A 241,029-nucleotide genomic window follows, 5' to 3' on the forward strand; every position below is an offset into this window, starting at 1 on the left:
CACTGCTCTACTGACACCGTCCACTGCCCTACTGACACCGTCCACTGCTCTACTGACACCGTCCTCTGCCCTACTGACACCGTCCACTGCTCTACTGACACCGTCCACTGCCCTACTGACACCGTCCTCTGCCCTACTGACACCGTCCACTGCCCTACTGACACCGTCCACTGCCCTACTGACACCGTCCACTGCCCTACTGACACCGTCCTCTGCCCTACTGACACCGTCCACTGCCCTACTGACACCGTCCACTGCTCTACTGACACCGTCCACTGCTCTACTGACATCGTCCTCTGCCCTACTGACACCGTCCACTGCTCTACTGACACCGTCCACTGCCCTACTGACACCGTCCACTGCTCTACTGACACCGTCCTCTGCCATACTGACACCGTCCTCTGCCATACTGACACCGTCCACTGTCCTACTGACACCGTCCACTGTCCTACTGACACCGTCCACTGCTCTACTGACACCGTCCACTACTCTACTGACACCGTCCACTGCCCTACTGACACCGTCCTCTGCTCTGCTCTACTGACACAGTCCACTGCTCTACTGACACCGTCCACTGCTCTACTGACACCGTCCACTGCTCTACTGACACCGTCCACTGCCCTACTGACACCGTCCTCTGCTCTGCTCTACTGACACCGTCCACTGCTCTACTGACACCGTCCACTGCTCTACTGACACTGTCCACTGCCCTACTGACACCATCCTCTGCCATACTGACACCATCCACTGTCCTACTGACACCGTCCTCTGCCCTACTGACACGGTCCACTGCTCTACTGACACCGTCCTCTGCCCTACTGACACCGTCCTCTGCCCTACTGACACCGTCCACTGCCCTACTGACACCGTCCTCTGCCCTACTGACACCGTCCTCTGCCCTACTGACACAGTCCTCTGCCCTACTGACACAGTCCTCTGCCCTACTGACACCGTCCACTGCTCTACTGACACCGTCCACTGCTCTACTGACACCGTCCACTACTCTACTGACACCGTCCACTGCCCTACTGACACCGTCCACTGTTCTACTGACATCGTCCACTGTCCTACTGACACCGTCCTCTGCCCTACTGACACGGTCCACTGCTCTACTGACACCGTCCTCTGCCCTACTGACTCCGTCCACTGCTCTACTGACACCGTCCTCTGCCCTACTGACACCGTCCTCTGTCCTACTGACACAGTCCTCTGCCCTACTGACACCGTCCACTGCTCTACTGACACCGTCCACTGCCCTACTGACACCGTCCACTGCTCTACTGACACCGTCCTCTGCCCTACTGACACCGTCCACTGTCCTACTGACACAGTCCTCTGCCCTACTGACACCGTCCACTACTCTACTGACACCTTCCACTGCTCTACTGACACCATCCACTACTCTACTGACACCGTCCTCTGCCCTACTGACTCCGTCCACTGCTCTACTGACAACGTCCTCTGCCCTACTGACACCGTCCACTGTCCTACTGACACAGTCCTCTGCCCTACTGACACCGTCCACTGCTCTACTGACACCATCCACTGCCCTACTGACACCGTCCACTGCTCTACTGACACCGTCCACTGCCCTACTGACACCGTCCACTGCCCTACTGACACCGTCCACTGCTCTACTGACACCATCCTCTGCTCTACTGACACCGTCCACTGCCCTACTGACACCATCCTCTGTCCTACTGACACCGTCCTCTGCCCTACTGACACGGTCCACTGCTCTACTGACACCGTCCTCTGCCCTACTGACACCGTCCTCTGCCCTACTGACACCGTCCACTGCTCTACTGACACCGTCCTCTGCCCTACCGACTCCGTCCACTGTCCTACTGACACAGTCCTCTGCCCTACTGACACCGTCCACTGCCCTACTGACACCGTCCACTGCCCTATTGACACCGTCCACTGCCCTACTGACACCGTCCTCTGCTCTTCTGACACCGTCCACTGCCCTACTGACGCCATCCACTGCCCTACTGACACCGTCCTCTGCTCTACTGACACCGTCCACTGTCCTACTGACACCGTCCACTGCCCTACTGACACCGTCCACTGCCCTACTGACACCGTCCACTGCCCTTCTGACACCGTCCACTCCCCTACTGACACCGTCCTCTGCTCTACTGACACCGTCCTCTGCTCTACTGACACCGTCCTCTGCTCTACTGACACCGTCCACTGCTCTACTGACACCGTCCACTGCCCTACTGACACTGTCCACTGCCCTACTGACACTGTCCACTGCCCTACTGACACCGTCCTATGCTCTGCTCTACTGACACCGTCCACTGCCCTACTGACACCGTCCACTGCCCTACTGACACCGTCCACTGCTCTACTGACACCGTCCTCTGCTCTACTGACACCGTCCACTGCTCTACTGACACCGTCCACTGCTCTACTGACACCGTCCTCTGCCCTACTGACACCGTCCACTGCCCTACTGACACCGTCCTCTGCTCTATTGACACCGTCCACTGCCCTACTGACACCGCTCACTGCCCTATTGACACCGTCCACTGCCCTATTGACACCGTCCACTGCCCTATTGACACCGTCCACTGCCCTACTGACACCGTCCACTGCCCTACTGACACCGTCCACTGCCCTACTGACACCGTCCTCTGCTCTACTGACTGACACTGTCTGCTTTTAAGGTAGGTTAATTCATATTTTTAAAATGACATTTTATTTATTAATTTAATCAGAATTTATGGGAACAAGAATGCGTTTTATTTAACAATGTCCCTTTCAGCCCCTCCCAATGTAAACACTTGCCGTTCACTGTGGCGCACCTAGTGCGCTGCATTTCTACTCTCCTTGAGGCACTGAAAGGTGTCTTAGGTCTTTTATAATCCTATAGTGTATACTCCACAAAAAAAAAAAATTGTGCTGCTAAAGTGTTCGGATTTGGCTTGAAGAAAAGGTGGCAACCCTACTTCCCACCCGCCGGCCGTCATATGACGTCCTTGACTTTGTGCGGGGATATCTGAATGATGCCTGTATCTACAGGCATCATTCAGATATCAACTTTTTCAGCTGACGATTCCCTACACCATAAGAATGATCATAACGGCTGTTCCACTGCCTGATCAATCTTACAGGAGGCGAGAGGGGACGTTCACCCCCCCCCCCCTGCTGCCCTCTGGTGCTTCTACCGACTCGCCAATGCGATCAAAGCCAGAATTGTTATTTTTTTTTATTTCAGGCTTCCCAGCCTAGAGGTTAGATGTGGGGTCTTATTGACCCCATATATCACTGTAAAGAGGACCTTTCATGCCATATTCCTATTACAAGGGATGTTTACATTCCTTTTAATAGGAATAAAAGTGATCAAAAAATGTATTTTTGGGGAAAAAAGTGTCAAACTAAAATTAAGTAAATCTCAATTTACAAGAAGGTCAGGTTACTATAACCCAGCCAGCACAAAGTTACCTCTTACATCAGAGTCTGCAGGATTCCCCCTTATAGTGCAAGGGAACTCCTATGTAAAGGGGAATGCTGCAGATCATGATGTACAGGGGGAACGCTGACATGGAGGGGGGCTCTGATGAATAGAGGACACATTCCACAGAGTGAATACACTAAGGTAAGGCGGGGATTACTAATATAGGGGGGAACCTTTATATCAGTCCCCCCATACATTATTGTATTCACTCCCCTCCTTACATCAGTGACCCCCCCCCAGACTGGCCTTGCGGCGCTGTCACAGATCTCCTCTCAGGTGCACGATGCAGGGCTCAGTCAGACAGCTCCTGGCGGCTCTGGTTTTATTCTATAGTCTCCTATCCACAGTCCATACACGTCTGTCTCTTGCCATAACCCCCTTGCCGGCGGCGCTCCCACTCTTGACTCCTTTCTCGGAGACTGCAGACATGATAAAAGACAAGAGATGGTCAGAGGCTGCGGACATGATACAGGAGGTGGACAGAGGCTGTGGAGTGCGAACATGATACAGTAGGTGGACAAAGGCTGCGCACATGATACAGGAGGTGGAGAGTGGCTGTGGACATGATACAGAAGGTGGACAAAGGCTGCTGGAAATGATACAGGAGGTGGACAGAGGCTGCAGAAATGATACAGGGGGTAGACAAAGGCTGCGGACATGATACAGGAGGTGGACAGAGGTTGCGGACATACTGCAGGAGGTGGACAGAGGCTGCGGACATACTACAGGAGGTGGACAGAGGCTGCGGACATACTACAAGAGGTGGACAGAGGTTTTGGATATACTACAGAAGGTGGACAGCGGTTGCAAACATGCTACAGAAGGTGGACAGAGGTTGCGGACATACTGCAGGAGGTGGACACAGCTTGCGAATATTTTAGAAATGGATGTGTAGCGCTAAGTGATCCAAACAGTGATATATATATAAATCACTAAGTAATATAACCCAACAGGGGGTGACAAGTGAAAACTGTTCAAACAGAAAAAAGTCCACATAAAAAACAATATTAAAGAGAAGTAAACATGTCCATTGTGAACGGATGAATCACGGAAGGGATGTCATGAAGCCATAGGGACCATCACACAGAAAATTCCTTCAAACGGATGATGTGATTTATGCACGCTTACCAGAACTGTTGGACCCTACTGTCATATGACAACGAGTCAACCAGGCATGAAAAATCCCAAACAACAGATGAACTGTGGCTGGACAGCTGGAATCCTGAAGAGTTTGTGGTACGCCCCGCTATTCTTCAGAGATTGTCAGCCGTAAGCAGAACCACTGGACTGCTGTAATTGTAAGCTCGAACGAGCAGGGCCCTCTGATCCCTCCTGTATTGTAACTGTACTGTCTGCTCCCATGTTCTAAATGCTCTATATCTGATAGGAATGAGCCTAACAACCCCCCGGTTCGGTTCGCACCAGAACCTTCGAACGGACCAAAAATTTGTACGAACTTTAGAACCCTATTAAAGTTTATGGGACTCGAATGTTCGAAATCAAAAGTGATAATTTTAAAGGCTAATATGCAAGATCTGCATCAGACAACACCAGCAATAAGGGGTATCTTCAGGTGTATACTGTGCTGGAGGCACACAATACCCACTTTAACTCCTGCAGATGCCTATATTAGAGAACACCAGCAATAAAGGGTAGATACGCGTGTATACTGTGCTGTGCTGGAGGCACACGATACCCACTAACTCCTGCAGATGCCCGTATTAGAGAACACCAGAAATAAAGGGTAGATACAGGTGTATACTGTGCTGTGCTGGAGGCAAACAACACCTACTAACTCCTGCAAGTCGAACACCGAGCTCATCCCTAATATCTGAGCAGCCCATGCTCTATAGTCACATGGGCTGCTCAGATGTGATATGGAAGAAATGCTCAGTATAGAAACTCACTGAAAAACGAGCAAGTGCAGAGTTGCCTCAACAACTACACAATCCTTAGCTGAATTAGGGACATGGACATAAGGTGGATATAGAGAGCAGCAGGATCAACCTTCTTCTCTTTTTTTTTTTTTTTGCAGAATACAGGAAACAAATCTTATAGTGAGATGAACGGCATGTAATACATCATTTATTGATAGTTTTTTATGATGTGGGTTTAGTGACACTTTAAATGTGAAAGGAGATGGAGCTTGAATGCGACAGGATTAACCTGGCAGAGGATTGTAAAGGGACCAATGAAATGTGAAGGAAATTTCATTGAGGGTACTCTGAGATGAATATTCCTAGGAGAGAGCCAAACCTTATTGCCAGGAAGAAATTTGGGATTCACACAGTGATGACATTTGCAGCTACTTTGTACCTGGAAGCTGCCAAATGTAAGTTCTTGGAAACATCTGCCCAGATGGAATTGAAAGACCGTTGAGCCTCTCCAACTGCTATTGCTACAGGAGAGATGGGAACAGGAAATGGTACCAAAGAATTATGACCATACACTGTGAGAAAAGGGGAGATTTCCCAGTGCTGGCATTAGCATGGGCATTGAGGGCAAACTCAGCCCATGGTAAAAGGTTTACCCAATCATCCTCATGGGGAGAAATGAAGGCAGGAAGATACCATTCAACATTCGGTTGACCATTTAAGTTTACCCATTAGATTGCAGATGAAAAGCTGAGGAGTCCAACTTGATCTCAAAGGATGTGGACAGAACCCCCCAGAAGCAGCTGTAAATTGAACGCCTCTGTCAGAGACAATGTGCAAGAGCATACCATGTTGATGAAAGATTTTCTTTATAAAGCTGTAAGCAAGAGTGACAGCTGAAGGTACTCCTGGAAGTGGAGTTAAATGACACATTTTAGAAAACCTGTCCAGGACTATTTAGATATCAGTGGAGCCTGCTGACGAGGGTAGGTCAGAGATAAAGTTCATGAAGATGCTACACCAAGGTTCATTTTGAATAGGTAGAGTTAAGAGAAGACCTGCTGGAGCAGAAGTGTAAGACTTAGACTGCACACAAATGGAGCAAGCCTTAACATAAACTTCAACATCTTTACAGGGAGAGCAACCAGTAGAGATGCTGCAGGAAATCACCGGTATGTTATACACCAGGATTTCCAGAGAGTTAGCAGTCATTTGCCCATTTGAGAAGCTTGGAGCAAAGGGCAGGTACAACAAAGGTCTTACCGAGTGGAATATATAAAGACTAGGATTGGCAGGAACAATGGGTTCCGGTTTAACATGGAACTCAGAGGCATCAACATCAAAATATCTGAACAGGGCATGGCCATTTTTGGAACCAGGTAAAAAAGTAATGTCAAAGTTAAACCTGGCAAAAGAAAGAGCCCAGTGTGCTTGTCTGGAATTCAAGGTTGCAAGGGGCGAAAGGCAACTACTGGAGATTCTTGTGAGTGGTATAAATCAGGATGTTGTGGAGATCTCTCCAGTAGATGCCACCATTCTTGCAGTGCCATATTGATAGCCAGTGGTTCAAGAACCCAGATGGTGTTATTTGTTTTGACATCTGAAAACTTGTTAGAAAAGAAGGCACATGGGCAGAGCTTGTCATTAGTCACTTGGAGAAGAATGGCCCCTACACCCAAGGATGAAGCATCTGCCTCCCAGAAGAAGAACTTGAGAATGTTAGGACGTATAAGAATAGATTTTGCGTTTGTAGAAAGCCTTGACTGCTTCAGAAGGCCAGGTTCTGGCATCAACCCCGTTCCTGGTAAGAAAATCGACTAGGGCCACAAGAGCAGAATAATCAGAAATTAACTTCTGATAGAAATTGGTAAACCCAAAAAAACCTGCATTTTTTTCAGACCAGAAGGATGAGGGCAGTTGGAGATAGCCTGAAGTTTTAAGTCCATAAGCAGCCCTTTGTCTGTTATTATGTAACCAAAGAAAGGGACCTTGGTATGCTTAAAGAGGCATTTCTCCAGCTTTGTGTATAGGCAGTAGTCCCGAAGATGCTGAAGAACCAGACATACATGCTGACGATGAGTGTTCAGATCTAAACGGAATATAGTGAAAATAAACGGTCATCGAATAAAAGCAGCCGGCAACTCCATACCATGAAGCGTATTTATTTTCAAGCCTTCACAGTGAGTACAGTCAGCAGCTGCTGGCTGTATTCACTGTGAAGGCTTGAAAATAAATACGCTATGGTATGGTATGGTATGTTATGGAGTTTCCGGCTGCTTTTATTAGATGACCGTTTGTCTATTGGTGTATGGGAGGACATCTCAGCTTGGACACCCTGACTGCAAACTTCCAAAGTAAGACTTTGTTTCCCACTGCTCTGAGCCATACAATCTTTGATCAAATAAAGAGAAAATAAGTATGTGGTCCAGATACACAATGACACAGATGTACAAAAGATCAGAGAAAATCTAAATAACAAGGTTCTGAAAAACGGCTGGAGCATTACACAAGCTAAAATGCATCACAGGATACTCATAATGCCCATCTCTGGTCTTAAAAGTGGTATTCCACTCATCACCCTCTCGAATCCTAATCAAATTGTAAGCTCCACAGAGGTCTAACTTGGTGAAGATTGAAGCATCCCAAAGCCTATCAAAAAATTCAGATATCAAGGGTAGCAGGTATCGGTTCTTAATGGTGATGGCATTGAGGCCTCTATGATCAAGGGTCAGAACGTACCATCCCTTTTTCTTCACAAATAAGTGGGCCACCTGGACTTTCAAATGAGCTCTTTTATTTTTTATTTTTTTAGATCTTCCTAAATGTACTCAGACATGGATTGAATTTAAGGAATGGAGAGAGGCCAGACTGGACCCCAAGGCAGAGTAGTCCAAGGTTGAAGATCAATGGGGCAATCTTAGGGACGTTGCGTAGACAGATGGTCAGCACTTTTGATTAAAAAAAAAATCTTGGAAAGTGGTGACCACGGGTACACAGAGGTGGAAGACAACATCTGACCGGATTTTAAATCTAGATAGGGTAATGTTTTTGCAACCACAGAAGACCAAGAATGAAGGGACTGGAAGACTTGGGAAGGAGATTTCTTCACAATGTAGAACATACACATGCATAGTTACAGAGGTAGTTCAGAACCGCAGGGGTCCTAAGGCCAAGGTAGAGCCATCAGCTGCAAAAACCGAGATGTGCATCACTGAAGGAGTGAGAGAAGTGCCCAATTCCAGCAGTTAGGCACTATTCTATGAAATTCCTGGCTGCCCCAGAGTCCACATATGCAGATACCTGATGTGACTTCAGGGCCCAATGAATGGAGACAGGTAGGATGAATTGAGGGAAGGTGGCAGAATTTAGGTTTGGGTCTAGATCTAGGCCCAAGAGTTTCCCAGACCGACTGGACAGGACTTTAATATATGACCATTTGAAATGCAGTAAAGACATAGGCTGAGTTTCAGGCAAAGTAATCGCTCTTGAGGTGTGTTCTTCTGATGCCATTATAGTCATATCATAGCAGAAGTGGGTTGTTCAACAGCTTTCTGGGAAGCAGGTGCTAAATGATTTACTTGGGAGCGGCGGGAAATGGACATTGATTTGGGTGCTAAAGGCAATCAAGTCACCTATGGTGGAGGGTATGATTCTGAGGACTAGATGTTCTTAATACAGTCCACTAAGCCCTGCCAAAATGTTGCATTAAGGGCCTCATTATTTTATGCCAGTTCCAAGGCTGGGGTGCAAAAGTGAACCACGTATTGGCCAACAGTCATCGACGAAGCCGAAGAAGTGCTCCAGCTGCAGATGAGGCCTGGCCTCTCACAAGGAAGGTCCAACAGAAGGCTTCCAAAAAGGCAGCAAGATTGGAAATGGTAGCATCTTGCCACAGTAGCGAGGTCCAGGCCTGAGCATCACCGGCAAGAAGTGATACAATGTATACCATCTTGGAGTGGTCAGTAGGGAAATGGAGGGCCACTAGTTCGAAATTAATTTAACACTGATTGATGAAACCCAATAAACTTTTGGTGCACACAGAAAAGAGAGGTGGCTGAAGCAGCTGGAGTTTTGAGGAACTGTCTAACACAGGAGGAGTAATGGGAGCTGGAGCAGCAGGAACCACAGCAGGAATATGAACGGAAGGAGGAGCAGTGATCACAACTTGCAACTGGTCCATATGGGAGGAAAGTTCCTGTAAATATTGCATGATCCACTCCAAACACTAAAGTTGTTTATGTAGGGAGGTGCAGTGTCTCCAAGATGCTAATGGCCTAATGGCCTGAGCAAAATATCAGGTTTCTATGGTAGTGAGGTCTTATAGAAAGTAAACTCTGGGTTCCCCAGGGTGCGGAATCTAAGCCCCAGCCTGCTTCTTCACCAGGGCCTCTGATGGTGGGGATGGGCTTGCAGCAAACTGGAACTATATCTCGGCCCCCAGGTACGCCCAGCTGACACTGCAGAGACCACTTGCGTCAGGCAGAGAGAGTAATGCAAGGCAAACCAGGAGCACAGAGAACCTAGGAAGTTGTTTAGGCAACCTGGGCTGCACTGAGCATGTCTATATATATATATATATATATATATATATATGGAAGCAGACTGGGAGGCGGTCCAGGAAGTGATAGAAAGGAAAAGGATATAAATGTACAGTACAGCAGGCAATGTCAATAGATGGACACAAAGCCAGCAGCACATGTGCATGGCATCACAATGAGGACTAATACAAGAAGTAAGGGATAGTGAATAACAATATTAATCAGGTTTTTTGCAAAATACAGAAATAAATCCTATAGTGACTGAATGTATGAACACATGTAATACAGCACGTATTGAGAGTTTTTAATCATGTGAGCTTAAAAACCCTTTAAGCTCGGTTATTACCTTTTTTTTTTTTCCTTTCATTTTAAGAAAACAATTTACAAAAAACAAAAGTTGGAGACCCCACCTGTTGAAACAAATCAGATTAATGTCACTATTTAAACCTAATTTTTAATGAAAAAAATTGAGTAGATTTGAAACTATTATCCAACAAATCAAATTACACATTCAAATGAAATGGTTAACACAGACAACCACTCCATATTTGCTCCATATTTTTATAATTTTTTTTTAAGCAGAATGAATAACATAGAAGTTCCCATTTCAGTTCAAAAGTTAGATTTTTTTGCTGTATGTTATCTTCACTATAGGTGATAGATGCAAGTAAATGACAGTTTTATTTGAAAGGTTGTCAACTTTGTGATAGAAAAATACATCTTATACATTAAAGCTGAGGTCCCCAACCTGTGGGCTGTATCCCAACACCGGGCCGTGCCGCCTCTGCTGCCGGGCTGCGGAGGAGACAATGCACTGTCAACGATGTGGTAGCGGAGCAGAGAGATGACATCATCTCTCATTGCCGTGCTGCTGTTCCACCCTTACTTACAGGGCCGCAAAGGCTGCTCTAAACTGGGGTGCCTCCGTGCAAAGAAGAGAGAGAATGACATCATCTCTCACTGCCCACCCTCATTTGCATTTACCTGCAGCTAGTTTACCTGTGCTGAGGAGAGGCTGACAGGCTGACAGCGGTACACCTTTAAGTACTCTACAATGCCGGGGGGAAAAAAAGGGACATCCTCATCTGGTAGCAGGCACTGTGGCAAGTGAAAACCCCCATCTAGTGGCAGGCTTTCAGAAACCATGAATCAGACTGAGACAGAAGTACAATTAAATCACACTTGTTTATTAAATAAAAATAAAAAGGTAAATATAAAAAGTATAGTCAAAGCATAGCCAGCGTCCAGTAACCAGATAGAGTAGTCAGCCAGGCCAGAATTCAATAACCAGATCGGGTAGTCAGCCAGGCCAGAAGTCAGGGATCCAAGTAGAGCAAGAGCAAGCAGGATAAGGAGCCAGAAGGGATGTCAGTAAGTCAATCTTTAAACAGAACCGCAGGAGATGGTTTCTTGCGATGTGACCAAGGCGAAGCCAAAGGTGAACTGAGCTGGACAGATATAAGTAGGCAGATCAGACAAGCATGATCGGGAACAGCTGGTAGCTTTGGAGAGAGATGAGAGCTGGCAATTAGCCGACAGCTGAGCAGCCAGCCCAGAGAAGGAAGGGCTAAGCCAGCCCTGAGAGTACCCCCTTCTCAATGACCCCTCTCCCTTGGTGGGCCACCGGGCTTGAGGGGAAACCGTCTATGGAACTCTCAGAGGAGGACAGGGGCATGTACGTCTGAGGATGAAACCCAGGAGCATTCCTCCGGACCGTACCCCTTCCAATGTACCAGGTAGTGTATGCGCTTACGGAACCTACGGGAGTCAACAATGGATTGTACCTCATACTCCTCATGGTTCTCAACCTGAATAGGGTGAGGGCATGGCACCGAGGCGGTAAATCGGTTACAGACCAAGGGTTTCAATAAGGAGACATGAAAAACATTTGAGATGCGCATACTAGGAGGAAGGTCCAATGCGTAAGCCACTGGGTTAATCCTGCGAAGGATACGGAAAGGCCCAATAAACCGAGGTGCAAACTTCAGTGAGGGAACACGAAGCCGGAGCTTGCGAGATGACAGCCAGACCCTGTTCCCAACCTGGTAGGAAGGCGCAGGCAGGCGTCTGCGGTCAGTATGGAGTCTGTACCTATCATTAGCATGACGCAAAGCCTCCTGGACTTGTACCCAAGTGGAATAAAGACCACGGAGATGCTCCTCTAACACAGGAATACTCTGCAGAACAAACGAGTCAGGCAACATGGAAGGTTGGAAACCATAATTCATCATAAATGGAGACAATAGAGAGGCAGAATTCAAGGCACTGTTGTGAGCAAACTCTGCCCATGGTAATAGGTCTGACCAGTTGTTATGGTGGTCAGAAATATAGCAACGTAGGAATTGCTCCAAGGACTGATTGGCTCGTTCTCCAGCCCCATTAGAATGCGGGTGATACACAGAAGAGAAAGCTTGTAAGTGAAAGATCTCCCAAGCAAAAATAGAAGCCAGTTCCTTAGAGGTAGGCGACTTCTTAAGTGGAATACAATGACACAACTTTGAGAACCGGTCAACCACCATAAGGATAACAGTGTTGCCTTGGTAGTTGGGCAAATGAAATCCATTGACAGGTGAGTCCAGGGCCTCTCTCCATTGGGTTAGGTTTGTAGGAGGCCCACTGGAAGGTGTCGTGTAGTCTTACTCTGAGCACACACGGGTCAGGCAGCTACGAAGGCAGTAACATTGGCCCGTAGACTAGGCCACCAGAATTGTTGGGAAATGGCCCAAATGAGTTGATTCTTCCCAGGGTGGCCAGCTGCCTTGGGAGAATGGTAAGTCTGGAGCACAGCAGTACGGAGTTTCTGGGACAAAGCAGCGGTCACAAGGTTTCTCAGGAGGAGCATGGACCTGAGCACCAAGAATTTTGTCACCCAAAGGAGAAGTAAGACTGGTGCAAACCGTAGCCAAGATACGATCAGGAGGAATCATAGGAACCGGGACCGTCTCCGACTTGGAAGTGGAGGAAAATTGTCGTGACAAGGCATCAGCCCTTACATTCTTAGTACCGGGTAAGAATGAGACAATGTAATTAAAGCTCGACAAGAAAAGAGCCCATTGCGCCCTTCTGGGAGGGAGTCGCTTAGCCTCAGACAAGAATGTAAGATTCTTATGGTCAGTAAGAATAAGAACAGGCACAATGGTACCTTCCAGGAGATGTCTCCATTCTTTCAGGGCTAAAATGATCGCCAACAGCTCTCGGTCACCAATCTCATATATGCACTTAGCAGGTGACAATTTCTTGGAAAATAGCCACACGGATACATAGCGCTCTCAGAGATAGGACGTTGAGACAGAAGGGTGCCAACTCCAGTCTCAGAAGCATCAACTTCTAGGATAAAAGGCAACATAGGATCAGGATGTGCCAACACAGGAGCAGAAACAAAGGCAGCCTTGAGAGTCTCAAAGACCTTAATGGACTCCGGAGACCAACTCTGTGGGTTACCGTCCTTTCTGGTCATATCACTCAGGGGCTTGACCAGAGACGAGAAGTTACGAATAAACTTACGATAGTAGTTGACAAAGCCCAGGAAACGCTGCACAGGACGTAAACCCATGGGTTGAGGCCACTGTAGGACTGCCGAAAGTTTCTCTGGGTCCATCGAAAAACCAGCAGTGGAAATGAATGTAACCTGTTCACGATGGAACTCGCACTTCTCCAGTTTACAGTAGAGATTGTTCTTTCTTAGTTTCTGAAGCACACAACAGACATCTGTGTTGTGGCTCTCCAGGGACTTGGAAAATATGAGGATATCATCGAGATAAACCACCACACATAACTGCAACAAATCTCGGAGGACATTGTTAACAAATTACTGGAAAACTGCCGGGGCGTTACAAAGGCAACAGTTCTCGTACTCTGTTTGATGGACATGAGGCACTTGGCAGCAGAAGCTGAGCATGCGGGAATGTCAAATACCCTTTTAAAGGAGGCCACAAACTGAGGGTAACTCAAGACAACAGGTTTTTGCGTCTTCCATAGAGGGTTAGCCCAGGCCAAGGCTCTCTCAGAAAGCAAAGATATCATGAAACCTACTTTGCTTCTGTCCGTGGGAAACGCCTGGGGCAGCATCTCGAAGTATTTCTCAACCTGATTGAGAAACCCTCTGCATTGAACTGGATCACCCTTAAATCGGTGGAGAAGCAGAGCGGAACCAGACATACCTCTTATAGGGGTAATACTCAAGGCGGGTGCCTGTACAGAGACTGTCGCAGCAGCAGGGATGGCCTGTGACTCAGGTTGTACAGGAGCAACAATAGTGGGGGATTCCAGGTGAGCCGTGTGACTCAGGAGCGTTTGTAACGCCATGGCAAACTGATCCATGAGGTGATCTTGCTCATCCAATCTGGAAAAAATATTACCAACAAGTGGATTGACTTCTGAATTCATGGCATTCACCTACTGTCAGAAACCATGAATGAGACTGAGACAGAAGTACAATTAAATCACACTTGTTTATTAAATAAAAAGGTAAATAGAAAAAGCGTAGTCAAAGCATAGCCAGAGTCCAGTAACCGGATAGAGTAGTCAGCCAGGCCAAAGTTTAATAACCAGATCGGGTAGTCAGCCAGGCCAGAAGTCAGGGATCCAAGTAAAGCAACAGCAAGCAGGATAAGAAGCCAGAAGGGATGTCAGCAAGCCAATCTTTAAACGGAACTGCAGGAGATGGTTTCTTGTGATGTGACCAAGGCGAAGGCATAGGTGAAGTGATCTGGACAGCTTTAAGTAGGCAGGTCAGACGAGCATGATCAGGAACAGCTGGTAGCTGTGGAGAGAGATGAGAGCTGGCAATTAGCCAACAGCTGAGCAGCCAGCCCAGAGAAGGAAGGGCTAAGCCAGCCCTGACACAGGCACTGTGGCAAGTGACATCCCCATCTGGTAGCAGGCAGTGTGGCAAGTCACATCCCCATCTGGTGGCAGGCACTTTGGCAAGTGACATCCCTATCTGGTGGCAGGCAGTGTTTCAAGTGACATACCCCATCTGGTAGCAGACACTGTGGCAAGTGACATCCCCATCTGGTGGCAGGCAGCATGGCAAGTGACATCCCCATCTGGTGGCAGGCACTGTGGCAAGTGACATCCCTATCTGGTGGCAGGCAGTGTAGCAAGTGACATCCCCATCTGGTAGCAGGCAGTTTAGCAAGTGACATCCTCATCTGGTGGCAGGCAGTGTTTCAAGTGACATACCCCATCTGGTAGCAGGCACTGTGACAAGTGACATCCCCATCTGGTAACGGGCAGTGTAGCAAGTGACATCCTCATGTGCTGGCAGGCAATATGGCAAGTGACATCCCTCCAATCTGGTAGCAGACACTGTGGCAAGTGACATCCCCATCTGGTGGCAGGCACTGTAGCAAGTCCCATCCCCATCTGGTGGCAGGCAGCGTGGCAAGTGACATCCCCATCTGGTGGCAGGTAGCATGGCAAGTGACATCCCCATCTGATAGCAGGCAGAGTGGCAAGAAAAATCCCCATCTGGTAGCAGGCAGTGTGGCAAGTGTCATCCCCCCATCTGGTAGCAGGCACTGTGGCAAGTGACATCCTCATCTGGTGGCAGGCAGTGTGGACAGTGACATCCTCATCTGGTGGCAGGCAATGTGGCAAGTGACATCCCTCCAATCGGGTAGCAGGCACTGTGGCAAGTGACATCCCCATCTGGTGGCAGATGACAGTGGCAAGTGACACGGTCAGGGCTTCCGTTGATTCTGCATTCTGGTGAGTTGAACTATTTAATTTTATATTACAATGTAATAATATAAATAATGCTCTTAAATCATCCTGTCACCATACCAACTAAGGTGTCGGGATGATGATTTAAGCGCTAACACCAACCATTGCCCTGACAAAATTGCCCACGAAAAATCACTTAGCCCCCGTGCCCCTGGTGCCAAAAAGGTTGGGGACTGCTGCATTAAAGGGTAAGTTTGCATGAAAAATGAAAAGGGGGAATCAACCTTAAATATCCTGGACAACCTTCTGGACCCCGCTGCACATAGCGGCTGTATACCTTGTACTTCAGGTGTAATGGTCCATATACCATACACTACAATACACAGCCCCGGAGTGAGTATCCATCACAGTGTTTACAATGGTAACCATTAATTGGTCAGAGCAGCCACGTGACCCTACTGACCAATGAGAAGGGCATCTAAGGCTACTTTCAGTAAGATGTCCCAGAAGAATGACGCACTTCTCATTGGTCAAGCTCAACGAGCATTATGATGGATACTCACTCTGGGGCTGTGCACTGTGGTGTATGGCTTACGGACACCTAAACCAGCAGGGGCATTGCAGCTGCTATGTGCCTCGCAGTTTAGGGGGGTAGCCAGAATATTTGGAGTTAGCTTGCCTTTTCATTATTTATGAAAAGTTAACCTTACTCTTTAAGCTGAAATATATTATTTTAATTATCTGAAAGTTTTCATTATGCCTTAGTGAAACTAAAACCTCTTAAATAAGTTTCTCATGTAAAGTAATACAAATTTTTGTATGACAAAACATGCAAAGGATAAGATCCCTTTCATACAAATACATTAAAACCAAACTATGGGCACGGTGCTCCCCACTCCTTTCGATCCTTTAGCCCCCTTAGAGTACCATTGGTCCGCTCTTCCTCTTCCAGCGGTGGGCGGATCCTAAATGCTGCATAGAGCAGCACCACATAATGATGTGTGATCCCACTCTGCAGAATTCTCCTGTAAGCCCTGGGCAGGGGGTGAAGCCTTGACTCTTTGGGTCCATAGGAAGTAGATTCAAGGATGCTTGCTGTCATTCAACTTACAAGGCACAAGGGGAGTAGCATCACATTGCTGGATTGGGGGCCTGCAGGGCAATTCCCCAGAGATTGGGTAATTATGGCAGCAGGGGCTGTGTTTTCTTTTCAATGCTTGGGGATTTATCCAAATACTCCTTCCTCTGGATGAACTGTTGGTATAGGATTGTATGATTTTTTTTTTTTTGCTTTTATTGGTTGAACTAGATGGACTTTTTTCAACCAGACTAACTATGTAAAAAAACTAGCAACTAAGAGGAGAGGCAAGACATTGTGGGAAAAACATTCATTTTCATTCTATTGAATCTGTAGAAACCAAAGACACGCAACTCTGCCCCATAGAAGTTTATGTATTTTTCAAGCGACACGACACTCAGGTGTTTTAGAGTGAGGTTGAATATAATGGGAATCTTGGAAGTTGAGTGAAGTGCTTCGGCAGCTTGAAATCGCTTGAGTGTGAATGGAGTCTTACAGTGTGTTACGTCCATGAGAAAACAAGCAAGAGATGTTAGACATTGATTTCTCTGTACTGTCTCTCAAGCCAGGATGTTCAGCTTACAGCAAAGTTTAATAAGGAGCAACAATAAATCATAAGTAAACCTAGACAGATAAGGCACACCCTTGAATAAGCCTGGTTTTAAAGTGTATCTCTAAGCAAAATCTTAGTTTTTAGTTTTGGACAGAGAGTGAAAGTTTAGCCCTTCTATCAAGTTTTTTCTATTGCTGTCTGTGTCCCCATTGGAGAGACCCCTCTCTGGCCATTTGTTGGAGGAGTGTGGTGAATGTTCTTTTCCTCCCTTTCTACTCCCCACTTTCCTTTTTTGCCCTTTCTGTATGATAAAGTGTTACTAAACCTGCATTTGCTATATTTGATCTCCCACAGTACACAGAACATGGAAATGCAATTATTTTAGTAAATATAAACTGCTAAACACCTTTTCTCATCAACAGTAGCTAGCAGTTTTGTGACTCCTATTAGTGTCCAGTCGAGCACTGGGTAAAGCTTGTAGTAGGAGTTTTCATTCTCCTCAGACTGTCCTATGAGGCTGCACGACCCCTGACCCTCTGTCTGGACAGTGCTGATTGGTCTAGTGTACGCTTACAAAAAAAAGCAAAAAAAAGCTCTCTAGCAATACACACCAAATGGAGCATGGGCAGAGTGAATCAGCAGAGAGAACAGGTGCAGTAAACAGGCCAAGGTTGGTAACAGCCAGGCAAAACAGTACAACAGCAGCAGAGACAAGTCCAATAATCAGGACGGGGTAACCAGATGAGCAGAGTGGAGGCAGAAAGCACAGGCGAAGTCCAGGGGGAAGCAGGGGTCATACATGGGAAGGAAAATACAACGGATCAGGTCTCAGGGCACACAGGAACAAGCTGAAAACCATTCAGCAATTTCTCTCAGTGACACATCAGTTTAACCACTTGCCGACCGCCGCACGACGATATACGTCGGCAGAATGGCACGGGCAGGCATATTGGCGTATATATAAGTCCATGCCTGCCCGCGGGTGGGGGGCCCGATCGGGCCCCCCCCCGGTGCCTGCGGCGGTCGGCATTCGTTCGGGAGAGATCAGGGATGAGGGGACGGCCATTCATTCATGGCCACCCCCTCGCGATCGCTCTCGACGAATGGAAATCCCCCGTGACATCACTTCCTCTCCTGTAATGTAAACACAGGAGAGGAAGTGATGTATTCTCTCCTCCGTGTCGGTATTTTCCGTTCCGACACGGAGGAGAGCGGATCGGTGAGTTGCACCAACACTCTACACACACAGTAGAACATGCCAGGCACACTCACACCCCCCCTTTACCCCCCGATCACCCCCCCAATTACCCCTGCCCCCCAGTCACAGTGACACCAATGTCATTTTTTTTTTTTTTTTTTTTTTTTTTGCATTGGTGTCATTTGTGACTGTAATAACTGTTAGGGCAGTTAGAGTTAGCCCCCTTTAGTTCTAATGTACCCCCCTAACCCCCCCAATAAAGGTTTAACCCCGTGATCACCCCCCGTCGCCAGTGTCACTAAGGCTGGGTTCACATTGCAGCGGTTTATGAGAACGAATGTGATTCGCACCGCACTGCAGTGCAAATCACATCCGATCTCTGTGCGATTCGAGTTCAGCCATTCGCCGCACCCGCCGCACCCGCCACACCCGCCGCACCCGCCGCAAATTCGCACGGGACCCTTTTTTTGGCCCGCAGCAGAATCGGATCGCATGGGTGTTCACACCATGCGATCCGAGTTTGCAGATCGCACTGCGATATGCGAACTGATCTGGGGGTGTCAGTAACATTTCACTGACACTCCCAGCAGTTCGCATAGGGCAGTGTGAACTGCCGCCGGGAGGCATGCGATGCGGGAACCCGCCGCGGATTCGCGGCGTTTCCGCATCGCTCCAGTGTGAACCCAGCCTAATAAGCGATCATTTTTCTGATCGCCGTATTAGTGTCACAGGTGACGCTAGTTAGGCAGGTAGGTATTTAGGTTCGCCGCAGCTTTTTATAGCGCCAGGGACCCCCATATACTACCGCATAAAGCCCCCTGATTGCCCCCTAGTTAACCCTTTCACCAGTGATCACCATATAACTGTTACAGGTGACGCTGGTTGGTTAGTTATTTTTTTATAGTTTCAGGGCACCCGCCATTTATTACCTAATAAAGGTTTAACCCCCTGATCACCCGGCGGGTGTCATTTGTGACTAATAACTGTTAGGGCAGTTAGGGTTAGCCCCCTTTAGTTCTAAGGTACCCCCCTAACCCCCCCAATAAAGGTTTAACCCCGTGATCACCCCCCGTCGCCAGTGTCACTAAGGCTGGGTTCAGATTGCAGCGGTTTGAGAACGGATGTGATTCGCACCGCACTGCAGTGCAAATCACATCCGATCTCTGTGCGATTCGAGTTCAGCCATTCGCCGCACCCGCCACACCCGCCGCACCCGCCGCAAATTCGCACGGGACCCTTTTTTTGGCCCGCAGCAGAATCGGATCGCATGGGTGTTCACACCATGCGATCCGAGTTTTCAGATCGCACTGCGATATGCGAACTGATCTGGGGGTGTCAGTAACATTTCACTGACACTCCCAGCAGTTCGCATAGGGCAGTGTGAACTGCCGCCGGGAGGCATGCGATGCGGGAACCCGCCGCGCATTCGTGGCGTTCCCGCATCGCTCCAGTGTGAACCCAGCCTAATAAGCGATCGTTTTTCTGATCGCTGTATTAGTGTCACAGGTGACGCTAGTTAGGCAAGTAGGTATTTAGGTTCGCCGCAGCTTTTTATAGCGCCAGGGACCCCCATATACTACCGCATAAAGCCCCCTGATTGCCCCCTAGTTAACCCTTTCACCAGTGATCACCATATAACTGTTACAGGTGACGCTGGTTGGTTAGTTATTTTTTTATAGTTTCAGGGCACCCGCCATTTATTACCTAGTCTCACTAGTGTACCCCTAAATTTAGGGGTGTCTACTTTCCAAAATGGGGTCATTTGGGGGGGGTTTGTGCCATCTTGGCATTTTATGGCCTTCAAAACTGTAACGCCCTTAGAAAGCCTGAAGGCGGTGCTTGGTTTTCGGGGCCCCGTACGCGGCTAGGCTCCCAAAAAGTCCCACATATGTGGTATCCCCGTACTCAGGAGAAGCAGCAGAATTTATTTTGGGGTGTCATTTCACATATGCCCATGGCATGCGTGAGCAATATATCATTTAGTGACAACTTTGTGAAAAAAAAAAAAAAAAAGTTTGTAATTTTCCCGCAACTTGTGGCAAAATATAAAATATTCCATGGACTCAACATGCCTCTCAGCAAATAGCTTGGGGTGTCTACTTTCTAAAATGGGGTCATTTGTGGGGGTTTTGTGCCATCTTGGCATTTTATGGCCTTCAAAACTGTAATAGGTAGTGAGGAGTGAAGTCAAATATTTACGCCCTTAGAAAGCCTGAAGGCGGTGCTTGGTTTTCGGGGCCCCGTACGCGGCTAGGCTCCCAAAAAGTCCCACATATGTGGTATCCCCGTACTCAGGAGAAGCAGCAGAATTTATTTTGGGGTGTCATTTCACATATGCCCATGGCATGTGTGAGCAATATATCATTTAGTGACAACTTTGTGAAAAAAAAAAAAAAAAAAAAAAAGTTTGTAATTTTCCCGCAACTTGTGGCAAAATATAAAATATTCCATGAACTCAACATGCCTCTCAGCAAATAGCTTGGGGTGTCTACTTTCTAAAATGGGGTCATTTGTGGGGGTTTTGTGCCATCTTGGCATTTTATGGCCTTCAAAACTGTAATAGGTAGTGAGAAGTGAACTCAAAAATTTACGCCCTTAGAAAGCCTGAAGGCGGTGCTTGGTTTTCGGGGCCCCGTACGCGGCTAGGCTCCCAAAAAGTCCCACATATGTGGTATCCCCGTACTCAGGAGAAGCAGCAGAATTTATTTTGGGGTGTCATTTCACATACGCCCATAGCATGTGTGAGCAATATATCATTTAGTGACAACTTTGTGTAAAAAAAAAAAAAAAATTTTTTTTTTGTCATTATTCAATCGCTTGAGGCAAAAAAATAAAATATTCAATGGGCTCAACATGCCTCTTATCAATTTCCTTAGGGGGTCTACTTTCCAAAATGGGGTCATTTGGGGGGGTTTTGTACTGCCCTGCCATTTTAGCACCTCAAGAAATGAGATAGGCAGTCGTAAACTAAAAGCTGCGTAAATTCCAGAAAACGTACCTTAGTTTGTAGATGTGACAACTTTTGCGCAAACCAATAAATATACAATTATTGACTTTTTTTTTACCAAAGACATGTGGCTGAATACATTTTGGCCTAAATGTATGACTAAAATTGAGTTTATTGGATTTTTCTAATAACAAAAAGTAGAAAATATCATTTTTTTTCAAAATTTGCGGTCTTTTTACGTTTATATCGCAAAAAATAAAAATCGCAGAGGCAATCAAATACCATCAAAAGAAAGCTCTATTTGTGGGAAGAAAAGGACGCAAATTTTGTTTGGGTACAACATTGCATGACCGCGCAATTACCAGTTAAAGCAGCGCAGTGCCAAAGTGTAAAAAGACCTCTGGTCATTTACCAGCAAAATGGTCCGGTCTTAAAGTGGTTAAATAGGCCACTGGGCACCAAATGTGCACACCTGCACATGCCAAACCATCACAGTATGTTTGGTATTGCCCCTTTACCTAGTAAAAGTGGTGCAATACGCACTGTGATCTGGGGTAGCTCTGGAATGACCATCACGCAGTTTGGTAAAAGCAAAACAGTTCATTTATTTGAATCACGAATAAACAAAAAGATAGCTTACTTTAGCCAAAGTCAATTACCAGTCCAAATCATGGTATCATGAAACTAAACAGAAGGCTCACTGCCAATCTTCAGCCCCATAAAGGGGCTAGCCACATGAGGGTTTAGTATCACGCATCTCTGCTTGTCTGAGAATTCACACTTGCCACGCAGCTTGTGAGGGTTTTTCTCAACCAAGTCTCTTTGAACCTCCAGAATCCTGGGTCCCTAATACAAATTTAGCAATCCAAAGTGTACTGGAAATCCTCTCCAGCCAAACTTAACCTGAATGCCCAAAAAGGCTTGCACCTGTTTTTTCATGACTGGGTGGGGCCAAGCCTAGATAGCCTCTACTTTGTTCATCTGTGGTTTCACCAACCCTCATACCTACAATGTATCCCGGGTACTTGGTCTCTTCCGCAGCAATAGCACATTTTTCTGGATTCTCTCTTTAGATTGTCTAATGCCCTGTACACACGACCGGACTTTCCGTCAGAAAAGGTCAGACGGAATCATTCTGTCGGACATTCCGATCATGTGTGGGCTTCATCTGACTTTTTCTTTCTAAAATTTTGACAGACCTAGAAATAGAACATGTTTCAAATCTTTCCGCCGGATCCAGTTCCTACTGAGAAAACCGCTCGTCTGTATGCTGTTCTGATGGACCAAAAGCGACGCAAGGGCAGCTACTGGCTATTGAACTTCCTTTTACTAGTCCCATCATATGTCATCGTTGAGCGGCTCATCGTGTTCTAAACGATCAAACTTTGGCGTGATCGTGTGTAGGCAAGTCCATTTCAGCGGACTCCATCAGAACTCCGTTGAAAAGTCCTTCAGAGTTAAGTCCGACGAGAAGTCCGCTCGTGTGTATGCGGTATAATACTGTCTGCACTCAGGGAATATGGGATTCCCAGTCAGTACTAAAGATGACACTGTTGTCCAAATACACTGAAGTGTATTTCTGATGTGGGTGTAAGGTTTTATCCATAGCTCTATGGAATCTAGCTGGGACAGAATGCAAGCCGAGCAAGAAATGGCAATCTGGGGTAGAAAAAGCAGTCTTTTCTTGGGCTTCATTAGTTAAAGGTATTTGGCAGTAGCGTTTGGTGAGGTGTATTGGGCTGGTTCCAACCTATCTATCAGTTGGTCTACTCATGGCATTGGGTATGCATCGAACTTTGATACCTCATTACGTTTCCGGAAATCATTACAAAATCACAGAATCCCATTGGGCTTCAGTACCAATACAATCGGGCTTGACCATTCACTGTGCGATTTCTCAATTATATCAAGTTCAAGCATTTTCTGGACTTCCTCTGACACTGATTTCTGATGTGCCTTGGGGATGAGATAGGGTTTCACTTGGACCTTCACATTAGGTTCTGTGACAATTTCCTGTTCAATTACCCTGATAAGACCTGACAGTCCTGAGAACTTCTCTTTATTCCTCTATAAGAATTCCTTTACCTGCTGTGTTTGCGACATGGATAAGGAGGTGTAAACTAGAGCCAAGCTCTGCCCTACTCAGGGCTTAGAACTAGCCTCAGCCAGGGCAACTTCTTGCTGATGGTCCTTCCAGGGCTTCGGGAGATTTACATGGTATATCTGATAGGACTTCCTCTTCCCAGGTTTTGGTATCTTAGCCTCCCTGACATTTTCTACCATCTCAAAGGGCTCTTGCCACCTGGTCAGGAACTTACTTTCTACTGTAGGTATGAGCACAGCCACCCAATTCCCAACCTGGAACTGTCTGTGTTTGTCAGACTGGTTGCACATCCTTCTTTGTGCCTCCTTAACTTTTTGCATGTGGTTCATGAGGCATCACCTTAGTGATCATCTCCCTCATCTGAGTTATATGTTCTACAAATGTCTTATGAGGATGGGACTCTTTCCTACATTTCCATCACCAGTCCCGTGGTCTTCACCCGTACAGCAATTCAAACAGGGAAAATCCTGTAGACACCTGAGGCACTTCCCTAATAGCAAACAGCTGTGCTGGGAGTAGACAGTCCCAGTCTTTACCATCTTGTTGCACAACCCTTTTAAGCATTGACTTGAGGTTTATTGAACCGCTCTACCAGTCCATCTGTCTGTGGATAATAGACAGATGTGCGCAGGTGTTTGATTTGGAACAGCTTGTACAGATCTGCCATCGCCTGAGACATGAATGGGGTGCCCTGATCTGTCAAGATCTCCTTCAGGAATACTGTCTTAGAGAACATATTAAACAATTACCTGGCAATTGCTTTTGAAGTAGTCTGCCTTAGTGGAACTGCCTCTGGATACCTGGTGGCAAAATCGAGTACCACGAGGATATATTGATGGGATGATTTCAGCAAAGGTCCCACCATCATCACAATACACTCAAATAGTACCTCGATAATGGGCAACGGCACCAACGGGTTCCTCAAATGGGGCATTGGCATGGTCAGCTGGCAGGTGGGACATTACCTGCAATAACATCTCACCTCTGTTGTCACTACCGGCCATTAGAACTGATCTGTTATTAGTACCCCAGACTTGTCAGCCTCCAGGTGACCCTCCAATGCGTCATTGTGGGCTAGGTCAAGCACTGTACATTTGAAAGGCTGGGGAACCAGTAACTGGTTGACCACTTCTCCCCTAACCTTGGAAACCTGGTATAGCAGCTCACCAATGACCATAAAACGGGTAAAACTTTTTTCAGCCTCAGGTATTTGTGACACCCCATTAACTATGGTAACCTGTTCCCAGGCATTTTTCAATGTGAGATCCCTCTTTTGGGCAGAATAAAATAAACCACCCTCAAATTCCGGATAAGCATGTCTAGAAAAGCTTTCTCCTTGTACATAACCTGCAGAAGGGAGGCTTCCTCTATGTTTCCCCAGCCATGGCCTGCATAAGAGTGGGTTACCCCACCTCATGGTCCTCCTTAGCTGGTAGACCATCTTCCCCAGATGCAACTATCAGTGGTTCTCTAAAGTCTTGGTGTCCAGTCCCTTAAAGGGAACAGAGCAGTCTGGCTGTTCTTGTAGTCCCTGGCTCCTGTAGTCCCACAGTTCAACAAATAAAGGGCAGTCCCTTCCTATAATAACATTATGGATGAGATCTGGAACCACCCCAACCTCCTAAACAATTGTAAAACAGGCCGTGGTGATTGTCACTGATACCAGTGGGTATTCCTTGGTGTCCCCCTGTATGCACACCACCCTCAGGGTTTTTGCTATCGCATCCGCCTCCCCAGATACCCCAAGTGTTACCATACTGCTGGAGTCGAACAGTATTTTTGCGTGAAGCTGGTTCACCCAAAGGTCACATTCAAACCACCCCTCAGTCAGCTCCAGGTGGGCAGCACAGACCTTCTGGGCATAAAAGGACATCCTCCATAGAGCGCCACACTCCATGAGCTCCTCCTGCAGGGGACAGTGGTTCTGGATATGGCCCTGGGAGTGATACCGCCAGCACAGGATGCCCTCATTCCTTCCTTCGTGCTGGAGCAGAGTTCTGGGATGCTGGGGTGGTTGCTCCTTGATTCTCCTGAGTGCTGTCTCCCGGGTTTATGGGTGCCTTGGCTCTCCTCACTGTCAAGGGTCCTTGAGGTTTGGCATCCCAGTAGATTCTCCACCACAGTGTATCTCTTAGCCGTTTCTACCAGTTCATCTGCTGTCTTGGGGTCCCCATGGCTCAACCAGCCCTGGAGGTCATTTGGTAGCAACCTCAGGTACTGGTCTTATATGACCCTCTTTTAGAAACCATGAATAAAGCCGAGACAGAAGTACAGTCAAATCACACTTGTTTAATAATAAAAGTAAATAGAACAAACATAGTCAAAACATAGCCAATTTCAGTAACCGGAACGGATAGTCAGACAAGCCAGAAATCGGGGAGCCAAGGATCAGCGTAGTGGGATAGCAAGCAGGATCTGGAGCCAGAAGGAATGTTAGCCAAACAAGTCTTTAACAGGAACGCAGGATGTTGACCAAGGCGAAGGCAGAGATCATCTGGGCTGGATGGCTTAAGTAGGCAGGACTAACGAACGGGATATGATCAACAGGTGAGTCACTGTGGAGAGATAGGAGCTGGCAATTAGCCGACAGCTGAGCGGCCAGCTCAGAGAAGGAAGGGCTGAGTGCAGCCCTGACACCTGCTCCACCATCTGGGGAACTGTCAACACCTCAGGCTGCATTTCTTGACCAGCTGACTGAGGTCATGCATCTAAGACCTTGGCACACAGTCTGGAAAGTACCTCCAGCAGTGTACCGTTTGGACCTGCAAAGCAGTAGTTACCCCAAGGTGGGCCAGGATTTCTGCCTTAAGCAGTTTGTAATCCTTGGCATCAGCAGGTGACAGATTGAAATAGGCCTTCTGGGGATCCCCAGTGAGGAAAGGAGCACTAAAACAAGTCCACTGGTTTTAGGGCCACCCCTCTCTTTCTTCTGTTCTCTCAAAGGTGAAAAATAGTGTAATTGGGCATGTAGTTGAAATCATCCCTTGTATAGCTATGAAGTATAGAAAATCTCTATTGTGTGTATTTTAGGGCAACAGAACAAATTAAAGAAAATATATTAAAAAATTAATTTATTTTACAAAATATTATAGATACATTTTTTAGAAAAAAATAATTTGGAATTCCAACACATTACATTTCCATGTTAAAAGCATAATATATTTGAAAAAGTGATACTGTCCGCTAAAGAATTCAGGGACCTCCAGAACAACTGGTGGTAACAAAAAAGGAGCGGTTCATCCAACGCGTTTCAAATGATAGTAATTATACAGTCTTCCTTAGGGATATTGTATCACTCTCTATGATAGATCAAAAAAGATTCAGTCACTATATACAGCATTTTAGAAATTTCATATACAAGTCATATTTCATACACATCAATGCAATTGAAGAGTGTTTAGTGGCTTACTTTTAAAAAAATTCAAATAGCAGGTGCATTCCCCATGATATCGGAAAGGAAGGCTCTCAAAATCACAACACATACCCCTCATATATCCTCTACAGGATGGTCGGATAAGATAAATACAAAAATTGTCAGAAAGACAGAGTTTCCTGGGTGCTATATAAAGATGCAGAGTGATCAAAAGTGAATACTAAATTTAAAGAGGGGGGTTTGAGTATTCAAAGAGGTCACCGAGCGAGTGCTTCCCTGTGATTTTGCTCCTTCAGCTATCAAGGTGAGGAGAAGCATGGCACCATTTACCATCCTTGGCGTCCTTTTAAATGCTGTTCTGAGCATCATGATGATACTGCACGTGGTAAATAATGATGGGCCACGCAATAGCTTGCTGCGTTATCGCGGGTGTGTCGTGGGCGCATAGTGCTGCATGTCCGGCCACAACTGTTGCATGTGATGCTACAAAGCTTCCTGTCTCCATAGGGATACATAGCCTCCTGTCTCCCAGATGTGCGCATTCGGGGGAATAGGATGGACACAGAGCTGACCGCACAACAAAAAGAATGCCATGTAGCCAACGCAGCACATCTGGACAAACAGGAATGTAAACAACATGATGTGCTGTCTGGGCCACATGTCCACCCGCCTCTAGGATATAAAAACCTGGACAGTGGGAGGACGGCCATGAAAGATGGACAAAAAAAGAGTATATGCATTAGAGCGTCAAAAGAACCGCAAAAAACACGTTGCATGTACCGTGACGTGACTTGGGACAAAAAACTTCTGAACACAGAATGCCACCAAAGGTAGAATGAACCACCTCTTGGGGGCAGGAAAAAGGCCCTAACACGTCCTTGAGGCGCGAGGGCCCTTCTGTGCTGCGTAAAGGTATACGGGGCTCATGCGTATGAAATTCACCCCCCCCTCCCCCCAGAAAATGGGGGAATGCGGAAAAATGAAAAAAGGGGAGGAGAACCTTCCTTTACCTGAGTAAATACATGGAAAATGCCATTCTGCTATACATACCGGATCTCACAACAGTATAATCCCCTTTTCTAAAGGTCTACCCGATCCAAGGTTACCTAGGTGTAGAGAGGGGACACAAATTATAACAATGTATAGAATAACCAAATAACCCCTATATGTGTATACAACTTGTTATCAAAAATATTCTCCTACAAATTCAGTTACATAGACATTCACAGTAACAAGGGGCAGGAAGGAAAATTGCTTAAAATTACAAAACACCAAAACAACAGAGGTATGGAGTTAGGAGTATCGGGTATGGACAGATTGTGTATATCAGTCCATTTTCCCTGAGCTGAAACCCTCAAGGAAGAGTCTGAAACTCTCTACTTCATTGAGGCTGGGGGGGGGGGGGGGGTCGTGACTCTGAGGTATCTGATCCAACGCATTTTGCGCTGGAGCAGAACTTTGTGTCAGAAACCATGAAACAGACTGAGACAGAAGTACAATCAAATCACACTTGTTTATTAATAAAAAATAAAAAGGTAAATAGAAAAGCGTAGTCAAGGATAGCTAGAGTCCTGTAGCCAGATCGGGTAGTCAGCCAGTCCAAAGTTCATTAACCAGATCGGGTAATCAGCCAGGCTGGAAGTCAGGGATCCAAGGAGAGCAACCACAAGCAGGATAAGAAGCCAGGTGTGATGTCAGCAAGCCAGTCTTGAAACAAACAGCAGGAGATGGTTCCCTGTGATGTGACCAATGCAAAGGCAAATGAAAAAGTAAGCAGGAAGGCTTTAAATAGGCAGGTCAGACGAGCATCATCAGGAACAGCTGGTAACTGTGGAAAGAGAAGAGAGCTGGCAATTAGCCGACAGCTGAGCGGCCAGCCCAGAGGAGGAAGGGCTAAGCCAGCCCTGACAGTACCCCTCCCTCAATGACCCCTCTCCCTCGGAGGGCCACCGGGCTTGAGGGGAAACCATCTATGGAACTCGGAGGAGGACAGGGGCATGTACGTCAGAGGATGAAACCCAGGAGCGTTCCTCCAGACCTACCTCTTCCAATGCACCAGGTACTGTATGCGCCCACGGAAGCTACGAGAGTCAACAATGGATTGTACCTCATACTCCTCATGGTTCTCAACCAGAATAGGGTAAGGACATGCCACCGAGGTGGTAAATCTGTTACAGACCAACGGTTTCAATAAGGAGACATGAAACACATTAGAGATGCGCATACTAGGAAGAAGGTCCAACGCGTAAGCTACTGGGTTAATCCTGCAAAGGATACGGAACGGCCCAATAAACCGAGGTGCAAACTTCAGTGAGGGAACACGAAGCTAGAGGTTGCGAGATGACAGCCAGACCCTGTCCCCAACCTGGTAGGAAGGCGCAGGCAGGCGTCTGCGGTCAGCATGGAGTCTGTACCTATCATTAGCATGACGCAAAGCCTCCTGGACTTGCACCCAAGTGGAACGAAGACCACGGAGATGCTCCTCTAATGCAGGAATACTCTGCGGAACAAACGAGTCAGGCAACATGGAAGGTTGGAAACCATAATTCATCATAAATGGAGACAATAGAGAGGCAGAATTCAAGGCACTGTTGTGCCAAACTCTGCCCAAGGTAATAGGTCAGACCAGTTGTTATGATGGTCAGAAATATAGCAATGTAGCAATTGCTCCAAGGACTGATTTGCTCATTCTGCGACCCCATTAGACTGTGGGTGATACGCAGAAGAGAACACAAGCTGGATTCCCAACTGTGCACAAAAGGCTCGCCAGAATCGGGAGACAAACTGACTGCCCCTATCCGAGACAATCACCATGGGTTGCCCATGTAAACGAAAGATCTCCCGAGCAAAAATGGAAGCCAGTTCCTTAGAGGTGGGCAACTTCTTAAGTGGAATACCATAACACATCTTTGAGAACCGGTCAACCACCATAAGGATAACAGTGTTGCCTTGGGAGTTTGGCAATTCCACAATGAAATCCATAGACAGGTGAGTCCAAGGCTTCTCTCCATTGGGTATGGGTTGTAGGAGGCCCACTGGAAGGTGTTGTGGAGTCTTACTCTGAGCACACACGGGACAGGCAGCTACGAAGGCAGTAATATTGGCCCGTAGACTAGGCCACCAGAATTGTTGGGAAATGGCCCAAATGAGTTGATTCTTCCCAGGGTGGCCAGCTGCCTTGGGAGAATGGTAAGTCTGGAGCACTGCAGTAAGGAGACTCTCTGGGACAAAGCAGCGGTTACAAGGTCTATCAGGAGGAGCATGGACCTGAGCAGCAATAATTTTGTCACCCAAAGGAGAAGTAAGACTGGTGCAAACCGTAGCCAAGATACAATCAGGAGGAATCATAGGAACCGGAACCGACTCTGACTTGGAAGTGGAGGAAAATTGCAGTGACAAGGCATCAGCCCTTACATTCTTAGTACCGGGTAAGAATGAGACAATGTAATTAAAGCTCGACAAGAAAAGAGCCCATCGCGCCCTTCTGGGAGGGAGTCGCTTAGCCTCAGACAAGAATGTAAGATTCTTATGGTCAGTAAGAATAAGAACAGGCACAATGGTACCTTCCAGGAGATGTCTCCATTCTTTCAGGGATAAAATGATCGCCAACAGCTCTCTGTCACCAATCTCATAATTGCACTCAGCAGGTGACAATTTCTTGGAAAAGTAGCCACACAGATGCATAGCGCTCTCAGAGTTAGGACGTTGAGACAGAAGGGCGCCAACTCCCGTCTCAGAAGCATCAACCTCTAGGATAAAACGCAACGTAGGATCAGGATGTGCTAACACAGGAGCAGAAACAAAGGCAGCCTTGAGAGTCTCAAAGGCCTTAATGGACTCCGGAGACCAACTCTGTGGGTTACCGTCCTCTCTGGTCATATCAGTCAGAGGCTTGACCAGAGACGAGAAGTTATGAATAAACTTCCGATAGTAGTTGGCAAAGCCCAGGAAACACTGCAGAGGACGTAAACCCACGGGTCGAGGCCACTGTAGGACTGCCGACAGTTTCTCTGGGTCCATCGAAAAACCAGCAGTGGAAATGACATAACCCAGGAATGTAACCTGTTCATGATGGAACTCGCACTTCTCCAGTTTACAATAGAGATTGTTCTCTCTTAGTTTCTGAAGTACACGACAGACATCTGTGTGGTGGCTCTCCAGGGACTTGGAAAATATGAGGATATCATTGAGATAAACCACCACACACAATTGCAACAAACATCGTAAATAAATTCCTGGAAAACTGCCGGGGCGTTACAAAGGCCAAAAGGCATTACCAGGTATTCATAATGGCCTGTTCTGGTACTAAACGCAGTTTTCCAGTCGTCGCCCTCCTTAATGCGCACGAGATTGTATGCCCCTCTCAGGTCAAGCTTTGTGAAAACCGTTGCTCCCTTGAGGCGGTCAAATAACTCCGTAATCAATGGAATCGGGTAGGCATTCTTAATCGTGACACGATTGAGACCCCTATAATCTATACAAGGTCTCAGTTCACCGCTCTTCTTTTTCACAAAGAAGAAACCAGCACCAGCAGGAGACGAGGACTTGCGGATGAAACCTTGAGAAAGTGCGTCAGCAACATACTCCTCCATGGCCTTATCCTCCAAGACCGATAAAGGGTAAACCCGGCCACGTGGAGGTATGGCACCAGGTTAAAGGTCAATTGCACAATCATAAGGCCGGTGTGGAGGCAAACTACCAGCTTGACCTTTATCAAAGACATCGCCAAAATCACAGTACTCCTCCGGCAAGGAGGGGAGTGTAGCGGTGCACAGGACCTTGGATACCTTCAGGAAGCATGTCTCACTGCATTGTGTTGACCAGGAGAGAACCTCAGCACGGAGCCAATCAAAAGAGGGGTTGTGCCTCTGTAACCAAGGATAACCAATAACCAGCGGAAATCTGGGTAAGGAAATAACTTGGAATTGGATTATCTCATGGTGAAGAGCCCCTACGGCCATGGACAATGGAACCGTCTTATGAGTCACATGGGCAGGCTGTAAAAGTCTCCCGTCAAGAGCCTCAATGGCAAGTGGAGTGTCACGCAGCTGCAGCGGAATCGAGTGCTGCGAAACAAATGCAGCATCAATGAACAGGCCTGCAGCCCCAGAGTCGATTAGAGCCTGTATCTCAATGGACGACTCAGCCCAAGAAAAGGTGACCAAAACCAGGGGCTTATCCTTCTGGATAACTGGGGATGAAACAACCCCACCTAAGGTCTGTCCATGACAGGACCTCAAGGTTCGGGCATTCACTGGACGGGTAGGACAAGACTTCAAAAAGTGACCTGCCTGGCCACAATAAAGGCACAATCTCTCCCTCCTCCTAAAGGCTCTCTCATCCGCAGAGAGACGCGTGAAGCCCAGGTGCATGGGTTCATCTTTACTGACCAACTCGGTACCAGGAGGCATGGGAGGTGAGGGAGGCATGGGTGGGACTACAAAGCTCGGAGGCAAACATACAGGAGGCTTCCGCAAGCGCTCCTTAAGAGAAAGTCTTTCTCTGAGTCTGGAGTCAATGAGGATGGCAAATGAGATCAAGCTCTCCAGCTCAGTGGGTATATCTCGGCTGCTATCTCATCCTTGATGGAATCCGAGAGACCATGAGAAAAGCAGCCATGAGGGCCTCATTGTTCCAAGCAACCTCTGCTGCCAGAGTACGGAATTCAATGGCGTAGTCGGCAACAGTTCTTGTACTCTGTTTGATGGACATGAGGCACTTGGCAGCAGAAACGGAGCGTGCGGGACCGTCAAAAACCCTTTTAAGGGAGGCCACAAACTGAGGGTAACTCAAGATAACAGGTTTTTGCGTCTCCCATAGAGGGTTAGCCCAGGCCAAGGCTCTCTCAGAAAGCAAAGATATCATGAAACCTACTTTGCTTCTGTCCGTGGGAAACGCCTGGGGCAGCATTTCGAAGTATATCTCAAGCTGATTGAGAAACCCTCTGCATTGAACTGGATCACCCCCAAATCGCTGGAGAAGTGGAGCAGAACCAGACATACCTTGTATAAAGGTAATACTCGAGGCAGGTGCCTGCACAGAGACTGGCGCAGCAGCAGGGACGGCCTGCGACTCAGGTTGTACCAGAGCAGCCACCGTGGGGGATTCCAGGTGAGCTGTGCAATTCAGGAGCGTTTATAACGCCAAGGCAAACTGATCCATGCGGTGATCTTGCTCATTCAATCTGGAAAAAATATTACCAACAAGTGGATTGACTGTATCTTCTGAATTCATGGCCTTCGCGTACTGTCAGAAACCATGAAACAGACTGAGACAGAAGTACAATCAAATCACACTTGTTTATTAATAAAAATAAAAAGGTGAATAGAAAAAAGCGTAGTCAAGCATAGCCAGAGTCCTGTAGCCAGATCGAGTAGTCAGCCAGTCCAAAGTTCATTAACCAGATTGGGTAATCAGACAGGCCGGAAATCAGGGATCCAAGGAGAGCAACCGCAAGCAGGATAAGAATCCAGGTGGGATGTCAGCAAGCCAGTCTTGAAACAAACAGCAGGAGATGGTTCCCTGTGATGTGACCAACGTGAAGGCAAATGAAAAAGTAAGCAGGAAGGCTTTAAATAGGCAGGTCAGACGAGCATCATCGGGAACAGCTGGTAACTGTGGAAAGAGAAGAGAGCTGGCAATTAGTCGATAGCTGAGCGGCCAGCCCAGAGGAGGAAGGGCTAAGCCAGCCCTGACACTTTGTTCCAGTCACCCCCTCTAATGGGTATATGTAGCCTGTCTAGCACCGTAAAGTTTACATGGGGTAGTTTGTAATTATGCCTTCTGGCTACATGTCTATAAATTGCCTATATGCATGTTATGCATATGTTTTTCAACTAATTTTCCCAATTCCTGTTTTGTCTTTCCTAAGTAGAAGGCAACGCACTGACACTGCATGAGGCAGACGACACCCTGTGTCTTACATAAAGCAAAATGCTTCAGGGTGAACATCTCCCCATTTGGCCAGTGCCAGTAAGGTCCTCCTACCGATGACAGTACACTGTGAACATAATCCACAGCGATAAGTGCCCCAGATTTTACAAAAGTCCCTTCTTGTGTTCCCTTTGTATTCACTTTGTCTTATCATATTGCCGATTGAATCGGCCTTCTTATATGTGATCTGAGGTTTTGATGTAACTAGACCATTTAGGATAGGATCCTCAGTAAGGATGGATCAATATTTAGTAATGATCTTTCTTATTTGATGATGTTCATTTGAAACGTCATAATGATCCTAGTAGTATTATCCTCCCTGTTTCTTTTTTTTGATTTGAAAATCAAGTGTCTCCTATTTGTCCCTTTTACACGATTAAATGCCTTTCTCAGGGTAAACTTTGTATATCCCCTGGCTAGCAATCTGGTGGTAAGTTCATCAGATTCTTTATGAAAATTTTCATCGGAAGTGCAGTTCCTTCTGATGCATAGGAACTGACTAAATTAAATGGATTTCTTTAGTGGATCAGGGTGAAAGCTATCCACATGCAGCAAAGTATTGCTGGCCATATCTTTCCTGTATAATTTGTTGCTCAGTCCTTCGTTACAATCGTTCCGAATGTTAATGTCCAGAAAGTTGACCTCCTTAGAATAAGTCATTGTAAAAACAAGGTTAAATTTGTTCTGGTTCATTGACTCCAGACATTCCTTAAGTACACTTTCTGGACCATCCCAAATAATGAGGACATCATCTATGTATCGTTGCCACTTTAAAATGTGGTGTGTATACATAGAGGACTGCTCTCCTGATAGAAAATGTTTCTCCCACTCTCCCAGGTACAGATTGGCATATGAGGATGCACAGCACGTCCCCATAGCCACTCCCTGTACCTAGAGGTAGTGGGAGCCCTTGAAAAGAAAGACATTGTGCCTGAATATGAAGTCCAATATCTGCAAAACAAAAAGATTCCAATTGGTGGTGGTTGGCTTAATACTCGACCAATGGCTGCAATGCCTAAATCGCGATTCTATGCCGATGGTCACCAGAATTGCTGATTGGTCAAGTCTTCTATAATCTGTAGGAGATGGATTGTATCCTTTGTGTATGAAGGTAAATCCATAACTTGTGGTCTGAGTTATTAATCGATAATCTGGCTCATACCTTCTGAAATACAGCCATTTTCGGAAATGATAGGTCCTCCGGGGGGGGGGGGGGGTTGTAAAGATTCTTGTGTACCTTGGGGAGGGCATACAGGGTAGGCAAACGGGGATGTCTTGTTCGAATGAAATCCCATGTATCCTTTGTAATAGCTCCCTCATTGAAAACCTCATCTACAAGTGAGTAAAATTCATGGTTAAATCTGTCCACTAGAGACGGTGAGATTTTACAATAACATTGTTTTTTTTTAAATATCTTCACACATGTTCTCATAATTGATATTGTCCATTAGGACAATATTTCCTCTCTTATCAGATGCTTTGATAGTAATCCCTATGTTGTTTTTTAGGGATTTTAATGCGTGTTTTTGCTCTGAATTAAAATTATGATGAATTGTATCATTTCTCAAATCCTCAATCTCTTTGGTGATCTGTCTTACAAAAAGTGCCAGAGCGGGGTTTTAGTTTAGGGGAGGGAAACTGCAATTTCCTCTTAAACATTTTGATTGGAACTCCCTCCACCTCTTCCTTACTCTCCTCACTTTCCAAGTCTTCCTCCCACATTCCATCAAGAGATGCATTCTCCTATAGAAGCAGATTTAGATCCCTAAATTTGAAGCCACCGCTTGTACCTTGCTACTTTGTTTAGTATATAAACTTTTGAAAAACAATTTTCTAGCAAAAAGATTTATTATCTTTAATTGTCTCAAAATTGTCAATACTATTATTTGGACAAAAAGATAAACCTTGAGATAATACATTATGTTCTACTGGTGTTAAGACATGAGAGGATATATTGACAACATTCAATCTTCCCCTTGGGTCATCTTGGTTACGGAGGGTTCCATTCTCAGTTGTGTCAGAGGTGGTAGGGATACTGGTGGTACATTGTTTTTGTTGTGGTCTTGAAATAACTCCAAGATCTTTTTTTGTGCTCCCTTTACCTCTAATATTAGCATTTAGTGCACCTCTAATTTCACCATGCCCACCAGCTCTTCCAATTCGTGTTGGTTAAATCTGGGAGTCTGTCATAGGTTTTTTGTTTTTCTGATGGATCTCTCCTTCCATTTCATGTTGTTTAGGGAAAGAACCCTTTCTTTTTCCAAAAAGTTGACCTGTGTTGGAGGAGATTGAGGAAGAGGAATTAGAGGGAGCATCCAACGAATGCATCCAACGAATAATCATTCAATTTATTCACATTTTCCTGATTTGTTGTCTTTTTGTTCTTATTCTTAAATTTTTTATCTTTTTTATCAATATTCCATTTATTAGCTCGACCTTCACTGAATGCATTTTTATCTCTCCAATACTTTTTTCTTTTTTAATTAAAGTTTGTTTCCCTAAGATTTCAAGATGTTCCTTGAGTTTCTTTTCCAAATGAATGCCTTCGGTGGCATTCTGTGTTGGTGTTTTTTTGTCCCAAGTCACATTGCGGTTCATGCAACATGTTTTTTGCGGTTCTTTTGATGCTCTAATGTATATACTCTTTTTAGTCCATCTTTCATGGCTATCCAGGTTTTTATATCCTGGAGGCGGGTGGACATGTAGTCCAGACAGCACGTCATGTTTTTTACATTCCTGTTTGTCCATTATGGCCGCACACCTATACTTCCAGAGGTTCCGGAGAATGGGAAGTTATGCGGCCCAGGTATTGCAATCACATCCAGGTCGTGGGAGAAAAAAGAAAGAATGCACCGGTGAGCTCAGCAACACCAAAAGACCCGGAAGACCACAAAAAACAACTGTGGTGGATGACCGAAGAATTCTTTCCCTGGTGAAGAAAACACCCTTCACAACAGTTGGCCAGATCAAGAACACTCTCCAGGAGGTAGGTGTATGTGTGTCAAAGTCAACAATCAAGAGAAGACTTCACCAGAGTGAATACAGAGCGTTCACCACAAAAACAGGAAGGCCAGATTAGAGTTTGCCAAACAACATCTAAAAACCCTTCACAGTTCTGGAACAACATCCTATGGACAGATGAGACCAAGATCAACTTGTTCCAGAGTGATGGGAAGAGAAGAGTATGGAGAAGGAAAGGAACTGCTCATGATCCAAAGCATACCACCTCATCAGTGAAGCATGGTGGTGGTAGTTTCATGGCGTGGGCATGTATGGCTGACAAAGGAACTGGTTCTCTTGTATTTATTGATGATGTGACTTCTGACAAAAGCAGCAGGATGAATTCTGAAGTGTTTTGGTCAATATTATCTGCTCATATTCAGCAAAATGCTTCAGAACTCATTGGACGGCGCTTCACAGTGCCGATGGACAATGACCCGAACCATACTGCAAAAGCAACCAAAGAGTTTTTTTATGTTAAAGAAGTGGAATGTTATGCAATGGCCAAGTCAATCACCTGACCTGAATCCGATTGAGCATGCATTTCACTTGCTGAAGACAAAATTGAAGGGAAAATGCCCCAAGAACTAGCAGGAACTGAAAACAGTTACAGTAGAGGCCCAGCAGAGCATCACCAGGGATGAAACCCAGCATCTGGTGATGTATATGCGTGTCAGACTTCAGGGTGTAATTGACTGCAAAGGATTTGCAACCAAGTATTAACAAGTGAAAGTTTGATGGATGATTGTTAATCTGTCCCATTACTTTTGGTCCCTTAAAAAGTGGGAGGCACATATACAAACTTGTAATTCCTACACCGTTCACCTGATTTGGATGTAAATACCCTCAAATTATAGATGAAAATCTGCAGTTAAAGCACATCTTGTTTGTTTCATTTCAAATCCATTGTGGTGGTGTATAGAGCCAAAAAGATTAGAATTGTGTTGATGTCCCAATATTTATGGACCTGACTGTATGTTCCTTGCTAAAGAGCATTATTTTTTTTATCAAGTTGTTATGGGTAAAGTTCTGCTTTAAGGTGCAATAGGCAGTGGATGAGGATGTTTACATGTAGTGGCCGCGATGCTTTGCTCCTGCAGAAAAATTTGGCCCAACTTACCGAGATTGCCGGGAGCAAGCCTGCCAAGTGCTACACGTTCAAGTCAATCAGGATGCAATGTAAACACCCCGAAGGTTTGTCAGCAGAAATAGGGTTAAAATAGCAGTTGAGGAGGCGTTGCATCTCTTGCTTACCACCTAGCAGTAGCCTTTGTAGAGTGAACTGAGCATGGACTGGGCTCTGAGCAGGCGGATGACATGTCCGTGTCAGCAATGATATGCAGAGCAGACACGGACACAGACTGCTGTTCTCTATGTCTGTTTCCATCCGACTGTCATCCGATCCACTAGATGGATGGGAAACAGATTCTTATCTGTCTGTTTTTAGCAGATCAGATCAGATTGTGGCAGATGCCCGCTGCTCCATAGGGAACGGGGGGGGGGGTTCCGATCAGGCTCACCTAAAAATTTGACAGGCAGATCTGATTGGTCTACTGGTGTGAAAGGGGCCTTAAGCCTCGTACACACGATTGGATTTTCGTCTGGGAATTGTGTGATGACAGACAGTTTGCCTAAAATCCAACCATTAGTATGCTCCATCAGACAATTGTTGGCCAACTTTCCACCAACAAATGTTGGATGGCAGGCTAGTAAATTTTCGGCGAACAATGGTCTGTTGTCAGATTTTTGTATCTTGTGTACACAAGTCCGTTACACAAAAGTCCAAACATGCATGCTCGGAATCAGTGCTCATCAAACACAACATTAGCAGAAGGTGCCAAAAGGGTGGCGCTAAAGAGCTGAAATTCCACGTAGTACGTCACTACATTTGTGCTTGTTGGCCGACAATTGTGTACCGTTTGTGTGCAAAACAAGTTCGTGGCACCCGCCCTTCGGACAAAAGTCTGACGTTTTGTCTGCCAGCAATCCGATCGTGTGTTACGAGGCTTTAGAGGCATGTCTAAATCTACCCTTACAATTTCTTGTTTTGTGAGTCTGCTCACATAATTTGTATTAAAAACATCTTTGCCATTCTGAAGCAAATTATGCCTCAGAAATCTCCCTCCACTGAGTCTGGCTGCATCCATTTATTTCATAAACAGGGGCAGGGAGGGGAGGACGACAACGAAGCCTGCAACAGCAGGCTGGGTCCAGGCAGGCTGGGAGTAGGACACGCAGCCTGACTAAAGTACGATCATCAGTGGGCTTGTGAAAATAGAAAAAAGTAAAATGCCATTATCATATGCAGTGGAAGGAGGTTGCAAAAGGGAAAGAGTCTGAACCAACCATCACTTACGGGGGATGGCGGGCAAAAAACGAGAAGGTCCAGGGGACCAAAAAAAGGAGGAAAAGGACAAGACTCGTGGTTTCAGAGGTCATCCTGGGTCAGAACGCTGAGAGTCAGCCACAGTTGTAGTGGGGGGTAGTTTGGCAGCGCCTTTGCCCCTTAACCGCTTCCCGCGTGCGACCCGGGAGGCTGGCGGAGGGTTGAGAGGAAGCTGATCTGGCTGGGCTTCAGGCGCCTTTACCAGTTGGCAGCAGTTGGAGTGAGTCCAGGATGGACTGTGCTTCATCTGGCGAGGTCAGCTCGTGGCTACAGCCGTTGTATGAGAATGAGAGCTTGAAGGAGAAACCCCAACGGTGTCGAATTTGATGTGAACGCAGGGCTGAGGTTTAAGGCTTCATCTGTCTCCTCTTCACGGTCTGGGAAAGATCCGCAAAGACTTGATAGCAGTACCCCTGAAACGCAAGGTTGGGCCTGTCCCGGGCCACACGCAGGAGGGTTTCCTTGGTGCGTTAATAGGCAAACTTGATGATGATGTCCCGGGCTGGTCCCTCGAATTTCTTGGGGCCGATCGCTTGGTGGATGAGGTCAAATTCCAGCCTGTCAACGGGAATAGCTGGGACAAGTTCCTGGAACAGAGCCGTGACAGTGGAGGTGAGGTCCATGTCTGTCTCAGGGATGCCCTGCAAGCGCAGATTACCCCTGCGAGCCCTGTTCTCAAAATCTTCCAGGCGTAATAGGGCCACATCCAGCTCTTTTTTCATGTCAGAAATGTCCTGTTCGTGGTTTTCCAGGACAGTAGTGGCGGCATCCATCTTGTCCTCCAGGTCATTGGTGTGGGAGCCGTCTCTAATTTCGTTAGTGAGGTAGGTGGCCAGCTTGGTGGTCGCTGGCGAGAGTTCAGCCTGCAGCATGATCTTGAAGCGGGAGAGGAGATCAGCATCCCACAGTTATGGCTGCTGGAGCAGAGCCGTCGCCGGGTCCTCACTCATCGCAGGAGACTGCTCCAAGTCCTCAGATACAAGCTTGGAGAAGGGGTCCGGACTCGAGGCCGGGGCTTCAAAGATGGAGTCCGGAGGAGAGGCCGCAGTCAGTGTGCGGTCCGCGGTTTTCAAGCTGGATGCTCGCATGCCCTTCACTCCAAAGGGGTGCATGGCAGCTGTGGGAGTTAGCGGGCGGCGGTGGGGGTCGGGGGTGCCCTCTTATAATGCTTGCTGAGTGGCCGATGTGTCCAGGATCGGTGAGGAGGTTAGAATGTGACCATCTTCGTTTGCTGCTCACGAGAACCCCCTGGCTGCATCCATTTTAACTGTGGGCAGCTGCTGCCTGTTCACTTCCTTGTTTTACACAGACAACCTCCAGCTCTGCAGCTCTCATGACTCCCTTCCTGGCAAACTCTTATGAAAAAGAGAGAGCTGTGCAAGATGTCATAAACCTAGACTAATGACCAGACAAGAAACAGGAAGTGGGCTGAATAAGGTATTTACTCGCAGAAAAAACATATTTTACTATCCAAAGTTAAAACAACAAGAGCAGAAGATTTAAAAGATGGAAAGTTTAAAAAATGACTGAAGGTCCACTTTAACGGCTTTGCTTCTTCGGATGTACTATGTAGTAGCAACTATGAGCTTGTATTTTTTTTGCTCGTCCGGGCCCCATTTGTTATGTAAAAGTGATCCAGGTGGTTTTATAATGAGGGAGGTGTGGAATCCCTCAAAATATTTTACAAGGTACTTAATTATTATTATTATTCATGATTTATATAAAGCCAACAGTTTACGCAGCGCTTTACAATGTAGAGGGGGGACAACACAATTACAGGACAGTTTAATACAGAAGAGACAGGAGGGCCCTGCTCGTAGAGCAATGCATTATAAAGGGAGGGGGTGGTGGTAGAAAAGGTAATAGATGCAGAGAATGATTTGATGGGGGTGGCTCGGGGACAGTTGTTAGGTGTGGGATAGGCTTCCCTGAATAAGTGAGTTTTCAGGGAACTCCTAAAGGCGACAGGTTAGGGGCTGATCAGATATACCGGGCAGAGAGTTCCAGAGGATGGGAGAGGCTCTGGAGAAGTCCTGAAGGCGAGCATTAGAGGAGGTAACAAGGAAGCTAGAGAGCAGGAGGTCCTGAGAGGAGCGGAGGGGATGATTTGGGGCGATATCAGGGATGAGGTTGGTGATGTAGCTGGGGGCGATGTTGTAGATGGCTTTGTATGTTGTGGTTAATAAATTAATAAATAATTAGTAAAATAATTAGTAAAAGATGTAATCTATATATTTGATATGTTTATCATATATTTCCAATGAGTTACAACTCCAAATAGCGCTTGAACAGTCCCAATGTTTCTGAGGTGTGCCCAGCACTAGAGGTAAGTGGAAATATTCCCTTTGAGCAATTTCCTCCAACTTCCTGTAGTGTCTCTGAGACAGGAAGTGAACTAAAGTGTCCTCAACGATACACATCCAGCATACAGTACTATTCAGGGACCTAGTGTAAAACTAACATTACAAAGTTTAGTCTCTAGCTTCACTTGAACTGCTTCCCTCTAAGTTCAGCTCGCCTCCAGAATCAGACAGAACACCAAGCCAGCTGTCTCCGCCCCTCGCCCCCTCTGCCCCTCCCGCAGGCAAACAACTCCGTTTACAAAACACAACGTCACCAACTCGGTCACGCCCACGGCCTGTTCTGTTGGATGCGTGTCGTGACATCACTGAAGAGGAAAAAAAAAGCAAAGAAAAAAAAAAGAGAGAGAAAAGCAGTTTCAAGATGGCGGCAGCGCACATAACAATGGCGAGCGGGCGGAGAGGCTCCGGGGGGCAGTGAGTGAGGGCGGAGAGGGACACTGCTCGCACACATGGCGGACTTCGTGGTCCCCCGGCACAGCGCGGTGATGGAGCGCCTCCGCCGGAGGATAGAGCTGTGCCGGCGGCACCACGGCAACTGCGAGTCCCGCTACGATGCGGCGGCCACTGAGAGACTGGAACTGGAGCGCCAACACACCTACCAGCTGCACCAGCGCTGCCTGCAGGCCAAGGCCAAGAGAGCCAGCAAGCACAGGCAACAGCCGCCGGCGGCCACAGGAAACACGGAAACTGCCAGGGGGAGCCAGAGCGGGGCTGTGGAGAGCGGAGACAGCAACGGGGAGCAGTGCAGGAGCAGCACCCTCATCGCGGTAAGAGAGCCCTGACATGACCTGGTGCTGTGCCTGCCTCCTGTGTGGGCCAGGCTATACAGCACTGGGTGCCTGCTATCTATACGAGGCCAGGCTATACAGCACTGGGTGCCTGCTATCTATACGGGGCCAGGCTATACAGCACTGGGTGCCTGCTATCTATACGGGGTCAGGCTATACAGCACTGGGTGCCTGCTATCTATACGGGGTCAGGCTATACAGCACTGGGTGCCTGCTATCAATGTGGGGCCAGTCTATACACAGCACTGGGTGCCTGCTATCTATGAGGGGCCAGTCTATACAAAGCACTGGGTGCCTGCTATCTATGTGGGGCCAGTCTATACACATCACTGGGTGCCTGCTATCTATGTGGGGCCAGTCTATACACAGCACTGGGTGCCTGCTATCTATGTGGGGCCAGTCTATACACAGCACTGGGTGCCTGCTATCTATGTGGGGCCAGTCTATACACAGCACTGGGTGCCTGCTATCTATGTGGGGCCAGTCTATACACAGCACTGGGTGCCTGCTATCTATGTGGGGCCAGTCTATACACAGCACTGGGTGTTTGCTATCTATGTGGGGCCAGTCTATACACAGCACTGGGTGTTTGCTATCTATGTGGGGCCAGTCTATACACAGCACTGGGTGTTTGCTATCTATGTGGGGCCAGTCTATACACAGCACTGGGTGTTTGCTAGCTATGTGGGGCCAGTCTATACACAGCACTGGGTGCCTGCTAGCTATGTGGGGCCAGTCTATACACAGCACTGGGTGCCTGCTAGCTATGTGGGGCCAGTCTATACACAGCACTGGGTGCCTGCTAGCTATGTGGGGCCAGTCTATACACAGCACTGGGTGCCTGCTATCTATGTGGGGCCAGTCTATACACAGCACTGGGTGCCTGCTATCTATGTGGGGCCAGTCTATACACAGCACTGGGTGCCTGCTATCTATGTGGGGCCAGTCTATACACAGCACTGGGTGCCTGCTATCTATGTGGGGCCAGTCTATACACAGCACTGGGTGCCTGCCTCCTGTGTGGGCCAGTCTATGCAGCACTGGGTGCCTGCTATCAATATGGGGCCAGTCTATACACAGCACTGGGTTCCTGCTATCTAAATGGGGCCAGTCTATACACAGCACTGGGTGCCTGCTATCTAAATGGGGCCAGTCTATACACAGCACTGGGTGCCTGCTATCTAAATGGGGCCAGTCTATACACAGCACTGGGTGCCTGCTATCAACGTGGGGGGCCAGTCTATACACAGTACTGGGTGCCTGCTATCAATATGGGGCCATTCTACACACAGTACTAGGGGCCTTTCCATAGACAGCACTGGGTAACTTCTTTCTGCGAGGGGCCATTCCGTAGACGGCACTGGGTGACTTCCTCCTGCGAGGGGCCATTCCGTAGACGGCACTGGGTGACTTCCTCCTGCGAGGGGCCATTCCGTAGACGGCACTGGGTGGATGTTTGGGGCCCTCTCGCAGTAGACAGCACTGGGGTGCCTAGCGTCAATACCCAACAGGAGAGGCACAGCTCCTTCGTACATTCTCTGGACAGAGCTGCCTCTCTGGTTGGTTTCCAGTGACAGACACAGGTGGTAATGGCTCTTCATGACAGGGAAGGCAGAGCTCTTATGTCAGCGAGCAGTGTGGAAAGATTCAATCTCTGCTCAATCACCTTTCTATCCACTAATCTTGCAGATGTGATTTTTATCCCTGGGGTCCACTCAGCAGTAAAATGGTTTTACTGTAGATGCTGTGTCTCCTCTTCCACCAGCCTCCTGTGTACATTCAGTTAAGCTGGATACACACCATACAACTTTTGCTGTTAGATTTCCTTTAGATTTACCTTCAACTATGTAGTGCAAGGAACTGCCTTATTGCATACAAATTGAAATTGTTTAGGTTTGACCTCATATTATATGGTTTTGTTAAATCTAAAGGGAAAAAACTAAAGACACTTGTCAGTTTCTAATGTCTGTAAGGACTACCCTGTGAAATCCCTGCCAGAGGTGTACAGCTGTTTCTTCAGTTGCTAGTTCTTAGTTTCTGGGGACAGTCCTGATTTTTATTTCTTACACCAGAGGTGATAAACCCTATTTAAAAATTAAATATAACTTCTAAAATATATTCTCTAGGTTTATTTCTCCATCCTGTTGTAGATCTCCCTTGTCACCCTTGATGTAGTTGCCAATAGAAACTGAAAATTGTTGTTATTGCATTGAGTTTGCAGAGGGTTGCATGTGAATGAGTCTAGCGGCAACAAATACATCCATCATGGCTGTAGCTTCCAGCAGGAACCCTCAGAAATCGCCCTTACAATGCATGTTCACTTCTTGTAGATTGGTTAGGTTAGTCGCAGGGGTCTCAAAGCTGTTGCGAAACTACAAGTCCCATGAGGCATTGCAAGGCTAACAGTTACAAGCATGACTCCCACAGGCAGTGACTTTATAGGGATTTGTGAGTACCTGGAGCTGACTTCCAGCAGTATTGGTTCACCCTGAATAGAGCTGACAAGGCAGAACTTCTCTTCCTAATACAAACTTCTTGTAATTTGTCAGTGTCATGACTTTGCAAAGTGTAGTCAGTGACTGGAATCGCCTTTCAGCAAAGAAGACAGAATTGGTTCAGTAGGGTATAGCTGACAACCTAGACTCTCAGCAGTATTCCCTAAAACATATATCAATGTCCAGCGTGCCCGCTATGTTGGCACCCAAAGCCAATCTGTCGCTTGGCTCTCGGGTGCTGTCGCCACCTTCTTCGGTATGGGAATTGCCTTGCGGCTTCACTTCCTGGTTCCCTTCTGCGCAATATTGATGGTCCCTTCTGTCTCTGGGACCTGTGTTTCCCAGCAGACAGCGAGGAAGGGACAGGAAATGGCGTAAATACCCGCAGATTTTGCGGCTATCTATGCCCGGAAGTGGATGCAAATACCTGTATTATACAGGTATCTTCACCCCCCTCTACCCTGAAAGGTGCCAATTGTGGCACCGGAAGGGGGGGAGGGTTCCGATGAGCGCAAGTTCCACTTCAGGGTGGAGCTCCTCTTTAATGTCTGATTTTAGAGGGAACAGTGTGTACATGGAGTCGGCTTCCTGCAAAGTAGCAGAAGTCAGAGATCAGAGTCACTTTGGGTATAGCTGGCAACTGACAATCTAGATGTGCCAGAACTATTTTGTAAGTTATTCTTTGGGTATAGTCTCATTAACAGGATTTGGAGAAAGTTTCCTTCTCTAGACAGACGGGTACTAAAAAAAATAATTTTCTGGCTTGCCCTTTCATACCGTGGCAATAGTAAAAACAGCCATAGATGGTTCAAGTTGCTGAACCATCCAAGATTCCAACCATGTATGGTCAGGCTGAATGTACAAAATTGATCAATCTGCTTGGGTACAACTAGCCTGTTGGATTTTTCATCTATATGTGCCCCCCCCCCCCCCACCAGCAGAATATAGTGGTTCTGCAGGAGGGGTTCGCCTGTCAACACTGACTGTGTGGATGGGGGAATCAAGCAAATTCCCTCCATCTATTGCTTGCCTTAGTGTACTAAGTCTCTCTTTCGTTATAAATCCTAACATATACCCAGTGAAGTGTACAGCACACAGGGATGAAACAAATCTCCCTAGTATAAGTTATGCATGCATATCTGCTGTCTTCAGCTTTATATATTCTTTAGTCAGTTCAGATTGTTAGATTTTCTCTTCCTGTTCAGCACTGTGAAGCCTGGGCATACAGCCAAGACAGCTGATTGGAGAAAAGGCACACACCCCCTCTCATAGGTGGAGACTTTCAAAACTTTGTGGTTTGCTAATCTATAGCATTCTCCCCAACACAAAACTCAGCTGCTTTTATCTCAGTTGATGGAGAATTTGTCAGAAGTTATCATGCTGATAATAGGATGAAGCAGGAGACAGCCACAAGACATAGTGCTTTGAAGAGAGATAACAAAACACTACAGATCTATGTGCCCAGCTCAAATTTCATGAATCGGGTTTACATCCACTTTGAGCTGAAGATGTAGCTGACAAGACATCCTCCTGTAATGTTTGTCATTTCTTGCTGATTTCCAAGTTTACTTCAAGGCATTGGTCTTTTTCTGGTAAAAAAAGAAAAGAAAAAAAGTTCTTGTTCTGGCTATCAGCTTTAAGACCCCTTTCACACTACACCGCCCAAATCGTGGGCGGTAAAACGCTGCTATTTTTAGCGCTGTTTTACTGCCGGATTTGCGTTGCATTTCGGCCGCTAGCGGGGCGCTTTTACCCCCTGCTAGCTGCCGAGAAAGGGTTAAAACCGCCGGCAATACGCCGCAATAGCTGCGTTTTCCCGGCGGTATTACAGCGCTGCCCCATTGATTTCAATGGGGAGCAGCGGTGGAGGAGCGGTAAACACACCGCTCCAAAGAAGCTGCTGGCAGGACTTTTCCCTGACGTCCTGCCAGTGCACTGCTGTAGTGTGAAAGCCCTCAGGGCTTTCACACTACATACAATGATGCAGCTTCTTTAGGGCGGATTGCAGGCGCTATTTCTAATGCTATAGCACCTGCAAAACACCCTGGTGGGAAAGGGGGTCTAAAATAGAACTATAGGTAAAACACTTTTTTCATTTTGGATAGAGCGGGGAGGGTTATGTCAAAGAGTTTTTCCCTTTTAGTTTTACTTTAATTCTACTGGGTGTAGTAGATGCTTGCAGGCATTAGAGAACATTTGTCCTAAGTGGCCATTTACAGGCAGTCAGGGAACATCTGTATGTTTTGTAGGTTTCTTTGTGACTCTGGCATACGTTGCCACAGTCTGCTCTGGACAAAGTTGATGTTTGGGTTATTTTTTTCTTAGCCATTCACTATTTTCCCCAAGAAAGCCAGCATCTGACATCTACCCCTCATCTAGGTACAGCCATGCAGGTTCACTCCATGCAAACTTGCATTTGTAGAAACTACTTTGGTTAGATAATTTGACCTAGTCATGCATATATGCGTGACCGCCATCTGACTGTGGTTGACTGTAGTTGTCAACCAGGATCAATATGTATTCAGTGGCACTTATGGTTATAGTTGTTTAAATCCATGGCACCTTCTAAATATTCACTTTCAAATTGCTTCTTTCGTCCTAGTATATTGATAGTGATTTTGTAGAAAGTAACGTTGAAGTCAGTCCTCAGCTGGAATGTAAATGCTGTTCAGTTGTCCTACGGGCAGTGCTGCTAAGAAAGACCCCATGGGACATTTCTATATACACTACTTTCATCAACTCTGCCAAGCTGTAACTTTTAGAGCAGTAGAACTCTAGAGCTAGGGTTAAGCCTGATACACGCTGAGTTTTTATTCAGTTTAACCCAGCAGGTTGAATGAAAAACCTGTCGGCTCTGGTTGGAGCCGGTGTACTAATGATCCAACGTTAGTACAGTGATCTCCCCCCGCTGAGCAGTAAAGTAAACTGACAGGGGTTATAAGTGTCCCTTACTCTATCCAAAATGAGAGTTTTGTCTTTAGTTCCAAATTTGAACTTATTCCTCATTCTCCAAGCAGTTGGAACTCTCCTCTGCTGTCCAACACTTGAGGGATGTGGGTGGACCCCTTGCATCCTCAGCTATCTAGCATTTTTAGAAGGTTAGCAATGGCAAGCTAGCAGCTGGATTCACACTTTATGCAAACTTTTACATTATGTGAACATGCTACGTTAAAGCAGCTCATTTATGAGTAGGCAGCCACTCACTGTTTGTGACCCTGTGATCTGTGGTGCATTTGCTTCTATTGTACATGGGATTTACAATGCACTGGGATGCTAGTCTCTGAATCGCGTAAGTGGAATGTACTACAGTTGGTCAGATGCATTGATGTATGCTGTTATAGCAGCCACTAGTGATAATCGCAAGAGAATATGGCAGGCTGGTTGTACCCAAGTTGATCGATCAACTTGGTACATTCAGCCTACCCATTAATGGTTCAAATTTTGGCCAGTTCCTGCTGAACCTGCTGAGATTCCAGCAGTGTATGGCTGGCCTAAGTCACTGACTCCAGAACAATTCTGCAGATGACATAAAGTTGAAGAAAAGGTCTTACTCTTTATGTCATTTGGGTAAAAAGCTGGGCAGCTAGTATTTGGAAATGGAGAGCTCCACAAATGAAGCTCCATATTTTTTATACCAGGTTTCATTGAAAGCCAACCTCTGGGCAAGTAAAAAAACTTTTAGTGGGGCTGTGCCCGCATTGCAGGGGTCAATTGTGTTTGTGGTCTAGGGGAACAATAAAAGGAGATAAAATTACCCAATCACCCCCTCCTCGCTCCAGCTAGACTCATCCCTACAGCTTCTACACTCTAGTGGTCTAGGGTCCTGACATCAAGACCAGAGCAGGGTTCATAGCCATCAAAATGATCCACAAATTATGGTATGGGCACTGGGCAGGGATTTTTGGTGACCTATTAATTGGGCCATATTTTTTTGGATAATTTATAAAAAAAACAATTACGTGTTTGTAACCTTTTTGACTCAAGTCGGCAATATTCTTTTGTTGGAACAACATAAAATGTGGTTTCAACAAGAAGCTGATCAGCCACACTTTACTTTTGAGAAATTATTTAACTGAACTTTTCCACAAAGGAGGATTTGAGGGCAAGGTCCAGACTAATGACCACTTAGTTCTAACACCAGTCGACTTTCTTCTTTATGGCCCGTACACACGATCAGATAATTCATAATAGCGCTACTTTTACAAAGTGGTGCTGCCTCTATTTAAAAAATAATTATTCCCAGTTGAGAGAACTATACAGCTTAAAGCGGGATTCCACCCTAAGGCCGGGTTCACACCACAGCGATGCGGGAACGCCGCAAATCCGTGGCGTTTTCCCGCATCGCACACCTCCCGCCGGCAGTTCATACTGCCCTATGCGGACGGCTGGGAGTGTCAATGATATGTTAATGAGACCCCCAGATCCGTCCGCATATCGCAGTGCGATCTGCAGACTCGCACAGGAATCGGATCGCATGGTGTGAACCCCCATGCGATCCGATTCTGTTGCGGACCAAAAAAAGGGTCCCGTGCGAGTTTGCTGCGGGAGCGATGCGAATTCAGCCATACTATCTGTATGGCTGAACTCGCATCGCTACGGAGATCGGATGTGATTTGCAGTGCGGGTGCGAATCACATCCGGATCTCCCCCCGCAGCAGTGTGAACCCAGCCTAAAGTGGAACCTCCACTGATCGCATCCCCCCCCCCCCTCCGGTGTCACAATTGACACCTTTCAGGGGGGAGGGGGGTGGAGATACCTGTCAAAGACAGGTATTTTCACCCACTTCCGGGCATAGACTCCCGTGGGAGTCTACGCCATTTCCTGCCCTGCCGCGCTGTCTGCTGGGACACACACGAGATAACAATTGACTTCTGTTGAATGGAACTGTTGGAAAACTTTTGTTGATCAGCTGCTGATCAGTGTATTCTGACAGTTATCCCGCTGTCAAAATACAGTGGCACAGCAGGGAGGATTTCACCATCTATTTTGATTGTGTGGATAGGGCAATCCGTTGGGTTTTTTTTTTTTTTTTTTTTTTTTTTTTTTTTTCTCGGTCAGCCCAGGCGTGGAAAAAAAACGGACATCTATGGCCAGCTTAGTTAGTATATGGCAGGTATAGGCATCCTGGGGCCCTCCAGCTGTTGCAGAACTACAAGTCCCATCATGCCTCTGGGAGTTACTGTAACTGCCAGCCTTGCAATGCCTCATGGGAAATATAGTTCCACAACAGCTGGAGGGCCCCAGGTTGCCTAATCCTCGTGTACGGAGAGATAAAATGTTTGCCCCTGCTACTCCCTCACCACCTGTCACTGGTTAAGGACACTGTTTGCTTCATAGCTGGCAGCCTCCTAGCAACCAGTGATGCTGACAGTGGGTGGAGCCTGATGAGGAAGCAGAGACAATAATTCCCCATTTGGTCCACTCTTTGTGGCTGACAGCAGGAAGTGTGCCATTTCAATAGCTAATAGGCTGTTTATTGGCTTTGAATCCACCTGTTAACCAGAAGGGGAGTGGACCTGATGGCAAACTCGTGTCAAACTAGTGTCTCAGCTTCCTCCATCAGGCTTTAACCACCCAGCTACAAAATTCCTCAGCCGCCACGCTTTCTGTATGGACACTCCAGTCTCGGTGTACCTCCACACACCATATATGCCACAAATTTGTTTTCAATAGGTAGGCGGATCCGTGGCCCACATAGACATCTGTCTTTTGGTGAAATTATGAGATTTGTGAACTCCTCTGTATGTTCCATGAACCCTAATAGAGGAAACCAGTGGCTTTGTAAGTGTCTTGAACATTCAATGCTGGTTCACACTGGATATATATATATATATATATATATATATATATATATATATATATATATATATAATAATTTATTATTATTTTTTTCAATGGTGCCTGTTCACATCTATGGGACACTGCGGTACGATTTTGGTAAAGGTTCCTGTGCTACTCGCTGCAATTTGGTTTTGTAGAATATATTTACCACATCCAAAGTCGCATTGCAAAATCACATCAAAAGCAGATTGCAGTAGTGTGAACTGAGCTTTAAGCCCTTGAATGTTGAAAAATATATAAAAGCTCAAGTGGCATATGCTTGTTGTACAGTGGACAGACTGCTTCCTCCATGTTTTATGTATGTTGGGAAAGAAAACCAGCTGAACTTTTAGTTGTCCTCTTTGGATGGCAGTGTCACCTTTTAGTTTGGAAAAACTTTAACACCCCTTCATTTTTCTTTTGGTTTTTCACATGGCCTGGACGATTTTACCTGTCTTCAGTGTTGATGCAGTCAGTCATTGGTGGCTGTGCCAGTGTTTGTCATTAGGGTCCCAGCTTCCTGCTGGCTGTTGTAATAAAGTTTCCTGTTGATAGTTCTTAGCTCCTATATAAAAGTTATCATGGAGTTATAAAAAAAAAAAATATATATATTTTTTTTTTTTTTTTTTTTAACAGGAGTTATTGCCGTTTTATTAGAATTTATTCATTTTGTTTGGGGACTGGTATGGCAGCTTATTGTTCTTTATGTAACGTTAGGAAAATGTGTGATTGATGGGAGGAGTTAATCATTGGTATATGCTTGTCTGATTGCTTTGCTTGTAACATTCTGAAATGTAATTTTTTCACCTTAAGTCATGCACTAAAACTCGGGGATATAGTAAGTTTGTGTTCACTGCTGCTGTGCTCATAACTAGACCACAATCCTCAATAGGAAATTTCCGTTATAAGTGGAAATGTGTAGGCTAAACCATGTACTGCCTTTTTTTTTTTATCTTGGTGGCTGTAATCCTTCTTCTTTTTTTTTTTTATTTTTATTTTTTTTTTTTACATGGACATTACTGTGAAGTTGAGCCTTAACACACTTGCATTTAAAAAACGTTTTAATCAATAGTAATAGCCAAGAAAGGCATTGCATTGCTGTTTTCTGGCACTGAATGAGTTAATGTAACAGAAGTTGGTGTACTGAGTCAGTGGCCTGCCGCATTGTGTGAGGAAATGAGTGACGGTAACAGTAAAACAGTGTCAGTCACTGCTAGATCTGAAGGGTTAAAATAGTCATGGTGTGTCACACTCAGCATCACTCAATGATTCACATACTGTAGGAAGTTACACTATGGGGTATTCCACAGCATCAGTGCATAGCAACTAACAGGGTAGGTAAGCTGTGTCATGGACTGCTAGCTGTTCATGGCTAGTTCATGATAAACTTATTTAAAAAATGTTTAGCAAGTTTTTATCATATTTTGGTTTTGTAAACTGTGTGTGTGTTGGTCGGTCGGTTTGAGGTGGCAGGACTTAGCCCTGATTAATGAACAAGTCCTTTGTATACTCCAGCCCAGTTTTCTATCATAGGACCTTTTTAAATTAAACCAAAACTAGTGTACATCACTCTGACCGACATACAGTAATCCTTTATTTTCATGCACAAAATGCTAAATCAAGCAGCTCATTGTTAATTGGATTATAAATTGTATTGGTAAATTGCTAGGGATACTAGTTTACTTGTGGATTATTGTGTGTAGGAGTCTGTTTAATTCACTCTGATGTATCCTACTTTTTGTAGCATTTGTTATGAAATTTAGATGGCTGAATTTGGTTTTCTAGAAGAACATTTAAACATCGACAGTGTCAAGAAAAAGTATGTGAATCCCTTAGAATTAACTTATTTTCTGCCATAAAATGTGATCTGATCCTCATCTGGATATTCAGCAGGCCTATCAACTTTGGTACGACCAGCCTGCCGGATTCTCTTGAGATTAGCTGCTAGCGATAATAACTCTTCTCCCGACGAGGGTGGAGGAGGATACAAGGCAATCTCGGTCTTTAGGCATTCATGAGTTCACAATTAAACTGTCTATAAATGTACTTGTGGTTGAAGGAAAGAAAATTGTATAATGTATGGCTTTCTTTTTTTTTTTTTTTGGGGGGGGGGGGGGGGGGGTGGTTGGTAAGTGTAATATTATTTTGTTTTGGAGCTTGTAAAGCATTGCACCAGCGATCAGTAGATCACTGGTGGCTATGCAGGTCTCCAGTAGATTTGCCAGTGTATCTGCTTGCCTGTACATACTCCTGTATGGGTAAGCAGACACAATTTGACAGGAAACATGACTGAACTACCACGGCGCTCCACAGTGTTGTAGTTCATTGAGAACTTCAAGCCAACACCAACAAAGGCTGTCTGGCCTTGTAGTTTTCCATGCACAGAGCCCTGCCAATCAGTGATGCGGCTGGACAGGTAGGCGGAGTCCCGTTCAGACTAGGTGTTTTTTTTTTTTTATTATTATTTTTTTATTTTTTATTTATTTATTTTTAGTTGTGACAGCGGGGGAGGGAGAAGAACCCAGCTAGCTGTCACATCGGGAATAGGGGGAGGTGCGGTGGCCGGTCCATTCATAACATGTTGCACCCTAAATATGAGTGTGACGTGTTATGAAAGGTGAACTGCCCCTTAACTCATCTCTCATGTTCTCTTATGTGTACATGTACACAGATTCGTTTAATGTAGTTTTGTAGACAGTTGCGGTTTTATAGGCTTTTCTTTGAAGGCAAAAAAATGAGTTCAGACGCTGAAGTTTCTGACGCCAAATGTAGTAACTCGCATTTAGCTGCGTTTTTTGTTTACATGTGGTTTTCATTTTTGGTTATTTACAAAAAATAAACGTGGGTTACTATCTGTCAAGTTAAATTGTTCAGGAGAGGTTGTAAAAACATCCCGTGTACATTATGCCTTCAGAGCAGTTGGGCGTTTTTTTTTTTTTTTTCAGCTGCCCCTGAACTCTCCTGTCATCTTGTCAGTACATGTACAGGGGGTCGTTTCCAGGCAGTTGGGTTGAGAAGCATTTTCTGGAAAGCAAAAAAAGCATTCAGGATGGATGTTCAGAGGGTTTTGAAACGCCAAATGCCTGTAACAGCTTGTAAACGTGGTAACACGAATTTAGCCACGTTTTGTTAACAGTCGTTTTTTAATGGAGATATATTTTTGACTATTTGCAATGCAAAAAAAGCTTCTAAATGCAACAGTTTTAGTAAAATATTATACCACCTTTTGATAGTGGTGGTGCTTTCCTGGAACATTGATGCCATGTGGAACATTCTGGATGCCAAGGGGTTTTTATTTTATTTTTTGCATTTGGCAGGTTGACCAAATGTCTAGCTCTGTGCTTGGTGTCTTACAGAGTTCATAGTATAACTTTTTATTTGCTTTAGTGTATTGGGGAGGAGCATATGTGTGTTTGACATTACATTTAAAGTGTTACTAAACCCACGGGAGTAATATCAGTCTGTATATGCAGTAAAGCATGCTTGTTATACTTACTGTGGGACCTAAGGGCTTCATCATCCATCCTGTTTTCTCTGATCCTCCCCTTTCACTGTCCACAATCCATCTTCTGATAACCAGAGCCTTTGGAGTCACTCTGCACATGTTCAGTTTGATGTGTATTGCTGGTGATGTGTGGTGTTTTTTATTTTATTTATTTTATTTTTTCCTCCTCCCCCCCCCCTCCTTTTCCTGTGAGGGTCCAATCTGCACTCTCCAGGGGGTCAGGGGTCCCGCAGCCTCATAGGGCAGTCGGAGGAGAATTAAAACTCCTCCTACAAGCTTTAACCAGACGTTGATCGAAGTCGCAAGACTGATGTATACTGCGGAGAAAAGGTATTTAGAAGTTTTATATTTACTCAAACTATTGCATGTCCATCTTCTGTCAGAGACCAGACATAGTGAATGCATTGTCCTGGGTTTACTAACACTTTAAATGTTTAAAAGCAGCATTGTGGCATTGCCCAGAAATCTTCCTGTCATATTTTCATTTCTCCTGTTATTAATGTTTGGAATAGCGAGCAAACGTATCCTGTTATCTAAAACACACAATTCCAAATCTAAAACTTGCTTTGCCTTCCCTGTGGCTTCTGCCTGTTCTCTCCCCAGTCCTCAGACTGGCTCAAATATCAGTAATGTCTTGTGGCACCAGGCCTATGGTATCCTCCTGTTGCTCTCAGATTGGTTTGGCAGCCTGACTAGGGCCATGTTTCTGTTTGTATGTTAACCTTCCTGTGTGATAAATATGCCTGGGTATACATCTTTTATTGAGTGGCTGTCAGCTGTAAAGCCGTGAGGTTTGTTTGCATTGGGTTGGCACAGTTCTAGTTTGGCAGTGAAGCAAAGGCCTGTCTGCCCTACATCGTTAGCACAGGATTTCAACTACAGGAGGACACATAACTTATCTCAACTATCTTCTGCAAACTTAACAAGAGTCTTGAAATTCTGGCATGGCTGCCTTAAGTTGTTTGACAGCTCTATTCCATTTAAACCGCCAGCCGCTTCTATTCCCCCTCCCTCTTGTGTGTGTGTTTTTTTTTTTTTTTTGTAATATGTGATGACCCTTTATTGCAGTTTCTCATTTAACAGTCTACTCTTGTTTCTTCGTTAGTATGAGCATACAATTAAATGGCATCTGCATGTGAAAAGGAAGTTGGGTATGTTCAAACTAGTGCCAGGCGCTTTTGGAAAGTTTTTACCCTGTAAGCTGGCGGCTTTGCATGTGTTTCTGCTGCCACTGAAAATACAGGATAACCCCTTCCTCGCTGATTGGGGGATAAAAAGGAAAGATTGAGAGCAAAGTGCTTTGCTGTTCAGGTCTGTCAGCTTACATGATTTAGTTCTCTGCCTTGGAAACTCCTATATGAGTCACTAGGAGTTTCTGTGTGGTCAGAATTGACACTGTCATGTTTTCCCTGATACCAAATTCATCCATTCTGCTGTGAGATTTTGTAACAGGTTAGGCGAGGCGTCTAAGACTTTTTATGTATGTTTTTAAAGTGAGCCTTTGAGGATAGAAATATGGAAATATCTGCTCTCAGTTTTAGGGAATATAAACTGATGCCCTCCCTTTTTTTTTTTTTTCTTTTCCATCAGCTGTATATATATATAGCAGTTGGAGCAATCTTGCGGCTTGTCAGTATCTGTGCGTGCCGATAGATTGTAGGAGGAGTTTTCATTTCTCCATGATTGTCCTATTAGGCTTCAAGACCCCTGACACTGTCTGGACAGTGCTGATTGGCCCTGTGCTGATCACATGTACCCTCCCTAGGAAAAAAACTTCTAGCAATACACACCAAACTGAAAAACTCCATAAACTCTGTAAATATCCGGTTACTTTGGAGTCTGTGGAGGAAGGAGAGGATCAGAGAAGACAGGATCAAACAGTCTTTTTACACACTCCATGATTAACCCCTTAGGTTCAACACTAAGGGGTATAACAAGCATGCTTTACTGCATATACAGACTGATTTTAGTGTTGTGGGTTTAGTAACACTTTAATCATTCACCTGGGGTGGCATCTTTATTGTTAACATAGTGTTCCATATTTCAGATACCCCCCCCCTGTCCACAGACCACGTTACCCGCTCCGACACACATTGGTGGGGAAGAGACCCTTGTCCTCTCAACATTGGAATAAGATGCTTTGTCAATGCAGGTGTTTGAAAGCTGACAGTGGGTTATAGGGCAGGTGAAGATGACCGGGGGTAGGGTTTTGGCAAGGTGGCATGGGGGTGCTAGGTATGAGGATGACTGGATGGAGTGTTATCAAGGTTCCTGTGGGGTACCATGTGTGATGAGGATGACTGGCTAGGGTATTAGCAAGGGTGCAGTCGGGTGCCAGGTGTGGTGAGCATAATGACAGGGTAAGGTGGGAGGAGGATGATGGTAGTGTGTTAGGAAGGCTGCAGTGGGGTGCTAGGTGGGAGGAGGATGACAGGGAAGAAAGAAAAAAGGCACAGAGAGGATCACAAATCCTGAAAAAAAAGCAAATTTTTGGTATGATCTGTATAATTCATGAATTTCGAAATTGTGAAATTTATTTTTAAAAGTTTAGAAATGTATGTGTGTGTAATAATACTATATATATATATATATATATATATATATATATATATATATATATATATATATATATATATATATATATATATATATATATATATATATATATATATATATATATATATATATATATATATATATATATTTATTTATTTATTTTTCCCTCAATATGTATGTTTGCAGGCTGTAACTGATGCTTAGAAAGGCAAAAAAAAAGTGACAGTGCAGTAGCATGTCTAGTGGCGTTCTCATTTATGGGAATCGCTGCCTCTTGAAATCTACTAAGCCTGTGTCCTCATGCTGTTATGATAGCCGGCGGATCCAGCAATCAAGATGTGACATCCTACCCACTGTGTTCTTAGTTACTGGCATGGAGGAAGGAGGGGCTGGGCTGTCATTTACGATCTGTATACACACCCAAATGTGATGTCAATATCGTGACTTGAAAAGCTCAACTGAAACAGGAAATGTTTTCTCCAGCAATAGAGACCAAACTGAGCATGTGCAGCAGGACTACTGACTGTTTATCTGGACTTGTCCAGAGTGACCCTTCAGGAGGGGGAGGATCTGTGCATACATGATCAAAGAGCCTTTTTTCACAACGCAGATGATTAAAAGAGAAGTTTTTGGTGTGTTTAAAAAAAAAAAAAAAAATTCATACTTGCCTGGGGGGGGGGGGGGGGATGCAGCGTCAGACCAATGCTGCATCTGCCCCCTGCCGTCTCTTCACTGAAAACCGAGCCACCGAACATCTTTGATGGCTTGGTTCTCTCACCTCCCCGAGCGAGGTCAGCTGCTCTTCTCCTCCACATACATTGGAGTGCTGAGCTGTGGAGGGTCGGGGAGCGGTTGTCTCAGCAGCTCACTGAGAGGCTGAGACTGCCATCAGTTCAGGCAGCAGGCGGATCTAGACTTCCTAAGTCAGGATGACGTGCTGCCTGGACTGATTCCAGTGGCCTCATCGGAGAGCAGACTTCAGACCGCTCTCCGCTGAAAACAGGTCACAGGCGTGCAAAACTAATTGCATTCCTGTGGCCCATAGAAGCCCAGCCTAAAAAGCTCACTTCTCTAATCATTTAAGTTCCACAGAGTATAACAAGCATGCTATTCTGCACATACAGATAGATTTTACTGTTGTGGGTTTAGTAACACTTTAAAGTGGGGTACCCCCTAAAAAAAAAAAAATTAAGTCAGCAGCTACAAATACTGCAGCTGCTGGCTTTTAATAATCGGACACTTACCTGGTCCAGCGATGCGGCGGAACGAAGCCCCCCCCCCTCGCTCCCCGCTCCGCTCGCGGCGCCGTCATGCATACTGTGGGCACCCGGCTGTGGCTTCACAGCCGGGCACCCACTGCGCATGCGCGAGCGGCGCAGGGCGCCGTGATACGCCGTACAGTCACCTGGGACACGTGACAGGTCCCAGGTGAATGTGCGGCGCGAGGGGAAGTGATGTCACCAGCCCGGGTTATGAGGAAGGCAGATTACGAGGGACCCCCTAGCAACCGGTATTTAGAGGTGAGTAAAAAATAGTTTTTTTGCCAATTATTTTTTTTTTTATTTTTTTTACGAATTTTAAGCAGTTTTAATTTTTTGGTGGCAGCACCACTTTAAGCTTACCATGCACACACTAGCTTTTGTACAATCCGTTCTGGATTTATCAAGGTTAGGTAGTATTAGGACTACCTAAATTGTACAATCAATACGTTTTCAGTCAGGTAGGACCTTTACCGGTTAGCGACCGCCCACCGTAAATATACAGCGGCAGAGCGGCCGCTCTGTTCCAGATCATGTACCTAGTATGTGATTTGACACTTACAGATCTGAGGCACGGGCGTATGTATGGCTGAAATTGCATTGGATTTGCACAAAAATGGTGCAGAACCTTTTTTTTGGTCTGCACTGGAATTGGATTGCATGGGGGTGAGTGCACTGCGTTCTGCAAACCCAATCGGGGATTGTCATTAACTTTCAATTGACACTCGCAGCGGTTCGCAGAGAGCAGTGTGAACTGCCTGCAAGTTAGGTGCGACCCCCGCACAGGAATTGTACTGGTTCCCGCATTGCATTAGTGTGTACTGAGGCTTAGATTGGGTTCACACGTATGCGAATTGGATGTGGGTTTCCTTTCCCCGCATGACGGGAGAATGTGACTGGCTCTTAATGGATTCGCACATCTCCAGGGCGAAAATTTGGACGTGAAACTCTGAACAGGGATGCACCAGACCCCCTGCTGCAAGCCGTGGTTCAGATAGTGTGAACCCAGCCTTTGGGTCCCTTTCACGTGGGGCGCACTCCGCCAGCTCATCTGTGAATTTTTCTACTGATCGTCACTGAGCAGGCAGATGGCTGGTCAGTGTCCACTCTTATGCAGACAGATTGGGAACAGTCCCCGTCTGTCCTTAGCGTCAGGATTGGATGCCAGTGGGTGTCAACAGGCACATGTCCGTTGCCATCTGCCGTTCCACGGAGGGCAATGGATAGTCCGATCTGGTCCGTCTAAATAAAAAGACAGGTGAACCTGATCGCTCTGCCCGTGTGAAAGGGGCCCAATCCTATTAACATACATGTAGGCCATTTGGGGCCCTCCTGGAAGCCTGACTGAAAAATGGAGTTGATGATCCCTGCCTTGTTGCTTGCATGTATAAAACTGTTGGATGCTCGCTCCTAGCATTACAATGGTGAAAAACCTTTTTCATGCCCTGGCAATGAGGCAGGACATGTGACTGAGAGTTTTTCAGCCAGGATTCCAGGTGGTGTCCAAATGGCCTACAACTATGACAAAAAGAAAATATTGAACGCTTCACAGAGATGCATAGTTTTTCTTAGAGGAACTTCACCCTACTCTCCCAAAAATGAAAATCCTATCGCATGTCCCTGTCTTTAAAGCGGAGTTTCACCCACTTTTAGAACTTTGTCTTAAAGGAATGATGACCCCTAGACCACTCGTTTGTGGCAATTTTTTTTCCTAACTCGCCTTTTTTGAAGTACTAAATGTATTTCCGTTTCAGGCCATGGCGCAGGACATCCTGTCCTCGTGTGGTGAGGCCCCCCCCCCCTAATCTTCTGGGACATGAGTCCCATAAAGCAAGCTGGCGATTCACAAAGCGCCATGCAACTTGTGCGTAAGCAGTAGGATTCCGGGAGCGAAGCCACAAGGCTCCACTCCCGGTTTCCCTTAGAATGGCGGTGCCTGCACCCGATCCGATGGACAGATCATCCTTTACACCACAATCCCTGTGTTCAGCTCCGCATGCATGTATACATGCATTTCCTGTACATTTTGTCATGCTTGTGGTATATGTATGAAAATGTATACATTTTTTACTTTTTTTTTTATTTATTTTTTTTTTTTTTTATGCACATTGAAGCACTGTGTAAACTAGTCTTACTGAAATACAGTACATTCATTTTTCTTGCATTTTTACTGCACTTAAACGCTTTTGACTGCACCTGGTGTAAACGAGCCCTAATGGAGACCTGGCACATGTGCAGACATTCTGTGAGTCTCTGGCATGTCTACATTTTACTTTTACATTAAAAGAAAAAAATCAAACGTATAAGTCCCCTTTCACACCGAGGGCGTTTTGCAGGCGCTATAGCGTTAGAAATAGCACCTGCAATCCACCCTTAAACTGCTGCTCCATGGTTTTCAGTGTGAAACCCCAGGGCTTTCACATTGGAGCGGTGCACTGGCAAGACGTCCGGAACAGTCCTGCCAGTAGCTTCTTTGGTGAGGTGTGTTTACCGCTCCTCCACCACTGCTCCCCATTGAAATCAGTGGGGCAGCGCTGCAATACTGCTGGCAAAATGCTGCTATTGCAGGTAGTAAAAGCGCCCCGCTAGCGGCCAAAAGACAATGCAAATCCGACGGTAAAACGCAACGCTATAGGCGGCTTGGTGTGAAAGCTGTCTCGGGGAACGAGGCAGGTTCTCTGACCTTGCTAGATTGTTTGAAGGTGTGCTTTTAACACTTCATGGGGCTCCTTGACGTTTTGTTTTTTTCTGGAAAAGTAAATGTAAAGCCTAGTCATGAAATCCGACCTGGGCACATATATCTGTAGTGTTTACTTATCTCTCTCCAGGGCCCCAAGTCCTGTGTCTTTCTGCTGCTTTGTTCTGTTATCAGCATGATATAAGTTCACTGACACGGGAGATAAAAGCAACTGGAAATTTGTGTTTGGGAGGATGTATAGAGATGAGCAGAGAGCTTGTCTTCATAGCACAATTCTGCACGTTTCTTCATTCCTCTGCCTATGCGTGGGGGGGGGGGGGCACCTTTCCTCCAATTGGCTGTCACACAGTGTATGCCATGACTCCATACCTGGTGGTAGAACAGGGAGAAAAATTTCTAACATGTTTGCTTTCAAAAAAAATATACAAAGCTGAAGACGGCAGCTCTACAAATGAAGCAAATCTCCCTACGTAAGTTTTATCTCTGTTATAATCTGAGGTTGTTCGCTTCACTGGGTATAGGAGAGGGTTTACAACCACTTTAAGCTGGCCATGCATTATACAATTTTCTATTCAAATTTTCTTTAGATTTACCTTGAATTATGTGCAAGGTCCTGCTTGATTCCATACAATTGGAAAGTGTTAAGGTTTGGCCTCATATTGTATGGTTTTGGAAAATCTAAAACAATTGTATAATGTATGGCCAGCTTTAGTCTTTTACACACCGTAGATACTACCATGCAGCACACTAATGTGAATGCTTTGGTTGTCCAAATACATGCAGATGCATTTTATTTCCTCTATGAAAATCTTCTTTGCACTTCTGTGCATAAAAACAGGTTAACACATATCATTGGTTTGAATGGTCCCTAAAACAGTGCAAGGCATTTCAGCGGCTGGCAGCACATGCACCTCTAGTATGAGTCCAGCCTAAGGTCTATAATTGGGTTACCATAACATTGCTGTGTAACTCCAGCCAAAAATAAAAACGCTTGATGAACAAAACCATTTTTTTTCTACAATATTAAAGTATAACTAAAGGCAAAACTTTTTCTTTTAGGTTTGGAGAGGGATAACGCCTCTAAACTGCTCTTTGAAATGGCTCATTCATTTTTCTTACATATTATAGTATTTGTGTAGCACTGTCAATTTACACAGTTCTTTACATATACTCTATATTGTACATTCACATCAGCCCCTACCCTCATGGAGATTACAATCTAAGGTCCCTAACTCTCCTTCATACATACACATACTAGGGCCAGTTTAGACAGGAGACAATGAACCTACCAGCATGTCTTTGGAGTGAGAGGAGCCTGGAGGAAACCCACGCGGACACTGGGAGCACATGCAAACTCCATGCAGGTAGTGCCGTGGTTGGTATTTGGTCCAACGATCCTAGTGCTGGAAGTGCTAACCACTTAGCCACTGTGCTGCCCAGCATATGCATTTGCACTGCATTTTAAAAATGCATTCATGTCTAGGGGACAGTTAAAGCACTTTTACTTACTCGATCCTCCCCTTCCCTGGTAGAGAGCTCTCCCCTATGTTGCAGTGATAGACTGTGTACATGTCTTTATGCAGGGCTATGGACCCTACATCTTGATATTCAAGGACCTTACACCACTGATGTATGGGGGCCAGTCTAGTAGCATGGATTCAGCTTTAAAGTGTTCCTAAACCCACAACAGTAAAATCAGTCTGTATATGCCGTAAAGCAAGGATGTGCATCCAGCGGCCCTCCAGCTGGTGCAGAACTACAAGTCCCATGAGGCATAGCAAGACTGACAGCCACAAGCATGACACCCAGAGGCATGATGGGACTGTTTTGCAACAGCTGGAAGTCTGCTAATTGCCTATCCCTGCTGTAAAGCATGCTGGTTATAATTGCTGTGGAACATAAGGGGTTAATTCTCTGCATTGTGTAAAAGACTGATCCTGAATTCTCAGTTCCTCCCCTTCTTCTACAGTTCCTAAACATCTCCTGATAGAACATAGACTAGGGACAAGCTGTACATGCAGTTTGGTGTGTATTGCAGATTTTATTTTTCCCTTGGGAGGGGGTGTGAGCAGCACAGGGCCAATCTGCACTGTCCAGACAAAGGGTCAGAGGCCCTGCAGCCCTCCAAGATTTAACCAGACACTGATAGAAGTCACAAGACTGCTATATACCGCTGATGGAGGGGGGAAAAGTGTTTAGCAGTTTTATATTTGCTAAAATAATTGCATTTCCATGCCCTGTGTACTGTGGAAGACCAGATAGTGAATGCAGGGCCCTGGGTGTAGTAATGCTTTACTCTCAAACTATCCTGTTGCCTCTACTGTGACCTGTAAGAAAAGTTGTGCTCCTGTTTTAGATACATGGCCCCTTCACCTGTATTAACATTCAGTGGGAGAAATAGAACAATCTGTATTATTATGGAAAGCATATGGCTCAGGCTTTCTGTACAGCTTAGAGGAAGTAAACCCCTTCAAACCACTTTGACCTACAGGTAAGCCTAGATTAAGGCTTACCTGTAGGTCCAAGCAATATCTCCTAAACCTATATGGTTTAGGAGATATTTGCCCGAAAATGGGCACCGCTATGGCGCATGCGCCGTAGACAGCGGCGCGCAGGCGCACTAAATGCGGCAAGTCCAAGAATGGATTTGCCTAATTTGTCGACTCCCGTGCGCATGCGCGGGAGTGACGTCATCGCGGCTTCGCCGCTGTCATTGGTCGGAGCTGCGAGACGCCACCAGCAAGATGGACGCGGCGGACTACAGGGATCAGCGGCGACTTCGCTGGCTCCTGTGTCAGGTAAGTGACACATAATGAGCTACTATGCGATGCATAGTAGTCCATTATGCTTTACCTTTGCAGGGAAAAAAAGAGGAAGTAAACCCATCAGGGTTTACTTCCTCTTTAACTATTTCAGTAACTCGTCGTTTTGTGACTTTTTTTTTTTTTTTTTTTTTTTTTTTTTTCTGATTCATGTAGGTGGTAGATGGAATGTCTGCTTTAGATTTGGAAGATGTTGTTGTGATTCTGTTTTGATGGTCTACCATACACATTTCCCATAGATGAACTGATATACAGACAATCACTTCCTGCAGTCACACAGCTGTGTTTTAGGTGTATACTTTTAAGGGATCACATCTATAAAACCATGATTAACTCTTCATAAATTTTTGCTTTTATTCTTTACTTAATGTGATTGTAGCCGTATTAGTGCAATTGTGACAGATAAAATTGAGAACTATCCGTGATACTTTTTTTATTTGCACTAACATACAATTTTTCAGGACAAGCTTTCGGGGTATGTCTCCTTCTTCAAGGTCCAAGCAGTACTGCTTGGACCTTGAAGAAGGAGACATACCCCGAAAGCTTGTCCTGAAAAATTGTATGTTAGTGCAAATAAAAAAAGTATCACGGACAGTACTCAATTTTCTCTGCTTTTATTCTTTTGTGCTCGTTGAGATTTCTTTTCTGGTGCTATAGCAGGTTGGAATTTTTGGTGGTGGTGGGAAAGAATCTGCCTTTCTTGATGGGAGAAGAATGCCTGCTACTATGGAGGGGGTTACAAAGAAGCAGTGCAAGAGAGCAGTGTGAGGAAGAGGGGCAGACTTAGATTTATTCATTTTTTTATTTTTTGATAGCCTGGTCAGTATTTGCTAACCTTTCAGAAGTCATGAATTTTACATGGCTTTATACTGTTCTGGCTATCTGCCCCCCTCCCGATCACACGGCTGCCTTGTACACTCAATACCCCCTCTGCCCCCACCCCCCCCCCCCAAAAATCACACTACTGTCTTACACAGACTCCTCATTGGATCTCTCCTGTTTATGCAGCTGTGTGTCCTTGAGCTCTGTGCTCCCTCCCACAGTCATGTGATCGGCTCCTTGGAAGTCCCCTCCTTCACCTCCCACTCTGCACTACTACTGGGGTCTCTCTCTGAGTTCACAGGAGCCGGTGTCATGTCGGATAGTGTCCGCTGTGTACTGCGCATGCACAGTACACATGACAAGCAGATTCCGAAAATATCCGAAGATGGACAGCGCCGTGAGTCCAGATTCTATCCCCACCATCAAAGTGGACATAGAGTTAGAATAAAAAGAGCTGAGCGAAGCGAGGCTGTGCCCGAAGCATGGTGAGCGAAACGAGCCCACAAGGGGACCTCTAACTATGTGCAGCCCTATGTCCACTTGGATGGTGGTGCTTGCACCTGGACTCACGGCGCAGGCGCCGTTCATCTTCTGAGATTTTCCGAATCTCCTTGTGCGCCTGCGCAGTACACAGCGGACACTATTCGATAGGTGGACATTTTTGGACAGAACACCGGAACTACAGCAGGGGCATCTGTTATTAATGCTCAATGATGGTGTTGACTGTCAGCACACATTAAGAACAACTCTGGAAACAACATTGGGTAGTATATATCCACCTCAATGTTAGTTTGCAGCAAAACCCCTGGGGAACTACCGACATCGTGGTCAGCAAACCATTGGTTGGTGACCGTTGGTCTAGGTTTATTGACTGACATACTGGCTTAGCCCTTGGGGGGGTGGGGCTGTTTTGAGTGGGAGAAGGGTCAGGAAAAGGATGAAAGTTTTGGTGTGGCTGAAAGGAGTGTAGAATGGGGGACCAGGAAATTAAATTTAGAGGAAAGGTGACTGTTTTGGAGAAAGGGAATAGAAGGGTCCATTTTTGTAGGGTGGATTGTCATTGTTGCATTTTAAAGCCAGCCTTGATCTGCGCTTATTAAACTTGAAGCTCTTCGAGTTATAAGTATTTAAAAACGCAACAAAGCTTTATTCAAGCCCATATTTTTATACTTGGTTCCATTAAAATGGAACTATACTTGCCTTTTTAATCCCGCAATGCTCGTCGTCCCTGGAACTCTCTGCTGGCCGCTGACGTCTTGGGGTGGCCAGCTTCTGGGTCTCTATTGCCGGTCGCTGTCATTGGCCAGACTGAGATGACATCACTCATGCATGGGATTTCTGTCAGATTCAGCATTGGAATTTGTGCAGTGAGCTGCATGTGAACACCTCACTGTACAGGGGTGGACAGGCAGGTAATTTTTCTACATATAGTTCCACTTTAAAGGAAAAAAATGCCCTTTTTTTTTTTTTTTTTTTTGGGCTTAGAACATGTATTGCCCATTCTGTCATAAATCTTTGCAACTCATCCAATGCAAGAGTTGTAGGCCTCATGGACACAGGGCCCCTGTTTAGCCCCTCTAAATGCCAGAACTCCCGGTAGGGGAAAAAAGTAAAAACTGCTTAAAATAACATGGCAAAGATTTCACACTTGTTTAGGTGCATCTAGTGTTTGAGCACTAATGCATTCTGTTGGCCAGAATGTTCATTTATTCTGGCTATTGGAATGCATTAAAACAGATGTATGGTTTAAATTTTTTTTTTAATTTTTTCCTTCAAGAATCCTACTTACCTGGGTGGATGCAACATTGGTCCTTTGTTGCATCTGTTCCCCCGGTGCCTTTAAAGCCCCATACACACCATCAGATTTTCTGCTGATTTTTGTCTTCAGATTTACCAAAACCATGTAGTAGAAGGGCCTGCCTGATTGCATACACATTGAAACTCCTAAGGTTTGACCTCATATTATATGGTTTTGGTAAATCTGAGGGAGAAAATCTGATAGTGTGTATGGGGCCTAACACTGAGAACCGAGAGATTGAACACGGCTGATCTCTTGATTCTCACAGGTCCCTGAGCGCTGGTGACTGAGCAGCTCTCTGCTGACTGACTCCTCTTTGGCTGTACTTCTCCCATAGTGCTCAAACACTAGATGCATTTTTTTCTGCTCTTCAGCTCCTCTCAATGCCTGTAACAGCAGTGTGTTTATTTTTTTTTTATTTTTTTTTTAAGCTCTGTGTGCATGATGATGAAACCTTATGCTTGCAAAGGGCATTTTTATGAATAGGTAGATGTGCTGTTCTGTGTCTGCCTTACAAAACATGCTTTGGTGTTGTGCAGCTATTTTAGGCTGAAAAGGAGCTAAAGTTAAAGGGGGTTAAAAACTCCCGTGTTTTTTCGGCTCTTCAGAAGAGCTTTTCACGTGCTTCGGAAGCGCTGCCGATTTATTCCAATAGGCAGGGTGTTTTGGGAGCGCTAAATACAGCAAAGATGCTGCTTGAAGGACTTTTTGGAACGTCCTGCAAGCGCACTGCCCCAGTGTGAAAAGTCACACTTGAATGAATAGGAGGCGATTTTCAGGCGCTTAGCTGACGCTATTTCCAGCGCTAAAGCACCTGAAAACCACCCCAGTGTGAAAGGGGTCTAACGACTTTCTGTCGTTTGTCCCTAAAATACCCGGTTTCCTAGTCTGTAGTGACTTGGCAACCTGTTCCCAGAAAATCCTTTTGTTCAAGAATGTTTCGTACTTTTAAGTGGCAAGCGTCCTATTCTGGTGCATCACACAGCAGGGTCGTCTTTGGGCTAAGTCTGGCAGAATCTGTATTCTGCGGAACACTCTGTTCCTTTCGGGTTTAACATCTATTTTTTTTATTTTTTTTTCTGTGGCAAAGCAGCATATCTACGTTTAATGATCCTGTCATGTCACTAAGGGTGTTACCTTTATTAAAGTAGAACTATAGGCAAAACTACCCCCCCCCCCCCCCCATTTTGGATAGAGAAAAGGAGGGTTATAACCCCTATTAGATGTATGTATTTTCATCATCTGCAGAGATTTACCATTACTTCCTGGTCCCATAGCCACATGGGAAGTGCGAGGAAATCCTTGCAAAATAAGGGAATTCCCTGGGGATCCCCAAGTCACCAAAACAACTGTCCCCATTGGAAGATTTTAGTGCTACTTTAAGTAGTGTATGTCCGCTTTCAAACCATCTGTCCACTTAGTAGATGTTTTATATATTATGTAAAAACATTTGTTTGCAATCATTTCAGTAAAAATTTAAAAACTGGATGACGACTATCCTGTGAGATATCCCAACCAGCCTGTAAAATAACATTTCTTAAAACTTTTCTGGTGATGGGGCCCAAGTCAAGTGTTCATTCTCTTGAAGAGCTATTGGCACTAGTGTTTGATATCTGGTACCCCACTGGGTTCTGTGGTTACTTCAGCTGGCTGCCAAGTCAATAATATGCCACAGTTCAGTATATAAAACTGAGGATGCAGGCAAATTCCTCTATTCATTAAGGAATGCTGAACTGTCAAAAAAGTCAAGCAGGGCAGAGCCACAGGTTCACTTTTATTGCAGGTACCATAATTGTAGCTATTGATCAGTGGTTGTGAGCTGAAGTGGGCCTCAGATATGGCCCCTGAGATTGTCAATATTCAATATATGTAATACTTGAGCTGCTAGAAACTACAGACCTAATAAAGGAAATGAAGGCCAGAGAGTGTGGACATGCTACGTTTTTGGCTAGGGATATGCTACAGAAGACCATACAAAACTGAGAACATATTTCATGAGGCTGGTAGAGATCAATGTTCCCGCTACAGACTGCTGAAGTCAGACAGCTGCATATCCTATACTAAAGGGCCACAGGTTGGGCAACTGATGCTCTTTGTGACAGCCTTGATGGAAAACGATGCACATTTAAGGGGTTAGAATAGTGAGGAGGCAATTGAAAACCTCACTGACCTGTCAAATGCCCTCTGAAGAAGAGTGATGCAATGTGGATCGCTCTTCAAAGGGCATCAAGTGTAAATGAGGGCCTATTCTACATGTGGCAAATTTATGTTTACATGTTGGGACTCGTAATTTCCTATAACTCCTGCTGTACTTCAGACCACTCGGATGTAAGCGTTGCAGCATTCAGACTTCAGCACTGCGGTTGTATCTCTACCTCCCTCTCCCTCTGGCCATTTACAAGACACACAGCCCCAGGATTTTTTTCTTATTATACAGGATTTATATAGCGCCAACAGTTTGTGTCACTTTACAACATGAGGGTAGACAGTACACATACAATACACTTTAATACAGTAGGAATCAAAGGGCTATGCTCATTACAGCTTACAATCTGAGGGAGGGTCGAGAGATACCAAGAGGTGATAACTGTGGGGGATGGAGAGAATACATGTACAGTTGTTAGGTGGGGGCCAGATAGTCTTCTCTGTACAGATGAGTTTTCAGGCATTGTCTAAAAGCAAAGTAGGAGATAGTCGGACAGATTCGGGTAGAGCATTCCAGAGGATGGGGGAGGCTCTGGAGAAGTCCTGGAGGCGAGCATGGGATGAGGTGACAAGGGAGCTAGAGAGCAGGGGGTCTTGGGAGTATTGTGAATTGTCAGTCTTGTGAATCGTCAGGTGGAGACATGACCACAGAGCTGAGGTCTGAGACTTGCAGCACTTATATCAGATTATCCGGAAAGTAATAATCCCAACATTAAACAAACTGAATTGCCTTCTGCACAATAAAGCCTGTGTTCCGTCAGAATTGGTAACGGAAGTGATGTTCCGTTGCCGCCATCTTGCTACACCCGCACTGATACATTGAGAAGGGGACAAGCGGACATCTTGTTACACCCACTGGAGTTTTGCATTTCATGGTTATTTTTAACAGGAAGCTGAGCTTATTTGGTGATATACAGTATTTTTAAATCCATCGGACTGTTTACATGTTGAATTATAAAAGCAGCAGTGTTCTGTCACATTAGCAAACCTGTGAGATCAGTAGGTTGGCCGCTGCTTTTAAAATTCTACATCTAAACAGTCCGTCGGATTTCTGAATAGTGTATTTCATGTTATAAGCTCCGTTTCTTGTTAAAAATAACTGTGAAATGGAAAAACTCCATTGAGTGTAACAAGATGTCTGCTTGCCCCCTCCTCGGTGTATTGTTACTATGGAGGAGTGTGGGGTATAGCAAGATAGCGGCCATGAAACGTCACTTTTGTTAGATTCTGACGGGTCACCATATCTAATGGAACAGCGGCATGATTTAACATGGGGAGGGGGGGTTGCTTTTTTTTAAACCTGGTATGTATATTCTGCCTGTATTTGGGCTTTCGTTTTTCAAGCGGTAAATAACAATCTTGATGTGAAAATCTGAGCATCCTAATACTTTTGGTGTTGGGGCTGCAATTAAAAGGGTTGTAAAAGCAGAACCTTTTTTTTCTTTATGCATTAAGATAAAAAACCTTCTGTGTGCCGCAGCCCCCCTAACACGTATCTGAGGTTCCCGCTCTGTCCAGCAATGTCCACGAGTGTCTCAGCCATTCCAGATTGGCTGAGACAGCAGTGGCACCATTGGTTCCCGCTACTGTCAGTCAGCTAGCCAATTGGGTGGGAAAGAGGGGGTGGGGCCGGGTTGAGCCTCCGTGTCTGAATAAATACAGGGAGCTGTGACTCAGCTCGGGGTGCCCCCACAACAAGCTGCCTACCTGGAAGTGTACCCCCAAAAACATTTTCCCTGCCTGTACCCTTACGTGCAACAAGTCCTTTTTATACCTGCACTTAAAGTGGAGGTCCACCCTAAAAACAAAAAAAAACACACAAATGCGCCTAAAAATGTGAAAAAAAAATTTTACTTGCCAAAAATGGCTGTTGCTAGGCAGCTTGTCCTAATCTGCCACTTCCTACTCTGCGGTGGTATTCATTCTACTCCTCCTGGTGTTGTCTTCTGAGGAATGGGGTGAGCAAAGCGCCGCCCGACATGCGCAGTAGGACCCAGGCAGGGAAGGCGCAAGGCTCCACTGCCTGTTTCCCTTAGTTCAGATCTCGGCACCGGGACCCTATCCGATGGATGGATCAACCTCGGGCGGCTGACATTGCAGGCACCCTGGACAGGTAAGTGTGCTTATTAAAAGTCAGCAGCTACAGTGTTTGTAGCTGCTGACTTTAAAAAAAATAAAAATAAAAAAAATTCAGCTGGTCCTTCGCTTTAAAGCAGGGATGTGCAATTAGCAGACCTCCAGCTGTTGCAGAACTACAATTCCCATGAGGCATAGCAAGACTCTTAGAGCCACAAGCATGACAGCTAGAGGCTGAGGCATGATGGGACTTGTAGTTTAGCAACAGCTGGAGGTCCGCTAATTGCATATCAATGCTTTAAAGTAACAGGTCAGTTTATATGTTTTTAAATGTGCGTTTCCTGCCTGTTCTAACTGCAGTATTTTGGAGAACTGACCGGAAACAAGTATGTAGATCTGGAAATTCTGAGTAAAGTCAGAAGCCCAAGTTCACACTCACTAATATTAACGCTGATAGTAACGCGAACCAATGTGCCTATTGCATTAACGTGCATTTTAGGCACGTTAAACACACCCCAGATGCCTTCTAAGTGATTTTGTTTTTTTCCCACCTCACTGATATTTGATTTGGGCTCATCAAACCTGCTGAAAACTCTGCAGGAGTGTTTACGGTGCGTTACCATAAACCTGAATGAAAAGGCATTGACAAGCTTCAACTCCTCCCCAAACTCAATATTTAGTTTCATTGTTGCCGCACAGGGACACAAGCGATACGTTTTTCAAATCTGAACTGCTCTGTCCACTATCCATATTGCCAATTGCAGGCTGCTTTATCAGGTGTTCCAGTGGCAAAGAACTGCCTTAAACACCCGTTTCTAATGCCTGTTTGAACAAGGCCTTGTACAGCTGGTTGGGACACGGACATATTTTGTCACACGTACACTTCTGTGGGCCACTTGCAGGATGTCAGCTCTGCGGGCCAGTCAGTTGCCTTGGTGACCAGTAGCGCCTCTTTTTTGTTGCAGCACTCCACTGTTCTCGAGTCGCCTGTTCCTGTAAGGAGCCCCACATTGGGCAGGAAGAGCAGGGGGCCAGCACCAGCCTCATCGCCTACAGCAGCTACTTCTCCTGCTGTAGAAACCACCTGCCTCAACTCTTCACCAACACATTACACTGGCAGCCTGGGGAATGGTGCCAGACATCCACTGAGAACTCCTAGGAGGGAGTGGGAAAACATGCTTGGGTTTTTCAGTTGCACTGGTGACTGGAAATTGGTGCACCTTGGTTTCAGTTCATTATGATCTTTTCACTGTCAATCTTGTCTCCTTTTCTTTCTGCAAAATCTTCATGTATCCTGGATGATGAAAAATTAGATACCATAGTGGGTGTTCAGAGCAGACCTTCCCTATACGTTTGGCAACCTTAAAACGCGTGAGATGTGATTTTTCTCATTTTTTCTTTTCACGCGTTAGGGGTTCAAATAAGCACTTGAGTAAATTGGTCCTCATTATCACACTGCTGTATGTAGCTACACTGGTATCTCAGGACAATTTAATGGGATCCTGTCCTCCAAAGTCTTGAGCATCTGCTGTTGCTGCCTTTTTATCTCTCTGCTTGCTGGCAGGTCAGGTGTTTGTTGCCATTGCCTGCTTTGCCCAGTCTGTAAAATCCTCTCCCACATGTGTCATGGTTAGGATAAAGGATAGGCTTCTAAAGTTGCCTTGTGTCCTTATATCAACCCCTCAGTACACTAGGCACAAGCCCAGTGCACATTCCAGAGCTCCGTGTAATCATTCATTCTCTACCGCTCAGCTTTGCTGTTAAAGGTACAGCCACATATGGGAGCGCAAAAAGTATGAGCAGTTGTGTTCAACACTTTCACAACCAAAGCGGCTTACAATAGCTGTAGGAGTGTCTTCGCTCAGTTTTTAATAAACACTCCATAGCACGCCTTGATTTAATGTTGCAAGCACAGAATATACTGTTGGATATTATTATTTTTTTATTTTTTTTTTATTTTTTTTTTTTTAGCATGCATGCAATCCAAAATAAATTTCATGCAAAATTTCACAGTGATGTATAGTGTTTTTTTCTTTAATGCCTGCACCTTGAACATTGACACAATCCAATTTATATACTGATCATTTTCAAATGTAAAACACCTTAAAAGAAATAAAAAAATAAATAAAAAAAAAGTAAACGGGAAGAACAAAATCTGCAGCTATAAGCTCTAATGAGCAGAGCCCTCACCCCTCCTGTATTGATTTGTATTGTAAGTGTACTGTCTGTCCTCAGGTTGTAAACCGTTGGCGCTATATAAATCCTGTATAATATGTGAACCCTTACCAACTCATTTATTTCAAAATGAAAGGGGGTGTGTATATGTATGTATGTATATATTATATTATATTTTGCTCTAGTAAAGGCTCTATCTTCTTTAATTGTATGTGGAACTTGACGTGTTTTTAGGTCACATCTGAAGCCTTTATAGAGAATTGGGGATACCCTATACAGATAAGGCTAGTATAATATGAGATATATGCTTTTAGACCCCTTTCACACCAGGGCGTTTTGCAGGCGCTATAGTGTTAGAAATAGCGCCTGCAATCCGCCCTAAAGAAGCTGCACCATTGTGTGTAGTGTGGAAGCCCCGAGGGCTTTCACACTACAGCGGTGCGCTGGCAGGACGTCAGAAAAAAGTCCTGCCAGCAGCTTCTTTGGAGTGGTGAAGGAGTGGTGTGTTTACCGTTCCTCCACCGCTGCTCCCCATTGAAATCAATGGGGCAGCGCTGTAATGCTATTACGGCGTATTGCCGGCGGTTTTAACCCTTTCGCGGCCGCTAGCGGGGGGTAAAAGCGCCCCGCTAGCGGCCAAAATGCGCCGCAAATCCGGCGGTAAAACGCCGCTAAAAATAGCGACGTTTTACCGCCGACGCTATCAGTGGTGTGAAAGGGGTCTAAATGCCTAGGCTGGAAAGTTTGAAATAGGAAAGCAGGGGGACTGGCAGGATCGCCAGACATTTGAAACAAAGGAAGCAATGCAAAAAGAACAAGATGCCTTTTAACACAAGTACATGGTACAATAGGACCATATCAGAAATATGGAATGGTGGTGTAATGAGCAGTATGGGCTTTATTTAAAAACAAAAAAAATCCCTTATACTTGATCGCTCTGCTCTAAGCAGGGTGCTGGGACTGTCGGACACACCTTTCTGCTCTGCCCCTCCAGCGCTCACGGAAGCGCTGGGCTGGGGAGGGAGTGGCTGGCTCGGTCTCCCAGTGGTGCAGGTTAGAGGCTGAGCCAGCTGCCAGTTAAGGTATCTGGGTGGATTCAGACAGTCGGGATCCCCAGCCAGGACTGGCTGAGTGATGTCAGCCAACAATGAGCTTTAAGTGCATATACCTGCAGCTGCTTCACAAACCTTCCTGTCACAGCTAAACTTTGGTGGTTCTTCCAATCAAAGCTCTGACATTTTGCAGTAGTTAAAGAGCTAGCCACTAAAGCCTCTCTCACCTCATATTGGCCTACTGTGATTGACATCCTCTTTGGTCAATGTGGGTAACACAGCTGCCTTGCAGCACTGGGGCCCTTGGTTCTGCATGGAGTTTTAATGTTCACCCTTTGCTTGCATTGGTTTCCTCTTGGTACTGTCCAGTTTGACTACCCTTGGGTCACCTAAGGCCTCATGCACACGAGACGCAGGTGAGAAAACTACTCAAAAAAATGCTGTTTGCATGCTGCGTTTAGACGCGTTTGCATTTATAAGCGTTAATAAAGATAACATCATGTAGACCCTCCCCAAGCTCTCAAAGCATGTTTTTTTAACTATTTCTGCTATTTTGATCAGAGTGAGCAGCAGCAGCATAGAGAGCAGTTGTACACTTGCATTTGCCTCTTTCTGTGGTATATATTTTGAAATGGATCCCATTTTGAATATATGTCAGGAAATGCTCCTGATGTTGCTCTTGATGAGACAGCAACGTCGTCACAAATTTCGTGAGAGGTCCAGAGTCAGAGCTCATCGATGTTGGACCCATCCGTTGATGGGACAGTGAATGTCCGTTGGATATTTCACAAACATGTATGTGCAGCTGCGTACCTACCCCGACAAGTTTTTTAATTTTAGCCAGATGTCCATTGTCACATTTGATCTGCTCTTAGAAAAAGTACGACCTGGGCTGACATTTGTGGACACCAATATGAGAAACAGTGTGTCACCAGAGGAACGTCTGTTGGTAACGATCAGGTATGTGTATATATTTATAAAATGTAATTCTCTGATGCAGAAAAGTGCATGACATTTTGTGACCCGACTTTGGGGCCGCCTATCTGGGGGTCACTTGGTGATAGGAACACCAAATTTAGATATGTTGTAGTGCTAGATCCACAGTGTCTTCATACCAAATTTGGTGTTCCTGGCAATAAGTGGCTCCAAGATATGGGCCCCCAAAGTCGGGTCACAAAATGTCATTCTCAGATCATATTTCTTTTTTAGGTCCCAAAAACTGGGTTCCTTTAAAAACGCATATAAACGTGGGTGCCGCGTTTAGCGTCTAAAACGTGGAAATTTTTGCGTCTGAACACATTTTTTTGCTTCTGGATAAACTAGGTTAAACAACTGCATAAAAACGGCAAAAAAAGAGACTGTGCATGGACACATAGGACATTGAATTAACTGCATCTGAACACGCGTTTAACTGCGTCTCGTGTGCATGAGGCCTAAGTTCTTTACTTGCTCATGTGATTGCAAAACATGTACTAATGTGTTTTGTGTTATTTTTTGTGCAAAAAAAAAAAAAATTGTACACATGCTAGCTGATGGGAAGATTGATTTCATGACCAGCCTAGGAATTTACAAACTAACTACATGTTGCTTTAATTTATCTGATTTGTAGGGATGCTATAAAAAGCAAGTAATTCTGTTATTTATAAGTCAGTTCACTGTTCTGATAGGTTGTACAGTGCAAACCTGGATACGTTTTGCACTTTATCACAGTGCATCCGACACATGCAGATATAATCTGTTTCCTGTATTGATTTGACAAATTATCCTCTTTGAATAGGTTTTATGGGACAAAGATGTAGGGATTGTAATGTAGCTTAATAAATGGTATACCATAAAGGTAAATGCAGACCCTTCTCACATTTGTTATGTTCCATCTGCAGGCTGCCTTAACCTATAGCAAACTTCTGGCTTCAAGCTGTCCTGTTAGCTGTCTCCTGACTTGCCCATTTTAACTGTTTTTTGTTACCATGCAACAGCTGAGGCAGCCCTTGGTTTTCAGCATTCAAATGACTCCCACTTGTGGGTATTTCCTGACACCCCATTAGAGCTTGCTGAGCTTCCTGTGGCTGGCGAGTGGAAATTTCTCACGTTTTTAGTAGTTAAATTCTCTGAATCTTTTCAGTGATGTCTTATCCTGGCCATATACCCAGGCAGGTTCCATAAGTTTTTCATAGCAAAAATTACCAAAAAGATCTAGGTGCCTCACCACCGAAATGTTATGCTGCATACGCATGACCAGACTTTTCTCGACGGACTAGGTCTGACGGTCTTCTCGATGGACTTTCGGCAGAGGGCCGATGGACTTTCGGCGGAGGGCCGATGGACTTTCTGAACGAACGGACTTGGCCACACACGACCAGACTAAGCCTGTTTGTTTTGAACGTGATGATGTAAACGGGACTAAACAAGGACGTTCGGTAGCCAGTAGCTGCCATTGCATCGTATTTGGTCCATCAGACTAGCACACAGACGAACAGTTTGCACGCTAGAAAGCCAAGTCCGTTGGACAGATTTTAAACCTGTTTTATTTCTAGGTCCGTTGGACCTTTGGGCAGAAAAAAACAGTTGGAGCCCACACACGATTGAATTGTCCAGATTCTGGTCTGCCGGAAAGTCCGATCGCGTGTACGCAGCATTACAAAAACTGTTGGTAGTAGCTTTTGTTGATCCTGTGACTTATTGTGAATCAAAGCTTGTGGTTGCTTAAAAATGTATGTCTGATTTTATATCAGGCTAAGCCCGACGTTTGTGATATTTCCCCTTTTTATAGATGTTATCTACTTATCTAAGCAATTATGTGCAGGCTTTTTAGCAGTGTTTAAAAGTGGGCTAGAATAGTATATCTCCTGCTCTAGTTTGGTTTGCTCTGGACAAAACCCCCAGGTCTCATGGAAATACTCATTGCTCGTGCAGCCTTCCTGACCCCACCATCAATTGATATTCACTAAAATGCCATGGCCACAATGCTATGCTTTGCAGCCATGGCAGAAACGATGCCTCCATCGAACAAGACCCATTCAAGTGAAGAGCACTGCTCTGCAAGCACCTTGCAACAGTGTGTAAAACTGATTTAAAGCAGATGGTGAGGAGGCAATATGCCTCCTCCCTGTCTGTAAAATGCTCTTTGAAGAGCGATCCCAATGCTCACTGCTCTTCAGAGAGCATAGCACATTTGAGTGAGTGCATCATTATTTATTTTTTATTTTTTTAGATTTTTATCTATTATTTTTTTACATCTGTGCTAGGCTTCCTGTCCATTTACAAACTCGAGCATAGTAAAGAGTTGCCAGACTTCAGTAATTGATGGACAGAGGAGCGACTGGTACCATTCAAGCAGGAGGGGAGAGAAGCCAGCAGCACTGCACGGGATCTTGGGGGGGGGGGGGGGGGGAGTTTATACAAAATGGACCATTTAATGTCTATCCAAGACTACATGACCAAAGGGTGCCTAAGGTGTTCAGTGTGTGTTTGTTTTTTTTTACCCTCTACTGGCACGATTAACAGATCGTCAGACTGTTACAGGGAGGGCTCATAACAACTAGAACTGCTGTGTGTATGTTAGTGACTTTTATGATTAAAGTGATTATAAATCATATTATTTTTTATTTTTATTTTAAACTTACCCGGAATGGTATTGCACAGAGCTTCATCTCTTCCTGGCGTGCTATGATAGAAAGCCACTTCCTATCATGGGATGCCTGCGGGCTCGATCCCAAGACAGACTGCAGGTGTAACCTGTGGCCTTACAGCTGTTGCAGGACTACAAGTCCCATGAGTCATTGCAAGACTGACAGTTACAAGCATGGCTCTCAAAGACAGAGGTGTGATGGGACTTGTAGTTATGCAACAGCTGGAAGGCCACAAGTTGAGCAACCATGAAAGGGTTTGCTTATACAAGAGGTGCACTCTACCACCCCTCTGAAACATAATCCATGATGGATCACTTTTCAGAGGGTAGTAGAGCAGCAGCTGCCAGCCAATCAAGAAGTATTACTGCTTTATTCAGAATACTCTGCTCCCCCCCCCCCCCCCCAGCTGAAGAGGGGATTTTTATTAAAAGGCCATGGCAAAACTACTGCTCCAGCGCCTATTTAGCTACCCATGTAAACAAGGCCTAAAAGCTGCCTACATATTAAAAGCCACCCCCTACCATCAACACCAAAAAGCTACCTAAATAAAAGAAGGAAAATTAGTGTTGCCATTATTGTAGCTGCTTTTTGGCAATTTGCATATCCATATCAGTACTTTGTCAGGTATACGAGATCAAAAGGCACAGATAGTATCTACTTCTGTAGAAATGCCATTATTGGGACACACTTTTTCCATGCAATCTTTCTTAGAACAGCGGTAAAACAATTCAGGTATGTATTTCTCAGCTGCTCTGTACTTTGATTTGGTTTTGTGCTGATCTCCGAGTTTGTACATGTCTCCTCTTCTCCATCAGTCTCTGCTATCAAAGTTTAGCTACTGGTGGCCTGCAGTCAATTTTAGCTGATCCACTGTCTTTTCATGATTTACAATTGTTAGAAATTCCTCGTTTGCAGAGTATCGGGTTACTGCAGGCCCCTCCACAGGACCTCTTTATTTGGAGGGCTTTGACTCATATGCAAAATATCTTGTGTCCAACCTTAAAATCCTCCTCCATCCCCCTACACCAGAGTCATTATAATGACCTTTCCTGGTAAATGTACGCAAGGTCAGGTATTCTCAGATTTGTAGCTGCTGTAGACTTCAGCTCGTGGATTCTGTGTCTTCTGAAGAGTCGCTCGATACTTTCTTCAGGTCTGTAGCAATGGTCTCGCTTTGTTCTGTTTATTTTGAATTACAGAGTACACTCACATATATAATTGTTTTTCTAATTTAATTGCTATGCAGTATACCTTATTGTCACTTGCAGGTTTTTTTTTTTTTGTTTTTTATTGATCGGCTACATAAATTGTTGGATTGGGTTCTAGTTTGTACGATAGTCCTGTGTTTTACTGTGCTTTACTGGTTACATAGGTACAGTGCCTTGCAAAAGTATTCGCCCCCTTGGCTTTTTACCTATTTTGTTACAGTACAGCCTTTAGTTCAAGTTTTTTGTGTTTTTTTTTTTTTTTTTTTTTTTTTTTATCTGAATTATATGTGATGGATCAGAACATAAGTCTAAGTTGGTGAAGTAAAATTTGAAATATATATACACACACACACACACACACACACACACACACACACACACACACACACACACACACACACACACACACCAAATTTTCAGAAATAAAAAAAAAACTGATAATTGGCATGTGCGTATGTATTCACTCCCTTACATTCAAGCCCATAAAAATCTCTGGTGCAACCAATTGCCTTCAGAAGTCACATAATTAGTGAAATGATGTCCATCTGTGTGCAAACTAAGTGTCACATGATCTGTCATTTACATAAACACACCTTTTTGAAAGGCCCCAGAGGCTGCAACACCTAAGCAAGAGGCACCACTAACCAAACACTGCCATGAAGACCAAGAACTCTCCAGACAAGGAAGGGACAATGTTAAGTACAAGTCAGGGTTGGCTTACAAAAAAAAAAAAAAAAAATATCCAAATCTTTGATCCATAGGAGCACCATCAAATCAATCATACCTAAATAGACAGAACATGGCACAACAGCAAACCTGCCAAGAGACACCAAAACTTGTGAACCAGGCAAGGGGGGCATTAATCAGAGAGGCAGCACAGAGACCTTAGGTAACCCTGGAGGAGCTGCAGAGTTCCACAGCAGAGACTGGAGTATCTGTACATAGGATGACAATAAGCCATACGCTCCATAGAGTTGGCTTTCTTCTGGTCACTCTGCCATACAGCCCATTACTTTCAGCAAAAAACAAACTGGCATGTTTTGAGTTTACAAAAAGGCATGTGGGAGACTCCCAAAATGTATGGAGGAATGAGTGTGATGAGGCTAAAATTTAACTTTTTGGTCATCAAAGAAAACGCTATATCTGGAGAAAACGCATCACATCACCCAAAGAACACCATCCCAGCGGTAAAACATGGTGGTGGCAGCATCATGCTGTGGGGATGTTTTTCAGCAGTCAGGACTGGGAAACTGGTCAGAGTTGAGGGAAAGATGGATGGTGCTAAATACAGGGATATTCTTGAGCAAAACCTGTACCACTCTGTGTGTGATTTTGAGGCTAGGAACGTGGTTCACCTTCCAGAATGACCCCAAACACACTGCTAAAGCAACACTTGAGTGCTTTAAGGGGAACCATGTAAATGTGTTGGAATGGCCTAGTCAAAGCCCAGACCTCAATCCAATAGAAAATCTGTGGTCAGACCTAGATTGCTGTTCACAAGCACAAAATGCCCAACTTGAAGGAGCTGGAGCAGTTTCGCAAGGAGGAACGGGCAAAAATCCCAGCGGTAAGATGTGGCAAGCTCCGAGACTTATCCAAAGCGACTTGGAGCTGTGATGGCCAATCCTCAAACAATCCATGTTAGTTCCAGGTTGTGAGGCAATAAAACAAGAAAAATGCCAAGGGGGATGAATACTTTTGCAAGGCACTGTAAATCTCTCCACTTCAATGACATGAATGAGAGCAATTTGTATCGGAGAACACAACCCAATGCTATATTTGAACTTGTTGCTGCAACAAATCTCTTCTTTGTGACAAAGTTGCTTCTACGAGATTACCCATCTGACATGGCCCTAAATATTCAGTATGAGATGGCTACAGATATATAGATATATATGCATGTGTATGTATTGGGGAAAAAAACATTTATATGGTAAAGCTCCCCTGTGATGGACCTTACTTGTGATTGGAGCAGGATGACTAGATCTCATGGGTAGTTTAACCTGCTTCAGTCTTCCTTAAGGCCCTGTTCACGCATGTGTGGTGCGGTTTCCCTACGAAGAGAAAAATGAGTTCAGTGTTTCACGTCAGTTTTTGATTGGGTCAGGATTGCATCAGTGTCAGGTTTGTATCAAGATTTTATCTTGTTCACAATGGAGTGCATCTGTGAATCAGATGCGTCCCCATAGATGTGCTTGCAATTCGCACTGCAATGCCCAGAAAACGCACACGTTTTTTGGGCAATGCGGAGTGCGAATGCAACGCACATATGTGAACCAGCCTCATTCAAATGAACGTATTTTAAAATGTCATGCGGATTGAATGTGGTATAAGCCGCATCCAATTTGCATAGGTGTGAACCGGGCCTAAATATGTGTTTGAATATTTTATGTGAACTTGTTATAAAAATGAACAAAACTGAGATAAACATTCCTCTCAGGAAAAGTAGATTACTATGGCTCCAGTGATGGTGGGCATACTCTGAGCCAAGTGTTGTTGCCAACATTTCGGACCATTCTAGTAACCCTGCTTGGGTGCCTAATGCTACTTCTAGGCTGTACAGTGGTTTGATTTTTCTGTTCCAAAGGAGTGCTGGAAGGTAGAAAAAGCTGTGTTTTTAGCTGATTGAAAATGCAGAGCCTTTTTTCTCTCTGCCGTTTGCCTAGAATAAATTTTGCAGTCGCTTCAACTGTGTTGCATCTTCAACTTGCTAGAATGTCAGCAAATCATCAATTTAGTAGCTATGGCATCAGTGTGATATCTGATTTTTTGAGCCATATACCATGCTCATACATACATTCTTTCTATCCTCAGAGTGTCTGGTGACAAGGTTCTACTGAGCCTGACTGAATGTTGAGTGCAGCATCCATCAGCATTGCAGTGTGTGGCCACCTCCTTGTTTGTCAGTGCCAGGTGCACCTTTAGTGTGTGGATCTTTTTGTAAAATGACTCATTTTGCCTAAGTGCTATATGTACCTGTTCCACCTTACCATCCACCTTACCATCAGGAAGCTGTATCTATCACACTTGGTGTATGCATTTTAAAGCGGAATTCCAGATATGGTTTGTATTGCATAGTAATCAGAGAATTGCTCGCTCAGCACTTTGGCCATTTGTAGAATACTTTGCATTTTTCCTCAATGAATCCCAAAGAGCTTGGATCAGACGACATGCAGGGGGTGTTGGGGTTGACCTCACAATTGCCACTTTGTTGATTCAGTAACTTTGCATTCATTGAAAATAATGCAAGGTGTTCTCTGAATGGTGGCCATGCCAAGCGAGTGACCTGTGGTTGCTATGATGCAGGGCAGCCACTTGACATGGGACCTCTGAGAACCTCAGGGATCACTTATAGTATAAGCGACTACTACAGTGATTCTCTGCTTCCTCAGACGTCCCATGGGTATGGCATATGCATACATGCATTGGTCCAAACTAGACCAATGTACCTAATACAAACTCAAAGCGGCTTTCCACTTTAAGAGGGTTAAAAAACCTTTCCTTTAACCTGACCGTACATTATACAATTTTCTTATTCAATTTCCTTTAGATTTATCTTCAACCATGTAGTGCAAGGGCCTGCTGACTGCCTACAAATTTTAAAGTATTTAGACTTGCCCAAATCCTATAATATGAGATCAAACCTAACGGAAAATTTTACAAGAAAATTATGGCCAGCCTTGAGCTTCGAAGCAGTATAATGAAGGTGATTTACTTGGACCTCTTCTGATAAAAATTTTAGAGTACAAATTTGATGTTGCTAGAGGGCTCTTTCATTTATTTTAGGATGGTATCTACTTTGTCATGGTAGTACTGAGCCTTGCAGACATGATCACAGGAGCCCAGGCGTATCAATCACCATTGATCGTCGTCATTGTCTACAGTTGGTACCCAACTGCAGCTAATCTGCTTTTAATGTGACATGGGGCTAGTTTTCTGTCCTGATACAGAGAAATCGCTAGCAAAATGCATGGCATTTGAAGTCTTGCCTTTTCCCTGAAATGAAGGAAAATAAAAGCTCCCTACTTCGTATACTTACAGCCCCAGGGCAGCTCTACTTCATGAGCTTTTAGCATTCACATGAGCCCTTTTGGTATTGGTTTTGAGAGCAGCCATATATGTGCATTGTTGCCCAGCAGGCCTCATAGTTTTTCTGCTTACTAGGATACAGAGCTATTGGGATGTCTGAAAATGTCCAGGCTGAAACCCTATGGCTTGAGTACTTGAATATAATACATAGGTGTACTGTATGCACATTATGTATATAGGAAAAAAACTGCAATATTATTGTCTTCCTTTTTAATATGTCAGTTTTGTCGTCTTAAAGTGTTCTTAAACCCAAGAAAAAAAATGGATAGTATTGCAGCATTGCGTTTTTCTCTACACTTCTTTACCCCCCCCCCCCCCCCCCCCCAAATGCCATTAAAGCATAAGTTCACCTTTGGAACATGTTCCATGAGGTAGCGATGCTGCTCCAAGCGTGTTGGTGTCTAATTATTATTATTTAGGATTTATATAGCGACAACAGTTTATGCAGCGCTTTACAACATTAGGGCAGACATTACAATACATTTCAAGACGGGAGGGAATCAGAGGGCCCTGCTCATTACAGCTTACAATCTAGGATGTCTCTAATAACTGCCCTCCAACACTCACAACTTCAGGTGCAGGCTCTGCAATGGTGTAGAAAATTGGAGAAAACAGCTGAACGGCTGTCTGTACCTTTCATCACCATGATGTAAGAGATTTTGGATCTTCTACACTGTTTTGCCACGAATAAAAGGTGTTATGCAGAGTGCGGCCGTTCAGCTGTTTTCTTCAATGTTAATGTTTCACCCGTATTTAGAGTGAAACTTATTCCTGATGCATTTATTCCTTCAGATTCCTTTGCATAAACTACAAGTTTTGTCTTCCAATGTGCAGATGGATTTGTACCTTCGTTGGGCTGCAGGGGTGCTGAGCGCTCTTGTAGTCCACTGACCTGTCCCCCAGCCTATACAGAAGCCCACATTGCATCTGTCTACTGATCACAGGTGCATTAATTTTTTTTATACAAAGGTAAACTTCGCCTTTAAAGCGGTAAAGGCACAAGGGTTTTTTATCGTAATGCATCCTATGCATTACATTAAAAATCCTGTGTACATCCACCCCCCAATACTTACCTGAGCCGCCTCTCTATCCAGCGATGTTGCACAAGGGTCTCGGATGCCTGGGACTCTCCCTCCTAATTGGCTGAGAAAGCAGCGACGTGCCATTGGCTCCTGCTGCTGTCAGTCAGTGAGCAAATGAGGAGATAGAGGGGCCGTGGCCTATCTGTGGCTCTGTCTGAATGGACAGGAAACTATGGCTCGTGTGCCCCCATAGCAAGCTGCTTGCTAGGAGGGCTGGTGAGGGACCCGAAAAGAGGAGAATCGGGGCTGTTCTGTGCAAAACCACTGCACAGAACAGGTAAGTATAACAACATGTTTGTTTAAAAAAAAAAAAAAAAAAAAAAAAAACAAGACTTTAATATCAATTTAACACATTTCCTGTCCTAGGGTGACAATGATATTAAGAAACGTCACCCCTAGGAAAGAGTGTTAAGACTACATAACCCCACCTTTTTTCTTTTCCATAACAGCGGAAAGGTATTTTGTAGTTGACTGAGATATGGCGCAATGTTAACGGAAAACTTCCTGTGCTCTTTTTAGACTTATCAGCTCACAAGATTTCTGGCTAGATGAACAGTTTTTTGTAGTTGTCAAACAGATCTAATAAAACGTTTAGTGGTAAATTTAACAAACCAAAAGGACAAATTGTAGAAATGTATTGTTTGCATGCACTTTAAACAATCCCCTCCCCCATGTATTCCAAAGTCTTCTAGCATGCACTTTAAAAGGAGAGAAACAAGGAACATGCCTGAGGCCTTACAGGAGTGACTTGAGAATTGAGCCAGACTACGAATGCAACAATTGTTTTCAGATCAAGCTGTAAAAAAACATGCATAACATTGTTTTATTTGATAGTTACCTGAAAAATGGGTAACTATATCAAAATACTGGTGAAAGCAGAAGCATCAAAGCCAATAAAAATGTATGCAACTTTAGCCAGATCATGAGAAGATGTGTGGGGTGATGCAGACAATGACCATCGCATTGCTCTTAAGGCGGCCATACTTGGATAGAAAATTTGGAAACCTGTATGAGTACCTTGGTACAGATCGGCTTCTGTACAACTGCCTGTCTGTCTGTTCCTGCTCGTTCAGTGCTGTAGGCTATAGCCTGCAATGCTGCTCAGTCTATTCTGACCGTGGGGAAGCTCAGCAGGGAGCATTCCCCCATCCACCACAAGTGTGAATCTAGTCAGCCTTTTATTTCATTTAGCCTGCTGGCTGAGGGAAATGAACTAATCTCTGGGCTACTATAGAGAGACAGCGGGTAAGTTAGAAAACTAGTTTGGAGAGAGCTTCTGCCCATTACTGTATGTGCTGTAATATTTCTTTGCTGTAGGTGAAAATTTAATACTTGAGCATATCAATTAGTTATAACATTTTTACTTTAAGCACAAACCACTTCCTATCTAGCCCACATTTTTTCCGTTACGCCTAAAAATCTGCATTACAATTTGCCACAATCCCCTGGCTGAGGTTTTTCACTGTTCTCAGTGAGCTCTGGTTCAGCTTCCCGTTGAAATGATCAGTGTGGCTTGTCGGATGTGAGCCACAGGCGCCTGTCAGGCCCCTCCCGCAGAGCAGGGGGTAGAAGGCATGGCAGCCTTTTCTCTCCTGCATTCCCAGACTGGTCCCAGTCTGCCCTGCATTCCCATTTGTGAATGTCATCAGGAGGGACTGCATTCCTTATCTCAGGCTAACGCTTCCTGTCTGTGTTGTGTTGCATATGTGACTTGTCTGTGCTGATCCTGCATGTGCTGCCTGTTCATCAGCCCCCCGTTTCTCAGTCCTCCAATGCCCGTTTATATTATGTTACTCCATGTGTATTTTCCTAGCAAAACATGTAACGTGGTGTTAAATTGACATTTTATATGGATCGCCTAATAACGCAGACTCTACACATTCAGCAGTGGAGACAAAGAGCATTGTTCAAACTTGGTATCTGCTTCATCCAGTCCAATTCCTGCTCTCATTTTATGACTGTCTAAAGAAAAGCTATTATGTACTAAAATGCTTGTGTGATGGAGCCTCAGATATCAACTGCGGTGGTGTGAACCATGGCCTGCACACTGCATATTATCTTGGGTCCCTTGAGGTCCATCATAATGAAGTTGAGCAGGTTCAGCTTCTCTGCTCTTGTACTAGTACGCAACTCGGCAATTAGAAAAGTGATCCGAAAGTTAAACTTAAGCCTCAGATAAACCACCATTTTTTATCAGCCTCCCTGAAGGGGAGATTTCCCCTCCCTTCCTGTTGCAAAGCCACAACAGAAAGTGAGGAAATCCCTGGTTGTCGCCAGGGCTAGTGTCCCTATTGGAAAATCTTCCTTCTATTTATTTCTGTTCTGCTGACAACCGAAAATTGGGATTATCTGTCACTGTGATATATCTGTGTAGATCTGCAGCTGCATCCATTCAGGAATTCATCATCCATTTGCACTGTATCGCTCAGACTGAACAAAAGAAATCCAACAGTGTATGGCCAGTATTAATCGAATCTTATCTTATGTCCCATGACCACGTAAAGCAGACATTCACCTTTGGTAACCTGTTCCCAAAGGTGAACTTCTTTACATGGTCAGGAGACATTGGTCCTCCTGTTTTTAGGGTGTAACAAACATGCTCCCACTCCTGCAGCCTTTCAACAATTTACCCCCCCCCCCCATTGTGACGGGGCTGATGATCTTCTCCCTGCACCCCTTCACAATTTGAAAAGAAGGCAGTTGTGCAGGGCTCTGTCAGATATGTAAGTGCATGAACTACGAGTACTGACTGCCTTTGTGGCTGATGGCTTGTAGTTCGCAATGAACTACCAAGGGCGTGAGTGAGCACTCAAGGTAGTTCACTGAGGCTGGGTTCACACTGTTGAATGTGGCTCACAGCAAGGGATCCAGCGCATCCCTGTTCTGTTTCAGGGATGAATCGGACCAAATTTATGCCTGAATTTGGACCTGCAACTGAGCCAAAGACGCACATGAATCCGCTCCATGGCCGCGCCGGAAATATGTGAACCGGCTCCATAGAGAGCCGGTGTTCTGCCGTATAGTGTCCGGCCATGAAATAGTGTCCGCCCCATACTGCGCATGCGCAGTACGGAGCAGACGAAGCTTCGGAAAATTTCCGAAGCTGAACGGCGCCTGCACCGTGAGTGGAGGTGGTAGCCCCACCATCCAAGCGGACATAGGGTTGTAAGTATTAAAGGGCCCCTCGCGGGCGAGCTTTGCTCGCCACGCTTCGGGCTCGGCCTCGCTGCGCTCGGCTCTTTTTTTTATTCCTACTCCTATGTCCACTTGGATAGTGGGGATAGAACCTGGACTCACGGCGCAGGCGCCGTTCATCCTCGGCAATTTTCGGAATCTGTGTTGCTGTGTACTGCGCATGCGCAGTACACAGCGGACACTATCCGATGGAGGACGTTATTAGACAAGACACCAGTCACAATCTCCTGTCATGCGAATTGGATGCGGCCAAACCTTCGCACCCAATTCCCACTAGCGTGAACCCAGCCTGAGTCGTCTTGTCAATGTGTATAACTGCTTGTTTGTACGAGCAGGCAAATACACTTAGTTTGCACATGCAAAGTGCAATCTCGGGCTCCTGTAATCTGGAATGCTTTTACAGGCTCCTTCAAAAAATAAGGAATAAACCCACATGCACTTTTTTTTTTTGATCTTTTAAGCCGGCCAGGCATGGATTGAAATTGTGCGGATTCAGCAGGGACCAGCTGAATTTCCATCCATATATGAGCACTGTGGTTTTACTGAAGTCGATATACCGCCTGACTTCTGTACAGCCACCCTGTTGGGTTTTCACCACTTGATCAGTGCTGCGGGCTTTAACCAACAATGCTGATCAGTGTATTTTGATGGCAGGGAAGCTTCCCTGCTGTCAGAATACAATAGCCCAGTGGGAGGATTCCCCAATCCACATCCCAGTGCATGGACGGGGGGTATCGGGTCAGCCCCCCCCCCCCCCCCCAATATATACCCACTGGTTTAACGAAAAATAGACTTGTGTATGGGCTGCTTTAGGAAGAGATGTGAGTTAGTAAAAGCAAGCAAATGGGTGCCTTTAGGTTCAGCATTACAGAGTTGTGTTGTATAAGTTGTACCTTAGATGAATGTAGAGCGCTGCTACTTATGTGCAGCCACCCATCCTGCACAGCCCTTTCTCCATATGTGCAGACTGTAAGTAATCTATTCTTTCTGGCATGTGTGCTAGGCTGCAGCTGGGAAATGGACACAGAACAAAAGACAGTCCCCATCTTCAGAGCATGTGATGTGATTTAGCATGGCCGCTTTTCACTGTTTTATTGAGCAGTTTCTGTTGTCAGTGGAGGCTCCTGTGTACAGTCACAGGCTAACCTGGCCTGCTTCTTAATTCTGCACTTGACTTGTTCTGTGTTGTATGTATGTGAGTGTATGGTTGTTTGTTTTACATTCCTGTTTAGGCTTTGCTGAAAGACCCAAGAACAAATCTATTTTATCCACCCTTAACACAAATTTAAAGGGGGGGGGGGGGAGCGATTGTCAGAAAAAGTAGCAACTTTTGGTGTGTGTGTGTGTGTGTGTGTGTGTGTGTGTGTGTGTGTGTGTGTGTTTTTTTTTTTTTTTTTTTTTTTTCCACCAACTGGTTTGTGGTTTATTATTTGATTTAATTGTACAGCCCTATGATTTTATGTGAAACTGTTTCAAGTCTGGACGGATATTTTCTCACTGTTTTTAGAGATCGTTGACATGAGACATTTAACTGATGTGACTTTCCTGTGTGTTCTATAGTTAAAATAAGAAAAGGAAGTCTGTGGAGATGAACAATAGAGAGGCAGGGGAAGACTGGATTTGTCACAAGTAGATGGGACAGCAAAACTAAAGGATTGAACATTTTTTTTTTTTTTTTTTTTTTTTTTTTTGCTGGAAGCTCATTAGGTTTCCCATGGACATACACTTTTTTTTTTTTTTTTTTTTTTTTTTTTAATAACATCAGTATATGTTATACCCACTTAGGCTCCATTCGCATTTGTATGACTTTGGCCCTTAAAGTCGCATGATAATTCGCAGCCCATTCTTTTCAATGGAACCTTTTTAAATTGGTATGACTAAAGTCACAGCAACTTTGAAAAGGTGTCTGCACTATTTTGATGCTTCTTTTGATGCAACTTGGTCCCGAAGAATGTAAAGTCGAATCAACGTCGCATTGGAGCCGTGCTAATATGAATGGAGCTTTTGCACTTGCAGCTGCCAGTCATCCTATAATTGTCTTTTACTGGGCTTATAAATCTGGATCCTTCCGTTTCCCATTCTTGGCAGAAGCGTTTTAACAAAGTTTGCGGACATTTTGGTAAAAAAAAACAATCTGTTACCACAGATTAAAGAACTCTCACCAGAAGTAAATAAAGCTGAACTCCCAGCCTCGCCCCCCTGTTCCCCCTTTATAGAAAGCTGCAGCTCTGCACTGTGTGCACTGGGCAGGAGATGTGAGGAGCGAGTGCTTCAGAATGAAGGGGGAGTGGGGCTTAGTGCTGATTGTATGCCACATGCACACTGGATGTTTGAAAAAAGACACTAGTGTTGGCCGTAGAATCAGTTTTGCAGTAGCATTTTGCAGTGTTAGCAAAACTATACTCCCACAAAAGCCTATAGCTCAAAAATGCTGCGATCCCTTTCACACTGGGTTGGGTGGGTGTCGGCGGTAAAGCAGCGCTATTTTTAACTCCTGCTAGCAGCTGAAAAGGGGTTAAAATCTCCTGCAAACAGCCGCTGCAGCAGCGGTTTGGCAGAGCTGCCCCATTGTTTTCAATGGGCAGGGCCGCTTGAGAAGCGGTGTATACACGGGCTAAAAACTTTGCTATTCTGTGTTTATCAAAGTTAGTGTTTTTACAGCTGGGAAAAACTCCTCTTAAAACACTAGTTTTGGGGGGTGGGTTCTGGCCAGAAAACTCCCGTACCAAAAACCACTGATGCCCACCTATGTGTGCATGGACTCATAAGATAACATGCTGGGGCGTTTTATTAGCTGCAGAAAAGAAAAATGCTTGAAGTAAAAAAAACAGCAGCTGTAAAAAATGTCCAGTGTGGATGAGGCCTAATTTCTCCTCTATGGAACACCATTATTTTCCAGGCATCGGGGGATAGAGCTACAGACAGCAATAACAAAGATTTACAGTGTTTCATTTTGAGAGGAATTCAGGCTATATACCTAACTAGCCTTAAAACTGGCCCCTCCCTCTTCTAACACCTATTGGTAACTAACCTGTGTGATTTTTATACATACATTTTCAGTCTGGTCACGTCCTCTAGCTTCCGCTATGTCGGCAAGCGTGGCTTCAGGGGAAAGGAGGGAGCTTCAACAAGGAATGGGTCATTAAAGCCTTACTAGCCATTGTCAAGAGCTCCTTCCTCTCCCCTACAGCCACCACTGGCTGATACAGGGCATATCACATGAGTGGAGCGGGCCAAAAATTGGTACATATATACATCTTTCACAAGTTGGTTCACAAAGGTGTTAGAAGGTGGGAAGGGACAGTTTTAGGGCTAGTTGGGTGTATCGCTGGAATTCCAGTTTAACTTTCACTGCTCAGATTGTAATAGAGGTCATTGTTAATTGCACTGCTACACTTGGGAGATATAGCAGGCTTTTTTCTTCTGGTGATATTTCTAATTTAGAATTGAGGTCTTGGCTTTGATTGGGCCATTCTGTGGTTCTTGGTTTTAAACCACTTTTGTGTAGTTTTGGCTGTATGAGCAATCTTTGACTGATGGAACGCTAGTCTTGACTAGGTGTCTTCTAAAATTGCTCTGTAATTGGGCCAGTTCATCTTCTGGGGCAGTTTTTTTTTATTTTTAAAATTTTGCCAAAGAAAAGCAACACGACATGTTACAACCGCACTGTTGCACACATTCCTTCACACAGTGTTGTATTCAGGCCAGTCCTTTTTTAAATGTTTGTCATTAGACAAAGTCTTTTGTTCATTAGTTAGCTGCAACACCTACATGCCAACAGTATTCATTTTTGTTTTTCTTCCAGCATTGGCTTTCTTTTTATAAGGTTGCACTTCCCCCCCTCTTCTTCCCCCCCCCCCCTCTTACATTTCAAGAAAACACACAAGGCATGATTGCAAAATGCACATCAACACTTTGGTGTACATGAACACGTGCTTGCATGTACCGCAATGAGAACCTCCTTCCTCCAGCCAAATGCATATTTACAGTGGGGTGGGCTTTACTTACGAGTGGCCAACTATCTGCTTCCTTTGGCTTTTCTGTGCTTGGAGGGTGTTCAGTGTGCGCTCCTCACACAGTAACTAAGATGTCATGGGCAGCTCCTGAATTGGAAACTTTCGATCATGTAACTGCTGTGACCATCAATCGGTGGTCACAAGATCTGAAAGACTGCCTCCCAGCATTAAGATCTAGGGGTGGTGGCAAGGGGTAAACATTGCTATGTATTTGAATGTATGTATATTAAAAGCTGGCAATTATAAATGCTGCCTTGATCCAGCTTTCTGTATGTGGTTTTCTCTTGGTTGTGTCAGTCACTGCCATTGGTCTCTTGGTGGTTTTTCCTAATATCTTTTCATATCTGGTTCCTGAGTTTTGGTCATTGATGTTTTTCACAAGTTGTGGTCTTGCCATGCTTTTTTTTTTTTTTTTTTTAATACATTCTGAACTTCCCTAAGTGTGTGTGTGTGTGTGTGTGTGTCGTGTGTTGTTTTTTTTCTTCCTTGCCCATTATCCGACTTGTGTAGCTTATCCAGAATTTGATCCCTTAACCACTTTCAGACCGGACCATTTCGCTGGTAAATGACCAGAGGTCTTTTTACACTTTGGCACTGCGCTGCTTTAACTGGTAATTGCGCGGTCATGCAATGTTGTACCCAAACAAAATTTGCGTCCTTTTCTTCCCACAAATAGAGCTTTCTTTTGATGGTATTTGATTGCCTCTGCGATTTTTATTTTTTGCGATATAAACGTAAAAAGACCGCAAATTTTGAAAAAAAATGATATTTTCTACTTTTTGTTATTAGAAAAATCCAATAAACTCAATTTTAGTCATACATTTAGGCCAAAATGTATTCAGCCACATGTCTTTGGTAAAAAAAAGTCAATAATTGTATATTTATTGGTTTGCGCAAAAGTTGTCACATCTACAAACTAAGGTACGTTTTCTGGAATTTACGCAGCTTTTAGTTTTTACGACTGCCTATCTCATTTCTTGAGGTGCTAAAATGGCAGGGCAGTACAAAACCCCCCCAAATGACCCCATTTTGGAAAGTAGACCCCCTAAGGAAATTGATAAGAGGCATGTTGAGCCCATTGAATATTTTATTTTTTTGCCTCAAGCGATTGAATAATGACAAAAAAAAAAATTTTTTTTTTTTTTTTACACAAAGTTGTCACTAAATGATATATTGCTCACACATGCTATGGGCGTATGTGAAATGACACCCCAAAATAAATTCTGCTGCTTCTCCTGAGTATGGGGATACCACATATGTGGGACTTTTTGGGAGCCTAGCCGCGTACGGGGCCCCGAAAACCAAGCACCGCCTTCAGGCTTTCTAAGGGCGTAAATTTTTGAGTTCACTTCTCACTACCTATTACAGTTTTGAAGGCCATAAAATGCCAAGATGGCACAAAACCCCCACAAATGACCCCATTTTAGAAAGTAGACACCCCAAGCTATTTGCTGAGAGGCATGTTGAGTTCATGGAATATTTTATATTTTGCCACAAGTTGCGGGAAAATTACAAACTTTTTTTTTTTTTTTTTTTTTTAACAAAGTTGTCACTAAATGATATATTGCTCATGCATGCCATGGGCATATGTGAAATGACACCCCAAAATAAATTCTGCTGCTTCTCCTGAGTACGAGGATACCACATATGTGGGACTTTTTGGGAGCCTAGCCGCGTACGGGGCCCCGAAAACCAAGCACCGCCTTCAGGCTTTCTAAGGGCGTTACAGTTTTGAAGGCCATAAAATGCCAAGATGGCACAAACCCCCCCCAAATGACCCCATTTTGGAAAGTAGACACCCCTAAATTTAGGGGTACACTAGTCAGACTAGGTAATAAATGGCGGGTGCCCTGAAACTATAAAAAAATAACTAACCAACCAGCGTCACCTGTAACAGTTATATGGTGATCACTGGTGAAAGGGTTAACTAGGGGGCAATTAGGGGGCTTTATGCGGTAGTATATGGGGGTCCCTGGCGCTATAAAAAGCTGCAGCGAACCTAAATACCTACCTGCCTAACTAGCGTCACCTGTGACACTAATACAGCGATCAGAAAAACGATCGCTTATTAGGCTGGGTTCACACTGGAGCGATGCGGGAACGCCACGAATGCGCGGCGGGTTCCCGCATCGCATGCCTCCCGGCGGCAGTTCACACTGCCCTATGCGAACTGCTGGGAGTGTCAGTGAAATGTTACTGACACCCCCAGATCAGTTCGCATATCGCAGTGCGATCTGCAAACTCGGATCGCATGGTGTGAACACCCATGCGATCCGATTCTGCTGCGGGCCAAAAAAAGGGTCCCGTGCGAATTTGCGGCGGGTGCGGCGAATGGCTGAACTCGAATCGCACAGAGATCGGATGTGATTTGCACTGCAGTGCGGTGCGAATCACATTCGTTCTCATAAACCGCTGCAATGTGAACCCAGCCTTAGTGACACTGGCGACGGGGGGTGATCACGGGGTTAAACCTTTATTGGGGGGGTTAGGGGGGTACATTAGAACTAAAGGGGGCTAACTCTAACTGCCCTAACAGTTATTACAGTCACAAATGACACCAATGCAAAAAAAAAAAAAAAAAAAAAAATGACATTGGTGTCACTGTGACTGGGGGGCAGGGGTAATTGGGGGGGTGATCGGGGGGTAAAGGGGGGGTGTGAGTGTGCCTGGCATGTTCTACTGTGTGTGTAGAGTGTTGGTGCAACTTACTGATCCGCTCTCCTCCGTGTCGGAACGAAAAATACCGACACGGAGGAGAGAATACATCACTTCCTCTCCTGTGTTTACATTACAGGAGAGGAAGTGATGTCACCGGGGATTTCTATTCGTCGGGAGCGATCGCGAGGGGGTGGCCATGAATGAATGGCCGTCCCCTCGTCCGGGATCGCTCCCGTACGAATACCGACCGCCGCAGGCACCGGGCGGGGGCCCGATCGGGCCCCCGACCCGCGGGAGGCAAGGGACGTACATGTATGTCCTTATGCCTGCCCGTGCCATTGTACCGACGTACATCGGCGTGCGGCGGTCGGCAACTGGTTAATATCTTGCTGCTTTATTGCAGTTTTGTTTTAGATATGTTCTCTTGATGAACTCGGAGGCCTTCCAAACGGGTGTATTTTGAGATCTTGTGATGCTGGAATTGCACCAATGTGGACTTGGTTGAATACTTGAGAAGCCATGACATTTTAAGTTTTGTATTTGCAAAAAAACTGAGCTCTACTTGCCTTCTCAGCATGGTGATGTCCAAGGACTCAGCGCGGAGGCTTCTGGGTATTAATCCACGGCTGTTTTCATCTATGGGTATTCAGTCATCTTGCCATTTCTGAAATTTGTGCACTGAGCTACGTGTACGTAACTGTGTACAGTACAGGTTTCTTCAACAGGAAAAGTTGCTTACTTGCCTATGTCTCTTGTACTAAAAGCCCTGCCTGTTTCCTTTTTTGTGTTCCACTTTAATTCTAGTTAAAGCGGTTTTGTACCTAAAATTGCATTTTCTTCTTATCTAAATCGCATGGTAACATAGTTACAGTAATGAACATTGAAATAAAATATTATTCAGTACTTACCTTTTATATTTGTGATGTTTGTGCCGACTTCCGGGCTGTTCTCCCGTGGGAGTAGGCGTGGTTATCGGCCTCGCAATGGTCCCTGGGAAATGTCTTAGCTATTTCCCAAGAATCCATGGGGGACATAGTAAAGCCGATGGAGCGGTGGATGCTGGGAGCTCAGCGTCATCGCATACAGGAAGTAAATGCCTGTGGGCTTCAGACGCCCACAGTAAAAATGGAAACCGCCGGACTGCTTTTTTAAGTTTTCCTCTGCAATAAAATTGTCACGCCGGGGGTCAAAAACACGCCGATCGTGACTGCTAAGACATGGTAGGAATCGCCCACCAGTGACACAGGTAAAAAAAAAAAACTAAACCGCAGCGGAATCCTGCTTTAACACTACAAAATGTGGTAATGCCCAAGTTTGAAAAGGTATGCTTTGTACTATAAGGCCGCATACAAACCTGAGTCATTTTTCAGATGCTTTGAGTGTTTTAGAAGCATTTTTAAAGCATTTTTTACATGTGTATTCATACATCAGGTGTCTGTTTTAGCTAGTTGAAAACGCCAAGTATAAGACCAGTTCTTACAGGCGCAAAAGTCTGAAATGCACCTGAAAAAACGTTCAATTTGAAGTCTGTGCAGCCAAAAAGGCCCAGATTTGTCTCAAAAGTAGCTCATAAAGTTTGGCGCTTCAGGCATCATACTACAGGTGCCTCATGTGTGCACAAAGTCACCATTGAAATACATTTTTGATGTTGAGCATTGTGACTCTTCGCAATACAAAACACTTGGGTGTGAATAGGGCCTTTGTTTAAAACCACTACTATTTTCTTTAGAGTTTTCTGTAATAGGCTGTGATCAAATGTGGTTGGTGTTCTCAAGTTTGATTTGTATGACCTGCTTATTGAATGTTTTTGCTTAGGAAATTCAAATTATCATCAAGAACCACCCTATTGCCTAAAGATGACCATATATTAGTTTAGTTTAAATAAGCAAGTTCATCCATCCACACATACCAGGTGGATAGGGCAATGCCCCTCCCTTGGACATTGTATTCTGACAGCTGGTCTTGGCGCTGCAGGAATACACTGATCAGTGCAGCCGCTGATCAACCAAAGTTTTCCAAAATGTTCCTTCGACAGAGGTTGGTGATTTGAATAGACAACCACACACTGATTGAAATCTGGTCGGTTCATGCTGAACCAGCCAAATTTCAATCGGTCTGTGGGCACCTCCAAAAGACATGAAAAAAAACCTTGTTTCTATATGGAAGATTCTGCTAATACAATGGGAAGGTTTCGCAGTAATTGTGCATTTTTTCTATTGTATAGCAACAAAAGACCTACTTAATCAATTTCCTATTGTGTTACACCAGGGCCAAAAGCTTGATGAGACAAAATACACAACAAAAGCAAGGCAAACACCCCCACCCCCCAAGGCTACGGCTTTTTTGTATCCAAAAAGATAAAAGGGAAAAACATCCTATAACTCTTAGTACTTCTGATAAAGTAGTCTTAACTACTGTGTGCTTGTTTATAGATTTCTTATGGTGCCTGTGCATGGGGTGGCTATCATGGCTGATTACACTGTTCGACCTAATTTGCTGATAATTGCCACCCTTTCCCTTCAAGGTTTGAAACGCCCCTGCTGCTGATTGATATCCAGTGGCAAAGTGAAATCAAATTGGATAAATAGAATGGTAAATACAATTGCTTTTCAGCCATATCATTCCCTGTATGAAGCTGGATCTTTCTGTCAGGAAATGTGGCAACAAAAGCAAGCATAAATGCTTGTTGCACATAATTATGCACATTTTATACATTTTCACAGGCCGTTGGCATTGTGTAAAATTATTCTACCAGCCAGAATAATAATCTGCCCACTAAAATTGATACGCATGTATTTCTGCACGTGTACACGCATACATTTATGTTTAAAAGTCTTCTCTGAAAGCAGCTTTCGGGTGTTATATATATATATATATATATATATAATTTTATTACATGCCTCCTTTAATGCTCTTAAAACACTGATCTAAATGCCTTATGTGAGTGGCCACATAGACTAACCTAGAACTGCATTTCAACCTAGGTTCATGTTGGTACGATTTGAATTGTCAAATCGCATACCAATTTGGCAGCTATTGCCTGCAATGGCTCCCTCCAATTCCGTGCAGCGCTGCATCGATGCCCAAAAAGTAGTTCCTGTACTCATTTTGGTGACTTCGTGGGGGGGGGGGGGCAGCATTATTTGTATAGATATCTGTGCAGGTACCAGCATAGTTGTCTGTCAAATCGCTGCTGAAGTCAGACTGCATTGCTGGATTAGAAATTGTGCGAGTTCAGCTTAACTCGCACGACTTCTAACCCTCACCAATGTGAACCTAGGCTAAAGGTATAAAAAAATATGCTGAAAGCCATAGTTAACTTTGTTTAAAAAAACAAAAATGCCCTGCAAGCCAATGTGCTAGCATACCAGCACATTATGAGAAATTTGCCTTTTAAAATGAAGCCCTCCAGCGGCGTGCTGTCACCAATGACAGAGCTTCCAACTTTACCCAGTCTTCCTCCTGGGTTTGCGAGCTCGAGCTGTTTGACCTGACTGGCCGAGCAGAGATGTCACTCCTGCGCATGGGAGGCATGGTTTACGGCATAGACCTCTGAATAAACGATTCTATAAATGCTTGGGTCAGAACACGTGCTATCATGACTCCCACAGGCAGAGGGATGATGGGACTTGTAGTTTTGCAACAGCTGGAGGGCCACCAGTTTGAGACCCCTGATGTACAGGTTTAGTATGGCCAGCATTTTGTTGACTCCCAGGTGGGTTTTGCATCCCCATAAAAGTCTAAAAGAATGTAAACCTGGCTTGAAACAGATCTATTGCAAATCAGAAGTAAGTCAATTGCAGGTCAGATGCATTCTAAATGAACTCGGAACCCTCTTGAACTGCTGCTATTAACACAGACCCTTAGAGCTTGTGGCAAACAACTGATTGCGATTGAGTGCACTGCTTAAACCCTCAACAGTAGTATGCTTGTTATACTCACTGGAACGTTTAATCCTTTGCATTGTGTAAAAAGGCAGTTTTTTATACTGTATGCATAGATCCTCCCCCTGGGGAAGGCCAGATAACAAAGGCGGAGTAGCCGACCTGCACATGCTCAGTTGTCTTTTATGCTGGAGAGAACAGTATCTTGTTCTCAGATAGCCAGGTCGCATGATTTTGAAATCGCACGTGGTTGCGAATACAGTCTGCAGTGAAAATCTCCTCCTTCCCGAACGCTCAGCACTGAAGAAACTGCAGTTTTTGATGCAACCATGGTATACAGATCATCCAAAAAGGTATATAGTGGCAGTATTGTAATGTAAAAAGATTTATAAGCTGTGGGCACCGTGGGGGGGCGGGCAGATGAAGACTCGAGGGCCCTGACATCCTCAAAGGGCGTCATACTAATCTGTGAATATTCAGTAGCAAAGACCACAACACAAACCCACAACAGGATGTAGTCAAAGACCTATAGTCATGGTCAGACCACGAACATGCTAAAAGATGGTCAGAGGCCACGATTGTAGGAGACGTTCTGAGACATGCTATAGGAGGAGTTGGAGAATGAGGATGTTTCAGGAGAGTCATAGACTGGAGACCTATTGCATATGACTGCTAGAAATCGTTGCTATAACAAGGCGATGGGGAAATACAGGTCAGTGGCTGCAGTACCAAAGGTTGGGCACCTGTTGGTTTTAAAGAATTAAAGGAAGTAAACCCTGAGGAGTTTACTTCCTCTTTCATTCCCTGCAAAGGTAAAGCATAATGGACTACTATGCATCACATAGTAGTCCATTATGTGTCACTTACCTGACACAGGAGCCAGCGAAGTCACCGCTGTCCCCTGTAGTCCGGCGCATCCATCTTTTCGGAGGGTCTCGCTGCTCCACCGCTGTCATTCAGCGAAGCCGCGATGACGTCACGCCTGCGCACTGGAGCCGCCACTCGCGCATATCGCCGTTGACCGGGGTGCGCTCAGTGCGCCTGCGCGCCGCTGTCTACAGCGCAAGCGCCGAAGACAGCGGTGCCTGTCTTTCGCCAAATATCTCCTAAACCGTGTAGGTTTAGGAGATATTTCTTGGACCTACAGGTAAGCCTTAATCTAGGCTTGCCTGTAGGTCAAAGTTGGTTGTAAGGGTTTACAACCACTTTAAGACAGCCATAGGCTGGCCAAAAGAAAACAAATAGTTTTGTGTGGTGTATATATATATATATATATATATATATATATATATATTTTTTTTTTTTTTACAGATAAACTTTTAATATGACAAAGGGTTCCCAGAGTGCACTGGGTATTACTATAAGACAGCACAGCAGTCCATTTTTATTTTCAGACACTGCAGTGCCCAGTCCAGGATGTGTCACTGCTCTGACTCATTTACTTGTTTGTGTAAATTTGAGCTTGAGATGCTGAGCTGTGTAAATAGCCTTTAAAAAAAAAAAATAATAAAAAAAAAAAAAAAAACAACAACAAAGCAAGTAAGAAGACACAGGAAAATGTGAGAAGGAGCCTAAGGGCTCATTTACACCCATGTTTCTTTTTGAAGAGCGATCCGCGGTGGATCGTTTTCAGAGAGCAGTGGAGGTGCAGCTGACCGGCATTCAGCAGGCGATATTATGACAGCAGAACAGGTTTTTTGAATGGCATTGGTCCTGCCTGCTAAACTCACCAAGGTGAGGCATATAGGGGATAATTTTTTCTGTTCAGCAGCCTTTGCAGCTCAGGGGCATTGTACACTTTCAAATGTTTTGTTGTTTTAACTAGGTATTAGTATAGTTATATTCTGTGTTTGCTTTGCTTTTTAATGATGGGCTCACATGCTGTGGTTGAAGTTTGTAGAGTCATTACTGATTGATTACCCTATATCCATGGTTTTCTGCTAGCCCGTCCATAACTGCCAGTGGGACAAAGATAGCTTTCTGTTCCAGGTCATGCATTGCCATCCACTGTGTACTGCAGCACAAATTGGGGGGGGGGGTGCGCTAATGTATTATAACAATTATTTAAACTGCATGGGAAGTGCTCTGTGTCTGAATGTTGTGCCTACTTATGGCTGAGATAGATTTCATTATCTCATCTGCAGAGCACTAGCATGGGAGCCAGGGATTGTGGGATATATAGTTTGTTCACAGAAAAATGCAGTTGTAAAACTAGAGGTCATGCATTAACCTGTGCAGTAGCATGCTTCATGTTTCTACACAAACTGGAATTGCTGACAAATATTACATTTTTTCTGTACTATAGGCTGTGTGATGGTCACAATGTGAGGAGGATGGTAACAATGCACATCAGCCGCCTATTTTTACTGCCCCCTCCCTATACCCCAATCGCAACTACCTGCATTTTGCCATTGAAGAAATATGGAAGTATTTTAAAATCGGTGTGACCAAAACCCATGTCGTCAGTGTCCATTAAAGAATTTTGGTGTAAACCTAAATTTGCATGTAGTATTTTTTTATTTTTTTTACAAAAAAAGGTTATCGGCCTGGAACTCTCAAAGTATGTGTCTGAGGCACTAAATGTTCTATAAAAGTCTTATTTGCGGGTTTGAAAGATTATAGAAGATTCTCAATTTCTCAGTGGAAAGTTCACCTCTTCACATTATTGATTTTCTAATTTGCTTAGCTGATGTTTTATGATTCATGTAACAATACAGTTTGTTCCCTCTGAATGTGTCATTGTACAAGAAGTGGTTTACTACTGAGATTGTTTGGCTTTTTAGCCGCAGTGGAAGGTTCAGCATGTTCTGCTCCGAGTCTCCCATTTTAATATAAGCAGTTATTCTGAGTCCGTTTCAAATCTTCAGACAAATGTGGCTGCTTTATGTCCAGGATAAAGGCTGATGTGAGGCTCAAAGGGCTTGTTCGCATTTTCTGCGGTAACTTGCATTTTGTCCATACTGCATAAATGCAGTTCACCACTAGGGCACATGGAAAACAATTTTCCTATGTGCTCAGATTACATGACAATTCTGGTGTGTGATATGCAGTGTGGGGGGGAAAAAAGCAGCATGTCAACAATTTTCTGCAGCGCACTAGATGGCAACGCATGCACCACACTTCAGTGCAATACCCCACACTGCTGTGTGAAGACAAAAGTAAAGTGTCGCTATGGGGTACTTTATATAAGGTAAAAAAAAAAGCAGTACAATGTGCTGAAACTCGCACCACTGCTTGCTGCAGCTTACACAGGCAGTTACCCCACAGTAAAATGATGCGTTTTTACTGTTCAGGCTATTGTGAACCAAGCCTAAGAGGTCCTACCCATAGCAACAGGGCGGCTTCAGACTGTCATTTTTACAGTTCAGGTTTGGCAGTACATAAAGGAATGTAGTAGGTGTAACAAAACTCACCTGTTATAAACTTATAATGTGCAACATAAATATTTAATTATTTTCGAGCCAAAAATTTCCATTTTGGCATTTGTGAGGAAAAATGTAAAAACTCAGCTGGCAGCAATGTTAAAAGCACACATCGCATCCAGTGTGGAGGTTTTAGAGGAATGTCAATAAGAAGTGAGAGATCAGGCTCAGCTAATCACAAGGGAGGGGGAACTACATGCAGAAGGTTTACTGTAATTAAGGTAGAAAGCCACTTGCCTTTAGAACCACTTTAAATTGAGAGTAAAGCCTTTTTTTTTTTTTTTTTTTCCCATTTTATACCTCCAGGTAAGCCTATAATAAGGCTTATCTGCAGGTACAGTAAATATATCCTAAACGCGCACTGTTTAGGATAAATTTACTTTAGCGGTGTCTGTCAGTGGCGCATGCGCGTTGTGCTCTCAATAAACTGCACTCCGTCCATAGAGAGCCATGCTGTGGCCATGACTCCTGTGCACATGCAGGTGAAGTTTGAGTATGGCTGAGGCTGTTGTACCCCATTTATTTATTTATTTTGGTTACTTATATAGCGCCATCAATTTTACGCAGCGCTTTACAGATACTGTACATATTTGTACATTCACATCAGTCCCTACCTTCAAGGAGGGACAATTTAGACAGGATCCAATTAACCTACCAGCATGTCTTTGGAGTGTGGGAGGAAACCAGAGTGCCCAGAGGAAACCCACACAGGCACAGGGAGAACATGCAAACTCCAGGCAGGTAGTGTCTTGGTTGGGTTTCGAACCAGCGACCCTTCTTACTGCTAGGCGAGAGTGCTAACCACTACACCACTGGCTTGCTCTTTCCATCTTTTTGCTGTGATGTGCGACTTTTAGGACTTCCTTTCCCTTTTTGAATTGCATTGATTCATTCACCTTTAAATGTTGGTCAGTGTTGCGTTCTCTGCTTTATATAGTTGTACCCGTAGAATTTTACCAACCTTGGTGAGAAGATGCTAACATTCACCCGAATTGATTGTAATTATTGATTTGTATCTGTAATCGGCAGCCCTGTACATTGGATAGGCTGTTAATTCATATGCCATTTTTTTAATACATATTTTACTGTCCTATAATGTGTATGTCCTTACAAGTGAATGACTGTTAAAGAGGGCCTTCTGTTTTGTGCAGATTAAAACCATCCCCACTGGGTGATGCATGTACATTGCAACGTTTGCTAAAATCCTTGCAGAGTCCTACCTGTTTATGTTCTTATAATGGTATTAAAGCTTCTTGTTTATTATTTGGGGGGGAAAAAAAAGTTCACCTGCTCTGTGCAGTGGTTTTAAACAAAGCAACTCGGACCCTCTTCTTTTGGGGTCCCCCTGCTGGTGCTCTTTGCTCCTCCTCTTTGCTCCTCCTCTTTGCTCCTCCCAGAGAAAGCCACATGCCCTCGGGGCACTGCTGTGTGCTCGCTCCCAAGCTGCTGCTGTGTCTATAAGACACACAAAGCTGCGGTTTGGGCATCTTCTGGGTATGAGGCAGTCTTGGAACACAGTACGGTATGCTGTATGTCGCCTCGGCTACATGCAGTTTAAACTACACATCCAGCGGCCTCACAGGTTAGTGAGGGACATGGCTCATTTGGGCCAACTTTGCCTAAGCCAAATATGTAAAGTGTGAAAGTGAGAGGACCAGTTGGCTACTGGTCTTAAAAACAAGAAGGGAAAGTGCTGCCAACATCCCAAAAAGACTCAAATTGAGAAAATTGTTACCCCAATAGGGACTTTAGAGGCAGTCTAAGGGAGTAATTAGAAGGTATAACAAGCGCTATAGATATCTATCCATCTCTGATTTATAGAGAAAAGTAGTGCTTTTTTTTTTTTTTTGTCTACAATCTAAAAGCATGACCCAAAGGGGGCAAATACACATACAACTATAGGTAGAATATTTCACTTAAACGAAGGGGGAATTGTCAGTCGGTAAACCTGGGATCTCCAACAGCCACCACTCCAGGTGTACCGACTGACACAATTCCCCTTTTGTTTGAGTGGAATACTCTACCTATTTATGATCCCTGTATGTGCATGGAGCCTCTGCAATCTACCTTGGCTTGCTCGACATGCTATTATGTTCTGCTGGAACATGCCATTATCGTACATATGTTTCTTTTATGCATGACGACTGTTTCTCGCACCCTTTTCTCTTTCCCTGAAAGAGTAAACAAATATTTTTGAAACGCGTTGGGTCCAGCTGTGAATCCCTTGTAGCAGTCTGGCCTTTGTTCCATCTTGGCCCGCTTGGTGGTCCAGTATATCTGATTTGGGTGCTTTTTGTTCATATTTGTGTCATCATGCTAAACGTTTTTATTATCATGTGATGTGTATTTAGGCCTTGTTTTTAGATTAACTAATTAATTAATTTTTTTTTCTTCTCTTGTTATACCTTCTAATTACTCCCTTAGTCTGCCTGCAAAGTCCCTCTTGAAGTAACTATTTTCTCACTATGTAAAGTGTGGAAATATGGAGTTCTGCTTTTAACCTTTTAGGATTTGAGCATTTATATAATTCATATTGCAGAGGATGCCTAAAATTAGTACTTGTATAAAAGAGCAGATTTGTGGGAACATCAGTGAGCCAATCCTGCAAGCAGGAAATTACATTTCTCTGGAAGTCTCCAGGTAGCCATATTGCATTGAATTTTACCAAAAATAAAAGTGCTGCAGATTGAAAATTTTAATACATTTTTTAATTGCATTAAATTACAACATGGCTTGTGTAATATCTCTATGCACTATTCTTTTTTTTTTTTTTTTAACAATCAGGAGTGCTTTATTGAACATCATCAAAATACAAAATCCACATACACAAGGTATACAATGAGTACCGTACATAAATCGACTTATCAATCACAAGACCAATAAAACAGTGTGAACCAGAAAATGCCTGACACAGTGCCACAACCCAGCAGGGAGAGAAGAGGATACAGGAGGACAAAGGAGGACAGGGGAACAAAGAGGGCACCGGAAACAGGGAAAAGAAAAAACAGGAGGGGAGAGAAAAAGGAAAAAAGGGACCAGGGGGGGAACGGACAAGGAGGAAAAATAGAGGAGAAACAGCAGAAGGGGCAGGAAGTGCAGAGGGATAAGTGCACAAAGCTAGCCGTCACCTATCCAGGGGCGGACCCAAGCCATGGGGACCAGACCTTGTCGAACTTCCAAGGACAGCCCCTGCTCATATATGTCAGCTTGTACATGGGCAACATAGCGTTTATTTTACTCTCCCATGCAGACACCCCAGGTGGAGTCGGGGATGTCCATCTCACCAGAATCTCCTTTCTAGCGTAAAAACAAAGCATATAGATAAGTATCCTACTGTGATGCGGCCTCTGGGCCTCCTCCTGCACCCCCAAGAGAGCTAGCTCTGGCGACCTGACGACTGATAATTCCATACGAACATTCATATGTTCAAATACCCCATCCCAAAAAGTCGCCAGAGACGGGCACTCCCAGAACATATGAATAAAAGTGCCACGATGTACTCTGCAACGGGGGCACTGCGGGTCCCTATCAGCATACATTCTCGCCAATCGGACTGGGGTAAAGTAAACTCTGTGGAGAAATTTAAGCTGAATCAATTTGTCCCCCGCTGCTATCAGTACCCTGGGCCCGTAGGCTAGACAGTCTTCCCAATCCTCTCTAGTGAGCGTCGGGATGTCGGTTCGCCATTCCTCCCACACCCAAGCCATCCTGGGAGTGTCTTTTGGTAGTAAAGTGGAATACAATGCAGAGAGGGGCTTCCTCAGGTCACTATCAGACAATAAGTCTTCCACTGGATCAGTCTGAATCGAGGGGGGAGTCGGAAATTGGGCCCTGGCAGCATGGCGCAATTGAATGTACCGAAAGTACATCCATCCCGGGAGTCCATACTTCCCAGACAAGTGTGAGAATGTCAGTAGAACACCGGCGGGCATAACATCCCGGAGAGTCGCTATCCCGTACCTAGCCCACACCCGAGGGTCCGGAACCGTACGAAAATGATGCAAGGCAGGATTGCCCCAAAGTGGCTGCGCAGGAGACCACCGATCGGAACTCGAAAAACGACGTCTAGCCACCACCCACACCTTCAACGTAGCCTTCGTCGGAATAGGAAGATCAGAATAGGCTCTGACCCCCCTATAAACCAGATCCTGAAGATCTCGGCGGGTGCCCACCCGTGCCGCCTCCAGACGCACCGCAGCATTAGACCGACTCCCCTCCAGCCACCAAAATGCAGTGACCAACATTGCTGCCCAATAATAGATCCGCACATCCGGGAGGGCAAGCCCCCCCAGATGAGTGGGAAGGCGCAACGTGGCCCTGGCCAGGCGCGGGGACGCGCCCCTCCACAAAAAGGAGGTAAGGCACCCATCCAATTCACTGAAAAAGGAGGCCTGTACCCACACAGGACTATTCCTAAACATATAGAGAAGTTTGGGCAACACCATCATCTTAAAAATACCAACCCGCCCCAATAGATTCAGTGGCAACCCAGCCCAAGATCGAAATCGGTCTCTAACAAAGCGGAGCAGAGGGGATATATTAAGTCGATAATATTGAGAGGGGTCCCTGGACACCAGCACCCCCAGATATTTAAAGGAGGATACCCATTCCAATGGACCGGAGGGTGTGCCATGACAGGCCCCTCCATCCAAGGGAAGGAGACTAGACTTAGCCCAATTGATACGAATACCAGAGTGGGCACCACTATGCACTATTCTTTAGCTATATTTTTTCACAGTATTCAGAAAAACTATTTAGGTCAGGGGTTAGTTTTTCCTCATTAGGTCAGTAATTGACCTAATGACACCCCTTGGAATGTGTGTGTGGCTGTAGAATGTCTGAGTCATTACAGTTCGTCCTGCTCCTTGACTTGGACTGAGCATGTGCTGTGGAGCACCAGTAACTGAATCAGCAGGTGCCTGTATGCCGACATTTATCCCTTTTTTCTTGCTTGTGTTGGCATAGTCTGTTACCAATTAGAATGGGGTGAGTCGATTTTTTTTTTTTTTTTTTTTTTTTTTTTTTTAAAGATTCAGAAAAGCTGAATATAGATAACAGTGCTCCACTTCACTGCTTCATAGGCACTAAAGAGTAGATGTACATTTTGTTTGGATGACAACCAATTGTAATATTAATATAATGACTCTATGGGCACACTAAACTATTTACATACTCTGAACAAGCAGTGAAAAAGCACTTTTAAAAAAAACCCTCATTCAGCTCTGTAGATGTAGGCATTGTGGAAAGATGAGTGCAACTCTAAACTGCAGAACTTTAAAAAGCTTGTTTATGTTGGCGTAAGAGGAGTTAAAGTGGTTCTAAAGCCAGAAGGCTTTTTAATGCATTACCTGCATGAAGGTAAAGAACCTTTTTAAGTAGTTCCCCTCCCCCCTCAATGTTTGCCTTAGTCCTGTATCAACCCAGCTCTGGTTCTGTCTCCCCTCCTGCAGGCTCAGACAGCAGGGGGCACCATTGGGTCCTACTGCTGTCAATCAAATGCTGTGAGGGAGTGGGGGGCAGGGCTGTTAATGGATGCACACAGCCCTGCTTGGAAGCGAACCTGCCGTTGACATACACATTAAAGGTGTAAAATTAGGAAAATGAAAAGGTGAACTAACACACCCCCTCCCCCAGTTCCTGCACTTGCCTCCGTGGATGATTAGCTGTCACTTCTCTTGCTTACTATTGGCATGCTCCATACCCTGCAGCACAACTGATCGGTTCCATGTGCTGTTCCTCTGACCACCTGCACAACTAAAATTGTCCTATAAGCTTGTGTTTTAACATCCATAAGTGTATATAGGCTAGAACATGAGCACTTGTAATGGGATGCATCAGATCAGCGAGCCAAACAATTTGTTAAATAGCGTGGCTGTGAAGCATAAAACACAGTGTAAATCGGATTGTCTTGTCGTTGATGGCATAAACAAGACCACCTACCCTGCTTCATTTATAAACCACACTCTTAGGTGAAGCAACATCTAGTGTGATTAGCACCTAATTAGTACTATTTACTCCTTAGCACTCAAGTCCTTTAGGAATGGTAATATCCCGCATTCACTTTACAAATCCTATTACTGAATAGATTTTATTTGTGCACACTATATGAAAATTGCATTACTACCAACAAGTTGTCTCCCAAACAAATTGGCCACGTACACCCCGATCGCTTAGAAAGATGTATGGTCATCCTTGGGCTAAACACTTATTGTGGTGTGGGCCATTTGGGAGATGGTATTCAGCTCAATCAGAACTGTGTATTGTAAATTGTCCCTGTGGCCAATATTTATTTTGTAATAGTATATAAAGGAAGATTTTTCCTGGGGGGGGGGGGGGGGGGGGTGTGAAGTAAACCAAGGTCATTGGTTGCCATGCTTGCAGCACTGATGTGCGCGGAGTGCGCTGTTTTGCACTCTGTTGATTTAAAAAGTACAAAGTTTGGAGAATGTTCTTGTACTGTTGCGTAGATTAGCACCTTGTACAAGGCTGGAATAAGTGTGGATCTTACTGGTGAAATGTGTACTTTTAGTTCAGGAACAGTAACTGTCCAGGCATCTCTGAAAGACAGCAGAACTAGGTTGGCGACATCCCTTTGCTTCACCGCTTCTGAGCAATGCAGCTTGGTTCCCTCCCCCGCCTTCTAACTGGACTGTGAAAGAAGTCTCGGCACACTGCTGAACTGATCACTCTGTTACCCATGTAAGCAAGCTCAAATTATCGATGGTACTGTTGGGTGCTGTAGTGTGTGTGTGTGTGTGTGTGTGTGTGTGTGTGTGTGTGTGTTTATTTTTATAAACATAAATTTTAATATATACCATCTGCCGATGTGCCCTTTAAGATAAAGTGCACCTATCCTTTTTGCCTTGACCTAAACTAACTTACCCTCTCCATCCACAAATGCCTAGATCTGATGCGATTGCGCATTACATCCCCATAGTTTTCGGTGACAGCTGTCCCCCTTTATTTCCTGCCTTGTAACACAGCACCATGTACTGTAAGCTTATGGGACTAATGCACAGTCTTGAACAATAGAAAGAATTGTGGCTCTGGATGTTAACAATCTCTGGAGGCTGCTGTCATTGGATCCCCAGGTAACTATGCATCTATACAGAGATCGGTTAGTTTAGGTAAGGACAAAGGAGCCAAAATATAAGTGCACTTTGCTTTAAAAATGCACTAATCCCTAAATATGGCCATATCCGATTTATAAAAATGTACGATGGTTGATGTGTAATTCAATTATTATTATACACGATTTATATAGCTCCAACAGTTTGCGCAGCGCTTTACAATGTATAGGGGGGACAACACAATTACAGTACAGCTCGATACAGAAGAAACAGGAGGGCCCTACTCGCAGAGCTTACATTCTAAAGGGAGGGGGTGGTGGTACAAAAGGTAATAGCTGCAGAGAATGATTTGAAGGGGGTGACTTGGGGACAGTTAGGTGGGTGTGGGATAGGCTTCCCTGAATAAACAATTAGCAGTTTACAGGCATACCCCACTTTAAAGTACACAATGGGGTTTATTTACTAAAGCTGGAAAGAGCAAAATCAGGCTCCCTTCTGCATAGAAACCAATGAGCTTCCAGGTTTTATTACCAAAGCTTCATTGAACAAGCTGGGGTTAGAAGCTCATTGGTTTCTATGCAGAAGGGAGTCTGATTTTGCACTTTACAGATTTAGTAAATCCCGTTGTGTACTTAAAAGTGGGTTATGCCTGTATTCACTGTAATTGCATTTAGGAATGGTTAAAATAGCCTAATAGTGGCGCACCTTTAGCTTACTGTACTGTAAGAACAGAAAAAAGCTTGTGTGTAGAGTTTAAGATTAAAGAAAGCTGTGGCATCCATGTATTCAAAAGTTACTCTCCCAGAGCATTGCAGGAAACAGATCTTCAATTCTGTTCCAGACTTGCTGGTACAGTGACTCCTCTACCAGCGTGCGTGACAAGGCCGTGTGTAAGGACTGACGTCGCTGGGAAAGCATCATGACAGGCCTGCATTTGTAGGCACGCAAAGTGGGATGTTGCAAAGGGTTTGAATGAAAAATCCCTCAGATGTTTTCAGGAGAGGCCATGTCGGGTGGGCGTGACTGCACTGGCAGGCCTTGTTCTGCAAGTATAAGGCTGACAATTGTTGTGTATGTAGAAAGGATTTGCTTGTCTTGTTCAGTCATAGACGTCACACACAGTATTGTGACGAGTGTTTTGCAGTTCTCATCACTGGCTTATGGCATACCCAGTATCCTAGATTCTTACATCTTACACTGGTCGGTATGCCCTGTATTCACTGTTTATCTCCACATTATGTGTTTTACACGGGAGCTATACTGTTATCGCACATTCACAAATGTATGGCCAAGACCATGTAAATCTGATCAATACCAATTAATGTGTTTTTAAAAATACATATTTTGTGTAAAGTTTGCTATTTCATATGTTTATGGGGGCAGCGTTTTTGACTATGCTTCAGGACAGGTCTGAATTGACTATATAGACTCCCTAAAAGGCTGAACTCATTTCAACTTTTTTATTTTTTATATATTAAGCTGAACACCAGGCAAATGGCTAAATACATATGTGAAGTCCATATGTGGTAACTGTTTTCCTTGCCACAGTACTTTTATAGTAGTTTTTTTCTAGTCCTTAGATGTTCACAGCACAGCCTATTACTGGATGACTCTACTTGCAGATCTGAGGTGTCTTTTTCACCTGCCCCGGACTCTCCTCTTATCGGTACATGTACACAGGGTCGTTTATAGTCCTTTCTGAGTGAGATTTCCTGCATTGTGGACATTTGGGAGGGTCTCCTGAGGTTATCTTTACAAAAGCTTCTAACTTTAACTGCTGCTAAACTCGGTATGTAAAAAAAGCTTTCCAGAGTTCAAAAGAGGTTTTCAACTGCCGTGTACATGAGGCCTAAAAAAGAATCTCTGCTTTCTACTTTCCTATTTCAGCATCATGTCAACACATTTGAGCAGCACAGCTCATTTGGCCATGGTTCCAGCATATGGGGGCCTGGCCCACTTGCAGAGTTGGGCTTGGGCACAGTTCTGTTTGACTTGTGCATGACACACTTTTGTATAGGGCAGAGGTGATGACACAAACATGCTCAGGCCTAGCATAATGTGAGCACAAACCAGTGGAGGTGGTTTAGGGGGTGGTCAGTTGTATTCGAGAGCAGTACAAGGCAAGCATGCCTTGGTTCAGTATGCCCAAATCCTGTACACTGCAAAACATCTATGTCCATCCATTATGTACTGTAAACTTAGGCTGCATTCACACTTGGCATTTCCTGAAAATGTTACAAAATGCTCAGGAAGCACGCAGCATTACAGTTGCAGTGCCATTATTATTGGCACCACAAACGCGGTTAGCAGTTTTCTGCACACTTTGTCGTGCAGCAAACAAGCTGCAAATGCACACTGAAAAAAAGTGCAGCGCTCACTGCCAGAAAATTATTCTGGAGCTTCTTTGGTGTGCATAGGACAAGACATTCAAGTGAACTTTTCTATGTGCTGTGTGTGAAAAGGGAACACTCATTCCATGTGAAGTGTGAATAGGGCCTTGGGCACAAGCATTCCTGTGCTCGTCTTCTTTTTTGCTTATTCAGGAAATGCCAATTGCAAGTACAGCCTTATAGACTTGAAAAAGCAGGAGCAGTGGTCCGTTCAAGCCTATGGAATGTTAGTGGGCTGGGCAGCCTGGCCCTAGATTTTTACTGGCTGGGCATCAGCCTTCAGAGGTTTCATGCAGTCATTACCCTTACTAGTTTTGTGTGTGTATGTGTGTATATGTGTGTGTGTGTGTGTGTGTGTGTGTATATATATATATATATACTCCAGGAATTCTTTCTTGTCAGTGTATATTGGTTCAGCTTGGCGTGATGTAACTATCCATATCATATATTTGAAAAGCCACTTGGGATGCTGAAATCCTCGTTAGTAGGTCACACTACATACTACCGCCTTCCTAGTTCTGCTTGAATAGCTTCCCCTTTGTACACTGAAAACAGGAGGTCTCTCGGCACCAACACCATTTAGTGAGAGCCTTGTTTTTTTTTGTATTTTTCTCCGAGAGAAAGAGTGGATGATATCAAAATCTACCTTCGTCCAATCGGAACACCTCATTCATTTTTGGGGGAAAAAAATGCACTCGGCACCATGCTTTATAAACTACTGGGGCCCCTGACTGCACTGTTGTACAATTTATTATAAAGGTGAACTAACCCTTTAAATCTTACATGTAAAACAAGTTGTACAGCAAAAAAAGTAGTTGGAATAGACTAGAACATTACCAAGGTGCACGAGAAATTGCAGCAAAGCTCCCCCCACCCCCATTTTTTTTTTTTTGACTTGAGGTGAAAATCCATTTCCATTCATGTTGTATGTGAGGTTACTATGTGTTTCTTTTGACCTCTTTCCAAGCAACTTTTGCATTGCCATTGTCTTGTATAAAGAGGTAGTCCGTTCTGATGCAAAAAAATACCCATGTATTCAAGCCCTGAAGAATGTGAATAAAAGTTTTTCTGATGGCGTTCATGCAAATTCTGCATTCTCACTGTACAGTATAGGAAAATATTTGTATACCGAGTACTATAATCTGCCTAAAATATCTTTCACTATAGTGGTCCTTTCACGTTTTCTGTGGCTGCTCAGTATAGTCGCATCTTCCTGCTCTTATTCATGCCATAGTGTCCGGGCATTTCTCTCATGCTTTTTTTGAGGGAAATTATCCCTATTGCAAAACAGGTGCCCCTGGGGGTGATGTTTATATAGGTGATATGGGGTCTGTTCTCATAACAGACACAGCTATTGCTCCTTGCCAAAACACTACTACTGTCCAGAGAATTACTTCACTGCATATGCTTGGTGTGTCTTCGTCGCCTACCTTTCTCCCAGAAGGATTGATCATTAGTGTTTTTATGGATGAGAGAAATTACTTGTAAAAGTTTAAAGCAGTTGAAAGGGGTTTTTTAAAATTAGAAACCTGTTCTGCTCACCAGCTCTGTGCAATGGTATTGCACAGAGTGGTCTTTAACATACTCTTCTGGGGACCCCTGCTGACAACCTTGGCACCCCCTCTTCTCTATGTACCACCATAGAAAGCCACTTCCTATGGGGTGCACATGCAGGCTTGCTCGGCCGTGCCGAGCTGTGTGTGTTTATAGACGCAGTATTGCTCAGCCCTGCCCCCACTCGACTCACAGGATTTGATTGACAGCTACTGTCTCTGAGCCTGTGGGAGGGAGAGATGATGCTGCTGCACAGGCACAGCCCTGGCTTGTTACAGGATTTGGGTCAGTATTCAGGGGGATTGGGGGGGGGGGGGGAAACAACGAATGGAAATTTTTTTTTTATTTTTTTGTTTACCTTAATGCAGGTAATTGAAGTTAAAAATCTATTGCCCTTAGAACTACTTTGAATTGTGGGCATTTGTAGTTCTACAGCAATGAGATTTTGTTCAGTGGTTCTTCATTTTACAATGAAACAAGAAACCTAAAGTGAATGTGCACTTTGCCACACGGCACAAAGCATTCACTTGAATGCACCATCCTTTGCTTCCCACTCCTCTGGTTGCTGGGAGTGGAGAGCGAAAGCTCTGTGCAAGCTCCGAGTCTTACAACTTAACACAGGACTGTGGTCTCTAGCCCCTCAGGGACCCAGTGCTGTCACTGTGGACAGGATGAACGCCAAACACAAGAGCTGTCACAGGAGCAACTTGTGGAGGAAGTGGGTTGCATGCGTCCTCATTTTCTCCACCCCTTACTGCCAAATAGGGGCCCAGGGAACAGAGAAGGCAAGCATTAGCTGTGGGTGGGGCCATACATTGGGGTGAACCTGTTGCTATGCCTCTTTCATCGTTGACTTGCTTTGTAAATAGCCTGAAGGAAATGGCAGAATTTTAGTGTATTTTGACTGAGATCTTTCATTTAAAAAAATCTGATGCAAAATTCTCCCCATTTTATGTTTGTATAGTTCTGTAGAAAAATGGTATATGACCATTTAGGGCAAGTCAGAAGTTTGTAGAGCATGCTGGGAAATTTCCTTTGTATTTTGTCAATAGAAGCATTTTTTTCATGGCCCCCTTAAAGTTCTTTTTGGCTGCTTGGAAGTACAGATTGAATGTTTGTGTAGTAATGTGTAGTTGTGGAGTTTATTGTACGATAGGAAACTGCTGATCCCACTCCTATCGAGATTAGTCTCATCAATGAAGCGGAGGAGATTAGTCTCCCCATCTCTCTCTCTGGTGGCACATGCAGAAGAGAAGGAGCTTGCACTGCAGGGGGGACCCCAAAATAGGGTATTTGGGGCTACTCTGTGCATCATTGCATAGAACTGGAAGGGAAACATGTTTTAGAGAAAAAAGTAACGTTGCAACCATTTGAACTATTTTCTATTATGTGCTTCAACTACTTATATCTGTGTACCAGACCCATTGAAAACAATAGGATGCCAAGTAGGGCCTTAATGTACAAATGTTGCAAACACAACTTAACAGATTTATTTCTTTGTTTTATAGTAAATATTATTGGTACAATGTTTTCCTCCTGTAAGAACTCCACATGAACCTGGTTGGTCACTAGCTTTGTGCTGTTTGCTGTGGTGGTCCTGTGTGTATTGTTTTGTCTAGTAAGCATTGTCCATGTGACTGTTTTGTTCTCCTCCCCTATTGTTTCTGTACATAAAGCCCAACTGTGTGAAAATGTAAAATGATCCCTTGCAATGTGGCTGTCTCTGCACTACAAGGGTTAATTGCTCATTTTGTCTAGGGTAGAGAAGAAACCCTTTTACTTACCTGATCCTCCACTCCCTAGCAGATGGCACTTCCCCCACACTCCTGCGGTGGACTGTCCCTTGGTGTTACCATGTTGAATGCAGAGCTATAGACCGTGCTTTGGTCTTGATAATGTCAGGATCATAGACCACGAAAGCTTGGGGGAGAAAAGGCTGTGTGGGGTGCAGTTTAGTAGCAGATAAGCAAGGAATTGTGTAAGTAAATATTTTTGTTCCCTTAACCTAAACAAGCACTGAACCCTTGCAGTGCAGGCACAGCCCCATTGTAAGCTATCATTGTCCAGAGTTGGGCCTTAAAACCGTTTTCATTATAAAACGTGACCTTCTCTGCAGCCCAGTAATATCCGTTGTTGACCATCTCTGTGGATCTATAACACAAACGTCACTCTGAGGCTGGGTTCACACTGCTGCGGTGTACAAGATCGGATGTGATTCGCACTGCAGTGCAAATTACATCCGATCTCTGTGCGATGCGAGTTCAGCCATACAGATAGCCTAAGGCTGGGTTCACGCTGCTGCGATGCGGTAACGCTGCAAATCTACTGCGGGTTTCTGCATCGCATGCTTCCCGGCGGCAGTTCACACTGCCCTATGCGGACTGCTGGGAGTGTCAGTGAAAAGTTAATGACACCCCCAGATCAGTTCGCAAATCGCAGTGCGATCTGCAAACTCGGACAGGAATCAGATCACATGGTGTGAACACCCATGCGATCCGATTGTGCTGTGGACCAAAAAAAGGGTCCTGTGTGAGTTTGGGCCGTGTGCGATGTGAATTCAGCCATACTATCTGTATGGCTGAACTCGCATCGCACAGAGATCGGATGTGCACTGCGGTGCGAATCACATCCGATCTCGTACACCGAAGCAGTGTGAACCCATGATTTACTTTTATTTATCGAATCTCCTTTTAATTACTGTAGTCGCTTGTCATGTACCTCGTTATAAGAATACGTTCAGCTGTGTGTTTTTTTGGAAATGCGGTTTATCAACCTATTTTTGCAAGTTGGCCAAATTTTTATTTTTGGGAATATGCAGTGCTGAGTTTTCAGTAAAATCTGATTAGATTATCAGCCTCAGTCATTTTGTTCCAACTAAACCAACAGAAAATTCATCTTTAAAGATGTGCTCTAGTCAAAATTGCCAGACCTAAAAATGTAGTTTATGTGCTGCCGCTGTAGAGCACAGGCCCATTCTGTTGCCCAAAGTGATCCTGACCTGGTCCAGAAGCTTCTGTCCAGGCTTTTCAGGGGTTCTCGGTTTGCTTCAAGTCGAGGTGATGTCCAACTCATAATATCATTCAGCAGTGAAACACTGGAGCCTCTCCTGCCCTCTGGTAAACCCAGTTATTGTGCAGGTGGTATGAAGACCTGCTGTCCTCAATTTCATTCAAGGTAAGCTTGGTATTACTTCTCATGCATATAAAGCCTCTTTCAAGTGGGCAACTGGGGTGCAGTAAAAAAAATTGATTTACTGCTCACTCAAAGCCTACCATACAGCTGGTAGGGTTTGTTCACATGCCGCAATGCTTTTCACCACAGTAAATTTAAAGCAACATGCCAAGTTGACAGGTGGTCACACTTGTCAAACTTAGCTGCAACGTCAATGGGGCCATGCTGAACCACAAACCAAAGGCTTGGCACTTGGTTATAGCACATTAGTCCCAATTGTATGTGGTAATAAAACTTTTTTTTTTTTTAAAAAACAGGCATTCAAAGAGGTGAAAGGATTGCCTCCTGAACCCCCTGACAGTGGCTTGCTATCACTCTAAAAAGCGATCCACCACAGATCGTTTTTTGGAGAATATAGACGTGTGAACTTGTAACTAAGGGAGTAAGTGAACATTTTGCGGGGGTTTTCAGGCGATAGCGGGGCATTTTTTTTTTTTTTTTTTTAAGCGTCCTGCCAGCGCTGGTCGCTAAAAGTCCTGCAAGCCGCATCTTTGGAGCGCTGTATACACCGCTCCTGCCCATTGAACTGAATGGGCACCGCTGGCAAAGCGCAGCTGCAGCATCACCGCTTTAACCCTTTTTCATCCGCTTTCACACTGGAGAGACAGGAGAGGCTTTTTACAGGAGCTATTTTTAGCGCCTGTTAAGCGCCTCAGTGTGAAAGGGGTCTTTGACGTGTGATTGTCTGTTTGTTTAGAGCTTATTTAAAATGTGTAGATGTGTAGCTTGGAGATGCTCTTCAGAGTCTGTTCAAACCACTGTGTTGTCAACAGCGCGTAATTCACTCCCACAATGCACCTGTGTTACAGCCTACTCCCCCTTGGAGGATTGCGTATGTCTATACACCAAGTGGTATCTGCTCTGCTGGTCTGATGGCTGGTTCTTTGATTTGGTCATTGAAGCATATGGCTGGACAAGCCATAGAATAAATGGCTCTTTATCTAATTTGCTGCTGTCTCGACCCATGTGACGTCTGATCTCTGCTGCTAAAATATTGATTAGTTAACTGGCTTTGTTGTAGCTCCAGTTATATGTTTTAGTGAACAAATTAGCCAGTAGAATCATGACAGGACTTTGAAAGAGAAGATGTCTCTCAGATTTCCATGGGACTGTCAGGCCATGTAGTGTTAGTTTTCTTCTGCAGCTGTCTGATACTTTTATAATGTTGTCAATATCTTGTATTTTTTGGAAAGGCATGGAGACTAGACCCGGTCAGTTTAATGCAGACACTGAGCGATTTGCAAAGTCTCAGTTGGATAGATAAGTACTGGCTGTAAGGCTCCATTCACACTTGTGTGTTTTTTCATGTGACTCTGGACATCTTTTCCACGTCCAAATGTCCATCTTTTCAATGGCATCCATTCAAATCGGTGCAAAGTTGCAGCAACTTTGAAAGGGTGCCTACACTACTTCTTTTTATCCACCTTTGCTACATAGACTGTTAAGTAGGATCAAAATTGAATCAGTCGCACTGGAAATTTAAAATTGTGCGACTTTGGAGATATGCTAATGTGAATGGAGCCTAAAAGTTGTTTTACACCTACACAAGGAGATTGTAGCTGATTTGTTCCAAAATGTCCTTTTCTGCTGCCTGTCCCAAACGTGTATGGGAATAGTTTTACTGTAAATCTGTAACTCAAGCTGTAGTATCTCATGAATGAACGAATGAAATACTTGTAATAGCGCACAATGCGAACTGAATCGTCTGTACTGCTGGATGAATACAAAAGTTAGTGTAAATGCAAAATTAAAAAAACACAGGTTTATACATACCTGCTCTGTGCAATGGATTTGCACAAAGCAACAACAAGGCTTTTGCGAAGTTGGCATCTTTATCAACAGTGATGTCTTGCATTGTGCTGCGAGTTTGTCAATGGAAAATTGGCTTTAACAAAAAAAAAAAAAAATTTCTGTGATCTTGTGTAATAACTAGGTAAACCATCGGAGGTAATGTTGGTTACGTAGAACCAACACTGGAGTTGTTGGACATTGGATTAGATGATTGCGTTCTTTCCTGTTGCATAAGGCAGCTGTGAACCTCTCCAGTAGTGTCTTGCACTCTGTTCTCAGCTAGAGAGGAGTTGGGTTGCTCACAGCTTTGAGCCGACCAAGCATTACATTGCAAATTAATGGAAGGCTGCAGGAATGTATTGTTTCATGTTTGCGTGGGTGGGGGAGAAGCAGATTTCACCAAGCAGAACAATGTTTGTAGAGTGAACACTCCTGCTGGCTGCGAGTACGCCTACCTCTTAGTGTGGAAGGGGTTAACTGGCAGCTTTGCTTGTCCCCTCCCCTTCTCTTCTGTCTAAAAAGCACATTCTACAATAAGAAGATATCAAAGATAAGTGTACCGTTTCATCTGCATTACTTCTAATATACATATATACATAGGTAGAGTCTGCTGAATTGGTGTCACCTGAAACTAGTATTTAACACTCAGTGATTTTTACCTTAACACACATTAAGCACAATAAACTATACATTCAGTAGTAAATTGTTTGGTCCCGGGATCTGCCAGCAATTCATATCACCAGATGTAAGTGGGGCCTTAAAATTCCTACCTCAGAATTTGCAATTTACAGCTTTCAATGCTGCTGGCTTTTGCCCTCTTCCCTTGCTATATCCCTGGACTTTGAGTCATGGAGCTAGTCGGGAGTGAGGGAGGAGTTTGTCATCCTAGGCTAAAGGATCTGTTTCTGTTGCTGCACACAGTGCAGGGAGACCTAGGCCCTAGTCTCTGCATGCTAGGGTAACTCCATAGGAGGCTGCAAGAGGAAGGAGCCACCCTGATACAGGAAACCTGGGGCGGCAGTCAATGGCACTGGCTTAAACAGGAACGTAGGCAAGAGTTAAATGAACAGACTTCATACTTAAAGCAGCTAATTTAATAACTTACTAAGTGCTTTGAAAACGAATAATCTATAAGACTATAATTTTTTTATTTATTTTTTTTGTCCTAGAAATGATCAGTAGCTTAATGTAATTTGTTTACAATAAAAGTGTTAACCACTTGCCTGGCCATCATATGACATCTTTGACTTTGAGCGGGTATATCTGAATGATGCCTACAGCTACAGGCATCATTCAAATATTGGCCTTTTCAGCCGGTGATTCCCTACATCAGAAGAACGATCATAGTGGCTGGCTCATTCTTAAAGGCAGTGAGGGGACCCCCCCACCCCTGCCACGATCCGGTGCTTCTACCAACTCGCCAATTCCATCGGTGTGTCGTTGGCGATATGCGCCGGCCCTGGATGTTTGCCATAATGATTTACAGTGGACCAGATGGTCACGAGTCTCTATGATCGTTCCGGGGCGGGGCGATGTTATGACCTCACTCCCTGCCTCTGTGCAAATACCTGCGAGATAAAAAGTTGCAACGACCGCCATTGTATTCTCTAGGGTCTTTGCTAAAAAAAAAAAACATGTAATTTTCTAGCAAAAAAAAAATTATAATTTTTATATGTAGGAGAGAAATGTCAGAATTGGCCTGGGCGGCAAGTGGTTAAAAGAAAAATCACCCCTTACAGCTGCAGAATATGCTTTCTGCTTATTTGTGCCCTGTGGTGAATTGCCTAAGCAATCTATTTAATTTTCATCTAATCAGGATGAGGTAACAGGCTTGTTTAAAGAGTAAGTGCCCGTTCATACAGGGGCGACACGACTTGCAGCGCGACTCAGACGCGATCTGCACACGACTTCAGCAGCGACTTGCAAAACGACTACTGTATAGAAGTCAATGCAAGTTGCCTGAAGTCGCCCCAAAAATAGTACAGGAACCTTTTTCTAAGTTGGAGCGACTTGAGTCGCTCCTATTAGAACAGTTCCATAGTACAAAATGGAGCGCGACTTGTCAGGCGACTAAGTCGCCTGACAAGTCGCGGTAGTGTGAACAGGCACTTAGGCAAGACATACATTTTATGCACTTTTCTTTCCATCAGCCATGGATCGAGGGAAAGAAGATTGTTAGATTCTCCCCATCAATACAGTCAATGTTGATGGGGAAATCCCTCCCACAGCACTAGTGTTCCGGCGGAGGGAGCTTTCCCCCATCAGCAGAATACAATGATCTGGCGAAAATAAATAAAACGGCTGGTTGTGCTTATGTCAGTCGCGACGTCAGTACAACCAGCCTGCACAATCCTCTCAATGATCAATTTGCATGATTATGTAAATATGCACAGTGAATCTGAATGGGAATTACTTTTCATTATTAATCAGCTGATGCACTTGCAGTGTTTGAATGAGGGACGTTGCATTGTCTCTATCCCTGACTTGTGTCTTGGTGCACAGTTCTCAGAATCAGTGAGCCAATCGCACAAGCAGGAAATTACATTTTTGGGGAAGTTGTGTAGGCCAACTGTACAATATGGCTTGTGTTTGGCGATTGTATATTATGTTTTATTATTGTCCATACTGTCAACCTCCCCAGATGTGCATATTTTACTTTGTTTGGCATTTGCCTGCTGTGAGGAAAATAGTGGACGCACTGCCACAAGTGTGATCTTACACAGGGATGGGACACTTTACCCCCATGAATGCAGCCGTTTTCCAAGCCACATGGCTTTCACACCCAACCATGGTTTGAAGGAAAGAAAATTGCTCAATTCTCCCATCAACAGTCCATTCAGTTGGGCTCCTGCAGTGCTATTGTATTACGCCAGCTGGGGGGTGCAGGGAGCCCTCCAGGCTGGCAGAATACAGCGATTTACTGCCGCTGGCAGTAACAGCATTTTATAAAAATCCAACAGGCTGGCTGTAGCCAAGTCATTTTGTAGGTTGACTTGGGTACAATCGGCCTCCCCATACATGGATCACTGCGAGAACTGCTAATTTTGATCCATGTATGGCTGGCTTTAGTTGAGGACTAAAGCATGCCTTCTCCACCATGGCAAGTAAGGCGCAAAATTGTGTATGTAGACTTGGGGATTTAAAAATGTTTAATAGACAAATTGGCACAACAATCTTTAGGCTCTGTTCACCGTAGGTGCAATGTAACGTGCTCCGTTTTTTGCTCACCACGTTGAGGACAGCCTGTTAAAGAGGAAGTAAACACTGACGGGGTTTTCTTTTATTCTTAAAGGCATAATGTGTTAGTATGCATCACATACTAGCACATTATGTGACACCTGCAAACGAAGCCTGCACAGTCCCCGCTGAAGGCCGCATCCATCTTCGCCCGTCTTCCTTCCGGGGCCGCAGACTCCAGCTGTGTGACTGGCCGGTGACGTCACTCCCACACAGTCGGCCGTTCCTTCAGAGTGCATGCGCCGATGATATCCGCGCAGTATACCGTAAATATCTTCTAAACGGCGTACGTTTGGGAGATATTTAGAGTGTCTATAAGTAAGCCTTATTTTAGACTTGTCTATAGGTACAAATTACACAGGGAGGTTTACAACCTCTTTAATAGCAATTGGATGCCCTACACATGAGAAACCTGCAAATGTGGTGCCTTGACCCATTTTAACCACTTCAATACCAGGCACTTTCACCCCCTTCCTGCCCAAGCCAATTTATGCTTTCAGCACAGTCATATTTGGAATGACAATTGTCATACAACATTGTCCTCGTATAAAAATTTTACTCACACAAATAGAGCTTTCTTTTGGTGGTTTAATCACCATTGGGTTTTTCAATTTTTTTGCTACATAAACGAAAGACCAAAAATGCTTTTTTTTTTTTATTTTTTTTTTTTTATTTCTGTTAAATTATTTATTTGCAATATTTAATTTCTTCACAAATTCAGGTAAAAATGTAGTCTGCAATATTTCTTTTGTGAGAATAACCCAAATCTGTATAGATTTAGTCTGTAGGAAGGTTAAAGAGTCCACAAACTATGGTGTATATATCAGAAAATCAATCAAGCCTGATGTACTAATAACATATCTCCTTTATTGAGGCCTGAAAATGCCAGGACAGTACAAATATCCCCCAAATTACCCCTTTTTGGAAAGTAGGCAGTCCAATGTAATTTACTAAGGGGCATGGCAAGTTCTTTAAAGTATATATGTGTGTGTGTGTGTGTGTGTGTATAAAATATATAAAAAATGTTATGCTCTCAGTGCAGTACAGCGTCACCATGTAACTGGTGTGGCAATGATCAGGGACGCTGACTGGTGACAGTAATTTTTTTTTTTTTTTGTGCATACAGTAACTAGAGCAATCCAGTGTTAAACACCGGATTACTCTAGTTACTGTATGCACAAAATGATTTTTTATTTATTTTTTTGTTAAATACTGTCTCCAGTCAGTACTACTTTGGGTAGCTTATCAGGATTTGATTTATGATTGCTTATAACAATGAATATCACTGCTATAAACAACCATTTTTTTTCCCTGAATAAACTCGATTCTGTGTGTGTGTTTGTGATAGGCTGTGATTGGTTTAAGATGGGCTGTGATTGGTCCTGTCTGTACCATGTGATCACTGTGACCAATTGCAGTGAGCAACACAATTGTACACAAAGAATGGCATGACTGGAAGCCATATATTGTGTACAATTGTCATGTAATCTGCTGTGATTGGTCACAGCAATCCCATGGTACTGGCAGTGGCTCTGTAAAGTAATCTGTCATCGGCTGTGTCTGGTGGACACGGCGGGTGGCATTGTGCTGTGTCGCATCTAAAAACGTCCGCCCAGAATGGCGAATGCCCTGCCCAGCTGTCTTTTGTCTATAGGCCAGGCAGTTAAAAAATCTTGCCGCAACTATTTGTTTTGGCAAGATGCCTTTTTGTGCATTTACAGGAAAGTGCGCAGGTGCAAACAAAACCTATGTCATGTGGTCTGTAACATCTGCCCTTCCAGAATTAGTGGCGCAAACAGATGTTTGCAGTTACAAGTATTTAAAACAGCAGGCATAATAGTCTGTACCAGCTCTTTGTGAACTTTCTTTGTGTGTGTTTTTTTTTTTTTTTTTTTTTTTTTTTTTTTCCTCGCTTGGTTTTTATTGCAGTGCCATATTAGTGCTTGGAAGGCTTTCTCATCACACCTCCCTAGTTGAGCGTGCAGTGGAATACATTTACTACAATCATACACATATGACTAATTGACAACTTTGATTTGAAGTTTATAGAGTAAAGCAGGATATACAGGCTTAGTGTGTTTTTTCTTTCTTTTTTTCTTTTTTTTTTTTTCTTTCATTCAACCAGCAGGTTGATCAAAAAAACTTGTAGCTACCCAAACAGTGTGGATGCAGAAATCTCCGCTGCCACGGTATTGTCGGAATGCACTGATCAGCGTTGCAGACTTTGGCTTCATGTGCTAATTGAATACTAGTTTTCCAGCAGGACTGTTTGAAAGAAGCCCATCATTAGGCCACATTCTGTTGAACAGACAGCGGTACAGATGCACCAAAATGTCTGGTTTCTGTGGCACTTATGACTAGCGTACAAATTACCACTGAAGCACATAGTGGACAGCCTAACCTGTAAGCACATATTGTTATCTAATTTTTTTTTTTTCGACACCCCCCCCCCCCCAGCTTTACACAGAGCCCTGAAAGAGCTGTACAGAGTAAAATATGCTTGTTGTGGTTCCTGGAAGTCAGGTGCTGTGTGTTTTTTGGTGTTTGTTTTTGTTTTTTTGGGATGTATTCATGAAAATGCTGTGCACGTAGCAGGAATGCTGTCACATTGGTTTTGCTCTCAACCAAATTGTCATAACTGACCACATGTGCAGCGTCATTGCAGTTGATCAAACCAAGGCCAAAATGGCAGCTTCCTGTGTTGACAATAAGAGGGTTTAGTTCTGTTTTTAAGTGTGGTTTTGTGTTTTCCCCGTTTGTCTTCAAGGACAGCAACCTGTAATGTTCCTCCCTACACAGGAAACGCAACAGAACAGTGGAACACTCCTCCCAACCCCCTCATCCCTCAGTGTAGATCAAGTTTTCTGCTGCCCGGTAGCAGCACATTGCATGATTTCTACTGACCAGATGGCTGTATGTCAGTCTTCTGAGGGACACCCTCCCTGTGGCTCCTGAACTTCCTGCCACAATGGAGGAGCACCCCCTGTTCTTCCAAGATCTTGGACACCTTGTTCTAGAAGAGCTGACTTTTGAAGCCCCCCTAAGCAGGTTTTTTTGTCCTCCAATATCCCCCTCCCCACCGTTAGGGCATTGTGGCTGGCTCCATGTGATCTATGGTGGTAGTGGTTGGCCATAGATAGTTTTCCTTCTTTCCACCGTGGATTTAAGAAAATTGCTGGATTCCCTCATCAGTGTTGATGGGGGCATGCCTCCTGCTGCGCTATTGTATTCTACCAGCGGGGAATGCTCCATTCCCAGCTGTCAGACGCTATAGTACTTTGTAAGTACTGTTTCTTTAAAAGAATGTAAATCAGATTTAAAGTGGTTTGTAAAGGCACAAGGTTTTTACCTTCATGCATGCAGGTAAAAAAAAAGCTGTGTGCTGCAGCCACCCTAATACTTACCTGAGCCTCCTCTCGATCCAGTGATGTCCACGAGAGCCTTGCCTCTTCAGGAACTCGTACTCTAGATTGGCCTTTGGCTCACTGGCTGTGATTGACACAATCAGGAGATGAAGGGGGCGGGCTAAGCAGCTGATACATCTGTGAATACACAGCGACACACGCCTGCTTGGGTGCCCTCAAAGCAAGCTGCTTACTCTAGGGGGCAGGAGGGAGGAGCCAGTAGCGTGACGGCGAGGGACCTGAGAAGAGGAGGATCCAGGCTGCTCTGTACAAATCCACTACACGGCACAGGTATGTATAACATGTTAAAGCTTTTTTTTTTTTTTTTTTTTTTTTAATTGCTTTAACTGATTCTTCCTTTAGTGGCCACCAGTGATCCATGTCTGCAATCCAGACTTGCTGCCGACTGATCTTGTTGCGGTCTCTCAATATTATACAGGATTTATATAGCACTGACAGTTTACACAGTGCTTTACAGCACTAGGGCAAGACAGTACAATTTACAATACATTTCAATACAGGGGGGAATCAGAGCCCTGCTCGTTAGTTTACAATCTCTAGGGGGGAGGATCAAGTTCTACAAAAGGGTAATAGTTGTGGGGGATGAGCTAATGGAGAAAATGGTGCAGTTGTTAGATGGAGGCAGGATAGGCTTCTCTGAAGAGGAAAGTTTTCAGGGATCGCCTAAAAGTTAATAAATATGAAGACAGCCTGACAGATTGGGGTAGCGAATTCCAGAGGATGGGCGAGGCTCGGGAGAAGTCCTGGAGGCGGATATGGGAGGAGGTGATGAGGGAGCTAGAGAGCAGAAGGTCTTGGGAGGAATGAAGAGGGTGATTAGGTTGGTATTTTGAGACTAAGCTAGTGATGTAGCTGGGGCAGATTTGTGGATGGCTTTGTAACTCAGTATGTTGAATATAATTCATTGGGCGAGTGGCAGCCAATGGAGGGATTGGCAGAGAGGGGTAGTAGACAGTGAGCGGTTTGTAAGGTAGATGAGTCTGGCAGCAGCATTCATGATGGACTGAAGGGGGATAGTCTATTTAAAGGTAAGCCAATGAGGAGGGAGTTGGTCGTCAATGCAAGAGATAGTCAGGGAGTGAATCGGGAGCTTTGTGGTTTCATTGGTTAGAAAGGGACGTAGTTTAGAGATGTGGCGGCAAGCTTTGGAAACTTATTGGATGTTGGGTCAAAAAAGAGTCCAGGATAACAGCACGCTGACATGTGGGGATGGGTGGATGGTTCTGCCATTGCTCTTGACAGATAAGTCAGGGGAAGAGGCATGTGGGGGAGGAAACATAAGTTCGGTTTTGGACTAGTTGAGTTTTGAGGAAGTTTTGACATCCATACAGATATGTCTGTTAGTAAGTTAGAGATGCATGAGGAGACTGATGGATTGAGTTGAGGGGTGGATAGAGAGATTTGTGTGTCCTCTTTGTAGAAATGATATTGAAAGCCATGAGAGGCTATCTGCTGACCCATGGAAGAGGTGTAGATTAAAAATAAGAGGTCCAAGAACAGAACCTTGGGGGACCCTGACAGAAGGGAAGAGAAGTGAAGGAAGAAGAATTGTGACGCTGATGGTGTTTTGGGATAGGTAGGATGAGAGCCACTGAAGAGCACAGTCACTGAGACCGAGGGAGTAAAGTTTTTAGAGGAGGAGAGGGTGAGTAGGAGTGAGGAATAGTGTCCATTGGTTTTTGCAGTTAGTAGGTCATTTGAGTTTTAAGAGGGCAGGTTCTGTGGAGTGTTGAGGGCAAAATCCAGATTGAAGGGGATCAAGAAGGTTATTTTTAAAGAGGTGATCACTCTGTTGTAAACCAGGCAGGCGTTCAAGGCATCTAGAGGAAAAGGGGAGCAAGGCGATGGGGCATAGGTTAAGATTGGTAGGGTCCAAGGACGGCTCTTTAAGTATGGGAGTGACCAGTGCATGTTCTAGAGCATTGGGGAAGATACCAGATGTGGGTTAGAGAGTGTAGGATAGTCAGAGGGCAACAGTAGTATTTGGGAGGGAATAGGGGACAGGCAGTTAGGTGGGTGTTTAGAAACTTTGTCTGTAGTAACAGATTTGAATAAGGGGAGTGTCAGTTTTATCTGTTGACATGGGGACTTAACTGGTGGAGATACCTGTAGAGTGAAGATTTCATCACGGCTTGTATCATTGTTTTTGAAGTGTTCAGCAATCTCCTGGGCAGTGAGTGAGTCAGTGGGTGGAGGACAAAGTAGAGAGTTGAAGGTAGAGAAGAGTTTACGGGGACTGGATGAGAAGGTGTTAATAAGAGTTGTAAAATCTACCTGCTTGGTAGTGTGGAGGAAAGAATAGTATTTTTTGATATATGGTGCAATCACATTTCCTAGGGAATTGTATGGACACTACATTTGTATGAACCCTGCAGACAGACAGCTAATGTAGCATCATCAGGTGGCAGTGTGGGCACTGGTGTAAGGGCTTTTCCACCCCAGCATGAGTCTATCACTCTACTATGGATTGTGTTGACTAATTCTTGCCTTTAGCTTAGTTTATCTACTATTGGTGGAATGAGAAGGGAGGGGTTTAATGTTCAGTGTGTACAGAACTCCTGCCTGTAATTTTTCTTTGTTCTTTTTCTTCATTTTGTTTGCACCAAACTGAGATAATCTCGTAAAGAGAGCACAGTAACTTTATTTACAAAGGAGAGCTTAAATTTTATATATTTAACAATATTTTTGCCTTCCCCTGGGAGCAGAAGAGAAAATCAGTGACTTGCGCTCCTGCAAATGTAACATCTTGTAGCAATTACAATGTTATAATCTAGGAAGCGGTTCAAGATTCTCCAGCAGCCTGTGCACAGACAAGCTGAAATGGTTTACAAGGACAAGCTGTGTGTGTGTGGGGGGAGGAGTCTTCTAGCCTTGCAGCCACAGATGTACTCCCTCTTCCTTCCCCCTTAGTGTGCACATTTCTGCTTTGACCCCTTATACCATTTGTGAATGACCAGCTGGTCTGTGCCTGACAGGCTTGCTCCAGCAGGTGAGGGGTTAACCTGGGCCTCCGTTGCTAAAGCAACAACTCGGCATTCTTCAGAGCCCCACAGACAAAGGAGAGTATTAAGGCTTTAGTGTCATTCATGTTGGAACAAATAGCTTGTAGCTGCAGCCTGCCTGTGTTTTGCTGCCTGTTTCCACTGATACCGAAACAAAACAGAGTACATCTTGGTATTTGCATCCAAGTGGATGGGAAAGTGGGCAGGAGAATGTATGTGTTTCTAGGGCACAGCTTTATACAACCATGTTAGTAGCTAAGAAGGAAGGCAAGTCGAGGTACAAGGAGCTGGTTTTCCAACTTGCTGTGTCTGAGTTAAAGCTGATAATGTAGCTGTGGCATTAGTGTACTATCTTGCTGTGGTTTGTTTAATGTAAAGTAAATCTGCTGATGCCCAATGTTTAATAATTTGTCAGTGTAGGCAGATGTCACCCCCCCCCCCCCCCCCAATCAAATTTATGCCAAAAGTGACTCAATTATGACATGGCTACGCCTAAGGTGAAAATCCTTCTGTGGTGCTTGGAGTCGTTGAATGAGTTTACCAAAAATGTAAATATTAGACTGTACAGCCTCATGCTACATAACTAAGCTCCATTTCATGATGGATAAACTAAATTATTGATGTATCTTAAATTGAAAACTAGCTTTACATTTTTACAGATTTTGACTCCAAAAGCATTTTATTAAATTTGATTTAAATGTAAAAATGTCTATAATTGATTTTTGTCCTCCCTGTTTGTATATTCTCTAATAGTGCTGCTAAAATGAAAAATTTAAAGTTTTTTTATTTTTTTACAGGCTGTTTTTAGCGTAAGATTACAGCTGTCTGAAACTGCCTTTTTTTTTTTTTTTTTTTTTTTTTTTTAAATTCATCTGATCAAATGTTTAACATAAAGCCATGTGAACAGTCTCTGGATCAATAAATGAAAATAGAAGGGCTGAATTACTGCTTTTCTTCAAATGCTGCTGCAGGTTGGCCACACACGGGCATTTGGTCATATCATTGTTTTTGAAGATCAGAACTTCAATTTCCTAATTGTTTTGACCTTCAGATGAGGCCAACACTGCTGACATCTCAGAACTATTTGCTCAAACTTTTTCAAAGCTTCCATTAGTTCCCTATTCACATTGAACAGGGAACTAACGAAAGTTTGCTGTAGATATTCAGGCTTCAGTGGAAGGAGTGCTAAGCCATCCCCCACCATTGCATCATTGTCACAGGAAGCAAAGTTCCTGTTGATGCTTAATGCTGTGGAGAATTCTTTTACGTTTGTTTCTTTATGGTACTCCTACTATCAGTTCATTTCAACGATGGGGTTGTTACTAGCTGCCCTATTATAAAATTCCCTTTGTCCTCATGTCTGCCAGAATCCCAAGGATACCCCCTAGATATTCCAGTCGCTGCCTGACAAAAATGATATAACCTCTTTGATTACTGTATGTACTGTATGACAAGACAATTGAGGCTAGTAAAGCCTAGCACGCACTATTTTTTTTTATTTTTTCTCAGCGGGCTGAACAAAAAAAGACAGCGCAGGTCAGAGTTGCTGTACTAACCATCTGATATTAGTACAGCGATCTCCCCTGCTGTTCAGTTGTAATCTGACAGGAACCGGTCAGGCAAATCTCTTTAGGTCATGCCCCTTTGACAGAAGCTGGCCAAAAAGGCTGGCTTTTGTCGCACCAGCTGCAGTACACACGGGGCTGAATGTCGGTCAGTTTCTATTGAACCAGCTGATGATGCCCGACATTCGGCCCTTGTGGACAGGGCTTTAACAAGTGTAGAGAAAAAGGCAGGCATAGGTGTGATTTTGGTTGCAGTAAAGAAAATCGCTTTAATTCCCCCATCAACACTGACTGGTGACTGAATCCCTTCCATGGAGCTATTGTGTTCTCCGGGGGGAGAATATTGCTGGCTTAAGTCATCTGGACCAGTTTTCCATTTTGTGTAACTTCAATTACCTCTGTATAATTTGCTGTATGTTCTTTTATAAGCTTCAGCAGTTACCTTTTTTTTATTTTTTATATATAATGTAACAGGCCACATGTTCACTCAAAATGATCTCTATAAATGAAGAGGGAGTCATTGCCCATTGTAATCGATTTAGAAAGGTGACATTAATGCAGGTGGTAGATGTAAACTCTATTGGGAAGTGGGGTCATCTTTCTTGGGACCTACATAAGTGTCTTAAAATAAGTATCGACTGACCCTTCCTTTTTAGATTGTAAGCTTTAACGAGCAGGGCCCTCTGATTCCTCTTGTACCAAATTGTAATGTAACTGTAATGTCTGCCCTCATGTTGTAAAGCACTGAGCAAACTTTTGGACCTATAAGAAAACTTATATTATTATTAATATGAAAAGTATTTTTACTAAAAGACCCAAAACATTACATTCTCTTTCAAGGATCACATCACCGCCTAATTGTTTTTTATCAGTCAAGTGTCTAGCTGAGTCCTGTTTTTAGCACTTTCATTCATGCACACTTCATATTGGTACTGACTGGTCATTGAATGTGATAATTGGACATATAGTATATTTAATTTGTCCCTCTTGCTGTTGCTTCACTGTGACATTACAGGTACTCCGTTACTGTTAAAATCTTGCAGAACTAAAAACATTTAAATGACTCTAGGAGGAACAAATATAATGTAAAAAGCATTACAAAACCTTGCCCAGTTTTTTCTGTTTTCAGGCACTGTCTATTAGAGATAATGTCACCTTGCCCATGCAAGGCAAAGTGACCGAAAACCATTTGAACCCCAATAATCCTAGATTTTATAAAAACTGAGAGGAGACCTTTGCAGAGGAACTTTGTGCTATTTTCTGCTTCAGGCTTTTTACCATTTGTCCTCCCTGTTAGGCCGGGCACACTCGGCTCGTTTTGGCTGCAGACAGTGCAGTAGTTGAAAGGTGTTCAGATGCCCGACACTTGAAATAGCCAAATGCTTATGCATTTTAGCTTGCAGGTTGAACAAGAGAAATCAAATAGATTCCCCCATCCATGGTTAACGGTGTGGATGAAGGAATCTTCACTACTGCTTCATACAAATATTCCAGTCATTCATAGAGCCTTATGGCTTGAGTTTGGCAGCTCTTGCGACACGGGCCCCTCAAAGGGGGGGGGGGGGGGTCACCTAAATTTGTAAAGCTAGTCAATTAGAGCCCCAAACTTTTTTTTTTTTGACTCGAGTTCTTAATTTTTAATTCTTTTGGTTTGGCACTTTTTTTTTTTTATTAACCCGGCTACAGTTGGCTATTGTATTCAAGTAGACATGTCACCCAGGACTGCTTGAGTAGCCAAACACTGACTACGTCTGGTAGGATACAGTCACTGTTTGGCTGAGAATTTTCAGTCTCACTTTTGGATTTTCCAATCTATTTGCTTATTGCCAGCTTTACTGTGTTTTTTTTTTTTTTTTTTTCTTCCCCCTATTGTATCTCAAGTGTAGTGTAAAAGTGTGCGTTTATCTGGTAATAACCTGTTATTACTGTGAAGTAAGTGGAAAACACTAAGAGGTGTATGGCAGTCACAGACTAGACTGCTGCTGTTTTCTAATCTTGTTTTTCTGGTTTTGTGCGCAGTTGCTAGCTGGAAACTCCTTTATTCCTAATTTTTAACCAGACTATTTGGTTCCTCCAGACGTTTTTCTTTTTGTAAACTTTACATCAATTGAAGACCTAATTGCCAACATTTCTCATAGGAGTTCCTATATATGTTTTTAGTTAGCAGTTTATGTAAAACATTTTAAGGGGACAGGCTTTGTCTTTCTTTGAATATATTGTGGCTGGGCAAGGTTTTGTAATGCTTTTTACATTATTTAATATCTCTGAACAGATTAGTTTTTTTTTTTTTTAGGTTCTTTAATTGTATAAATACAATTCCAGATACCAACATTAGTACACATTTTTCTTTATAGGTATCTATTTTTCAAAGTCGTCTTTTTTTTATACATTAAAAAAAATTGTGGTAGTAACTTAAATGCCAAGTTGAACTTTAAATTTTTATCAAGTAAATACTTTCCAGGCACATTGAGGCATGCAGTCTTTTAGGCCACATTCACACTAGTGTAGCATGAGTTTTAGGCACATTCATGAAATGCGCGAAAAACATATGTCCACCTGTGATGCCATTGTGTCCCCAAACATCAAATAAGTGTTTTTGTTTTTTGCACGTGTATAAAGCTTAAAATAGTACATGAACTTCTTTGTCCCTTGTAGGCAGTATAGCACATTGAAATGGTTGGGCTGCCCTACTTGCATATTGTTTTGCTACAGTATTGTGAGATGGGGCCCTCACTTTGCTTTCTAGAGCAGCCACAGTAGAAAAGCATGATGTAGAGAAGGACCCTTTCTTTCTGTGTGGAAGCAGCAGGCTCTCTGCAAAGTTCTGGCACACCCCTCTTACTGACTCAGACCTATAGCTCTCAAATCACCAAAGCTCCTGCTTTGAAAACTCAGATTCAGCAGGGCACATGTACAAAGAAGGTAAGGTTTCTTGTTCACTGCATGCTGATGGGGACTGGATTTTTATTTTTGGTTCAGGAGGAATCTGCTAAAGTTTGAGCTGTGTATGGCTAGCTTAGAACTTACACCTCTTGTTATGCACCAGGGATGTAATTGAGATTTAAAACTAACAAAATATTCCTCAATATCTGTACAGTGATGAACGCTAACTAGTCAGCCAACCATATTTGTTTAGTGACTGCAGGTCAGGAAACCATTTCTGGTTGATTACCTTGTTTTACTGCTCATTGCCCCGTGTGTAGATGTACAGGTATCCTTGCCTGCCCAGAGTTGTGTTTTCTGGTAACAAATTTAAGCATTTAGACACAAGCCTACAAAGCTTGCACATAGCTGGTTAACGACTTGTCTCTAAATCGTTTTCTTCCTTGAAAGCCAATCCCAGACCTCTACTTCTCAGCCACTAGTGAAACAAGTTCTTCTAGTTTGCAGATCAGATTGGGTTTCTTGGGGTTAGCTTGGAGAAGCGGTGACTGACGAGAGCTTATTCATCCCCTGCATTGAGCAGTAGTATCAGAGCATCCATGAGCATTAAAGGCTGCAGTCTGCTTGTGGAAAAGCAGAATGCAGATGTTTAAAAGCTTGTTTAAGCTTAAGTCTTTTTAAAGACTTCATTAGGTAAGTGTTGAGATTTACTCCCCTTTAGCAAGATGTTCAGTGCGTGTGACTTGCTTTGTAAGACGGCTTCTGTGTTCCCATACTCCACCACTGTTCCATTAGCGGATGTGTCCCATGACTTGGTTATGTCCTGGAGCTTAAGAGGAGGTGGCTGCTGGCTATCGTGAATCTATCAATGTCCTTATGTTCTCGAGGGATTTATTTTATCAATAGTTTTGGCCTTGGAGCCTATTCTGATCTGCTCGTTCAACTTTTGAAATTTAAGCAAGGAGTGGCTGATCAGGGCTAATAAGTTTGTAAATGTACATACAAGTTCATACAGGCGATTAAATCTGCACACCTTGCAAAGGGTTTTATGTATTAAGCAAAGTTGAATTATTCACTTTGTCATCGCAGAGGACAAAGGTGCACTCTGGAGGAAAAGAGATTTTGTCTCCAAATACTAAAAGGCTTCTTCACAGTAAGAACTGTGAAAATGTGGAATAGACTCCCTCCGAGAGGTGGTTCTAGCCAGTTCAGTAGATTGCTTAAAAAATGGCCTGGATTCTTTCCTTACTGAACATAATATAACTGGATAACTTTATAGGTAAAGTTGATTTGGGGAATATCCAATTGCCTCTTGGGGGGGGGGGGGGGGGGGGGGAGGAGGATCAGGATGACATTCTTCCCCCTGCTGTAGTTTTTTTTTTCTTTTCCCTTTTTTTTTTTGTGCCTTTACTATGGTTTAACTGTGGAGTTAGGATTGTAAAAAAAAAAATCCTTTGGTTAATCTGGATGGATCAACAATGTAAAGCCCTGATTAAGCATAGGTCCACACTGTAATGGGTCCAGGAACTCGTTGCATGCATTCTCTGACCTGCAGGCAAACGCAAGGGGTGAGGACATTCCCATGTGTTGGACATGCGGCACATTTTTGGGTGCAGGACACCATGCGGTGCCGCTTTAAAAAAATGGTCAGGGGCTTTTCACCTGCATTTCCTGCAGGTACAACAGCCCACTCAAATGTGCAAGCCTAGGCTTACACTGGCAAATCATAGTGACTTTAGCTTTGTACGCAGCACCAAAATCAAAAAGTTCTGCATGGTATTTCTAGGAATGCCTCCAATGTAATTTGCTGAAGAGTACATAGAGTAGCTTTGAAAATCTGGCTTATTTTTGGTGTGGCATTGGGCCTAAAATAACATTGCATTCCTTATTTGATGTTGATGAGGCTTCTCCATTGAATTTTGTATTGCCTTGCTCATTGGTAATCAGCACTCACTTGTACATTGCCTTAGGATGGCCATTTCTACCAGACAGGTCAACAGTGGTGAAATACAGAGCAGTGCAGAGGTAGGAAAACTTTGGCCCTCCAGCTGTTACTGAACTCAAAGTCCTATGAGACATTGCAGGGCTGGCGGTCACAAGCTTGGCTCTGAGGCAGATGTGTGATGGGAATTGGTAGTTGTGCGACAGCTAATTTGCTAAAGTTTGCCTACCCTTGGCATAGTGGGACCTTTTGAACTGAAGAATCTCAAGTCTGTATAATTTCAGGGCACAGTCTCAGCACTGTGCAAGTGTTGATACTCTAACAACCTGTTTGCGGTCGGGGCAATACATATTTACTTCTGTGTCTTTTTTATTTTATTTTTAAGATTCATAGATTTTTTTTTTTTTTTTTTTTATTAATCATTCCCTGTGGTGTGATAAAATACTGCATGCCTTAGTTTAACTGACACAAGATACCAGGGCCTTTTGCCTTTATCTATGCTTTCGGTCTGTGTTGACAAATACCAATGGCTGTAGTGTGATCCTGAGCTCTCTGAACCCTCTGTAACCTTTTTGTATACATAAGGGAATATGAGGGTATGAAAATCAAAAAATTGTATATATGACAATATTGATCCACCAAGAAGGCTGCTAAATCTACCCCCAAAAGATTTTACAAACTGACATAAAAGGTTTAATAGTGTGGACTTTCTAATGTATGGCTCGCTTATTCCTGGTTCACACTAGTGCAATTTCAGATGCAACTTAAGTTGCACAGAATCGCATGACAATAAAAATCGTATTTTCAGTGGTGTCTACCCAATTTAGCATTGAGCGATTTTGGAAAATGTTCCAGTACTACGTTGGTGCAACTCCAGTGCTATTTTGGCCCCATTTAAATATACACTACATAACTGAACTGAAAGTTGGATTAAAATCTGATTGCAGCAGTGTAAACCTAGCCTTGCATGAGATGACAGTGACCAAATCCAGCGCTGATCACATATCTGGCTGGACTTTTACTTGGTAGGCCATCCGCTGCTTGGAAGGGGACTATTTAAAAAGGTTGGATAACTGATCCCAGTCAATATTGTTCCTCACTGATAAGTTGACCTATCAAAGAATTCAGGCAAGTGTATGGGGATCTTTATAAACTTCAGGATGATTCAGATTATTGGGGTAGGCCAGATCCTTTTCACCTTAGTATGTGCCACATGGGCTGCAATCATTTCACATTAATTTGCGCATTGAGAGATGAGAGATACAGGAATCCATTAATTGATGGGACTTCAGAAGCTGCAGTATACAACAGCTTTTGTAACAATGTTTGTTTTTTATTTTAATTAGAGGGCTAGGAGGGAACTTTGGTTAACACTGTTTTTGTTCAGAGATGGGGGGTTCACCGCACTATACCTTTTTTAAATACCATGATTGCTTTTTCTGATTGTCAGTTGAAAGCCAAATTAAGTGTTGTGCACCAAAAAACAAAACAAAAAAAAACGTTTTCCTATACTTGAGGGGAAAAATAGGCAGTTCTTCCAAGAGTTGCATGTTTTCCCTGTGCTGGTTTCCTTCGTGTACTAAGGTTTCCTCCCACACTCCAAAAACATGCTGGTAGATTTAATTGGCTCCTGTCTAAATTGGCTCTAGTATGTGTATGTAGGAAAGTGAGTTGGGGACCTTGGATTGTAAGCCCTTCAAGGGCGGACTGATGTGAATGTATAATATATATGTAAAGTGTTGAATAAATTGATGGCGCTATACAAGTCCCTTTAATGAATTTGTTGAATTGACAACAAAATCCACCCTTGTGGGAAGTCTAAGCTAAAATCCAACTGCTAAACGATTGATTCGGACACGTAAACTGCTTTTACTTGACAAAAAGATTTGTAACTCTGTTCAGATTATGATCCACCCACCAATGCTAGACACTTTAGCTAGGTCTGCACTCTTCAAAGCATGGGTGCTCAAACTGTGGCCCTCCAACTGTTGTGACACTGCAAGTCCCATCGTGCCTCTGCCTTTGGGAGTCATGCTTGTAACTGTCAGCCTTGCAATGCCTCATGGGACTTGTAGTTCCACAACAGCTGGAGGGCCACGGGTTGAGCACCCATGCTTTAAAGCTCTCTATATGCTCAAATTCAGCCAGTTCAGCAGGGACCAGCTGTAGCTGCTCAATGAAGTTCATTGTTTGTCAGAAAACTCTCATTCGGTGGCTGCAGCCAGTTGGGAGATTTCTCCATCCACCTTGTTTTATGTGGATGGAGGAAGTTTAAATTTTAAACCTACATCTACAGACTACACTGCAGCTAGCCAATACAGCCTGGGGAGTTGTCAGTTTTCGAGTTGTCTGCCACAGTGATGGCTGTACAGGGAGTTCCTGTCCATGAGATCGGATTCACTTCTTTTAAAGCGGTCAACCACCTGCTGCTTTCTTGATAGTTGATGTAGGCAACAGCCGTGGCATCGCCTGACTGCACCTTGATTGGGTGTCTCTTCAGAAGGGGGTCCAGTGCTATAGGGGCATTCAGACTCATCTGAGCTCCAAGATGTTAATGGGGTTCTTAGTTTCGAGCAGTGACCATGTTTGAATTTTCAGAGATTGGAACACTCCCCCCATCACTGGTAAGTTATCACAATAGAAACGGGTCGTTCAGGCTGAGAAGGACATACTTCCCTACTAATAAGGCTGCAGTGATGATCCACGCAGATAGAGAATTCATTGCAGGCTGGACAGGAGCATGGATAGCGTGAAGATTCTAGATGACACCTCTGCATGCCTTTCTCAGAACTCAGGGCATTAAAGGCACAGGCTAACTCCTCTGAACACCCTGGGAGCAGAGGATAGGTTGAAGGATTGTCCGCTGCAAAGCATAGAAAGCACTGAGGTTGGTAACTGGGAACATGCAGATTTGGCATCTTGGCTTGATGCATGAACTCTGCAAGGTCAGTAATTGCTTCTCAGAGATCAGGGGAATAAATCTCAGTGGCCTGTGATGCCATGTATTCCCCCTTGTCTCAAAGAAGCAATTGCCGACCTTGTAGAGTTCATGCAACATTTTGGAATTTAAGGTATTTTATATTTAGAATACAACAAATATCCCTGATAGACAATAGTAACATAAACAGGTTTGAGTAGAATCCTTTGAAGAGAGAGTTCAGAGCATTCTGTAAATTTAACTGTCCTTGGGCAGTTTTTGGTTGATTTGAAAGAAGAAAGCAGTCAACTCGGTTTTGAACAGTTTTTAACCCCCCCACCACACACAGTTTTAGTAGGACATGGGGAACCCCTTCATTGGTGAGGACTTTTGGGAAGGCTTGGTGGCCTCTGAGGGCCAAGCCTTGTGCTGAAAGAGAAGTCTGAGCTTGGCGCTTAGAGGAGCTAGGGGTGCCTAGGCAAGGTGGGGTTTTGTGATCTTCCACTGGGGAAGTCAGACCACCTCATTTGTAACCTCACTCATTTCAACGAATGCCTTTTTTATAGACCTCTTCCTTGGAACAGCATATATGTGAGGTGCCTCTTGCAGGCAGCTTCAACTGTCCAGGAAACTAGCCAAAGATTCTGCACATGTAAATGGAGATTGGCGGCAGTCTGGAAAATTTGTCTCATGACAAGTTTTAGGGCAGGCACACAAAAAACACAGCAGAATGTCATTGCTCTGTAACCAGACAATACTATTATACAGGTTCATGTTGGTGGTTCATTGCCCTAGTCAAGTTAGCTGAAGTTTGACATATTAAAATTGCAGTGAGAGCTGGTTATAGGGCTTAGTTTGCAAGACTAAAGACCCTTAGGAGCATGTTGAATTTTCTGTCTGCAGAATCTTTGAAAGAAGGAGCATCTTCAATGGATATGGTGAGATGTGTGTTTTTTTTTGTTGTTGTTTTTTTTTTTTAAGGACAGACAACAGGATCAACCACAGGAATAGCCCATTTTGTAAAGTAAAGATTTTAAGGGTTATTGAAAATCATTTCAGGAGCAACCCACCAGTCAGACTGCAAATTTTATCTGTTAATTAACAGGTAATGTTTTGCAGGTACCTAAAGGTGCATGTTGAGACTGAGGAGAGTCCAGCCTGGTACACACTAACTTTTTTTTTTTCCCGTTCAACCTGCTCCGATCAGAGCCACTGTACTAACGATCCAACGTTAGTACAGTGATCTCCACTGCTGAGCTGTTGTGTTCTTTTAGGGGGACGGCCCCCCAGCCAGAGTGCCCTGATCAGCGCTCTCTGCCATTGGCTGAATGCACTGATCAGGAGCTTGTCAGCTGCTGGTTTTCCAGCATGCTCATCCAACAGAAGCTGGCCTAATGGCCGGCCTGTCGAACTGACTGACATACACACGGGCCGATATATGGGACATGTACAAGGCTGTAGGTTGAACAATACCTAGGCATTTGTGGATAAAAGCAATGGGCTTTCATTGTTAGCAAGTCTGCTGCGAGAATCTTCCTTGTCAATAGTTACAATCTGTGGAATAAAATGAATCCAAAACTGCCTCAAGATCAACCTTAATCCATTCTATGTCTGTCCTCCAGGACTGGCATATCGGGATCTGACTTGGGTTGAAAAACGGGAGTAGAAGAGGCTTTGTGTTTTTGGGCCCTGGAAGAAGGCTGTATTAAGACTGTAATCTGGAGGAGGTAATGTGACATTTATTCCGAGAATTCTGCATTGGCAAATAGGGCACTTGCTGCATGCCTGATATAGAGATGGAATTTGATGCCGAGACCTGTTACAGCTGGCCTTTTACTTTGATGCAAAGAATGCGTCAACACTGAAGTTAAATCCTTTTTCACGTGGTCTCCACCATATCTACAAATGAGGGTATTCCCTGTAAGGTACTCGCAGAATGGGATGGATGTTGGTTTCATAACATCCATGCCTGTTCAGTTTGTGTCCATATGTGTCTATTGGTGGCAGAATATCTGTATCGGGCTACCTCTGATCCATCGTGGTTAGGCCTGGAAAAGGATTCCGTCCTTGTCCGCCCCCCCCCCCCCCCCCTTTTTTTTCTTCTAGGCCTTGGACACAAGTCGGTTTACATTCCAAATATGGCTGGATGGAGCTTCTGATCAGGTCTCCCTGAAAAACTGACCATGGAATTGGCCACCAGCCGGGTGCTTTTAACTCCGCTAGCGACTGAATAAAGGGTTCAAAGCTCCGCTCCCACTTTTTCAATGGGCAGAGGTGCTTTAGGAGCGGTGTATACACCACTCCTAAAGTGCTGCAAAGATGTTGCTTGCAGGACTCTGGCTTTCACATCTGAGTGACAGGAGAGGTTCTTTACAGGCGCTATTTGACCTATAAAGCGCCTCGGTGTGAAAGTAGCCTAATGGGAGTGGTTTCATAATCCACTGTGCACCTGCAGGACACTGAGGACAGCTGCTGGGTCTGCATCCCTTTAGACATGTTCTTATTGGGAGTATCTCACCAAAAATGATATTTTTGCTGCAGAGGATGCCTAAAATCTGACTTGTATCTTAGCGCAGGCTTCTGGGAAAATTGGTGAGCCAATCACACAAGCAGGAAACATTTTTGGGGATCATTCTGTGTCCAGAACACCACCAGGTAGCCATATTGTATTTTCATAACATTACAGAGCTGCACATTAAAAAGGAAAGGTAATTTTTTAAGACATTCAATTACAATATGCAATTGTATATGCTATATTTTTTGCTTTATTTGCCATTTTATTTTTTTCCCCATGAAAGCGGAGTTACCCTTTAAGGCCTTGTCAGTTGACCTCTCTATACATTGACCCTCTCATCTGTTTGGCAAGATCTGGTCTGTGCATACATGGATGCTTAGCTCAAAATTGTCCCTGTTTTTAACAATTTACCCATGTATGATCCTCTGTACGCGAGGAAGGAATTGTGTGAAATGCAATTTCCACATAATTCAAAATAGATTTGTAGGCCATAGTAAATTATCCTGTCACCTTTGTGTACAGACAGGAGTAGTTAGGAGTGTTTTCTGTTGCTAAACAAATTTCATTTAGAGAGTATAGTTTAGCGGTGTGAGAAAAGCCTGGCTGACTTGTTTCCAGTGGTGTTTTGCTCTGTAATTTGAGAACATTGGATGTAACAAAGTAGCTGAATTGTCTTGTGTGAGATATGAGTCTCCACATGCCTGAGGGGAGACTATCCACAGTGCAGACTTTCCCACCCCCACCTCACGCCGTATGATTGCTCATGGTTCCCAAGTGACACCATCTTGTGGTGAGTTGTTTTTTGCCCTGAGCGTCCCATGCAAAAGACTGGTGTACAAATTCTATTCTAGCCTTTCACTGGTGAATCTTCTGATGTGATTGAAGTGAAGACGAGGGGAAAAAAGGTGCTGTAGTAGGTGAAACTTGGGACACATCAGTCAAAGGATTGACTACTCTTGTCATATAAACCTAGGTGTACAAAGCAATTCTGAAAAGTCATCTGTAAGTTCGTGTTTGCTGACTGAAAGGACCCGATTCTGCAATGACTAAATTAAAACAATCCAGTGGGCTGAACACGCTGATCGGATGACGATTGTCCGACCTTTTTCGGTTGTGCCTCTTTGACAGAAGGTGGACTGGCTGCCGTATGTTTCTATTGAACAGCCCGATATGCGGCCCATTTGTAAGGCCCTTAAAGTGGTTTTAAACCCTGTATAACCACTTTTACCTACAGGTAAGCATATAATAAGGCTTGCCTGTAGGTACCGTGCATTTCTCCTAAACTTGCACCGTTTAGGAGATATTCGCTGTATCCGCATGTGCTGACATCATCAGCACATGCGCACTGAAGAAACTGCTTGCTCATGCTGTTTCTTCAGCTGCTGTGCCGATACCGGCAGCTCCCGTGCGCGTGTGGCGTCATTGCGGCTCCAGCCAATCGCAGCACTGAAGTTTGCGAAACCGGAAATAACTCCGGGACGACATGTTGCCGGTCACAGCGGTGTGCTGGGACTGCTGCAACAGCATTGATCTAAGGTAAGCATTTCATAATGAGCTAGTATGCCATGCATGCAGATTATGGGGCACAGCAAGAGAAATTCATTGAATCTGCACTGCTGGCTTTTGTGATCAGACAGCTACGGCTCCCAGAATACCCGAACAGTGACTGCAAGTGATGATGCATCCACTGTTCGGTCAACAATTTTCCACCTGGCTCATTCACATTTATTTTTATAACAATTTCTTTATTTAGGACACAAAATACAGATTAGTATATGATTATTAATAAACACTATTCCTCAGGTACATAAGCACTACTGTAAAATAGCCATATATCTCAAGCTTGTATGTTCTTACAAAACACAACTGTGGGATTAGTGGAACAATCGTATTAATAAAATGTGATACCATAGGACCAGGCATAAGCCAAAATCCTGAACAAGTACAAAGGATATGCAGGGGCATCGCCCGTTTGGGCCCTCATTTTTAAAATATGTAAAGCGGATAACAGTTACTTTTTAAATCGTCTCTTGCTAAGCTGGGTGATGCAGACAGGGCCACCCAGGACTTGAGTTTTGTCTGGGTCAGCGGAAATTCTAGTCATGTATTGTAGTACCAGTGCAAAATCTTTACTTTTTCCTGATAGCTACCTTCATATGTTTACCAGGCTGATTGTAACTGCTTTGTCTTTTGTATACATAGTTAAACCTGATGTCAAATTCACAGCTAAATGAGTCAGTCATCCTCCCCCCTCACCTTTTATGTGCGTTCCTAATTTCAGTAATGAATGGAAAAAGCTACTCCTATGGGGAGTTTTTATTTTTTTATTTATTTATTTATTTTTTCATACAACCCAACTGACAGCTCCAATCTGAGCCACTGTACTAACCATGCGAGATTAGTCCAGCAATCTCCCCTGCTGAGCTGCTGTTCTGACAGGGGGACGCTCTTTTATTTTTTTTTTATTTTTTTTTTATTTTTTTTTTATTTTTTTTAACTGACCATGGTCTCCCAACATACGGGCCTGTGTGTACATGACATAAGGTTCATAGCAATCTCCAATCCAGTTTTTATGGCGGTCTGTCTCTACTGGGAGATTTCTCCTTTACCATTCAAGAGACCATGATTCCAAGATGGGAAGTGAGGGAAAGTCTTTTAGGAACATGGCAATAAAACCTTTTTAGTGGCGTGGGGAATGTTCGAGCCCCTGTTTTTTATTTTTGGTGCTGCAGATTCTTTTTACTTCTTGTTCTGGAAATAGTGGTCACCAGCACAGGAAGTAAGTGGCTACAGAGATGGTAAGAAAAGCCAGAGACTTTCTAACCCTTCCCGCATTCTATTTAAAACAAAAGTTTGGCTGACGTTGGACTTGTCTTTTTTCAACCTGACAATGTAACATTGCAGTGAAGTGCAGTAACCAGATTGCAATGGAAATGGTATCACTGGAAGAGGAATCCTGATACCATGTAATGGGTCACCACCCTGTGCACATTGTTCCTGGTCTCATAAGCTGATGAGTTGTCCCAACACCTGTTTATTTTGCGGAGAATGTACGCTTTCTGACTGGCATGCTGTATTTCTCGATGTTTACTATATACACCAGTGCTATTTGTATGTTAATCAAATAAAAAAAGCCTGACCATGTAGGTTTTGTATGTTCCAAATACACAATTGTTTGGATGGTCACAAAGGGCTTGTTCACACCACAATTTCTACCTTCCCGATTAATGTTTGCATACACCTTTTTTTTTTAAATGGGGTTTTTATGCATTTTCAGTTGGTTCCAGTGCGTATTCTTTATTTTTTAGACACTTGCAAAAATCTGTTTTCTTTCAGCACAATGTGCATTTTCATGTATTTTGATGCATTCCAGACTAAAAAAAATTGCAATAAGTTGTACATTTTTTTTTTTTTTTTCATACCAGATGCCTTTCAGTGACTTATTTATTTTTTTTCCCCTGCATCCAGAACGCATTCACAGTGCTTGCCATGTATTCCAATGGCCCAACTTCATACCCATTCAGTCAGTTCCAATGCTTTCAAAAAGTACAACCTGCTGCAGTGTTTTTTTTTTTTTTTTTTTTTTTTTTTAACCTGGAAACATCAAAACCACACCAGAATGCATATTGTCCTGAATAAAAATTAAACATTTTTTAAGTGTCAAAAAGCAGAAGAAACTCCTCCAAAAACACGTGTAAACACATATGCAAAAATGCATCTGGAATGCAGAAACTGTGGTATGAGCAAGCCCTAAAGGGAATGCAAGCAGTCGGGAGATCAAATAAAACTAAAGTAGAACTATAGGAAACACTTTTTTTTTTTTTTTCAGTTTTGGAATAGAGTAAGGTTTATTTCTGCCTCCTTTGTTCCAGTGCAGAGATTTATCTTCGCTTCCTGTCCCATAGCGAAACAGGAAGTGAGATTAAATCCCTCCAAATAAAGGGAATTTTTTGGGGCCTCCCAGGTCACCAGAACTAGTGTCACCACTGGAATGTTTCCCCGTGTTACTTTTCTGGGGACCACCCAAAATTTGGGGGTTTCTTTTACTTTATCGTTGAAAGTTAATGGTAAACAGGAGAAATAGAGAGGGGAAAGTCTCCCTGAAGGGAGCACAGGAAGCAATAAAAACCAGACAAGCATTCTAATCCCTCTCCACTCTATCCAAAACTAGAAAAAGTGTTTTTGCCTTTCGTTTATGCTTTAAAGTGGTTGTAAAGGCAGAAGGTTTTTTAGCTTAATGCATCCATGCATTGATAAAAAGCCTTCTATGTGTAGTAGCACCCCCTAACACTTACCTGAGGTCCCTCTCTGTCCAACAATGTCCACGACTGTCTCATCTGTCCAAGATTCTCCCTCCTGATTGGCTGAGACACAGCATTGGGCCATTGGCTGCCCCTGCTGTCAGTCAGCTAGCCAATCGGGGGAGGGGCCGGGTCGAGACTCTGTGCCTGAATGGACATAAGGAGCTGTGACTCGGCTTGAGTGCTCCCATAGCAAGCTGCTTGCTGTGGGGGCATGGAACAGGAGGGAATGACCAGGAGCAGCAAAGAGGCACCTGAGGAGAGAAGGATCTGGGCTGCTCTTTACAAATCAACTGCAACAGTGTGGGTAAGTATAACATGTGTGTTATTGATAAAAAAAAAAATACTTTACATTCACTTTAAGTCTCATGCACACTGGACACTTTTGCAGCTGCTCTTTTTGGCTTCTGGTGTTTTTTCTGCAGCCAGTAAACTCCCCAGCATGTTATCCTATGTGCCCATGCACACATAGGCTGTTAGAGTTTTTTGGCAGGGCGTTTTCTCGGTGGGGGAAAAAAAAACAGAACTAGTGGGTTTGAAAAGGAGTTTTTGCTTGCACTCCGAAAACTAAAAATGCTGAAAAATGCGCCTTAGCGTTTGTGTTAGTATAGTTTTACTGAGGAACGCTACTGCAAAAACACTACAAAGCGCATGCCACAGCGCTTTCTACAGCTAACGCCACTCACTTTATTATTGTACACCATTTATATAGCGCCAACAGTTTACGCAATGGTTTGCAATGTAGAGGGGGGGACAGCACAATTACAGTACAGTTTAATACAGAAGAGACAGGAGGGCCCTGCTCGTAGAGCAATACATTATAAAGGTAGGGGGTGGTGGAACAAAAGGTAATGCAGAGAATGATTTGATGGGGGTGGCTCAGGGACAGTTGTTAGGTGTGGGGTGTGGGATAGGCTTCCCTGAATAAGTGAGTTTTCAGGGAACTCCTAAAGGCGACAGGTTAGGGGCTGATCAGATATACCGGGCAGAGAGTTCCAGAGGATGGGAGAGGCTCTGGAGGAGTCCTGAAGGCGAGCATGAGAGGAGGTAACAAGGAAGCTAGAGAGCAGGAGGTCCTGAGAGGAGCGGAGGGGATGATTTGGGCGATATCTGCAGATGAGGTTGGTGATGTAGCTGGGGGCGATGTTGTGGATGGCTTTGTTGTGGTTAGCATTTTGAATTTTATAGGGTGGGGTAGGGGAAGCCAGTGAAGGGATTGGCAGAGAGGGGTGGCAGTCACAGATCGATTAGTGAGGTGTATTTGTCTAGCAGCAGCATTCATAATGGACAAGGGGTAGGCCATTTTTATAATGATCAGTGTGCATAAAGCCTAAAAATGATCAGCAAAGTATCTGCTAAATACATGAGCTGTTAAGCTTTTGTGTGGGTGTTTATTTGTTCATTCTGTTACTCCCTTTGGTTTTGTCACACTGTTGATGCTTCTATGTATATGCTAGCTATAGAAGGTTGAGGTATGAAGGATACACAGTTTAAAACCATTTTTACAAACCCAGATAATGCAAACTAAGCATATTTTGTGGTTACTTTCAGTGAAAACCTGCATGGTAAATTCAGTGGATTCTGGAGCCTTTGACTTGGTTTATATTTGTTTTTTAAAAAGCGCTTTACTACCCATCCCCCACCCCTCCCCATTTCTCAACTCCATGGAATGAGGGGCCAAGATTGTCTTTCACCCTTTTCACTTTCTGAGCCAATTTTGCACACACATTATTTTCAGCCTCAAGATTAGTTCAAAACAATATATCTACTTGTCAGAGTTGTGTACACACTCCCCCACTGCTGTCAACATGTGAGGGTTAGACCTTCTGTTGTGTTTTTTGTTTGGTGGCTATAGCTATAACTGCAGGGGACCCTCAATTTTTTTTTGGGGGGGGGGGGGAGGGATTTTATGTGCTTGGCTGTAACTTGACAGATTCTCTTTATTGACTCCACTAAATGTTTTGCAATGCAGACCGCATTGCAAAATCTTATTTCCCGGTTGAGCTAGCCAGGGACACAAAGAGCTTGACCTGGAAGTTACACCAGAGATGTCACTTTCTGGGTTGCAAGAAGGGGGGGGGGGGCAGGTGAGTAGATGTGTGTCCACTCTTCTCCTTCTCCTCCAGCCGCCGGCACCTGCCATGGAGCTCCCGGGCCCGCAGATGGTCAAGCGGAGCCTGGTAAGCATGAATGCTCTCACCTGAAAGGCAGGATTATTCTGCCTGTAAGTTTTACACACAATCTGAGGCTGCAGCCCCCCAGATTGTGTGTGTGTGTGTGTGTGTGTGTGTAATCCACCCCCCACTGTCAGGTCTGTACAATGTGTGGACACGGCGCAGAAAGAGTTAATGAGTGAAATAAGTATTTGACCTTGTGGCAAAACCCTTGTTGCCAATCAGAGGTCAGATGTTTTCTTGTAGTTGGCAGCCAGGTTTCCACACACCTCAAAAGGGATTTTGTCCCACTCTTTGCAGATCCTCTCCAAGTCATTAAGCTTTTGAGGCTGACATTTGGTGACTCGAACCTTTAAGGTCTGGAGACCGGATAAGCTTCTCCAAGACCTTAATGTGCTGCTTCTTGCTTTGTTGCCTTGGCTGTATTTTGGGTCATTGTCATGCTGGAATACCCATCCACGACCCATTTTTAATGCCCTGGCAGAGTGAAGGTGTCAAGATTTGACAGTACATGGCCCCGTCTATCATCCCTTTGATGCGGTGAAGTTGCCCTGTCCCCTTAGCAGAAAAAGACCCCCAAAGCATAATGTTTCCACCTCCATACTTGACGGTGGGCATATTTTTGGGGTCATTTCATTTCATAGGCAGTACATGGTTCAAATCAACAGACAATGGCCAAGATTCAAACCGTGTATGGCCTGCCTAAGGGTTTTAGTCCTTCCCTACGCTATTTGAAACAAAACCATTTTGGTTGTACAAAAATTACAGTTGCCAATAACTTTGCCTAAATCATTAATTATTTTGAATTGTGTTCTCCACTGAAGATGACCTCTGCTTAGTCCTTTTCTTCATGTCAGTTTGAATATATTAGGTTTCTAAACCAGTTCACTTAAATCTGGTTAATTGGTGAGTGACCGAATTATATTCTTAAAATGCAATTACAGCTTAATATATCTACTTCTCTCCAACGTGCAAACAATTGGTCCCTCAAATCCAGACTTGTTGACAATTTTTCTGCTGCTCTCAAGTGCTCGGTGACTGACACCTACAGTATGTGGGTTCAGTTATTGCAAGCATTGCTTGAGTGGTTTGCAGGACTTCCACGTTTTGATGGGATACTGTATATGGCCAGCTTGAGATGGGCTTCTGTGCTCCATGGGCTCTTTTCCCCAGTAACCAGTCTACCAGAACTGTCCAGTTTGGTTATGCACATGTTGAACAGAATTGCTATACCAGAATGTGTGTGTGGTCAACTTGGGCTATGCCTGCATGTTCCTGAGCTGAATGACTGTAATTGGATGTGACAGTAATAACATCACATGCTCACACTCACAAGCTTCTTTCTGGGTACACTGATGGATGCAGAGTGTGGTCTCAGCACTCTGGTCTTTGTAGAGAACAAACCGGATAATAGAGAACTGAAACAAAATGGGTAAAATCGGGCACTGACAGCAAATGGTGACCTGTACAGTGAATTGCTGAAATCAAATCCTGCAATCCATGATCAGAAGATTGTAAAGTACTGAAACCTGGGTGAAGAACAGTCCTTCGGATTTCATTCCGTTGCAGCACAATGTTAGAATTTTTTTTTTCCACATTCAAAGTCCTTATAAAATCTTTATTTGAACTTGGTAACATACTGGATGTTCCTAGGTTTATGACTTTTAACAAATCGCCTCATCTTCATTGCTGATGCTTTCTGTTAACTTTATTTTTTTTTTTCTCGCTTCATATAGAGTATTTGAGGTTTAAAAAAAAAAAAAAAAAAAAAAAAGGAACAGGCATGGTTGGGGAAAAGTTAGTTTAATAAGTACATAAAAACTGGAATGCTCAGGCAGGGACTGCACGTTTATCTGAAAAGGTCACCGTAACCACAGTGGAATTTATTTGGCTGACACTTTGAGTGGAGCTTCTGTTCACTGTAGCTGTGAACTAAAGGCACCATTAAAAACCTTTTCTTACACTGCCTCCTGGTGGTCATTTTGGAAAGTGTTTTGTTTTTCCCCCAGGTCAACTCCTTCACTTTGTTATATGTAGTCTCAAGTAGGAGAGATTTACAAAAGCCTTCAACTAAGTTGTGTAGAATGTGGGGGGAAAAAAAGTAGAATTTAAATCAAATTGGAAGTTTTTGATTAAGTTGTTTTTTTATAGAAGGGATTTTTGATCTTTTAGATGTACGGATTTTTGAAACTTTATGGCTTATTTAATTTTATGCTTTTTCTCTTTCTTTCAGCAGCTTCATGAAACGGTTAAAAGGAAGCTGGACAGTGCAGCTTCACCTCAAAATGGGGATCAACAAAATGGCTATGGAGACATGTTTTCTGTCTCCAAGAAGCTGCGACGTGAAGATGGACTAATGGGAGGGATTGGGTCATCTAATGGGATGCCCCCAGTTTCTCCTTTGCATCAACTGGATAACAAACCTCAGAGTGGAGATTCTTTGCAGTTAAACGGAGCCCATTCAATTGGACTGGATAGTGTCAAGAAGTGTCTTCCAGATGCAGGTCTACATAATGGAGATGCTGATGAGTTTTCACTTTGCTTAAGCAAAGAAATGAAGCAGGAACCTGTGGATGACTTGCCCTGCATGATATCAGGTGTGGGTGGTTCCATGTCTCAAAACAATTTGATGCCTGACTTAAACTTGAATGAGCAAGAGTGGAAGGAACTCATAGAGGAACTAAATAAATCTGTACCGGATGAAGACATGAAGGATCTATTCAGTGATGACTTTGAGGATAAAAAGGACAATGAAGCTTCAAATTCAGCAACACAGACACCTTTGACCCAAGATATTCACGTAAAGACTGAGTTTTCTCCTGCAGCATTTGAGCAGGAGTCTCTTGGGTCTCCACAAGTAAGGTCTACATCATGTGGACCTTTTGTTGGAGCTCCTTCAGTGCCTACTAGCAGCTCCTCTCCAGTGGTAGGTGGTTCTCAGCCTGTGTTTCAGCAATCTTCCCAGGCTGTGACAGACAGTTCCAATCAGACAGCATTGCAGCCTTCAAATCAACCTCAAAATGTGCAGAGACCATTACCCAATGTATTAATGTCTGGACAGAGTACTGGAACTACCAAAGAGATGTCCTCAGCCCATCAACTTCAGCAGATTGCAGCAAAGCAAAAGCGGGACCAGCTGCTGCAAAACCAACAGCAACCTCAGCAAGTACACCAGTCAAATCAGATGCCCAACTGGCCACAGTCTCGAACGTCACAAAGTCCCCTGGGTGTTCCTGCTTATGGTTTGGAGAAACCTACCAGCCCTTCTGTTTACCCGCAAGAGTTTACTAACCAGAAACTAATGATGCCTAATATGAACAAGAGTTCCCCTCGTGGTGGAAGTGGCTATATGCAGCCCAATCATGTTAACATGATTCATAAACCTTCAAACAGTTTAAACCCCAACCAAGCAGCAGGTCCCAATCCTATGCTGGACTATGGCAACACGATACCTCTGTCACACTATGAGGCAGACTGTGGTCCTGGGATGGTGGCTCAGAACCAGAACAAGAACGCAATGATCTCTTATCTTCAGCGACGGCAGCAACAACAGCAGCAACAGCAGCAGATGCCACCTATGCCTGAGGAGCAAAGTCCGATGTTCTTAATGAAACAAAAGGCTGGCATTCCTTACAGGCCACTTGTGTCACATGGACAGGTAAGGTGGCTAGAATATAGTGTTTGAATGTTTTTGATGCATTTACATCTCTTCCGACTGTTACTGATTTTAGAAAAGAGCCCTTTCACACTGCGCCGCCTAGGGCATCAGCAGTAAAATGTTGCTGCTAGAGCGGAGCTATTCGGCCGCTATCGGAGCAGTTTAACCCCTTTTCAGCCACTAGCAGGGGGGTAAATCCGGCCACAAAATGCCACCGGTATCGCAGCGCTGCCCCATTGATTTCAATGGGGAGCAGTGGTAAGTTCACCGCTCCTTCACCCCTCAAAAAAAGCTGCTGGGAGGACTTTTTCTGACGCCCTGCTAGCGCACCACTCCAGTGTGAAAGCCCTCCGGCTTTCGCACTGGAGTGCATGGAGCAGCTGTTTTAGGGCATTTTGCAGGCGCTATTTTTAACACTATAGCACCTGTGAAACGCCCTCCATGTGAAAGGGTTCTTAAGCTCAATTTTTTTTTAGCTTGTTATAGTGCTGAAAGTATTCCTATTTTCAGAGATTGCTTCTGTTTTTTTTTTGTTTATATAGATCTTAGTGAATATGTATGTGGTGGGCAAGCTGACGTGTGTACAGGTTTGTGTGTACACAAACTCATGTACACCCATTAGACACATGACAGGGTGGGGGTACAGTTTGCAGGACATTAGTTGGCTGACCTCAACAAATTTTTTTGAATGTTAACTGTACCTCCAACTTGCCAAGAAAAATAGAACAATTTCCTTGGCTATAATGCTGATAACTTTGGATTTAATGTGTTCTACATTAAAGACCTCCCTGTACAGCATAGCATTTTGTAATGAGTCTAAAGAACTTGCATTTTCAGAAAGAAGTGAGCAAATGCAGCTTCCATATTTTTTGCTGACAAGTTAAGGAATTAAGCCTATCAATGAGAATATCTGATGAACAATCGTCCATTTTTTGTTTCTTTTGTGGTGTTTATTTTTCTGCATGCTAGTCTAGAGTTCTGAAAGTTATTTGAAGACTGAATACAAATTCTCGCAATGATGTAATGTATTTTCTGTATTCTTTTGTTTCCGAACATTGCGGCCTTGGTCACACTATTTGTTTTCTGCTCCAAAAGCTATATTTTTCGGTCTGTTTTCTCATGTGTACTAGGCACAATACTCACTTCATTATGATGTGCAGGATATCAAGGATAAAGGAAAGCTTTTCCAATGATTTATGATAACAATGCTTCTGTCTAAGGCATGCAGTTTTCTACAGCAGTAGGTATTCTGTTTAATTCTCTCCGGTTTCTACTTTCAGTTAGCTAGTACTAGGACTGACCAATGCTGGGTTATCCTACTAATATCACTTTCCAGTAGCCAAATTATGTCTGCTCTTCTCAGTGGACAGGTGCTTCTTCATGCAGTTTACTGTTCTAATGACCCTGCTGCGTGTGCATGTCTGCCTGTGTATATTAGAGAGGATGGGCACCATGCATACACTAGTCAGAGCATTGTATGCCAAGCTCTGTGCGTCTGAAGACACAGGAATGTGGCCATGTACATCCTTATTTAATGTAGGGCAGTCACTAACCAGTTATATCATCGGCCTTATAACAAAGGTTGGTTTACATTTATTTAGTTAGACGTTTACATTAAAATACAGCTGGCATCATTAAACAGAAGTAAAAGTGACATTGTGGACATGATCTTATGACGTGAAAACTGTTACTTTAATCTCTTCACGGTGCCTCCATGTCTGCTTAGCAAGTACTCTCAAAGACATTCCACAGTGGTGCCAGCCATTCTCTGCTTATAATATATATATATATATATATATATATATATATATATATATATATATATATATATATATATATATATATATATATATATATATATATATATATATATATATATATATTATTAGTGTGTGTGTGTATATATACACACACTATCTCACAAAAGTGAGTACACCCCTCACATTTCTTTTCATGTGAAAACAATGAAGAAATTACACTTTGCTACAATGATGTAAAGTAGTGAGTGTACAGCTTGTATAACAGTGCAATTTTGCTGTCCCGTTAACATAACTCAGCACACAGCCATTAATATCTAAATGGTTGACTACAAAAGTGAAAATGTCTAAATTGGGCCCAATTAGCCATTTTCCCTCCCCGGTGTCATGTGACTTGTTATTGTTACAAGGTCTCAGGTGTGAATGGGGGAGCAGGTGTGTTAAATTTGGTGTTATCGCTCTCACTTTCTCATACTGGTCACTGGAAGTTCAACATGGCACCTCATGGCAAAGAACTCTGAGGATCTGAAAAAAAGAATTGTTGCTCTACAAAAAGATGGCCTAGGCTATAAGAAGATTGCCAAGACCCTGAAACTGAGCTGCAGCATGGTGGCCAAAACCCTTCAGGTCTGGTATGGATTTTAAGGGGAACTCCATGGGGTTGAGTTCCCCTCAAAACTCCATACCAGACCCTTTATCCGAGCACGCAACCTGGCAGGCCGCAGGAAAAGGGAGCGATCAAGAGTGCCCCCCCCCCCTCCTCAACTATACCAGGTCATATGCCCTCATCATTGGGAGGGTGCTTTGGGGGTAGCCCCCCCAAAGCACCTTGTCCCCATGTTGATGAGGACAAGGGCCTCATCCCCACAACCCTTGCCCGGTGGTTGTGGGGGTCTGCGGGCGGAGGACTTATCAGAATCTGTAAGCCCCCTTTAACACGGTGACCCCCAGATCCCAGCCCCTCCCCGGTTTGAAATGGTAACTGGTACATTGTACCCATACCATTTCACAATTAAAGTGTAAAAAAAACACACAGACACCGTTGGGATAAGTCCTTTATTAAAAAAAAAAAAAAAAAAAAAAGATTCCAGCGGTGGTAATCCACTCTCGGTATCCTGTGATGGGTGAACATCTCTCCGGGGTCCAGTGATGGACGATCTCTCCTCTTCAGGTCCAGGGTCCAATGATGATGTCCAGCGCATCCTGTCTCCACTGGAGACATCGCGGGAAACCCGGCAGCCTGACAGGTCTTAGTGTAGGACGGGTCCACCCGTCACGTGACCCCATCACCCTCTGACGCAAGGGGAAACACAGGGCTTCCCCAGTGACGTGTGGGTTACCCTGCCCCCCTCTGATGTAACGGAAACCTGCATTATGTCACAGGGGGCCGGATCACCTGCACGTCACTGGGGAAGTCCGGGTTTCCCCCTGCGTCAGTGGGGGATGGGGTCACGTGATGGGTAGCCCCGTCCTACGCTAAGAGACCTGTCAGGCTACCGGGATTCCCGTGATGTCTCTGGTGGAGACAGGATGTGCTGCTCTGGACATAATCGTTGGAACCTGGACTTGCATATAAGCCTTTAAAATTAGCACTTTAGATTTTTCATGTTCGAGTCACATAGACTTTAACGGTGTTCGGATGTACGAACAAATTTATTACCTGTTCGCACGTTCTGATGCGAACCGAACTGGGGGGGGGGGGGGGGTGTTCGGCTCATCCCTAGTGACCACACAAAATATTCACACTTTGGGCATTTTTACTTAGGGGTGTACTCACTTTTGTTGCCAGTGGTTTAAACATGGCCCTGTGTTATTTTGAGGGGACCACAAATATATACACTTATACAAGCTCTACACTCCCTACTTAACATTGTAGAAACGTGTAATTTCTTCAGTGTCAAAAAAGAAAAGATATGATAAAATCTTTACAAAAATGTGAGGGGTGTACTCACTATTGTGAGATACTGTATATAGGTTAGTAAAACACCAACACTTAACATTATGTAAAATCATCCATGTCCGTCTCCCAATAAAGATCCACTTTCAGCTTTCTTGAGCTGGACTATTCCCCCCCCCCCCCCACTTCTCTGCAGGCCCAGCCTGGCCCTTCTTCTTTCCCACACATCTTCTCCCTTTAGCTACCACCTCTACCACCTTTTGTTCTCTACCCCATATCCAGTACCCCATTTCCACTCAACTCTCCCCCCCCCCCCACCCCACTATCAAGCTCATGTCCACACTGTCACTTTTACTCCTGTTGTCTGAGGGGCCAGCTGTAGAAAGTGCGTGTTTTTTATTTCCTTTTTGACTCTGCCCCCCCCCCCCCCTCGTTATGTCCACCTCCCCCTTTTTTTCTTATTCACATTGTTTAATATGAGAATTCTTAGACTTTAGATCTCACAATACTACACTTAAAGCGGTTCTCCACCCTAAAGTGGAAGTTCCGCTCATGTGATCCCTCTCCCCCTCCGGTGCCACAATCGGCACCTTTCAGGGGGGAGGGGGTGCAGTTACCTGGATAATCCAGGTATCTGCACCCACTTCCGGGACAGACCGCCACAGATGCCCCCCCCCCTCCCCCCCCTTTGTGTTCTGGGAAACGCACAGTTCCCAGCAGAGGATGGCGGCAGCAGAGAGACGAGCAATCGCTCATCTGCCGCCGATATCGCTGGACCCTGGGACAGGTAAGTGTCCATTTATTAAAAGTCAGCAGCTGCAATATTTGTAGCTGCTGGCTTTTAATATTTTTTTAAAAGGTGCAGAACCGCTTTAAGGTGACTAAACTTCCTGACCTCTACACTTTATTATGTCAGTAGCTCTATTTCCGAGAGAGCTTGGTATAAAAAAATAAAATTCTCACATTTATCAATATTACTTGCTACAAGTGAGTTATCAAGCGGTATATACTATCTTACATTTTTTTTTTTCCCCCCCTTTTGGTGTTAACACCCAGTTTCAGGACATGTAAGTATATAGAAGCCATAAAATGTGGCTTTGGATACACCATTGCATCTGATTAAGGAATAAATGTACTTTCAGCACTTAATGTTTGTTTTGACCTGCCCAGCAGCCTGTTTACGGAATTTAATTGAAAGGGGTACCTTCTCTGTTGAAAGACAGTCACTGTGCTCTGATTTGGAAGATGTCTTTACATCATTCTACTTCTTGCAGCTACTTCTGGCCACCAATAGGGGGAGCTTGAGAGATGAACTTTGCATTGGAATACTCCCTCTAGTAGTGGCTGACAGTAGGTGCCGCAGAAAGAAAATTGTGAGCATACTGCTTTGAGTCTTGTCCTAAAATTTTGCATATCGGTAAAATGGGTGCCCCTTGCAACAGAATCTCTTGTGCAGAAAGTAAGAGAAACAAAGTACTGAAAGCACACTTGACAAATAACTGGCATGGCCACTTTCAACATCACGTAACTGATTCATTAATGTGTTCTGTGTTTTTTTTGTTTTTTTTTCTTCTTCTTTTTTTTTCTTAGGAGCAGAATCAACAGCCAAATGTGGCCCGCGTTCCTGTGTCTGTGGGAGGAGCAGGTGTTGTATCACAGCCTCCACTTGTGTCTATGGCGGGTAATCATGCAAATGCAGCTTATCTGAACAGCCAACAGCAAGCTGTCCTGAAGCAGCAACAGCAGCAAATGCTTCTGGAACAGAAACAGAGAGAGCAAAAGCAGCAGTTACTTCTGGAGCAACAGAAACAGTATCTGATGGGACAGCAGCGACAGCAGCAGCAACAGCAGCTCCTGGCAGAACAGGTACACTTCTTATTCAACTCAGGCTTGTGACTGCTGTTCAATATAGGCAGTAATATAAAATAGGTACTCGAAAAAACTTAAACTGAGTTATTCCATGTAGTCCCCTCACTCCAAGTAACTGGCTAGATTTAGGAACTCTTGCCAATGGAGATCTGCCTTTAGTTCTCATACAGTCATCCTACCAGTCTTCCCCAGGTGGAATCTAGAAGAAAAAAAAAAACTAAAGTACTCCCCTTTTCTTGCAAAAAGTTTAAAGATTGAATTTTTTGATACAGTGCTACTTATAAAAATGCTATGGCACTTGGTTTGTGACCTCCAAATTAAAACAGACTTCAGATTGGCTAGCCACTCTCAGCTGAGACTTACTGTGTGTTTTTTTTTTTTTTTATTTTTTTTTTATTTTTTTTTATAACATGCATGTTATACTCGCCTACTTTATACAAAGCTACTTCCTATAGTGGCACACCTCACCTCAATCCCGAGCTTCACTGTCTGAATCTATAGACAGTGCGGCTCGACCCTGAACCCATATCCTCCCCGCCACAGGATTTGCTGACAGCAGCAGGAGCCATTGGCTTCCGCTGCTATTAAAGTAATTGCAAAGTCAGTTTTTGTATCTGAATGCACTCTATGCATTAAGATAAACCTTTTGTGTAGCAACGACCCTCAGCCCCCCTAATACTTACCCGAGCCCCATCTCCCTCCAGCGATGTTCACGGGTTCCTCTGCTGCCTTGTACTCTCCTCCTGATTGGCTGAGACACAGCAGTGGCACCACTGGCTCCCACTGTTGTCCATCTGTCAGTCAGGAGAAAGAGGGAGCTGTGACTCAGCTCGGGTGGCCCTATAGCAAGCTGCTTGCTTTGGGGACACTTAACAGGAGGGAGGGCCCAAGAGTCAAAGAGGCACCCAAGGAGGATCTGGGCTGCCCTGTGCAAAATTATTACACAGGGCAGGTAAGTATAACAGGTTTTTTATTTCTAGAGAAAGAGACTTTACAATCACTTTAGCCTTCCCTGTGAGGAGGGAAAGGGTGCAGAAGAGCTGCTGCTCTTGGGCACCGCGTTGGATCCAGACTGGGCTCCGATAAGTAACCGAGGGGCTGGGTGGAGCTGCAGACAGGTTTTCTTATCTTGATGCATTAGGTAAAAAATCTTCAACCTTTTACAACCACTTTAAGACTGGTCACATAGTTTTAGGTTTATATTTTGTTTAAAGGCCCAGAGCATTGACTTGAATTGCACTTCTTCTTTAAACAGACTATTAAATTCTAGTGGCTGTTTGAGAGAATTATTTAAATACTTAAAGACCTTTATTAGTAAGGTGAAGCCAAAGTAAGAATGAATGAGGGTAAGTGCTTCATATTTTTTAAACACTGATTGGTTAGCGGTTTACGAGACTATTCTATTAATATTTTGAACAGGAGAAGCAGCGACACCAACAGGAACAGCTTCAGCGGCACCTCACCAGGCCTCCTCCGCAGTACCAGGATCAGTCACAGAATTCTTATCCACAGCAGCCAGTTGGTCCGTTTCCAGGTGGGGCCTTAAACTAGTTTTTAAGATATGTGAAATGCTTTTTATTTTTTATTTTTATTTTTTCCCTAGCGGTTTTCAGTGCTGTAAGTAAAGTTAAGAAAACTAATGTCTATTATGTTTAACATCCAACAACTTCAGCTTTGGCCCATATAAAACACTTTTCCCCGCCCCCTTTCCTGACAGCTGATGCCAAGAGGACTAAAAACTTTTCATAGTCATACATTACAGGACACTGCCTGCCACTGGATTATGCTGCTGTCTTCAGGAGAACTGGAGAAGGCTGTAAGGATAGCCCAGTAGAACTCCTCTCAGCACGCCTTTTTTTTTTTTTGGCATCCTTAGAACAGACATTTACCATGCCAGAAAGAAGATTAAGGCTCAGCCTGTAATGTAAGCCTCTAGGGCTGGATTCTGCTTTTGGCTCACACTTGGACACATGGTGCAATGTGTTGAGTTAGCTGCAGAGTGCTTGACAGGTACAGGACTGCGGTACACCCGCCTGCTGGTACCCATTTACCAAAGACCCCTTAGGGGGTATTCCTGCTGGATGGTCAAAGGCTGCTGAATGGGGCTTGTCCTGTCTGCTTGTGGGGAGCTGTAGGATGGAAGACGGCTCCATTAATTAAAGGTTCTAGTTCTTTAAATCGGTAATAAACCCAACAATTTAATATCTTGCAGCGTACCAAGATGTGGTTGCTGCATTCATTTTCTATAAGGTGTGTTTCGCTTCTGTTTTCTCCAAGCCATTTGGCAAGTACCACACCTCCTGTATTAGAGTGCCTCCCATTCTGGATGAATGAGCACCTTGCAGATTTAGAGACACTAACAAATTGAAGCCAAACTCCAGCTCACACTGCAGTTACAGATAGTAGTTTTACATAGAACTTGAACATTGTAAGTACCCATGTGAGCGGTAAATGGTTTGTCTCAACACTTCTAACTGATACTTCTGCAAGAGGGTTCGTTCTTTTGCAAACACTTAGTGGCCAGCTCAGAAGGTGAAAATGTAAAAATTAAGCCTAAAAAGTAAACCAGCCATCACATCTTAGAATTGGTAAGCTGCAATATAATGTTTAATTTTGACTTTAATACTGCTTTAACTGGCAGAGGCGTTTCCTGTTTTGACTCTGGGATTTTTTTTATCTACCAGACTTCAGTCCAGGAGCCCTCAGTGAGCCTCCTGTTAGGTTGGACTTGCTGAGCATGCATGTGCCTTCTTGGGACAAACTCATGGACTTGGGGTAGCTTGTAATTTTTGCTTTGAGTACTGGATCCTGAATGGGTACTTGCCACTCTATGTAGTGTGTGTGGTTAGCCAAAGGTTGCTAGATAAGTCGATGACTGTGGTCCATCCCTATGGAACCCTGGTGACTTTTTTGGGGGTATGCGCACCATGATGGGCAAAGCCTGGACCCTATATAAGGACCAGAGTCATGGACAGGTAATGCAGGGTCATCCTTCCGGACAAGCTTACCTTATTTACGCAATCTACAGGAGTACTCCAGAGAATTGACCTCGCCCATAGTATTGGTGAAAACCAGGCACATGCTCAGGCAAAAATTTACTTTGAATGCCCGCACAACACTCAATCTCAGAGTAACAGTATTTATCTTGCACCAGAACAGGACCCAGTTTTAAAACCGGTCTCTGCATCTGATTCTAGCTCTATCTAAGGCCTACAACATGTGGCCTACCTTAAAGTAGAACGAAGGTCAAAAAGTAAAAATCCATATGTGAAAAAACTAAGTAGATGTAAAATATGTCTCTTTGGTATGTAAATGCAGGTATATAGCAAAATTTACATGCTTCCCATCCAGCTTGTTGGCTTCCTTTTTGTTGTGGAGTCAACACAGCTTCCTCATTTTCCAAATAGTTCCATTGTCCCCTTTTTGTGTTACACCATGGTGACTACAGTCCAGTGGCGTGACATCATTAGGGGGGGTTCCCTTTCCTTAGCCCCAGCATGTTGATCATCTTAAACACACCAAGGCTCTGCCCACTTTTCCTCACATTCAGTCCACCTTTGCCCTGCCCATGTTCTCACTTTACCACTATAACTGCCTATTGAATCATGGGACCTGTAGTTCCCTGTGGCAAAGCAGGGCAATGACATCCTAGCTCTGCAAAACTCCTCCCACCATCATCAGAATCCAGCTGCATGGGCCCGGAAGGGGGTTAGAACCAGCAATTGCAGGTGAATGCTGAGGTAATCCTACTTTTAGTTATGGTATTATGTGCTGTTTTCATTAGCTTTCTTAAGGGTTCACTGAAAATATATAGAATGCCTTTAGTTGTACTTTTAAGGAGTAATTTTATGCAAGTATGTTACAATTCCCTGGATAACTGATGGCTCTAATACAGCCATCCCTGACCAGAGCTCAGGTTCGCTGATACTGATTATTCCCACAATCTCTACCCAAGTCAGATTCCACTATATGCTCCCCAAAGGAGGCAGATATAGAAAGGGGAAAAAAAAAGAACAACCAAGTGGCGGTATTAGACAGCAGAAGAGCTCTCTCCCACAGGCTCCTATACATTCAAAGATTCTGCAAATAGTAAGTTTGAGATGCTCTTAAATACGATCGCTACACTTGTAGGTCGGGCTCTGCAACAAAAAAGCCTGCAAAAAAAAAATCTGCACATCCTGATTCATCCCCTTCATCAGCATTTTTTTGCACTTTGCATTGGAAGACAATTCTTTCCAGTTTGTCGCACTGCTTTTGAACTAGCTTCTGCTCCCAGCATATTCAGAGATCCTAGCACCTCTTCTTGACCCTTTAAGAGCATGGGAATCAAGGTCACGTTATTATGATGACCTTCTCCCGTAGGACTTTTCTTCCATTCAGCTACCTACAAAAGCACACAGGACAATTCAGGTGTTCCAGACTTTTGGCGGAGTGTTCAATTTCCAGAAATGTTCCAGCTTTCTCTTCACCTGGGATACTTGGGTCTGGTACTGGACACATCCCAAGCAAAACGTTTTCCCTCCAGATAAGAAAATGCTATTTCTTAGAACTTGCATTTGTGAATGTCAAAAATCCTCTTCATAAGCGATCTAGGCCTCATGGTAGCCGCCTTTAAGGCTGTTCCATTCGCTCATTACCATTCAAGGCCACTCTAGCCCAACATCTTGTTGACCTACAACAAGCATGCTCCTTTTCTCAACTTGCCCATGCTTCTGTCCAGTCAAGTAAAGCCCCATACACACTATCAGTTTTTCTGCTGAGTTTCTCCTTCAGATTTACCAAAACCATATAATATGAGGTCAAACCTTAGGGGTTTCAATGTGTATGCAATCAGGCAGACCCTTGCACTACATTGTTTTGGTAAATCTGAAGGAAAAACTAAGCAGAAAATCTGATAGTGTGTATGGGGCTTTGGCCACTCTCTAGCTTGGTGATGGATCTCTAACCCAGCCTTCTCAATAGGGAAGTTCTGCCTTCTCATTGGAAAGTAAAAATAGATGCCAGTCTTGAGGCTGGGAAGGAATGTTCAGTACCTCACAGCCCAGCTAATATAGTCATTAATTGAAGCCCAAGGTCCCCATCAACATCCTAGAACTCAGAAATCAAAGTGGCTCTGCAACCCCGGGCCCCCCCCCCCCCCCATTCTACAGGGGCACCCTCTCTGGGTACAATCCCTCAATGATTTGGCATACATCAACAACCAAGGGGGCACAGGAGTCTTGCAACTTTTAAGAAATCAAGCCAGATCATCTCTTGAACAGAAACTCTGTCTGACAATCCCTGCAGTCCTTATCCTAGGCATGGCCAACTGGAAAGCAGATTACTTCAGCTGTCACCACCTGAATCAAGGGAAATGGGATCCTTCACCCCAACATCTTCAACAAGAAATCAGAAATGGGTAACTGGATCTGGATTGGCCCCCAGATTCAACAATAGGGCTGCCTCTGTTTGTGCCTAGGTCCAAAAGCTGCCATTGGATGCCTTGGTCTCAGTGCAAGAGAATCTGTCTTCCCACTCCAGTGCATATTCTACTACTTCTGATCCACAAATAGAGCCTAGAAGCCAGTGTTTCACATTGTACAAAATTCAACTTGATACACAGACCTCTTTTGACTACTTGGTGACTACCCAGGGTCTGTTCCCAACATGCTAGAACTGCTGTCTGAGGTACCTCCTTTTCCATTCTGCTTCTCAGTCACTAGCTTTGATGATTGTTAAAGCACAGGTCCTAAGACAGAGGGGTCTCTGTGTCATCCCTAACTTGCTAAAAGCTGGAAACGCCACTCCAATCTATTATCTTACCTGTACATAAAGAAGGAATTTGGGACTTTGAATTGAACTAATGACATTGTGGAGGTCGGTTGATAGAAAAACATATTTAATAACATGCAAAGATGTAACAATACATATCAATGGTACAAAACAAGTAAAAAGTATTGATCATATTAGTTTGTATGGGGCCACAGTAGACACATTAGCATGGAGAATCCTAAAGAACCCAGCGACAATGGGGGGAGACGCTCTTCCAGATTTTCAGGACTATTACCTTGCCTCCCAACTGTCCCACTTCTATCATTTTGATAAAGACAAGCTAAAAAGATACCAAGCACTACTCTGGGCTCCCGGGTGACCCAGCCCATGCCCCACTTCAGGCAGTCCTTAGAGCCCCATCGACAAGACGCCCCTCCCAACACAAAGCGGACATGCTCACTCATCACTGTAGGGTATTACGGATGACATTACTAAAACTCGGGACCCCACAGGTCCACTCCCACACCCCCCTCTGGTTCAACGCACACCTACCAGAATTATTGTCTATTCCAGACCCGGAGGTGTGGATACGCCATGGGATCCTATACCTGTATCAGATCATGACCACTACGGGACTTAAAACATTCCAAGCGCTAAAAGGACGAATTTTCCCTTCCCAATTGCCTTCTCTTCAGGTATCTACAACTCCCCAACGCTATACAAACAGTTTACTGGCTCCAACCCATCTCTGGCAGTCCCCTCTGTAGTAGACAGTCACAGGTACTGAACCAGCTAAACTGATTTATACCCTATACTCCGCCATTTGCCTCCCTAGTACTACAGAATTGGCCTATACTGCCAAGACTGGGTGGGAGGTGGATGTTGGAACCATTGACGATGAGGATTGGGATGAGATTTTGGAGGATGTGAAAAGAGTTTTCCCCAAACTGTCAGACCGCCTAACGCAGTTGTACATTATACACAAGACGTATCTGACTCCTCCGAGGATAGCGCGCTACAAACCCTCATACAACCCGGGGTGCTGACTATGTGATCACACACCAGGCTCTTTATATCACCTTCTATGGTCCTGTCCAACCATGCAAGGGTACTGGACACAGGTGGTTCGCTTCCTACGTGACCAAATGGGCTCCCCTGCCACTTTAGACCCGAAGATGTGCCTGCTTGGTCTAATACCAGACTTGGACTCTAATAAGCCCCTTCGCACCTTTCTACACGAGACACTATTCATAGCGAGAAAAGAAGTAGCTCGCAATTGGCTGCAGGCCCATCCCCCTGCGATCCAGTGTTGGAAAAAGGGAATTAACGATACTCTCCCATACAGAAAGTTGATATATGTACATAGAGGGTGTCCGCAAAAGTATGAGAAGGTTTGGAGTAGATGGTTAGCAGATGGTGAAACGTGTACTTGATATATTTATTCCTACTCTCCCCCCCCCCCCCTCTCTTTTCCTCCCTCCTGTTCTGGACTAAGTACTGGTCCTACCCCTGGGGGATCTCCTGGTTTTTTGTCACGCTGACACTACAATGTGTGTGTATGTATTATTGTTCTGGCCATGTTGGCACGCACAGATGTATGTACCATGATTACACTTTTCAATAAAGTTGGTTTTCCAATAAAAAAAAAGTATTGATCATGTGTATAAACACATGCATCTGCATGTGTACTAAACCTCAAGTATGTATGTATGTATGTATGTACATACACACATACACACATACACCCCCCCCCCCCCATATAGGCAGCACGTTGCAATTAAAGTAAGTAGAATAGTATAAACATGATTGATTGTAGATGGTGAACTGAAGTAGTTACTAATGCAGGCGTGTATCTGCATCCTAAATTGCCAGATGCGTTTTGTGTAAAAAAACGCTCATCTAATTCAAGAGTATCTATAAAGAATAAATCTCATATGGCATCAAGCATGACAGGAAAAGGCAAATATGCCAGTCCTGAATACTTGGAAATGATTAAATGTGATAAAATATGGGGCCAGGGCCAGAAGAGTAGTCGGTCCCGAGAGCACAGGTAGCCAGTCTTCACGGTGAATCCAAGTGGTAGGTAAGTGGTGACTGTCAGCCTCTAATAGGGTATCACTTTGCTACATAATATTGGTAAGAAAATACAGTGACGATGAAAGGTGACCATGTGGGTTTAGTAATATTTTAAGCATCCCTTGAAAGGAACCATTTTGACGTTATCCATCCTCTTTTTTTTTTTTTTTAAACCGCTGGCTTCAATTTCCTAGTCAAAACCCTTTACACAAGATATTTCTCGGATCAGATCCCCCCTTACAGCACCCTCTGCTTCCTTCGGACCTCAACTTGACTTTCTGCCCTGGTGAAACCACTCTTTGAACCCATCGGATGTTTCCTTGGACGACCCCTCTCCTGCAGGGTCAATTATTTTATTTTTTTCGCCATCACGTTTCTCAGACGTGTCTGAGTTGGTGTCTCTCCCCTTACAAAGAGCCACTCCTCGTTCTTCATAAAAAGGTACGCCTGTGCCCAAGGCCATCCTTCCTTCCTTCGTTTGGTAACAGGCTTTCATCCCAGTGGAGATCTAGTCCTTCTTTCTTTTTTTTCGCTCTTCTACAGTTGCAGCCTTCGCCCACAAAGTTCTTCCAGCTGCACTCTTAATTTGATCTGTTAACCCTTTTGTTGCACTTGTTGGCACAATTCCATTTGTTGCCCATCCTTCTCATTGCTTCTTGATGTCCCAAATACTGTGAATTCTTGGCCTGTGTTCTGTACTGTACGATTACTGTACTGTTAATATAACAGTAATTTTAACTTGCATTTTTAAACTCCATATCTTCAAGTACAGGCTAACAACCACCCTCCCTTCTATTGCTTGGTCACGCTGCATTACTTGCTACAAAACTGGGGGCTCACTGAGCATGGTAGGGTTATAGGGAGGCGCCCGGGGGCATATCCTCAAAAGCTTTGCCAGTGTCCGATCTCCTGAAGTTACTAGCCTATGATCCAGGGTTTATGAATACTCAGCGTGTGTCTTGTACTTTATACCAAGATATGGAATTCATTAGTAAGTCAAATTTTTTTTGTACATGATGTAATTTGCTTCCTGCTTCTGTTTTTTGTAAAGGTATTTTGTACTTAAATCTAATTTTGCTTTTTTTTCAGGGTCATCTTCAGTCATGCCTGGTGTAAATAGTATGAACCATTCAAATTCTGGAAGCCCGCGCATGTTTCCACAGTCGCAGGCTATGCTTCACATGGGAGGTGGTCACACGTCTGTTCCAACTTTGTCTTCTGTTTCAACGTCTCAAGAGCGAGCAGTCTCTCAATATCCTAACATCCAGACAGTGCAGCGGGGAGGAATGTACAATATGGGATCAGGTCTCTCACAGATGGTCCCAAATCATACATCACAAGGTAACATGCCAAATGGTCAGCCTCCAATGCAGAGGCAGCCAAGCTTGGGTCAAGGGAACCCTCTTCCCACTGGTTATGGACCAAATCCAATGGCAAACCCAGCCTTAGCAGCACAACACAGTAAAGGGGGTATTAACCCTGCATTGGCCAAGGCCCAGATGCCAAGAATGCCTGCCGCAATGCCATCACAAAACCCAGGGTGGCAGCACCAAAGCATGCAAAACATAAACAATCAGGCCCAAGGAAATAACGGCCTGGGTCCCTTCAATTCTGCCAGCTTTCATCTCCAGCAAAATCATCACAAAATGTCTAACCAACAGTTTCCCCAGGGCATGCCACAAGTCGGACTAGGAGCTGGTCGACCTATGACCTCGTTAAACAGTTCCGTCCCTGGCCAAATGATGCCTAACATAACTTCACAGCAAAGGACAAATCCTTCCAGCCAACAGCCAGCACCCAATCAGCAGGTTCTACCAGTGATGACCCAGGCAGTGCCAGATCTGTCAGCATTTAGCCAAAACCCGGGTCAGCAAATGGCCAACAGGGCTGGCCTTCACTGTAATCAGAATTACCAGGTGAGGTCAACAGGTCAGGACTTGCCCTTTGGGTACAGTGGACAATCTGGTAACAGTGGCTTACAAAATTTGTCAGGTGAACCTGATTTGTTGGACTCCTTACTCAAAAATAGGACTTCAGAAGAGTGGATGAATGACTTGGACGAGCTATTGGGGAACCATTGATACCAAGCTGGTTTCTTTCTTTTCTTTTTTTTTTTTTTTTTTTTTTTTTATGAATATACAATGGTTTAAGAACCTTTTTTATAGTACATTTTTTTTATTGAAAAAATGGAAAAACTAAAATGTAAAATACATTTGGACCAAAAAAACCTGTGCCATTTGAGATGCTATTGTCACTGAGGCTGGAACATTGTATGTCCTGCTGTTTTCTCTCCCTACTCTCTGTAGACCGCTAATAATGCCTGGAGCATGATTCGGTCTCTGCTCACCACTGCCTGCCTCTGTCATATTTGATGACGGGGCCCCTCTTCCTATCTCAACAAATGCCTTATTTTATCAGCACTGTGTGAGAAACTATTGGGTCCTTTGCAGCAAAGAACTAATTCAGTTGTTACCATTTTCATTTTTCCTTTACTTTATAAACCATTGCTTCAATGTCATTATTTTGTAACCCTGGTAGGTGTCGGTTCATGTGAGTGTGCATCCCTTGTAACTCTTATTTCTCTATCATGTCCTGCAGTATTGGCTCTTCTTGTAAAGCAGATGACTGAGGTACACTAGTTGAAGTCCAAGCAACAGCTTTCTTTTAATTTTATCCCACAATTTTTCTTTCTTTGCCATCCATCACTTTGAGGTTTTTTTTTTTTAGGTTAGGAAAATATTGAAAGCAATTATTTTCTATGGACAGCACAATGACAATACAGGTTTAAAGGGTTCCTTTAGGATAAATGTCCAGTTTTTTTTTTATTTTAATATAAAAAAACGCTTTAACGAAACAGCACTATATAGCAACACTTTGAGCTTAAATTTACAGAGTTTACCTGTATAATCTCTTATCTGGTTTTGCACTACAACTTTAAATATACCGGTAGTGGTTGTAGTAAAAACCATTGTGTTCATTGACACAGGCCATCACTCATCTTTCACTGGTTGTTTTGCCTGGAGGACCAATCTGTTACTTCAGCAATCCAGAGCTTACACGGGTCATTTTTGTGGGATTCTCCCATTAAATTCTTAAATAAAAATACTAATTTGAAATGACCACACCCCATTTTTAATCAGAAGTACATTTTTTGATCATAGAAATATGGTCCTGTTTCACTAATCAATTGATTGTGTGTGTGTGTGTGTGTGTGTGTGTATATATATATATATATATATATATATATATATATATATATATAATTATACACACACATTTACACATTTCCTTCATTAAAAATAGAAAAGAGCTCACCATGCATGTTGGCAAGCAGTATGTTCCCATCCAGTCCTCAAGGATCATTGCAATGTGGTTGAAATGATTTGTTTTTCTTTTACATGTTGACACCACTCAGCAACTGCCTAGAACAGTGATGGCGAACCTTGGCACCTCAGATGTTTTGGAACTACATTTCCCATGATGCTCATGCACTCTGCAGTGTAGTTGAGCATCATGGGAAATGTAGTTCCAAAACATCTGGGGTGCCAAGGTTCGCCATCACTGGCCTAGAAGTATGGAAAACGTGACTTGATGGTTCTTAAGTTCTGGAATTGGGGGACACTGTTACAACCAATCCTGGGTTTTGATGATAATCTGCAGGGGATATTGGAAATGTTATGAGAAGTCATAGACCTAGAGCAAGCAGCATTTTAACTCCAGTGCCCCTGCACATTTCTGTCAAGAGCAGAGGTTGCCTGTATAAATTCTTGACATTAAAGCTGAACTCTAGGCAAACGTGAAAACTGAAAGAAGAAAGGACTGCAGTCTGTCACCACCCCGAATGCGTGTGTGGGCATACCAAGAATTCAGGCTAGCTTTCCTTTTTTTTTTTTTTTTTTTTTTAAACCAGAACTGCTTTTAGGTACTTAAACCTGTTTAGAAATACATAAAATCTATATATATCACTTTAAGTGGTGTTTTTTTGGGTACCTGCCTCAAAGTTCAGCTTTACTGAGCACTTGCAACAAAATTAAAAGTTTGAATTACAATTTTGGCCAGAGGTAAACTATAACTGTCTCTGATCTTTGTCCGATTGGTACCTTAACCTGTGCTCAAGTCCATGATTATGTACTGACGATAGATAACTATGCAAAAATTGAGTATCGTAGTGTTGTTCATCTCATTTGTAATATAAGGAACCAAGTGTTGAAGGCTGCCCCCAGTTAGATAACATTGTATGACTTGGCAGAACACAGGTGCTGGCGTATCACTTGTTTGCAATAAAAACATAAAATGTAGACATTGTTTTTGAATTGCTAAGGAATGAGAGGATACTATTTACTGGCTGAAGAGCAGATATCAATTCCTTGGGTTGCTAGTAGCATTGGCACAGCACGATTCTGATGCAGTAATTAACCAATTTTGAGGTTAGCCCAGACAATAAGTGCCTCTTAATGTGTTGGTCATAGGCACAATTTCACAATTGACAGGCCTGGCATACCTCTATTTATTTTAGGCTGCAGTTAGTATAGCAACAAATCATATCCATATTCTTTCAGCTACTTGCCATTAATTCTGAAAATGCCTCTTCATGTATCAGAGTTCTGTGGTGTTAATAAAAAAAGCTAGCCATAAATATAAAAAATTTGTACATGCAAGCATGATTCAAATGTCACATTTTTTTAATACCTCTATAACCTAAAATGCTTGCTTCAGTTATCTGGGGTGTATTTTTAGAACTACGGAGTTGTGCACAAGTCGTCATGGCTAATCTGAGGGGGAATCTACAGCAGTTGTCTGAAAATATACAACAAATCATGATTTCCCTACTGAGGCGGGGGGAACTGGTGCCCATGAAAATTGTCTCTTGATTAGACCAAAGCCAGGTAATTATCTCTGTGGATACCTTCATGGGCATACATGTGTGGGAGTTCAGTCATCTCAGCATTGCCAAAATTCTACACTGAGCTGCGCATACAGACAGAGCAACTTAATGCAGTAGTGTATAGCATTTCTTTTAATTTTAGACTTCATTTCACTTTGATTAATTCAAACCTCAGAAGCTTAGGTCAGCACCAATGGTGCCTTTTGTAGACTGAAGATCATTGTCTACGCACCTTACTTTTAATTTTACTTATACCAAGTGGTGCACTGTATTATGAGATTGGCTTTTGTCAACTGTGTAGGTGTCAAATGTGAAACTGACCAGGGGAACTAAATATATATAAAGCCCAACAATGAACATCTAATTTTCTCCCTTTTTGGTCTGTTAAAAATCCCATTTAAAAAAAAATACCAGTTAATTTTAAAAGAAATCTTGTCGGCTAATGACTTCCTATATGCTGCCAATTTATACAGTTCATATGCGATCATATTTGCCTTATTTAAACCACTTTCTGAATTTTTGCAATTTGCCAAGCCCCCCTCTCCTCTCCCCCCATCTTTCATATGCCTCTTAAGTATGATATATGCCCTATTCATTTAAAGTAAAATATAAATCATCATGGATGCATCAGGTGGGTGGAGCTGGGAAATTCCCTTCAAAGATCTTTCCACCAACATTTTCAAGAATCTGGTGGGTGAATATTTGGACTATCCACTTCAAAGCAACTCTGCATAATTTCTCATCTGTGAAAGCATTGAGGAAAAATCTGTACACCCTATACAACCTTCAGCAGATTTGAGACTGTAGTGAAAATAGTGACATGAATGCATTTTAATGCAGACACTGTTTAGTTCATGAGCACTGCATAGGTAGCAGAAGCATATAAGTAAGAATTGACCAAGTCCTTTCTAGAACTGCACTGACCATTGGGTCATTGGCTGTTTATACAGCATCATGTTGTCTGTTTATAGGCCATATTTTAATGTTCTTATTTTTTTTATTTTTATTTTTTTGTTCTAGTAAGCTAAAAAAAATAAAAAAATAAAAAAATAAAAAAAAAGCTAATGCTTCCAAAACTGCATAATATTGGCCCTGTATGGATGATTCATTTTGTTCTATTTCTAACTACCTGATCTATTCAGTTCTGTGTTACGTTGCTTCTACATTGATCTAGTATCAAAACGTATCTTTTGTGTTAAAACTGTAGTACTGCATGTGCAGTATGTATAGCCCAAGCAGTCCTATTGTTCTTGAGCATTGGCTTCTTCTGAATAGCTTCCAAGTTTTTAGCAATTGTCGGTATTGCTAAATTGAACATTTTAGGAAAAAGTATGGCTTCAAACAGTTTGCAAAGTAAAACGTTTATTTTAGTTTTCAAATGTGCCAAGGATATGAATATTTTGCTACACCTGTGCTTGTAATGGCCAGCTGATAGACATTTTGGATTATTTTATGTTGTCCCATGTTCACTGTAATTAGGTTCTGTGGTCTATGACAAGGCATATGCTACTTTTTTTTTTTTTTTAATGCTGTTTGGTTTTCCCCCACAAGATTTAAAGTCTATTTAAATGGGTCTAGTACGCTTTCCACCAATGATGTATGTTCATTTGACTAAACATATTTCCACAACACTACTTTTTACATTTTAAATTAATTTAGCTCTTCTTTTTAAGGAAGATATTGTGGCATCCTGCTCTGTTGTATCTTTGGAAGTCAGCTGGTGGCCACAATCGCTGATGCTGTTGCGTGTTTTTCTTTTTCTTTTTTTTTTTTTTTTTTTTTTTGCAGTCTTTATTCTGCACTGAAAGGCCTTGGTGATTAGGAAATGTGGTGCCTTTAAGCTACACTATGATCAGATTCTAGCAGAGCTGCAAAGATTTATTTTTTTTTGCTAAGGGAAACTTCCTTAGCTTTGTCTCTCAGTGGGTCCTTAAAGAAGAAAAACTTAACGTGCTGCACTCATATTTAGAATGTGACATGCTACTATACAGCAGCCCCCCTCGCCTTCTAAGGTCGCTCCTGTGACAGCAGGTAGTTATTCTTCTCTCCCACAGCTACTGTCACATTTAGCCCTGGTTCACATTGCAGCAATTTGGCATGTGATTGCCGGAAATGGCACTGTCTGATTTGGTGTGGTGCCGCACCGATTCCTAAAAGTGGTTTCTGTACTACTTTTGTTAACTTTTGGGTTGAGATTTCATTAGGCATCAGTGTAGAAACCCACACAGAGGTCTCTGAAATCGCCCCCAATTTCAGGACTAACATGCGGGAATGAAACGGTGTAAGTTCAGCTGAACGCGCATGATTTCATTCCCGCTGTCAGTGTGAACCCAAGCTTAATATTGACGTGCATAGAGCTCTGGGAATAAAGAAAATAAAAGTCCCACCTGTCATTGTAGAAGACAGATTGTATTTCTCAATCGAAAATGAACATTGCTTATCTGTGTGCTTGTATTCCATTCACACTTCCTCCCAGCTTGTAGACTGAAAGCCCGACCAGTGGGGGTAATCGTCTGCAGGAGACTGACATTGATTGCACCCAGGATCCACTGATCATGGATGCAATGATTTGCGGGCTCCTGTGTGGGGGGAAAAAACGTTTTATGCCTCCAAAAACATGCTTTTTTATTTTATTAAATTTTTTTTTTAACGAAGGTTAACTTATCCTTTTTAAGAAAGTCTGGCCTGTGAGGGCAAGGATTTTACTCTTGAAGGAACAGTAATATAGCCAGTAGGGTGCAGTGGTTGAACTTTTTTTTTTTTTTTTTTTTTTTCCTTTCGCTTTTTGCTAAGTGAATGGCATTACTTCATCAGTGCTTATTTTCCCAGTTAAGACTCATTGATATTTGATAGTTGTGGCCTAATTTTGTTTAAATCCGCACGGAACAGCTGGCTGAATGTTTGAAGTAGCACAGACCTTGGCTTCCTCTCAGTGGGGTTGAGCTTTCTTCTTTTTTTGGGGAAGGGGATCCAGAGTGCATGGGTAGATGCCCCTCCTATAAGGTGATGGTAATATCTTGTCTACTGTGTAAGGCCAGGGTCAGGCGCCTGTCATGATTGCAGTGCTGTTGCTGCCTCTGCAGAACTAAATCTGAAATTACTGGTTGGCCTGACTTTGATTACAGTACAACATTTCTGAAGAAGGTTCAGCAATATATTGTCTGCAGAAATGGGTGAACATCATCCTCGAAAGGGGAAGAAAACAATCTGTAATAATTGACTTCCTGATTTAATATTTTAACTGCTTGCAACCAGGCAGGCAGTCACAAGATTACAAAGAAAAGTACTAACAACTTCAACATGGAAATGTTAATTGGGGGTCTGCTTGCACAACAAAAGTTGCAAGCCTTAAAAATGTTCACTTGGTCTTATAAGCCCCTAATGACACAATACTGGGTGCTCAGTTACAAGTGTTTTTATGTTCTATGCTACAAAAGTGATTCCCTAATCACCGTGTAATGTGATGACTGTGGAAAGTGTAATCGCTTGTGTTGTATTAATATGACATATGAATTTTTCAAGTATTTTTGTGGAAACTTTGTGTGCACCTGACTTGGGTGATCGTAAGTTCTTCTGGCACTTGCTCCATTCATTTCAATTCATACTTTCCTTATTCATGATAACTTCTAGCAATAAGAATCTATCTTGGGAGAGTTAAATAGAAAGCAGACAGGGGTGGGGAATAGTTGGTCACTATGGAAGTGCACTGAACCCTTTCCATTGCCAGTGGAGCCGTCACGTGTCATATAACCCCCCTACTGGGCAGGGTGCATAATCTGCCTCCTAGTGGCTAACTAGCTGTGGATTCTGTTTCTCCTACAACTACACTTCCTCTGTAAATAAACGTTTACAGTTTTTATATAAAAATATTGACTTAGATTCTGACTGTATATTTTTTACTTTTTTAATAGATTTTAAAAAACTGTAATTCTATATATTTTCCCTGTGTGTAGAGGGGATAAATGTAACTTTTTTCCCTCCCCTCAATTGTAAATGGAGATTTTCTGGACATTGGCTTATTTTTTTGTAATGTCTTTGGAAATGTGTTAAAACAATTCTTTATTCTTGTACCACAGATATGGATTACTGAAGAGAAAATCCACTTATGTTCTGCCATAAAAAATAAAAAAAAATAAAGTATTTTGCTAGAGTACTACAATGATGTTGTGTTTTATTACTGGGTAAGTATTTTATAATCAGATGATCAGTGTGTGGTGGAACATGCAAGGGCTATGAAGTTATAAAACATCAAGAAATACAACACAGTCACTGGAATTGACCCCAAATGACACATGCGGGGTCACACTTTTTGCCAGTTTTTCCATTTCATTTTGGAAATGCTAGTTCCCTAGCTCTTATGGTAATCCAGTGGTTTTAATACTTGGCCACTAACCTAGAAGTATACAGATCAGGAGTTTTGACTCTTCTACATCATCTCCACTTACCGATTTATGGTGTTCTCTGGATTTAATACAGAAAACTATGATTTTTTATTTTTTTTTTTAGAAGGAAATAGTACTGTGCAAAAGGCCAGTGTGGGAAAAAAATGTTGTAAATTAAGAATGCTTTTAGAAAAACTGAAGTGTTAATATTTTTTATTTTTTATCAGTTAACAAAATGGAAAGTAAATGAGAAGAAGGGAAATCTAAATCCATAGTTGGCGTGACCACCCTTTTTTCCTTCAAACATCAATTCATCTAGGTATACTTGCTCACAGGTTTTGAAGGAACTTGGCAGGTAGCTTGTTCCAAGCATCTTGGAGAACCAACTGCAGATCTATTGTGAATATAGACTGCCTCAAATCCTTCTGTCTCTTCATGTAATCCCAGACAGACTCCATGATGTTGAGATCAGGGCTCTGTGGGAGCCAAATATTTTTTTTCTTGTATTTTTCCATGCCCCTGGGTACAAAGAGACTTGCTATGTCTAAAAATACATTCTTCATTCATAAACGGATTGTGAGCTCTGTTCGATGGAAAACGTTCACAATAAAATGTGGACTGCTCTGGCAGCAGACACTTTTGTCTCAGTCTTAAAAATCGTACTTTGCCTATTAGATATTCTTTCATCTATAGATTCTCCTGTCAGAAAATTTGAGCTGCTCCTAATGACTTTAATCATTGCAGGCCCAGTTCTACAACAGTATGCCTGCCATGTGCTAGATGTCAGCTAATTGGAACGGAGCATTGAACAACCAATATAGAACAATAACCAATCTAATGTCTCCTTACTTAATGTTTTTAACCTTCAACCTCAAAATCGTGTGCTTTGCAGTTCAGTTGAATGGGTCCTGTTTGGTAAATGGTATTGCCTGTTCATTGAAACAATGTGGACAATATATACACTTGATTCTGCACTTCCGCCCCATGTGTACGGGGCTTTATTGTGATTATCTCATGGAAAGCGAAACCTTGTCCAGCAATCCCTGCTGTTCACGTCCCACGTTCATGCCCTTCATCTTCAGTTTCCTCTGTCAGAAATGGGGAACCCCAGATGAGGACATCCTGGCTTCCAGGTTCAACAGGACCAATGATCCTCCAGCACAATTGGGTGCTCTGGTGATTTCCTCAACTCCATTCCAGTTAATATTGCCTTCCCTCCAGTGCAGATTCTTCCTCAACTGCTTCAGAAGATGAGAGGAAAAGATCTGTTAGAGCAGTGCTTTTCAACTCCTGTCTTTGGGCTCCACTAACAGGCAAGATTTCAAGTATTGCCTTGGGGAGATGCAGACTAGAATACTGCAATCACTGAGGAGTAAATGATATCACCTGTGATGCATTTCAGTTATCTTGCAAACCGGGCCTGTTAGTAGGTCTTGAGGACAGGAGTTGAGAACCACGGTGTTAAAGGAAGAATCTGTTACCCACACATACTCTAACTTTTAGGAGACTATCTCTGGCGTCTTCAAAACATTCCAGACCTTCTGTCTCAGAGCCCCCTGCTCCAACCTGTTTCTGAGCCCGGTGCTTTAACAGCATGGCTGTTGCAACCCAGGTCTTGAGGGACACGGTGTCTCTGACTCACGTTCCCACATAACTCAAAGCCAGAAAATCAACTATCGTACCTGGAAATCCTTTTTTGCTTTTGCCAATACAGGCACGTCATTCATAGAGATTAGCCTGTCTTGCATTCTGGCCTTCCTACACTTAGGACTTGACCAGAATCTGGCTTAAAGTAAAAGTTTATGAAAGGCCTTTCTTGGATCAGCCCTTCCTTACCGAACTGTTTTTTTTTTTTTTTTTTTTTTTTTTTAGTCATCTGCCCCGCAGAAATAACCATTTGAACCCATCATATAACTCTTCTCTCCTGCTCTTAGTGGCTATTAAATCAATCAGATGTGTCTAAGCTAGTGGCTCTCTGGTCAGGAACCATTCCTGATTCTTCACAAGAATTAAGTAGTTGTGCTCACAAGAACTACCTTTCTACCTAAAGATGGTATCAACCTTCCTCTTCAATGAAGACATAGTCCTTCCTACTTTTGTGCCCTTCTCTGAAGTACTCCAAAAAGGATTGCTCTTTCAGATAGATGACCATGGGTCAGACAAAGCTCAAAGACAGACTTTGTCCTACCAACAAGGCTTCACAAATGGCAATCAATTTTAAAATCCACTGTATCTAGTTGAAAACCACTCGTCTCCATAGCTTATACTCAAAACCAAAAACACAGTACTATTACAAGTTGCCACCTGGTATTAAGTGCATACCCTTTTCAAGTTCTACCAGGTGGACATTCAAGCCTTTACAGCCTTATTTTGCACGGTTCTTGCAACAGCACGGTTGGACCTGTTGTAGCATAATTCTGTTTGCCTTGATGTTGCCCATCCTTCTCATTCTTTGCTTGAGGACATCCCGGGATCTATAAATATTCATCTTGTTTCCTGTACTGCATTATAAAGCTAAAATGAATTTTTACTTGCCTGTAAATTTCCATATCTTGGAGTGCAGCAGATGACGCTCCTCTGTACTGTTGGCTTAGAAAAAAAAAAAACAATGCCGAAAGCTCATTCTCATGGAGTGGGTTAGGGTTATGGGCGGTGTCCAGCAAAGCTTTTACAATGTCAATCACCTGAAGGAAGCAGCCTGTAATCCAGGGTTCATAAAGGTTCACCCTCTTTCTCTACACTTTGGCTCGATTCACATCTATGCATGTTTCTTTTAAGCGTTTCTGCAGTACTTTTTTTTTTTTTCTGCAATTTTGCTTTTTTATTTTAGTACTTTGTATAAACTGGTTGCAAAGTAGGGGGCTGGGAGGCCAGCCACCATGTCCCTAAAAACCGATGGCAGCAGACTTCCCTGCTGAATATAAAAAAACAGTGAAAAAAAAGCAGTGTTGGGCCTCCCCCAGGTCCATACCAGGTCCTTGGGTCTAGTATGGATTCAGAGGGGAGCCCCCCCCCCCCATGCCAAAATAAAAATGGTGTGGGATCCCCCCTAAAACACCTTACCCCCATTTTGATGGGGACAAGGGCTTCTTCCCGACAACCCTTGCCCCGGTGGTTGTCAGGGTCTGGAAACCCCCTTTAACAACCCCTCAGATCCTGGCCTCATGTGGACCCCCCCATGTGAATGATGAGTATGGGGTAAATTGTACCCCTACGCATTCACCACACTGACTCATCAGTTGAGGGCACAGCAGCTGGCTTCCTGGTCCCCTCCTTAGAAACCAGTTATATAAAGCGAATGTACAGCTAAAAAAAAAAAAAAGCTATATCGTGCTACTGGCGTTTTGGATGCGGGTCCATTGAAATCTATTACATGCAAAATGCTGCTTTTTTGTGGGTAAAAAAAAGTCCTGACCCTTTTCAAAAATGCAGAGGCACAAAAATGAATTGATGTGAACCCATGTTAAAAAAAAAAAAAAAAAAAATTCCCTGCATTTCTGCAAAATGCATCAAAATACGCATTAGTGTGAATCGAGCCTTGCATTTCCTTTTATTGCTTTACAGCTGTTGCTGTCATAATGAATATTTTATCCACACACCCCCATCTTCTTTCGAGATTAGAAGATACGTTGTATTTTTGGTCATTTTCTTTCAATCGGTGCTATAGTTGCACAGGCACTGCTTTTTTTTAAACAAGGGAAAGAAAATACATGCACACACACCTCCAGCCACAGGGAAGACCATAGAGATTAGCTACGTTTTTCAGGGCTGTCAGCTCTGCCCCATGAATACTGAATTGTCCCCGATTTCTTGCCAAAAAAGACGTGATCAGAAAACTAATCTAGCTATAAGCAAAATCCAACCCTGGCATTAAGCTGGGCACAGTGGCAGATGGTAGCCACATGGTACAAACAGTTGGGGGAGCTTCAAGGAACAAGGTTTGAAGGAGTGTTTTTTTTTTTTTAATCTTAATGCAGTCTATACATTAAGATAAACCTGTGTGGCATCCCCCTAATTGTATACCTGAGCCCCTTCTCTCCAGTGATACCCTCAGCCATCCAGGACACTTCTCCTGATTGGCTGAGACAGAGTAGCGGCGCCATTGGTTCCTGCAGCTGTCAGTCAGCCAATCAAGGGAGAGAGGGGGGCCAGGTCGAGGCTCTGTCTCTGAATGGATACATGGAGCTCTGACTCTGCTTAAATGCCTCCTGTAGCAAGCTGCTGGCTGCGGGGGGCACTCAAAGGAGGGAGGGGCTAGGAGCAGCGATGAGGGACCCAAAAAGAGGAGGATCCAGGCTGCTCTGTGCAAAACCAACTTCACAGAGGCGGTAAGTATAACATGTTTGTAAAAGGTTGTTTTTTTGTTTTTTTTTATATATATATATATATATATATATATATATATATATATATATATATATATATATATATATATATATAATCACTTTAATAAAACCTGAATCAATACACTGTAAACAGTATGTGCCACAGTTCTTGTATAGAAAATATGCATTCTACAACATGCCAGTCTCAGACTGGCATGAGTCTCGGACAAATCTCAGCACAAATGGTTCTCATGCACTACAGGGCACAGGCAGGATATTCATAGACCCTGGGTTATGGCTACTACCTCTAGGTGATTGGCTGGACAGTGGCAACACTTTTGGACAACTCAACCCCCCCCACCTTGGGCGTGCCGCTATAATCCTACTTCACTGCAGTGGCCTGTAGGAGATGGCCCTCTTCTCATTTATGGAGAGGTTTCTAGAACTAGTTCTTCTTTGCTAGAAATTCAACATACAGTGAGGGAAAAATGTATTTGATCCCTTGCTGATTTTGTATGTTTGCCCACTGACAAATGATCAGTCTATAATTTTAATGGAAGGTTTATTTTAACAGTGAGACAGAATAACCAAAAAATAAATCCAGAAGACACTTCCGCCTTATGTAATGATCACTATATATATATATATATATATATATATATATATATATATATATATATATATATATATATATATATATATGCTTTCACCTTGCATTGGTCATAGAATTCCGAATGTATATGGAGTAGATACCATGTTGAAAATATACTGTATACTGCTCACCGTTAACTCTATGCTATGATCTCTATATAGAAGGACGTTGTCATTTATTTTGTATGGAAATTCTGTTATTTTCAATAAAAACTTTTGAAAACAAAAAGACAGAAAAATGCATTTTAAAAAAAAAAGTAACAAAATTGATTTGCATTTTAATGAGAATTAAGTATTTGCCCCCTTCGCAAAACATGATTTAGTACTTGGTGGCGAAACCCTTCTTGGCAATCAGAGGTCAGATGTTTCTTGTAGTTGGCTACCAGGTTTGCACGCATCTTAGGAGGGATTTTGTCCCACTACTCTTTGCAGATCCTTTCCAAGTTAAGGTTTCGAGGCTGCCGTTTGGTAACTCGAGCCTTCAGCTCCCTCCACAAAATTTCTGTGGGATTAAGGTCTGGAGACTGGCTAGGCTACTCCAGGACCTTAACCACTTCCCACCCGGCCTATAGCAGAATGACAGCCAGGAAGTGGTTCAGTTATCTTGACTGGGCATCATGATGTCCAACAGGATAAGCCGCAATCGCGTCGATCAGTGGTGTGTCAGTCTGACACACCGCAACTCCGATCTAGGTTAAGAGCCTCTGATAGAGGCTCTTTACCACGTGATCAGTTTTGTCCAATCACCGTGTAAACAGGAAAAGACGTGTTGCTTTTTTTTTTCTCTGCTCACGCTGACAGCTGCAAATAGAGGAGAGCCGATCGGCGGCGGCTGCTCCCCCCAGGGATGGCATTCTGTGCCCATTGGTGATGCCTATCTGCTGCCTATACGTGCCCATTAGTGCTGCATATAAGTGCCACCTCATCAGTGAAGGAGAAAACGTATTTATTAACAACGTTTTGTAAAAGCAAAGAAACTTTTTTTATTTTTTTTGATTTGTAGTGCAAAAATTAAAAACCTCAGAGGTGATCAAATACCACAAAAAAGAGAGCTATTTGTGGGGGGGGTGATAATTGTTTGGGTATAGCGCTACTTGATCGTGCATTTGTCATTCAAAATGTTAGTGTTGAAAATTGGTCTAGGCAGGAAGGTGCATAAGTGCCTTGTATTGAAGTGGTTAATGTGCTTCTTGTTGAGCCACTCCTTTGTTGCCTTGGCTGTGTGTTTTGGGTCATTGTCATGCTGGAATAACCATCCCTGACCCATTTTTAATGCCCTGGCTCACCCAAGAATTGACTGTCCATGGCCCCATCCATCGTCCCATCGATACAATTAAGTTTTCCAGTCCCCTTAGCAGAAAAACACCCCCAAATCCTGATGTTTCCACCTCCATGTTTGATGGTGTGGATGATGATCTTGGGGTCATAGGCAGCATTCCTCCTCCAAAACGGGAAGATGAGTTAATGCCAAAGAGCTTGATTTTGGTCTCGTCTGACCACAACACTTTCACCCAGTTCTCCTCTGAATCATTCAGATGTGCATTAGCAAACATCAGACGGGCCTGTATATGTGCTTTCTTGAGCAGGGGAACCTTGCGGGTAGTGATGGGTGAACTATCCGACGGGACGTTTCGTGAACTGCGAACGAGGCCAAAAGTTTGCAGCGGACCCCATTGTCTTTAATGGCAGGCGAATCTTAAAAACCTCCAGGTCATATTTTCAGCCACAAAATACTTGCTGTGCACACATAGTCCCACAACATGGACACTGACATAACAAAAGTATTAAATGAATCTGGGATCGACAATCACAAGCTTTCTGTTTTTTTTTTATCTGTGAAATTTTGACAATTCAGGAGCGCATTAAGGCCAGGCTATGACGGGGGTGCAGGAGATGATCAGTGCCACAATCAGGGCAGCGCAGTCCTGTGTCCGTGTCCCAGTGTGCCAACCTGTGCTTGAGCCCCTCCCTCTGCCCGGTCCTTACCCCCACCTGTGCAGGGCTCCACTGTGGTGGTCCGGAGGTGCCAGTCCAGTGCTGATCCTCAGCCATGGTGCTGGCACTGCCTGCTGATTGGCTTCTCCGCTGCTATCTCCCTCACTGTCTGAAACCAGCACCGTGATAGAGAGCACGGAGACCACACCAGCACCGAGATTGAGAGCGAGCACTGATACCAGCAACTCACGGCGGGACCCAAAAATATGACACCGCTCAACCTCTTCAAACAGGAGGGTAGGGACATATAGTATGGTGTGGCTTTTTTTTTTTTGTACAAGGAAGTGAGCCAAAGGTAGAAAAAAGGTCTGCGTGCTTGATTAAATAAACCGTTTATAGAGTTATGCATAGACTTGGTCTACTGGTCACTTGTGTTGAATTCCTCCGAGATCCATGCCTCATTCATTTTTATAAATGTGAGGTAGTCAACACTGTCGTGAGCTAGGCGAGTGCGCTTATCGGTCACGATCCCCCCAGCTGCGCTGAACGTCCTTTCGGACAGGACACTGGACGAGGGGCAAGCCAACAGTTCCCTTGCAAATTGGGCAAGCTCTGGCCAGAGGTCAAGCCTGCCCACCCAGTAGTCCAGGGGTTCACTCCTCAGAGCGTCCACATCGGCCGTTAACCTGATGTAGTCGGACACCTGTCACTCTAGGCCAGTGATGGCGAACCTTGGCACCCCAAATGTTTTGGAACTACATTTCCCATGATGCTCATGCACTCGGCAGTGCAGTCGAGCATCATGGGAAATGTAGTTCCAAAACATCTGGGGTGCCAAGGTTCGCCATCACTGCTCTAGGCGTTCCCTGATGCTGGATCCGGATGAGACCTGTCGATGGGTCGGCTGAAAGAATGACCTCATATCAGAAGTCTCCAGCACATCTTCAAACCGCCCTCTTCTTGCAGGCGCTGTTGGATTGGTACCCACAACTCTTTCTCTCGGAGTGGGAATTCCTCCTCTGCCAGCACACACAAAAGCAGAATGCAGCATTTCTCGAAGCAAGGCCTGGAAGTGCTCCATTCTGACAGCCCTCTGTGACGTGGTAACATTTCTGCCATTTTGTGTTTGTGCCGGGGGGTCTAAGTACGTTGCCACCCAGTACTGGTCCTTGACCTTTATGCTTTTTATACGGGGTCCCTGTTAAAACACTGGAGCATGAAGGTCCCCATTTGCACTAAACTGGAAGGCTTGTGGTGGCCAGGCTCCTGCTCATCATCCAGGATAATGTTGTCCTCCTCTCCCCATCCACGCACAACAGGGATCCCAGAAGGGTTTAAAGCATGCTCATCTTGCTCCTCCTCATCCACCCCGGCACCATCCTCCTCTGACTCCTCTTCAGACTCCTGTTGACTTGTCTCAGATAGAGTAGCCCCCCCCCCCTCCCCCCTGGGAATTCATCCAGCATTGCTACTTCCTCATCTTCCTGCTCCTCCACGGCTTGATCAATGACATGCCGCAATGCACGCTCCATAAAGATGGCATAAGGTACCATGTCACTGATGGCGCCATGGCTGCGACTGACCAGTTTGGTGATCTCATCAAATGGCCGCAGAAGTCTGCATGCGCCGCGCATGAGCAGCCACTGGCACCGTTAAAAAAAAAACCGAGCTCCCCAGAATCTGTTCTGCCGCAGAGTTCGTACAGGTAGTCATTAACTGCATGTTTCTGCTGGAGCAGCCTATCAAGCATATAGAAGGTTGAGTTCCATCGCGTCGGGCAATCGCAAATAAGACACCTGACCGGCAGATTGTGTCGCAGCTGAATGTCAGCAAGGCGAGCCATGGCAGTGTAAGATCTTCTGAAATGGGCCGAGATTTCCCTTGCCTGCTGCAAGATGTCCTGGACCCCAGGGTATTTGACAACGAATCCATGCACGACCAAGTTTAAGACGTGTGCAATGCATGGCACGTGTGTAATTTTGCCCTGTTTCAATGCGCTAAGCAGATTGACACCGTTGTCACACACCACTTTACCAACTGTCAAATTGAGCGGTGTTAACCACTGATCTGCCTTTGAACGCAAAGCTGAAAGGAGTGCAGGGCCAGTGTGGCTCTTGGCTTCCTCTTCCACACCGGCTGGAGAGGGAGCTGGATATCGGAGGGGGAGAGAGAAGGGAAGACGGTGCCTGGACACACCTGACCGCAGTGCTTTAGAATGCATGCCGCAACTTGGAGAGACGGCGAGCGCGATTTTTAAGCTGCACATGTTGGTTCTGACTTATAGCACCCCTAAGTCCACTGATAGTAATTTTTGGGATCGTGGAATAAGATGTGTATATGTGAATACTGCTTTTCATTACGGTGAGCTGATCCATTAAAAGAAGGAGTATTCTGAGGAGATTGAGGATATATTTACAACGCTTTAATTAAGCTTCCATCCGGTAAGCGCACTCACTATAAGGTGACGGGCACTTGTGCGCATTTCGAGTGTGTGTAACCACCGTGGTGTTTTTACATAGGATCGCAACTGTGGATTATCTATGGACTCTTTCATGAACTCTTTAATTATGAATTCATATTAATTGTCATTTTTTATCTATAAGTTTTGAATATATCAACTATTTATAATCTTCATTTTATTTTTTATTTTATTTTATTTTGGATAGCTAACGTATAGATTATTTTCTTGTTGGCGCAGCTTTTTGTATTTCCTTAACCACTGATCTGCCTTTGAACGCAAAGCTGAAAGGTGTGCAGGGCCAGTGTGGCTCTTGGCTTCCAGGCACAACAGACACAGCACAGCATGGCAATGTCTCACCTGGCATGTCGAATAGGTTCTGGGGATCTTGGAAGGCGCAGCAGGAAGAGATGCTAGCAGCGGAAAAGGAGGAGTCAGCCGAGGAGGATGGAGTAGGAGGAGGAGGAGAAGAAGAGCCAGGCCTGCATGCAATCTGTGGCGGTAAAACCAAATCTACATGGGTGCCACGGTTTAGATGCTTGACGGCCCTCAGAAGGTTCACCAAGTGGGCAGTAAAAGTGATATACCTTCCCTGCCCGTGTTTGCTAGACCACGTGTCTGTGGTCAGATGTATCTTGGCACCGACACTGTGTGCCAGAGATACATTCACTTGCTGCTGAACATATAGCTCTGGGATGCCCTTCTGTGAGAAATACTTCCTTCCTGGGACCTTCCATTGTGGTGTTCCAATGGCCACAAATTTTCAAAAGGCCTCCGAGTCCACCAGTTTATATGGCAGTAGTTGGCGGGCTATCAGTCTGACAAGCCAGCCGTCAACAGGCATCGTCATTTTTTTTACGCTCGAACATTTGACCCACGGAAGCCTGCCTTTTCCCAGAAAAACGTGAGGCATGATGAAAGGTGAAGTGGAGTACAATTGTGAGGAGAAGGAGAAGTAGAAGACGAGGCTGGACGGGGGGAGCCTGGAGTGTGGCTTTGTGTGTTCCGTGGCTCCCACTGGGCTCAATGATGGCAGCTCATGTGCCTTCTTAAGGCAGTCGTCCCTAGGTGAGTGTTGGGCTTACCGCGACTTATGCGTTGACTGCAAAGATTGCAGATGGCAATACTATTGTCAGCAGCGGACACGTTAAAAAAGCCCACACTGCGGAGCCATGTGACGGTGTCCTGGGAGTGCCAGATGTGCCGTACATGGTTGATGCCTCGCTCCTGATACATTAGCAGTCTGCTTTGTCCCTCCTGTGCAATTTAAGTTCCGCCTGTTTCTCTTCCCTATCTGCTGGTCCATATCTCCCTCTGAACTCCCCTCCTCTTCCTCTCTTGTGGGCACCCATGTGACATCACTAGACATGTCGTCATCGACGTCACCTTCCCCACCGCTATAATTAGAGATCTCGGAGTAGGCAACAACAGCGGGGACCAACCTCCTCCCTGGGCTGATCTGGGTACTGTCGTCAGACTGCTGAGTGGTGGTTGTTGCTACCTCCTCTTCCTGATCCAATGTCAAGAGTGGCTGCGCATCGGCAATGTCTTGTGATGGATCGGAAAATAATTCCTGTGACTCAAGCGGAAGGTATGCGGTGGTGGTGTTGGTGGTAGTGTCTTTGGGGGTGCACACAGCAGAGAGTGAAGAGGGTGCAGAAGAGTAAGGCTGAGTGAGCCACTCAACCAAGTCTGGTGCTTCCTTTGACGTAATCGCACACGCCTTCTGCAATTTGCCACTTTGGCTCAAGTCTGTTGCTCTTGCCCTACCCCTACCACCCCTGCGGAAGGGCCTGCCTCTTCCTCTGCCTGTCATTTTTTAAATGACCCTGTGACAAAAGTCTCTAGAAAAATGCAGTATGTATGTGGAAGAAGGTATATAACACCCCGGTTCAATCTGTCGTTTTTGGGGACCACTGGTCTATCACACCAGTTATAATACTTTTTTTTTGCATTTGTCACTCTTTGTAGTATCGCTGCAGAACCGCTCAGCAGTCACAATGCTGCACAGTGGAAATTCACTATACTACGTTTTCTATATGTGCAAGTATTTTATACGTGTATTACACCCCTATATACTGCACACCAAATAGTACACCTATACCAGTCCTTAAAAGGACCTTTGTGGACCGAATGGTAGCTAGCTAGTTGCTAGTGAATTGCAGACTGTCCCTGCTCCAAAAACCATACTGTCCCTCCCTACACTGAGAAACGACAGCTGCAGAATCGGTCAGCAATCAGCTCAGCAGCACAGCAGTCAAGTATAATAGGCTTTCTATATTTGAAAGAAAGTATATTATAAGTGTACAACCCTATATACTGTACACCTATACCAGTCCTTAAAAGGACCTTTGTGGACCTAATAGTAATAGCTAGTGATTAAACTGACTCCCTGCTCCACACAGCATCCTGTCCCTACACTGACAAAAGACAGCTGCAGAATCCGTCAGCAGTGCACTCAGCAGTCAGCAGCAGTGCACCAGAACCCTATATACTGTACATCTATACCAGTCCTTAAAGGGACTTTTGTGGACCTAATAGCTAGCGATTTGTGTCACTACAGTCTGTCCCTGCTCCACACAGCAACCTCTCCCTACACTGACAAAAGACAAAATGTAAAATGGCTGCCAGATAGGGGGAATGTCCAATTGTCCATGTGCTGAAATGTCTCAATTGGCTGTTCTGTACCCCATGATGGATGTGTCATCATGGGTCAAAGTTCTAGATCATATGTCCGCCATGCGAACCGCACCAGAAGTCCGCCAGTTTGGCGAACGCGCAAAATTCGCCGCGAACCGCAAGGCCATCCCTACTTGCGGGCACTGCAGGATTTTAGTCCTTCACAGAGTAGTGTTACCAAACGTTTTCTTGGTGACTATGTTCCCCGGCTGCCTTTAGTTCATTGACAAGATTGTCCCGTGTAGTACTGGGCTGATTCTTTACTGTTCTCATCATCTTTGAAACTCCATGAGGTGAGATCCTGCATGGAGCCCCAGACCCAGGAAGAATGATAATTATTTTGCGTTTCTTACATTTTCGAATAATCGTACCAACTGTTGTCACCCTCTCACCAAGCTGCTTGGCGATGGTCTTGTAGCCCATTCCAGCCTTGTTAGGTCTACAATCTTGAAAGTGCACTTGTAGGGAAAATTGGATTGGCCTTTCTGAAATAAGCCCTAGTGTGTCAACATGTGCTAGCTCCCATCATGGGGGACCAATGGACATGTTTCGGGGGTGCAACCCCTTCCTCTCACCTACTTTAGTTTGTGCCTTCCACATGCTCAGCATCTAAATGCTAGCTTGGCCAATTTGCTAGCACCACAACTGTTGCCTTTTCAGCTGGTAGACTCTGCCCCCTTTAGTGAATTTGTGGAATGTGCTATACCTCAGTGGCAGGTTCCAAAACGCCATTTCTTTTCACAGAAGACCCTTCCGGCTCTCTACTGGCATGTGGAAGGCAATGTTTTGGCCCCATTGGACAGGACGGTCAGCAGTAAGGTTCATATTACTGCTGACTCATGGTCCAGCAGGCATGGGCAGGGTACCTCTGCTGGTAGCTGGAAAGGATGCAGGACAGAGTTCAGTGGTGTTGGAGCTGGTTACGCCACCACGCCTAGAAAATGCTAGTGGTGATTCTGCCACAACTCTCTCCTCCACCCCCTCCTCCTCCTCTTTTCTATATTTGTCCTCCTGAAACAGCGGTGCTCTGTAAATGTTCATGGGCTTCGCAAGCAGTCAGGCTAAAAGATGCCATGTGGTGCTTCAGTTGGTCTGCCTAGGGGACAGAAGCCACGCTAAGGCAGAGATTTTATCAGCTCTGCAGGGGCAGGTTCAGAGGTGGTTGACGCCATGCCAGCTTTAGCCAGGAATGGTTGTATGCGACAATGACACCAACCTGCCCTCTGCACTCCAACAGGGACACTTGACCCATGTTCCATGTTTGGCACACATCCTGAATTGGGTGGTGCAGTGGTTCTTGAGCAGGCACCCAGGCTTACAGGATCTCCTGAGGCAGACCAGTAAAGTCTGTGGTCATTTCCGCCGGTCATACAATGCCAGTGCTCGGCTGGCTGACATTCAAAGGGAATGCAAACTGCCCACCAACCGCCTCATTTGTGACATGCCCATCAGGTTGAACTCAACGTTGGCAAAGCTGCACACACAGCAGAGGGCCATCAATGAGTACCCGTGCGAGTATGGCACCAGGACAGGGCCAGAGGAGCTTGGCTTCTTTTTGCCATGCCAGTGGCTACTGATCAAGGATCCATGCACTGTCCTGTCACCATTTGAAGAGGCCACAAGGATGGTGAGCAGGGACAATGCATGCATCAGTGAGACTGTCCCTCTAGCCTTCCTGCTGGAGCACATGCTTCGTGGAATCATGGATAGTGCACTTGAGGCAGAACAGCAGTAGGAAGAGGCGGACTTCCTTTCCTCTCAAGGCCTCCTTTATCCAGATTGCATTCCTGTGGGCCCGCCAAACACACGAGGATTAGGAGAAGGACCATTGTGTCAGCATGGATGTAGAGTATAACACTCAGCAGCAATCTTCAAGGGATGGTTTTCAGTCCCTAGAAACCCAAAAAGTTGTATGTGGCTGGGAGGAGGTAGTTGTGGATCATGTGATTCTTAGTGACCTAGAGGACTCGGAAACGAAAGCCTCCGTAAACCTACGCTAAATGTCCTCCCTGATTCTGCAAAGGCTGCGAAAGGACCCTAGGATTCGTGGTATCAAGGAGAGGGAGCAGTACTGGCTGGCAACCCTTCTTGATCCATGTTAAAAGGGTAAGGTTGCAGAACCCATACTGCCTTCGCAGAGGATGAAACGGCTTCAGGGGGCCTTAAAGGTTTGTGAAACACATTTCCAGACCCTGGGAGGTTACAAAATTCTGGACACTGCGTTTATAAGGCTTCGTGCAGTCAAGGGAAGAGCGTTGGAGGAGGAGGCCGGCTGAGTGATGCCCTTAAAAAAAATTTCAGTCCTCAGTGCTAAGGTCTGATCGGTTCAAGCAACCATCGCCAGAGTGTCTGCATTACATGGTGCAAGAGCAGACTTGGAGACCTTTCCAACAGAGTATCCACTGGGTTACTGTGTCTTGAGGATGGACCACTGGCCAAAACTTGCTCAATATGCATTTGAGCTACTGGCCAGTCCTGCATCCAGCATGCTTTCTGAACACACATTCAGTGCTGCTGGAGGGTTTTTAACAGATCAAAGAGTGCGCCTGTCCACAGACAAAAGCCTCGCACACATGGTACAATTGTTGGCCAACCGAGCATCTGATTTTTGTCAAAAGGGTGTGACCAGGATCTCGTCTTGGACACTAATGGTACACAATTGTCGTGCCACAAACATGAACGTAGTGGCGTAGTAGGGTACTGAGGAATTTCAGCTTTTGGGCCCCTTCTGCGAATTTCGTGTTTGGTAAGCATTGAGTCCAAGCATGCGTTTGTACTTTTGACTTTTATGTGACAGATTTGTATACTTACCTTACGAAAATCTGACGTCAAACCGTTGTCTGCCAAAAATTTACTAACATGTCATCCAACATTTGTTGGCTGAAAGTTGGACAACAATTGTCAAAAGGAGAGTACTAACGGTAAGATTTTAGGACAACAGTTGTACCATGCTTTAGATGATAGGCTCACATTCATAAAAAAGAATCAGTCTTTGATCAGCAGCTATCAAGCACCTGATGCTGATGTAACAGATTTTTCTCTTGATGTGGGCACCCTTGAAGACTGCCTATGCTGACTATGCTATTCCTCCTCAATCTTGATGCTAGCTTCCAGCAATATTTTTGGTTTAGGGCACTACCACCCAAGGCCCAATTTTTCTGCCCCTGTTTAACAGGGGCATGTAATTAAAATTTTTGATCCAATATTTCACAGCAAGGGCCGATCCTGCACCCAACAAGAGTAGCTGAGGGCTTACAGTGTTCTGGTACCACCAACACCTAAGGTCCAATTTTCTGCAGAGTATAATATAGGGCAGGCCGTATAGTGTATATACAGTGCCTTGTGAAAGTATTCGGCCCCCTTGAACTTTTCAACCTTTTGCCACATTTCAGGCTTCAAACATAAAGATATAACATTTTTATTTTTTGTGAAGAATCACCAACAAGTGGGACACAATTGTGAAGTGGAACGAAATCTATTGGATTTTTGAAACTTTTTTAACTAATAAACAAATGAAAAGTGGGGCGTGCAAAATTATTCGGCCCCCTTGCGTTAATACATTGTAGAGCCACCTTTTGCTGCGAGTACAGCTGCAAGTCGCTCAGGGTATGTCTCTATCAGTTTTGCACATTGGGAGACTGAAATTCTTGCCCATTCTTCCTTGCAAAACAGCTCGAGCTCAGTGAGGTTGGATGGAGAGCGTTTGTGAACAGCAGTTTTCAGCTTTCCACAGATTCTCGATTGGATTCAGGTCTGGACTTTGACTTGGCCATTCTAACACCTGGATATGTTTATTTGTGAACCATTCCTTTGTAGATTTTGATGTATATTTGGGATCATTGTCTTGTTGGAATATAAATCTCCGTCCCAGTTTCAGGTCTTTTGCAAACTCCAACAGGTTTTCATCCAGAATGGTCCTGTATTTGGCTGCATCCATCTTCCCTGTCCCTGCTCAAGAAAAGCAGGCCCAAACCATAATGCTGCCACCACCATGTTTGACAGTGGGGATGGTGTGTTGAGGGTGATGAGCTGTATTGCTTTTACGCCAAACATATCGTTTTGCATTGTGGGCAAAAAGTTCGATTTTGGTTTCATCTGACCAGAGCACCTTCTTCCACATGTTTGGTGTGTCTCCCAGGTGGCTTGTAGCAAACTTTAGACGAGACTTTTTATGGATATCTTTGAGAAATGGCTTTCTTCTTGCCACTCTTCCATAAAGGCCAGATTTGTGCAGTGTACGACTGATTGTTGTCCTATGGACAGACTCTCCCACCTCAGCTGTAGTTCTCTGCAGTTCATCCATAGTGATCATGGGCCTCTTGGCTGCATCTCTGATCAGTCTTCTCCTTGTCTGAGCTGAAAGTTTAGAGGGACGGCCAGGTCTTGGTAGATTTGCAGTGGTCTGATAATCATTCCATTTCAAAATGATCGCTTGCACAGTGCTCCTTGGGATGTTTAAAGCTTGGGAAATCTTTTTGTATCCAAATCCGGCTTTAAACTTCTCCACAACAGTATTACGGACCTGCCTGGTGTGTTCCTTGGTCTTCATGATGCTCTCTGCGCACGCACCACTTTTCAGTTTTTTATTTGCTAAAAAAGTTTAAAATATGCAATAGATTTTGTTCCACTTCACAATTGTGTCCCACTTGTGGGTGATTCTTCACAAAAAATAAAATTTTTATATCTTTATGTTCGAAGCCTGAAATGTGGCAAAAGGTTGAAAAGTTCAAGGGGGCCGAATACTTTCGCAAGGCACATCAATACCAGGCATTTAAACACTTTCCTGCCCAAACCAATTTTGAGCTTTCTGCGCTGTCGCACTTTGAATGACAATTGTGCGGTCATGCTACAGTGTACCCAAATGACATTTTTGTGATTTTTTCCCCACAAATAGAGCTTTCTTTTGGTGGTATTTGATCACCTCTACGGTTTTTATTTTTTGCTAAACAAATAAATTTTTTTTGAATAAAAATGTTTTTTTTTGTTTCAGTTTCACAACGTAAATAAGTACGTTTTCTCCTTCACTGATGGGCACTGGTGGGGCGGCACTGAGGGGCACTGATAAGGTGGCATTGATAGGCGGCACTGATGGGCGACACGGATGGACACTGATAAGTGGCACAAATTGGCACTGATAGCTGGCACGGATTGAAATGGATAGCTGGCATGGATTGGCATGGATAGGTGGCACGAATGGGCATGGATAGGCGGCACAGATGGGTATGGATGGGCACTGATAGGCGGCATTGGATGGGCACTGATAGTTGGCACAAATGGGCACTGATAGGTGGCACGGATGGGCACTGATAGGCGGCATTGTATTGTACTGATGGATGCCAATCAGTGATGCCCATTGTGGGCACTGACTGGCATCCCTGGTGGTCTAGGGTGACATACCTGGTGCTGGGCATCCCTTGTGGTCCGGTGGCGTCCCTGGTGGTCCAGTGTGGGCATCCTCGGAGGGGCTGTGCTGATAATCGATCAGCACAGAACCCCCCTGTCAGAGGAGCAGCCAATCGGCTCTCCTCTACTCGCGTCTGACAGACGCGAGTGAGGAAAAGCCGATCACTGGCTCTTCCTATTTACACTGTGATCAGCCGTGATTGGACATGGCTGATCACATGGTAAAGAGTCTCCGTTGGAGACTCTTTACCGAGATCGTAGTTGCGGAGTGGCAGACTGACACCCCGCAACAACGATCGCCGCAATGTGCGCCCCCGGGGGCGCGCAGTGGCTCAAAATCCTGAGGACGGTCTATGACGTCCAATCAGGATTTTGAAACCACTTTGCGCTGTCATTTAACAATGAGCGGGCGGCAAGTGGTTAATATCCATACCAGACCTGAAGTGCCTGGTATGGATTTTGGGGGGAACGTCCACACCATTTTTTTTATTCTGTATTTTTATCTATATTGCCAGGATCCGACAATACATTACAGCCACGAGCAGTTCTAAATGCCATTTTTTCCTTTAGAAATTTAATTTTGCTGTGGCACTGTGATAAACATGGGAAAGATGTGCTATTTTATAGGCATACTAAGGAACCCCCGGCACAATATTTAAAGGAATATTTGATTTTTATTGTTTCACTTTAAGCATTACTAAAATCACTGCTCCTGAAAAAAGGCAGTATTTACAACTTTTTTTTTTTACATTGATACATGTCCCCTGGGGCAGGACCCCAGTCCCCAAACACTTTTCATGGCAATAACTTGCATATAAGTCTTTAAAATTAGCACTTTTGATTTTTCACATTCGCGTCCCATAGACTTTAACGGCATTTGCATGTTCGCACACATTTTTTGCCTTTTCGCATGTTCTGCTGCGAACCAAACCAGGGGGGGGGGGCGTTTGGCTTATCCCTACACAGCACTTTCTCCTAATCCTTCTCTGAATCATTTAGATGTTCATTGGAAAATTTCAGACTGGCCTGTACATGAGACTTTTTGAGTAGTGTGAACTTGTCGGCACTGCAGGATTTCAATATATGGTGGTGTATTGTGTTACCTACCAATGGTTTGTTTGGTGACTGTGGTCCCAACTAGACATGTGCCAAAGGAAAAAATGTTGTTTAGTTTTGTATCGTTTTAATTTGTTAATTAATTTAGTTTAGTTATATTCGTTAAATTCATTTTTGGATTTCGTTTAGTTTTCTACCAGATTCGAAAAATCAGGCGCATTCGAAAATATTTCAACCAAATTCTAAAATATTTGTACCGGATTCGAAATGATTTCAACATGATTCGAAATTATTTCAACCGCATTCGAAAATATTTTGTGACCCGACTTTAGGGCCATGTATCTCAGGGTCACTTGGTGCTAGAAACCCCGAATTTGGAGATGTTGTAGTGCTAGTTCCATTGTGTTTTCATACCAAATTTGGTTTTTCTAGCTATAAGTGACCCCGAGATATGTGGCCCCAAATTCGGGTCGCAAAATGTAATTCTCTGCTGCAGAAAAGTGCTTGACATTTTGTGACCCAAATTTGGGGCCACGTATCTCGGGGTCACTTGGTGCTAGAAACCCCAAGTTTGGAGATGTTGTAGTGCTAGTTCTATTGTGTTTGCATACCAAATTTGGTTTTTCTAGCTATAAGTGACCCCGAGATATGTGGCCCCAAAATGGGTCGCAAAATGTCATTCTCTGCTGCAGAAAAGTACTTGGCATATTGCCCATATCTGGGGTCACTTGGTGGCAGGTGACGTGGCAAGTGGACAATCCACAACTTGGTCACGTGACACTCGTGTCAGGTCATGTGGCACTCGTGGCCAGCCACGTGGCACTCGTGGCAGGTGTCATGGCAAGTGGACAATACACACTTGTGGCAGGTGACGTGGCAAGTGGACAAATACAATACACAACTTGTGGCAAGTGGACAATGACATACAGCATATGCACTTGCCTTGCGATCGACATCCGTGACTTCTTCAATCGGGCATGCTGACAACTTCATTGATACCATAAATATAAATGAAATAAGATGTGTGTGTTTTTTTTGCACTGGTACACTGCAAGTATGAAAAGTTGATGTGACAGATATATATAAGTATAAGTAACTAACCATCTTCCAAAATTTCTAATTCAAATAGAAAAGATTAGAACAGAATAGACAAAAAAAATATAATTTAATAGAATAAAATAGAAAGAATATACAACCATCTTCTGAAATTCTAATTTCAAATAGAATAAATTTTAATTTCGAATAGTATGAATTCAAATTTTTTAATTAATTAATTTTAATTTGGATAGAAAAGATTATAATAAAATAGAAAATAGACTATAAAAACGATAGAACAGAACAGAACAGAATATATTATATTTTATTCTGTTCTATTGTTTTTCTAGTCTATTCTTTAATATTCTATTAAAAACTTTTCTATTAAAATCAAAATCATTATATACTAAATTCGAATTTCGGAAGATGGTTATATATATATATATATATATATATATATATATATATATACATTTCCGACATTTGAATTTCGTATAGCATGAATTCGAATTTGAATAGAAAAGATTAGAATAGAAATAGAGAATAGACTAGAACAATAGAATAGAATATAGATATTTCATTTTTTTTGTTTTTTTGCAGATTACCATTTGTTTTAATAAGATCTCTATTAGCATATATTTAATTTTTTTGCAGATCTCCTGCAGACTATTAGTATCTATTTCGTTTTTTTCACCAGATCTCCTGCACACTATTAGCATCTATTTAATTTTTTTTGCAAATCTCCTGCAGACTATTAGTATCTATTTCGTTTTTTTCACCAGATCTCCTGCACACTATTAGCATCTATTTCATAATTTTTTTTGCAGATCTCCTGCAGACTATTAGTACCTATCTTGTTTTCTCACCAGATCTTCTGCAGACTATTAGCATCTATTTCTTTTTTTTAACAGATCTCCTGCAGACTGTTAGAATCAATTTCATTTTTTTTTTTTTTTTTTTGCTATATGTTAAAGTCCTTGAGGATCTGGCAAGCTCCTAGTAGCTTTATGGTGGCAATAGATGCTATCAGAGATTCTGTCTTTAGGCCTCATGCCTTTCGCTGGGCTGGTACATATGTATGGAACACTATGGTTGAAAATTTTGGCAGCCAAAGCATCATTAACCACATAAGGACCAGGCCTCTTTTTCAGACTTGGTGTTTCCATGTTTTTTTTGCTAGAAAATTACTTAGAACCCCCAAACATTTTATATTGTTTTTTTTCTAACACCCTAGAGAATAAAATGGCGGTCATTGAAATACTTTTTTTTCACACCGTATTTGCGCAGCGGTCTTACAAGCGCACTTTTTTTGGAAAAAATTCACTTTTTTGAATAAAAAAATAAGACAACAGTAAAATTAGCCCAATTTTTTTTATACTGTGAAAGATAATGGTAGGCCGAGTAAATTGATACCCAACATGTCACGCTTCAAAATTGCGCCCGCTCGTGGAATGGCGTCAAACTTTTAGCCTCAAAAATCTCCATAAGCGACATTTAAAAAATTCTACAGGTTGCATTTTTTGCGTTACAGAGGAGGTCTAGGGCTAGAATTATTGCTCTCGCTCTACCGATCGCGGCGATACCTCACATGTGTGGTTTGACCACCGTTTTCATATGCGGGCGCTACTCACGTATGCGCTTGCTTCTGTGCGCAAGCTCGTCATAACGGGGTGTTTTTAAAAAAAAAATTTTTTTTTCTTATTTATTTTAATTGATTTTATTTATTTTTACACTGTTTTAAAAAAATAAATAAAATGGATCACTTTTATTCCTATTACAAGGAATGTAAACATCCCTTGTAATAGAAAAAAGCATGACAGGTCCTCTTAAATATGAGATCTGGGGTCAAAAATTCCTCAAATCTCATATTTGGGCTAAAATGCAAAAAAAAAAAAAAAAAATCTGACATTTAAAAAAAAAATCTACCTTTAAGAGGTATGGGCGGAAGTGACGTTTTGATGTCGCTTCCGCCCTCCTATGGTATAGAGACGAGTGGGGGCTATCTTAGCCTCACTTGTCTCTATGCCCAGCAGATGGAAGGACCCGATCGCCTCCGCCGCTACCGACGGCTCCGGTAAACGGCGGAAGGTGCGGGAGGGCGGCGGGAGGGGGGGTGGCACCTCTCCCGCCGCCGATAGCGGTGATCTCGCGGCGAATCCGCCGCGGAGACCACCGTTATCGTACAGCCGACCGCCGCCTGAAGAGATGGATATCTCGGTTGTGGCAGCAGCTGCTGCCGTTACCGAGATATCCCTCTTCAAAAATAGGACGTACATCGTCGTGCGGCGGTCGGCAAGTGGTTAAAAAATAAATAAATAGATCCTGGCTGGTTTTCCTTGTGGTGGTGAACTGCTGTTTGGGATATCTCGGATAATTCATTGAAAGAATCTCTAAGGTACCCCTTTGCCATTTAAGAAAAGGAGTAAATGTATTTCATTTAAACAAGCTCCTTCTCCAGTGCCAGGGGCATCAGCCTCCAGGCAGTCACGATGGCTTCCGCAGTCAAGTTCAAGAGGTAATCCTCAGGGTCAAGCCCGGAGGGGGAGAGAAAGGCTTCTGCAGTTCTCAAGGGTATGGCAGAAAGAATGTCAAAACAGATGGGTGGCTCCTTCAATAGCCCTAGAGTACAGACACAGAGATTACCGCTCCACAATAAAGAGCTCAACCTGATGGAACTCACAGGTGCTGGCTCTGCTCAAGATTGAGGAGAAAGAATTCCTGGAAGACAGGCATCTTTCCTGACAGACTCCATGGCAGCCTACGTGTGGGTTTAGTCCCGCCTCCATTACCCTATAGGACGACACTCCCATAAATCTTTGCTCCCTGCCACAGGCGTGTTCTTTTTTTTGTCCTCCTCCATAGGACCTAACGTGTCTTTTTACCCTGAAGACTTAAATTTTTTTCTGCGATACAGACCGGCCGTGCGACTTGGAGTCGCAAATTTCCAATAAGCTCTAGCTACTAGCGGAGTATGGAAAAGGGGCATATGGAAGAGGCGCTGAAGAGGTGTGTGCCTGGTCACTGACAGGTGAAGCCGTGTGTTAGTCGTGAGCCTTGCTACTAGCAGGTGACTATTCGCCCCCCCCCCCCCTCCTCCCAGAAGTCCGGCATGTGTGGGGACTAGGGATGAGCCGAACACCCCCCTGTTCGGTTCGCACCAGAACCTGCGAACAGACATAAACTTCGTGTGAACTTTAGAACCCTATTAAAGTCTATGGGACTCGAACGTTCACAATCTAAAGTGCTAATTTTAAAGGGTAATATGCAGGTTACTGTCCTAAAAAGTGTTTGGGGACCCGGGTCCTGCCCCAGGGGACATGGATCAATGCAAAAAAAAGTTTTAAAAACTGCAGTTTTTTCAGGAGCAGTGATTTTAATAATGATTAAAGTGAAACAATAAAAGTGTAATATTCCTTTAAATTTCGTAGCTGGGGGGTATCTATAGTATGACTGTGAAGGGGCGCATGTTTCTGGTGCTTAGAACTGTCCCTGCACAAAGTGTCATTTGTGCAGGAAAAAAAGTATTTTAAAATCACTTGCGGGTATTGTCGGGTCCCGTAATACAGAGAACACTCAATGAGTGTTCTCTGCATTAGCCGACAATTCATTCATTCATTGATAAAAAAAAAAAAAAAAAAAGCGTGGGGGTTCCTCTAAATTCAATTACCAGGCCCTTCAGGTCTGACATGGATATTAAGGGGAACCCGGTGTCAAATTTAAAAAAAAATTGACGTGGGGGTCCCCCTAAATATCCATAACCAGACCCTTCAGGTCTGATATGGATATTAAGGGGAACCCCGCATCAAATTAAAAAAAAATTGACGTGGGGGTCCCCCTAAAAATCCATATCAGACCCTTTATCCGAGCACGCAACCTGGCAGGCCGCAGGAAAAGAGGGGGGGACGAGAGAGCGGCCCCCCCTCCCTCCTGAACCGTACCAGGCCACATACCCTCAACATTGGGAGGATGCTTTGGGGGTCTGTGACCCCTCAAAGCACCTTGTCCCCATGTTGATGAGGACAAGGGCCTCATCCTCACAACCCTGGCCGTTGGTTGTGAGGGTCTGCGGGCGGGGGGCTTATCAGAATCTGGAAGCCCCCTTTAACAAGGGGACCCCCAGATCCCGGCCCCCCCCCTGTTTGAAATGGTAAGGGGGTACAAAAGTACCCCTACCATTTCACAAAGAAAGTGTCAAAATGGTTAAATAAGACAAACACACTTTTGAAAAATTCCTTTATTAAAAATAAAAAAAAATAAAAAAAAGATTCCAGCGGTGCTAATCCACTCTTGCTATCCAGCGACGGGTCTCCGGGGTCCAGCGATGGATGATCATATCCAGCGACGGGGGATCTCTCAGTCCAGCGCTGTCCATACATCCTTCTTCTGTCTCCACTCCGGAGACACTGCAGAGATCCCAGCGCTGACGTTTCTTATATTAGGAGGGCGGGGCCACCCGTCACCTGACCCCGCCCCTCTGACGCTGGAGAGGGAAGCCAGGGGTTCCCCAGTGACGTGTGGGTGACCCCGCCCCCTCTGATGTAACGCAGGTCCGTTACATCAGAGGGGGCGGGGTCACCCACACGTCACTGGGGAACCCCTGGCTTCCCTCTCCAGCGTCAGAGGGGCGGGGTCAGGTGACGGGTGGCCCCGCCCTCCTAATATAAGAAACGTCAGCGCTGGGATCTCTGCAGTGTCTCCGGAGTGGAGACAGAAGAAGGATGTATGGACAGCGCTGGACTGAGAGATCCCCCGTCGCTGGATATGATCATCCATCGCTGGACCCCGGAGACCCGTCGCTGGATAGCAAGAGTGGATTAGCACCGCTGGAATCTTTTTTTTATTTTTTTTATTTTTAATAAATGAATTTTTCAAAAGTGTGTTTGTCTTATTTAACCATTTTGACACTTTCTTTGTGAAATGGTAGGGGTACTTTTGTACCCCCTTACCATTTCAAACAGGGGGGGGGGGCCAGGATCTGGGGGTCCCCTTGTTAAAGGGGGCTTCCAGATTCTGATAAGCCCCCCGCCCGCAGACCCTCACAACCAACGGCCAGGGTTGTGAGGATGAGGCCCTTGTCCTCATCAACATGGGGACAAGGTGCTTTGAGGGGTCACAGACCCCCAAAGCATCCTCCCAATGTTGAGGGTATGTGGCCTGGTACGGTTCAGGAGGGAGGGGGGGCCGCTCTCTCGTCCCCCCTCTTTTCCTGAGGCCTGCCAGGTTGCGTGCTCGGATAAAGGGTCTGATATGGCTTTTTAGGGGGACCCCCACATCAATTTTTTTTTAATTTGATGCGGGGTTCCCCTTAATATCCATATCAGACCTGAAGGGTCTGGTTATGGATATTTAGGGGGACCCCCACGTCAATTTTTTATTTTTTTTTTGACACCGGGTTCCCCTTAATATCCATGTCAGACCTAAGGGGCCTGGTAATTGAATTTAGGGGAACTCCCACGCTTTTTTTTTTTTTTTTTTATCAATGAATGAATGAATTGTCGGCTAATGCAGAGAACACTCATTGAGTGTTCTCTGTATTACGGGACCCGACAATAGCCGCAAGTAATTTTAAAATACTTTTTTTCCTGCACAAATGACACTTTGTGCAGGGACAGTTCTAAGCACCAGAAACATGCGCCCCTTCACAGGCATACTATAGATACCCCCCAGCTACGAAATTTAAAGGAATATTATACTTTTATTGTTTCACTTTAATCATTATTAAAATCACTGCTCCTGAAAAAACAGCCGTTTTTAAAACATTTTTTTGCATTGATCCATGTCCCCTGGGGCAGGACCCGGGTCCCCAAGCACTTTTTAGGACAGTAACCTGCATATTACCCTTTAAAATTAGCACTTTAGATTTCTCCCATAGACTTGTATAGGGTGTTCCGGCTTTTCGAATTTGCTGCGAACAGCCCAAATTGTTCACTGTTCGCTGAACAGGCGAACAGGCAATGTTCGAGTAGAACATGAGTTCGACTCGAACTCGAAGCTCATCCCTAGTGGGGACCTACCTCGGCTGGTGTCCGTCTACAGGAGTGGTGAGCTGTTTCCTTTCCATGGCAGCCTTTATTTGTCTTTTCTGTTTGTTCTTCTTGTGCAGTGCCCTTTTTCGTTTCCCCATACAGCGCCGTGCGGTGTATCTGGCTTGTTGGGCGGCTGGTTTCCGTGCGTTCCAGCCGCCCAGTTACTTCCTCGTTCGCCGCTCGGTCGTTCTGCGCATGCGCGAGACCGGCGCAAGGACGAGGCTTGGTTCGCGCATGCACGATGCGGGCTTCGCGCATGCGCACTAGCCTTTTCATGACGAAAATCGTGACGTCATTAAGGCGGCAATTTTAAAAACGGAAAACAGCTTGCAGTATTTCTGGGATGTTTGTGAAGCCTGCAGCACCATTCCTAAGCCCTGGTTCTTCAGTGTTAGGTATGTTTCTTTGATGGGATCAGTTTTCTCTGCCTCCTTAGCTGTTTTCTGTATTTAAAATTAGGCTGTTTTTTCCTCCAGCCCTGATGGATCCTTTGGATGCCTCACCGCCTGCTAGTGGCCAGCCCTCTCGGAGAAGGTATTTTTTTTTTGGGTTACCTGCCGGGGGGGGGGGAAGCAGTGGAACATTAGGGAATGTCTACCTGTTCAGCCCTTCTAGGTTTACTCAACGACGTAGTTCTCACCGAGGAAGTGACTCGTCTAAGTCCCACCGCCGGCATTCCTCTTCCAGATCCAGACGACATGATTCTCCTGCGAGAACCAGTCTCCGTAGCCAGGAATCTTCCCGCCCTTCAACAGCTTGCCCAAGTCACGTAGCTGAAGGTGTATGCTGGGGGTGCAAGACGCAGGTTCCTGCTGACAAGTCCCTTTGTGATGCCTGTTATATTAAAGCGACGGGTGAAAGGAGTGACTCTGACCAACAGCTAAGGTCTATGGTGGAAAGATTGGTTAAAGACAGTCTTAAGAAATTTGAAGCCCCCCAGTTGTCTCCCATAGAGTCTCCAAGGTCTCCGGGGAGGGATGCTCAGGCCCAGGACACATGGGATTCCTCGTTGCCTAGCCACCCGTCTGCTGTCCTCTCAGAGAGTGAGTCTGAGGAAGAAGTGTCTGGTTCAGGTTTTGACTTTGCCCTGCTCCCTACCTTGGTCAAAGCCATTAAGGAAACACTGAACAGGGAAGAGCTAGTAGTGGCCCCGGCAAAACAAAGAAAGTTTTTTAAACAATTGAAGAAAGAGCGTATTAGCTTCCCTTTCCTCTCAGAACTGGGAGAAGTGATCTCGGATGAGTGGAGTAAGGTAGAGAAAAACAATTCTGTTCTATCTAAGATTCAGAGACTTTACCCTTTTAAGGAGGAAGAAGTTAAAAACTTGGAATCTTCCCCTCTTGTGGACGCAGCAGTAATGCAATTGGTCAGACATGTGACCCTTCCTCTTGAGGACACAGTCTCTTTTAAGGACGCTTTGGATAGGAGAATTGATTCTGACCTAAAGAGGATCTATCTTACGGCTGGCATGGCCTGTAAGCCGGACCTGGCCTTAGCGGCTCTGTCTAGAGCAGGGGTGGCCAACCAGACAAAGACCAAGAGCCACATTTTTTACCGAGTTACCGCAGAGAGCCACATCATACACATGGGCACACATGAACATCACCCCATCCCTTCCTCATACACACATACTTTTGCTCAGCTGGATTTATTGTAAATGTCACACACTGTTTTAACACTACAAAGACCACAGGCCAGTCATTTTCATCAAGTCAGTAATCTTCCTTTGAAAGTACATCCATGTGACAGAAGACAGCAGCTCATCTAATTTCCAAAATACAAATTGTCTTACAAACAGTGAACTGGTCAGGATAACAATAAACAGTTAATGGGTCTTCTAGCCTGAACTAGCACTAGCAGTAAATTCTTCCAAAAAACATCACAGAAAGCATGCAGCACACACAGAGCGTAGCGTTTTCAAGCAGAAAATCGCGCGATTTTGCAGCGTTTTTACCGCGATTCGTTTTTTGTGCAGGGCAAAAGGTCAATGTTAAAAGAAGAAAAACGCCCAAATCTGCTCAATTCGAGCGACAAAAAAGGGTACGGAACTTGTCTGAGCGTCAGGCGTTCGGCTTCAGGCGACATGGAGTGGAGATGTGAACCATCTCCATTGAGAATACATTTTTTCCCCTCCAGCGTTTTGTAGCTTCAGGCTTCAAGCTACAAAACGCTCAGGTGTGAATGGGGTCTAAGAGCCACATGGAACCGGGCAAAGAGCCGCATGCGGCTCCAGAGCCACAGGTTGGCCACCCCTGGTCTAGAGCAATGGAAGTTTGGACCGATAGCGTTGATGAATCACTCAGCAATGTTTCTGAAGATTTGGCCAAGAGTTCTCCCATTCAGGAACTGAGACTGGCTTCAGCTTTCCTGGGAGAGGCCTCGATCGACATTATCCGTCTGGTGGCTCAAGTTATGCTCTCATCTGTAACTGCCAAGCGTGCCCTTTGGCTCCGTCCTTGGCTGGCCGATCCCGCTTCTAAGCAGGTTTGGTGCCGTATTCCTTTTGATGGTTCTTCCCTTTTCGGCAATAAGCTGGATAGTGCTATAACTCGAGCCACTGGGGGTAAGTCGGGGTTTCTCCCCCAGGATAGACGCCTGCAGAATCAAAGAAGATCGTTCCCTAGGAAGCAGGGTCAAGATCGTGCCAGGGAGGCATGCACTTACAGGCCTGGACGGGAATTTTCCAGATCTTGGAGGTCCAGACAGACATCTCTCAAAAAGTCTGCAAAAGGCAGTTTGATGGGGGAGAAGGAGCCTACTAAGTCCTTTTGAGATCGAGCCCGTCCAGGCGGTCTGGGTAGGAGCACGTTTGTTCCACTTTCGGCACGTTTGGGCGGCCTTGATCCAGGACTTTTTGGACCGTCAAGACGGTTTCCTCCGGACACACGTGGACGTTCAGCAGTGTCCCCAAACTCAAGTGTGTTCCCACATCCATTCCAAAGTCGGAAGAAAAAAGACAAATTCTTCTAACTTACATAAAATCTTTGTTGGATCAAGGCGCCGCTATCCCTGTTCCAGATGTCCAGCGCGGCAGAGGCATGTATTCTCCTCTTTTCCTGGTCCAGAAGAAGAACGGTACATGGAGACCCGTAATAGACCTGACGCGTCTAAATCGCTGCATAAAAAAGGAAAAATTCAAAATGGAAACGCTGTCCACGATTCAACAATCAGTGCAGCCAGGGGACTGGCTTGTCTCAATAGACCTCAAAGACGCCTATTTTCACGTCCCAGTGGCCACAGAGTTCCAACAGTTTCTTTGTTTTTCCATTGGCCAGCTGCATTTACAGTTTACTTGCCTTCCTTTCAGTCTGTCAACCTCCCCTCGCACTTTCTCGAAGGTCCTTCTAGCAGTTGTAGCCTTGTTGAGAGTCAGAAAAATCCGGATTCATCATTATCTGGACGATTTGCTTCTTCTCGCTCAGGACAAGGATTGTCTCTTGAGTCACAGGGATCAAGTCATCGCAACCCTCAAGGAATTCGGTTGGCTCCTGAATTTAGAGAAAAGCCAGTTGGTTCCTACACAGTCTCTCGTGTTCCTCGGCGCCCTGTTCAATACGGCAAAAGGTACCATCTCTCTGCCCGAGGAGAAGATTGCAGTAGTACGGGACAGGATCCACCTGGCTCTCTCCTCATCTCGTCTCAGTGCTCTTCATTGCCTAAAGATCATAGGCACCATGGTGTCTACTATACCGATGGTGAAGTGGGCACAATGGAGAATGCGCCCCTTTCAAATGGGGTTTCTTCGTCAATGGTCGGGAGAAAAGGCCCAGTCCATCGAAGTTACTCAGACCATAAGAGGTTCCCTCTTTTGGTGGCTTCGTCGGGAGAATCTACTGAATTGTCACTCTCTTCTGCCAATAAAATGGATCTCAGTAACATCAGATGCCAGCAACAAGGGCTGGGGGCACATTGTCTTTCGGAAGTGGCTCAGGGCATTTGGGACTTTCCCTCTCGGGGAATAGTGTCGAATGTGTTGGAACTACGAGCAGCCTTCCTAGCGCTGTTGGCGTTTCCAAATCTGATAGTGGGTGCATCCGTAGTCCTCAGGCTGGACAATACGACTGAGGTCGCATACGTGAGGAAGCAAGGGGGCACCAGAAGTCGGTCTCTGCTGAAGGAAGTGGATCCAATAATGCGTTGGGCCCAGAGGAACCTGGCCAACCTAACAGCAGCCTATGTGCTCGGAGTCCTCAATGTCCAAGCGGACTTTCTATCACGAGTCCACTTGGACAACAACGAGTGGACCCTTCACGAAGAGGTGTTTCAGTGGGTTCTATCCCTGGGGATGTCTCCAGAAGTGGACCTATTCGCCTCTCGTTTCAACAGGAAGCTAACAAGGTTCTATTCAAGGTTCAAGGATCCGCAGGCCTACGGGATAGATGCCCTAACAGAGCAGTGGCGATTCCACAAGGCATACGCCTTCCCTCCAACTCCAATTATCTTCCAATTCCTGAAGAGACTCAGATGGGAAGGAGTAGAAGTATTGGCAATAATTCCGTATTGGCCCAACAGGCCCTGGTTTCCTCTCCTATCCCTCCTCAGCTTTCGGGACCCGGTTCCTCTTCCATCCAGACGGGACCTGCTCTCCCAAGGGTCGGTTCTCCATCCATGTCCGGCTCACCTTCGGTTGAAGGTCTGGTTCTTGAGAGGGGAAGGCTGGAAGCACTAGGGTGTCCTAAGGAAGCCATTTCCACTCTCCTAAGTGCGAGGAGAAGAAGCACTAATAAGGTGTATGAACGGATCTGGGCCAAGTTCGTTTCTTATGTGTCCTCCAGAACCAGTTCCTATGTTTCACCCACAGTTCAAGACGTGTTGGGATTCCTGCAATCAGGCTTGGACTTACCCTTATCAGTTAGCTCCCTTCGGGATCAAGTCTCGGCTATTTCCGCATTTACAGGGGTTCAGTGGGCCAAGCATGCCCTTATCCAGCAGTTTTTCAAGGGCGCAGTAAGATTGAGACCCCAGAGAAAACCCAGATTCCCTAAATGGGATCTGCCTCTAGTTCTGGACTTCTTTTCTCTGCTCAGTAAGGCTCTCTCCATCAGAGAACTCACCTTGAAAACCGCGTTCCTGGTGGCGGTCACCTCAGCGAAACGAGTGTCAGAGATTCAAGCTCTAGGAGTCAAGGAGCCTTTTCTAACTTTTTTTTCCGGACAGAGTGGTCCTAGTTCCAATGTTGGGGTCAAACCCTAAGGTCACTTCGGTTTTTCATGAAAATCAGGATATCTCTCTACCCTTATTCAGATCCTCTGATTCCTCGGAAATTCATCCTCTTGACGTTGGACGCTCATTAAAGCTCTACTTGGAAGCTACAGCTCCATTCTGGCAGTCGGACTTCCTGTTCGTTCTGTTCTGTGGGAAGAACAAGGGCACTAGAGCATCAGTCAGGGCAATTGCAGCATGGATAGTTCAAGCAATCCAGTGGGCATACAGAGAAAAGGGCTTGGCTCCTCCTCAGGCGGTGACGGCACATTCGACCAGAAGTCTTTCTACCTCATGGGCAGCTTCTCGCCATGTGGCTCCTGACGTGATATGCAGGGCGGCCCCGTGGTATTCCATTCACACCTTTATGTCTCATTATTGTGTTGAGCCAGCGGCTCTATCCTCAGTTGATTTTGGAGTTAAAGTTTTGTCAGTTGACGGTGTCAAATAAATCTTTGTTAAGCAGCATTTTTGCCCACCCGGGTGTGTCTTGGCGAGTTATTTCCCACACGTAGGCTGCCATGGAGTCTGTCAGGAAAACTGAAAATGTATGTCAAATACTTACCGTAATTTTCCTTTCCTGATGGACTCCATGGCAGCAGGAGTTCCCTCCCAAATGGCTGGAGTAGGATAGTTACCGAACACGGCCTGTGGCAGGGAGCAAAGATTTATGGGAGTGTCGTCCTATAGGGTAATGGAGGCGGGACTAAACCCACACGTAGGCTGCCATGGAGTCCATCAGGAAAGGAAAATTACGGTAAGTATTTGACATAAATTTTCAGTTTTATTGGCAAACGATTAAAATCCAAGAACAGTCACCTCTTAAAAATAGGGAAAACAGGACAGACAGATAACACATTTCATGCCCCATCATGGAGCTTATTCATAGCTAAAGAAAAGAAGTGTGTTCGTGGGTATATATAGAAGCATTTAGACAAATCTATAGGCTAAATGACCAATCAAAAAGAGCTGTCTCAATCCCATGAGCACGAATGGAACACACCTGAGCAACAAAAGGGTGGCCAACACTTGAACTTGCCAGCCATGCTCAGTGTGTGAATCCATAATCCCACGGGTAGCAAACATGATAAATACTAAAACAATCCTGGATCTAGTACAAAATAACAGCTTCAATATCAAAAGTATCTTATCGGACATTATCTGCTGAAAAAATTGCCACAACTATGCATACTTCACCATCATTATTGGAACTATATAAAAATGAACAAATAACAACATGTGTAGCATCCATGCATATTATCATGACGCCTGTAAATGTGAACAGATCCAAAAAATGTGCTAATGTAATCCATATAATAAATGTAATTAAAAATGTGTAAATATATGTCATAATTTCCATATAAATACAAGCACCCAAAGGAAAAGCCAGTGCTCACACCACTAGGCATATTATGCATACCAAAAATTCCATATAACAACAGGTTAATATCAAAACAATGTCAAAATAACAGCCCTTATGTGGAGGAGCACTGGAATATTGCTTGTAAAAAAAATGGAAAACATAGAACTGTAAAAACGTAAAGAAGGACCCTGAGGAAATCAAGTTATAAAGTTACTTATGAATCAATGAAGATATACGTGTCAAAATTGCACAAATCGCATGAATCACTATGTCAATGTATGCGATTGCAAAAACATTTTTCTAGCAAAATCACATAACATAGAAATGTTTGTTAATTTAAATTACTTATGAATCAATGAAGATATACGTATTAAAATTGCACAAATCGCATGAATCACATTAATTTGTCAATTTAAATCACTTATGAATCAATGAAGATATACGTGTCAAAATCGCATGAATCAATGTATCAATGTATGCGATTGCAGAAACATTTTTCTAGCAATTTTTCTTATGAAATGTCTCCTTTGATTAGTAAATGTTGTCATGCCTATGTGTCACTACTGGAGGCACGACACAAGAGACACGCTGTGTTGGAGCAGCAGACATCCGTTAAGTGTGGGGGGGGGGTCTTTTCTCTTCTCCAGACACCCCTCACCTGTGCTGTATTCTCCTCCTCTTCACGAGGCAGAGCGGTAGGAGAAAGAACAAAAAAATAAAATAAACTTTCAGCACACCACTACTCGGCGGCTTCCAGGCTCTCTCCTCTCCATGTTTTTTCCCCTCGCATGTTGGTCCTGTAGGATCAGAGGCCTGTGCTCCACAGGAAAACTTTTTTTTTTTTTTAAGAGAGGAAGGGGGCTGAGGGCGACGGGGGGCGAAGATTAGCACGGCGTTAGTGTCCTCCAACGTCCGGCGCATGTATGTGTTTTTTAAAGCACAATTATTACTGCTTAAGCTAGTGGAGGGACGCGAGATAGTAGAGGGACATGAAAGAGGTTGGTGACAAGTATTCTTTTTGACACATTTACTATTGCATCAGGCTGAGCATTAATAGCAGCGGCAGTGACTGACTACTGCTCAAGCAATGGATGCAATTTCTTCTGGTAGTACCACTGCTTTGTGCATTGGGCTATGTGCAGAAGGGGGTTCAAACACTCCCAAAAAAGGAGCTAAAAGGGTCTCTCTCAAGCTCTGGAAAACCTACTCTACAAATGGCATCCTCCCCTGAGAAGGGGTGGCTGGTCAGAGTGAGCATTGGGGCCATGAAATATTTGCAACTGTTTGCAATGCTGCAGCCCCTGTTCATTTTACTCTTTTTCCTCAGCCATGGTAGGCTTTAAAAAAAAGTTTAGCTACTTTAATCGCATCCCAGTGTGGTCAAGATGTGACAGGTTCTAGGGGCAGGAGAATATTTCCTCAGGGGACCGTGGTGAGGCTGATGACTCCTCCTCTTTTGAGGTGTCAAATGCGTGAGAGTCAGCGTTCACAATCTGTAAGATTGATGGTACATTTTCTTGCTGAATGATCCACTCCACATTTACAGTATGTACCCTTAACTGAATGTTTGGGTTCGCTAAAGCCTCCTCAAGCTGTGAATGCTTTTTCCTGTCCATTCTTTGCTGGAAAAGTTTTTTGTATCTGAAGGATTACCCAGATAAGCATTATTTTCCTTCTAAAAGTTTTTCACACTTTATCCTATGGTAGAGAAAGTTCACTAAGTGGGGTATATCAGCAGTTAATGCTACTATATCCTTTGTGAGTAAGTTTGACTTGTCCAGTAGACAATACTCTAATACTTAGGGATCCAATGGATAAAAAGTTGGAATTCCTATTAAAAGCTTTTTTCTCTGGCAGGTTGAGTGTCTCAGCCTGCCCTGACAGTAATTGGTTAATCATTGAGAAACCAGTTTAAACAGGTGTACAAGGTTATCCTGCTCAGCAGGTCAAGGACGCAGCTTTATGTTTACAATAGTTGCTATGACAGAATCTATCCTTTAGGCCTTGCGCCCTTCGCTAAGCGTCATTCAAGAAGCTCCTGGCTAGTCTTCCTTTTTGCAGTGAAACAGCTATCTGGGGATATTTTGAATGATATATCCAAAGAATTTCTAGTAATAAAGATGCCCCCTTTTGTCATTTAAGTGAAGGAGTAAATGTATTTTTTTCAAAGCTCCTTCTGTGCCAGGGGCATCAGCCTCCAGGCAGTCGCAACAGCTTCCGCCATCAGGTTCAAAGGGTAATCCACAGGGTTAACCCCAGGGACAAAAGAGGTCTTAGGGGAGAATTTTTTCTGCAGTTCTCAGGGATCTGGCAAAAGGAGTGACAAGACAAATGGGGGACTTCCTTAATAGCTCCAAATGTACAAACTGGAGTTCCAAGAGTTTTTGTCTCCTTTTTTCTCAGATCAAACATTCCCAAGGATCCAGAAAAAATAAATCTTTCTCTTAAGCATTGAACCATCTTTTGGCAAAAAAGTGTTCATGATGGCCCACATGTAAGAGCAGAGGTTGGGGGGGGGGGGGGGGGGGGTGTTGAAATCCAAATGGACAGTCTGGATCTCAAAAGATCTAAAATTAAATTCCTGAATATAATCTCTTTTTTTTGCATGAAGTCAATCCAATCCGTTATCTCCATCCTACAAGGAGGAGAACTTCTGGCTTCAATTGACAACAAAGATGCATATCTCCCCATATGCATATTTCCTTGCTCACTAGTAATATCTTCTTTTAAAGTGGAAAATCTTCATTTTCATTGTGTAGCTCTGCTTTTCGATCTAGTTGCTGCACCTGGAGTACAAAGGTTCTGGCTCCTTTTCTAGTCAGATTGAGGGCCCAAGGTATGACGATTATGGTTTACCTAGTCAATCTGTTCTTGTTAGACCAGTCGGTAGCACGCTTAGACCAAAGTATGGTCACCACATTCGACTACCTGGAATATCTAGGTCGGATTCTCAACCTAGGAGGAATCTTCTTTAAAACCATGAAGAAAATACTTGGGTCTGATCATAGGTACACCCAGAAAAGGGCATTCGTACCAGGAACTGATTTAGGTAGTCAAAGCAAGATGATTTTTTCCTATTCAACTTTGCGTGAGGTTGTCGGGAAAGATGGTGGCTTCATTTGAGGCCGTTCCTTATGCTCAGTCTCATTCTAGACTGCTGCAAAACAGTATCCTATTGGCTTGAAACAAAGCGTTCAAGCTCTACATTCCCAATGTGTCTGACTCCAAAGCCTATGGCCACATCACCCTGATAGCTCTCGATCTCATCTGATCTTGGAGGATAAGCAGGGTCAGGCCTGGTTAGTACCCGGATGGAAGACCATCTGGAAATATCAGGTGCTGTAGGCTGGGTGCGCCGGAGCCTCAGTTTATGGTTAACATCCAAAAAGTTTGCAAAGGGGAAAATCCTTCCTTCAGTTACCTGGGAAATAGTAAAAACATATGCCAACCTTTTTTTGTTTAGGTTGGGGGACAGTCCTGAAAAAAAAAAGCCGTCCAAGAGAAGTGGCATAGATCAGAAATGGCCTTTCCCATTAACAGTTTAGAAATTCAGGCAGAACATTTGGTCCTGAGGGCCTGAACGTTCAGTTTAAGGTATTGTCCTGCTAGGATTCAATCTATGTATGCCACAGCAATGGCCTATTAATCACCAGGGGGGCACAAGAAGTTGTGCGGCCCAGAAAAAGGTGAATCTTATCCTATCTTGGGCAGAAAACAATGTACTTTGCCTATCGGCAGTTTTCATTCTAGGTATAGAAAATTGGCAGGCGGACTACTTGAGTCGCCAGCAGTTGTTCCTGGGAGAATGGTTCCTTTACCCCAATATCTTCCTGTCAATATGTCAAGGATGGGGATCCCAGACATAGATCTGTTGGCATCCAGGATCAACCAAAAAGATCGACAACTTTGTGTCAAGAACAAAGGATCCGCTAGCATGCGGAACAGATGCCTTGCTATTCCTGTGGAATCGGTTCTCACTGATTTGTGCTTACACTCCTATGCTGCCTGCATCCACAACTTCTTCACAGGATCAAGCAAGAAGGGAAGTCATTGATTCTTGTGACCCCCAGCGGGATCCAGGAAATCTTGGTGTGCAGAGATTGCAGAGATCACAGTAGGGAACCCATGGACCTTACCTTCACGACCGCCATAACTTCTCTCGCAAGGTCCGAAGTTCCATCCTACTTTCCAAATGCTAAATTTAATGGTTTGGCTATCGAGGCCCACACTCTGAAGAAGCGTGGGCTGTCAGGTTCGGTAGTTTTCTACCTTGGTTGATTCAGAGCCGGCCTCAATGGTTATATATTGTGGAGTCTGGAAACGGGTCTCCTGGTGTGAAACCAGGAGCTGCACCCCAGGAAATAAGTCAAGGTAGAGTCCTTGATTTTTCTGCAGATGGGGTAAGAAATAAAGCTGGTCTTGAGTGCTTTCTAAGGACATGTCTTGGCCTTATAGGTTATTTATATATTTATATTATTTTGCGTAGCTCCCTTTTAACATTTGATGACTTGAATGCAGAATACCATCTCCCTAACCGTATGCTTTTTGTATACCTACAATTGCGGCATGTGGTTAGGGCACAGTTTCCTAACCCTGTCACTCTAGCCTCTCACTCTGTGGACTGTTTCCTTACTTGTAAAAATGCTGATAAGTCACGCTTTGCAGGCGCTTCAGCAGCAGTGCCCATTTATTTCAATGGGTAGAAGCAGTGGAGGAGCGGTGTATATACACCGCTCCTTCACCGCTCCAAAGTTGCAGCTTACAGGATTTTTTTTTAACTTCCTGCCAGCGCATCACCTCAGTGTGAAAGCACGTGGGCTTTCACACTGAGACTGCAGGGGAGGTGTTTTTTTAGGCACTTTACATGCGCTATTTTTAGCCCAAAAGCTCCTGAAAAACATCCCAGTGTGAAAGGGGTCAAACTGGAGGCTTTTTGCCAAGAGAAATGGGCAGCTTTACATCTGAGAAGATAAAGAACCTCATCCACAAATACCACAAAAGACATCAAGCTATCATTGATGTTAAAGGGGCCAATACACGGTATTAAGAACTGGGGTATGTAAACTTTTGATCAGGGTAATTTGGGTAGTATATGTAGTTATGATTTAAAAAGAGTAAACACAGTTGATTGATAATAAATGGCTTCAGCCAAACACTAACCATGAGTGAAAGAAAAGTTTTTGAGTTCTCATTCATATTCTCTGAAAAATGGCCAAGAAATCAAATTCTGCCAGGGTATGTAAACTTATGAGCAAAACTGTACAACAATATATAACTTTTCTCCCAAAGCTTGGACAATACAGACTCTATGGGATGCCATAACTCAATTGATAAAATTGGATTAAATGTTCCTTTTAGTTTTAAGGGACGATCTTCAATCCCAGGTCTCTCCCGTTTACCTTATAGTGAAGCGCTTGGTGGATATCGGCAGCCAGCTGGCCCTTCCACCACAACCCTTCCAGCTCCATGGCCTGAGACCTCAGGAGATCCAACACTGAGAGAAGTTCAGCCTGGAAGACAAGACGATCAGTTGAGTTTCCTCCATGAGCTATACATATATACCTTTTAATGATATCGGCTAGGGATAGGTTTATTCAGCTGAAAATTCTCCATCGTGTTTATTATACCCCTCAGCAGCTGTCTCTGACCTACCCTATAAATGATGAATACTGTCCTATATTTAGATTAGAAGTTGGTACGTTTCTACACATGGTTTGGTCCCCCACATTCAGAACTTCTGGCAGGGGGTGGTTGCTGATCTTAATGCTATTTTAGACATACAAGTCCCTTTAGATGCTGTTTTTCTCCTGTTGAGTGTAGGTGATAGCCTGGAGGCTTCTTTTCATCAGCAATGTTTTTTTTTCTACGTGACATTCTATGCGTGGAAAATTATTCTGAGAGAATAAGAGAGCAGAATTGCCCACAGTCCAACAAAGGAGAACTACGGTGAATCAGGTACTTCCATTATACCGGGTGCCACACACTGGGGGGGGGGGTGTCAGGCCAGCGCCCCCCCCCTCCGCAACTGATCAGTCTGGGGCAGCGGCTGTCACTCACAGCCCAGCAGAGTGAAGCCGCCTCCCCCTTCTCCATGCATAGCACTGTGTAGACAAGGAGGGGGAGGTGGCTTCACTCTGCTCGGCTGTGAGTGACAGCCGATGCCCGAGACTGATCAGAACGGCGCGACGTGAGTCACGCGACCACAGAGTCCCGGAGTCACGTGCGCCGGGTCCCGCATCGCTGAGCCGACAGCCAGGTGACACTCCACTCGGGTGCTGCCCACACCTCCCCCCTGCAATGCCGCTGCCTTGCCAGGTACACTATGGGTCAATGAGTGTCACAACATTGCGATTTTTTTTTTTTTGGTGTCCGTAATAGAAGTTAGACTGATCCTGAAGCAGAAATGTTATGTATACTATGTAGGCAAGTACAGGTATTCTTCTTTCCTGTGGATGGAATTGTATCAGTGCTATAGGGGAAGGGGAGTCTGTTAGGGAATATTGTCCCCTTGGAGAGCCTTCATTAGTTCTCTTTGGGTAAGGTGTCCAATTCCTGCAAGAGTTCAGATGGCCATCTTAACAATGGAGCCTTTGAATAGTGGATTACAGAGTCCCGGAGTCACGTGCGCCGGGTCCCGCATCACTGAGCCGACAGCCAGGTGACACTCCACTCGGGTGCTGCCCACACCTCCCCCCTGCAATGCCGCTGCCTTGCCAGGTACACTATGGGTCCTTAGGGGAGGCTGTGCACTGTAGGGGGGTTCTTTACTGTGGTGGGTCCTGCACTGTAGGGGGGGTTTGCACTGTAGGGGGGGTCCTGCACTGTAGGGGGGTCCTGCACTGTAGGGGGGTCTGCAGGGGGGTCCTGCACTGTAGAAGGGGTTCTTTACTGTGGTGGGTCCTGCACTGTAGGGGGGGGGGGGTCCTGCACTGTAGGGGGGTCTGCACTGTAAAAGGGGTCCTGCACTGTAGAAGGGGTTCTTTACTGTGGTGGGTCCTGCACTGTAGGGGGTCCTGCACTGTAGGGGGGGTCCTGCACTGTAGGGGGGGGTCCTGCACTGTAGGGGGGGGTCCTGCACTGTAGAAGGGGTCCTGCACTATAGGGGTCCTGCACTGTAGAAGGGGTCCTGCACTGTAGGGGTGTCCTGCACTGTAGAAGGGGTCCTGCACTGTAGGGGGGGTCTGTACTGTAGTGGAAGATTCGGCACTGTAGGGGGGTCTGTACTGTAGGTGAGGATTCTGTACTGTAGGGGAGTCTGCACTGTAGGGGGGTGGGTCTGTACTGTAGGAGGGTCTGCACTGTAGGGGGGGGTCTGCGCTATAGGGTGGAGGGGTCTGTACTGTAGGAGGGTCTGCACTGTAGGGGAGGATTCTGTACTGTAGGGGGGTCTACACTGTAGATGGGGGTCTGTATGGTAGGGAGGGGGGTCTGCACTGTAGGGGATCTGTGTAACATGCAGAGGGTCCAGAGCTGTGAGGGGCTGTGTAATGTAAAGGGTTGCAGAGGTGCAGGGTGCTGTGTAATGTAAAGGGGTCCAGAGGTTCAGGGTGCTGTGTAATGTAAAGGGATCCATAGGTACAAGGGCTGTGTAATGTAAAGGGGTCAGGAGGTTCAGGGTGCTATGTTATGTAAAGGGGTCCAGAGGTACAAGAGCTGTGTAAAGTAAAGGGGTCCAGAGGTGCAGGCTGTTGTGTAATGTAAAGAGGTCCTTAGGCGCAAGGTCCTGTGTAATGTAAAGGGGTCCAGAGGTTCAGGCTGCTGTGTAATGTAAAGGGGTCCAGAGGTGCAGGGGGCTGTGTAATGTAAAGAGGTCCTTAGGTGCAAGGTCCTGTGTAATGTAAAGGGGTCCAGAGATGCAGGGTGCTGTGTAATTTAAAGGGGTCCAGAGGTGCAGTTGTGGAGGGGGGTACACAGTAGTGACAAAAAGATATTGAAGGATGCAGAGGTATGCAGGGGACACGGTGGGTGTTTTTACATTTTATGGTGGGGGGGGGGGGGTGCCAGATATAGGATCCGCCCCGGGTGCCAAATGCTCTAGGTACGCCCCTGCCCTTTATCCATTTCTTCTTCCTCCTCCTTCCCACCATCTCCCTTCCTCCTCCTTCCTGCCAACCCACTGGCTAAAAAACAAAAAACAAAAAAAAAACCTAACAACCTATAGCCAGTTTAATAGACTCTTGCACTATATACACTATATTGTACATTTCATACTTCTCACCCACCTGTTCATTGCCTCAACAGTTGCTGACTGCTAAGCAAACCCTGACTATTTCAATGAAGTTGTTCTTAAAAGTCTTAGCTCTCTGTCAATTTTTGTTGTGCATAAAATCATATGCAATACAAGTTTCATTTTTAACCTCTTCCAGTCCGGGCCAATTCTAGCATTCCTCTTCTACATGTAAAATGCATTGTTTTTATGTTTTTTTGCTAGAAAACGAATTAGAACCCCCAAACATTCTAAATATTTTTTTAGCAGAGGCCCTAGAGAATAAAATGGTAGACATTACATATTTTTATGTCACATGATATTTGCGCAACAGTTTTTTCAAACGCAATTTTTTTGGAAAAAATACACATTCGGATTTTAATGCACAAAAACACAATATTAGGCTCTGTGCACACAGGACACTCAAAAAGGCAGAAAAAAATGGCGTGGGGGCCCCCCAAAATCCATACCAGACCCTTATCCGAGCACGCAGCCTGGCCGGTCAGGAAAGGGTGTTGGGACGAGCGAGCGCCCCCCCCTCCTGAAGCGTACTAGGCCACATGCCCTCAACATGGGGGGTGTGTGCGTTGGGGCAGGGGGACCCTGTGCCCCCCACCCCAAAGCACCTTGTCCCCATGTTGATGAGGACAGGGGTCTCTTCCCGACAACCCTGGCCGTTGGTTGTCGGGGTCTGTGGGCGGGGGGCTTATTGGAATCCGGGAGCTCCCTTTAAAGGGGGCCCCCAGAGCCCGGTCCCCATCCTATGTGAATGAGTATGGGGTACATTGTAAAAATGTGTCAAAATTAAAACACACTACACAGCTTTTTAAAGTAATTTAATAGGAAGCTCCGGGGGTCTCTTCCGACTTCGAGGGTCTCTTCCGACTTCTCCGCTCTCTCTTCGGTTCTTCTCCTGCTGTCCGGTGTCTTCTGCCAGGCTTCTCCGCTATCTTCTTCTCTTTTGCCCGCTCTTTTGCTAGCTCTTGTCCGGTCTTCTCCGTCGTCTTCTTCCCTCTTCTCTTCTTCCGATGTTGATGAGACGCTCTCTCCCGCTGTAATGCAGTGTGCGCAACGACTTATATTGGCATGGGGCATGGTCATTGGATGATGTCATCCGGTGACCACGCCCCTTATGATGTCACCACCCATATACTCAACTGTTTGGTAGAATATAAAAGATGTTACACCAAGTAAATACCAAACATGTCATGTTTTAAAATTGCATCCACCCGTGGAATGGCACCAAATTGCAGTTCCCAGAGATCTCCATAAGCAACGCTTTAAAAGCCTTTACAAATTACCAGTTTAGAGTTACCCAGGTGGTCTGGCTCCGATGTTCACGGCAACACATCACTTGTGTGGTGTGATCGCTGTTTACATATGTGTGTAGGACCTACTGTACATGCGTGTTTGCATTTGTGCGTGAGCATGGGGGAATGTGGGTACTTTAAAAAATTTAACTTTAAACTTAAAAATTTTATTTTAACTTACATTTTTTTTTAACAGTGTAACTTTTTTTTTTGTAATCCAGATTTTTTTAATTAATTTTTTAAAACAAAAAAGACAATTCCAAATAGTATGCCATTTCCAGCTTCTCATTTACATATGCCATATCTTATTTTCCCCCAAAAAGAGAAAAAGGAACAGTGCTCCTCTCCCCCCCCCCCCCCTTCCCATCCCTTCCCCTCTCACTCCAAAGAAAAAAAACTCACTTTAATTGATCTCTGTTGAATAGAGTTCCCATTTTATAAATTTTTCCCTAAATTCCTCCTTTCTATTTTGGACTGTATAGCTCCATCTTTCAGCCTCCATTATCCTATCCACTTGTTTCTTCCATTCTATCAAAGTTGGTCGTGCAGTCTGTCTACATAGTCTGGGTATTAGTAGTTTTGCCGCATTTAATAAGTGTGGTCTTACACTCTCCTTGTATGTTCTGGCTGATGTCATTGTCCCGTGGAATAGAAAGTTTAAGGGCGTTAGTTTAATTTTTCCAGGGGGTAACTTCTCTACTTACGGGAAAATTTCCTGCCAGAAACCCTTGACCAAAGGACACAGCCACCATATGTGGAGAGGGGTACCCCTCTGCCCACACCCTCTCCAACAATTAGCGTCTACTGTTGGATAAATCTGTGCCAGTCTTACTGGGGTTCGGTACCACCTAGTCAGAAATGTATATGACATTTCCTGGATTTGTGAATTTATAGATGTCTGATATGTGGATTCAACAAGATTTTTTATTTGGTTAGGAGTAAAGTTGCAGTTTAATTCATTTTCCTATTCTGTAATATAATATAATTTCATATTTTTCTTAGTCCCAAGTACTAATGTGTGCATTTGTGATAGTAAATGGCCGGCCCTGACTATCTTCAGACGGCTTGATTCAAATATAGTAAGCATATTCGTAGGCCTTATCATGGTTTTAATTTTATTAAAGAAACATACCAATTGATGATACCTCCATTCAGCCATTGGTATTGGTCCTAACTTCTGTACTAGTTCTTCTAGTGGCAATAATGTTCCAATACGGGGCAAATTTGCCCCATGACGTGTCTCCATCTTTCCCCCATGTACCCATTGATCTCTCACCTTCCCCCGGCAAGAACCAAGGGAACCCTTCCAACGGGGCCAAGGGGGATACCCAAGGGGCATATTCTCCTGATTGATTGAGTTTATCCCAAATTTTTAATGTGTTTTGAGTTAATGGTGATGTCCATTTTGAGAGCCCTCTGTTCGCCTTCGGAATCCAGGGTAGTCCTGTCAATTTCCTTCCTGCCATTATTTGTCCTAATGTTATCCAAATTTTATTGGGTTGGTCATGATGCCAACTTAAAATATGAACTAAGGCCATTGCCCTGTAATATGACATAATGTCAGGTAATCCCATACCACCTTCCAACCTCCCTTTGCATATAATATTGTATGGGACTCTTGGTCGTTTATTATTCCATACAAAGGAAACAAAAGCCCTCCTTATATTTTTGAAAAAACTCTGTGGGAGTTGGATTGGCACTGTATATAAAATGTAAATTATTTTGGGCAGTATATTCATTTTTATTGCATTCACCCTTCCGAACCAAGTTAGTAAATGTCCTTTCCATCTATTCAATTCCTCTATTACCCCTGCCATTAGAGTATTATAATTCAGATCATACAAGAGCTTAAGATCTGCTGAAATATGTATTCCCAAATACACCAAATACTTTTTGTTCCATACAAATTCTGTAGGTAGGAATGGTACCGTTTACTTTGACTCTGGCTCTTGGTGCTACATACAGTGCCAATATCCAGCCCATCATACTATCCCCCACCCTCATTAGTCTTAAGACTTCAGTCATAAAACCCCAGCTCACCTTGTCAAATGCCTTCTCGGCATCCATTGATATTATTACTTTAGGTGTCTTATCCGGTCCGTTTTCCATCCATGAGAGGATATTTAAGGCCGTTATGGTATTGTCTCTGGCCTCCCAACCCTTCATAAAACCTGTTTGGTTAGGGTGAACTAGTTTTACAACATGGTCTTGTAACTTCTGCGCCAGAATCTTTGCCAAAACTTTAGTATCAGAGTTTAGCAGGGAAATTGGTCTATAGTTGGAGCAATGTTGTGGATCTTTTCCTGCTTTTAGAAGCTCTGTAATATAGGCCAATAGGGCTTCAGGAGGTAATGGATTTGATGTGTTAATTGCATTAAAGTATTCACACATTGGAGCACCCAAAATTGACACAAACTTCTTATTACACCATTGATCTCTTTCAACCATAATTGGCCTATTTATTTCCTCAGTTACTTCCGTCGACAAAGAGGGCATTCCCGAAGACGTAATATAATCTCTAATCTCCATCGAACGCTGTTCTTCGGTAGCATTCGGTAAACTAAACTGGATATTATAAAGAGATTCATAAAATCGATGAAACTCTGCCGCTATGGCTTGGGTTTCCATAATTTTCCTATTTTGTACTATCAAATTATGAATGTGCCTGGAGTCCTGCTGTTTTTTAAGCTGTCTGGCTAATAAACATCCACACTTATTATCCTGTTCATAGAACCGATGGGTATAAAATCTGGATTTATTCTGAATTTTACGGTCCATATATCGTGTCAATCTATCGCGCAGAATCGTCAATCTCTCTAGCATCTGCTAGGCCTAAAGATCTTTTATGTTTTATCTCTAAATCATAAATTTCTTCCAACAAATCTGTGATTTCTTTCTGTTTTTCTTTTTTAATCCTAGACCCAAGAGCTATCAAGTCTCCCCTAATCACAGATTTGTGGGCTTCCCACACAGCCTGTTCAGAGGTTTCTCCAGGCACATTCAATTCAAAATATGTTTTCATTTTAAGTGTTAATACCTCGATTGTATGACTATCATCTAACAAGTTCTCATTTAACCGCCATGTTCGCTCTAAATAATCTTTTGAGACTGGGTATATGGTCATAGTTATGGGAGCGTGGTCTGAAATTATTATTGGCTCTATCGTGCATTGTCTGATCCTTTCCAAGTAGAACTGGTCCACCAAAAAGAGATTTAAAGTAGAATACATGTTATGTATTCTAGAATAGTAGCTATAGTCCCTTATTTCATTATGTGTTGCACGCCATCCATCTACCAAATGGAGTAAGAGCTGTTTTAAATGCTTTAGAGATTTGATGGATATGGGAGTTTTACCTGTTGAACTATCCATATTTGGATTTAATACTAAATTCAAATCTCCCCCCAAAATCAGAAATCCCTCTCTATATCCCTCCAAAAGTTTCAGAGTCTTTATCAAAAAATTCACTGTTCCTGTGTTTGGCGTGTAAACTGATGCAAAAGTATAACCATAGCCATTCAGCCTTGCCTTTACAAAAAGGTAACGACATTCGGGGTCCACCTGGGAAGATACAATCTCTATTGGGCATGTCTTTCTAAATGCTATTGTTACATACCTGGGATGTGAGTCTGACGTGCAGAGGAAGGCCTCTCGTACAACTCCAGCGCGTGGACCACTGGTAGTGATACAGCAGCCACAGGAGCACGGTGGAGTATGAGTGCCTGTAAACAGTTCAATAGTCCCTGTAGTAGCAGTGATCAGCGGGCAGGTAGTGGATGAGCTCACACGATGCTTGACTGGTGGCAGGCTGGGATGAACCACAGAGCAGTGCCGGCTTGCAGGGCTGGGAACTGAAGCAGGCTGGATGAGCGAGATGCAGGGTCAGACAGGCCGGGTCGGTAATAATCAGGCAGATCAGGCATAGACGGTAGGCAGGAGAGAGGTCAGGTCAAAAGCTGAGTAGTACTGGAAGATCAGCAGACAGAATCAGCAGGCAGGATCAGAGTCAAAGGGAAGCCGGGTTTAGAACAGGCAGAAGGCAATCACAGGTAATGACAAGCTGGATCAGGTTCAGAGGTCACACAGGAAACAGGATACAACACAGAAGCTGCAGACCTAACAGCAATGAACCTCTGTAGGAGCCCTGTTTAAATAGCCTGCCAGTATTAGTGACAGGTGTGTGTCTGAAAGTGCTAGTACCCATGCGTGCACGCCGGGATCTTACATGGGAAGCCTGTCTTCCCTGACAGCTATTGTCACCCTCTTGTTCTTCTAATCGGTGACAGTGCATGGAACCATTGATTGAATACATATAAAGGCATATTTGGTATGTCCCCCTTCCTAAAGTGTGTTTCCTGCATAAAAATCACATCTGCTGCATATCAGCGTAGTTCTAACCAGAGCTGGCTTCTCTTCTGAGCTGAATTTAGGCCTCTTACGTTATACGATAATACCTTAATAGGTCCTGCCATATCTCTCTATTTTTTACATAACTCCATAGGTGTGGTGATGAGAAGGAAGAAGGGGCCAGAGAAAAGGAGGAGGAAAGGGAAGAAGAGAGGAAAAAAAAGGGGGGAGGAAAACCCCAAATACCCACCCCACCCACCCCTTCCCAAAACCCAGTGTTTCCATCTGGGTTATCAACCCATTGAGGGAGTCGTCCTTAAGGAGGAAAAACTCCCCTCCTTGACCTCTCCCCCCTTCTGCAAAATCGCAGAATTTCCAGTCCTATATATCGGACCTATCCTAATGAGTGAGTTATCTATTTTACGCCCACCCCTTGATCTTGATATCCCCCAACCCGGGCTAATTTTTACAAGTTACCCTATAGTACGTACTTCCCCTCAACTCATGTTTCTTCTTCCTTTTATATTTACCTCCTCTATTATATCTACCATCTTAGATGGGAGGGAGAGGTGAAGGACAAAGAGCAAGAGAATAAAAAAAGGGAAAAGAACCCCCATAACATCATGTAAAAAAACAGTTAAAAAGCCTCATCCTAACCCCCAACATGTGATCGTATACCTTCCACAGACTTTGAGAGAAGAAAAAAATAATAATAATTCCTGTTGATCCCCTGTAACATCATATAAATATGCAGTTAATAAGCCTCATCCTAACCCCAAACATGTGATAATGTACCCTTCACAAACTTTGAATACCATTCCTGCTCCAGTCCATAAATTGAACTGGGGGTAAGTCTAGTATCTCTGAAAAAGATTTCATGTCATCCTTAGTTCTGAGGATAGCCGTTCTACCATTTCGGGAGGCTATGAGGCTAAATGGAAAGCCCCAACGAGAACCTCTAGTATTGTGTTTTTCCTTCTCTGCATTAAGGTCTGATAGGATACATCAGGATATAATGATATATTAACTCCATCATATTCAATTTCGTTTCTCTCCTGAGCAAGTTTCATTATAGACTCTTTCACTGTAAATTGGTGAAGTTTACATATTATGTCTCTGGGTCTGTCCATTTTTGGGGTAATATATGAGGAGACCCGATGGACTCTATCCACCTCTATATTTTCCAACACCTCCTTTCCCATTATTTGATGGAATATTTGCTGAACTGTCCGCCTCAGCTCGTGATTTTTAATTGTATCTGGTACTCCTTTAATCCGTATATTTTGCCTACGTTCTTTATTTTCAAAATCATCTAATTGGTCTTTGAAGGAGTTTAAAAGTTCTTCCTGATGCTTCACTGTATCCTGTAAATCAGCTGCTATTTGCATCGCTATCTCCTGAACGTTTTCCAAAATTTCTGTTCTGTACCCCAGATCACGTATCTCTTCTCTAAGACCTTCTACCGCTTGCTGGCAGGATTGCTCCACTGCAGCTATTAATTGTTGTATATCAGTCTTTGTGGGCAAAGCCCTTAGAAGTTCCCTAATATCAATGTCTGTGCCCTCTGTAACTCTCTCTGACGTCAGAGGTATAGTGTCTGACACTTGTACTCCCCCCGTCCTGATGCTCATCTCTCTCTCTATAGGGACTTAAACCTTTTGTGTCTCTATTTCTTACTTCCTTCCCCTCCATCCCAACATCCATCACATTTGCTTCCAAATCACCATTGACCCTTTCCTTATCATTATCCAGTCTTTTCTCTAAAGGAATTGTTGAACAACTATGTACAGGAGGGGTTGGAGGAGCTGGTGGACAAGCCTGAGCATTTTGACCATCTAGTTGCATGTTTTCACTCCTATGTGAGGTGTCATCTCTGTCCCCTTTTCTAGCTTGTCCTTGGCTTAGATTTTGTCCAGTTAATAGCGTCTTTCCTTTACCACTAAGCCTTTTCTGAGCTTCTTCCATTTTATTACTAGGGGGATGGGTGTCCTCCTTTACCATTATCCGACCTCTCCCCATCCCAATGGATCCCCATTCCTTGACATCTTTAACCTGAGGGTCTCTGTAACCTGGGGTCAGCGAACCATGTTCCCCTCTAGTAGGTCTGGTTGCACTGCCTGTACCTATACCTGAAATACGCTCAGGTATCAGACTGGGTCTGTTCTCCACCACCACATGCCTCTCCTCCATCCTTCTCTCTATTTGATCTATTCGATCATGATCTATTTGGTCACGGTCACTGTCTGCTGCCGCTCGTGTAGAGAGGTATGCCCGAATGGCTCCTGCTAGCTGCTGAGCCACCTGTCTTCGTGTCGGCATACCCTCTCACTACGAATATCAACCGTCTATGAATAAATAACAACAACAAATGTCAGTTATCTGCCGCAGTCGTCCCATATTGGTGCCATTTATCAAAGGGTAGCAATAGTTATCTGCAGCGATGGCAGGCAGACTCAATTATCAAAGACAGCACTTATTATCAGCATATAGTGACCATTTTTTGTAAGTGTACAGTTATCAGCAGCAGTTATCAGCAGCAGCAGTTATCAACTACGGTTATCAACAATTGTCAGCATAGGGAGCGGTATAAAAGGGGAGAAATGAAAGTGAAGTCATATACTGTGGGGAGGCAGTGTGGCAAAGCAGAAAAAGGCCCTTCCCAATCTCTGCGATCCTCACAAGTTGGCATTGGTTGTCAGCGGCCACTTTAAAAAGTTATAATGGGAGATTTTCCACTGCTCTACTCTGCTCTATCTGCTTTAATCAAGCCACAAACAGTATGCAGATTATTTGCGCTGATGGCAGGTGATATTAATTTTGAACTGATTTGTACTCAGCAGCGTGTTCTATCATAGTCAGCAGAGACAGCGGCGAGGCAACATCTCCAGAAGAGAAGAACAGAAGACGGCGGCGGTGACGACGGCGACAGCAGCGGCGACAGAAGACCGGGCCACTGCTTGTAAACCAAGTCTGTGGCAGAGACTTTGCTAAACTTAAATCACCTGTCGGCTGCTAAATTCACTAAAAGGGGATTTATCCGATAGTTTAAATATCCAGTTGCGAATGGCTATTCCCTGGATCACCTTAAGAGAGAGATTTCAAGTGTTAGCAGTTCCAAGAGTACCTGAGCTTTACTACCCATACCCTCTATTCCCTACTGAGAGACTGTGTTCTGTTCAACGTTCTTTTGCAAATAAAAATTCCTAAAGGGATTCAAGTGTCGGTCTCTACAGTTTATAGGGCCATCAAGCTCGGGAAACCCCTAGAGACGAGCACGAGATGAGAAGGTAACGGTAAACCCAACAAAACTAGCCGCTCCTTCGGGGGTCAGTGCTACATGTGTATTTCACATGTGTGTATGGCTGCAGTTTCACTTTTTTTTTTTCCCATTTCTGTTGTAAAAGTTTGCAAATTAATAATCATATATTATTATTCCTGTGTTAAAAGTTATAGATTCTACAAACTGTAGTAAATATATTTTAAAATTGATCAATCATGATGCACTGACTGCCTATCTCAGTTCTTAACCCTTTGAGGACCATAAGATTACTATCATCAATATAAAATAATTATATTTTTTTCCCTTTTAAGAATGTATTTGAACAATAAATAAAACCAGTTTCACGCACATCTGACTGTTTAGGTTACTTTTTATGGGAAAAAAAAAAAAAAAGAAGCAATTTTTATTTTTCGTACAGTTTAGAAAGTTTGTACATTTAATTTGCTGTAACTAAGCCATTTCATGAAATAACTGGCAAAAAGTTAAATCCATTTGTTGATAAGAACTAATATTTTGACTCAACCCCAAAAAAAAAGTATTTTAAGTTCTTAATCAGATGATACAGGCAATTAAAGAGGAAGTACACCCTGATGAGTTTACTTCCTCTTTCATTCCCTGCAAAGGCAAAGCATAATGGACTACTATGCATCGCATAGTAGTCCATTATGTGTCACTTACCTGACACAGGAGCCAGCGATGTCATCGCTGTCCCCTGTAGTCCGGCGCATCCATCTTCTCTATGGGGTCTCGCAGCTCCGCCGCTGTCATGCATGCACACGGGAGCCGACACGCGTGGCAGCTCCGTCATTGAAAATGCCGCGCTCAGTGTGCCTGTCTTCGGGCAAATATCTCCTAAACCGTATAGGTTTAGGAGATATTTCTTGGACCTACAGGTAAGCCTTAATCTAGGCTTACCTGTAGGTCATAGTGTGTTGTAAGGGTTTACAACCACTTTAAAAACATATGACAAGTACGTCCCTTGGGCCTCAGGCCCTAAAATACCAGGACAGTACACTTACCCCCCAAATGACCCCCTTTTTTTTGGAAAGTAGACAGTCCGAAGTATTTAGTAAGAGTCATGGTGAGGTTTTTGAAGTTGTCATTTTTTGTGACGATTTTTTGGAACATGTAGAAATTAAATTACATTTATTTTTCCACATGTCTCACATATTGTATATAGGCATACTTATAATTACAACCCAAAGCACCTTCTGCTAGGCCTCCAAAGTATGGGGATAGCACACATGTGAGAACTTTTCCAGAACTAGATGCATAGAGGGGCCCAGAATCTAAGGAGCACCTTTGGGCTTTCAAAGTCCATAAATTACAGCTCTAATTTCCTGACTACCTATCACATTTTTCGGAAGCCCTAGAACAGTGGAAACAGCCACAAAATTACCCCATTTTGGAAGGCAAACACTCCAAGGTGTTTTCTAAGAGGCACAATGAGTCTTTTGAAAATGCATTTTTTTCAACAAGTTTTTGGAAAATCCAGGAAAGAAAATGAAAATGTATTTATTTTTACACAAAGTTGTCATTTAGTAAGATATTTCTAACACGCATCATAGATATACTTAGAATTACACCCTAAAACACATTCTGCTACTTCTCCCGAGTATGGGGATAACACGTGTGAGACTTTGCACAGCCTAGCCACACAGAGGTACTCAAAAGCCAATGGGCACCTTCAGGCTTTCTAGGGGCATAAATTATGCATCTAACTTCCTGACTACCTATCACATTTTTGGAGGCCCTGGAGCACCAAGACAGGGGAAACACCCACAAAATGTCCACATGTTGAAAAGAAAACCCCCCAATGTTTTTTCTGAGAAGCATGGTGAGTTTTTTAAAGAGTATTTTTTTGGCACAAGTTTTTGGAAAATGCGTAATGAAAAAAAAAATTTTTTTAAAGACAAAGTTGATTTAACCCTTTCAGCCCCGGAAGGATTTACCCCCCTGACCTGAGCACTTTTTGCGATATGGCACTGCGTCGCTTTAAATGACAATTGTGTGACGTTGCACCCAAACAAAATTGATGTCCTTTTTTCTTTAATCGTACATTAAGGGACACAGAGCCATAGTAATTACTATGTGGGTTATAGTCCACCTTCAGGTGCTGGACACTAGCACTCCCTAAACAGGAAGTTGCCTCTCTATATGACAAGGGAAAGACACACGCCTATACAGGCTAGAGAGTGCTGCTCACCCCTAAAGTATAAAAGTTGCCTCCCTATATAACCCCTCCAATACCAGGAGCATCTCAGTTTTTTCACTAGTGTCTAAGGTGCTGGTCACGAGTGAAGATGTGTTGTGCTGAACTCCACTGGAGCAATCCTCTTTTTTAAAGAACTGGACCCTAGGATCCAGTACTTTTGGTATTAAGGGCATAAAGTTTTACTGGCGGGGTGCTATTACAGATCCAGGATTGTGGGTTCCCTGAGGATCCCTGAAGGTAACGGAACTCACCGTGAAGGGTGAAGATTGGGTCTGTTGGTTTTACCACAGCATACCCTGCGGTGGAAAAGGTAAGTGGAGTTTTCTAAGGAAATGAAAGGAAATTTTCTTATGAAATGTCTCCTTTTAAGTAAATGTTGTCATGCTAAGTGTCCCCACTGGGGGCTGTATGGGGCACGTACCTTATCATGCTTTGCTTAGAGATCACGCTGTGTCACAGAAGCAGCAGACTTTTTTCCTCCGGCTAGCAGGCAGACCTCCAGTAAGTTCGGGGGATTTTGCTTCCTCCAGACACCCCCACCTAGGCTGAACTCTTCCCCTCTTCATGGGGCTGAGTATAAGGGAGAACTGAAAATGATTGGCAATGCCATTTTCTTTTACCGCCCCTACACGGTGGCGGCTTCCAGGTCTCCTCCACGCCATCCTTCTCTCACTCACAAGCTGATCCCGTTGGATTGGAGGCTTGTGTTTCCGCGGGAAAACACTTTTTTTAAAGCAAAAGGAGGGGGGGGCGATGGGGGCAGGGCTTAGCATGGCGTTGGCAATCTCCAACGCGGAGGTGTATTTAAAAAAAAAAAAACTTTGTGCTGGCTGCAAAAGAGAGACATAAGAGAAAAGAGGAGCATGAAAGAGGTTTTGGTGACACAGGCATTTCCTATTTTGCATCAGGCTGAGCATTAATAGCAGCGGCAGTGGCTGAACTATTGCTCAAGCAGTGGATACAATTTCTTCTGGTAGTACCTCTGCTTTATGCATTTGGCTAAGGTAAGAAGGGGGGTTTGAAACACTCCCTCAAGCTCTGGAAAGCCTACAAATTTCTACAAATGGTACCCTCCCCTGGGAGGGGGTGGCTGGTCAGAGTGAGAATCGGGGGCCATGAAATGTTTGCAATTGTTTTCAACACTGTAGCCCCTGTTTATTTTACTAAAAATATATTTTTTCCTCAGCCATGATAGGTTTAAAAAAAAAAAGAGTTTAGCGACTTTAATCGCATCCCAGTGTGGGTCAAAATGCGACAGGTTCTCTTCCATTGCCCAGGATCCTCAAACTGAGGAACTAGGGGCGGGAGAAGACAAATTCCCTCAGGGGACCATGGTGAGGCTGATGACTCCTCTTCTGAGGTGTCAAATGCGGGAGAATCAGCTGTTTCAATCTTAAGATTGATGGTGCAATTTCTTGCTGAATGGTCCGCTCCACATTTATGTACCCTTAACTGAGTGTTTGGGTTCGCTAAAGCCTCCTCAAGCTGTGCATTCCTTTTACTGTCCATTCATTGCTGGAAAAGCTTTTTTGTATCTGAGAGGATCACCCAGATAAGCATTATTTTCCTCCTAAAAAGTTTTCCACACTTTATCCTATGGTGGAGGAAATTCACTAAGTAGGGTATAACACATATATCCTCTGTGAATAGGAGTTTGGCTTGTCCGGCAGACAATGTTCAAATGCTTAGGGATCCAACGGATAAAAAGTTGGAATTCTTATTTAAAAAAAACACATTTTTCTCTGGCAGATTGAGCCTGCGCTGACAGTAATTGCTTAATCGTTGAAACACCTATTTAAACGGGTGTTCAAGGTTGAATACACAAGTTTTTCAAAACTCCAACACAGGATGGCACTGTGGGAATCCAAAAAATAAAGCAGTGCTACGTCCTGAACAGTAGTTTTAACCACCTCAATACAGTGCACTTACACCCCCTTCCTGTCCAGACCAATTTCAGCTTTCAGCGCTCTCACAGTTTGAATGACAATTGCTTGCAACACTGTACCCATATGAAACTTGCGTCCTTTTTTTTCACACAAATAGAGCTTTCTTTTGGTGGTATTTAATCGCTAGTGTTTTTTTTCTTTATTGTTTGTACTATAAGTAAAAAAAAAACATACATTTTGTGAAAAAAATGCCTCTCTTTGTTTCTGTCATAAAATGTTGCTAATTAGTCATTTTTCTTCATAAATTTTGGCCAAAATTTATACTGCTACATATCTTTGGTAAAAATAACCCACATTAGTGTATATTATTTGGTCTTTGTGAAAGTTATAGAGTCTACAAACTATGGTGCCAATCACTGAAAATTGATCACATCTGATCAGGTCTTCAGTACATCAGGTGTATCTCATTTCTTGAAACACTAAGAACTCTTTTACACAAGGCGGATCAGTGAGGATTCGCCCCGTGGATATCCGCTTGCTCAGCGGGGATCGCTCCGTCGATCCCCGCTGAGCAGGAAGATGACAGGTCTGTCTCTGCACACTGTACAGGGATGGACTGGTCAGAGCGCCGCTCTCTTCTATGGGAGATCGGATGACGACGGACCGCAGAGTCCGTTGTGACCCGATCCCATGACGGAATGGAAAAGTAGGTTTTTCCTTCATCACACTTTTTTGGATTGGAGTGGCTTGGATGTCAGCGGACTTGTCACTGCTGACATCCGACGCTCCATAGACCTCTATGGAGCAATTGTTCAGGTCCGCCTGAAAAACTGACAGGCGGACCTGAACGGAGTGGTAGTGTGAAAGAGGCCTAACAAGTCAGGAATGTACAAATACCCACCAAATTACCCCTTTTTAGAAAGTATACATTCCAAGGTATTAAGTAAGTAGCATGGTGAGTTTTTTTAAGTTGTAATTTTTTCCCCACAATTCTTTGCAAAATGAAGATTTTTTTTTTACAAAATTGTCATATTATCAGGTTATTTCTCACACACAGCATATGCATACAACAAATTACACCCCAAAATACATTCTTCTACTCTTCCCGAGTATGGCAATACCACACGTGTGAGACTTTTACACGGCCTGGCCACATACAGAGCACCAACATTGAAGTAGCACCTTCAGGCGTTCTACGAGCAAAAATTACATCTCATTTCACAACCACCTATTACACTTTTGAAGGAGCACCAGGACAATGGAATTGCCCACAAAATTACCCCATTTTGGAAAGCTAACACTCCAACGTATAATCTATGAGACATAATGAGTCTTTTGAACGGTTAATTTTCTTCCAGAAGTTTTTGGAAAATGTGGACAAAAAATGAAAATGCATTTTTTTTTTTACACAAAGTTGTCAATTTATAAGATATTTCTAACACATAGCATGTATATAGCAAAAATTACACCCCAAAACACATTCTGCTACCCTTTCTGAGTACCGCGATACCTGGTGACTGGTATTCGGGTACTCTAAAGGGCGGTGACAGGTACTCATATGGACTGTGGCAGGTACTTGGGTACTCATATGGACTGTGACAGGTACCCAGGTACTCAGATGGACTGACAGGTACTCAGGTACTCGGATGAACTGTGACAGGTACTCAGGTACTCTAAAGGGCAGTGACAGGTACTCATATGGACTGTGACAGGTACTTGGGGACTCATATGGACTGTGACAGGTACTCCGGTACTCAGATGGACTGACAGGTACTCAGGTACTCGGATGGACTGTGACAGGTACTCAGGTACTCGGATGGACTGTGACAGGTACTCAGATAAACTGTGACAGGTACTCGGGTACTCATATGGACTGACAGGTACTCAGGTACTCATATGGACTGACAGGTACTCAGGTACTCATATGGACTGACAGGTACTCAGATGGACTGACAGGTACCTCGGTACTCAGGTGAACTGTGGCAGATACTCAGGTACTCACATGGACTGACAGGTACTCAGATGGACTGACAGGTACTCGGGTACTCATATGGACTGTGAAACGTGCTCAGATAAACTGTGACAGGTACTCTGGTGGACTGGGACAGGTACTCGGGTACTCTGATGGACTGTGACAGGTACTTGGGTACTCTGATGGACTGTGACAGGTACTTGGGTACTCTGATGGACTGTGACAGGTACTCGGGTATTCATATGGACTGTGACGGGTACTCGGGTACCCCAGGCCCCAGGAGGATGTCAGCATAGCACAGGGATGGTGGGAGCCCCTCATAATAAGCAGCCCCAGGAGGAAGTCAGCACAGCACAGAGATGGTGGGAGCCCCTCATAATGAGCATAGCACAGGGATGGTGGGAGCACCTCAAAATATGCACAGCAGAGGTACAGCCCCAGGAGGAAGTCAGCACAGCACAGGGATGGTGGGAGCCCCTCATAATATGCACAGCAGAGGTACAGCCCCAGGAGGATGTCAGCACAGCACAGGGATGGTGGGAGCCCCTCATAATAAGCAGCCCCAGTAGAAATATGACACCGCTCAACCTCTTCAAAGAGGAGGGTACGGGCATATAGTACGGTGTGCTTTTTTTGGACAAGGAAGTGAGCCAAATGAAGAAAGAAGGTCTGTGTGCTCGATTAAAAAAATTGTTTATAGACATATACATGGTCTACTGGTCACATGTGTTGAATTCCTCCCAGATCCATGCCTCATTCATTTTCAGAAATGTGAGGTAGTTAACACTGTCGTGAGCTAGGCGAGTACGCTTATCGGTCACGATCGCCGCTGCTGCGCTGAACGTCCTTTCGGACAGGACACTGGACGAGGGGCAAGCCAACAGTTTGATTGCAAATTGGGCAAGCTCTGGCCAGAGGTCAAGCCTGCCCACCCAGTAGTCCAGGGGTTCATCACTCCTCAGAGGGTCCACATCGGCCATTAACCCGATGTAGTCGGACACCTGACGGTCTAGGCGTTCCCTAATGCTGGATCCGGATAACACCTGTCGATGGGTCGGCTGAAAGAATGACCTCATATCTGAAGTCACCAACACATCTTCAAACCGGCCTCTTCTTGCAGGCGCTGTTGGATTGGTACCCGCAACTCCTTCTCTGGGAGTGGGAATTGCTCCTCTGCCAGCGCATGCAAAAGCAGAATGCAGCATTTCTCGAAGCAAGGCCTGGAAGTGCTGCATTCTGACAGCCCTCTGTGACGGCGGTAGCATTTCCGCCATTTTGTGTTTGTACTGGGGGTCTAAGAACGTTGCCACCCAGTACTGGTCCTTGACCCTTATGCTTTTTATATGGGGGTCCCTATTAAAACACTGGAGCATGAAAGCCCCCATTTGCACTAAACTGGAAGCGGTGTGGTGGCCTGGCTCCTGCTCATCATCCAGGATAATGTCGTCCTCTTCATTCTCCTCTCCCCATCCACGCACAACAACAGGGGTCCCAGAAAGGTTTAAAGCATGCTCTTCTTGCTCCTTCTCATCCGCCCCGGCACCATCCTCCTCTGACTCCTCTTCAGACTCCTGTTGATGACTTATCTCAGATAGAGTAGCCCCCCCTGGGAATTCATCCAGCATTGCGACTTCCTCATCTTTCCGCTCCTGCTCCTCCACAGCTTGATCAATGACATGATGCAATGCACGCTCCATAAAGAAGGCATAAGGTACCATGTCACTGATGGCGCCATGGCTGCGACTGACCAGTTTGGTGATCTCCTCAAATGGGTGCAGAAGTCTGCATGCGTCACGCATGAGCAGCCACTGGCGCGGTGAAAAAAAACCCAGCTCCCCAGAACCTGTTCTGCCGGAGAGTTCATACAGGTAGACGTTAACTGCACGTTTCTGCTGGAGCAGCCTATCAAGCATATAGAAGGTTGAGTTCTATCGCGTCGGGCAATCGCAAATAAGACGTCTGACCGGCAGATTGTGTCGCCGCTGAATGTAAGCAAGGCGAGCCATGGCCATGTAAGATCTTCTGAAATGGGCCGAGATTTTCCTTGCCAGGCGCAAGATGTCCTGGACCCCAGGGTATTTGACAAGGAATCGCTGCACGACCAAGTTTAAGACGTGTGCCATGCATGGCACATGCGTAATTTTGCCCTGTTTCAATGCGCTAAGCAGATTGGCACCGTTGTCACACACCACTTTACCAACTGTCAAATTGAGTGGTGTTAGCCACTGATCTGCCTGTGAACGCAAAGCTGAAAGGAGTGCCGGGCCAGTGTGGCTCTTGTCTTGGCCGGGCCAGTGTGGTGAGCCACACTGGCCCGGCACTCCTTTCAGCTTTGCTCTTGTCTTCCAGGCACAACAGACGCAGCACGGCATGGCAACGTCTCACCTGGCATGTCGAATAGGTTCTGGGGAGCTTGGGCGGCGCAGCAGAAGAGACGCTAGCGGCGGAAAAGGAGGAGTCAGCCAAGGAGGAGAGGGAGGAGGATGAGGAGAAGAAGAGCCAGGCCTGCTTGCAATCCGTGGCAGTAAAACCAAATCTCCACGGGTGCCACGGGTTACATGCTTGACGGCCGTCAGAAGGTTCACCCAGTGGGCAGTAAAAGTGATATACCTTCCCTGCCTGTGTTTGCTAGACCACGTGTCTGTGGTCAGATGTATCTTTGCACCGACACTGTGCGCCAGAGATACATTCACTTGCCGCTGAACATGGCCATATAGCTCTGGGATGCCCTTCTGTGAGAAATACTTCCTTCCTGGGACCTTCCATTGTGGTGTTCCAATGGCCACAAATTTACGAAAGGCCTCCGAGTCCACAAGTTTATATGGCAGTAGTTGGCGGGCTATGAGTTCTGACAAGCCAGCCGTCAACCGTTGGGCAAGAGGGTTATCCGGCGTCATCATTTTTTTACGCTCGAACATTAGGACCACAGAAGCCTGCCTTTTTGCAGAAAAACGTGAGCTTGGCGTGATGGAAGGTGGAGTGGAGGACAATTGTGAGGAGAGAGGAGAAGGAGAAGTAGAAGACGAGGCTGGACGGTGAGAGCCTGGAGTGTGGCTTTGTGTGTTCCGTTGCTCCCACTGGGCTCGGTGATGGCTGCTCATGTGCCTTCTTAAGGCGGTCGTCCCTAGGTGAGTGTTGGGCTTACCGCGACTAATGCGTTGACTGCAAAGATTGCAGATGGCAACGCTATTGTCAGCAGCGGACACGTTAAAAAAAGCCCACACTGCAGAGCCATGTGCCGGTGTCCTGGGAGCGCCAGATGTGACCGTACATGGTCGATGACTCGCTCCTGATACATTTGCAGTCTGCTTTGTCCCTCCCGTGCAATGTAAGTTATTCCTGCTTCTCCTCCCTATCTGCTGGTCCATATCTCCCTCTGAACTCCCCTCCTCTTCCTCTCTTGTGGGCACCCACGTGACATCACTAGACACGTCATCATCGACGTCACCTTCCCCACCGCTATAAGTAGAGATCTCGAAGTAGGCAGCAACACCAGGGACCAACCTCCTCCTTGGGCTGATCTGGGTACTGTCGTCAGACTGCTGAGTAGCGGTTATTGCTACTTCCTCTTCCTGATCCAATACCAAGAGTGGCTGCGCATCAGAAATGTCTTGATATGGATTGGAAAATAATTCCTGTGACTCAAGCGGAAGGTATGTGGTTGTGGTGGTGTTGTTGGTGGTAGTGTCTTTGGGGGTGCACATAGCAGAGAGTGAAGAAGAGGGTGCAGATCAAGAGGATGAGGAGGATGCAGAAGAGTAAGGCTGAGTGAGCCACTCAACCAAGTCTGGTGCGTCCTTTAAATGAAGTGAACGCACCTTCTGCAACTTCCCACTTTGGCTCAAGCCTGTTGCTCCTGCCCTACCCCTACCACCCCTGCGGAAGGGCCTGCCTCTTCCTCTGCCTGTCATTTTTTAAATGACCCTGTGACAAAACTCTCAGTCCCTATACCGATGAAGGACTGCTGCAGTATAGGGCAGCGGTCAGCAGTAGTGCACCTCAACCCTATGTATTGTGGACCTATACCAGTCCTTATAGAATAGCAGACTGTACCTCACTCAACCCTATGTGCTGTAGTACCCTATACCTTACCAGTCCTTATAAAGACCTTTGTGGAACAAGTAGGTTGTGTGTGACTGATTAGCAGACTGTACGTCAGTCCCTATACCGATGAAGGACTGCTGCAGTATAGGGCAGCGGTCAGCAGTAGTGCACCTCAACCCTATGTATTGTGGACCTATACCAGTCCTTATAGAATGGCAGACTGTACCTCACTCAACGCTATGTACTGTAGCACCCTAGACAGACCAAGTTACCAGTCCTTATAAGGACCTTTGTGGAACAAGTAGGTTGTGTGTGAGTGATTAGCAGACTGTACGTCAGTCCCTATACCGTTGAAGGACTGCTGCAGTATAGGGCAGCGGTCAGCAGTAGTGCACCTAAACCCTATGTATTGTGGACCTATACCAGTCCTTATAGAATGGCAGACTGTACCTCACTCAACCTTATGTACTGTAGTACCCAATACCTTACCAGTCCTTATAAGGACCTTTGTGGAACAAGTAGGTTGTGTGTGAATGATTAGCAGACTGTACGTCAGTCCCTATACCGATGAAGGACTGCTGCAGTATAGGGCAGCGGTCAGCAGTAGTGCACCTCAACCCTATGTATTGTGGACCTATACCAGTCCTTATAGAATGGCAGACTGTACCTCACTCAACCTTATGTACTGTAGTACCCTATACCTTACCAGTCCTTATAAGGACCTTTGTGGAACAAATAGGTTGTGTGTGACTGATTAGGAGACTGTACATCAGTCCCTATACCGATGAAGGACTGCTGCAGTATAGGGCAGCGGTCAGCAGTAGTGCACCTCAACCCTATGTATTGTGGACCTATACCAGTCCTTATAGAATGGCAGACTGTACCTCACTCAACCTTATGTACTGTAGTACCCAATAACTTACCAGTCCTTATAAGGACCTTTGTGGAACAAGTAGGTTGTGTGTGAGTGATTAGCAGACTGTACGTCAGTCCCTATACCGATGAAGGACTGCTGCAGTATAGGGCAGCGGTCAGCAGTAGTGCACCTCAACCCTATGTATTGTGGACCTATACCAGTCCTTATAGAATGGCAGACTGTACCTCACTCAACCCTATGTACTGTAGCACCCTAGACAGACCAAGTTACCAGTCCTTATAAGGACCTTTGTGGAACAAGTAGGTTGTGTGTGAGTGATTAGCAGACTGTACGTCAGTCCCTATACCGATGAAGGACTGCTGCAGTATAGGGCAGCAGTCAGCAGTAGTGCACCTCAACCCTATCTATTGTGGACCTATACCAGTCCTTATAGAATGGCAGACTGTACCTCACTCAACCCTATGTACTGTAGTACCCTATACCTTACCAGTCCTTATAGAATGGCAGACTGTACCTCACTCAACCCTATGTACTGTAGTACCCTATACCTTACCAGTCTTTATAAGGACCTTTGTGGAACAAGTAGGTTGTGTGTGACTGATTAGCAGACTGTACGTCAGTCCCTATACCAATGAAGGACTGCTGCAGTATAGGGCAGCGGTCAGCAGTAGTGCACCTCAACCCTATGTATTGTGGACCTATACCAGTCCTTATAGAATAGCAGACTGTACCTCACTCAACCCTATCTACTGTAGTACCCTATACCTTACCAGTCCTTATAAGGACCTTTGTGGAACAAGTAGGTTGTGTGTGACTGATTAGCAGACTGTACGTCAGTCCCTATACCGAGGAAGGACTGCTGCAGTATAGGGCAGCGGTCAGCAGTAGTGCACCTCAACCCTATGTATTGTGGACCTATACCAGTCCTTATAGAATAGCAGACTGTACCTCACTCAACCCTATGTACTGTAGCACCCTAGACAGACCAAGTTACCAGTCCTTATAAGGACCTTTGTGGAACAAGTAGGTTGTGTGTGAGTGATTAGCAGACTGTACGTCAGTCCCTATACCGAGGAAGGACTGCTGCAGTATAGGGCAGCGGTCAGCAGTAGTGCACCTCAACCCTATGTATTGTGGACCTATACCAGTCCTTATAGAATGGCAGACTGTACCTCACTCAACCTTATGTACTGTAGTACCCAATACCTTACCAGTCCTTATAAGGACCTTTGTGGAACAAGTAGGTTGTGTGTGAGTGATTAGCAGACTGTACGTCAGTCTCTATACCGATGAAGGACTGCTGCAGTATAGGGCAGCGGTCAGCAGTAGTGCACCTCAACCCTATGTATTGTGGACCTATACCAGTCCTTATAGAATGGCAGACTGTACCTCACTCAACCCTATGTACTGTAGTACCCTAGACAGACCAAGTTACCAGTCCTTATAAGGACCTTTGTGGAACAAGTAGGTTGTGTGTGACTGATTAGCAGACTGTACGTCAGTCCCTATACCGATGAAGGACTGCTGCAGTATAGGGCAGCGGTCAGCAGTAGTGCACCTCAACCCTATGTATTGTGGACCTATACCAGTCCTTATAGAATAGCAGACTGTACCTCACTCAACCCTATCTACTGTAGTACCCTATACCTTACCAGTCCTTATAAGGACCTTTGTGGAACAAGTAGGTTGTGTGTGAGTGATTAGCAGACTGTACGTCGGTCCCTATACCGATGAAGGACTGCTGCAGTATAGGGCAGCGGTCAGCAGTAGTGCACCTCAACCCTATGTATTGTGGACCTATGCCAGTCCTCATAGAATGGCAGACTGTACCTCACTCAACCCTATGTACTGTAGTACCCTATACCTTACCAGTCCTTATAAGGATCTTTGTGGAACAGGTAGGTTGTGTGAGAGTGATTAGCAGACTGTACGTCAGTCCCTATACCGATGAAGGACTGCTGCAGTATAGGGCAGTGGTCAGCAGTAGTGCACCTGAACCCTATGTATTGTGGACCTATACCAGTCCTTATAGAATTGCAGACTGTACCTCACTCAACCCTATGTACTATAGCACCCTACACCAGGTTATTACCAGTCCTTATAAGGAGTTTTGTGGAACAAGTAGGTTGTGAATGATTAGCAGACTGCAGCAGAAGGGCAGCAGTCAAGTATAATATTCTTTCTATATTTGGAAGAAAGAATATTATACGTGTACAAGCCTATTACCATACCACTGATACCAGTCCTGAAAAGAACCTTTGTGGACCTAATATAGTAACAGCTACTGATTAAACTGACCCTCACTGCCTCACACACTGCTTCCTGCCTGTCCCTATATAAACTGACAAAACAGAGGCTACTGGAACAATAACTGGAATAGCACTTTTGTGGCCCTGATAGTAACAGCTAATGACTAAACTGACTGTCCCTACAGCAGGCACACCGTCCTGTCCTTTTCTCTAAACTGACAAAAGACACTCAGGCTGCTGAAACAATCAGTAGCACAGCAAACCTATATACACCTAACACCTATACCAGTCCTGAAAAGAACTTTTGTGTACCAAATAGCTAGCGATTTGGGTCACTGCAATCTCTCCCTGCTCCACACAGCAACCTTTCCCTATAGTGACAGAAGAAAGAATGTAAAATGGCCGCCGGATCGGGTCTATTTATAAGTTAGGGGGAATGTCCAAGTGTCCATGTGCTGTAATGTCTCAATTGGCTGTCCTGTATCCCATGATGGATGTGTCATCATAGGTCAAAGTTCTTTTACATAGTAAACACGGAAGTCCGCTGGTCGAACGGCGCCAATAGTCCGCCGAACGGGCGGACCGCGAACAGCCGAAATTCGCCGCAAAACGACCGCCGGGTGAACCGTTCGGCCATCACTATATACAAAGTTTTTATTTAAAAAATATTACAAGACCCACATTTTTTGATATAAAAATCTTGCAGATAAAATGCAGACCATTAACTGAATCTCTCTAGGTAGATAGATGCATAACATTAGTACAGATCAAATCCTGTAATCATGTTGTAATGCACAAGAATAGCTCTACATGTTTCGCAATTTCAATGCTTCTTCGGGAGCTTATAAAATATTCTGTGGAAAGCAGAGAGATGCAAGTAATCAATAATCATAAACAATAACAAGTTGATAGAAAGACTCAGATTTTTTGCAGGGGTTACCAAAAGGTGATCAAAGAGAGGACTCCCAATAATGGCTTGCAAGTGGGGGTAAACAAGTAGAGTTGTTTAAGGTTATCCTGCTCAGCAGGCCCAGGATCTAGCAGCTTTATGTTTTCAATAGTTGCTATGAGAGATTCTATGCTTCAGGCCTTGCGCCCTTCGCTAAGCACCATGCAGAAGCTCCTGGCTGGTCTTCGTTTTAGGGATGTTTTGGATAATACATCCAAAGAAATTCTAGTGGAAAAAGTACCCCTTTTGCCATTTAAGAAAAGGAGTAAATGTATTTTTGTTTTAAAGCTCCTTCTTCTGTGCCAGGGGCATCAGCCTCCAGGCAGTCACAACTGTTTCCACCCTCAGGTTCAAAAGGCAATCCTCAGGGTTAACCCCAGGGACAAAAGAGGCCTTGGGGGAGGAAACGTACAACATACTGAAACCTCCTTGTGAGGAGGTGCCCCCGCTCACTTAATAGGGGAAATTCTTCTGCAGTTCTCAAGGATCTGGCAGGTAGAGTGTCAAGATGTATGGGGGACTTCCTCCATAGCTCAAAGGTACACACTGGAGTTCTAAGAGTTCCCATCTCCTCGTTTTCCCAGATCAAACATTCCTAAGAATCCAGAGAAAACAAAGTCTTTCTCTCAAGCATTGGACCATCTTTTGGCAAAAAGCGATCATGGTGGCCCCCTTGTAAGAACAGAGATTGGGGTTTGGTTAAATCTGAATGGACATTCTGGATCTCAAAAATCAAAATTCAATTCCTGAATATAACCACTCTTTTTTTGCATGGAGTCCATCCAATCAGTTATCTCCATCCTACAAGGAGGAGAACTTCTGGAGTCAAGCAACGTCAAAGATGCATATCTCCATATGCCTATTTCCTCGCTAACTAATAATATCTACTTTTCAAGGTGGAAAATCTTAATTTTCAGTGTGTAGCTCTGCTTTCCAGTCTAGCTACAGTACCTTAAGTGTTTACAAAGGTTCTGGTCCCTATTCTAGCCAGATTAAGGGCTCAAGGTATAACGATTATGGTTTACATGGGCAATCTGTTCTTGTTAGTCCAGTCGATAGCCCGCTCAGACCAAAGTGTGGTCACCACAGTCAACTACCTGGAATATCTAGGTTGGTTTCTCAGCCTAGGAGAAATCTTCTTCAAAACCATGAAAAGGGCTAAGATACTTATGTCTGATCATAGGTACACCCAGAAAAGGGTATTCTTGCCCCAAGGCAAAGATCAGCACCATAAAAGGAACTGATTTAGGTTGTTTCGAAGCAAGATGAATTCTTCTATTCAACTTTGCATGAGGTTGTTGGGAAAGATGGTGGCTTCATTCAAGGCCGTTCCTTATGCTAAGTTTCATTAGAGACTGCTGAAAAACATTCTCCTATCGGCTTGGAACAAAGAGTTCAAGCTCTAGATTCCCAATGTGTCTGACTCCAAAGCCTACGGCCACATCACCCTGAAAGCGCCCGATCTCGTCTGATCTTGGAGGCTAAGCAGGGTTGGGCCTGGTTAGCACCCAGATGGACCACCTAGAAATACTAGGTACTGTAGGCTGGGTACGCCGGAGCCTCAGTTTATGGTTAATATCCAAAAATCTGCAAAGGGGAATATCCTTCCTTCAATTACCACAGAAGTGGCCCAGATCAGAAATGACCTTGACCATTATCATTCTAGAAATTCAGGCAGAGCACTTGGCTCTGAGGGCCTGAACGTTCAGTTTACGGTATTGTCCTGCCAGGATTCAATCCGACTATGCCACAGCAATGGTCTATATTAATCACCAAGGGGGCACAAGAAGTTGTAGGGCCCAGAGAAAGGTGAATCCTATCCTATCTTGGGCAGAAAACAATGTACTTTGCCTATCGGCGGTCTTCATTCTAGGAATAGAAAATTGGCAGTCGAACAATTTGAGTCGCCAGCAGTTGTTCCCGGGAAAATAGTTCCTTCACCCCAATAGCTTCCTGTCAATATGTCAAATATGGGGGATCCCAGACATAGATCTGTTTACGTCCAGGTTCCACAAAGAAAAATCTATTCCTGTGGAATCGGTTCTCACTGATTTATGCATTCCCTCTTATTCTGCCTGCGTCCACGATTTCTTTGCAGGATCAAGCAGGAAGGGAAGTCTATGATTCTTGTGGCCTCCAGCGGGGCCCAGGAAATCTTGGTATGCAGGGATCGTAAAGATGACAGTAGGGAACCCATGGACCCTACCGCCATGGTCAGACCTTCTTTTGCAAGGTCTGGTATTCCATCCTACTTTACAAAAAAATAAAATTAACAGTTTGGCTGTTGAGACCCATACTCTGAAGAAACATGGGCTGTCAGGTTCAGTGGTTTCTATCTTGGTTAATGCACGGGAGCCGGCCTTCATAACTATATATTATGGAGTCTGGGAAGCATATGTCTCCTGGTGTAAAACCAGGGGTTGCACCCCAGGAAATAGGTCAAAGGTAGAATCCTTGACTTTCTGCAAATGGGGTGAGAAATAAAGCTGACCTTAAGTGCTTTCTAAGGACAGGTCTCGGCCTTACCGTATTATTATCGTATTATTATTTCTCCAACCACTTGCTTCTCTTTCTTTGATTCGTAACTTTAATCAGGGGGTAACACAGCTTAATCCTCGTCACCCCTGAATCCTTGGGACTTGAATTTAGTTTTTGGCGGCATTAGAAAATAGACTTTTTTTGGACTGATACGACATATTCCCTTGGTCCTTTTTTGACAAGGAAACTATTTTTTTTGGTAACCATATCTGCTGCAAGAAGGGTATCAGAATTAGCTGCTTTTTCTTGTAAAGAGCCGTATTATTATATTTCACAAGGATAAGGTAATATGGCATCCTCATCCTAACTTTTTACCAAAGGTAGTATCAGGTTTTTATCTAAACCAGGATATTGTTCTATCTTAATTTTTTTCTAGAACCCTGTTCTATGAAAAAAAAAAATCACTACATTCCATTGATGTGGTGAGAGTAGTCTACTTAAATATGACTGCTCAGATTCGGAAAACAAATGTTTTGTTTGTATTGCCTGAAGGTCATAAAAGAGGACAGGCAGTGTGGAAATCTACTTTCCAAATGGATTCAACAAGTAATCGTTCTAGCTTATGGTTTAAAGAGGTAGTTTCTACCCTCTCAAATCAAAACGCACTACTCTAGGGCTTGTTAGTGCTTCGTGGGCAGTGCATCACCAAGGCTCCATGGCTCAAATCTGCAAAGCCGCAACTTGGTCTTCAATCCATACATTTACCAGATTCTATCTGGTGGATGTAAAAAGACATGAGGATGTCGCCTTTGGGTGCAGTGTACTGCAGGCAGCAGTATAAGTCCACTGATCTCATGGTGCCCTACTTTTGTTGTTTCTCCCTCCCCTCAGTTGGCATTGCTCTGGGACATCCTACATAGTAATTACTATGTCTCTGTGTGCCTGTGGTGTACGATTAAAGAAAATAGGATTTTTATAAAAGCTTACCTGTAAAATCCTTTTCTTTTGAAGTACATCACTGGCCACAGCGGTCCCGCCCCTCTTTCTAGTATACATGTGTACTGCTTTGCCACAAAACTGAGATGCTCCCGGTATGGGAGGGATTATATCAGGAGGTAACTTCCTGTTTAGGGTGTGCCAATGTCCAGCACCTGAAGGGGGACTATAACCTACATACAGTGCCTTGCGAAAGTATTCGGCCCCCTTGAACTTTTCAACCTTTTGCCACATTTCAGGCTTCAATCATAAAGATATAACATTTTTATTTTTTGTGAAGAATCACCCACAAGTGGGACACAATTGTGAAGTGGAACAAAATCTATTGGATAATTTAAACTTTTTTAGCAAATAAAAAACTGAAAAGTGGTGCATGCAAAATTATTCGGTCCCTTTACTTTCAGTGCAGCAAACTCACTCCAGAAGTTCAGCAAGGATTTCTGAATGATCCAATGTTGTCCTAAATGACTGATGGTGATAAATAGAATCCACCTGTGTGTAATCAAGTCTCTGTATAAATGCAAGTGCTCTGTGATAGTCTCAGGGTTCTGTTGAAAGCGCAGAGAGCATCATGAAGACCAAGGAACACACCAGTCAGGTCCGTAATACTGTTGTGGAGAAGTTTAAAGCCGGATTTGGATACAAAAAGATTTCCCAAGCTTTAAACATCCCAAGGAGCACTGTGCAAGCGATCATTTTGAAATGGAAGGAGTATCAGACCACTGCAAATCTACCAAGACCTGGCTGTCCCTCTAAACTTTCAGCTCAGACAAGGAGAAGACTGATCAGAGATGCAGCCAAGAGGCCCATGGTCACTCTGGATGAACTGCAGAGAACTACAGCTGAGGTGGGAGAGTCTGTCCATAGGACAACAATCAGTCGTACACTGCACAAATCTGGCCTTTATGGAAGAGTGGCAAGAAGAAAGCCATTTCTCAAAGATATCCATAAAAAGTCTTGTCTAAAGTTTGCCACAAGCCACCTGGGAGACGCACCAAACATGTAGAAGAAGGTGCTCTGGTCAGATGAAATCAAAATCGAACTTTTTGCCCACAATGCAAAACAATATGTTTGGCGTAAAACCAACACAGCTCATCACCCTCAACACACCCTCCCCACTGTCAAACATGGTGGTGGCAGCATCATGGTTTGGGCCTGCTTTTCTTCAGCAGGGACAGGGAAGATGGTTAAAATTGAAGGGAAGATGGATGCAGCCAAATACAGGACCATTCTGGATGAAAACCTGTTGGAGTCTGCAAAAGACCTGAAACTGGGACGGAGATTTATCTTCCAACAAGACAATGATCCCAAACATACAGCAAAATCTACAAAAGGAATGGTTCACAAATAAACGTATCCAGGTGTTAGAATGGCCATGTCAAAGTCCAGACCTGAATCCAATCGAGAATCTGTGGAAAGAGCTGAAAACTGCTGTTCACAAATGCTCTCCATCCAACCTCACTGAGCTTGAGCTGTTTTGCAAGGAAGAATGGGCAAGAATTTCAGTCTCTCGATGTGCAAAACTGATAGAGACATACCCCAAGCGACTTGCAGCTGTAATTGCAGCAAAAGGTGGCTCTACAAAGTATTAACGCAAGGGGGCCAAATAATTTTGCACGCCCCACTTTTCATTTTTTTATTAGTTAAAAAAAGTTTCAAAAATCCAATAGATTCCGTTCTACTTCACAATTGTGTCCCACTTGTTGGTGATTCTTCACAAAATATAAACATTTTATATCTTTATGTTTGAAGCCTGAAATGTGGCAAAAGGTTGAAAAGTTCAAGGGGGCCGAATACTTTCGCAAGGCACTGTAGTAATTACTATGGCTCTGTGTCCCGTGATGTACTTCAAAAGAAAAGGATTTTACAGGTAAGCGGTTATAAAAATCCAAATTTTCCCACAAATAAAGCTTTCGTTTGGTAGTATTTAATCACCTCTGTGGTTTTTATTTTTTGTGCTATAAACAAAAAAGAGCAACAGTTTTGAGAAAAAAAGCAATATTTTTAACTTTTTGCTATAATAAATATCCCCAAAAAATGTATAACATTTTTTTTTCTTTCTCAGTTTAGGCCGATATGTATTCTTCTACATATTTTTGGTAAAACAAAATCGCAATAAGCGTATATTGATTGGTTTATGCAAAAGTTATAGCATCTAGAAAATATGGGATAGGTTTATGGCATTTTTGTTATAATTTTTTTTTATTAGTAATGGCGGAGATCTGCAATTTTTATCGTGACTGTGCATTATAGCGGACACATCGGACACTTTTGACACTAATTTTAGGACCATTGTCATTTATACAGTGATCAGTGCTATAAAAATTCACCAATTACTGTGTAAGTGACACTGGCAAGGAAGGGGTTAAACACTAGGGGCGATCAAGGGGTTAAGTGTGTCCTAGGGAGTGATTCTAACTGTAGGGGGGATTGTCTCACTAGAACATAACATTGATCACTGCTCCCGATGACAGGGAGCAGTAGATCTCTGTCATGTTGCTAGGCAGAACAGGGAAATGCCTTGTTTACATCTCCCTGTTCTGCCGCTTCTTGACACGATCGCGGGCTACCGGCGGACATCGATTTCCCGAGACCTGCGAGCACACTCAAGGAGTACGTGGTGGCGCACATGCGCCCACTATGCCGTGATTTAAAGGGGACATACCTGCACGCCCATTTGTCCAGCCATGCCATTGTGCCGATGTATATCATCATGCGCTGGTCGGCAAGGGGTTAATAAGAGATTTCTCACATACAGCATGGTCATACCTAGAATTACACCCCAAAACACAGCTTGTTAATCCTTCTAAGTATAGCGATACCACAACCATTTTATCCTGTGTATCACACAAACCAACCAAATATATAAAAATCAATGTACTGTAATGGTTGCTTCTATACGAGTGGTCAGGGAACATAGACTAGTGTAGTGTTATCTATAGCAGTCCCTGTTTTTATAAGCCAAGCAAGCCTAGTCTACTAGTCAGGGTTGTCTTTAAGGCAGGGCAAAAGGGGCAGCTGCCCTGGGCCTCATCATTGCTGTGGAGCCCAAAGCAGCTGCCTCATACTTGCCAACTATGCC

General features: G+C 44.2%; 1 protein-coding gene and 2 pseudogenes across 1 annotated transcript; all 3 read left to right on the forward strand.

Moving 5' to 3' along the window:
• Positions 1–41,798: 41,798 nt before the first annotated feature.
• MAML1 (mastermind like transcriptional coactivator 1) lies at positions 41,799–163,826 on the forward strand. The gene is made up of 5 exons (XM_077474289.1): positions 41,799–42,247; positions 146,966–148,390; positions 153,635–153,910; positions 155,333–155,447; positions 162,830–163,826. Exons 1-5 carry the CDS (start codon positions 41,930–41,932, stop codon positions 163,819–163,821), a joined length of 3,126 nt encoding a protein of 1,041 aa, XP_077330415.1. The 5' UTR covers positions 41,799–41,929; the 3' UTR covers positions 163,822–163,826.
• Positions 163,827–206,369: 42,543 nt separating this feature from the next.
• On the forward strand, positions 206,370–206,488 carry LOC143965250 (5S ribosomal RNA; annotated as a pseudogene).
• Positions 206,489–235,903: 29,415 nt separating this feature from the next.
• Positions 235,904–236,019, forward strand: LOC143965456 (5S ribosomal RNA; annotated as a pseudogene).
• The last annotated feature ends 5,010 nt before the right edge of the window (positions 236,020–241,029 follow it).

The sequence above is a fragment of the Lithobates pipiens genome, unplaced genomic scaffold (genome assembly GCF_037356315.1).
Source record: "Lithobates pipiens isolate NorthernLeopardFrog02 unplaced genomic scaffold, aLitPip1_a1.2 Scaffold_8, whole genome shotgun sequence".
Lineage (NCBI taxonomy): Eukaryota > Metazoa > Chordata > Amphibia > Anura > Ranidae > Lithobates > Lithobates pipiens.

What these genes read in the sequence shown, in the direction of transcription:
- MAML1 (XM_077474289.1), top strand. Translation starts at nt 41,930, where the DNA reads ATGGCGGACTTCGTGGTCCCCCGGCACAGCGCGGTGATGGAGCGCCTC. An exon ending in GGAGCAGCACCCTCATCGCG is followed by an intron (nt 42,248 to 146,965) that starts GTAAGAGAGCCC and finishes TCTTTCTTTCAG; the next exon opens with CAGCTTCATGAAACGGTTAA. An exon ending in AGCAGCTCCTGGCAGAACAG is followed by an intron (nt 153,911 to 155,332) that starts GTACACTTCTTA and finishes TATTTTGAACAG; the next exon opens with GAGAAGCAGCGACACCAACA.